We start from the raw sequence: 288,358 nt of genomic DNA, 5'->3' as shown, positions 1-288,358 counted from the left end.
GATCTTGCCTAATGGATCAAAACATCACGCATATACCTGCTTTGAATCCAATTAGGTGATATGAGTGATTTAAACTATATTGGCAAAAGGCCATTTACATGCTTGCTTTTTTCTCCTTTCAAAATGTCTTTAGATTTAGGTATTTTTTTAATCACTAGGTAAATCTCTAACTTGTAGACTCAATCCCTTTGGGGCTTTATTTTTCCATAAGTGATATTTATTTACAGAAGATTTGGCAAAAATTAACAAAGGCCTTTTATGCACAGCTTCATCCCATTGCACAAAACGTCAGCTTTAATAAAGCAAGTCTGGTGAGAAATTAGATGAGAAAACCTTGAGTATTGAGGTGAACTCCCATGAGTATAGAAAACATACAAAATTTTGGCTTATTGTCAAGGTTACTGAGAGGAGACTATGTCCTATAACAACCATATACTGGGTAGGGCAATATTTCTATACATCTCAGTTTCTTGGATGCACTGGCATACAATCAGTAACTTATATACTGATAATTATATATATTTATTACTTTATATATAAAGACATACAATAAACTAGAGATTTTAATTATATTAAGTAACCTTGATTCTGCTCTTTGTGTATGTGTTGTTTTTTTTTTAAATGAGATCTATATTTTTTTTCACCTGGCGAGACGTGTTATGTTGACACACTGCCTGGGACATTTTGGGTTTATGTGATGGACAGCTTGTATGAAAATTTCTCTCATAGACCCAATCTGTACATTTTATTGCTCAAGTAGGAAAGAGAACCTTTGAGTATCATATCTTCTTTTAAAGTCAGGCTGATGACTTCTCTTCTTTTCACTCTCCTGTGCCTTTTACTCAGTAACACATAAAAGCCTGGAATAAAATCTCCAGTGTGTAATGCATAGCTAATTTTATTTTTTTACTCCAAACCCTAGCAATTCAAAGCCAAGTAAACACCAGCAGGCTGCATTCACTTACACTATGCATGTTGATGCTAATTGCAGTTCCCTAAGCATTTTACATTGTTTGCACAAAATAGCGTTGCTCTGCCTTCAAACAGTCAGTTCAATGACAGCTGGAATGAGTTTATCTCATACTGCTTAGTGTCAGGTGCATTCTTACAGCTTTCCTGTCTCCTTTTGAAGGCTAATTAAGGCATTCTTCTCTCTTGTTTAATATTTACATTTAAACAGCTGCATCTCATTTGGATATAATGCAAAGATGGCACCTGGCTTTCTTTCCCTGAGTTAATTCTGGGAGCTTTTTTTCCTCCCCCTCCCTTCACTAAACATCCGAAGTGGTTATTTTTGTGCTTATGTAGGGAAATGAACCGAAGCGGCTGTAAATGGAAAGAGCTGCTATTCATTCACAAACAGGGTGCGTCTTCCCAGGATCCTTCACAGCTAGTCTCCTTAGGATACCCGGCATGAGAGCAGAATGCAAAGCAGAGTCCTTGAGGCTTTCATCAGGCTGCTGCCTTTGTCGGGCCCTGGTCTTCTCTGGGGCTTGTTCATTGTTCTAGTCCTTTTTGCATTTTGGGTTGTTTGTTTTTTCCCCCACACTTGAACTAAGTGGGTACAGGAAAAAGAAAAAAGAAACAAAGCCTAAACTTTATTGCATTAGGAGAGCATGGCAAATGTACCCGTGGCAATTCCATAAAACCTCTTACATGTTAGCAGGAAGGGTGTAGAGGTGCAGCCCAATCTGCCTTCAGAGGTCCACAGGGGCTCAAGTTCTCCAAGGAGAACAGCTATGTACAGAGACATGGTCATGATTGCAGCCCAGCCTTAAGGCACTAAGCATTTTGGCAGATTCAGCAACACCATTCACAACGATCTTGTGCAAGGCAAGAGCCTGTCAGATGTACCATCTTTTGTGGTTCTTTCCATATTTGCAGCTCTTCACCTTCAACTAGGTCACTTCTTAAAATCATGAAAAACAATGAAATAATCTTCCCAAGAAGCTCTGGAAGATCCAAGGGCAAAGATCTAGCTCCATACATCTCTGTGTGACAAATATCATAATCTTTGCTCAATTTTTTAATGATATTTTTGTCAGTAAAGAACTACTAGGGACAATAGATACTAACTGTGTACTTTAAAGCAATAGTGCACTAGGCTGTGATAATCCAGATAGGCAATAATAATGGTATAAATACATATGAGAGAACTAATGAAATAGGAACAATATACTGTGATCATAAGTTTAAAGGTGGTATGTTTATTGATACAAGTTAATGATGTCATTTTTTTACTTCTGTGCAACTGATTTTCATTTCTCAAAAGGAGGGGAAAAGAAAAGCCTTTACTCCTCGGAAAAGATTATAAACATGTACAAACGAACTCAGAAGGCATGTCCCATCTGTCCTGCTAGGGGCCAGCAGGACTGCAGTGCTGCTGCTGCAGACTTCCCCACTTGAGGACCCGGAGTAACCGAGGGCAGCAGCAGACCATCGCTCTGGCTGCGAACCGCTGGAGGGCAACGAGGCACACACTTTGCCAAGGAGCTTCCCAGACACTTGATGACAACAGAGGAGGTTTGGGGGCTCGGTGCTATTCCTGGGGATTATTTCTCTCCCTGCCAGGAAGGGATCAGCCTGCAGCTTGGTCCCTCTCTCTGTTTTGTCCCAGGCCTATCTCTGCCATTCATCCTTGCCCTGGAGGAATGAGAATTGAAGACCCCTTTCCATCCATCTCTCATTCCCACACTTCTCATCCTGATCCCCCCTCCTGCTTCATGGACCCTAATTCTCCCGCCATATGATGGCCCCTTGGAAAGCCTCTTTTCCCAGCCTACCACCTTCCGCTCAATGGCTTCACTTTGCCAGTTCAGACCTTCCTTTCTTTCTTCATGTCTCTGCCAACCTACAGGCTGCTTGCACTGGTATGGACTTCCTAACCACATCTCATTCCCTTCTAATTTCAGTAAATAACTTCTCCTTTATCACTTGCCAGGGATCAGTTTGGAGAGCTTTAAGAGACTCTCCGCACCAGGACTCAGGCAGGACTGGGTCTGTAACAACAAAAACAGGATCTCAAAAAAGAAGTCCTGCAAGAATAACACTCAGTATAGGACTGTACACAGGACAGAACCTTTCAGAAGACTTAATTGTGAAGCAATAGCAAGTCTCAGAGTGTGTAAATTGCATTTTTTCCCAAATGGCTTGTAACTGGGCAGGTTTTCAAAACTGACAAATGGCACATCTGGTTTGGAGGCCAGACCCCTCCAATCCAAATTTCAAGACTATGTATGAAATTATGAGACACTAGAGCCTCTAAAGAGGAAGAGCACCAAGGGAATATTCATCTGACTACATATGAATGTCTTTATCTGTGCTTGCAGTCACTGAACATCGAAAGTACTACAGAGAGAAATGGATAGGCATTTCTAAGACAGGCTACTAAAATAGTTCAAGTACTCATCATAAAGTTGTCCTAGGAGGATTATCTCATATACAAACCTCTAGAGTATAGATATCTAAAATTAGGTGAAATTTGTATCACCATTCAACCTGAACAATCTCCTTTCCAACCTCCTACTCAAAAACACCCAATGGATATTTACTGAACAATTCTATGCAGAGCAATGTGAGCCCTGAATATAAAACATTACCAAAGCATTGTATATGGAAAGTGCCAGACAATCCTAAGAATACAAACTGTTTCTTACTACACAGAATTTTATTATTCATCCTTTCATCTGAAAAACATCAGCCTTTTATGTTACAGCAGAAGTACACTGTCTCTGAGGAACAGGACTGCACTGAAGACAGTCTGTTAGTTCTCATAACCCATTCTGCATACTCAAGTTTGCTGTTTCCTCAAATACATTAATGTTATAACCACAAGGGAACTATCTACATTGTTCATTATGTAAAAACTGAAGCTTTTTAAACAGCCTATGGTTGCGCAAAGGCTTATGACCAACTCGGACAGTACTGCAAAGTTTGGAACAAGTTGTTGGTGTCATTGTCAGCTTTTATCATGAAAAAAATGAAGAATAGATGACGTGGTTGTCATTTTATTCTGGTTTTAATAGAATTTTTTTCCACTGGAAGAGTCAGCTCCTTCAGAACCTAAACTTGCCTCAGGAACATATTGATTTTAACAAACAAGTATCAAAAGGCAGTCTTTAAATCTCTCAGTTTAATTCAAGTGATATTAAAGTGCTTCATGGAGAGTAGCTGAATAATTTCATTGAATTTGAGTAATAGCATTCAATAAATGTTTCTCTGAGAATGTAAAAGCATTTTACTTGGGATTTATAAATTTTGTTCTACTTCAACTTCTGAATTACAGTTTTCATACTGTGGCTGTGTTTTACATTTTCCTCTATCCAGGCTGGCTGATATCTTTCACTGTAAGTCCCTCTTTTTATTATTAATAATGGATCTTGACCTGTTCTCTCTTTCAGAAACAGTTCAGCCTGCATCAAGGTTGAAACTGGGGGAAATAATACATTATTTGATCAGTGTTAAAAAAGTCATAGTGACATTTTCTTTGAGCAGCAGTAAAGCTATTCCGTGGGACAAGAGCTTACATTCCAATGAAAATTTAACCAAAAAAAACTTGTGAGAAATTTTTTTCACACACATTAAAAGACATATTCTTGAATCTGTTTCAGCTCCTGATGCTGTCTGAACCCTATATCCTCTCCCCACTCACCAGCCATGGGGCACAAGGGATGTCAGTGCCATAACCGCAGAGCAGCTGAGCATATTCAGTACCAGAAAGGGATGGACACTGAGCTTGAGAGGTATCTTGTCCTCTCTGTGACTATCTTTCAGGCACTCGGGTTATACAGAGGGAGAAGCAGTTTTTTTGAATACAGAACAGAAAAAGCAAGATGGGGAAAAAGGAAACAAGCAGAAGGATATTTAAGTGTGAAGAGAAACAGTGACTTGGACTTGGGTAGGATAGAAACTACCATTAGGAGTTATAGGGGAGGAAACTGGCCAGAGGGGAGGAAGAGTAAATATTGGATAGGCAAACTGGGACTAAAACCAGTAGAGTGATCCTATGGCTAGCAGCTGATGAAGTTAACAGGATATATGTGTGGTAGTGGGGAGATAGGGCTAAAATCTCTGGCAGTTCATCCTTTCTGATAAAATACATGGGCAAATGGTCAGAGAGCACCAAGGAGGTTAATTAAAGACTCAGGAGAAACAGGGGAGCAGAAAATATGCTGGTATGGTGCAGGAAGACAATTATAGGTATGGGAAGAAGATACTAAGGTCAGTGATAACACTGACAGAGCACCCTGAGAGGAAGATGAAGGTTGCTTGAGCCAGGAGACGTATGCTGGGATTAGGAGCTTCTGTGGTGTTATATCACAGTGGCCTGTAAGGATGATAGATTGTATGGAGGCAAGTCCCTCACCTGAAGTTATGTGCTGAGTTCTGATTGTCCTGCAGCAAAAATGATACAACAGAGAAACGGTGGTTCCAGGGAAAATGACTTTCAGGAACTGAGAAAAAATGAAAAATAAATGTGACTGTTTATTTCACTGTAAGATAAAGAGAAGATAAATAAGAAAGTGCAAAATAGAGACAAGCAAACTAACGAGGAGCAGGCCGGTGGTAAATTGAACACTCCTGTGTACTTTCTCCATTATTTTGCCATAACAGAGGGACATCTGGGGAAACAGAAAGGCAGCAGATGTAAAACCAGTAAAAGGAAATGTGTTTTTCCTGCTTGGCCTATCTTCTCATCTTCTCATGAGGCAGCAACACAGCCAGGAGCTCAGCATGACTCAAAAAGGGATTGAACAGTTGCATGGATGAGACTATGCAAAGTTACAGGCTTATAAACTGTGAACAAATCCAAAAATTTGGAAAGGATGGAAGCCCCCTGCCTCAGGATATTTACCAGCTTTTAAACAAAACAATGAGAAAGAAGCTTCTTCCTTAGGAACAGCTTGTGAGATTTCCAGCCTCCTATAACTCAAGGCAACTTTATCATATAATAACATTAAATTACTCTTCTCTCTTTTTGGTGGCTGCCTATATTTACTGTCAATAATTATACATTCTTTCTGCAGGCTGTCCCTCATATGCACACTTTTGGCTATGTTTGGACAATTCTTATGATGTGCTGGTCACTGACCGACAACTCTTGTCTAGATGGATGTCTCCAGAGTCCGATGACCCCTGGTGACTCCTGCTAGAGATGGGCCTTAAACACACCATTCAAATCTGGCTTGTACCCAAAGTTACAAATGTTATTGTTAGCACTCTGGAATAGGTGTTAATCATGCCTTAGTTCAAAATTTGATCTCTCTCTCACTTACTTTGGGACTGGAGACCTCATGCTGGGGGCAGACTGTTACACAGCTGTCTACTGCGGTGAGTGCCTCTGCCTTACTCTGGGGAAAGCTTAACACTGCTGCAGACAGGACATTGGCCTAGCAGGTTCCACGTTGGTATCCATATGGCAACATATGGCCAAATTCACAGTAGGAATCGATATTTGAGGACTACCACAGGAAAACATTATTGTAGATACCCCAGTCTTTTCAAGCATGAACTTTCAGGGGCTCAGATTCACCAAAGAACTAAATAATGTGAGCTCTAGGAACTGTACATGCTTAAACACTTTATTAAATCAATGTCTTTCATTCCAGCTCTCCCACCTCTATTTCTAGCTGCTGCTTACAAACTGTAACGAAAGATGAATATTCCTTTCCCCTGAAAACAAGCCAGCCAGTGCTTCAAAATGATATATGGGCTCCTTAGTGTGTGCCAGTACAGGATCTTCCATTGAGTTAGAGACAGTACATTCCACCCGAGTCCCAGAGGGGTGCCTATGTTAGTGTTTCAGTCTAGAGGAAGAGTGAGATTTTGAAGCAGATTTCCTATTATCTCTATTTGCCATGTTTTGATTTGCACCACCGAGTGGTCTCAGAGTGCATGACCTGGATTCCTCCTGGATGAAACTAAACTGGAAGATGTGCTCCTGGGAGTGTACTTAATGCACTCCAGCTGTAAAGGGCACTCAGGTCATGGGACCAATTTAGTCCTAATATACAACCTCTGAAATGTGCATATTGTGGATGTCAGGCCCTAAACATCAACTGTTACTTCTATAGATCTTATTTGTCCACATTACTTAATAATACAGACGTAGGAAAAGTCACCAAATGACCCAGACAAGCAAAAGAGAAATGACTACATAAAAACTATTGCCCTGTTACTTTTTCAGATGTGATATCCCTAGGAGTTCAGGCAAAATTACCACATACTGATCGTCTATTTTTCTTCAGAGGTACCAAGGCATTTATCAACATGATATCTAATCACTGTAAAAGAGGAAAAAATGAGTGCTCTAAAATCGTGGGCATTATTTTAAGCATCTAGGTTTCATTTTTGGTTTCTTTTTTTCCTCCTTTTTTTTAACTTGAAAACACTTGTATTTATGATTGCTGTCAGCACTCCCTTGGCAGGTAGTTACATGCCTAACTACTAAATAGGATCCGTAATTTTGGTACAGTGCTTGGGGGACGCAAAGCATTATGTGACTGCTAAGTATTATTAAGCTGAAGAGAAGGCTGATTAATGAGGCAGGCATTCTGCCTTTTAGCTCTGGGATGGAAGGGGCTGTATTAGCTTTTCATATAAAAACCTTGTAGGGAAATCCTGGTTTTGTGCACATCACAAGATCTTGCAAATTTGTTTGTATAATACCATTGGAACCAAAACACCTTCCCTGTTCATTTTTAAGTGATTATACAGGTTACAATAAGATGCTGAGGTAGATAGATGGCATAGTACTTCATAAAACAAACAGAACGGGAAGTACTGATTTTCTGGAAAACAGAGCCTTGACTTGACCTTATTTCAGTATTGATGACACAGGATTTTTATTATCAGTGTTGAAGTTTTTCTTAAATTCCCCATTCCTTTATGTTCTACTTTATTAAAAACAAATTCTAATGTTCATGGTTGCAAATACAATTAGTTCAAAACACTTAAAATGTAAGTAGCAAATAAGAGAAAAAAAATATTTCCTTTAAAACTTTGTGATTTCTATGACAGTCCAAAGATGGTTTGGGCCAAACTGCTCATGAACAACACTCTACTGTCAGATGGCTATAAGAAAAGCACCTGAATTAACTTCTCACCTTCTAACTTATCTTGTGATTTCTAGAAATCAAAGCTCTGCTTTAGCTCAATGCTCAGCCACTTCTCACCAGCTTTACTGAAGTACAACTGGGCACTGTCTCAAGCGGCTGGTCAGAACCAGACCCATGTGGGACTGATTCCCCAGCACTGTTCCAGTTTGGCCCTAACATTTTCACTAGCGCTGTGGAACCTGGCATAGACTGAAAATGCCAGGAAGGATCAGGAAAAGATGAACTGCACTACACTTTTAAATTACGGCTATTCTACATTGACAGAAGAACCCTTCACAGAATATGAATATATACGTAAAATATAAGTCTACATTTACAGACAACTTCACAATATTAAACTGAAGGAAAAAGTTCTCCAAATGTGTCTGCAGACAGAGCTATGGAGAGGAATTATTCATGAGCTACCCTATGTGCAAACATGCTGACTCAGTATGGAATACATTACACAGAGATTTTATTCCTAAGTACCTTTATGTTGGTAAGCCTTTCATGAAAACAAGATGAAAGTCCCAGTATCTAAAAAGCAGAAAGTATCAGTGTCTAAATTTAATGATGACTCAATTTCAACTCAGTGCTACTGGATTTGAAAAATAGAAGCCAAAGAATTTTTCCTTAGAAAGAGCCACAGCAAATCTGTTAGTTGAAATGGTGGGAAGGCTATATTCACATATTGTAAGGCCAGAAAAGGCTTTTTTGACACAGTCCTGCAATAATACAGGTCTCCAGATTTTCCAGATATACTCTTGTATTACCTCTTTGATTTCCAATATTCTCTTATCCTCACTGCTAAGAATGGATTGAATAGTCTCATTCTGAACTGATCTGACTTCACCCCAATGGGAATGCTTAAAGTCTGTTACCAAGTTGTCCTTAAAATTTCTCTTGGATAGTCTAGATACAGTAAGTTTGTTAAGATTCTTACTGAAAAAAAAGCCTCACTGAAATCACACTCCAGGTCACACATGGAGCCCTTGACCGAGTGCACCTCCTTGGAGTTCTTGGCCACAAAATGGACCCTGCGCTCCCCATGCCTCATTGCTTCCCTACAGAGTAGCAATGCCAGACCCGTACTCCTGTTCAGTCATACCTTCTCTATGCATGTGAACTCCCTCAGCCATAACATCACACTGACTGCTCCTTAATCAGCTGAAGTCTTTTTCCAGGCTGCTGCTTTCCACGGCACAGTCTCCCATACTGCAAGTACAATCTGTGCTGCTTACAGATGTGTGATCTAGCACTAAATTGTTACAAGTTTTCTAAACTAATAAAAGTTTCCTAGCAAGGGCTTTTATATCTTCTTCTAGAAGATACAACTCTGAATATTTAATAGGTATTAATTTTAAAATGGAATTTAATTTGCTTTTCCTTAAAAAAGTTCTGTATGATCTCTGACCTAAAACTTTTTATTGTTACCGTAGGAATTAGCTTGAAAGCAGAGAATTTGTGGTAATGTCCCTCTAATGCTGCCAAGAAATACATCCTTAAATAAATAAAGGTTTCATTCCAAACCTTGCTTTGGGACCTCAGACAGTCATGAGTCAGATTTTCCATATTACTAACACTCAGGCTGTTCCAGGGGTGCAAAGCTTGGATGCTGCTATGCAGCCCAAGGACTAAGTCCTGAAGTTTGCATTTTTCGATTGGATCAGTGCTATACCGTTTCCTACAATCACTGTCCATCAGACAGACCTCCTACCTGCCACAATGCTGGTATGTTTTTTGTATCCTTGTTGATACGCTTTTTCAAGAGTCTCGTTACATAGCACAGCTTCTGATTTTGCAGGCTCAATAAAACTTGCTATTGTGTTCTACAAATGACTTCTTCTGGCAGCAGCTGCTATCAGTTCTTAAGGGTGCTGGCATTCAATTAGGCAATGGGAAAAAACATTTCCCATCACCCACATTAACACAGCAAGGTATTATAGCAGTGGGAACTTCGTTTTGGCCTTCCAAGTGATAATACAGAAGAAATATCAGCAATTTTCTTTGGGCATTGATTGAATTGATCTAGTTCTGATTACCAGGATCTACAAACAGCTTTGCCAATGTGTGGAGGATCTAATTATTCCCAGCAGAAACAGTCCTGTATATCTGAAGGGTAGTAAGTACATGTATGGACCGAATAGAATATTCTTGCCAGGAGCAATGGCGGGAGATTTAAACGCGGCTTAATCGCCAATGGCACTCAGTCGGCGAGGAGCACCGCGGCAGCAAGGGAAGTCCTGTGGCTCAGCGCTAGATTGGGGCAGGCGAGGGGGTCCTCGGAGCCCGGGAAACCTGAGGGCGAGCAGAGGGACCCGTCAGGAGCTGGCAGCTCTCCTGAGTGAGGCTGACGCGGCGTGGGCGTTGCCAGGAGCAACGGCGGGAGATTTAAATGGCCCGTAGGGAGCGCGGCGACCAGGGCGTGGCGCGTCCGAGGGGCGTGGCGCGGCAGTTTGCGCGACAGTTCGCGCAGGCAGGGCTCTGCAACCCGCTTGTAGGTCCACAGCCCAGGGAAGCGCTCTAGGCCTCTGGCAATACGGTAGGCGCTCGCCTCAGGGCCAAAACCACTGTTCCTACAGAGAAAGCCACTGAGACATCTGACGCATCCACCCAGACAGATCTGGGGGGAAAGGAGACACCAGTACAGGCGGTGGGTTGCGGCGAGTGTCCAAACCCTTCCCCTGATGAGGAGGTAAGTACCTGCATAACGTGCGCACAGGTTGATGACCTGTTACGTCAGGTGGCCGAACTGCAGCAGTCAGAAGGCTGCGCAGTATTAAAGGAGCCGAGACAGATAGGTGGCTTCAGAGCCACGTTCCTGTGGCAGACACCACTGAGAATGAGGCACCTTGGACCCTGGTGACTAATAAAAGCAGGACTCCACATCAACCTGCACCCTCCACCATCAAAATGAAAACCAGATAGGAAGCCTTAACAGCTGAGGACACCCATGAGCAAGGCCTGCAAAGCCCCCTGCAAGGGGAAACTGTACCAGCAACACACAGTGGACACCGTAAAAAGAAACGACGAGTACTTGTAGTGGGTGACTCTCTGTTGAAGGGTACTGAGGCACCCATCTGCCGACCTGACAGGGAGTCACAAGAGGTATGCTGCCTTCCAGGAGCTAAGGTTCGAGACGTGGCCAAGAGGGTGCCACAACTCATCAAGAAAACGGATGATTATCCGTTGTTACTATTTCATGTAGGCATGAATGACACTGAAAGCTGAAACCTGAGTAAAATCAAGACAGACTTTCAAGCCCTGGGAGTGCAAGTGAAAAACATTGGTACCCAGGTTATCTTTTCCTCCATTTTGCCAGTTCGAGGGAAGGGGGTAGCCAGAAATAGACACATAATGCATATCAACTCCTGGCTATGTGGCTGGTGCCGTCGTGAGGGTTTTGGCTTTTACGACAATGAGGCATTCTTCGATGACTGTAACATGCTAGGGAGGGATGGAATCCACCTGTCTAGAAGGGGCAAGGGAATCTTCAGCAACAGGCTGGCTAACTTGGTGAGGCGGGCTTTAAACTGAAGGAGTCGGGGGGTGGGGTGCAAACCAGAAATGCTCATGCCACCACATCCAACTGGGGAGTAACTCAGGCCAACCAGAGTGGTGACAGGTGTTCCTTAGCTGTCTCCCAAGATGTGTACCAGAAGAGCAACCACCTCAAGTGTATGTATACAAATGCACACAGTCTGGGAAACAAACAGGAGGAACGGGAGCTCCGTGCCCAGTCAGAAGGTTATGATATCATAGGAGTAACTGAGACATGGTGGGACAACTCACATGACTGGGGAATCGTGATGGACGGTTATAGGCTGTTTTGCAAAGACAGTCAGGGAAAAAGGTGGAAGAGTCGCACTCTATATTAAGGAAAACCTCAAATGTATCGAAGTCAACTAAAGTGATTGTGAGTGCTCTATTGAATGCCTCTGGGTTAAAATCAGAGGGGTTCATCTCCAAGCAGGACCTTACAGTGGGCATCTGCTACCGACCCCCAAACCATGACGATAAAGCCGATGAAGCAATATTTGGGACACTAAGGCAAGCTTCTGGTCAACAGAACGTGGTTCTCATGGGTGACTTCAACTACCCAGACATTTGCTGGAAGAAGAATACAGCGGCTCACCTGTCATCCATCAAGTTCCTGGAATGCGTAGAGGACTGTTTCCTCTTACAAATGTTAGATGTGCCAACCAGGAAGGAGGCACTACTGGACCTGCTATTCACAAACTAAGAAAACTTGCTTTGTAATATCTCGGTCAGTAACAACGTTGGCTGCAGTGATCACAATATTGTGGAGTTCGGGATCCGGCTGAGCATGCTGAAGGTTAGCACCAAGACAAGGGTTCTAGATTTTAGAAGAGCAAACTTCAGCTCACTCAGAGCTCAGTTGGGAGGGATTCCATGGGAAGCTTCCATGGAAGATAAAGGAGCCAGTGAGTGCTGGGAGTTCTTCAAGAATGCTCTCTTGGAAGCACAAAACCAGTTTATTCCCTATAAAAGAAAAGAAGTAAGCAGAGCAAGAGGCCCCCTTGGCTCAACCTCGAGCTCCTGGGTCTGCTTAAAACCAAAACAGATGTGTACCACAGATGGAGAAGTGGAAGATTGTCCACTGAGAACTACAAGGGCATTGCCAGAGTGTGCAGAGATGCAGTTAGAAAGGCAAAAGCTCAACTTGAATTGGAACTGGCCAGAGACATCAAAAATAACAATAAAGGGTTCTTTCGGTATGTAAGTTGCAAGCAGAAACAGAAGGAAAACATAGGCCTACTCTTAAACAGTAGAGGTAAATCAGTCACCAACAATGCTGAAAAGGCAGAGGTTCTCAACACCTTCTTCACCTCTGTCTTTACCAACACTGTTGGATCCCAGGCGTTGGGAACAAAAATCCAGGATAATCCAAACATAGACCCACCATCAGTGAAGAAGGGGTTCGTATGTGAATTATTACAGGAGCTTGACCCCCTACAAATCGATGGGCCCTGACGCCATCCACCCAAGGGTGTTCAGAGAGCCGGCTGATGTCATTGCAGGGCCACTCTCTATAATCTTCAAGAAGTCGTGGAGATCGGGGGATGTCCCAGAGGACTGGAGGAAGGCAAATGTTACCCCTATCTACAAGAAGGGCTCAAGGGAGGATCCAGGTAGGCCCATCAGTCTTACTTCAATCCCTGGGAAAGTCATGGAACGGATCCTCCTGGGGGCCATCACAAGTCAAATGAAGCATGTGATTGGGAAAAGCCAACACGGCTTCACAACAGGCAGATTGTGCCTGACAAATCGGGTGGCCTTCTATGATAAAGTAACCTGCTTGGTTGACATGGGGCGAGCGGTTAACGTTGTCTACCTGGATTTCTCCAGGGCTTTCGATATGGTTCCCCACGGCCTCCTCCTGGAGAAATTGATGTGTTATGGCCTAGACAAGTGGTGTCCTTGGCAGCTGTTCTCCTTTGGAGTGTTTCATTAACAAGAACACCTAAGAAATAGGGCTGTATCTGGCAGACAAATGTACACCACGAAGTCCTATGTGCTTCTCTTAGAAGCCTGAAGATGCGAGAGGAATTCAGAGTATTGTCAGGAGAATCAGAACAAGGACACCAGGGCACCTCACAAGGCTTCAGCAAAGAACAGATGGTTAAAAAAGAGGTTCCAGATTATCTTCTGCTTGACAAAGACAAGACTGTTTTGTAAAGGCAGCATCTAATGCTGTGTGGCTGGGGATAAAAGAACAGCAAGTGTCATCGCTACAAGTAGCAACTCATCAGCTTTCTCATATGCATGCCAAATCCTTTAATTATTATTCATATACTACATACATATATCACAGAATCATAGAATCATAGAATGTCCTGAGTTGGAAGGGACCCACAAGGATCATCGAGTCCAACTCCTGTCCCTGCATAGGACAACCCCAAAATTCACACCACATGTCTGAGGGCGTTGACTAAATGCTTCTTGAATGTTGTCAGGCTTGGAGCTGTGACTGCCTCCCGGGGGAGCCTGTTCCAGTGCTCTACCACCCTCTGGGTGAAGAAACTTTTCCTACTGTCCAACCTAAACCTCCCCTGGCATATTTTCCTGCCGTTCCCTCAGGTCCTATCGTTGGTCATCAGGGAGAAGAGGTCAGCACCTGCCCCTCCTCTTCCCCTTGTGAGGAAGCTGTAGACCATGATGAGGTCTCCCCTCAGTCTCCTCTTCTCTGAGGCTAAACAGACCAAGTGACTTCAGCCACTCCTTGTACAGCTTCCCCTCTAAACCCTTCACCATCTTTGTGGCTCTCCTCTGGACACTCTCTAGTAGCTTCGTATCCTTTTTGTACTGTAGTGCCCAAAACTGCACACAGCACTCAAGATGAGGCCACACCAGTGCAGAGTAGAGCAGGACCATCACCTCCCTTGACTGGCTAGCAATACCATGCTTCATGTACCCCAGGACACGGTTGGCCTTCTTGGCTGCCAGGGCATACTGTTGGCTCATGTTCAACTTGCCGTCGACCAGAACCCCCAGATCCCTCTCTGCGGGGCTGCTCTCCAGCCTCTCCTTCCCCAGTCTGTGTACATCCAGGGCTGCCATGTCCCAGGTGCAAAATCTGGCACTTGCCCTTGTTAAACTTCATCCTGTTGGTGATTGCCCAGCTCTCTAATTTGTCCAGATCTCTCTGCAGGGCCTCTCTGTCCTCGAGAGTGTCAACGGCTCCTCACAGTTTTGTGTCATTGGCAAACTTAGATAGTAGTCCTTCAAGTCCTGCATCCAAGTCATTTATGAAGACATTAAAGAGCACTGGCCCCAAGATGGATCCCTGCGGAACCCTGCTAGTGACTGGTCGCCAGCCCGATATAACCCCATTTTCTATAACCCTTTGAGCCCGACCCGCCAGCCAATTGCTCACCCATTGCATTATGTGTTTATCCAGCTGTATGCGGGACATTTTGTCCAGGAGGATACTGTGAGAGACAGTATCGAAAGCTTTACTGAAATCCAAAAAGATTACATTGAGTGGCTTCCCTTGGTCAACTAGGTGGGTAACCTTGTCATAGAAAGGAATTAAGTTTGTTAAGCAGGACTTTCCCCTTGTGAACCCATGCTGGCTGGGACCAATGACTGTGTTGTCTTTCAGGTGTTTTTCAATAACTCCCAGAATAATCTCCATGATTTTGCCAGGCACAGAGCTGAGACTGACAGGCCTATAGTTACCAAGGTCATCCCTGTTGCCCTTCTTGAAGACTGGGACAACGTTTGCCAGCTTGCAGTCAACTGGGACCTGGTTGGGAGTTTATCATTCTCACAGTCATGGTTCTCTAGCCCAGGGCTCTGGGGGTCCAAAGCCCATCATCAGTGTTGAAGACCGAGGTGAAGAAACCATTAAGCGTCTCTGCTTTGTCTATGTCCCTGTTTGTGAGTAATGGGCCAATGTTATTTCTGTCTTTCCTTTTGCTATCAACAAATTTTAAAAAGCCCTTTTTTATTGTCCCTCACAGTACTGGCCAGCTTCATCTCTAATTGAGCTTTGGCCGCATGAATTTCCCTCCTACAGTAGTGAACAGCATCTCTGTAGTCCTCCCATGTCGCCTGACCTTGCCTCCACTGGCCATACATTTTATTTTTTCACCTTAGTTCTAGAAGATCCCTGCTCAGCCAAGCCGGCCTTCTACCTCTCCTGCTTGACTTCTGACTTTTTGGAATTGCCTGCTCCTGTGCTCTTAGGAGGTGGCACTTAAAAAGTGACCAGCACTGATGGACCCCAGCACCTTCAAAAGCTTTTTCCCAGGGGACCTTACTAAGTAGTTCCCTGAGCAGCTTGAGGTCAGCTCTCATATCCAGAGTTGAGGTCTTGCTGGCAGTTTTCCTCCTGTTACCATAGATTTTAAACTTGACTGCTTTGTGGTCGCTGTGGCCAAGGCAGCTACCAATCGCCACTTCAACCAGTAGACCCTCTCTGTTAATAAGCAACAAATCGAGGAAGGCACCTTTCCTGGTTGGTTCCCTTAGTACCTGTATCAAGAAGTTATCATCCAGATGGTTTAGGAATCTCAATGGGAGTTCTGCCAAGTATAAACTGTGAGATTAACTGCTATAAAATCTTGAAAAATTAGAGCAAATGGCCTGTGCAGGAATGGTAATGCACAAACAATAATATTTGCATTGTTAGCTGAACCAGAAAAGCCATGAGCAAGACAATAATAGGGAAGCCACTTGATCGCGCCATTTACTTCCTCAATACCTTCACTGTTGCATGGGGTATTTTCTGAGATGCTCCTGCTGTGTTACCTGCTAAAAGAAACCTACCCTAAAAGTCCTGGGCACAATATCAAGACTGAAAAGGAACAGTTTCTTGAACTTGTCAGGATGTGATTAGGCAGCCAAAATGATTTCTGTTTCATGGTTTAACAGCATGTTACTGATATTCTTTCTATGGTAGAGCTTACAGAAACCAGCATAGCATTTCTGAATTCATTAGCGTACTCTGTAGTGCAGGAGTGACTACCATTGCTGACTCACAAACTTCATATTAAAACCATAGGTGTCTGAGATACACACCTCTCCAAGGCCTGAGAGGAAGAGACATCTGGTAGTACTTTACAAGTGGACAATGACAATTGCTTCCCAAACTCCCAACTCTCTGTTGCAGAATAAGAACAGGCTGAATATTCAGCTGAGATCCCATTAACATCCACGTCATCACATCTTCTAGCCCGCTGCTTCCCACAGTGGGAGATTCATATTTGCTCCCATGTCAATAAAGCCCCAACCTTCTCCTAAGCTGTACATGACTCGAAAGCCTAACTTGGTGAGCCTACAAAAAGACAAACAAAACAATGTTCCTATTTTAGGAGCATCCCCGCTAAGCTTAAAACAAATTATAACAATATTAATACTGCTACCAATAGTAAATAATTACCAAAGGGACTAGGATCTCACAGCATCTATAAAATACCAATAATTAAAGCTGCTGTGTGCCCACTCTTGTCTGTGGTCTTGTATGCCAGATTACTGTGATCAACAGCAAAGAGCACATTGGTTTCCTGAAGCATGTGTAGGGACAATCTACCCATGGCAGGCTAATTCTAGGCATCTGGCCTCCCTTTATAATCAGTGAAAGCCAATAAACACTTTTAGGAATAATTGGTAGAATTTAGACAACTAGTTTAGGCTTGGTGAATTGCACTCCAGAGGTGGCTACTGCTATCTACTGACTATAAAGGGAATCTAGCATGACCAGTTGAGATGCCTTAAAAGGCACCTGAAGTTAGGTAAGATGTATCCCTCTTACGAATCCAGTTTGCTGCCTGCATTATTTGTTCCTACATGTATGACCTTGCAGTTTTAAACTGTATTAAAACACACTGTTCTGATAGGCCGAACTCACTAAGTTGTGAAACTCAGGGGTGGTCCAACTGACCTGTCATTATTGTTTATCTAGTTTCACTGGTTTCTGAATCACCGTGTATATTGACTATGCCGATCTGTGTAGAAGAGTACTGGAAACATTCCCATTTGGTGATGACTCCTTATGATTTGCATGAAGATGTAATATTGCTTCTTTAGTCCATCCCAGCCAAGAAGTGAGCTTCCTCCCTTGCTCTAGAACATCAGGAATGTAGACACCATTCTTGGCAGCTGTTCTCCTTTGGAGTGTTTCATTAACAAGATTATTATTCAAGGACTTCTCTTTTCAAGAACTTTCATAAGAGGTAGCAAAAATGGGACCTCTAGGAGTTATTGCAGTGCCGTCACAATTACCACAACCCCATCCCGTCAAAGGTAACAAGACAAAACAAGCTCCTTAGCGTAAACAACTATTATATTTCTTCTAAATAGTTTTTAGTGTTTTTCAAACACGTTCCCCTCTTGACAGTATTTCACAATTTCTAGTATATAAAAGCTGTTATTACTAATCAACGCTTTATGCCATCATTAATGATGCTAGTATCCTTTTGTTTCCAGTTTGGCTCTGGTCCTACATCCCTCAGAAACGCTGTGGAATGTCCCTTCACTTAGCCCGGGTGGATAAAATGTTCATAGCTGCCTTGCAGCCCTGCAGTCAACAGGAAGCAAATGCCTAAACAGCTGGGTCATAGGTTTCAGCAATACTAGTCATCCCCCAAAGTGTTATTCAGCGCAAGTAAAAGTTGAAGGCCTAATGTCTTCATAGACTGGTCAATCTTGAGAAGTCTTGGAGTAATCAAAAATTTCATGTTTCCCAGTTGAAACCAAAGTATGTGAATTAACCCTGAGGTTAAAAACATCCCTTCGGCTGGGGCTGCACGGCTAGAAGGCGCGTCCCCTGGGTGGTGGATAGGGGATCCCTCTCTGGAGGGTGCACCGGATAAAATTGAAGAAGGTGCCACGAACCAACACAGCCTAAGGGAAGGCCGCCCTGACAGAAAAACCACTGGCCCTCCAAGTCATGGGGGTTGGGCAGGAGGCCAACTACCTCCTCCCGGGAAAAAAAAATAAAAAGTTGCAGAAACGACGAGCATCAACTCGGAGATGGAGAAAATCAGTAATGAAGTGAGGAGGAAGAGATGGAACTCGATTGGTCATGTCTTGAGGAAAAAACCAACAGAGGACTGCGCTGTGGCCCTTGGACTCCAGAGCACGCAGCCGCAGACCGATCGAAGTGGAAGAACGATGTTCGCGCCTTGTGTGCCTCCTGGCACTGAGAGAATTCAGATTCAGATTAAAAACATCGTGCCAAATTCCTCCTTAGGACACCAGTGGAAATACAATAAAACTTTATTTAACTCAAAATTAAGATGAAAATATAAGCTTCCTAATAAAACTCTCATACAAGCATCAAAACACAAATAACACCAATACTATTGCAGCAAAACAAAGTTTCCTGACTGTTTTCTTGTGCTCCAGAGGGAAGCTGTTTAACAAACTGGAAGTAATCTGTTCAGCTGGGAAGAATACATGACATTTGCATCTCAGAAATTACATATGCAACAGTCATATTTATGAGTAGAGCCTATGTAACCGCAGAAGCCTTATTCGCATTTATCAGCAGAAGACGATGTACTGTTGCATCTAGACCTATCTGTACCATATTGATGGTCATTGCCAGATGGAGCAGTGACCAACAGGACTGAACAAGGAGGGACACAGAGTAATTTGTCTAAATGAGCTTTTTTCATCACTTTCTCAGTACCATTAACAGTGTGCTACTAATTTTGCCAAGGAAGTAATAAGACTGTCCCCAACTGGTCTTAAAATTGGTCCAGCTGCCTTGCATAACTTCATCCTATGCACCTTTGGGTGTTAAGCATCACCCAACAGAAAGACCTTTTTACCCTCTGACTGGGCAACACTATATGAAGCTCACTTTACTTTTTTGAGTCAGTGGAGAGGAGTGGAAAGACACAGACTGAATCCTTGGTATATTCTAATGATCCTGCTTTGTGCCAAAGCTTGTCTGGACCCACCTTAACAGCCAATTTCAGCACTCTGTGACTAGGTATGATTTGGCTGTGGCTGAGAACCACCCAACTCATCATCTCAGATGAAATTAATCATGTTGTCTGAGTGAGCAAAGGTATCCAAGGTTGTGGTAATCAAGAGCTTAGCGAGTGCCTACAAGTGTGACCATCCTTCTTTTGATCGGTGAATAGGATATCCAAAGTTTCAATAATAAAGATCTAAAAAATAAAAAGACTAGGGGGTGATATAAACCCTCAAGTTGAGGACATAAAACTTATTTTTACTTTTTTTTTTTTGCATGCTTCTTCCTTGAAAAGTGTCTCATTATATTAAATAGTAGAACTGAAACTCAAGTATGTAAACAGAGTAACACTTCTCAGAATAGTATTTCAGCAGGACTAGAAACCAAATGTCCTGGGAAGACACAAAGACTCAAAGACCTTCATGGCACACATTGGCTGTGCATGAAGTTATTTGTTATCACTTCAGAGGGCTGGGTTCTGAACAGCTTCCATTAGAGAGGGTTAATTAGAAAAAAGTGTCAAAGAAAACAATGAATTTCAAAGAAAACAATGAATTTGAGAATACTACTTGACCGTAAGAATATGTATGTTTGGTTAAGCAGGTAGAGTGACTATGCATGAATTCCAGCTGAAGGGAAATTTTTTACTCTGCATCTGTTACCTATGTCACTGTCACCAAGATTGCTGGCAAGGACATTCCACTCTGACCTGAGACACCTGAATTTGAGTACCTACATAGAGGTGTTTGCATGAGGCTTCTACCTATATATGAAAAGACCTTTGGGAGACCCACACCTCCTTGACTGGTATCAAGAGCCAGGTGGGTACAACAGGCAGTATCCCAAGTGTTTGGAGTGTAGACAGGTAAATCACACTCCAGATTTCAACTGACTGTAATGAGAGCTTAGACATCTCGCTCAAACGTAGACAACCACATCTAGGCAGATACATTTAGTGTCTTAGTGGCACACTAAGTCTCATACTTTTTATCCAAAATCTGATTGTGAGCTTGGATCCTCTACATTCAGCTCACTATGGATACCCAACAAATGTGACAATTACCAGACAATGCCATTAGTGATATGCACCAATGCAACTTTGTGTTCGCCACATCCGCTGTGCTGGATACTAATAGATGACTGCGTTCAAAAAGTCAGTACAAGTGGAGCCAGCTGTCAGTGGATAAGCAAGAGGCACTTTGTTACCAAAGGATATGGAAGGGGCAACAAGAATCAGAGAATTCAGGGTACTGCCTTACTGCATCACACTGGCTTTCTCATGATTACTGGCAACTCAGTTCTCTTTAGTGATAAGAAAAGTTCAAGTCTTATTTTGTTCTGCATAGTCATGAGCTTCCTATTTTTAAGATACCTGCTAGCAATAAATAATGTCAAATTTTAAGGTGATTGTATGTCTTTTTATTGCCTCAACAGTCATTACTCAACTTGTGTGGTGGGAGCAGTGTATTACTCCAGCAGAAAAACCCTGTGGTAGCAACTGCCAATGAGAAGAAATTGAAAGGAAGCCTGCAATGAGGTGAGAAGGTGGTACCTGGAACAGCCTTGCTTTGAGGCGTCTTTCCCAAGCACGGTTGCAGTGCCCATCGGTGTGAAGCAGCCCTCCCTTCAGCTTGTGGATTTTGGGCTGGCCAGCAGGCAAACAGATTTGGGATATCAGGCTTAAGAGTGTGCAGAGGAGGTGAGTTAAGGCACCAGCCTGAGACTCGGATTAGGGTTTGCCAGAAGGTGGAAATATATTCCCCACAACCTGGAATTGTACAAGTATTCAGGGGCATCTGAACTTTGTATCTTAAAGAAACCTTACTTGATTCTGCATGAAAGGCTTTCTTCAACATGCTCTCATAGCAAAAGCAGGATATAAATTTATAATATTCTATGAATTCCTTTTTATATTATTCTTTGCTATAGATTTGAAAAAATGCCATATCATAATTGTTAATGTATTTTTACTTTCTGAGACCAATCAGTTGGATTTTTTTCCCCAACTAAATTCAATGGAAATTGACATTTTACCATAAACTGTTTTTCTTCCGGAGAAACTTGCATTTCCAAAGGAAAAGTATTTCATTTGAACTTTATGATCAGTTCCTGAATTTTTACAAGAATGCATCAGAGCATTAATGTCAATGCTCAAAGAAGTATGCTAGAAAATATAAAGTCTTTGGCATACCAGCTACAGTCCTTAGGCAGAAAAATAGATTTTCTTGCAACGGAAAGCTGCCAGTGATAAGAAATTAACTGTGCCTTTTCTTCAAGTAAATCTTACTATATTATAGCATTCAAAAGGTCTGGACTTAAACTAGCTAATCAGTTGTGGGCAATGTTGCATTTGAACATATTATATAAGACTGCACCTTCCTACAAGACTGATGGGTTTTGGAGCTTTAGTAATTAACATATTTATTGATTTCCAATAACTTAATAATTTATATCTGTTTTATTCATTTTTCAAGTATTAGTATTAATTTTTTTGTCATGTAAGACACTTCACACTGTTTCTTCAGCTTTAAAAATTATTCTAATGCATTGAAAGTTATGTTAGAGCTGGTACATCCATTTTTACTTTTATTTCTAGGGGATCAAAGCTCTCTAAAGTTGTAATCTTTGGGAATGAAGTCCCCAGAAATAGTTTTAGCCCATTTCTTTTATAATATTTAGTGGGAAATATTTGACAAAAATCTTCCAGTTTCTTTCATTGTCAGCTACTATCTCTGTCTGTTTGGAAAAGCCTTTTGTAAAACAGCACAGGTGTAGGACTTGACCCTGGAATAGTGGCCCAGAGCAGCACCTTATCTTCCTTCCCTTATGCAATGATGGGCTGTTTTGAAACGTCAAAGTCTCATTCTCGCTTCCAGCTGAGTCAGAAGAGGACATTTGACAATGTGCCGACTGGTGTATGTCTCTGTAAGCTTGAAAAACAGTTAAAGGCCAGTCCAGAGAACCTTTGCTCACAGCTATAACTCCTTACAGCCTGCTCTCTCTCATACTCCAAAAATAGCAGTCAAGTGTTTGCTTAGAGTTTAATAACTAACCTTAAAATAAGCTACAGAAAGGATCATTGGGTGAGGAAGGGGCATTAAATTGTTTCACTCCTGGGATTTTGGTAGTTCTTTATTCAGTACAAAAGCAAAGTTTATAGTAAGTGTAATTCATAATGAATAGTTTGATCTGTTGTATTCATAACAGTGACTGGTGTGCTTTTAGTTCAATTTATATACATCATAGTAGTTTCAATAAACACACAAACCATAAAGAATTTCCTGTGCTATAGCAAATTGTCTAGTTCTGTAAATAAGGACTGATGGTAACGATCACAATGATTTCAACAGGATTTCCTGAAACAGTGAGAGCTTGCAGAACCATCTTTTAAGGGCAAACCCATGACTTCAGTTTGGCTACCAATGATGCCTTCCCACCCAGTATTTCATAGCCTGTCTGACAGGGAGATCCAAGCAATTTTTTTCTTTGCCTCCTCAGAGGCCAAAGCATGATGATGTAAGCTATTTTTATAACCTTTTTTAAATGCATAGTTTTATATATGCACATGTTCTTCCTTTGGGCAGTAACACAGTAGTGTGATTGGTGCATATTGTTCTGTTTCTACAGCTTTGCTTTGCTTTTCATTCACTTATGTCTCTGTAATATAGTCCCAGCCCTTCATAGCTTTCCCATAGGTAAATATAAGTGTCAAAGTTACCTATCTGATGGATGCAAAACCAACTCAGGATCATTATCTCCCAAAACACTTGTTCCTGGACAAAGGCAATCAAGTTCAAAGGTAACCAAACAATTTCTTCCTTGACAGGTGTTTGTCCCACATATTGCATAACCAAGGTCCAATCAATGATTTCTTACAACAATGTAACCCTAAAATTGGTAAGAGAAGTAAGTTGTCCTAAGGACATTATTGCTTGCATTTTTTCCTGCAAACAGAACAACTGGAATGAAAATCCAAGTCCAAATGGGACAAAATCAGGGTACAAAACCAGGTAGCACAGATATAATTCTTTCTGCATTGAAATGAAAAGTCAACTCATCCAGAAGACACAGGAGGGGAAGACAAGATCGGATAAGCGGACATTTGTGATTTGTGCCATTGTGAAAGAGATTCTGAAGTGTCTGATTCACTTACAGCACCTCACATTAAACTGAAAGAGGCAAAGAATCTCTCCTGACATGTCCTCTCACCTCTCAGGAAAGTGGGAACAGAGCCTTTCGCAGCAAAATCTTACACTGGGTCCTGGCCACCAGGAAGCATTCAGGGCTAGATTTGCTCACATCCCAGCTAGGAACAGCCCACTGGGCTGGAGAGACAGAACTGCTGCCACGTTTGCTGGCCCAGGGACACCAGTTTCTCTCCCTGTCTTCTCATCCTGTGTGCCTGCCTCCTCCCCTTGGAGACCTCTCCTATGTTCAGGGAAAGTATTTTCTTACCACATCACCCCATTCCGCCTTGCTGTCCCTTCTGCAAGCCCTGCAGCTCAGGCTTGGAGGGGAACATGGCCTCTGCCAGCAGCACCAAGGTTGAGCAGTCCTGTGTTCAACCCCAGCCAGCAACTAAGCACCACGCAGCCGCTCGCTCACTCTGCCCCGGTGGGATGGGGGAGAGAATCAGAAAAGTAAAAGTGAGAGAACTCATGGGTTGAGATAAAGACAGTTTAATAGGTAAAGCAAAAGCCGTGCACACAAGCAAAGCAAAGCAAGGAATTCATTCACTACTTCCCATCGGGAGGCAGGTGTTCAGCCATCCCCAGGAAAGCAGGGCTCCATCACACGTAACGGTTACTTGGGAAGACAAATGCCATCACTCCGAACGTCTCCCCCTTCCTTCTTCTTCCCCCAGCTTTATATGCTGAGCATGACGTCATATGGTATGGGATATCCCTTTGGTCAGTTGGGGTCAGCTGTCCCAGCTGTGTCCCCTCCCAGCTTCTTGTGCGCTTGGCAGAGCATGGGAAGCTGAAAAGTCCTTGACTAGTATAAACACTACTCAGCAAAAAACAAAACATCAGTGTGTTATCAACATTATTCTCATCCTAAATCCAAAACACAGCACTATACCAGCTACTAAGAAGAAAATTAACTCTATCCCAGCTGAAACCAAGACATCGTAACACCTCTTGCAAATAGGAAGTCAAAGACAACATCAAGGCTTTCATCACATCAGGAGACCTTTCTCACCCTAGAAGAGCACAACCATAGATATAGTTATATGCAATTCCTACATAGGCCTTCGGCTGGGGCTGCACGGCTAGAAGGCACGTCCCCTGGGTGGTGGATAGGGGATCCCTCTCTGGAGGGTGCACCGGATAAAATTGAAGAAGGTGCCACGAACCAACGCAGCCTAAGGGGAGGCCACCCTGACAGAAAAACCACTGGCCCTCCAAGTCATGGGGGTTGGGCAGGAGGCCAACTACCTCCTCCCGGGAAAAAAAAAAAGTTGCAGAAACAACGAGCATCAATTTTCGGAGATGGAGAAAATCAGTAATGAAGTGAGGAGGAGGAGATGGAACTGGATCGGTCATGTCTTGAGGAAAAAACCAACAGAGGACTGCGCTGTGGCCCTTGGACTCCAGAGCACGCAGCCGCAGACCAATCGAAGTGGAAGAATGATGTTCGCGCCTTGTGTGCCTCCTGGCACGGAGAGAATTCAGATTCAGAATTCCTACATAGGTCCAGCTTTTCTTCCTTTGCATCACTGAAAAAATGTTTACTTTCTCCAACATCGCGCCCAATCAGTGCTTGCCTTTTGGTGTCTAGACAGATGTATTCTCTCTAATTCCCAATGTTCTCAGCTTTTTCTTTCTGCAGTGATGACATTTAAAATCAGAAGATTAGCTCAAATTCTAAGAGTAACATAAAGAGCAGCTGAATGCCCAAAGGTGTAAAGAGAGGCAGAGGGAAAAAGAAAGAAGGAATATCTGGGTCCACAGCAGCATGCTTTTATTTGTTGAAGAAGTGTTTGTCTTTAAAGTGTTCAAAAGCATATAATAGTGGTCTAATGGAATTTCAGTCTTAACCTTTGAAGTCTTCAAATATACTCTGAAGCAGAGTCAACTTTCTTTATATTTAAAGTATCAAAATAAACATTGTGTGGTTTCGGTTGGTTTGTTGTTTTTTTTTAATGTGAACATCAGTTGTCAGCATACAAAGATTTTTCAGACAGGGCCTCATGACAGGGCTGCTCTCTGCTACTGGAAATTTTGTTGAGAGCTATGTTCTCCAGATTAATTTTCCAAGGTTGATCTGACCTTCAAAGGACTCTCTTAACTGTCCCTTTTCTTGTCATTTGACCAAAGAGGCTTTTCCTCTGTCTGGAAAAGCAGAAATCCCACAGGTGTTCCTTTCCCACAATAGATTTTTCAGGTGTCTTTTCTGGGAAGTTCCACCTTAAATTTTGATTTCTCGCCTTCATAGGCAAAAACTGGTCTCTGGATTCGAACTGCTAACACCAGCCTTCTGAAATTTATTCAGCTAATCGTGCCTTTTCAGTTAATACACTTACATGGAACTAATAACATAATCAAATTAAAACACTGAGAGGTTCCATGTAATAAAATATACCCTGCCTCGCTGTGTTTTTAGACTGACCTTGACAGTGAGGTTTTTTTGCTTAAAGCAATTAGTTAGATGGCTACTGCTCCCTCCAGAAATTCAGTTCTCTTTCTTGATCTGAGGGGTGTGTGAAATATTGCTTCAGTGTTTTGTCAGTCTTTGCAAATCATTGCCACACTGTGCTTTTTCTTTTCTTCATGGATACTAGTGTAAGGACGAATACCTAATGCAGATGAGAGCTGCTGGGTGAGGTGGGCAGGATCCATGTCAATGGTCACCAGGAAGCTAAAGTCATAAAGAACCAGGACATTTGAACCCCAGACATGGCACTAATGCATCCAAATAACAAAAACGAGAACCTGAGACATGACTAAGGATAAAAAAAACCAGAGCTTTCCTCATGGAAGCCTTCTTTTAGCCAAAAGTCCGAATTTATTATGCTGGCTACAAAACCAAACAATACTTATTAACTTATGAATGCTCTTACGGCTACTCAAGGCCATCACAGGGAAATGAGTCACAGTCCCATTTTCTTCCACAGTCTGTATCTCCAAATTGGACCACACTTTCCATGAAGCACCATGAGGAAACACAGTCCCTCGCAGCCATCATAATATGCCTCAGAGTCACTGAACTAGTGAGGCTGTCAGGGAACGCAGATAGGTATAACCAAACCTCCACCCTGAGGTTCTGTGGCCACAAACTATTTCAATTGACCTATGCTTCTCTATCAAGGGATTTTTTTTTCAATTTTTTAGTGACAGTGACATTTTCCATGGCAAAACCTATTTTGCTATTTAAACAGTTTAATCACATTTTTGCCTCCCTACCTTACTCCTTCTCTCTCTCAAATTCCTTGGGGGGAAAAGGGCCTTGAGACAGGAGAAGATTAGCAAGACTCCTAGCAGCCTTACGCTATTTATAGTAGTCTGATCATATTCTCTTCTTTTGTGCAATAGATCTTGATGGTCTTTTCCATTTTCTTCAGCAGCTGCTACTACTTCCAGCTGAGAGTCTTTTAGAAATATGTTAGGCCTCAAAGAAGCTATATACCCACATCTAAGTTAAACTCAGTATTTTACACTCTTGTAGAGAAATTTGCAAAACAGTCATTGTCAAAAAGGACATCATCTAGAAAACCAGATTTATGAAGCATCGAGCTGTAAGCTAAAGCATCAAAATGTGATATTTTAGAAAATCCTAGCAGGCTGGACTTAGAAAAGAAGCAGTACCTTTAGTTTGCAAAACTTAGGGCTAGGAAAGTACATCTCATTCTTTTCTTCCTTCTTTATAAACCTTTTTCTTTTTGGAATAGCTCCTAATGTGTGACCCCATCATCTAATGTTACATAACCTGACACTAGCCCTTCTTTATATTGATCGTCTCTAGCCAAAGACTTGAGGAGTGCTTTCTGCTGTTGGATCTGCAAGGTAAATAACCTTTTTTCTTTTCCTGTGCTGAATTTCTGATACAGCTGGTGCAAGTTCAGTGCAGACAGGAGAATAGCAATCTGTTCTTACAGAAAAGAGGAAAAAAATGCTGAGAAATTAAGAATGTTTTCCTTATTATTATTTTACATGAAAATGCTATGATATTAACAACATGATATGTTAACATGCATGAAGACTCCAACCCCTTTAGAATCTTCCCTTTACAAATACATGTTTTTGAAAGATGTTTTCCACCACTGAGCCTTTTTGAAAGCATCTTTAGAAAGGAAACCTAAAACAGAGTTTGATCTTGCATTTCAGACAATATAAGGCTGAACAAAATTCCATATGCTGCTATTTCAAAAAGGCAATAAAATTCAGTTCATATTCCATTTTTCATTAAAAATATATAGAAACAAATGACACTAGAGAGTTATATAAAGGTTGTGCCAGTAAAGCTTTTTTTCTGCCTTGCTCCATCACTTACTCTATGTAGGCCATATATTTTACAGAAGAAAAATGTGGAAATATGTCAGTTCTTAAAACATTTATCAAGTCTTTTCATATCCTTCTTCATACCCAGACATAGCTGGTACCCTAGGTCTGGCTAGGTACACCTCTGACAGAGGGAGAGAGAAAACAAAAATATCATTAACATGCTTTAAAAATTGTGAACTTCTATCAAAGGCTTGGGTTTTCCAAGTCACATATGCATTTAACTTTATTACAGGCTTTCATGAGATAATTGTAGCATCTGTAAGTTTTTGAGATGTTTCATTAAACAGAAAACAATCACAACTTTAAAATCTCTGATACAGGCAAATGTTGACTATTGTTACAGAGCTCACAATATGCAGCAATGTTCATGCTTCACATTGCTGTGGTTAATGTTGGAGCACAGTGACTGAACAAAACAGCCTAAAACTAAAGCTAAGGATAATGACAAAATCTTTTTCATGCAAGCCTGAGATCTCTGGAGAGGCCAACGTGGCAAAATTTTATGAAAGACAGGATACCCCATAATGTTGCTCTCCAAGAGGATTTCAGTTTGTTTCAGATTTTCCACAACGTCATAAATATGCTTTACAGAGCTTGTATGATTGATTGCTTTGGTTTAGTTTTATGCACAGATTTGCTTTTCAGCCTGCCAATCTATGATCACCACATAAAATATTAACCAACTCCTTGTTTTTTAGTGTAGTTACTGGCTAAGGACCTCTTTCTGAAAATACTCCTGCTGTCCCATTTGGCTTATAAAGAGCAACTTACCCAGTTCCATGGAAACTGAGAAGTTCAAAATATCATACACAGGGAGTGTATCTCACAGGTCTTACAAATGATTTGAACTTCAAGAAATGAAAAAAAAAAAAAGTCTAAAAGTCCTAGGAGAAACCCTGAAGACAAGTTGAGACTCACTTTATTTTACAGATCATGTTGCCTCTGCACTAGCTGTAAATCATCCAATTTCTTGTGTTGTACATGATGTGTAATTATTTATATTACAGAAACATATAGATAGTCCAGAAATTAATTCCAGATTGGGCTAAGTATTCATCTATTTCAAAAGCTACTCCTGCTTTCCCCCCACCCCCAATTTCAAATTTTAATTATTAACACAGACATATTGGTCAATCAGAAATATTATTCCCATGAGAACTGAAGCAGAATTGACTGAACAAAGCTAGGAGTCAAAACCAGCTGTCCTCTAGCACAGGCTTGTGCCTGCATGACGAAATTATCTTCCTTCTCTGACGCTGGATGTGAGGTGAAGTGGTCTCTGCTGTGTTGTCAAGCTCTGATTAATTAGCTTGTGAATTTTGTAATTCCAGGGGTTTGAGCAAGTTTGTGTAATTTGTACATAGTGTACCTAGTAAACAGAGTGTACACTGAGCTCATGAACAGGCTCCTGTTATTGTTGCATAAAGCTATCTTAACAGAGGGTTTATTTTTCAGTTCAGCATTATTAATGTCTTCCCTATTATTGCATGGCATGAGGAACAGAATGCCTTTATCTCCCTTGTTGGCTGCAGGCTTTCAGTAGAGTTCAAACACATACCCTGCTCTGCAAGTGCAATCTGGTTCAAAACTAAATGCAAACAAATGCAGGTTGAAAAATGTTTTGAAAAACAAACTTTCTGTATCAACCATCCTGCCCCCATAACAAATCAGTTCCCAGTTAGGACTGACTGGTCTTCACTTTCCGTCATGGATGTTGGAGTCCCATCTGCCTCAGTATTTTCTGTCTCTTTGTGCAGATACGCCAAGGTTTCCTTTTCAGACACATCCTAGTATTGCTCTCCTCCCACCAAATCTGGTGCAAAGCAACCAGAAGCCTCATGCCCCCAGCCCTTCCCACCATCCTAGGCAGCCCCAGCTCCAGTGTCCCTGTCCCTGTCCCCCAGCAGGCTGTCTCCATTAATGCAGCACTGGAGAAGTGGTACTGATGGATGAGGGGACTAGCAAGGCTAGAGCTCTTTAGGCACCCACCAAGCATTGGCCTCCTGCAGACATGCAGGCTTGAGGAAAGGCTCTCTGGGTTGCTCAGAAAAGGATGAAAGTGAGTAATCCTGCCAGCCTGGCAAAACAAGAGTGGGGGAAGACGAACAAATTCTTTTGGAGGAGAAAAAAAAAAAGAAAAAAAAATTCCCTCCTTCACAGAAACCCTTCTTGGAGGCTTTACTGTTGAAGAACATCTGTATTCAAAGGCTCATCCCAGGTAGCTTTTTGGCCAACTGACCTTCGCACATCTCACCCAGCACCCTGCTAGGTGGGGGGGGCCTTGTGTTGCTCTGATGTGTAAGTAAAAGTAAGTGACATTGGCACGAACCTGGAGTGCCTGTTGATACCAGCAGTATATGTGAAAATACACATTAAACTAATTTTAACCTGTGACCCTGCCCTTTCTCAGTGGAAGCTCTCACTCTGCTTAATGAGGTATGTGTCTACAGAACTCTGCAACAAACCATGTATCTGCTTAACCAGGCAAAAAGTATGGGAATTAAATACCAATACACATTCTTCCTCAGGCCACAAGCATAAACACCCCACTCTCTACTCTGAAATGTATACTTTAGTTTTGTATTTGGTGAGCACAGATGACAGTCTCACTCGGGATGTTCACAGTGCAGGCATGCACATCTGAACTAGTGATCACAGATCTTTTATTGTCAATAGACATCCAGGTAATGCAGTCAGTGGAGTTTAGATGCGATTCATCGTCTGCTGAGGTAGTCAATAAAGTTTCTTTGATTAGACCTTCATTGTTAAAGGAGAGCAGGATGATTACTTCAGATACAGATCCCCAGTGCACAACTACAATTGCCTCAGTATAGATGTCTAGTGTCATTTTAGGTGCTGTGGTATACCCCCTTGAGCCTCCTACAGACATTTCAGGGAGGCATAAGTCTCTTGTAACTCCTGGCTCAAACTTACCAGCATTATGGAGAATTTTATGACAGTGTCCAACAGCTCCAAACAGACCTAGATACCTCTGGTCATGCAACTGCATCTAGACCCTAAAGTCAGGTGAGATGAATCCCACTTATCAGGACAGGAGAGCAAGTGAAAACACACAGGGCTTCAGCTTATCTGCCAACCCCGGGACGGAGTCCTTATGTCTCACACTATGGTAGTCAGGCCTGAGCCTGTGTCATACTAATGGCCTTTGGAAATTTCCATACAAAATGGAGGAAAACCCTTTTTGAACATGTTTCTATGTTTTTTGTTGTTGTTATTAGCCAAATGTATACTAATGCATTGCCTGCGAGCCACAGTTATGACCGGGGTTTTGCTGTCTTTGGCTGTGTACAAATAAACAGCCCTTAGGGACTGCCGCTGGCTTTCATACTGTCTAATCAGACAAGGCAAGTGAGAGAGGAGTAACAGAGCCACCAAGACATCATGAATCCAAAAGCCAAGTAGTAGGTCAGCAGAAAACACAAAAGCAGAATTTGGCTTTCCTAAATCTAATCTGAAGCCCAGGCTCTAGGCCACAAGGCTTCTGTTCCTACCTCTTTTCCACCAATTTCCTATCTTTACCCTTTTCCTGCCCACCCAACCAGTGAAACAGCAACAGAGATTTAAGCCCATTCTTCTAATTTCCCTAACCTTCTTTCTTGGCACTAGCAGTGCATATACACCCACTTCTTGTTTCCAGGCTGGGACACATTTTTTGTGAAGTCATCCAGCTGTCCCTCCATGCTGAGCCCTTCCTGGCTGCCTGCTGCTGTGTTTGCCTGTTAAGCACACTCTTCCCCGCTGCGTGTCCCAGCAGGCTAACTGCTGGCACAGATTTTCACGTTTTCTCTATTGGATAACTACACGGAAGGACTCTACACAACTAAAATTGCCCGTCTGTAAAGATCCTGTTTTTTCTAGGGTGCTGCAGCTAGAGCTGGCCTTCCAACCATGATCCCACAGACCAGACACTGGGCTCTTTTCCAGTCCCTGCCCTTCTGCAACCTGGACTCCTCCTGCTGCATGCCGGGCAGGTTCTCACTGCTCCAGGTCATCCCTCGGCACACTTGACAAGGGCACCCTCAGACACACTCTGCTGCCACTCTACATGAAAAGAAGCCTTATTTCTTGAATGAAATTGAGAAATTCACCCAAGGAAAACATTCACTGGAAATCCCCAAGAGCACCTACAGGGGAACTTCACACCTCCCCCACTCCCAATTTAGATATCACTCGCTGTCACAACTGATCTCATTGCTGCAGCAACGCACACAGATGAGAATATCCTCAGAATTATGGTGGTAGAATATGGTAAAAACATGGAAGGACTGATACAAAAGGACCTTAATCAGTGTTATATTCCTAGATTTATTCATGACCCCTAATCTGCACAGACAATGCGATGTACAGAGGTTCTTGGAAAATAAGGGGGAATGAATGTTGGGGTAGGGTTACTTTGGAGAATTTCCCATCCCAGAAAGGAAGCTGAAGCACTTGAGATACTGATGACCACAGTATAAAGAAGAATAAAAATAAATAGAACAGTGAACTTTTTATGAACTATGCCTCTGCAAAGGCATGGAGCATCCAAGAGAAAGAGAGACTATCCTATTTGTCTTCAGAAATAACCTCTGCTTCTGAATGCACTTTGGTAGGCTGAGGAGCAACAGAGGACAATACAGAACTGTATCTGAAAGCAGAACAGGAATAAGAGACTGCAAGATGTTGAAATATTTTGTGGCCACCTCCGTTTCACATCTCACCCGAAACATGACCTCTTGATGTGCACAACTTCCCCAGTAATGCACTAAATGGATCTGAGCCAAAAACTTTCAGTCCCAGAGGCAGAAGGCTATCTACTAAGTCACAGTGACACTAAAGCCCTTCATTAGGACCCAGGATTTTAAAGGCAGGGACTGTTCTCTTCCAAAGTACAGTGCACTCCATTTTTAAATGTTTCTCATTACCTCACTGCACTGTTTCCTAATCTTTATTGCAATTTTCAAAGACTTCTCAGTTTTGCTTTTTTTCATGCATTTCAGTGGATTTCTAACAAAGAGAATTTTATTTGTCACAACAGAACACACACAATGTAAGTTGTGTTCAGTGTTGTGTAAGGCATGTCAATAGGTCACTTGACTGATTTTTTTTTTAAAATTCTGTTATTAAATAATCTTCTCGTGTTATCCTTCATAGAGTAGATTTAGACTTCATGTGTAGAACAATGATATTAAAAAGGTGACCGGATAAGAAAGTATCAGGAATACTCTGATATTTTGTATAACCAAAAAAAGAAATCTGTCCACTTACCCTTCTCTTGTGATGTCTCAGGTAGCTACCTTCAGTATGTGTGAATTGTATAAAACAAGCTGTGTGACCTTGAGTTATAATAGTCCAAGCATCCCACAGGTTCCTTCCACCCTTTCTCTCCCTGCTTTTTGCAGCACGGTGTTTGGTCCTGCCTGGCTGTCAGATCAGGGTGGGGTCAGAAGGCCATAGCTGAGGTTACCAAAGACTGGAGCTCTTGGCTAGGGCTCCTCTACTTCAGCACTTCTTCAGGTACACACTATATAGGCATGATGCAAAAAATACACTGGATATCACAGTAATAATAACTCTCATACAATCTGACATTAGATACATTCAGAATCATGATATGGTGCCTGTTCTCACCATACTGCTCATTGTCATATGAGGCTTTCACTTTCCAGTCCACTGAAATACAAATATTTATCAAGAAGCATCCCTGTTAGCTCCAAAGGCTCCGCAGCCTCTGAATAGGGAACAGGGTCCTGATCAGACTCTTCGTGTTGAGATGGGCGGAGATGCCTCACCACCTGGATACCCTAGCCACTCTGCACTCCAACAGCTATTATGCAAACAGGGGACATCACCACCAGCATCTCAGTCTTGTGAAAATTTCACTTCATATCTCTTTTGTTTTGGTTTGGTTTTTACTGCAGGTGTCTCAAGTAAGCCCCATTGATCAACTTGTTTCATTTCACTTGGAATGATTTAAGCAAAACCTAATTTTTCAGTTTTCTTTGCAACAAAGGAGGAAACCAGGATTTGGTTCAGTCTAAACTGCTTCCCCTCCCCCGCCATTAATTTATGTGACTCTGCTTAGATTTTTGCTATGCAGCTAAACCGGAAAAAATGGGTGGTTTGCACAACTCTAGTCATTAATTAATGAGTGAAGCATATGAATTAATGAGCTTACGATGCAGCAGGGAAGACTTCAGGTGGGGGGGGAAATGAAACCAAGAGAACAGACAGTCAAGCTAAGAGGATATTGCATAAATCGCCAGTAGGATGCAGACTCATGTTGGTAGCTGAATCTCCTCCAGCTATGCTTTTCTTCACCCACCTGGAGTTAATTTCTGTACACAGTTTATGTTCATGGCAAAACAAATTTCAATTTCATGCATGTAAATTTGCTTCTGTAGCTGTTTATTTGATAAGTGCTCATATACTTATCCAATCAGAGAACAAATACAACCTTATATCATTTCCTTTCAGTCTATGAAATTAAATGGTGCGGCCTAAATAACCAAGATGAACTAGTTTCAGATCCCTGGTCCTGATATATTTTCAGTTAGGTACATTAAAGTGAAAAACGAATACAGTGAAATAAGATGTCCAGAGATGTTGTGAGGAAAAAAAATGAAGGTTGGCTAACATCATACAAATTGAGTGCAAATGACTCAGTCCTTTTTAATAAAAACTACAGTTCAGCTATTCACAGACGCCACAGAATCACTGTGATACCATACATGCAAGGCTGAACTACCTAGCAACCCCTTATGGATGTTTCAGCCAGTACGGGTGATAGTACAGATGTCCTGCAAAAAAGCCCTTTCAATATCAGCTGTTTGGTGACTAAAAAAAATGCACAAAAGACTCATGTCAACATGAGAAAATACTCCAAGGGATTAGAATAATGTCATGCCTTTTCGCTTTATCTTTTTGGCAATGTATTAAAAATGTGGCTAATTAGAGATGGAATGATGGAATCTATATAATCTTTAGTTCTGCAATGGAAAACACGACCTTCTCCTTATTTAGACTGGAAATACAGCATACACAGAGAAGACTGAAAAGAGATGCAGTAAAGCATATTGAATAATCATCAGTTTCTTAGATAACAAAAAAGGAATATTAGCTGGTCACAATGAAACTATTGCTTTCCAGACTAGTAAACGTTACTAGTAATGACCAAGGATTTTCACAAGAGTAAATTGCCTTTTTTTTTCTAGCTGTTCCCACAGTTGAAAAGACCAAGCATCCTTCTGACTGTCTTATTCTTGGAAGAAGGTTTATTCAATGCTTTGGATTTTATAAAAGCCCATATAGATTATCCTGCATTGTTACAGATTTCATGAGTATCTGTGGATCCAAATTCATAAGGTATGCTGAATGTTACGACATACAGGACACAAAAATCCAAGGGAAACACCAGAATTTCATATACAGCAAATGGGGAAAGGCAAACACCAAAGGGACCGCCAATATCAACTTTTTGAGAGAAGTTATCTCTCTCCCTCTTCCTTCCTTCCTTCCTTCCTCCTTCCCTCCCTCCCTCCCTCCCTCCCTCCCTCCCTCCCTCCCTTTCTTTCAGAGCCCATGAGAGAGAATACAGCTTGAAAACCCTTCCTGAATTTACACATCCCTTCACACTAGCTCACCTTTCTCTAACAGCCTACTAGCCACACAGGTAGCAGGAGCAAGCACTTCACTGCCACAGCTTGTAGCCACTGTGCCTCACATCAGCACTGTTGTAGAAGGGCTGTAGGCAAAGACTAACTCGTCCATTCTCCATTCAGAAGTGAGGATAGAGACCAAAAAACAAGGAGTCTGATTTTGTAACTTTGTAAGGATGACACCACCTTCTTACAAAAGGGAACCGTCTCTACCCCTGCACTACTTCAGGATGCAAAGCTTTAACCCCATCAGCCTAACAAAGGCAGCAGCCCCTTGTCTGGAACCAGCAGCTTCAACCTTCCTTCTGTCTTCAGGGAGACTTGGAAGGTCACTCAGTGCAATGTCAGATTCTAGAGGAAAACAAAGGGAGTGGCAGGAAAGGAGGTGCACTGAGGGACCTCATCTATAATGTAAGCTTTTTCGACAGAGAAGGTAATCACATCTACCCTGATAACAATGATAAAACATATAAAGCTGGAATTGGTGCAAGGGAAACACAAAATGGGGAATGTTTTTGCACATTTCCAGGGTTGTAAGCTAATTTTCTCAATAAAGAAGGGGCTGCAAGAATTTCCAAGGAATTGTGACCAAGTCTATAATCTATTCCAGCTGTACTCAGGAAAGAACTTATCTTTTCCAAGATATTTAAATTATTCTCTGGACTACTGGAGTTTGGACTGTTATTCTTTTCCAGAATAATTTTCTTCAACTGTCCAGATTCTGCACTGTGTCTTTGTGAGTGGTTAAAGCTGGATGGCCATCACGGTTCCCAGTGGCCTTGAAAAGTTCAGCCCTTCTATCATTGATTTCATAGATGAGTAAAGGCTGTTTCCAGCCTTATCTGTATTTTGGTCAACACTTGCAGTTTCACTTGATATGGCACTTCTAATATAACATTATTCTCTGCAGCAGTTGTTCCTCAGCTCATTTCTAACATTTTCAATTTAGTGGTATGATGAATGACTAATCTGAAATAGTTACAACTCTTGGAATGAGACTGTTACACTGGAACCAACTGGAATTTGGTACTTTCAGCAAATCTTGACCTGGCTATATGAGTGAGGAAAGATAGTTCATGACCTGGTGTCATGGTCAGGGAATTAGAAGGCAGTCTGTCTTAGACTTTGATTGATTTTGGCCTATCACCATTCTCTGTCAGAGTCTTCTGTCAATAAAAGGGATGGTAATCACTGCCTTCAGGGAAAAACAACATTGAAAAGTGTGAGATATTCAAGCCCCTACTTGAGACCCACAACAGCACCTAGTGTAGGTTGCTAAGAAAACTTCCCTATAAGGAAAAGGCAGCTGTCATTAGTTCTTTCCTAATTTCCAAGTCAACTTGGAGTTTATATAAGGGTCTGGAATATATGTGGTCTGGAAACTAGGCAATAATTTGTGAATTTGGAACTGGATATCAAAAAAACTTTTCTCCATCTCTTTCCTAATGTAATCATATTGGAAATGTAAAAAAATCAGTCTTCAATGAGATGTCCAGTTATATCCTTATTAACTAATAAGGATAATTAACCCAAGAATCTGCTTTACAATTAGTATGCTAATTTCTTTTCCCCTAGAAAAAGCACACACACTGTTAAAATTACTTTCTTAAAAGCTGTGCAAAAGATTTGGTTTTAACTTGCTTATCTGTAAAGATCTTACATTTTTCTTTTCTTACTGGCTTGCTCACTATTGGAATGCCACTATTTTGTAAACATCCATCTCCATAAGCTATTATTACCTTCATCGCAATCATCATCTCATAGCACAAGATCTTCTGGTTCCAAATATACCTGTAAAGAGTCCTTCCCCCTCAGTGCAATTCGACAATAAAAGTTACTGAAATGAGAGGATGCCTCTCAAGCAAATGGTTGTAACAGTATGGGTCAGGTAAGTACTTCTAGTTGCTATAGAAAATATCAGCACAAAGTAAGAGCACGTTTAAATATCAGGGAACGAGATCTGAAGAAGCCAGAGCAATGTTACATGTGCATAGCTCGAGTCTATGTCAAAACTGCACGAAACTCTGCTATGTAAGTAAGGAGGCAAAGTCTCTAGTGAAAAACATTATGAAGCAGACAAATTTCTATGAATTTACTAACTTACACTCTTCCACATTCAAAGGCAACTCCTACCTTCAAAGCAATCTCAATACCTATTGAGCATTTTTCCCCTGAGTACCTTTACTACACCTAACTTTTTTCCTGACTAGCATGTTCTGGCTGTGCCAAAAGACTCACACTTTGGATTATAAATACTGGATGCAGGAAATATCTGATCCCTACTAGTATTCTGCATCATTTACACTGGTTTAAGACAGGCAAAATGAGAAGTGTTCATACTTGTACAAAATGTTGTTTGGAGTCATCTGGCCTTGATTTTCTTTTTCAGAAGCTTCTATTTTTCCCTTTCCTTCATGAGCTTAGTGAGACAAATGGGATGTAACTAGATGGTGTTATCAGGTCAAACAGACGAGATATGATTATTCATGGACCAGACAATTGTTCTGAGAAAATTTCATTGACGTCTAAGCCTGTGAGCTTTTACATTCCATTTTATTTACTTCTGTTCTGCGTAGAAGGGAATAAATGTTACATATTGGCAGAAAGAACCATTAAAAAACTGTGGCATAGCACTCTTTTTCACAGAAATGTAATTGGAAAAGACACAAGGTAACTGATAGCCCTACATACCTGAGGCATCACCTCTCTGAAGCCAGCAGGTTACAAGTCATGATGCAGTGCAACCTGGATAGGCAGAAATGAGCTAGAACTGTCTTGCCCAGCCCTGGCAGCTCCTGCAGCAGGAACTGGAAGAAGGCAGAAACCCCCTAAGCTTCACCGTAAGCCCATGCCTAGTTTAGGAGCTGTGAAGAACGGGAAGGAGTGTGAGCTGTAAGTCTGCATAATAAGAGAAGGAAGATCCCGTGCATCTCCACCCTCTTTCTTCTGTTCTCAGATATGAAAGCATTGCTTGCCCGTGCAAAGCCAGAGTTCTTTGTACCCAGACCCCTCCCACAGTCCAATACTCTTCCTAAGCACGAATGTATTGTGTGGACATGAGAAACTGCATTATCCCGAAATGGTTACACTTTTCATCATCCTCCCCTCTCCCATTTTGTGTCTGCTTTAATTGCTTCAATCAGAACTGCTCTTAGGAAGCAGCAGCAGCTAGGAATAAGGTACTTTACAAGCTTCAGGTCCTTCTGTTCCCTCCCACACAATGTAAGCGGAGGCAATTAGATGGCCTTCTATGAACAGATCATCTGTGTATTACCTGACATTGAATTCTAGTTTGTGACCAAAACACAACTGTTTGGGGGGTTTTTATTCCCAATATTTTAAAGAATTCTCCTTTTTCTTTAATTTTACATTTTAAAAGTGAGCTACCATTCCCTTAGGTCAGGAAAAGGAAGCTTTGATAGCCAGAGACAGCTGCAACATAGCTGATATAGTACGGTCATTATGAGTTTGTTTTAGCCATGCATTAAAATTCTGTTGATTTAAGTATCCATGTGTGTCTAATTCTGCTGCATGAGCCAGACAGTTTTCAGGCATCTGTGTGCAATATCAGTATAACTTTCTATTTACTTTCCATGTGAAAATGAGGGAACAGTTTGTCACTCTTGCTGCTGATTTTTTTTCCCTGTAGTGTTCTGTTTTGCCTTTTGCCATGTGCTCATTCCTACATCCCACTTTGCAATGTCACTTTATTTTGGCAAGGAAATCACCTCGACTGTCATTTACAGAAGCTAAGGGGACTACAGGCATTGAAAAATTTCAATTCGCATCACATAGGGCTCCTGGAAGCTTTACAATTCCAACTTAATTTGAATCACATTTCCTAGATAGTGAGTAAAATTACATGTTAATTAAGGGGGGGTTCCCAGCTCCTGTTAAGCCCATGCAACTCTGATAAAGTTAAAGCAGCTGCCCTAAATTTAAATCAGCTGAAACCTTGGTCCTGACTTTTTCTTTTACAAAGAGCTAAGAAATGGGATAAAAGACACATAAGAACAGATTTCTTGCACAAACAGATGGAATTTTTAACCTTTAATCTGTCCAGGCATTGAGTAAATCCTCCTTAACTCTCATAATGTACCTATTTAAGTAGGAGCAGCGGCTGGAAGTAACAGTGCTGGTATTGCAAAGCACATTACAGGATTCACCACATCATCCAGCTGTATCTTGGACCACTGCCACTTGACAAAAAATGAACTTATTCACATACCTAAGATTTCATGCTAAATTTCATTATATTCCCCATGAAATCAGTGCAATTATTGGCTTTGATAACTGCACAATGGGCTTTTATAGAAACAATAATTGTAACTCGGAAGTATGCAGCATAGCCACATGTCTATCAGATGTCTGTTTACTGAATGACACCTGTTGATATCCAAATAATTAGTAATCAATTACAATATATTTAGCACAGCATCTTACATATCAATGGACCAGTGACCTATAGCAAGGCTTTGAAAACTGAGCAATGAATTAAGCAAAAACATTTATAAAATAATACTATTTATGATTCCACACATGTTAGAGTAAATGTCAGGTAATGAGAGCAAATGTGAAAATATGAAAAGGAGGAGGTAAAAAGAGAAGGTAATAATTATTCTAATCATCACTGGTTGTGTTAGAAATAGGATTTCTTTGCATAGCAGGAATTGAAGAGGAAAAAAAAATCGTACCAGATATGAAAAGGCTGTGGAGGAAAATCCTGAGGTGGGTGTTAGACGTACAAAATGAAGTGAGAAGGAAGTGAAAAGACAGAACAAGTGTATATGGCACCTGGTGCTTCCTTCAACACACTGCAGTTGAACCCTCCCTAGCCAAAGTAATATCTTACCCTGGATGCTAAATATAGACTTAAAAGAGTCAAATATGGGGCTAGAGAACCTCTCTTACACAGCCTTTGCTTTTTTTTAATAACATTTCTAATTGACTTTGACTTCATATTGTCTGGAACTTCCATGCCTCGAGTGATTTTTTTTCCTAAAAATGAATTAGCAAAAAAACTAAAGCTTGTGAAAGAATATTTTAAAACCACAGAATGCCCTCCCAAGAATATCCATCACATGGAAAGACTGGTGCCTTTTTAGGAGACAGAGTCCCTCCAACAAGGGCTTGGTTTTTACTTCCCTCTTCCTCATTTGTGGAACAAAAGAAGTGCTAAAGCACCACTAAAACACATACAGTATATGAGAGCTGGCTGTTCCAACAGTATGAAATGGTGCATGACTTAGTCATGAGATGTCTTGGATATTCTGCTAAAGTAATACAATAATACAAGACTATGTTCATACGATGCAACTGTCTGCAGCAGTTTCTCGCTACACCATCATTGCCTGAAACTTATGAATACCACAGTCTGTGGGGCTACTTTGCACACTATTTCAAAAGCCTCAGAAAATTTTCTAAGTCGCGGGCTGTATTTTGATTGCTAAGCATAAATGATAGCAGAGGTAAAAAAATCAAAATTGTACCAGTACTAGAAATGCACATGAAACCCTGAAAAAATTAAGAGAAGTCTCTTTAAAAGTTACTGTGGGATGTATTTTCCCTTATTTAAGGGAAAGTCACGTAAGCATAGCTGTGAGTGAATGGGATTGCATATAGTTCAATTCTGTCAGCACAGTAACATAAAAGGATTGTTTTCCACATGCCATTTGGAAAGGGAATTATAGCTTCTGTCTTCATATTCTCTCAAGAACTGCTGCACCAGAAGATAAAACCTTAGAAGGTCAGTCTGGTCCCAGGAATAGATCTCCATCCCTCGACTGAATAAAGGACTTTAATGAGTCAAGCTCTTAAGCGGAAATTTCAAAAAAAATGAGACTTCCATTCATTTCTTAAAAACCTTGGTCATTTTCTGGTTGCTTGATTTCCTGCATGCAAGACTGTACAGATATATACACCATCTGGTAATGTGTTATAGTGCATTTACCTTTTATATTGTTCTCTAACAGGTGCTCACACTATGGCCTACTTCCAAATCATAAGGTCAATGTTTAAATCATTGGATAACCATGTATTTTTTTTAATAAACGTAATTTATAGGCTTTAAAGTTAAGATATATTTCAGTATGCAGAGGTATTTGGTGTGGCCAGTAGAATTTTATGCATCCATCCACAAGAGCTGGAAATTGATTTTCTACTTGAACTCCCAAGGTTGCTCGGTAATTGTAAACTATTATAGAAAGATAATTTCCATTATATTTCCAAGGATCTCAGTAAAGAAGAAATTTGATTTTGACATCTTCTTGCCCCTCAGTTTCACTAAGCATTCTGTGAATTTTCTATTGCATTTTTAAAAATGTAAATAATATGCACACTAATTCAGAATTTTTGTGCATACACATACATATGCAACTGTGTGTGTAAGGGTAGAAATGAATGACTCCAAAGATATGGTTTACCTATTAAACAAATTTCATATGGATCACAGAAGTAGGCTCATAATTCTGCGTGAAACTTGGCTCAGTGTTTTGCATTCCCAGCACTTATCTGGCATTGTTAACTTGGTGTCAATTTGCATCTTCTTTTTTCAGCTCTCTTCTCTTTTTCTAAATTTGCTACCGTCAAAACAGCATTAGACAAACTTTTACCTATCTTCCTTGCAGCACCTCCAGGCAAACACACAGACTCCCTCACACTTACAAACAAAACTAGCACAACATAATCAAACTGTTTCTTCAGATGAGAAAGCAGCAGAGATTGTCATGGCAAATGTATTATTAAAATATTTCAAAGGCACGGGGAGAGTGTGGTAAGTGATGCCAAGCCATTGTCTTTTAGGACAGAGAATATGCACAGATAGCAAAGCAATCCTGAATGAAGGACTGTAAGCAAACAACTCATTGCAGCACAGTTCTCTGCGTAATGCTTTTCACTTGCATTAATCAGCCTGGATGTAGCTTTATGCTGCCTTGGCTAGACTGCTTTCAGCTACCCAGACTAGTTTAGTCTGATGCTCAGGCATCTCTAGCCTGTGCAGCAATGTGTGGTACAGTCCACCTTTAGAAGAACCAGACAGAATGAAAATTAAAAGGAGTCATGGGATGAATTTATTTAGGTGATTTTTAAAAGCTCACCACAATTGAATTAATGTATAATTTATTCAGCATATATTTGAAATGCAACTATGCAACTGTGATTTTATTCTTTAACCTTCCCAGGAAAAATGTTATTTACATTCAGAGACATCTGAAATTATTTCTGTGCTGAAATTATGAACCTATTATTAAAAAAAAGGAAAAGATCATTAGTAAACAGGCTACATCCTTTAATGATAATTTTGTCATTTAGATGACTCCCAGGTAAAATCTGTACATTTTCTTTCCTCTCCCCCGCCATTTTATATAATCATGCTGTCAAGCTAACTTTCCTTAAAGTCTGAAACCCACCTTAAGTTTTTATTTGCAAAAGTAGAACCAATTAATTTCCATGCTCAGGAAAATTACCTTCATAACATAGGTTCACTGCTAATAAAACTTTCTATTTAAGATTTGCCTTTATATTAATCAGTATTTCCTATTTTTTTCTCCTCTGGCTTTTAACATAATTTTGTATTGCTACTAAATGGTTTAAAATACTGTTCTGCATGCGGGATTGTCCATTTAACGCATTGATTCTGCAACTGATAGCAAATAATTCAAGTAAGTATGTACTGCCAAAGTCCTGGGCAATTTGTATGCAATGTAAATCAACACAATCACTTGCAAGAGTCTGTCATGGGAAAAAGTAGAAGCCTAGCAGCTATTCAGAAGCCTTTTTATCTATCTATCTATAGCTAGATATTAATTTTAGTTTACAGCAGTGCTCAGTAGGATTGCAATAGTTAAGTCTGTATCTAAGTTCCTATTTTAAATCCCAGTCTTAAACGGATGACAACTCAGATACAAAAATTCCCTCCAGGCTGGTTTGACATATGGTTTCTGACAATATTGCAAGTGCGGCATGGTGGAAAAAAGAACAGTTAAAATAACTTTCAGGCTCAATCTTGTACACACCTAATCCCATCTAGGACTCCAAGTCCCTATTGGTAGTGGCTAAAGTAATTAGTCTTGTACTGTTTGCATTGCAGTGGATGTCCCTGCTTGAGTCTCGGACCCAGGCCATGATTTCATGACGGGAAAAACAGTGCAAACCCAGGAGGAAGAGAAATGAGGAAGAGTAGTATTCACTCCCCTCAGGGTTTGCAGCTCAGTCCCTCGGAATTTGCCACTGTAAAGAATTGAAGACTTCTTCCCAAACACATACAAAGTCCTTTTTTTTTTGGGGGGGGGGAGAGGGGGAAGAGAAGGAGGAGGCAGTGGAAAGACAACAGCAGCACAGCACAGAAAATAAGGAAGTGAATCTTATGTTGTACCTGTATCTTGGCAGGACTGGTTTTCGAAAGTTTTTGGTGCTCACACACACAACCTGGGCTAGCACATGGCTAGCCTTGGGTAGGGCTAGCCACGAACCTCATATCATTGCTAGGACAGCCCCTCCCTTTCCACCTACAGTGTTCTTTACTTTGCCCAAAGCCTGTAAAGGTCTCATTTATCAAGGACAGCAAGGTACCTTCCTTTGTGCAAATCTTGCACGTTCACGTTCCTCCACATGGCTGGTCTTTGTAACCCTCTCTCTCTCTATGTTGCATCAAACAGTCTGTCTTCATTTTCCAGATGCTCCAAGACTATTTCTCGCTACATTTTCAGATAAGCATTTTCTTGCCTTCTCCATGGCTGCCATTCCTTTTAGACAGAGTTTCCTGTGATCATCAAAGCTACTTCCTCACTCTTCAGAGTATTTTCCTTATTCTTCAAAGTCATGCCTGAAAATACTTGACACTAGCTAGGTATCTGCTGACTCTATCATTGTAAAAGTTCAGTGCTTCCTTGCACTCTTACACTGTGACTGTGTATTACAATATTATGAGATAGAGCCCTTTGGAGCTGCAGCCCTCTGCTGTGGTGGCACAGCAGCTGGGATCTGAAGCCATCAGCAGGTGCTTAGGTAATAGCATCAGCGAAAACATTATCTTCTGTGCAGAAGCATTGTGGTGAAGTTTCTAAGGCTTCCAGCAAATAGTGTGAAGTCCTCGAAGCCACCACAGGCACAGAAATGTCACTGAAAATTTACCCTAACTGCCAGTCCTACTCAGAGCGAATACGCACTTTGCTCCCTGTATCTCACTGAGTTTAGCTTGGCCTGAATACATGACCTACTCTGTGTATTTAATGCATTAGGAAAAGAAGCCTGGTTTAGCCAGATGAAACTATAGGAGACTGAAATGCAGTAGATAAATCATTAGTAATTACAACTTCATATCTCATTTCCCCTAGAATAACAAATGACTCCTCTGCCTCATGTAGCCTAACACGCCTTCGAGTTGACTCCTTATGAGCCAAACCATGGCTTTTGTTTCCAGTACAATTATTACCTTGATCCTTTGTATTGTATTTGTTGTACCACCAAAAATGGTTATTGTTTTAGTAATCATAATACTGTAGTCATCAGTATTTACTTACTACATCACCTCAAAATCTCATTGAAATACTGAGTTCTCACTACATTCAAAAAATAATGGGATCCCCTCCCTGCCCTAAACAACTTTCAAGGCAAGTGTCAGAAAGCAGACACCAGCTGCAGCAGGACAAAGCAAACAAGAAAATGATGAGAGCAGCTCCCTTACCCACTCTTTCGGACAACACGTTTTATAAAGTTGACAAAACTGCACAGAGACTGATCAGGTCAGAAACCAAATAATGTACTGTTTGATATTTTACCCCCAGCCCTTTTTATTTTTTTAAAACGAAAGGAAATAATTTCCTTTCCTCCTCAATAAGTCTTTCACTTGACAATCAGTGGGAAAACTAGATAAAATTACAATTAACCCCCCCCATTTTCCATATTTAACTGCACAAAAATTAGTGAAGTTGTAGCTATGAGAAGCCATTCCACAGAGCACAATTCTACTAAGATGTTCTCCACACATCAAAAAACAGTTCGAAACCACATGGGTCTGATTGCCATTTTCACAAATGCCACTAATCGCCACTTTGGCAGTATAAAGGAGCTTTGAAGTGGGTATAAATTCTTATTCTGCATTCTCATTAAGGTTCCTTTCATCTGTCAGAAAGGTCTAAAAAAAGACAATGGTTATGTCTCTGCAAACTTCCCATCTCACTGTAAAACACACTCAAACTCATATTAGCTATTTATCTCAGTGTAAAATTCAGGGCACTTAAAACTCAAGAAACCACATCAAAGTAACTGCGTCTTGCCTCCTCCGGCATTTTACACTGAAGTATCTGCCTATCAAAAACAGTGAAAATCTATTAACAGTGAAAATCTAGTTTTCACATAAGGATACAAAATCTTGGATCTTATTAATTCTATTAGATTTGAATAGGGTTCCCAGTTGTTATTCCTGGGTCTGGCAGTAATGATCACTTCACTATATGATGGCAGGCTTTTTAACAGGAGAGGGCTCTGGTAATTCACCCTCATTTTAATCCTTCTGGCGCATTTCAGAAAAGCAGTTACATGTCTTAAAGAGGAACATGTGACTAAGTCTTTCTGAAGCAGTCCTGAATCAGAAATATTAGCAAAGGGATTCTTGTTCTATAACATATATTGTTGGTGAGGTGCATGTGTGTATATATCTATATCTATAGATATGAGGCACACACCTACGTATGTCAAAATGCTTTCAAATGAGGTGGGGCATACAGGGGACGAAAAGCTGCTTGTCATTAGAAACAGTCTGAATGTACAAGGACAAATAAATGCTCTTGCAAGAATCACAGGGCTGACTGTGCTCTGACTCTTCTCTCTTCCATTTTCATGATGTCCTCTCCTTGGCCTATGACCTCCTCTAAACACCCTGGAAAGTCCACAGGACACAAAGCTCAGTGCTGCTTCCAAATGTCCATTACCACCCAGAAGAACCTTTGCTAGTTGCACTGCAGCCCTCCACCTCTACTCATCTACAGCTGAGACACCACTAAAAGAAAAGAATAAAAAGGGAAAAAAAAAAAAAATTTTCATTTGTCCTGTACTTCAGCAGCAAAACTTGCTTGGAAAAAAGTCTGCAAATGTACCAGGAGACCACACAGCAAATCCCACCCACTAAAAATGGCTTGAATTTCCTAGCATCACTTATCAAAAACATAGAATCAATCCATTCAGTTTAAAAGCAAACAAACAAACAAAAAAACCCCCACAACAAAAACACAAAACAAAAGTGAAAGAAACAAGAGGTAAATTTGAGCAGCAGTCATATTTAAATGAATCCTGACAGATGTTTCCAGTGGATAAGTTAGTCCATGACTGCAGCGTTTGAAAGAGAGCTCTGTCTTTGTACAGTTGCATGATGAATGGTTTTAACAAGCCTGTTTCAGACAGTAGAGTGGGGTGTTCATAAAGTCTAACTGTAGCCTGGGGAGAATGCCACTGGCCAACAGAGTCTAGGGAGAAACAAAACAAGTTACTGAATTCAGAGCAATTTGGAGCACGATAGTTTCTGCCTCCTGGACTAGTCTATGTGGCTGTGTTTCCCCCCGTCCTTGGCTAAAGATGGAGCTTCCTGAGGCTAATATTAGCATTTGCTGATGACCCTTCCCTAAGTGTTCATTGATTACTGCTTTGAATATCATCTACTCATAGCCATTTACTTGCTGTGTCTGCCTAGCCACTTGCTATTGCTTCTGTCTCTGCAATGGATGGTTTTGAATCGAAAGATTTTTTTAAGCTGATTTTTAGCTGTTGCCAATACAAGGAGAGTTACCTAGGCACACAAATGGTACTCTCTGTGTACAGGAATACTCTGACGTGAATATTCTATGAACTTGCTTGTCAAGGAAATTGGTTTTGCATGAATCTTAATCTTAAGTGACTAAAGGGATCGCAAATATCATCTCGGTGATTGGTTTTGTATCATTCTTGCAGCTGTATTTCTAGTTATAGGTCCCTGGATAACAGTGAACAATTCATCTCCTTCCTAGGAACATATGCTCCTCAAATAATACTTGTAGATCGTTATTAAAGGCAGAGTAATTGTAATTTAACCAAGCAACACGTATAAAGTTATTTTAATCTTTTCTCATAAATCATTTATTCTACCCATTTAATCAAATAGGTAGAACTCCACTGAAGACCTGCTAATTTGAGAAAAACTTGCTGGTATAGAGACATTCAGTGCTTTAAGTTGTCCTCTAGACTGCCTCTAGCAGAGGCAGAATGAAAACAAAGGCTCTCCCCCAAGCAAGAATGTTTCTCTGTACTACGTTCTAGAGAATTTGGTTGAACAGCTCACAGCTACATCACAGCAAGAGAGAGTTAGGGGAACTGGAACAACACTGGCAAACTAGGAATTGTGGTCCTCCCACGCTAGCCATTAACACAGACAGTATATCCCAACAGCACCTCACTAGCCATAAGCACTGTGAATTTCAATTCCTGATCCCAACTGAGCTAAGTGAACTAAAACTGTACCTACATGTTCTTCTACTGATTAGCAAGAATATAATCTTATTCTTGGAAAATACTTTGTCAAGATATACTGAACAAAATTAAATGACTACTTAAACTATTCAGCCATCTTTTCTAAATTTTGACAGGCTATTTTTTACTCAGAGATTTATTAACGCAACATGACAACTCTCATCATGGTAAGTTGCTTCTAACAGCAGTGTTGAGCTACTCGGGAGAGAAAACTTTAGTCCATAATTAGGGAAATAGAATTCTTTGCTGTCATAGCAGCCCTGGAACATCTCACATCTTCAGTTTAAACAAATGCATGCCACTTATGTCATAGGAAATTTATCTTTCAGCTTGATCCCTCTGGATGTTTGCCAGCATGGAACTTGAGGGCTTAAAAAGCAGATCTTTTAGTGGTACATAATCCTGGCACCTGGTGCATTTAAAACCATTGCCTGTCAAACCAGCACAAACAGATGTTCCTGTCTGTTTGGCAGTGCTGTTGTAGCAGGTTAAACTGTCTGTATCTGTCTTTATAGGAAAGAAAAATCTTTATCATTTTTCCGATCATTATTTTTCCAAGAATCATTAATCCGCTTGGCAGTTTATGTAATACAGAGCAATACATGATCTCTTCTCCTCGGCCACCCATGTCTTATAATGTAGATAAATGTGCTGAACATCACTTATATTAATTATCCTGGCTGCTTGTAAGGAGAACAGACTTCAAAGGATATTACACCCTCTCCCTCATTCTCTCTCTTTTTTTTTTTTAATGGGATGGGGATAGACTTTCTACAACGTGTGGGTCTGTCAGGTTTGTCGATCGAGGATCTTCCAAACTGTAGGCTCAAACCATCAAGATGGCAAAATCCATAAATTTCCACCTGTAGCTAATCAAAAGCAGCTGTCCTAACAGAAGTATTAGCTATAACCATGGTGACCCATGAATGAAAACCTCTGCGCTGCCTCGTAACTGTCTTAATTATTACAGTTCTCTATAATATCAACAGCAACCTGTCCTCTTTCTGCCTTTATTTTGCTAGAAAAAAGCAGCTACAGTCATAAACTCCTGTTAGACAGATGTTCCATTCCTCTGATCACACCAGTAACTCCTCCCTGTGCATGGCCCTCTGAATGAAAAGAATTGCACAGGAGGCTTTGAGGGCAGCCACGGCTTTAACGCTTCCCTGTTTCTGCAAAAACAACAGAACCAAACCTGTTCTGCTATGGTCTGGAAGCACAATTGCGTTTTTGTAGTGCCATTGGATAGGGATACAGACTCATTCTGGTATCATCTTCTGAGATCCACTGCCCCCAACAGCACCCAGCTTCTACTAAAATTTTATATTAAATCCAAATTCATTTGGTCTGATAAAATTAATTCTAGAACACCTACAGAAATGGCTGAAGCAATCTCGGAGCCATTAATGATTATCTTTGAGAACTTACAATGGGAAAAGGCAGTGAAGTACTAGGAATGTGAAGAAAGAGTGAATATAGTGCTGATTTTAAAATAAAGAACAAAATAAAAGACAATGAGCTACACACTGATTACTTTAACTTAAATTCCCACAAATTATGTAACAAATAATTAATCTAGATACCAGCAAACAGCTAGAAAAAGAGATGAAAAATTACCATTGTGTATTTGTCAAGAACATCTTCTGTTAAATCAGTCTAATTGTCTTCCACAAGGAAGAACACACAGATAGCAGATATCCAAGTCTAGACATGAGCTATCTGTTGTTTAAGAATTTTGATTCCAAGTAGCTCAAATGATACTTTCACAATCAAGTTATGCACATATGATCTAGATTCAAATCACAGAATCATAGAATCATAGAATACCAGGTTGGAAGGGACCTCAAGGATCATCTGGTCCAACCTTTCTAGCACAATCTAGACGAGATGCCCCAGCACCATGTCCAGCTGCGTCTTAAACATGTTCAGCGTAGCAGAGTCAAACACTTCCCTGGGGAGATTATTCCAATAATTGACTGTTCTCATTGTGAAAAATATCATAGTCTGTTTTCTTAACCTTATCTTGAAATTAGTTACCAGTAATCAAATGGAAGGATGTCTAGCATGAAGTTCCACCTGGTTCTGAGTTTGGTTTATGACATAAATTATGGAATGGAGTTTATGCTTACAAACTTTGCAAGAAATGTAAAAGCAGGAGTGACTGCAAGTATACTGGAGGACAGGGTAAGAATTTGAAGTGGTTTTGACAAACTGGATACATGGAATAGAAACAATAAATGAAATTCAGAGGGGGATAAGGGCCAAGTTCTACACTTGTGCAGGAATAATCCACTTAAATACAGAATACAGAACAACTGGTTAGGAAACACATCTTCAGAGAAGGGTTTGAGGTTACAGTAGATGACAGCTGGACATCAGTCAACACTGCCACACTTGTGAAAAAAGCAGCATCCCCCCCAGGACATGCAGAAAGGACAATAATGCATATGATGTAAAGCAATCCTTTCATGCTGAGGCAGCTGCAATGCTGAGACCAGTTTTGAGCAAAACATTTCAAATTAAGAAAGTCCAAAGGAGAATGACAAGAATGACAAGAGGACATGAAAACTCTACTAAATCAGGAAAACTGAAAAAAATTAAATTGTTCAGTCTCAAGAGGGGAGGATCGAGGAGGTACCTGATAACAAAGGATTGCTGCAAAACAGAGAAGGGAATAATCTGTCTTTCATGCTAACAACAGCTAGTACAACAGATACGGGGCTGAAATGATATAAAGAAAAGTTCAAGCAGGATTTAAAAGACATTTTTCCCTTGGTAAAGATAGCGAAGTACTGAAATACACTGCAAGGAGGAAGGGGAGAAGTTTTTTAAGAATGAGCTAAATGAGCATATGTCAAGGTCCCTCGTTCTTAAAGATAGTGGACTATATCTTGCCCCCTCCCCCCACCAAAAATACTTTCTAGTCCTACTTTTCTGGTGTACTTTCCCCTCGTTCTACGGCATTTCTTCCCATTTCCATTACTCCAATCTTCCAACAAATCCATCCACAAATATTTTGTATTCACCACGATTATCACCTTTATGCAATCAGCAAAAATTATCTCCATTTTTCTGTACCAATTTTGTTAACAGCAAAATTATTTAGAAAGGTTAACCAAGATTGGTTGAAAGACCAAACACCCTCTGTCATCCAGAGACATTAACTATGAGTAGAACTGAAAGACTGATACCTTGATGATATACAAATTATTTCTGAAAAGATATAATTATTTTCCATATATTACCTAGGCCAGTGCCAGTGAGCCTGCCAACAAGGGCTGTTTGGGTGAGATTTGGCGCCAGATAAAGATACAGCAACGGAGGCAGTGTGGGCCGAACATCTCAGCTCCCATTATAACCAGCTGAGATCTATGGCACAAGTCAGTGACCCACAGGGAGGCAGCTACAGTCAAGACACCCTAAGGTAACAGACCCATTTGCACAGGGCTTGCAGATATGCCAACAAAGCTACAGGAGACCTGCACCCCCAGCTGGCAGCCAAGGCTGCTTGGTGTACTATGGCACCCTAAAAACCACAAGGTGCTTGTATATGAACCGAGAGGCTTCTGGTAGAATCTGTGGTGGATGAAGGGGACGGGAGAGGGCAAAGCACCTTCTGAGAGTCATTTATTATTGGAAACATTGATTGTGGACTAAATTGTATTCTGGAGACATCTGCCCACTGCTCATAGAGGGGGCCTACAGAACTAGGTTAGACTGAAACAAATAGTTTTCAGGTACCTGAAGATAAGAGGAAGGATGTAAGAAGTGTTGATTTGGCAGAGTTGTCCAGGGTTTTGAAAGTCATAGAATCATAGAATGTCCTGAGTTGGAAGGGACCCACAAGGACCATCGAGTCCAACTTCTGCCCCTGCATAGGACAACCCCAAAATTCATACCACATGTCTGAGGGTGTTGTCCAAATGCTTCTTGAATGTTGTCAGGCTTGGTGCCATGACTGCCTCCCAGGGGAGCCTGTTCCAGTGCTCTGTTTCATCCTCTGGGTGAAGAACCTTTTCCTACTGTCCAACCTAAACCTCCCCTGGCATATCTTCCTGCTGTTCCCTTGGGTCCTATCATTGGTTGTCAGGGAGAAGAGATCAGCGCGTGCCCCTCCTCTTCCCCTTGTGAGGAAGCTGTAGACCATGATGAGGTCTCCCCTCAGTCTCCTCTTCTCCAGGCTGAACAGACCAAGTGACTTCAGCCGCTCCTCGTACGGCTTCCCCTCTAAACCCTTCACCATCTTGGTGAAAATAAAGATGGCAAACTTGAATTTTATGTGAAAAAGCACGTCAATAGAAGGTTTTAAATCTCTGACATTTGGGCGCAAGGCCTTTGAAAAAAAAAAAAAAAATCTTATGACCCTTGAATTCATACTGTTCAGAGTCATCTCAGTCAGAATGAAATAACTATGAAATAAAAGGAACCCAGACACTTCTTTTCCTGGATATTATAGAGAAATAAACCATCTAAAAAGAAGGTTGATACAAGAAATGCAAAATGTTTTTTGATTTTAGTGTTTTCCTCCTCCCCATCCTTTCTTTTGTCTCGATATGGATTAGACTGTTTTTTCATGTGTTATAAAAATGTTTTGTGATATTAGCTAAATCTCATTAAATCATCCCTTAGGATGGGTTATCAATAATAGCATCAGCTTCTGCAAAGTTAATAAAATGCCCATTTTCTTTCAGAGATGTCATTCCAGCTTTGCAGTTAACTATCCTGCTTTTGAGCACTGGTGAGCTATTTGCTGTTGTATCTTTAGGATTTGATAGTTTTTATTTGATAGATGGTGATTTATTCTTTCAGCATCTCAATGTTATTCATTTAACTGGAATAATACTATGGATGTGAATTAAAATATCAATGCCTTACATTGCTGCAAACCACATTCTTGATGTAAATAGAGTAAGTTATTAGTATCAGTTCCACATTTCCTAATCATTCACAGAATATATGCTGTGTTATGATTTACAGGGTGTAACTCTAACAACTTTTCAGTATCTTATAACCATTTATAAGCAAACAATAAACTACTAAATGTAGTTCATATTGTGCAATAGAAATGCCAAGCTGGAAAAATACCTACCTTAAACAAGAGTTTTAAAACTAGACCTCACATTTGTGCAAGAGTTTGTGATTTGGAATAATTGCTCCTTGTGCAGATCACTCCTTTCAACATCAGTTATCTATTTTATTGGTACAATCACACATCAATGCAGAAAGGCAATGATGCCATCAGTTAATTATGCCTATCAACACATCACTGTAATGGCTTTATAAAGGGCTAAGTATTGGTCTCTAAGGAAAACTGCAGAATATGTAGTCCGGCATGTAGAATGCAGGCATGAGTGGCATTTAGATATCTTCAAGAAAAGGTGACCCAAAAGCCTACCTGTTGCTGGTTGCATCGCTTATCGCACACAACATTAAACTCTATTCTGAAGGCTCTCTTGAGGTAGAATGATTCTGCATGTGCAGCATTACTCTTCACTCTTTTCTCCCCAAAATGGGGTGGCCACAGCCAATCTGCTTATTGCAGATGATCCCTGGCCCTTGCTAACTCCAAGATCATTCCTGGCCTCTGTCTGGAAGATTCCTAGTAGGCACAGGTCCAGACTATAACAGGGGCCATGCTAAACTGCAGAGACTGAAAGCCTTGGGATAGTGCTTGAACCAAGGCTTTGTTACTGGCAGTGGCACAGCCTGCCTATTGCAGTCTTTACCCCATCTCCCACGGCACCAGTCAGGACCAGACCTCACCTCTGATTTCTGATCTCTGGACTGAATCTAGTTTAAACTAGGCATTCACTAAAACAGAAAATGGACAGAGATGCCTTATGTACAGACATATGTGGTCATATACACTCCAGAACATTAGAGCCCAGACAGTACTCTACTACCATCATTTCCTTTTACTGATCTGAAGAAAGTCCCCCAACATACAGAGGCTCCTCTGAAACCCCCGAATGTTCACCACTGACTGCAAAGGAAGGTTAGGATTGTATTATTGATACTCTATATCATCTTGCTGTGCCGTGCTTGAGTTGAAGGCACTTGAGAAAACACTTCAGGTCTTGCCTTGGACAAATTATAGAAGAATAGTTATTTAACAATTCTGAAGCAGCAGGGGAGAATTTGCTTTCAGGATTACTCTCTGGAGTCATGAAGCCGTGGCAGTGTTCTTTACTGCAGCTAAAAAATTATAGTGAAACATTACCAAACTGTTACTTGCAAGCCAAATCATGTAGCCCTTCCTCATTTCAATAATCACAGGCTTAAGCGTTTGGCAGATAAAGCTAACCTTAAAAAGGTGCTTAAACAATTCCTAAACAGGGATACATTCTCAAATACAAATCACATTTCACAGCTCTGATATCACACAGACTCATGATGCATATGTGCACCTACATAAAAACTTTTAACTTTTAGATGTTTAAAGTGAAGTGAGATTAATGTTCCCCATCTGCATAAAGTCAAGCACCTCGGCAAAGCTACTCATCAACATGCTGTTGACAATCAGTGGTGGGGATGTAGGTTACACCTGGACTGAACTGCTGAGTGACTCAGTAGACCACTGGCTGGTCCTAGTATCCTGATAAGCCACATCAAGGACTTGAAGTAAGCTGCAGTTCCTGGATCCTTCACCATGGATCTGGGACACAGAGCAAGGCCTGCACATGTTGCTTACCTCATATGGTGCTAGGGGACAGCCAGAGCAAGCACTAGGCCTGAGAAATTGGGAACACTTCCAGTAAGCAGACTCAGCCACAGGAACTCACTGGAGGTGGCTCATTCCATTTGAGCAGAAGATACCGGAGAAACTGAAACAATTGTCCCCTTACTCTGACTTTGCTCAGTTGATTTCAGTGGAGTTATACCTGATTTACTTCAGCACCTGAGAGATGAAGTGCCACTTCTGAGCACTTTGTAGTACTGGTTCAGTACTGCAAACTTCACACTTTCCAATCTAGTCTTATTTTACATACTGCTGAATATCACATTTCATCACCCAACTACTAATAACCCACAAAGAATCACCTGCTGTCACTTTGTTTTCAAAACAGAAAAGAAATTATTTTAAATTTGGCTTTTCTTTGTATTCCTCTCCTTTAGTCAAAGCTCACATACAGATGATATTAAAGCTCACCATGCTCTCCTTCCAGACTGCATTACCCATGGGTATGTACAAAGAATAAGTACTTCAGTATGAAAAATGAATGTAATATACAGCAGGAATCATCTCTGAATCTCAATTAACTTTGCTTCTGAAGGATTACAGAGCAAAAATCAGATTTTATTTTATTTACTTATTTATTGCTTACAGTTAGCATGTGCTGTTCCAAGATGCCCTGGAATTGCTGTCAATAAGAAATGAAAAATCTATCTGTACGAGATTCTTTTAGGCAAAAGTGTGCACGTTGGGGAAGACTTTTTTTGCCAGAAAGATGGTCACACTGGCAAATTCATCTTTTAGCTTTCTGAATAACAGTCAATCCATGAAAATACTTAGGAGAAACTGATAACCTGATTATATCCATTCTTATTCTCCCCATCCTTGACACCACTATAAGCCTAGTTCCCACTTCTTCAGACAGACCGTTGATCAGAGTGACTCATGATCATATTTGCAGAAATCACACAATTACTTAGGTGCACATTTATTCAAGGAATGAACCCCTCATTAAAAATGCATAAGGCTTTAAAAACACAACAGACAAGATCGCTAACAATTTTATGCACGATGTCAATTTGATATGGCATGAAACAGCCTTGTAAAGAAGATTCACTGCTGATTGGTTTTAGACACCTTTTTACCACCAGGTTTGCAAATAGGCCTGGATGCAGTACCAGCACACATGACACAGTGCCAGCAGCTTTTTGTTTTCATTCTTTGCTTGATGAAGTTTAAAGATGATAGCAATAACTCTAAAACGCAAAGTGATAAAAGCCACATGGAATCAATATATATTATATGTACAATGTGCTAAAGAGATCTGAACTCACTTACTTGAATACTCTACCAAACTTTTGAAATACTGCTGGGAGTGGGAAGACCAGATGATAAACAGTGCATGTTTTGCTGTTGCCCTGTTGATGCATCCTCATCCTCACTGTTAAGTCTTTCAGTTCTTCAGTTATCTCTGTGAATCCCTGTATGCCTTTTCATAAAGTTGAAGGTAGGGGGTTTTCAGGCTCAATTTATCATGCAGTAGAGTGTGAGGCATCATACCTTTCCTAGGAATTTATAGCTGGGTGACTAATAACTTTGTTTTTCAATGACCAGTTCAAACTCAGCCAAGATAAGAACATCAGTAAGTTATGACCATTTGAAAGCTGGATACAAAACTTCAAAAATGAGTTGATGGTTTCAGCCCAGTTCTTGGTAGACCACTGTTCTCAGCAAACCCCATTGCAATAGACATTAATAACTCAAAGATTAGACTGGGCTAGGAAAATTATTTCCCTTCAGATAGTCTTCTTAAAGATCACAAATCAAAGACATACCACACTAGTTCTACAGATTTGACAGAATAAATGGTTCAGGTTTCATGGAAGTCCTATGAAGATGTGGTCTTTCATCATCTTATAAATACTGGGGCTTTTCAGGAGCAACACTTTTCAAGGCTAAGAAGCTAAAGTAAATGTTGTCTTAATGTTTTTAATACTGATGTTATTTTTCTTGTCTGAGGGCAGAAAAGATGAAAAGATTTCCATGGTCATGCCAATAGTCAGATTTTATTTTCTTGGCTAATTGGGTATGTAATACACTGAATGCGTACACTGCCTGTGCTTAAAATATACAGTATTGCACGTATTCTTGGGGGTAGCTAAACATTTGTTGTGTGGTATTCAATGCCTGTACAGTCCTTTACAGAGTTCTGCCAAAAATATTTTATATTAACTATCTTATGCTTAACTATAACTACCAACTAGGTTAACTAAACCTGGTATGTAACGTATTGAATTTTCGCTCGCACTATAATTAGTAAATGGCACTTAGATCTAGCAGACATGGGTTGTACTCGTGACTCTGCTTTTGATTCTGTGATTTTGGGCAATATTTCTTAACGTTTAGTCTTCATGACTTCTTAATTACAGATATCTAACTGCATATGTAGGCCTGAACTTTAAGGGCCAGTGGGCTCAGCTGCCTGGAAGTTCTTCTAATTGTATATGCTTTTTGCAGTGGAATTGTGTTGCCCCAGAAACTTTCTCACTATATCCCATTAGAGCTAAAGTAGTCAGTAAGAAAAATAAAATGGCCTGGAGCATCAAGGAAAAATAGTGCAAGCAAAGGGGGAGTGGTAAACATACAGGCAGGACACTTAAAAAAATTAAGATTTTTATCAGCAATTGCACCCTTAAAAGATGCACGATTTCAGCTAATTTAATAATTTCAGTGCATTTTCTAATATCTCTAGCTTTTTAAAATCTTTTGCTAATATGTTTCTTTTGGAATCTGTTCAGTTTTACAGATGAAGAATTAGATTTCTATTTCTTTTTCTTACACATGAAAACTTGCCTATAGTCACTTATTTCTTCCTTCAGTCTCATTCACTAGATAAAATGTTTTGCAGAAAACTAGCATGAAATCTAAGCAAGCACTAAGTTGTCCAAAGTGCAGGCATTAAGGGCTTATGTGCAAAAGAGCTGGACAACTTTTCCCATGTCTCCTACATACACTGTTTATTTGTATACGGCTTATCAGGAAACTAAGCTTTCTGAAGGTGTCTGAAGTTCTGCTACTGAAGACAGGCAACAGCTGACAGCAACCAAGCTGACAGATCCTTTGCTTAAGAGTGTAAGAGACAGCTTCCCAGCTGAATGATGTAGGTATCTGGTTCCAAAGTTAGCCTAGGATTCTCCCCACCTCAGCACAATGCTTTAGCTTGACCCTCTGCTGTGAAGCAGGAGATTTGATTCCACCCAGGAAATGCAGGAATTGAGCCTACATATTGATTGCCAGAGAATGCTCTAACTGCAAAGCTCTCCTGCAAAAAGCAGGCAGCAACGTGTTCTCCCCTACTGTGTGCAGAACCGAAGACTTTTTACACTCATGCCCCTGGCTGTAGTGGCATAGAAATCCAGGAGAAAGATGGTTTATTGGACACAGGCTTCTTTTCGGCACTCCCTATTTTCTGGTTTAGCCATTCCCTGCTTAGTCTATCCACTGTTGCAAGCCCCATTCTTCAGCATCCACCTGTCCCCCGTCACTGTACTTCAGCTTTTGTATGAATTGCCTTCTTGAACCCGGGCCACTACAGCTTCAGTGCTGTAACACTGACTGCCATGGCAGGTAAGCCCCTCTGGGGATCTACACTTATGCGATTGCATTGGCTGCATTTGTGTGTTTCTCCCTTTTCACCCCAGTAGTTTTTCTGTTCACTGACTAGTTTCCACCATACTTCACGGAAAGGTAGACATCTTAAAAATACCGGTATATACAACACTTGTAGCACTGATCAAGCAGATGATGAAGCAGAGGAAAGAGAGCCTATAAACATCCCAAGTAAACACTATGGTGCCACATGAGCTAAAGATGTGATAGATGCTAGAGAACCTAAAGGGGATGAAGTTCCTCCTTCTCCCTCCCCTTCCCCCAGCATACTAACCATGGGAAAGCTTCACTTGGATCTCACATTTTCTTAGACACCAAAATCAATCAGCCATGGGAAACAAATCTGCATGAAGCCAAGATTCTCTTGTTTCCTGTACTCAGAATACTACTTGTAACACCCTATTCCTGACAATACTTTCACACCGGAACATCGGGAGTCACCATCACGTAGGTAGAAGGAATAATAGTCAACAGATAGTTTATGGGAAGGATTTTGTTCTCTCTGCTCACACACTGTCAATCCACAGCCAGATTCCTGCTAATGAAGTTATTCACCAGGTATTTTTCACTCTCTAAGAGTGTACAGGACACACACACATTCATACTTCAAGAGATTAAAGGGTCGTATTTGTTATCCCACAGTTAACTGTAGTGGCTTGTTCGTATAGAACAGAATGAATCCTGATGCAATCTGTTTTCACAGTGGGTAAAAAAGGTTCCCAAACTTGTAGTGAATGACTTGAAAATGCCTCACTGAATATTTTCTCGTTTTCTATCTTAGGGCTAGTGAAGCAGGATGTTCTGGCATACAGCTGGAAGGATGATGGCCAACACTTGTACTTGTATGTTCTGGAACCTTAAAACAGGTGTTCTAAAAAGACATATGCAGTTTATAATCCCAGAGATTATCACAGTGATCAGAAAGCAACACATATTAAGAAAAGTTGTAGCATATATACCAACAGCTTCTGTTTTATTTCTGGAAGAAAAAGAAGTAGACCTGTTTCTGAATTCAAGAATAAGATCAGAATGGAATTTTTGACAGCAAAAAGTGAAAGAATGTTACCTAGTTCCCATGGGGAGGAAAAAAAAAAAAAAAAAAGAAGAAAAGAGAAAAAAAGAAAATTAAGACATAAGAAGCCAGGGTAATAATACTGGAAAAACAAAGATGGAACATTTATGTTTATTGAAGGCATCTTTTGATTTACAGATTTTTGAGGCCAGATGTATGGTAGAGCATGAACAAAGAGGACCCTGAGGAACCAAGGAGTTGTCTAGATGTCATGCAGCTATCCCTAGAAGCCCAGGGCCCGACTAGAGCTCTTCTTTCTGGGTTGGCCAGATGGATGAACTAATGAAAGGAAAAACTGAAGCAACAGACATACTTAATGTAAACCCTAACAAGCTGTTTTACAAATAAACTGAAAATTTACTTTCAGCCTTGAGTGACAGGAAGCACAAATTTAGTAAAGAATGATGCTTCATCATTGTCCTGCTTTGCTCATGAATGTGTGTAGAAATTACATACTCCACCTCAGATTCACATGAAATATCTTCATTTGATTTTCTCAGCCATGAAAATAAATACATATTGAAAAGAAATATAGTGTTTATTTTCAGTACTTGGGATTGTTTCACCTTTATGCAGTAGCTGGTACCACACAGGAACTCATCACTGTGTCCCCGTAAAGACAGGAAACCAGGCCTTAAAATGTCTCATTTCATTGTCCTTGCTACTATACTGAATTTTCTACAAAGGCACCAGTAGCACAGGCTGATTTTTCATTTAAGTGGAGTAGTATAAAAAATTAAGGAATTACTCAACCCACTGAGGTACTGCCCATGCAGAGTAACTGTTGCCTGTAATGTTTTCTCTAGAGATGCATCTTTGCAAATGCTTCCAAACATTCACAATACAACTCCTTTTTTTATTATTTAAATTGCAGTAGGACATGAAGTGCCATGTTTTCTTCCAAAGTCAGAGGAAAGCATGGTTCTGCCTATAAGAAATCTAAAAAATTCAACAAGACAAGGTTCCTCTGACATTGAATTACATCGCACTGGTGTTATTATTACTGTTATTTTGAATGACTAAACAGATTTACTAGTGTGTAATGTGATGACCATTCATGATGCTCATGCAGAGGATGGAGGAAAAACAGTAGCCTGCTAGCTGGTGTGCTACTCTCGGAGGTCAGATGCCAGCATCCAGCTCTGCTCTGCCACAGATTCAGATAAGACAAATCACTTATTCTCTCTGTCTGTATCTAGTGCCCAGCTGGAAAGTTCTAGGCACTGGTTCAGACGCTGAGGCCAGTGGCTCTAACCAGCTCATCCAAACATTGTTTATGGCCAGTCTTCTTTATTTACCTAGGAGCAAAGTAGCTGAAGTAGTCCAAAACTGGGCCATGGAAAGAGCAAACAGTTAATCAGTACAGCGGATCAGAGTCCCAGTGCTTCAAATAATTTTCTGGGTTGCTTATTTAGTATTACCAGCACATGTCTCTGTGGTTCAGTCCCTGTATGTACAACGGGTATACATTCCTGCAGTGGAATGGTGGCATTAAATCTGAGAGAGACAATGAAGCCATCAGCTATTAAACATAATGGTGTATGGGTCCGTATGAATGACTCGGATCAGTAGTCCCTGAGTTACTTTGACCCTGGTGTAACAACACCAGACACACTACCATCATGTTTTGCTCTCCCTATCAGCTTCAGCTGTAACCTCCTACAGCTACAGCAAAATTGGGAGATCTTAGAAGCAGCACATTAGTTATGAGCAGGGGCTGGAAACAATTGCCTTAGGCAGGAGTCACACCTCTTTCAACATGCATGCTGAGAACCACCTGTGGTCTGCAGGTAAAACAGCACGAGCAGATGCGTGACTAGGTACTATTCCCTAATGCTGGGTTACTACTGAAAAAATGATTTTTATGTTATTTTTCCCAAACCTCCTCCCAAAGGACTTATGCCTGCCATATCTGGTGGAAGGAAAGACAGCAGGTCTACCAGCCTCTGACAACCAAATGTCCTACTGAGAGGATGGGAAGAAGGGAGAAGAACCTGTTTTCCATGTCTGTTTCACCAATTTACAGCCACTGCTGCAGAATAAAAAGCTGCTTGTTTTCTATATCAGGCATCCCTCACCCATAAGTTGTTCCAAAGCTAAACTCAGTAAACACAAAACGGAGGAAAAGATGCAGAGGCAGGATTTCAGACTGATGAGTTTAAGGTAGAAAGTTTGAACCCCATTGTGTTTATACGCTGGTTTGGGGCCCCCAAGGTAAAGCTCTGCCAAGGGAAGCTCTGGCTCCCTCAGGAGAGAAGCAGCTCCATTCACCAAGAGCCCTCACCTCAGCATTGCTGGAGAAGCCCAGTTTCTTCTCAAGATCTGCTATACAACACTGAGGTCATCTTCCCTCAGCTCTCCATCTAAAATAACACAGGAATAACAGTACTACTGTAACTCACAAGAGCAGCAGGAAGAACAGGCACTGTGGAGCATCCAGATCCTATGTGATCATACAGCGAAAGGAGGGGAATAACTTCTGTCCGTTGTTGTCAAAAAAATGGAGGGGAGCAGAACTGGTTTTTTTTTTGACAAAGCATTTAGGAAATGTTGTGTCCAAATTCTTAGGAAAACAAAGTGAAGAAAAATAAAGAAAGTCTTTCCAATGTCACAACTAGACAAGCTCAAACTTGGTAAAAATGTCAACCCGTGTAAAAATCAGCTGTGTCTTTTCTCTATTACAACTTCACAGTGAAGCAAATCATGTGAGCAATGACCTCACTGAAAACCACACTTTGTTGACAGTTGAATATATAGCCTTTGAGCTTTCAGTTTTAAATAGTTTGTTACCACTCTGCCATGGTTTTCATCTTTTGAGGGGGAGGGGGCACATATTTCCAAAAAAGATATGACTGGGGTACTAGAGGCAAGAGTCAACTGAGCTCAGCTGAACTTGTGGAGAAACAATCCCCTTGTGGGTATCACAGCATGACTGAAAAATACCACTGGTCTTATAGATCAAATAGAGCTTCTCAGAATGCCTTTCTGCCCATGCATACTAACATACCAGGCTCAATTTTTTTATGCCAGAAGCCCATAGCTCACCCAACAGCTATTTTCAAATTCTCTGCATGGGGCGGAGTGAAGGCACTGAAGTAATGAGTTAATCATTGGAGGGGGAAAAAAAAAAAGGAAGGTTTTATTCAGAGAGTTTTAGGCTGAACAGTAAATGTTTGGGAGAAAGTATTTCTAAATACTTTACAATGACCATCTTACATGGTTTTCTTTTTCTATGTTGTGCCACTATGATTAGACACAACTTCATTGAATTCAGTGAAAATCAAACCAGAAATTTAGCCCAGTGTAACAGATCCTGTGATTCTCATAGGAAACTACCCAAAGTTTTCCACAGATTAGATATCTGAGTTTGTGTTGTCATTCAATACAGGATGACCTTGGCTACCAGATAACAGGGGATCTTGCCTACTTAATAGAGCTGACAAAAGGCACATAAAGACACTGGAATATACGTAGCAGATACTAACTATGACTAAATCATACATGGCACGCTTTAAGAAGGAACACTTGTGTTCTGTAATCTTTCATTATAACTGAGGGGTTTTATTTCTTCTATGGGGTCAGAAAAACTGGCATACAAAGCCTCTGTCTCTATGAAGTGTATAAATCTAAATGAAACTTCCCTGATGCACTGAGATTACAAGCCAGGAAAAAAATGAAGGAAACAGGCAACTAACATAATGGAAAAGTAAAACCTAGGCACACAAGGAAAATGGAGAGTGTAACTCTCGGCAGTATTTCAGAGAAGCCACCTAGAAAGGTGGTGTAGAACTTGGACTAGCAGAAGACACTTGGCTGCACCACCATGCTGGCCCTGCAATGGCACATATCACTTTTCAGTTCCACCACAATAGGCACACGAGTATACAACTGAATAAATGTGACCTATAAGAAAATTATTCAACAAGAGGGGAAACAATCCACTTTCTGAAAGGAAGCATCTCTCTTCCCATTACTCTTCTCCACATTATTTGTCCTGCAAGACTATTACCTGAATGAGTGCACTTGAGTATCCCACTGACTACATTTATGAAGGAAAAATAAGTCTTTCAGATGTCATCCCAGATACAGGGGGAAAAGGGTACAGCAGGTAGTATGTGACCTGGTTTCTGAGTGTAGAATGGGGGATAATAACTCAGAGACACCACAGTCTTTACAACCCGCATTGTTGTAGCTGAAGAAATGACTTCTGATCATTCAACTTTTGGTACAGCTTCTCTGAGCCCAGTGAGATCCAAAGGAGTCCCAATATGATCTTTTATAATCTGAAAGGCTAAGCACAAGCTCCAGAGGTGCTGATGGTATTATCTGACAGAGCTGCAGAAGCTTGATTTCAGAGAAGAGTGCATAATGTAACCAACCGTTTTTCTGTGCTCTATTTTCTAGATGGAAAGATTTTTCAAGCTTCAGACAAAAAGGGAAGAAAAGCTTTTATTACATCCGATAGAGAAAATCTGTTTTCTATCAGATGTTCTTTGTACTTGTATGCACGTATTGCCCAAAAATTAAAGGGAAAAAATACAAGTTACTTAAGATGCAGTATAACCAATATAATTTGTTTCCCTTCCTTAGGATTTGTTGTCAATACTAGGGAAACTTGAAGCAGGTACAAAAATCAAGTTAATTTTAACAATGCTGTATTTAAGGTGAAGCTGCTCTAGCCAGTGGTAACACAGCAGTATATCGCCACACACAAGCTGGTTTTAAGGGATATAACTCCACTGATTCCAGTGACTCTAGTGAGTGAGTTATCACATTCTGACAGGCCCAAACTCTCCTCTTTGTGAATGGAATATTTTCTAAATTCTAGCTCCAGTTCCATGAAGGCTGATGCATACATAAAAATTAAATAGCTGAACAAGTATTTGCAGGAGCAAAGTCTAAGATGTAGCCTACATGATGTTTAACATGATGTTGTTATGAGAGCTCTAATTTTCACCCAAAATGACATTGTAGTCAGCATCTTTAAAATGCCTGTTTTGAACAGCCTAGACTTTGATAGTGGTTAAGGCTCTCTTGTAGAGTGAAAGGGGACATTTTCCATGAAGAGCAGATGTTTAACAAAAACATTCTTTTAAATTCTGTTCCTATACAAACCTCACTTTGTAGCATGCTTAGCTATGCACATGCAAACATGAAGCTTTTTTTTTTCCAGCTTGCTCTTCAAGAGTGGCATAGTAACAGGTTTAACTTCCACTCTTAGACCGACACAAATTGCTTTATCATTACTATTTTATTTTTACAATCATTCCAACCTAAAATTTCCTCTCAGCAGTGTGGCTTTTTATTAGCCTTTTGAAAACATCAGGTCAGAAAATTCAAACTATAAAGCAGCCATTACTTGGTTATTGATGCTAACCCTTTGATAGGTCTGGGGAAGTCAGGTACATTATGTCTGAGCCTTTGAACATTTTTCCTTTTCATTTCAGCAAGCAATAACATCAGAGACATCAAGCTAATCCTTTCAGTTTCTAATCAGTATTGCGGACACATTTATTTCAGAGACTGAGCCTCTCTGCAGCTATTGAGAATTTCAAGTTGAAACGTTAATGATCATAAAAATGTCACTGAGATGACATAGTGCCCCTTTCTGCTGCCTACAGTTTTGCAGGAAAACAAAGTTACTGGAAGTAGCATTTGTTCATTCGCAAAGGCCACGAGCTCCAGTGCAGGCGCGTTCCACAGCGGAGCGGGGGATTGTGGCATACAGGGGGGTTTCCTGAGCTGGGGAAACCCCAGGGGAGCGCAGAGACCTGCCAGGAGCCGGCAGCTCCCATGAGGGCAGCTGATGAGGCCTGGGCAGGGCCAGGAGTAATGGTGGCCACCCCCGGCTCCCACAAAAGGCAGCCCCAGGGAACGCGAGTGACCAGGAGCCCTGCCAACAGAGCGGGCAAACAGGGCATGGTGCAGCACCTGGCGCGGGAGGGCACCTCTTTGAAGGAGGAGCTATGCTGGATCTTGTTCTCACCAACAAGGAGGGGCTGGTGGGGAATGTGAAGCAGTCTTGGCTGCAGTGACCGTGAAATGGTGGAGTTTGAGATCCTTAGAGCATTGAGGAGGGTGCACAGCAAGCTCACTGCCCTGGACTTCAGGGGAGCAGACTTTGGCCTCCCCAGGGATCTGCTTGGTAGACTACCATGGGATAAAGCCCTGGAGAGAAGAGGGGCCCAAGAAAGCTGGTTAATATTCAAGGATCACCTCCTCCAAGCTTGGAAGCAATGCATCCCAACAAAGAGGAAGTCAGGCAAAAACACCAGGAAGGCTGCATGGATGAACAAGGAACTCCTGGACAAACTCAAACACAAAAAGGAAGCCTACAGAGGGTGGAAGCAAGGACAGGGAGCCTGGGAGGAATAGAGAAATTGTCCAAGCAGCCAGGGATCAGGTTAGGAAAGCTAAAGCCCTGGTAGAATTAAATCTGGCCAGGGACATCCAGGGCAACAAAAAAAGCCACTGGAGATAAAAGGAAGACTAGGAAAGATGTGGGCCCTCTCCAGAAGGAAACAGGAGACCTGGTTAGCTAAGATATGGAGAAGGCTGAGGTACTCAACAACTTTTTTGCCTCAGTCTTCACCAGCAAGTGCTCAAGCCACACTGCCCAAGTTGCAGAAGGCAAAGGCAGGGACTGGGAGAATAAAGAACCACCCACTGTAGGAGATCAGGTTCAAGATCTAAGGAACCTGAAGGTACACAAGTCCATGGAACCTGATGAGATGCATCCACGGGTCCTCAGGGAACTGGCAAATGAAGTTGCTAAGCCACTATCCATCATATATGAGAAGTCGTGATAGTCCAGTGAAGTTCCCACTGACTGGAAAAGGGGAAACATAACCCTCATTTTTCAAAAGGGAAAAAAGGAAGACCTGGGGAACTACAGGCCAGTCAGCCTCACCTCTGTGCCTGGCAAGATCATGGAGCAGATCCTCCTGGAAACTATGCTAAGGCACATGGAAAATAAGGAGGTGATTGGTGACAGCCAACATGGCTTCACTAAGGGCAAATCATGCCTGACAGATTTGGTGGCCTTCTATGATGGGGTTACAGTGTTGGTGGATAAGGGAAGAGCAACTGATGCCATCTACCTGGACTTGTGCAAAGCATTTGACACTGTCCCACATCACATCCTTGTCTCTAAATTGGAGAGACATGGATCTGACGGGTGGACCACGAGGTGGATAAGGTATTGGCTGGATGGTCGCACTCAAAGAGTTGTGGTCAACAGCTTGATGTCCAAATGGAGATCAGTGACGAGTAGCGTTCCTCAGGGGTTGGTATTGGAATCAGTGCTGTTTAACATCTTTGTCAGCGACATGGACAGTGGGATTGAGTGCACCCTCAGCAAATTTGCTGATGACACCAGCCGGTGTGGTGCGGTTGACACACTGGACAGAAGAGATGCCATCCAGAGGGACCTTGACAGGCTTGAGAGGTGGGCCTGTGCGAACCTCATGAAGTTCAACAAGGCCAACTTTAAGGTCCTGCACATGGGTCGGGGCAATCCCAAGCACAAATACAGGCTGGGTGGAGAATGGATTGAGAGCAGCCCTGAGGAAAAGGACTTGGGGATGTTGGTTGATGAGAAGCTCAACATGACCTGGCAACTTGCACTTGCAGCCCAGAAAGCCATCCATATCCTGGGCTGCATCAAAAGAAGCATGGCCAGCAGGTCAAGGGAGGTGATTCTGACCCTCTACTCTGCTCTCATGAGACCTCACCTGGACTACTGTGTTCAGCTCTGGGGCCCCCAACATAAGAAGCACATGGATCTGTTGGAGCGAGTCCAGAGGAGGGCCACAAAGGGCCTACAAGAAAGCTGGAGAGGGACTTTCTACAAGGGCATGTAGTGATAGGACAAGGGGTAATGGCTTTAAACTGAAAGACGGTAGATTTAGATTAGATATAAGGAAGAAATTCTTCACTATGAGGGTGGTAAGGCACTGGAGCAGGTTGCCCAGAGAAGCTGTGGATGCCCCATCCCTGGAAGTGTTCAAGGCCAGGTTGGATGGGGCTTTGAGCAACCTGGTCTAGTGGAAGGTGTCCCTGCCCATGGCAGGGGATTGGAACTAGATGATCTTTAAGGTCCCTTCCAACCCAAACCATTCTATGATTCTATGATTCATGCTGGTGAAGTACAACATTACTGCAACCATTTCACATGCATAAATTGACTTTTTATGAAAGACACTATCCTAAAGTACTACTAGTCACAGTCAGAAGATCTGCCTGTTCTGGTCAGTGCCCTCTTTCCTCATCCTCCAGGGAGTGGGAGATGCCCTTTCTGGTGCTGGAGGATCTCATGTTACCCATTTCCTTCCAGGGTGAGCTTCCCTGATGCAAGTGAGAATCTCAGACCTTAAGACTAGACTTTTCCTATGGTGTTATTTTTACCTCCTCTAGAAGATATTTTTGCTGTCCACCAGACAGATCCCACAGAGAAGGCAGACAGGAGTGGAAAGAACAGTTGTATTCTGATTAAACATGTTCAAAGTCAGCATTTATTCTTAAATGATCAAACTTGACTTTGCTTTCTGTTCCTCCTCTCTTGTGACAGAACATCATGAAATAACAGTGAAGAAGTTGCTTTCAATTGCTTTCTGAGCTTCATGGGGCTGTTAATGATCACACTTTAACCTCCCCTGCCGCCCCCCCCGCCGCCCCCAACCTTTCCTTGGTACAAGCCAGGATTTTCATACAAGTGCCTGATTCCCAGAGCTCAGACTCCAAAGAGAATATTCCATCTTGTGATGATTAAAAAACCCCAATAATATATAAAAATCATAAGACTTGACAATACTGGAATTTTTAAAATTGTTTTCCATTCCAGGAGTGCACTAGAGAGCTTAAAAGCTTTACTTCTTTTAGCAGAGAATAAAACCTCTCTCTTCTACCTACAAGATAACTTTGATACAGGGTGAGGGGAAAGACAGCTACTGATGCTTGAGATATTTAAATGAGGTAGAGTATTTATTCAGTGTCCCTTCTCCAGAAGGCACAATCACTACTAGAAAGGAAATTAAAAGAATCATTGATTAGTCAAGATTTCTAAAACCTTTAACTAACCTCAATGTGTACTATTTTGAAACATTTGTCAAATCTTTTTTTCTCTTTTCTTATATTAACTCCAGACTACTTCAGCAGTAGTGGAATTTTTGACCAACTTGTCTGCAAGCATATATCCAAACAAATGGTTTTTCAATGTTAAATGCAGAGTTATGGAAATGTAGACGCCTCAAACCATTATAAAATCCAGCATTTTAATCTGTAATCTGTGCTGCTAAAAATGTCTTCTTAAAAGTTTTATTAATCACCTCTGCAGTAAAAACCAGCAGCAAAACTATTCTTTACAATTCCAATACAAATTATTTGAGGTAACATCTGCAAGGACTTGTTAAGGTGATTTGTACCCGTCCAGAGCACTGGTAAGCAAAACCAATATTGCTCCATTCACACTTTTATATAAAAAATTGCCATGCACCACTATATGGTCTAAGAGAATGTCCAGCAAAAGCTGAAAAAATAGTGAGGATTATCTGCTATATCACAGCTCATTTTGATATGCCAAGATTAGTTAAACTCTTAAACTAAACCTCATGCTTCAGAGTTTAGAAACTTTTAAAGTTTCTGACAGCTTTAATTAATATACTTCTAAATAACCAAGTCCTCTTTGTATCATTCATTTTATTATATTTCGTGAACAAGTGAGGTTGCAACTCTATTTCTGGAAGTGCAAGTCAGGTACAATTCTATTAATATCAATGGGCACTGGAGTTTCATTCCCTTCCACTCTACACCTTCTACACTGTACAGCAGAAACTGTCTTCATTTTGCCTCTTCCTCTCTTTCTAGATGGGTGGTGTGTTTATTTAGTCACCAAATTTAGACTTTGCCATCATTTCTGTAAAAAGACTTCAGACTCCTCAACAGAATACTCGTTTTTATTTTTCAGCCTTTCTTGCAATAATTGCAAATGAATATGGGTGCACAAATCTGAGAATTATATTGATTCTGCCTGATGACCTATCTCATTGTCTGCTGTGGATCTAATCACGTGTTCTCCTTCTCTAAGCAGAGGCAGGGCCGGTTTCCCAAACCTCCTTGGCAAAGCACAAGACACACAGACTTGATCTTTCTGGATTCGTGCTTGGATCTGTCACTTTTCTGACTTAAAGACAGACCTTGTATTTTTCCTGAGATGGCTACTGTTGAATAGCTTTTTATGCCAGGTTCTTGTTCCTGTGTTCTTGAAACAGTATATTTCAATTAGGTAAATATATGCATATAGTGACCAACTTTGTCCCCAAACCATTTTGAGGATATGATTTACAGCCTTTCATTGTTCCAGCTTATTAATTCCAGCCTTTTAAAGCATTAGCCTTTTTTTTGATGAATATGGAATTCCAGTATTAACATTTGGTTTATTCTTTTCTAAATAAGGAAAAACTTCTTTAACAATCTCTATTGACTAAAGTTTCCAAAATAATGTTTACTTTCTGATCTTTGCAGTGAAATTAAAAGTCAGGACTAACACAAGCGATAGTTTGCCAATAAATGCAAACTACTTTGGCCTTTCCTGGTCCTTCTAAGACAGCTGACTCCTAGAATAAATGACAGTAGCATTTTCAAAGCTGCTAAATTATTCTGATTCTACTGAAGCAGATACTGTCTGGCATGAAGGATCCTAGAACTGGTGAATCTGAGCAGACAGGAATAACTGAGTGAGCAGAATTCGCTGTTAAAACTGTGATAAAGAGCTTAAGATAAAAGGAGAGATTTATATTGAAATAGAAGCTTACAGTAGCAGATTGGTTTAATTTACTCTGCCATGTCGTAAGCAAAAAGGCACGTAAAAGGTGGGTAGACAGATCTGACTTATAGATCAATATTCTGTTGATCTCTGGCCACAAAACAATTCATCTCTGCAGTGAAGGGCAAAGTAAAGGGGAATTTAATGTCAAATCAGTTAACCACAATCTGAAATTGAAAAAGCATGCAGTATTGATAGTGATGGTTAGCACAAGTTCCTCCTATTAAGTGATATCATCCAGTGCATTCATTGCAATGTATTAATTACACAGTGCAGTCAGCTTGATCTCCTAGGCTAACGCCATAGCAATCAATTGCAGCAGCGCCTCTGCTATTCTGTTTAGCACTACATTTTCTTAGCTGAGTCTGAACTTCTTAGAGAAAAATTTAATTTCAGCTATCCACTATAAGCTCTCTTTATCTTCACAACTCGCATTTTGGAGGGAACACAACTGTTTGGGAAATAAATGTAGGCACAATACCATCATTATATTAATGTACTTGGAAATTCCATTTGGAAACCATCTTTATTTGTATGTCTCCAGACAACAATCAGTAGACTTTAAAACACATATGCATTCAGTGGTTTTTTGTTGCTGTTGTTTCTAAAAAAAAAAGTGTGGGGGATTAACAGCAAAGGGGAGGATAGTAAAAAGGAGAAAAGGAAAGGAAATGGATAATTAAGCTCTTCCAAGAACAGGATATTTTTTGAGGAACAGATACGGACACAGCATGCGTATTAAATTGATAATGGCAACTATATAAAACCACTATGCAATGGCACTAAAAGAGTAACTTTGAAATTATAGGAATATTCCAATAGACTAACATTATTCTTACTTCCAGGTATCCCCTCAAGTAGTTGACAACTGATCCCTCATTTAACAAAACTCAAACCTAGCCAGTTCTCTCCTAATCCTTCGTAGTTTTACCGTGAGTTGCTCACATGCCTAGTTCAGACATGTTTTTGTTCCATATCAGAGCACAAAATCAAGACTTTTCAGTATTCCTCATGACACTGGGGGAGATGAACAGATACACTGACCACCTTGGACTGGGATTTATTCCACTTAATTTCAGGCGGCTACCTGAGCTACCTGATCAAGAAGTATCACTGAGGTTCCAATACCACTATGGGACACAGGGTCACCTCCCCATACAGCCGTAAATCAGACCTTGTGGCATCAGCTCAGTGCAAGGGAGACCCTCACTAAAGCCACATCAACTTGGATGAATTTGGAACAAAACACCTTCACTGCATCACAGCCACTGCTCTAAACATAAGACAGGTAACATCAAGACTCACGAGGAGGCGGGACACCTCAGTAGATGTCTGCTGTGAAGCTAATCACTCAAGGGTCTCCCTGTAAACACACAGAAAAGGGCATTTTTTAGGGTGTAGTTCATCTGATCTATTTTAGCTGTCTACTTTAGGACGAGACAAGATAAATCTCAGAAGCTCCTGTTTCTCTCCATTGACTACAAAAGGAGGTTCAACAACCAACTTAGGTGTAAAGAGCTGTATAAGAAATATGTATTTGGTCAGATAAATGCACTGCCTCCTCCTTTCACTGCCTCTCCATGTGTCATCCCACATCCTACCGCAACTTCTCAAGGAAAATTTTTCCCTATCATATCCCCTTCTTTTTATTAACGGACCAGATATTTAACTGCCACCTCTGTCATTACTGATCCTTAACACCTCTTGAAATGGACAGGAAAAAAATATTATTTCAGACTGGCTAGGAATTCAGGAAGACGTTTTGCATCAGTTAAATTTATTTCGTGTTTTGAAACTCCTTCAGACACATCAGTTAGATCAGTCTTTAGAAATTAATGAAAAGTTCTTAACTCACCACTAACTTATTGTTTACATCTATAATCCATCTTGAGGAAGAAACGTGAAACAGAGCTACAGATAAGATACTAGAAATTTGCAGTGGAAGACCAGTGGAAAGGAAAAAAGAAAACAGACAATGTAAGCACAAAAAGGGCAGTACTGTCAATTAGAAATAATTTTTTAATGGAAAAGTCTTTCAGTGTAAATAAAGTAGTCACAAGACAAAGGCATACTGCCTCAGCCATTAAAGAGGATAAGTACATATATATATATAGCTTCACTGAGAGAGGTGGAGAAAGAGAATTGTTGACCCTTCATTGTGATCTGCCATTATTGACCGGCCAGAATTCTTTCATTTTAAGATACTCATCAATTTTGGCAAAACTCTTCTTGAATGAATCACTGCACTAGAAATCAGGGAAGAACTATTTAATAAAGGCCACTAGCCCAAATGCAGGTAAAACCCCAAATCGGTAATTTCTAAACTGAAGCACATTGATTAGCCAAAAATGAAGTTAATTACTCCTCAATGAATTACTACTGAAATGAAACTAATGCTACTGAGTACCTGCAAGACAGCAATATTCGTAAGTACATCTCGATAGCACAGTAATAACACAAGCCTATTCCCACTTCAGGGGCACTTACAGCTAAGCCCCGCATGGCATACTTTTTTCCCCAGTTGCCTCAAAATGTCAAAGGAGGTGCCGAATATATGAATATCTCCTCCAAAGTGCCAGAGCAAATGTTACTAGGCAGGTTCTGGAGTCAAACAGTGATAGAATTAATAAAAGAGACAGAAAAATGAATTAGACAAGTAATCAGGTTACTCAGCCAGCTCTCAGCAGAGAAAAATGCCAAACAAACTGTTTTACACCAACTCTTGGGTGGATAGTCACTGGCAATTAGCTCATCAGTGGTTACAGGCAATGTAGTCTTCAAAGCAGCTACACCCATACCTCTGCCAAAGGGACTTTTGAGTCAGATATACACAGGGGATGATCTGGTCACAGAAGAAACAGCCAGAGCAAACAGTTCAAACTAAAACCCATCTCTAACATTTCATTTTTAGACTAGATCTCATTGTTTTTATTACTTCCAAGTTTTTTCCTTTGGGGTCGCAGTGTGAGCTAGAGACATCAGAAAACACGTGGATGGTTCAAATGTTCGATAAAACTAAATGATGCACAGTGGATTTCTATGCTCCCAGCTGTGTACCAAGCTATTAAAACCTTTGGGGTTAGATTCTTGGCTGTTGTAAATCTGAATAGATCTACTTAATCCCATAGAGGTGTACCCACTTACACCTGTTAACAATCTGACCTCCTTCAGTGATGAGAGTTTGCCTGCATGCCATTCAGGTCAGAAGCACTTCTCTGTATTTTCTTGGTTTCTGCCTTTTAATGGCTGCACTTTGCCCTTTTAGCCAGAGGGAGTTAGCAAGTGAACTCAGAGCAATATATTATTTTTGAATATGAATCATGTTTATGTCCCATCAGTCCAGCAACACTTCCTTTTACACTAATGGGCCATTAAAATCTGTGTTAGGAGGATCACTAATCTTTCAAGAGGTTAACGCGTAGCTTATCCAGTTCTAACACTTCCATGACAGAAGTGGGAATTTGGGAACAGAGCACATTTTATTAAAAAGAAAAGGAAACACACATGCAAAGAGATATGTGCTGTCAAGACTTGAGAGTGCCCGTGTTGTTATTTCAGATATTTATACTGGAATAAAAGCTTTCACTCTGACCCCATTCTTTCCACTGTTTTGCCCTGCAATGACATCAGTCTTCTGACATGATTACAGTCTTAAAAATGCACAGTATCATAAGGTCAAAGATGGGGCAGAGAAGCAACTGTTAATAGCAGTCACCCATCACAACAGCACCTTGTAAGAGGCATCTGCTGTGTATCTGCCAGTCAATGGGCATGGACAGAGGGAGGCCCACTTTGACAGAATCAGAAAAGCCCAGGTCATGAAGTGACACCTGGCAGACTTAGGTGGTGAAGCTGGTGCTCAGACTCTGTAACCTGAGTCTTAGCCAGCAGGGAGAAAAACCTCTCTAGTGCAAACATGAAGCTCAGAGAGGTTATACAGTCCAAGAGTGCATCAAGGGGAATGCATGCACCCTCAGCAGTTAGAATGGTGTGCAGTGAGAAAACTGAATCGTCTGCTGAGACAAAGGTGGAATGCGCCCTTGCTTTCAGCAGAAGAAAAGGAGTTTTGGCCTCCTGCCCTCTGTGTTAATACCTGTTTGTGCCCTTGGTGACCTCAGCAGGCATATACATATCAACAGCCAGTGAAAAAACAGACTCCAGATTACAGCATCCCATATCAAGTCACATGCGCTGAAACCTCCTTTCTCAATTGCAATCATTGCTGCTTCAGCTGCATCTCGTCCTTTGAGATGGACGTTTACATTCTAGCCCATCTGTGAGACTAACTGGAATTATTCACAATATACAAAAGGGTTCAGGATACCCAGGCACGCAGCACGTAACATAACAAAACTAAAAATCAAATAGGCTTACCAATAACTCTCTGCTCTCCACAGTAACCTGTCAGCACTGCTACTCTGCAGCAAGTGACAGCAACAGGAAATAATGGGATGCTCTCTGCTGTGTGCTGCTGGGACCCAATAAAACAGCGTTTCCTTTGTGGTACCAGAGAAGCTACCTAGACCGCAGAGATGAATTCTCTAAAGGGCCTGCAAAACATTAGAAGCCTCTGAGACATTTGGAAAAACACTGAAAAATAATTTAGTGATCTCCTGCTGCCTGTAGCTGACGTACAATTTGGTGAGCTTTGCAGACCTACACATAACAGAAGCATCTGTATGTTTCCTGCTACTGCTGTTCTAGCTTGGCTGTATCACTGTAGCAAAGTAACAAAACACATACCAAATAGGAAAATTGACTGTGGTTGTTACGGAGATTACTTTAATATATTATACACGGTATGCTCCCATAAACATTCAGCTCATGAATTATCCCTAAGCAGATCACAGTTTTCACAGTGGTCCAGTCATTACTCAAAGGTCTTTGTAAAATCACATCCAATAATCTACTCTGAACAGCAAATTAAGGGCGTTCAAAATAGGAATGGTTTTGACTGGATGGTGAGCACACCTTCTCAGTTCCCAAACTACCTGAGTGCAACCCATTGCACGCACTCATCAGAAGTAACTGGACTTCTCAAAACTCTCTGTAATTTTATGGCATGGCCTGATTTATGCAGAAGCAAAATAAACTTCTTAGTGTTACAGAACAGAGACAAAAAAGCATCACTTCAAAGCCCCTGCATGCACTTTCCATATGGGCATGGCAGTGAACAGTGAGGTAGAAAGAAGCATCTGTGATGCTGCCATCTCTCAGTTTCCATGGGTAAGGAAAGGCAAAATACAGGAACAGTAAATAGGTCAAAAGTCCCAGAAACTCATGAAGAAGAGAAGATGAGAAGATTTATCTCAGAGAAAGAAAGAAACAAGATGGGGTTATAATAAAGCCTAGAAAGATCAAAGTGGGATAAAAGAGGGTGGATTATGCTTTCTGGTTTGGAGAACAGCGTCATCAAATCTGTGGAGAGCACATCTTCCCTCACCATGCAGCCAGGACACCCGAGAGAAGAGACAGGGGCTTCAGAGACTCCTTTTGGTCTGTGTGCAAGACATGGCAACAGCACACTGCTCTTTGCCTCCGCCTCCAAGTAAAACCACAAGTCATTCTTCCTGCAAATGTCCTAGCAAAGGGACATTACACAAATACACACGCGTATTGGGAACTGGTCCTTTGCAGTAGTTGCCCAGTTGTTGTGGCTACATTATATTGCTGCTAAACAGTTGTAATGAATCTTTGCCAGGTGCCCAAAAACAATGAAAAGAATTTGAAAAAAGCACCAACAAAACAAAATAAAACAAAATAAACCCTCAGCACTGAGCAGGTGCCAAAGCATTTTTTTTTTATTGTACAAGAGACAAACAAGACTACTTTGCAAGCAGAAACACCTTCTGTTTCTTGGTTTCTCCAGAACTATTTTCCACAAAGCAAGCAGGAATTTCAGCCATTTCTTATCAGTAACTGGAGCTGACTGAATCATTCAAAGAACATCTGTTTTAAAAGCATCCTACATCATATTGTAGACTTCAGTGAAAAAAGTGTTAAAAAAGTTCAGTTACAGCTAGATGTCTAAGACATTATAGAGCTAAGGAGAAACATATGAAGGGAGACAACTGGCTGTGGTTTAATACTGTAGCTGATTTTGTCAAGCCAACTGGCCGCTTTGTTTGACACACTCTACCAGATACTGAGGTACAGCCTTCCCAGTATTTAGAAGATGAATATAGTTCTGATAAGTATCAAAGGATTATTTACGTGCATTTAACTCTAGCTAGCATTACTGTTGGAAGACTTTACCTTCAGTGCATCCATGTGACTGCAACAATGATAAATCATTTGAGTATCTGCTCCTTGTTAAGCAATGGTTCAAATATTATTCTCGCTCCTAGACTTCAAACACTACCAAAAATTTTAGGAAAAGAATGCCAAAAAAACTTGAAAAATGGGATGGCGGGGGATGGGGGGGAAGCAACCTAGGTGTAATCTCTCTAGAATAAAGACAAATGTAGCAAGCTGGTAACAGTTTACAGTGCAACTCCATAAACAGATGGCAAAAAGAACTGTATCAGTTGTTTGTCAAGCGTAAATCTATATGCACTATGTTCAGACTACAGTTAAGGAAATTTAAGATTAACTATTAAGAATACACTTGTATCTGCAAGAGCAGCTTTTACTGAAACATAAGCATTGAGAGACCCTCCTTCCTCCCCATAAAGAAAGAAGTCCTGACCCTTATATTACATTTGAGATGGTTTAGAATGCCTAAAGCAGTTTTTCTGTGATTCCAGCAAATGAACTAAAGGAGACCCACAGCTGCTTCAAGCCCAGACACCTCCATTTACTCACCCACCTCACCTATTGGGACTGTTGCAGAAGAGGCTAGGTCTGAATTTGATGTACTGGCACAATACAGAAAATACTCCAATTTACAAAAAGTCATTAGATGTTTACCAGAGGCATGTCACAAGCAGACTTGAGAGGCATGCAATAAATGAGCAGTCATTACATGCGAATGGAGTTAAAGCCAGAACAAACTATATGATCACCTAATCCAACCTCCTATATAACGATTCCTATAATTCTTCTTCCAATTACTTACCTGAAAGAAACACATCCACCAAGAAAGCATCCAGAATGTTAATACTCAAAAAGAACCACTACTCATGGCAGTTTGTCCCAGCCACTCACCGCTTTTGTGGTCAGAAACACAAACCTTTAAACGAAGCTGGCTTTCACTCTCAGCCTCTGGTTCTTGCCTCTTCCCTGAATCACTGATATTGATCCTCCTCTGAAGGTGTCACCTTGTCACTGTTTGTTTTGAAACCATGAGTAACATCCTGTCATCACCTGCTTAACTCCTGCAACATGTTTGAAACTGGAATTTAACAGTGAGCACAGGTGTTCAGTTTTACTCAAGAGCAAGCCACAGGGAGGGAGACATTCTGAGCTCTGGCCACACGCACCGTCAGGGCTCCCTGAGGGAAGGAGCTCCGAAACCCTCAAGCTGTGACCACCAGCACTAAGGGCTGTGCCTTCAGCAACCAACAGGCAGTTTTCACCCTGGGGTTTCCCTCCTGCAGACACCCCTGGATTTTGCTGAAGAACAGCCAGCCAAGTTTCAAAGCACCATAGGTCACCTGCCCACTGTCAGAGCCAGGACATACGAGATAAATGTGGCTTCGGGCAAGACTGCTAATTGGAAGTATGTAATTTTGTTAGGTTTTCCTGCTTTTCACGGAAAAGATAGCAACAAGGAACCTAAAGAGGTAACAGCAACTGTACTGGACTGCAGAAGAGCTGAAACCATCTGCCTTCACATTAATGATGTTTATATCTTCTTCAATGATAATTATTCCCATAATTCTCCAATACCCCTGCCAAAACACCGTTGGGTTACACTGGTGTTATGTCTGCACACTGGTATTACATCCTACTGTAATTCTTATTTCTTATGCTTTTTTCTACTAATGCAGATAGAGCAGGTGTTCCTAGTTTATAAATAAGCATTTATATTCCTAGTTTATAAATAGGCGAATAAGTTATAGTATGTAATACTTACTATTTATATATAAATAGCTATAAATTAGCAAATAGATGCATTTTCTAGAGGGGGAAAAAAAAAAAAAGAAGGGGGTAAAGACCCACATTTCCTACCGGCAGAAGCACCGGTAAGGGGAAAAAAAGAAAAGAGAGAGAATGAATGTTCATTTGTGTAGCAACCTTAAAAAATAAAACAACGTTTTAAAAAAAGCGCTTACATGTTTGCAAACTCCTAATCTTGACATCTTAGGGTCTTGATATAACAAATGTTAATAGGTTCACTTGCAGTCAAGTTTCTATAATCCTTTTTGTGCTTCTTAAAGAGACTTCTCTATGCCAGGCAAAGGTGGGTGTGCTTTGAAATATGTCTAGGTAAAAACAGAATCATTAAATTCAGGCTGAGATGCATTTAAACAAATGAGATAAAGGTTTTTGATGCTTTTCTGTGTGGTTAACAGTATTTTGATAACACAGCTTGTCTCTTCATAAGATGTACCATGATCTCTTAGCAGGCATAAATAATCAGTCTCCTGCAGTCCCTAAGGCAGACAGATCTGACTCAACAGATACATAACAGCTTTTCTAAACACAGCCCAGGAACGCAGTGTCGGACACATGCAGCTGACTGTAGAAACAGAAAAAACTTTCTTTAACCAAGGTAAAAGCAATATTTGTCATGCTGGGTATTTATTCCTAGTAAGAAAATAGAACTCGGTATATGAACACCACACAAAAAGTCTGATGCAAAGCCTATTAAGAAGTAACAAAAAAATTTCTGCCGTCATCAACAAGCTTCAGATCACACCCAAAATGCTTTTGATGTGCTTGGTGAGCTTCAGCACTGAAATTCTTACAGAAAGAGAGAGAATCAGTGCAGCTTTTCTAAACATATACAAAAGAGCATAAGCTCTTCAAACGTTCTGGCCAAAATGTTCTAATTAGCCTCTTGTGCGAATTGCGGTGCTCTCTTTCCAAAGTGTTTATAAAATATTAGAAATTCTCTTAGTCAGAGACTTTTGTAGAGATCTTCCAAAGTAAAGGCAACATTAATACAGTCTGCAACTACCCTGATAAGACTATCACTAGGAACAATCGTTCTCCATACTCACATGATTCCTGGACTCCTCCAAGGCCATCAATAGAAACATATAATGACATAATTCCCAAAGGGAAGTCGTATAGTCCATCCTCCTCTCCCTGGGCACAATCACTTCTGCCTAAATCATTCCTGATCAATGTTTATCTACCCTGTTTTTAAAAACCTCTGTGATGGAGATTTTACAGCTTCCCCAAGCAATCTATTTCAGTGCTCAACTTCCCTCACCATTAAAAACATTCTCTGCTTCCTAAATTAAATCTTTCACATTGCTGTTTCTACCCATTCATTTTCCTCTGCCCCAGTCCGCCGTGAACCATTTATTTCCAACCTCTCTGCTGCAATATTTTCCATACTTAAAAGTATCACATCTCCCCTCTATTTTAACTTCTCAAGACTAAAAGAACACAACTGATGGCTGTTTCTTGGGATTTTTTTTTTAATGTCCATCTCTAGATCATATACCAATTTTAGCTGCTGGATAGTAATTACCATACTTGTTTGTATCAGATTGTTTAGCGTGATAGTCATACCATGTGTGTCTTATTAATAATTTTCAGAGACATCCAGCATGCAAAAAAAATTCAGAGATTAATTTGTATTTTTGAACCGATAAATAATAATAATAAAAAAGCTGCCAGCAACAAAGAAACAGAAACATAGCTTGCTGATGTTAATGGGATCAAACACCGATTTTTAAATTCTTTACAAGCTTTTTCCTGATGAAGAGTTATAAGTCATTGTTTTAGAGCAGGAGAGAGACAAGGAGGCCATATCACCAAAGGCACATAATCAATTTACCATCAGCTCTGCATCAAATGAAGCCATAATAAATTGGGGTGGGGAGAACCCAACCCAAAACATACACATATTTGGGGTGTTAAAACATAAAATAGGTTGCAGAGAATGTCTGAGCCTATAATTCAATTCAGTTGTAGTATAAAGCTCAAGCAATGACATATCAATAAAACACCTTAAATGGTGGTTAGACAGCTTGAACTTGAATTTCCACAGCCTTTAAAAAAGTGGATTCAGATTACCATATTGCAAACATATCTGAATACTTCATACTTCAGATTGTTTCGAGTTTCATTATAAAAAGTTTCCAGGTGTAACAACGCTGTATTTCATTTATTAAAAACATGCCTTCCTATCATGTTGCATTTTTGCAAGTTTGGAATTGTAGAATCGTTTAGGTTGGAAAAGACCCTTATGATCATCAAGTCCAACCGTTAACCTAGCACCGCCAAGTCCACCACTAAACCATGTCCTGAAGCTCCACATCTACGCGTCTTTTAAGTATCTCCAGGGGTGGGGACTCAACCACTTCCCTGGGCAGCCTGTTCCAGTGCCCCACTACCCTTTCAGTGAAGAAGTTTTTCCTAATAGCCAACCTAAACCTTCCCTGGTAGAACTTGAGGCCATTTCCTCTCATCCTATTGCTCGTTACTCAGGAGAAGAGACCGACACCCACCTCAGTACAACCTCCTTTCAGGAGACAAATGCCCCAATCCATCTGAAAGAAGATAACTGGTATGTAAATCTAGTCTGACTGTCTGAATGGGATACACATGTGTGTGTATATGTGACCATGCTTGTGTATGGGATGTGTTAACTGTGTATTGGTAAGAACAGATTAGCTATAAGTAAAATAAATACAAACTCTGGAGCTTACTCCCAGCCTCGATGAAGGTTGCCTTGCACCACTACATCACACCAAAGAAGAAATTATGCTTTCTCATTATAGGAACATATTTGGAGGAAGGAGAAATCATCCTGAATGGTGCTGCCCTACATCTTGAGAGCCTGGAGTTTTGTTTATGTGGCCCTCTAAGACTGGGCAACTGCTGCACTACCAGTTAGTTGCCTGAATCAGGGCTATTCTGTGGAACTCATCACTTGACAATACTTTAGTGTTTCTACTGAAATCAAACAGCATAAGGCTTCAGGCTTGTACCACACTGTACAACTTCAAGCTTTTCTTCTTTGCCAGCATTGGCTCAAAGCTTCTTGGCAGCAACTAAATTCAGTTTGGCCTTTTCCCCAAAGATGAAAGACTGGAGCCAAACAAGGGTCAGAGTAGTGAGGGAAGGAGAATGAGAGAGAAGGGACGAAGCTGAGACAGAGTCAAGGACAGAAACCCAGAGAGCCAGACTCACTGCTTTGGATGTGGAGGAGCAGATGGCTACGGTGATGCCAGAAACTTCTCCTTTCAGGAAGCATTACAACTCCAAGGCCTTTCCAACAGTGGGAAAAGGAAGGTGGTTAACCTGATTTTCACAGCTCTGGCACAAGTTAAATAAACAGTTGTGCCATGGCTGTTATCCCACCCATTACTGTGAACTGCTGTAAGCTACTACCTACTTTGACTGTACTCAGAGCTACTCCTGGCAACTGAAATGCATATGGTGTTGATGTTCACTCCAATGAAGAACTGATACAAGGCTCTGAGCTCTGTCCCACTTGAATATAAAGACAGGCCCTTGCCCTAGGAAAGTTTCAAAGTCTAAAGACAAAAACAGATGAGTTACTTCCCAGGTCTTCTCAAGCCTGGAAAGAAACTCTGAAGTCATCAGATGTATCCTCTCCCATTACAAATATCAGAAAACCTTTTTCATATTTGAGGACCATCTTTGGACCAAAAGCAGTTTGGTTCCTTCTTCTCCTCCCCCCAATATATTTATATACAGCACTCCCAGATCCTCTAAGCTCTTGTTTCACTGGGTTAAAAGATATGCTGGTTTAGCAACTTAAAAATTTTGCTGTCTCTGCTGAAATACTTCCCTCAATGACTCCTACCATCATTTTTGTCTTATTCACAGCTTATTCTGTGATCAGTTTACATATGCTAGCCAATCTCCTTCTCAGCTGCTTGGACTTGTGCTTCACTGTTGTAAAGAATACACCAGCAGTATATGATACTCTATAGTTACAAAAAAAAAAACCAAACAACCCACCCACACCAAAAAACCAAACCTCACACTGCCCTTGAGTACCATGCAATGTCATTCAGAGAGATAATAAAAACGAATGGGAACCTACCTTCTACACAAAATGAGAGTCTGATTTTAAAATTAATCTGTGATGAAGTTTCAGTCATATCCACTCAAGAACACTTTCCAGTTTCAACTTTGCCAGCTAACTTCCCTAGTGACTCTTTATATGCTGGGTCACTGCCAAGACTAAAGTCATCTTAACTTAGTAGGTGTGCACACAGATGAAGCACATAGGGGCATACTGACCATGGTGACGGACGTTCATAATAGTATGCATTCATAAAAAGAACACAAAGCATTGTGGCTCTCTAGCCTAACTTCTAAAGGTGCCACCTAATGGCAAAAACATCCAGAGCGGAAAATCTTCCTGCAGATCTCCCAAGAACTGACATCCTTCTCTTTCCTCTTTCTTGAATGACAGGAATAAAATGATCCCATGATAGTAAAGGTTTTGAAGAAGCAAAAAGCTGCATATGTGAATTTTCCAGAAGAAACTAAAATCCCTAAATTTCACATAATTTCAATTGAAACAATCTTCCTGTTACCTTTTGAAAAATGTTACCCATTATCAGTCTACACAAAGCTGTACAAGCAAGCAGATATCTGAACTGTTCCTTAACTTTTGCATCAAATATAAACTATTTTTAACACAGTGAAGAGAGATACCACTTTTAAAGTCATCCACTAGCTTTCCTGTGAATTCTCTCAATTTTATAAGGGAGCCCAACTGACACAGCAAATATGTTCCTGTCGAAGATGTCCCATAAGCCACACCTTCACTGCTTTCTCTAGGTGACATTACCTCCAGTGTCACAAGGTCTATACACTATCTCAGTAACCTGTGCATGTAGGTACGCAGAATTTTTTTGTTAATATTACGCCAGACAGGTGGCTACAACAAGAAACCAGGGAAATCACACATTTCTATTTTTATAACTTGTGGTTCTATCTCACCTACCCCAAAAAGCAAAAGCCCTTAGACTAAAGCCCAAGGGACTTCTTACAAGCTGCTGCCAGTCTATACCAACTGCAGACTGGACATGTGCCTTGGACACCCTTTGCCTGGAACAGGTTCTTCGAGCTCAAGAGACACAGGACAGGATTTCCTGGAAACAGCACACGCTCTCTGCACTCCTCAAGCTCCTTTTTCTTGCTACGAATAAACAAAAAGGCTCACTAAAGAGCCATAGCATGATGTTACTACGGAAAACTTGTTTGCTTCAAATGGAAAAAATGATTTTCTGTGAGGGACACCAAGTGCTCTCATTTGCACTATGTTCTGGACGAAAACACTGACTGTGCCTAGACTTGAACATTATTATAAGAAGAACTCTGACTTTCAAAATAACTCCTTTATTAACACTGATTAAATCCTGAGAAGAAGTTACTTTAAATGCTTTGGCCAGAGAGGCAAAATTATTTGAGACTAGGTCATGTTTTTGAGAAGCAGGTGCCTACTGGAACTGACTAAACCTCATTCATTTCTTCAGCAACAGCTAGTACAAGCTCCAGGGGAGGCAACACCTTTGTGCTACAGGTGTAGGAGAGGAAGGAAATCACAGGCTCATCCTCAGCTGGAGCCGTCCTGCTTCCTCAGCCTGGGAGAAAGCCCACGGGGAAGTCAGGTCTCACCTGGCTGTGGATCACTTGCTGAATGCCCAGCACCACACAGAGAATGTCCTTCTGAGTGCAGGAACTTCAGCTGTGCCACATTAAGGTATGGGACACTTGACAACACCAGTACTTGTCTAACACAGCAAATCCTAAAATCAATCATGTGCTTCCAGGCACACAAAATGACTGGTATCTAATTTCCACTGAGACACCATAGTACTGACTCTTTGTCTTCTCATCAAAAGTTACGTTAATTCAGCAGTGACACTTAAAAGATACCAAGGAGATCCCTAATTTTAGTTTATCACATCAGTAACTTCCAGAGTTACCACAGCCACATTACACAGCTGCGAACACCAGAAAGCAAAGAGTTTGCTCCATCCTGACCTGATATCCCTGAATTGCTCTCTATTGGAGTGCCTCCTGCTCTGGGTAAAACCCCCACAAAGATCCCTATTAACTAATACCTGCAAGCAAAGAAGTATTGCAAAGGGGAGCAACAAGCTTCGAGACAGAGCAGTCCCTCACCTTTCTGTAAACACAAAGCCTCTACAGGGCTTCAGGCCTTAAAAGCCAGGCCTTACCAAAACATGTCTTTTATAATAGCAAAACTGAGAGTGACTAGATAAAACAGTACAAAAATAGAGAGGATATAAATAACCCTTACCTCTTATCAATCACCTTTCCTCCAGGCTTCTCTCAGTTCAGCAGCTTCCTCACTTGCAACAACTAACACAGTCAGTTATCTTCCAAACCCACAAAAAAATATGTCTTTCTTCCCACCATGTCTGAGGTCCAGCTCCATGCTTAATGCTTGTCCCCTCTGCAAGCTCTCCGTCACCGCTATATTGCCTGAAGAGGGAAAATGCCTTCCCAGAGCTCCCTCAGGTTGTGCTAATTGAGCGCGACCCCCTGACCATGCTCAGTTGCCCTCAGGGAAGAACTTCTCCCACCTGAGACTTCATCTGGTTTGGAGAGCAGCAGCCAGTACCAGGTAAATAAGTAGATTTCCTCTCTTTCCCCTAGCTACAGCCTAAAAATAACAGGAGACTGGCAGTAAATTAACATATTGGGTTTACACACCAAGGTGTTGGCAGCAGGGGGGCTGTAGGGGCCTCTGTGAGGGGAGGCTGGGGCTGCCCAGTGCCCCAGAGAGCCGGTTCCAGCCGGCTCCGACAGACACACAGCAGGGCACGGCTGGGCCCCTCAGCCACGACAGCGGCACCTCTGGGAAAACGTGTTTAAACTGCATGGCGGTGTGAGAAGAAAAAGTGTGAGAAATCACTGTATGCGGAGCAGGGTCAGAGAAGAAGGGGGTGGAGAAGGTGCTGGAGTGGAGATTCCCCTGCAGCTCAGGGAGAGACTACAGTGGAGCAGGTATTCTGCAAGCTTTTTGAAGGCTGCATATACAGGGCAATCATAGCAAGTTCTGAGCAGCCACTTCTTTTAATGGAGTTAAGTGTTTTGCATTGGTCAATGGCTTTCATTAATATCAGCTCTGGTTCAGCATATAACAGGCAAAGTGTTAGTCTGAACTGTAACAGAAACACAGACAGAATAACTAAAGATGGCGTAAGCAGATGTGACACAGGGTCCCTTGTATCGCTCCCAGTCTGCTAGGATGATATGCATTTCACTGAACTTCACCCCTCCATGCTGGTAGCTGAGTTATGCCCAAGACACTTCATAGTCAGTAGAGAAATAAAGCCCTTCTAAGTTATGATTCATTTCATCCTAAATCAATGTCTGAAGCAGGTCAAATGAATGATCCTTAAAAGCACCTGCTTCTCTCCACTGGCTAAAAAGGAAGCCAACTTCAGAAGGTAGAAATTTGCAATGTATGTACTGAAAAGAGATGAGGTGAGTCCCACCTCTAACGACTCCTTGGTCCATTCTGTGCTGGTTTACCAATACTTCTAACAGATGCATAACGCAATACGTTCAGGGTCTCTAGCACAACCCACAAAAACGAGCATTTGTATATGCTAGGTCACAAAAGATGTAGTCCACTGAAATGTTTTGCAAAAAAAAAAACCAACCAGACTTCAGAGTTTATCATTTGACTCACAAACACTCAATGGTCTGTGAAGAAGACCTGCACACCTACTGAGGCATTTAGTACAAGTAGGATAGTAAAATATGAAAATATTGCTCAACAGTAAGGGAAAACAGGTTCAGAAGTCACACAAGGACTGAGAAACCCCAGCTTGGTACCACAGAAATACAAGACATCAGCTTCACAGACCATAGTGGAATTGAAACTGAGTGATCAGGCATTCCTGATGTGATTAAGTGACCTGATTTCATGGTTTTTAAAAAGTAATTGACTTGAGTCAAAATATGATTTGAGTGATTTTGATACCTTATGCATCACAGGTCAGTAAATCATCACTCATGAGAGGTACCTTAACCGTGAACTGTATGGGATTTGAATCAGGTTTCAACTCTGAGGAAGGACTTTGTTTCAAAGTGAATTCAAAACTCTCTCCTTTGCACTTTTTTTGTCCTTGGATGACAGACTGGGGCAAGGCAGCTTTCCATTTAATGCAGTCCAGTCTAATCCACTGAGTCCTACACTGCACCTGTCCTAGTGTTAATTCAACACCTCCGAGTGATATGTGGTGCAACGTGACTAATATTTATCATGACAATCTTTTTATAATACCCTTCCTATGTTAAACCAGTATCTTTTCTCAATGCTTTCTGAGTAACAGGAGGATGTCCCACTTGGCTTTGCAAAACATGACTTTGATGCACTTCGTTTCTATGCATTGACATTTCTGGGAGAGGTCTGCCTGAAAAACTCAAGGCAGGAGAATTGGAAACAACACCATAGATGTTAAATTGCCAATGACTGTAAGGCTCTGAGTTTCATCTAGATAGTATTCTAATTCTGTACATTAGTTGCATCGTATTATCTGATTAGCAATCTCATTGATTCAAATAATAATAAAAAGAATCCTAGAAAGACAGCAAATGAGATTCCACTATGCAGGAATTAAAAGAGCACTGTGCCAGCTCTCGTGACATAGTCTACCCCAGAGACATCTGAATCATAAAAAAATGGCTTACATACTTTGGTAAAACTTAGATTCTATCATGACTTGGGGAAGTTACTGAGATATTATTAAGATACCAGTCTGTTTTATCATCATTGACTTAGATTTATGATTTTCTGGTTTTTTAAAAAAATCTTTATAATTAATTATTGGGAAAAATCTTTAGTAAAGTCTGCCCCGGATTTGATGCAATATATGGTAATATTTCAATCAATAAAATCAGAATAGTAGAAATATGCATCTTTATGTGAACGTCTAGGGACTTGCATGGCTACTGGAGGTTTCCTAGGAGAAGAGAGGTGAGACAGTGACGTGTTTTCCTTTGATGGCCTCAGGTGAAAACTGGCCGAGACAGAGCGCAGAAGGTCCCAGCTGTGCACTTGACAACAAATGACCTGGTGGTGAGGTCTGCATGGACCCCGCGTCCCACCGGCTGACCTCCGCCTCCTGCCGCATCCCGCTGACCCAAGGACGAGGCTCTTGGCTCACACCCCACATGTTTTCTTACTGCTCTGTGATTGGCTGGTTTCCATGTTTTGAAAGCGTCATACCCACGTGAGCTCAGAGCAGCCTCTGATTGGCTCCCCACTTCCTTCCCATAAGGAAGATAGCGGTACGCTCTCTCTATGTCTCTACCTAAAGACATCCCTGTTTTCCTCTATAGACATCTGTCAAGATCTAGAAAGTCAGCGTAGTAAGGACAATAAGGAAAAGGAAGGCCCAGGAGGTTTCCCCCAAGAGAGCACACAAAGCAGAAGCAGCAGCCAATGGCTCAGGAATCGGCAGATTTTATTTCGGGGTCAGTGTCAGCCCGAGAGGGCGGGTGGCGCGGAGCTGCCCTTGTCCACGGCTGTGGGGAGCTGCCTGTGGGACCATGGCGCGGTGCAGCCTGGGGCTGTGTGTGCTTCCTTGCCCTGCGGTCGATGGCGGTGTCAAACGCTGGAGAAAGCTCTGGCTGAGTGGCTGCGGAGGGAGGGGACGGGAGCGCGCCATGGTCTGGTCCTGTCCCTGCCTGGGCCTGCGGCTGCAAAAGGCAGGATAGTATCAGGAAAGAAAGGGAGCAGCCGGCCTGGCTCCCCATGGGCAAGCCCTGCCCAGGTCCCTGCCAGGGTCTTGATTCCTTAACTTTGTGTCAGCGTCCTTGTAGAAGGCAGTGAATCTTTGTGACTGTGGCTGAGGACAGGAGTGCGCCATGGTCTGGTCCTGTCCCTGCCTGGGCCTGCGGCTGCAAAAGGCAGGATAACAAGCAAAGGAGCAGCCGGCCTGGCTCCCCATGGGCAAGCCCTGCCCAGGGCTCTGCCAGGCTCTCGATTCCTTAACTTTGTGTCAGGGTCCTTGTAGAAGGTGGCAAATCTCTCTGGCTGTGTGGCCGAGGACAGGAGTGCGCCACGGTCTGGTCCTGTCCTTGTGCGAGCCTCCGGCTCTGGAAGACAAAGGAGGAGCAGCCGCCATCTGTCGCGGCAGGGGCAGCCCCTGCCTCCCTGCCCGGGCCCAGCAGCCCTGCCCTCCGCTCCCTGCCCTCCTCCCTGCCCGCTCGCCTCAGCCCTCGCTCACCCGCCTGCTCGCCTCCAGTCTGGGCCGGCTCAGCGCCCAGCCCTTTTTATAGCCGTCCTGGGCGGCCGTGTCAGCAACCCCCTGTGACGCGGCCACCACCAACGTTCTGCCCACTGTGACACGGCCACCACATCACTGGGAGGAGCCAGGGCTGAGGGAAGGCCCAGCCCTCGGCTGCCCAGGGGAAAAGGGCCATTGCTCTTCAGCCTTGTTAAACGCAGTGGGATGGACAAACCCCGTAACTCAGGCCCATGGGGAAAATGGCCGACACGGAGAGCCCGCTGTCACTCCTGTCTGTGGGGACAGCCTCTCGCCTGGGGCTGCGCTCACCTCATGGCCCCTCGCCGTCCTGTCCCACCCCACCTCCCCTGGGCCTCCTCCTTGCTGCCAGGGCCGGGGCAGAGCCAGGTGGAGCTCAGCGTGAGGGTGCAGCAAATAAATGTGATGTCTAAACACTGGGGAGCAATTCAGGTGTTTAACACACTGACCTAGTGCCACTTGGGCTGTCTTACAGCCTCGTGTCCTATGGATATACATGAAACAGGCAGATAGGACACAGGACCTGGGCAAAATACACTAAATGCTTATTTTAATCCCAGTTGTAATGCCTAGAAGTCCGCTGGCTCCATGCATGGACAGTGAGCTCACACCCGGCTGCAGAGAGCAGGGTTCGGGGGTCTGGAAACAGGCTCCGCAGTGTCACTTCAGGCGCTGCGAGGAGCCTCACCCGGCCTGTAGCCGCTACACCAGGACAGGGCAGGGCTGGTGTGAACGCGGCACCGCGCTGGTCTGCTCTGCCTGGGGTCTCAGGCACTTGGAGACCTCCCAAACGGCACTGGGTATTTATCGGTTAGGAACAGACACCCTGTACAGATTAATTCACATGCTTGAAGTGAGGTCTGCAGTGCATTTCAGATACCCTAAGGTATCTGTCCTGATCCCAAGAGGCCACTTCAGAGACCTCCCATAGATCCCATGTCATACACAGCAGCTCTGTGTGGATGTCTTGGGGAGTCTGCAATATGGTTCTACATAAATGTTTAGACTTTTTAAATGTTTTCCTACATTTAGACTTCTAAATTTGGTTGTAAACAATATGTTGCTGACAGGTACCATGACAGACTTGATTCTGTGCTCTGGTGGTTGTGATCATCTGAACTGTTTCAGAACCGTGTCAGAATGGGATGAACCCCCTCCTAGAAATGCTGGTTTTCTTTTGTACTTTGGCACTAGCAATGACCCTGTATTCTGCTAAACAGAGCATTTCATCTCACAAGTTATAATAATATGAATGGATGTTGAATCGCTTATTACGGAATTCCTGTATTTTAGTAAATCCTGAAAACAGAATGACTGCCAAATTGGCAGTCACTGCACAGGATGGATTGTATTAATTTAAACAATGACAAAATATTGTTCAGTACACAGCCCTACAAATTGGCTTTTTGCATGGTACTCTTGTCCTGATCCAAAGCTAGTGTACATATTGTCTTCCCTGGTATTTCTGTGATGATTGTCAAAATTATACAACTTCACAGACTTTATAACCACCTTCCAAGGTAAGCCAGTGCTAGTTTTAGTCCCAGAGAAAGATGGGATCTTTAGGCACAGAAAGTTAAAAGTGTCTGCAAATTTGGGGTGCTCAGCCTGAGAATCTTAAGGCCTGGTTTTGCAGGTCTCCTAACACAGTATCTATCTCTCATCTCATATTGACTTTGTTTTTGTAACATTTGTGTACCAGTAAAATCCTTAGGGACCGGTACTTGTCTCCTTTCACCACAGGCAATTACACTGCAGATACATTTATAGAGATGTCTGTCTCTATAGATGTGTAGACAATTAAGTCAGTGGAGAGTGATCAGTACTTACGGCAGATGACCCCTTGATTAAGATGAATAGCAACATTAAATGTTCCTGTTTCTCTCTATTGACTGTAACAGGAGTCTAACGTAACCAGTCCTAAGGAGAAAGGATGCCTCCTCAGCATCACAACCTGGTGGTTGCAGAGCAAGTTCTGTTCCCTCACTGCATGAACTTTTCCACTTCCCAAAGCCTCGATCCTGTAGACTACCATTTCACACACTCATGCAACAGAGGGAAGTTCTGGGTGTCACCAGGGCTATTTATGAAGTCTGAATGAGACATTTGTTGGATAATCCATATAAACAGTAAAAGCCTTTTTTTTTTTTTGTTTTTTTGTAATTTATCGTTTTGTGTTCTGCCCTAATGTGACTCTGAGTCCTAAGCAGCAAAAATACATCAGTACCATCTTTATAGCTCCCCTGAGTTCTTGAACCATGATGCAACACCCTTTGTTAGGATAAAATCTGAGCAGGAAGGGAACATGTCAGGACTTTAATATGAACAGATTTCCTCTCTGCTTTATTCTGAAAAAATGTGCTTTCACACAGCAGCAAGGTGAATGCAAAGGTCAACAAAAATAAGCAATAGATTGCTTCTCAGACTTGCCAAATCGACTGTTCTCCCCTTATCATGCCCTTGCCATAAGAGAACTTTCCAGGAACCTATTCCAGGTTTTTCAAGCCAGATTCCACACACAGAGTTTTAACAGAAAATGTAAGATGTATGTCAGTGTTGTTTAGCTAGTACCTTTGGTCCCAGAAAATTTTACTTTTTTTTCTATGATCTCTTTTCAAACATCACCATTTAGATTATCCAACTCCAAGTTTCTTAGATTGTCTTACACATGTCAAATAAGCATGGGGATTTTTTTCCCCAGTATATATAATATGTTATTCCTCAGGCACCAAGCAAGTTCAGGACCCTTTCTTCCCTTTACGTGGCACAAAGTATGTTACTGTGCATGATGCAGGTCTTATGTGTTCCCACCTTTCCCATGTATCTTGGCACAGAGGTCCCTGCAGAGCCTGCTTCCCTGCTGCCTGGCATCTGTTCCCTTGCACAGGAACATCAGGCTAGAGGTCATGGTCTGTAGTCTCTAGCAAAAGAAAGTCTTATCCCAAACAGCTTTTAAGCTAAATACAAAAGAGATTAAGAGATGGTGTATGGGAAATAATATCACTACCACATTACAGAAGTCCACTTTTTAAATGCACCCTACTTGGGTGCAGCTTGACATGGATCACAAAAATTTGTTATCCTTTTACTCACCATAGTTTTTGCTTTCCTTCAGGAAAAACACCATGTGGTAGGAGGTAGAAAAGGTATGTGAAACCCATAAGGTGCTAAAGCCTTCTGTCCCAGGATAAGCCACTTCCCAACATTTCCAATTAAGATCTTACCATTTAATTAATACACAACATCAGTAGCATGAAATAATCCTCTTCACCATCATTACAAACGCTTTGTGACCAATTATTTGCAACTTATTTCATGCAGGCTTACGAGAGGATGTTGGCAGATATATTTGGTAGTAGACGTTGATATGGAGGCTGAAGACACCAAAAATGATGGGAAGGAACAGAGGAAAGGGGAACAGAGAGATAAGCATCAAGAGAGAAAGGAAGGTGTGAAGACAGGTAGTATGTAAAGCAAGGAAGAAGTTAGGGCCATTCCTTTTTCATACCCTTGCCCCTCAGATGCATTTCCTTCTTTGTAGGACAATATAAGACAGTCCACGAAAAGCTTCTAGCAATAGAAATAATTAATAATTTCTACTTTCCTAGTATCCAGTTCCCTATTATTCACTATTCCACCCTATTCCCTAGTGAGCTGGCACATCACCGCAGGCCAGAATTATATAGGCAATCAGAAAGACTGCATTCTCCCTCTATTCATTAAACTCTTCTGGGATACTTAAATTCTCTTTCATTCAGTTTCTCACTCTTTCCTGCTAGAAGGTTCTGACTTACGAAGGGGAAAAACAAGACAGCACAATGCTAATTCATTGCATTAGTAAGTGTCATCCAAATATCATTTCTTCTTCTCTAGCAATTCATCTGTGCCACTGAAATACTTCTGAAAGTTTTTCTCCTGGTTTTAATATAAGTAGTGTCCTGAAAGGGCACTATTATATACCAAAAGAAATACCTGATTAACACCCAGTGGTGTATTCCAGTGTCCCAGTTTCCAGTAAGGAATTAATCCTGTTATTGCTACTGCTTCTGTGTTATCTGGCACCATGAATAACTATGCTTCTGTAAAGTGACTGCAGTGTTCTGACTAATCAGAATTCTCCAGTCAACAATTTTGGTTAAGTAAGTAAATCTGTAGATATCGTGCCCTCTTTTTAGCATGTTCACTAATTTCAACGTTATTTCCAGATTCATATGTTGTGTAGAAATCAACTTTATGGTTATAAAGACTGGAAGAGGAGGGCGGATTTTCCTGTGACTCTCATTTCCATTTCTCCAGAGCAAACTGTTTACTAAGTGGCATTGTAAAGAACATAAGTGATGAGGGTCAGGTAAGATGGAGAGGAGAGAACGCAACTGATTAGTTCTGGCATCTTAGCTTCCAATGGAAAGCCTTTTTAAAAAGATCCAACTAGTTTTATTTTGCTATAGAAATAAAATGGTTTTGTCTTTTGATCTATATTATTACCTGAGAAGGCATAAATGACCACAGAGCCCTAAGTCTTTTCTCTCACTCTTTAATATTTCATTTGAGAGTAATATCTTTGTTAGTTTCTCAGCATTACTGAAAATCCCCCCAAAACATCTGAAATGGATATTGTTGGTTTTATTTATTTTTTAGTTGCTTAGAATTTGACTAATTCATTAGTCATGCATCTTGCTAGAGCACTATCACTGATTTTTAAAGTAAGCAGTTCTACCTGACACAATACCAATAATACTAAGACATGCTAAGAAAACCATCCCACTGGAAGTCATCCCCTATTTGGTGAGGGTGATTTCAGTTACAGCGATGCGTTCCTTCTGATGATAACTTCTTTTGTAAAGACAACCTGGAGAGCACCTTTGCAGAAAAAAAGCAAAACAGAAGTCAAGTTTCTTAGTTACACAAAAGGCTGAGCTTCTACTAGGGAAGGGACTGGGATCAGCTGATGAAATCAGCCAGCATTCACAGAACATATTCAGCTGTAATGTCTCTGTAATGTCTCTTCCACCACCTCACAGCTGGATCCAGTGCCCATCACTGAAGTTTCAAGGTACAACATTAACTATTTTGTGTTTTCACAGTACTTATTGCAAGCACTCAGTCTTTCATTAACAGCACTTTTAACTCAGCATTCACATAGTTTCTGATCTTATATACAAAATTAAGGTATCTCATATGCTTTACAAATCTTGCTGGTTTTTTTTCAGGAATCCAGTAACAAGTGGTGTCCCTCAAGGGTCTGTACTGGGGATATTGGTGGAAGAAAAATTGGACCTGAGTCGGCAATGTGCTTTTGCAGCCCAGAAAGCCAGTCATACCTCAGGATCATAAAAAGAAGCGTGGCCAGCAGGTTGAGGGAGGTGATTCTGCCCCTCTGCTCTCTGCTCTTGTGAGGCCCCACATCTGAGTATTGATCTTCGATTGAGATCTACAAAATATATGGAAAATATGAACCTGGCAACTAAAATTCATAACTGCTGGAGCCACAGACTGAATAGAGACATTGGTTCACAGCCCTTTACATTTTTCCTGTCACTTCTTCCCTCTGATGCCAATCAACCTTTCCTTTCACACAGTCTGTTTTTCCCTAGTATACAAATTATATCCATACCAATTGTTCCTAGCTGGAATTTAGCTTGATCTTTGCTGTGTTTTTCCTGGAGAAAGGCTTGTTCCTCTGAAAGCTTGTATGCGTTTAGCTGTATATATACACATGTATATACACACAAGTTAGGCAAATAAAAATATTGCTCATTCCCACAAACTTTGTTTCTCTTTTGTATGGGAATCCACATATCTAATCTAGGATTTTGCTAAGTATTCCTGTGCAAAAAGGTATGTGCTTCAGCCTCTTTTTGCTAGAGAATTGAAACAAGGGCTATATTACTTTACGCAGTGGTGTTTCCAGATCATGGTTCTGAGAGTGATTAATTTTCAAGCTGACCCTGTATCAGGGAGTATTTTTGTTTGCTTGGATTTCTGGTTTCTGCACAAAGGGAAACTGTGTGGTGCAGTCAGGAGCCCTCTGTGCTCTGGATGCTCTGTGGATTCAGCATGAGGGTGACCCATGATTTTATACATTGACGTAGTTTTGTTTTCTGTTTTGTTCTCAAATAATTTCCTAATAAGTCCCAGGATTTGATCTGTTGGGTTTGTTTGTTTGTTTGTTTGTTTGTTCATTTTGCCATCTGGCAGATACCGAGCACATTTTTTCATTGATCTCTCTCTCATAGCCTCAAGTCTCACTCATGTAGCATTAATGGTCACCTCAGAGCCCCTCATTTTATACAGGAAGCTGAGAGTCTTTCTCCTCACATGCATCACTTAACATTTATCTACACTGAATTTCATCTTTCATTTTATTGCCCAGTCACTCAGTCTCATAAGTTCCCTATGTAGTTCTTCATAGTGATCTCCTGTCTTTTTTATTTTGAATAGCTTCATATCATCAGCAGACTTATCACCTCAGAACTCACCCTCTTTTCCAGCTCATTTATGAATATGCTGTCTGGAGAACAAATGTATGCTGTATAGAGAAGAGCTCTTAGTGGAAGGCACTGTGAACCCTTCAACACTTTGACTTTAGTACAGAAGCATCCACCTGAGAATTTTGCGGTAGAAGTGCCTGTCAAATGCTAACAGATGGAGCAGCCTTCATTTGGATGTTCCCTATGGAGACAGGTGCAGTGGGCTGCAATGATCCAGGCAAGAGAAAGGATTTCCACAAAGACACATCAGAGGAGATAAGGAAATAGTAATTCCCAGATAACATGGGAAGGATTGCTCAATATTATGACTGTGTACAGCTTTCTTTAAATGCTGTGCCTAGCATTTGTTAGGGTTAGGAAGATGCTCTAGCCACTACTCTAAAGGCCAGAGTCATATGCATTGCCATCTTGTTCCAGATGTTTGTTTGAAAGTAGATTTTTCCATTCTTTGAACTGTTTTCACTGGGGATTAGTTTGAGTTTGGTGTTCTTATCCTGCTATCCCATTGCTTTAAATCAGATAATACAAATCTGGAAGCAAAGAGCATGTGTCATACTGAAATGGAGTTACTGGATGGAATTATTATAAAAGGGCATCTTCCTTATCATCAGGGAGATGAAATATCTTTGGAAAAAAAAACCAGTCATCAACTAAATGTGTGATCCCAAAACAGAGTTGCAGCAGCTAACTGGGCAAATATAAACTTTGTCTCTGTAAGCAAGACAGCAGCAAATAAGAAGGCGATTTTCCCTGTCTGGAGATGACAGGACTACTTGTGAGAGGCCCCTATTGTCTTCATTTGAAAACATATGCTGGAAAATTGAAAGGTATCAGTCACCAGAGAATGTTATGAAAACCTGCATTATAGTAAAAGAAACTCAGTCTATTTCATTTATGTAAAAAAGAAAAAAAAAAAAAAAGAGTAAGAAGTAATTTGAAAATGACAATATGCAGAATCTAAAAAAAAATAAGTAGAGAAATGCAGTGACTGGAAGCTCAAGCAAGACAAAATTAAATCAAAACTAGAATTCATGCTCGAAGTGAAGTAATTGACTGTTGGGTCAAATGGATGTGATGGACTCTATTACTTCATATATTTCAGTTATGAGTAGGTATTTTGGTACAAGGATGATCTAACTGAAACAGAAGTTACATTCCTGGTATGCAAGCTGTTTTGAAGTTGCTACTGCCTTTGTCATGCTTAGGGCTTTAAAATATACAGATATATAAACTCAGCTTCAGACATGGAAGTAACTGTGTCCAAACTACTGTTTATGGAGAGGACTTCAATTGGTGAGAATATATATTGCTTAAAATTAGTTTTAGCAGCAAAAAGATAATTATACTGCATATACAGGCTCTATAAAGTGGCAAAGTATTCACAGTCCTTTATTTCTACATCTCTGTGACCAAACTGCAGTCTTCTTCTCATACTAGCATGAAGCTCGCTACCCATTTCAGTCACCTGTTTGAGAAATGGTTTCACATTAGTATGAGCCTTCATGCCAGCATTTTAATATCTAAGATAATTTTCTGCACAGTGTTAACTGTCAGGTGTACTCCAAGTCAGAAATACCTTGGGCATAACAGAGAAGTGATCATTAGTGGGGTTTTCTTACTTGTGCTCTCAACTCAAGCACCAGTATTTTCATCTTCTGATCAGATGGTGAGATACAGTTGTTTCTGAAGAACTAGATTTGAAGGACTGTAATTGGTCTTGGTGTAATGACTTATCTAAACAGTAACTGGGAGCTTCATCTCCTGTTATTCCTTATTTTTTCAGTATTTCATAGACATAAATAATCCTCTTCCTGATGGCTGAGCTTGAACCCAACAGTCCCAGAACCAACACTGCAGTATCTTTCCCAGCTGATCTGATTTAAAAGACTGGTTCCACCTAAATACTTTATCATTGTAGCTTTAAATATTTTGGTACAATTTCATAATTTCATAATTAGTCCATTAACTCTTGTGTTGTAGGATATATTTCTCCTGAGAAGACTTTTATCCTGAGGGATTTTGATATTTGTGTTAATATAACGGGAGTATTATGTGTAAGTTTTTCCTTGATCTTTAGAACTTCACTGAAAAATGCCATTTGGGAATGCATTGATTAGTTTTAATCACAGAGCTGAATCATTAAATAACATGTATCTAGCATAAACAACTACTTTACCCCTTGACTATTGTATGCAGGTCATGAATAATGAATAATTTGGCAATAAAAATAATTAGGACACCAAAGGTAATGTATTTACCACACAAAGATTGACTACATTTTTCATTGCTGCTATTAGTACCTGCAACAACACTTCAGCTCTTACTTTTGCTTGTGAGTTTTAATGTATGTAATATCTACTGTGCTAGGTCATCACCACGGCTCTCTTTGATTCCACAAAGCAATCATGCACATGATTAAAGCTGTGTGCTTAATGCTTCAGGACATCCAAGGGCTTTCACTGTTACACATTTTACAGTGTTACGTTTCAGTGGTTCCATTTATTTGCAGGCTTAGGTGTTGGCAAATCACAGCCTTTTCTCCTATATGCAATATTGGCTTCCTAGAGCTCGAACCAGTTGAGGTAAACTAGCATAGCTCCACTTACTTCAGTGCAAAACTTCTTTTTATATGTAACTGATTTTTATTACCTGATCCACTCTTTCTTACTGTTAAGGCTTAGAAAGGTCATATAGTAAAAAAGATCCCATATAGGGATCAATTCTCTAGTACAGTTGTCAAAAATTTGGGAAAAAAACTCCAACCATGTAAAAGAAGACTGGTAGACTCCAGCTGTTCAGAAAACCATTTGTTACCATTTGATTATGTGTTATTCCCAGGTTTCATTTATGAGCCTAATGCTTCTTTTTAATGTCTGTAATAATCCAACAGAAAGTCTACTCAACCAAATTCCACACTGCATTTGAGATGATGTTGCTTTCCTGGGAAAATTGCACTATTCCATGATTTTCCTCATAGTTTAAGAATATTTTTCTGATGTCTGACTTTTCCATTTTCTAACTCTAAACTGGTACCTGTGAACTTTGTGCCTTTTGTTCCACCCTGCATATCTTTCCTCTGCTTCTTTTGAGCACTGGATCACAAAGCCAATGGTACAAAGAAGACCATTGCATTGTTAATTATGCTTTGGGAAAGGCTGTCAGCTCTCAGAGGCAATGATCAAATGCTTACCTTTCAAATACTCTTTCTTCCACCTGCTCTATGGAATCCAGTCTAGCCAGGATATGATTCAGTAATGGGTGGTGTTACAGTCAAAGGAAGCCTTTTTTTCCTTCTTTGGATGTGAATTCTCCTGAAATTTATGTCTGTTTTCCAGTGAATCCAACAGTTTAAACAGACATTCTTAAGGGCAGCTAAAACCATGTCTTGCTCCTCTTAAGTCAATGTAATTTTTGATTTAAAGAGAAGAAAGAGGATGTTTGCAATGAAACATATGTCACACTAATCAAAAGAAGCAATTAGTTCAGTGCATATAGGAGGACTGGTTTATTTATCCATTTGTTTTTCAGGTCTGTGTACCCAAAGTACCCTAAAACAGTGCCTTTTAAATACTGAGATCCCCTGTCAGTTATTCCCAACAAGTTATGCAGCTAGTAATAATAAAAATAAGATCCAAAATACATACAACAATGTGATTCCACGGGAAAATACTGGTGTTTAAAAAACCCCCTCAAGCTCAGTATGCATCAATAAACAGAATGAAACTCCCAGGTGATTTGCTAGGAAGTAATTTAAGTGGATATTTTGACAGTTTTGAGGGGTTTTTATTTTTATTATGAGGGTAAACCTGATTAAAGAAAGTAACTTTGTGGTTTAAAAGTGCTTAAAAATGACTGGTTGGATGTTTTGCCCCAGAATCTGTGCTGTGGAGTGGTGTCTTAGTGAAGCACTAGGCATGGATTCAGTTTTCTAGAGGTAGGTATCTGGTGCCATTTGAAATGCCTTTGGTATCCTGCTAGGCCTTCAGATGCTACTGCAGAAGGGCACAGCTCTTCTACAAGTCCTGAATGGTACCAGTAAGCACCAATGGATTCTCTAGAACATCTCCAATCTTACATACATTTAGATAACTCAATCATACCACATATACTCCAAATAATTTAAAAAATGGGTGTGACATCCAGAGTAGCTTCTGCATCACTGCCATTTCTGTGCTGCTGAGCTGTTAAGAGCATGAGGTCAGCTCAGTGCCAAGGAGAGCTTCACACCTCTTCAGCAAACTCATCCAGCCTCTGTAGCCCTGTCTAATCCCAGGCATATAGAAGAGATGCTCCATTGATTACTCTGTCAGTGGCACAAGTTGCAGCTTTGGGAGCTAAAGAATCACACAGAATGCTCCATCCCATAGAATCATAGACTGCTTTGGGTTGGAAGGGACCTTCAAAGATCATGTATTTCACCCTCCCTTTCACAGGACCAGGTTGCTCAAAGCCTCATCCCACCTGGCCTTGAACACTTCCAGGGATGGGACATCCACAACTTCTCTGGGCAACCTGTTCCAGTGTCTCACCACCCTCATCGTAGGAAATTTCTTCCTTATGTCCAATCTAAACCTATCTTCTTTCAGTTTAAAACCATTGCCCCTTGTCCTGTCACTACAGGTCTTGGTAAAAAATCTCTCTCCATCTTTCTTATAAGCCCCCTGAAGGGCCACAATAAGGTGTCCCCGGAGCCTTCTCTTCTCCAGGCTGAACAACCCCAACTCTCTCAGCCTTTCTTCACAGGAGAGGGGCTCCAGCCCTCTGATCATGTTTGTGGCCCTACCCTGGACCCACTCCAACAGGTCCATGTCTTTCCTGTGCTGAGGGCTCCAAAGCTGGATGCAGTGCTCCTGGCGGGGTCTCACCAGAACAGAGGGGCAGAATCACCTCCCTCGACCTGCTGCCCACGCTTCTTTTCATGCAGCCCAGGATACGGTTGGCTTTCTGGGCTGCGAGTGCACATTGCCGGCTCAAGTCCAGCTTTTCATCCACCAGTACCCCCAAGTCCTTCTCCGCAGGGCTGCTCTCAGTCCTTTCATCCCCCAGCCTGTACTGATACCGGGGGGTTGCCCCAACCCAGGTGCAGGACGTTGCACTTGGCCTTGGCATGTATTGGGCTGTGGAGAAAATGCTCTACTGCCATCACTGCTCTGCTAGTGATTATGCTTAACAAGACAGCAAACTAGATACAGATGAATGTGATGATATTGAAAAAAATTGGACACAGTTAAATAGATAGTAACCTTGTTACTATCTCCCACAGCATTCTCCTGGAGAAGCTGGCTGCACACAGCTTGGATGGGTGCACTCTACGCTGGGTTAAAAACCGGCTGGACGGCCGAGCCCAGAGGGCGGTGGTGAATGGAGTCAAATCCAGTTGGCGGCCGGTCACGAGTGGTGTTGCCCAGGGCTCAGTGTTGGGGCCAGTCCTGTTCAATATCTTCATTGATGATCTGGGTGAGGGGATCGAGTGCACCCTCAGTAAGTTTGCAATGACACCAAGTTGGGTGGAAGTGTCGATCTGCTGGAGGGTAGGAAGGCCCTGCAGAGGGACCTGGGCAGGCTGGATCGTTGGGCCGGGGCCAACAGTATGAGGTTCAACAAGGCTCAGTGCCGGGTACTGCACTTGGGTCACAACAACCCCATGCAACGCTACAGGCTTGGGGAGGAGGGGCTGGAGAGCTGCCTGGCTGAAAAGGACCTGGGGGTGTTGGTTGACAGCCGCCTGAACACAAGCCAGCAGTGTGCTCAGGTGGCCAAGAGGGCCAATGGCATCCTGGCCTGTATCAGGAATAGTGTGGCCAGCAGGACCAGGGAGGTGATAGTGCCCCTGTACTCGGCACTGGTGAGGCCGCACCTCGAGTATTGTTTTCAGTTTTGGGCCCCTCACTCCAAGAAGGACATGGAGGTGCTGGAGCGTGTCCAAAGAAGGGCAATGAAGTTGGTGAAGGGTCTAGAGCACAAGTCTTATGAGGAGCGGCTGAGGGAGCTGGGGTTGTTTAGCCTGGAGAAGGGGAGGCTGAGGGGAGACCTTATTGCTCTCTACAACTACCTGAAAGGAGGTTGTAGACAGGTGGAGGTTGGTCTCTTCCCCCAAGTAACGACTGATAGGACGAGAGGAAACAGCCTCAAGCTGCACCAGGGGAGGTTTAGGTTAGATATTAGGAAAAACTTCTTCCCTGAGAGGGTGGTCAAGCATTGGAACAGGCTGCCCAGGGGAAGTGGTTGAGTCTCCATCCCTGGAGGTATTTAAAGAACGGATTGATACGGTGCTCGAAGACATGGTATAGATGGACTTGGCAGTGCTAGGTTAACGGTTGGACTCGATGATCTTAAGGGTCTTTTCCAACCTTGATGATTCTATGATTCTATGATTCTAAGGTATAGCAATATTTTAATTTAAAAATGCCTACAAAATAAATTATTGGACTTAGATATTTGCTTGTCTTCATTGTTCATCTTACTAATTATTTTTTTTTCATAATTTTGTAATAGACGTTGGCTAAGTATAAAGATTATGTATCTGCAGAATACTGTGCATCACCTGATTACCTGTTCATGAGCTTGGAAAAGGGTGGTTTTTTCCTCCTCACTGGAAGTCTTTTGGATTTGAGGAGATGATAGTTAAAATTCTGTACATGCTCTGTCTTCCCTTTCTGCAGCAGTGGCAATGAAAAAATTGTTCTGTAAAACACCTTCCACTTTTTATAAAACTTCTCTTTTGCACTTTACTTGATAACTTTTTCTTTCCTATGAAATCCTTGTTCTTTTGCTTGTAAAGCATGATAATGCAAAATTATTCAAGTAATTACAAAAACAACATCTTTATTTTCTTAAGTCCTGTCTTATTTTTGTATTTTAGAGGGAATGGAGTACCTTTTTACATATAGCTAAGTCAATGGATAAAATTTGTTATGACCTATGTTATGAACTGCATTTCATACGTTTCTGGGAAATGCTTTAACCACCATGCTGTTGCACAAAAGGAAAACCAGTATTTTCTCTTCTCCTCTTGTGTGAATACAGTGGTCATTGGGTTTGATGCTGTGCATGATTCTGTAGGTCCTCTTGAGATAAGCTAAAGGCATCCCTACTGGGCTGGGCCACTGGGCCACTTATGAGTATGGACTGTGGGAATGCTTCTCTCTGGAAGGGGTTTCTTAATGAGTCAGAAGCCAAACCTTTCAGCCCCAATAAAAGATTGACATGTGTCTGGTCTTGCCCAGGATGAGAACACAAAGCAACTGCCAAACCTTACCATTAAGACAGGTGGGATTAGGGTCTACATTTCTGCACTTGAATGTCTAAATTCCATTCAGCCCTGGGGAGGTGTCCAAATCTTTCATAGATTTGAGCATTAATATTCCCATATATCAGTTCCAACTGAAAAATAATCATGTTCTTCTCTTAGAACCCCCATATTCCATCAGAACCTCCTGAAACCAGTGGCCAAAAATTGTGCGTGGGGTACAATACTGACCTGATGCAATTCATAAAAAATGACAACAGGGATGGATTCCTGACAGCAGTGAGGCAGCCCAAAGGCTTGGATCTTGACAGTGGCATCAATCAACGACAAGAAAAATGGAAGTTATCGGGTTTTACCACATAGCAAATCTAAAAAAGCACCTGGTAGATATTCAGAGGAATTTGGAGTTGGCGTAGCTCTTTGCAAACAATCCATTTTTACTCACTGCAGGTTTTTTGATTTTTTTTTTCTGGTATAGCACTCTAAATACATTTTCAAAACATTCATATTCTTTAAGACAACTATATTAGTTCAACATTTTAAAATTTACTGTTTTCTGTTGTTAGCCAACGGCAGACAGCAAACCTCTAGCAAATCTACTGCCTGTGACTTTGGTTTAGGTTAGTGCTATTTGTTGATGCTCAGACAAGACAGGTAGAAAAATACTCGGCATCATTCATGAATTTTGATGATTCCCATTTAATATTCAGCATCTTAAATCCAGTGGACAGGAAACTGACAAAAATAACTGAAATGAATAGACAAATCACCTGGTCCAATCTGTAAGAATAAACAATGATAAAGTTTCAAAAATATCTTGAAAGTCCACTGAAACATGGCTTTTTACATGCCACTGTGTAAATGGCTTTGCATACTTATGGTAACATAAAATAATAATAGCTTACAAACTACAATGAAAAAATCCACTGTGACATTATAGGTTGTCATGGTGAATGTTAAAATTCATACTTTCTTTTCACATAGCAGTACCATATATATCTGAAGAAGAGGAAGTATTTATTTATACATATTTTTTAACATTTTTTCTTAGTAGAGATTGCTAAAAATAATTTTCTTCATTTACTTTTCACCTCAATTTTTTTCTGGTTTTTGTTTTGGTTTTGTTTTTTATGTTGGTTTGCACCATTGCTGCTGTAATATTCTGAGAAGTTGGGACACAGAGCAAAGCACTACTAAAACCTTTTAGTAAAGTTTTCCTCTCTTGTGCCACTGTGGCTCATTAGCATTCCCATTCAGCAAAATAATTAAGTGGGTGCCTAAACTTAGGCTTGTCAGGGGGTCCAATTTGAAGATGGATGCTGCAGGGTTTAAAATAAGGCTCAAGACATTTTTCAGATTCAGGGCCTCATTAGTTTCACCATATTCAAGGTATGCTGTATCAAAGTGCCACAGAAGAGCGCCCAGCAGTAGTATAATCACAGCTGCCTGAGAACATAGGCATGGAGAAGTCTGTAAATAATGGCAAGGCTTTTTATTAGTCCAAATAGTATAGCTGGAAAAGTAGGAAAGATGAAGAAGGGCCTTTACATACAATCATCTACGACTATGGCTTGCCAGTGTTGCAGAATTTCTGCCTCCCTTGAGTGGATACATAATGAGAAAACTAAGGTGACTTGGATATCACTTAATGGGATGCAAGCTACTACAGCCCAGGAGCTAATGTTAGCTGAGCAATATGTATGAATTCCTTTTACAAATGGCATTTGGTTTTTCTTTGCCTATGCAGGAAGTTTCAAAATTTGTACTATAAAATTGTCTTATGCATCCTGTAGAATTTATACTACTATGAATGCCATTTAGCATTCAATGATAAGATGCTTTGCAACTGAGGTAATTTGTAATATCTGTTACAAAGCTACAAATAGAAACAGATTTTAGTATCTTTCCTATTTCTGTTTCGCTGCGAATAAAGTGAATTTTGCCATCTCTAACCTTTGGCAGTGTCTTCCTGCTGTCATCCATAAAGCAAAGATGGCTGCATAGGACAGCTCCATATTCTTTAACAACAAAGATGACCAAATCATTGCATAAAAGACTGAAAAATAAGCCCCAACAACTAACAAGTTGCAATAAACTCTAGCAGCAAGATGAGCTTTGGAAAAATCCCACTTATGCCTTAAGAACTGGGTTTGTAACTATTTATACATCATTTGTCTTGACTCCTAAGAGACCATACATGTACTGAATCTCAGCAAGAGCACAAGAAACATTATTAAATTATACCTTGTTGGGGCTTTATATGATATACAGGCAACTTTATGAAAAATGTTGAATGTAGAGAACTAGAATTTAATTCTACGTACTTGACACAGCTCTTCTACTGATGTGCCTTATAATCCATTTATCACCTTTGAACTTGCATGTACCAGTCCTTAAAGTGGCTGTCCTCGAGTCTGCCTAACTCACAGGGTCCTGAGAATTTCATAAATAACATTTGCAGAGTAGATTCCTATCTCAGGATAGCAAGTGCTTGACAGATGAATGTGACTTGATTAGGAAAGGTACTAGAGCACACGAGGCTAAGAATTAGGTGCCCAAATACCTTTAAAAACCCGTCCCCTGCACTATATGTGTATTTAAGTTTAGATACTTGCTTATATACTGTCTGAGACTGGGACAGTGATGGTTTTGCTAAGTGTGGCAATGTCATTTCCAAAAAAACCCAGTCATGCTAAACTGTATAGAAGGAGGGAGTAAGGAACCTCTACTTCATGAACAGCAATTCATTTTTAGTTTCTTACATTGTTGTTTTTCATTATACATCCCATTTGATACTAAATCTGAGCTACTTCTAAACAGAAATATTTTCTAAAAGACTGTTTCCAACCACTAGGTTTTTCATCCAGTTTCAGGGCAGTTTGGTCTAACTGATCTTCTGCAGTCCTTTCACCCTGTTTTTTTGGACGCCTACCCTATTTTCCAAGAATTTTCACTTCAGTTTTGCATGCTAATATCAGATGAATTGATTCATGAACTAAATCAACCATCTTTGACACAAAAGAGAGCCAAATTCAGCACCCTTTTAAATCTTGAAAAAAACCTAAGCGCACAGCAAATTTCTTTATGGAAAATACTGTAGAAGCTATGCTGTGGGAAAGAAATAACATTTATCCTCAGTGGGTCTTACAGAACTTGCAATGACAGCCTCTTTCTGTGCTAATGGGAAAAGCTTGAGATGAAACTATACATTAAATTTTGAAGACTTCCTGGTGGATCATGCCATCGCTCTGTGACTTATCAGTCAAGAACACAATAGGTCATAATTTTTAAGAAATTGTCATGATGGGAGAAGTTCCCACTTTGGTAAGTATTAATGGCTTTTCTTCTGAAAATGGAAGCATGCCTATACATTTAATATTCTTTGCTCCAATTCAAATTGTTTCACTCTTTGCTCAATTCAGACACAAATAAGGGCAGAAGTAAATATGTAATCCAAAGTCCCCAAACCAGGTATCAGTTCACTGTACCTAAAAACTGGAACACGCTGCAGGTCTCATAACTTCCAGTCTGATTACTAGACTATTAAGCACCATTTCCCATTATGTAATTAATTTCATCTTGCTTCATATTTCCCAAAAAGAGAGTAAGAATATTTTTGACAAAGAGTATTTCACACTTACACATACTAAAAATTACCACAGGAAAGAATCACACCATGATTAGGATTAGGTGTTGTCTAAAGCTCCAGACATAGCAGATAAAAAGCTGTAGTTGTAATAGTTGCTGCTATGCAATATGAAAGATTTATTTCATGCAACAATAGTCCTTACCTCTCACTTATGAGCACCATCTCCTGATCATACTGCCTCACCCTTCTCCTATAGCCATAAAATAATTTAACACAGTGATATTCTCTTGTTCCCATCATTCTGTGGGAATATACCCTGAGTAATTCCAATTAATTGTTGTTTTGGTTTGGGTTTGGATTAAATTCTGTTTTAAACCTGGATATTCTCATTACTCACGAATCATCCAGTGCTTTCTGTTTGCTCCTGAAGTCTTAGCTTCAGTATATTAGGTGGCAATGAGTTACACTGGTAGTTCACTTTCCTACCTACTTTAATATCAACTTTATTGTTCACATGTCTGTAGCTATGCTTGCTCTGGCATCTCTGAAAGTCCTGCGAATTTGGAGTCAAATTCTGAAAATTCTCCCCAGAGCATGAGATTAGTCATCTACAGGTTGGGGACAGAATAAATTATACACAAGAGCATTATATTCTTCTCCTGTACATAATAATGCTACAAGCATGAGAGAGAAAGTAGCTTATTAATGTCACCTGAAGCCTAAGAGTTTCAAGAGATAGTCCAACCTGGTATCATATTCTATTCCTCTTTTATGCTGAACAGACTGTCTTCTCTGATGTAATGCTGCCAATCTGCCCTTTCCATTTTCTCTTACAGCCAGACTAATTTTTATGTATCTCATGCCCTTTGGGTCTAAATCTGCTTAGTAGTACTTAGAAGCCAAGTTTCTAGGTGCCTTTGAAATGCTAGAGAAGAGAAAGCTGGCCAGATTGTCCAGGGTTCCATTTACCTTGTACCTATTTTAAAAGAACATTACATCAAGGATTTAAAGCACCCTCGTTAATTACTACTTGCTATAGTTAATTATAGGACAAGATGGCAAAATAGCCTACTGAGTCATTTGGACAGACCTTGCAAAGATTTGATCTTCTGCGATGCTATGTCTTGAATTTCAAGTTGAACAGAAAATTCAAATCTATGGTCTGCATTAGTTAAACACTGCAGCCTTTGGGTTCAGGGCTAATACCTGTGCACACAGGATAATCATCTCCTGCCTTCTAAGAATTTTGTGAACACTAACTAGTTACCGTTTATATAACTTTTCAAAAATACACAGTGCTATGGGACTGGCAAGTATAACATGCCAGTTATAGGATAGAAGGCCCATTAGCTACAGTATTACTGTGGGATACGGAAACAGAGAATTTAATTCTCTACTTTATCACATAATCCCTGTGTGATACAAGGCAAGTTACCTCATCTCAGTGATGATGTCTATACTGAAACTGATCTGCCTCGTCACAGCAATGTCACATGCTCATATACTCTGGAGACCTGGTTCCAGGTATCTGCCTTGTCCTTGTAAGCAACCAGAATCAGGACTGACTAAAAATCCCACTTTCCTTTGTAAAGGGTAAATCAGTCCCTTCTAAGAAGAATTTTGGGTCCTCTTGCATGCATGATGTTAGTCCTGTGATGTCACTGCAAAGGCAGGCAAGAAATACGAAAATGGCCAGACGCATGCTGCTGGAGTGGATCTGCTGTCACTGCAGATAACGGTGCCTTTGGATGCACTTTGCAATGCAGAAGGTACTAGAGATTTTCCTACTGTGTGCAGCAGCTGGCTTACCCTAAACCTGGCCCTTGCATCACTCCTTGTGGTGAATAACATGGCCAATAGGTGAATCTGCTTTCTAAAAACAGTGTACACAGAGCCTATGTTTTCCAGTTCTCCTTCTGTAAAAAGATGGGAGATTATAATTAATAATGCCTAAGAGAGGTTTTATGGAGATGAACATATTTTGAAAATGGCTCAGATACTATTTTAGGTGGGGACTATAAGTATATATTACTGATTGTAATTGCATCAGTTCCATGTAGTATATTACATAAAATATACCAAAGGCATGATAATTCATTATTATTTTTGGTACTAATAAAAAATAACTATAGACAGTTACAATGTGTTACCTGTAAATATAAATATTTGCATAATGATCCAAGAGGAAATCTAATACTTCTGAAATGCATCCAGATGGTATCATCTCTAAAGCATTCAGATAACAATCCTTACAGTTGGTAGAATCAGATCTCCAACTTCTATATGTATGTTTTCCAGCACTTACAACCCTAAAAACATAGACACCAAAATCATAATCTTGATTACAAAAAGAATATAATAAACTGTCTTCTTCCATTCACTTGGACAGCTGGGATCCAGCTGGGTTCATCCATGAAAGCTTTTCCATATGCAAAAAGATTAGATCTTAAGAGTAATAAAAGATGAATCTCTGATGATTTCATGAACTGAAGACAGGAGAGGATGGCTACAAGGTCTTCATTAAGTTGGTGATAGGCATCTGCTGATCAGATAATAAATCCACAAAAACAAAGTTTGCAAGGCCCTGTTCTTTAGCAAATACTTAATTTATCAATGTTAACCTTACATAGGGGTCTATTACTAATCACATTATTTCGACTGACTGTGAATTAGCCACACATTTTTGGCTAAAGGAATGGTAATGCACTGTGCTGAATATGGTTGCTCTATTACCCAAGGATTAATTGCCTGATTGACAGACCACTGAAATGAGCAAAGAAAAATCCTTTTGGTTCAGTCAGGATTTGGATTAAATACTAACAGAATATGTATTGAGGAAATCGGTTATATGTGATTTTGTTTTGGTCCATAATTAAATTGACTTCTATATTTCTTCCTCTGTAGATCACTGCTGATATTTTATAGCAGGCTACCAAGGAACTACTTTTATTCTATGTTTTTTAGAGCAGAGCTCATTTTGCAGCAGATGACACACGAAGAAAGAGCTGGACATGTAAAGGCAGTCAAATATAACCACAACACGGGAATTTTCAGTTGTCTAGAGACAGCTTTTTTCCTTTAATCTAAAAGAAGTGATATACATTATGAGCTTTATAATGAAGATGAAAACATAACCATCCCCAGTATAAAACCAAGTTGCTTTTCAATTACATTAGAGTTCATTATAGATTCATCTTTTATGACATGTTTTACAGAAATCAAAAAGCTTCATGAGAAACCTTTATGGGAACTTGATGATGGCACAGTGTTCTGATTCTGAATCACATCCTTTTCTGTAATGAATCAAATATAGAGTGGCAAATACAAAGTAAAATACCAAGAAAAAAATAAGGCACTAAAAATAAGTTCACCAAAGTACTAAATGGGAGTAAAATGAATCAAACCTTTAAATGTCATCTTATTAAGTAGATGAATGCCATGCAACAACTGCCTTAACCAAAAAGAGTAGAGAAAATATCAGAAAGGGCAAGCATGGAGATCTCAATATTTGGGAAGTTTGCCCTTTGTACCTTTTACACTGCAAACGTTAGGGATGAAGGGGCAACACTCAAAGGCTAAAAATACAGACTCTCAGCACAAAAAGAGCAAAGGGATAAAGAGAATGCAAAAGATGACAGCACTTGGATAAAAGCCAGTCATATAAAGATATCAGCACAGAATAATAGAAGAGACTGGCAGACATCCCAAATCAATTAAGGAAGATTACTACAGCATAGGCCAATATACTTGCCTTCAGAAAGCCTAAGATGTGGATAACAAAGTTCGAGAATAGCTGCAAAAAAAGGAAGAAAATGTGAATTTGGGAAGGTAGGAGGAAAATGAAGGCAATGTTAATTAAAAATCAAAGGAAGGCACAAATGTACTGTGATTTCACTATTCTGTTTGACACTTCTGTATGACTTACACAGGGTCTCAAATTACTGATTATAGCCTCTACCTAAGACAGTAATTCAGTGGGTGTGGAACATATTGAGACACCTCATCGGGCAACCAGGTAGACTGTCACTTGAGGTTCAGTACTCCTGAAAAGATACAAATTGATGTAAGCTCCCAAGAGCTTAATCCGCGCAAACTGTGAGATATTCTTACCAAACCAGGCGTCTAACATGATGGATTTCCATTTTTTAAATGAATAATGTTTAATGCAGACTAACAAAAAACTACAAATGAACTCCTGCTCATAAATCAGTTCTGGTTGTAAATAAGCCCAAGGCCATTTCCGTCACTCCCTCAGGAAGGAAAAAATGATCACTCTGGGTACCTTAAAACTCGAGATGAAGGTAAAGTAACCCATAAATGCTGCGCATGGTAGTTCAACATACGTTAATAATCAGTTACTTGGGCTGCAGCTAACAATTACTTACTTGGACTACAGCTGACGGCTGGCAATCGCATTGAGACTGTATCTGAAAGCACACATCAACTGACAGGAAATAAAGCTATTGAAATCATCTATCATCTACTGTTCAATAACAGACAATAACAAACTAACATTCCTGATTCAGTTTAAACCATAGCTCCTTCGACTGCAATTATGGACTGAATTCCAAGCTAAGAAAGCACATCTTCCTTGGATTCTATTTTTGCTTTGCGCTTCTCAAATATCTAATATAAGAGCAATGTTTCTCATTTTTCATCTAAATCTCTGTTTACACTATTTAAAGTGTAACAGACTTAGAAGGGAATTGTCAGGCAAACAGAAATTGTCCCTTACACTTCATTTGCTTTTTCTTCTGTGCCTTCTGCAACAGAATTTAGAAGAATGCATTATTACTCCTTTTGTAGACAGTTATTGTCCTTATTTTGTTTATGAAAACACTAAGAAAATATGACACAAAAATGGTCAGATTGTAAATCATAGGTTGGCTACCTGCCTCACAGTCACAGAGCTAGGCTACCGGAACTGAGTTCCTTTCCATCACTGACTAGATCTGATGATGAACATAAAATAGAGTCTCTCTCTTCTGCAAATATATTAGAAGACAGTGTGCGTGTGTGCAGGCGTGTACAGTAAACTACTCTTAACAGTAAATAACCAGTACTGTGTGGATAGGTAAAAGTGTCAGCTGTAAGAATACAGTCAAGATAAGTGCATAACTTCCAATACAGAATCTTACACAAACACCACTGTTTTCAATTACCTGAATAAATTCCTTCTCTGTTAAAACTGTGAGGTTTGATCAGAAAACATTGTTCGAATGCTTTCGTAAAATCTGCAGTAAACCTCTTTTATCTTTTTATCCAAGAAAGAGGCTGACCATTTTGCCCTCTACAAATTGTTCTTTTCAGATCTCAGTGACTCAGCTGATTTTGTTCCAGATTAGTTTACTTTGACAACTGACTGAAGACCAGAGCAGCAGATTCTGTAGTCCTAAAGGTTTAAGCAAGGATATTTCTTGCATAGATAAACATTTGTAGGTTTCTTTATTGGAGTTTTTGCTTGGTGTCTTAGATTTGCCCCACCACCACGATGTGCTGAGTCTAAAACAGCTGTGTGTAGCAGGCACTGTGTGGCATGTCACTTTTGGGCCATACAGATTTGCACAGGGTAAATTCAGATGTCAGATTGCTGAATAAGATTCATTCCCACCTCCACTGACTTTTGATATAGGGCAGCTGCCAGTATAGCCATACAAATAGCAGATCTCTCCAAAACATCTTTCTAACACAGTGAGTAGTCCCACAGTCCTTATTTAAACTGAGGGTGGGGAATGTAGTAATGCAGATATGCCTAATCATGTGCTGAATTGGTTAGTGTTAATGGAATGACTAAGAAGTTCACGGTCCATTTCTTCTCCCCCTTCCCAAGTAAATTTGCAACTGCAATAGACATACAGTTGTAATGCCTGGACATCTACTGTGGCTGCAGATGATGCACTCTTCTGAAAAGCAGGTTTCCAAAATTAGCAGGCAATTTTGGAAATACAGGTCTAAATCAGTTTTCTGGTGTCCTGCAGTAAACTAAATCAAGTCAGGCTTAGAATTCATGTCTCCGAAGCCCATTTCCAATATGTTAGATGTTAATGCCCTGCCTAGGAAGGTCACCAAATTCTCATACACTGTTCAGTGGTTCATAATGGCTAATAAGAAGCTCACATGATCTGCCCCTGCTTAATGAAAGTTTCCATTGCGATACAGCCAGAGTGAGCTTACAGCAGAGCCTCTAATGCCTGATCCTGCTGACTTCCACCATCCAGGGCAGCTTCCGAGCAAGCAAAGTGCCGATGAAAGGAAATTAGGAAGGAAAGGCAATGGTAGCTAATGCTGTTTGTTGAGACTGAAAGACTTCTTGTTGCTCATAGAATACGCCTAAGACTTACACCAGGAGGACACATGAAAGATGCCTTGTAAGCTTAACGTAAACTGTGTCTGAGGAACTGTGAATCAAGCGGTGCAATCACCTCCTGCCAGACACTGCAATCCCTGAGATGTTTTAAGTGACAATATCGCACAAACAGTTTTAAGTGCTTAGTCAAGGTCCTTTTCCTTTTACACAAGTCTGTAACATCAGCATGCAAAGCCATTGCCCGACATGCAATGGTACAGCGCAGCTTTGCCAGGAAGAATCAGAGAGAAAATTTTGTTAGACGTTTTAGCCTAATGAGTTAATCACTGACTCGGACTGCCATTTGTTACCTGATAATTTGTGCGATGTGACATTGGACAAATAATTTTAACCAATGTTTTCCCTATGTCTATAGTGTGAATGTTAACAAACACCTAGAAAAGCTCTGATGATTGGGCCATTTTTGTAAAAACTTTTGAAAATGCAGTGTCCTTACTAACTCCAGAGGAATGCTGAACAAAGGACTAGAGCTGAGACGTGCACAGGCTTACAGGGCTGCCATGCAGGCTCTGTTGCCTGCCACAGAACTGAGAAAGGCTGGAAGTTTCTCAGGGAGAGGTGGTAAAACCACCTATTATTAATTTGCCCTCCTTTACTGCTATAAGACTCTTTTCAAACTTTAACTGTTTGAACTGAAATGCAACATTCCAAGTGTCTGCCTCAGGCTGATGTCTTTTCATTCCCAGAGAATAACTATTATACTGCTATTAAGATTGCCATGCCAAGCTTTCAAATGACATTCTGTGCAACCTTAATTTAGTCCCTTGTGCATATGTATTATGAAACCAACTAACAAATAACATCATCAGAGACTATTTTTTCTTACAGAGTCTCAGCCTCATGCAGTGCCCAAAATCACAGAAGTCAGGATTCACCTGCCCTGCCTTCAGACATCTGCAGCCCTGATGCCTACACCTGAACTAGTCACTTTGGGCTTCCCTTAGTGTCACTGAAAAAAGAAACAGGTACTTCCAGGGTGCAACTCAGCTTATTCTTAGATAGACATCTAAAATACATGAATCCTGTTCAAAAACTGTCAATTTTTGTCTACGTTACAGACGTATCTATGGTTAGATGAAGGGTTTTATTTGGCATAATATATACCAGGCATTTAATTTGGGTGCTACAGTGTATAATGAAGTATGACATCATCCCCCTTCTCAAATGGGACTGGGGTGCAGAAACATTATGGTAAATAGTTTCCCCTAGTTTTAGATACTAAGATTTATAATGCTTGGCATTATATAGCACTACACATATTCAAGAAACAACTTGTGTTAACTTCAAATATAGTTATGCATGCTCTGCACTTCTTCAAGTCAGACCCTACTGTCTCCAGCTGGGCATCCAGAAAATGAGAAACATAGCACTAGAGACCAGCTGTGAGAAATCTGGTTTACGTCATCCGTGTAGCAACACGAACAGGCGAGTGTAGAAACCCTTTCACGACACTCAGCTGCCTTAGGGATTCAGTTTTCTTTTCCATCCACCTCCTGCCCCACTCACTTCATAACTTTCAACTCTGCAACAAATTAAGTAAAGGTTCTACAGACTATCTCCCTTTGTACTGTAAAATCATGATTCATCTCCTCCATTGTGTGTACTGAATCCTCTGAAAAATGTAGTTTCCACACCTAATAATTAAAGCATGTGTCCTACATATGTAAAAGGAGGCTGAATTAAGGTTCATAAAGCATTTTATTTCTGAAATTTTCTAACTCCTGATTGCTGTGATTGTTCAGGCTGAAATTCATCTACCCTAACTTATGTTTCCTTAAGTTAGACATCTAAGTCTGCGCTAATCACCCATAGTTGTTTTACAGTCACTGGGGAAAAAGAAAGCCATTGGGGGGGATGGGGAAGGGCAAGGGGACCTCAACACTTCCTAAGATAATGATGAAAATGGCATGATAGATTAAGCACCCTCTGGTGGTACCTGTTTCTCTCACAGACTGTAAAGGGAGCCTATGGTGTCTACATCAGATTTAGATTTCTAAGTTTTGTTTACCCTTCTAAGTTTTGTTTTCTAAGTCTACGTCTACAGCAGATTATTCCTACACTTGTTAATACAGTACATCAGTACTTTAAAATGCCCACAATGACTGCAGGTGTGCACAAATCTTTCTTTTGTTTTTCTTTTTTCAGTGCATGTTTTTATCTTGTTCTGCTGTTCCGGAGGCCTCTGGAGAGGCATCGGTATTTAATTTAGAAGGTACTTCTGAATGAAAATGGAGCTAGACAAATGACAAAGTATATTTTACTGTACATGCTACTTCCGAGGAATGCATTGAATTACTATGCTTTGTTGGGTTCTCCCCCAGGAGACTGATTTAGTCTAATGATAGTGCAAGGTCATTAGCAAAGTATCAGCATAAATTCTGCTTAACCAATGCCAGGTGGTTAACTAGTTTATGTTAATGTGTTGTGTGCATAAAACTGTGAACTCAACTCCTCTGTATGACAACGTGATCTGAAGAAAGAGTTGGGCAGCCTGAATGTATTCCCACTAATTTGGAACCAGAGATAAATCATTCTCACTGCTGCCCCTAAGATAAGCTGAAGATTCTCATGCATTGCCATCTAAAGCAGACTGAAAAGAATTTTTTCTTAACAAGCTGATTTAGAAACCTCATGTATTTAAAAGAAACAAATTAAAATATGCTTAATGTGCTTTCTCCAATACTTACAAATCAACTTCATTTGAAAATCTAGTTGCACATATATTGTACTCTGTCGTATATGGGTTCTATTTTCCTTACAATTTAAAATTACCTTCCCTGAAAAAAATGAACTGTAAGCACAGAGTACATTTTAAGATATACAAGGCTGAGTGTATGATTCTGCACCTGGGTCAGCGCAATCCCCAGTATCAGTACAAATGGGAGGGATGAAAGAACTGAGAGCAGCCCTGCGGAGAAGGACTTGGGGGTACTGGTGGATGAAAAGCTGGACTTGAGCCGGCAATGTGCACTCGCAGCCCAGAAAGCCAACCGTATCCTGGGCTGCATGAAAAGAAGCGTGGGCAGCAGGTCGAGGGAGGTGATTCTGCCCCTCTGTTCTGGTGAGACCCCGCCAGGAGCACTGCATCCAGCTTTGGAGCCCTCAGCACAGGAAAGACATGGACCTGTTGGAGTGGGTCCAGGGTAGGGCCACAAACATGATCAGAGGGCTGGAGCCCCTCTCCTGTGAAGAAAGGCTGAGAGAGTTGGGGTTGTTCAGCCTGGAGAAGAGAAGGCTCCGGGGACACCTTATTGTGGCCCTTCAGGGGGCTTATAAGAAAGATGGAGAGAGATTTTTTACCAAGACCTGTAGTGACAGGACAAGGGACAATGGTTTTAAACTGAAAGAAGATAGGTTTAGATTGGACATAAGGAAGAAATTTCCTACAATGAGGGTGGTGAGACACTGGAACAGGTTGCCCAGAGAAGTTGTGGATGCCCCATCCCTGGAAATGTTGAAAGTCAGGTTGGACAGGGTTTTGAGCAACATGGTCTAGTGAAAGATGTCCCTGCCCGTGGCAGGGGTGTTGGCCTAGATGATCCTTGAAGGTCCCTTCCAACCCAAACCACTGTATGTTTGTTATATGATTCTATGATACGAGCTCCGGGAGGCAGAGTTTTGAGCCTCAGTGTTTTGCATTTCTGACCCTGAGGTTCTGGATTTGTCCATTTAATGGTGTCCTTTTATTGATTCTGAAATGACTGAAAAGGCCTCATTTTGCTGTATCTGTGAAATACAGGCATGTCAAGAGTAAGTATGACAAGTTTGCTTTCCAAGCACAAAACCACACACAGTGCTAAGATGGTCAGCAACGGAAAAGTGGTTCTCCATTGTGCGTTGTACATTTCTTACTGCAAGCCAGAAATTTCCCTATTACAAATTTTTACACCATTTTACAAAAAATGGTGCTGGAAAATTCTTGAGTGGGAAAGAAGAACAGAAAAAAAACGAGGCTGAGGGTTTTGGACAATCCAATTTAGTAAGTATCTCTATTGCACATGTGCACTCAGACCTCAAAGAGGAATGAAATTACCCATGAAGGAAAGAAAAAAAAAAAAAGCCCAGAGTCATGGCTCAGCAGTTTTGAAACACTGTCGACAAGATGAGTAAGTGGTGTTCTGTAAAACTAAAGACAAAGGATGGAAGGCACGCTGTAACTCAGGAGGACGTAACTCATGAGGACAAGGAAAAAATTTACATAACTAGAAGGTTCAGTCCTTATAAAATCCTGAAAATATTACAATAAGCTTCTGATGATCTAGATGGCCGAATAAAGACTTTGTATAGGACACACATGTATGGTGGCTGATCAGAATTTCACCTCTCAGGAAATTGAGAGGGAATCCTTAATCAACAAAGGAAGACATTTGATCTCTTACATATCTTCCCAACTGAGCACAAACTGCAAAACAGTAGATGACAAGAAATTCATGCGCCATCTTTGTAGTGCCAAGACACAAGTTACTGCTGTGAGGGTCCAGCATCGACGTGCATTTCAGTCTTTACAACATTGCTCAGATGCTATGTTCTAAGTTGCTCACAAGATAATAATTTACAGAATTTGAGAGTGTTCCCATGCTGAAAATGCGCTGGAGAAGGAAAATGCTCAAGTCAAGAGGAGGAAAATGCTTCCTGTCCCAGAGGAGAGAACACAGAATAGTCCAGAGGGAATGTCTGGGCAGGATAACACACAGAGAAACCTACACCATACTGTTCTCTGTCTTACTAAAACTGGATGCTTTATTTCTTAAGTAATATCTACAATGTGCAGACAGAAAACATGAATTATCATGAGAAATTTCAGTCTGAAACCTCTGATCTTAGAGATCTCAGGCTACCAGTAATAAAACATTCCTACAATTTCTCTGAAATTCTAAGTGACAGTTTTCTAACTCATATATTATATCCAAGACAAACAAAATCTGACCTCATTTTGACGGCTGCAAAGGAATTGCTCACAGAAATAACAAGAGTGGTTAGGTAGAAGTTACTGTGGCTTGAGGACAGCTGTTTTGCAAAATGCAGAGCAGTAGGTTCAGATTACTTGTATCCAAATATTTTGAAGACCAAGCAGAGGATCTTGACAAACCAGTACTGTTCATACACAGTACAAGATCCAGAGGGGAAAAAATACCACATCTTTAAAAATAGTCTTTAATCACTTGAATTACTTAACATTGATGGTGGGTTATTCTCTGTCTCAAGAAACTGTAAAATTGAGTTTCCTCCTATTTTAAAATCAAAATTTGATCTTTTTTTCTAAAAGATACCATGCTAACTCTTGAGAAATCAAAGCAGGAGGTCAGACAGCAAAACGCTTTGGCTTATTTATGCAAGAAGTCAAACTATATCATGTCAGAAAGGTCTCTTCTATCCTTTAAAACTGTGAACCTGGGAACTGGGATACAGGAGAAATGTAGTCTTTTTGAAGGTATTATATTCTTATTAAGAAAATCTTATGAGAAAGCATAGCCCATTATTTTTAAACCTGAATTTAAATCTAAATGCTGGTTCTACTGATATCAATGGGGGAAAAAAAATCCTACTTAACCTCAGGAGGGCAACATTTCTTCTTTCATTGTGGTTTATACTCATTTTTTGAAAGCACGGCTCTGAATATTGCATGCACACTATATGTCAATTGGCCCTGTCACTAGGTACCAGTGGGAGAGTCTGAGTAATATAGCAGTTTCTCAAAATGTAATAAATGAACGTGTTCAGCCTGGGACATCCTTTTCTTCTCCCTCCCTATGTGCGTGTCAGTGGTGCAATATTTGTCTCTAACACTTGCAGTGGAGAACTAGCGAAAAGTTACAGACAGCCAGCAAAAGTCATTTAAGAGCTGGGAAGGGAAGCAGGTGTACACTGAAAAGGAGAAGGGGACAGCATCCTGTAGCAGAGCAGACACAAGAGAGAAAACCAAAAGACGGGATAAATCAAAGCTGCCTGCAGCTGTTCTCAAGAATGGGCCAGACAAGCGAGCGTGCACAGCTGGCTGCTGGAGGAGGACAAACGGCAGCACCAGTTGCAGGTCTGTGGCCCACATCTGATGTTCAGAGATTTTTAACATGAGTTCCCATGAATCAATGCCAAGTTTGTAGTGATACCAGGCAGCAGTGCTTGGGCTTGTGTCTGATAATCTCAATACCTAAAGTGATCAGTTTCATTGGCGGTTTTCTCTGTAAGTTGTTCAACTGCTGCCTGTAGCTCAGATAGTAAATCTGGGCCATGGATCACTGTGCTGCACTTCTCTTCTTGGTGGCTTGGTGCCTCTGGGGTATGGTGATTATCTTAGCAACATACAGCTCGGCCCCTGTTTTCTACTTCCAGACATATAATGGCTTTGGTCTACCTTTTCCTTGCATTCTTTCGGTCTGCCATCATGGTTACACTCATTTACTTAAGACATGCATTTTAGCAATTGTGAGACCTTTCTCCATCCTACTCTATGCACCTCTGCTCATTCTCAAATCATCCACATATTATCAACTGGGGGATGGGGTCGTTGCCATCACTTGCCTGTCCTCCTATGTAACAGAAATCACAGTGCTGCACTGAATTAGTCCTTGGAGGTACTTTTTTTTGATTGTTATTTTCCAATAAACTGCAGAACCACTTAGAAATTTCATCTGTGGCTTGTAGTACGGTACATATGAACATGCTTTTCTCTGTCACCTTTACAGACGTTTTAGAAGTGATCAATAGACCCCACATGTTTCTAAGTACAGCTTGAAACCACTTGACTGGTTTTAAGGAAACATCAAATCTTGCCTTTCAAATTTTCAGTGATAAAGAACATACGACTTTGATACTTCCATGGCTTTCCACACTGAAAAGTATGCCTTTTATTTCTAATCTTAATTTGTCTAACTCCAGCTTTCACCTTGATATGTCATTGTCCACTAGACAGAATAGCCTTCTAGAATCAATATCCTGCCTCCCAGAGGTAGCTGTGACCCCTCTGAGTTTCTCCTTGACAAGCTAAATGACTCATGATTTTTAAGCTTTACCTGAATGGCATGTCTCTCAACCTCTATCCTGTGGTTTTCCTCTCAGTGTTTTTCACTTTATCATGGTCCTTTTTTAGACTATATTCACAGGAACTTGATGCAGCAGTCTAATAATAACAGAAGAAAGCATAATGCCCCTACTCTAATTGATATTCCCCTCTATAAATAAATATCCAAGGATCCCAGTGATAATGCACGAAGATCTTGGGTTTTGCTACTTAATCACCGTATTTCCAGTGTTCTAAGGGGTGGACACAGAGCAAATCTGTGCTCCGTGGACAAACTGTATGACACTGGAGCACCTCCCAGCCAACAAATGATAACAGAGAAGGCTACAGCCCATTGACTTCCTTGATAATCCACCCCCATGATTTCTTCTGCATCAGTGCTTACTAGGATTAACTACTTTATCCAGTAACTATAAATGTATTTGTTCCCTATGCTCTCTCCAGTCAGTGGAGAGAAACTGGACCTTCCAGAAAACAATTTATCCCATCCCAGCACCACTGCCTAAAACTGCTGGGCTAGAGTGCCCTCTGATGGGTATCCAATTCTCTCCGTGAACAATGAGAACCTATGTGGCTGACTTACACCAGGCACTTTCAGAAGACTAAAATGAGGTGAGATGGATGCCACAGGCACTGAGTAGTGCTGCCATTGGCTATTTTAAAGCATAAGCTATGCCAGGGCTCAGCTTTACAGTTCCACCCGGTACCTACGCGTCTATCTCCATATAACACCATTACTGTAAATCAGCCTATTACTCCCCCAAGGTTTTTGTCATCTGCAAATGTCATGAGTAATGACTACATTTTTCCCAGATCATTGTTAGAAATGCAAATCAATTTAGAAGCAAAAATTAGCCTAAGTGGGGCTCTCTCGCAAAGAATCCATTTAATAATGTTTCCCTTTTTATTAAACATTTTAAAACTTGTCATTTAACAAGTTTTGAAAATATTTAGTATGCATGACTTTCATTTCATATGATTTAAATTGTGTGGTACCAAGTCAAATGCTTTATGAAAGCTGTAATTTGATGCTATTCTGTTTGTCAACCAGATTTCCAAGTTAGCATGATAAGATTTTCCAGGTTGATTAGCATTAATAATATTATTTTCCTTTTAATTTGTATTAATTCAGTCTCATATCAACTGTTACATTATTTTATCAGGATCTCAGTCAGGCTGACAGATTTGTAATTACCTAGGTCATCACACTTACACATCAGTATGTCCTTTTATGCAGTAAACATGATTTGCTGTAGGCCTTCATATAGAAATCACCTGATGGTTTAAATTATCCCAAATCCTTAGAATACAGATTAGCCAATGTACTAGAATGTTCTCCAGAAAGTGAAGATCCAGTGATCTGCTCCAAAAACTGTGGATTAAAATAAATATCTGATAATTGATAGAGCTAGGCCTCTGTTTGGAATCCCACAGTAATATTCCCTGTCTGTTTTCTGACCTGAGAAAAAGACTCGTCCCTTCTGCTACAAAAATATTCTTGGCTTTAGAACAAAGATGGCAGCATCCCATGCTTTGCACAGGGAGGGACAGAAATGTACCATGAGCATATGACAGGAGTTACACACAGTTCTTCTTGATATCTATCAAAGCCATTGGTGGTGGAATCCATTTGCCTGTTTTCATCACCGTCTAATTTATGAGGCCCCATGCTGTTTTGCTTGAGAGTTCTCTAAGCAACAAGTACCTCTGCTGCAGAAACAGAAATTTCATCTTATGCGTCACAGCAGTATGTACTCTTTTTAAAAGGAAAAATAAAAAATGCTGAGAAAACCTCAGTTCTGTGCCCTGGTCAGCTTGAGGAAGTTTAAACTTATAGTTTGTATCAAGCCAGGGAGCACATCAGCCAAACAGCTGTGGAGTGCTTTAGGCCAAAGCCTGTTCCTCTCTTGTGTCAAAGCTGGACCTGTGCAGCCAGGGAGGCATAGGGCCAGAAAGACACCACATGACTCTTGCTCCAGACCCAGATTTTGGGAAGATGTATGAATTTTATATGAGAAAATTTACATGGGTAAAGCTGGGTACAGAAAGAGGAACAGTGTTGGAAACGGTCCCCTTTCTTGACTGCTCACTGTCAAAACACCTTTTGTCTGCCTTCTGGGTGGAAGATAATCTATCCCTCCCTCCCTTCCTCCTCCATCACCTTAAAACGGCCACTGCACGCCCCCACAGGGAAGCAATTATGGGTTCTAGCTCCCCGAGTCCAAGAGAGAACAAGGGCCTGAGGGCACCGAGAAAGGAAAGGCTTCACCAAGGGGTTGTGGTAAAGGTCAGGGTATTGACCACCTCCTTTTATCTTAAAAGGTACTTGCACTCAAAAGAGAGCCAAGTAGCTGGGATCCTATTGATGCTTTCTGCCAGTTCCTTGTAATGTAACTGGAAAGAGGCAGACACGTTGACTGGATGAACAGAAGACATCTTCAGAGCTCCCCCTATCTTCATTTGCTCAAAGTTCTCTATTTGACTTTCTGCTTCTATTAGGATGATTGGATTGGCCACCTTCCCTCAGTTTCCCCCCGTGAAATGGGCACCTAAAATATAGGCACATCTGCTCACAAATGAAGCACTGTTGGAGCCTTTCCATTATCTACCACATGGGAGCAGGATTAGGTTCGCTGTCAGTTTTGGGGAACATGAAAGGGATAAAGAACCATGAATTATGCATAACAGAATTGCACCCTACTGGTTCCTTAAGACACACAAGATGTTTCAGTCCCAGTGTCATCCTAACATGCTGTTGGAGAAAATGTTTCGTAACGGCAGAGGCAGTCCTCTGAGTGTAGCAGGACTCATCCGATATTCCTGATACACCACCGTATCGACAGTTGTCTTCTACTAGTGAGGTGTTGTTTCACGTCGTTAAAGGTCTGGCAGCATGTTACGATTTGTTAAGAGTGGCTAAGTCTATATGAAATGCCTTAAGAAATAAATTGAGTAGGTAAGGATTTATTAGAGAACTGTTAAAATCTGATTGCTTGTTCTACAGCTTCACTTGATTATTTTCATTGCAGCTAATAGAAGGGGAAAAAAAAAGTATTAGAAGAGCAGTCTGATCACAATCCTCACATACCTTTGGTTTAGACCTAAACTCTTCCAGGCAATAATACAATCTTTTAATACCAGACTCGATTTAACGAGGGTCTAAATTAGTACGAATTAACTTTTTATGAAAAGCTTTGGACAGTGCTTGGCATGATGGAAGAGCCCATACATCTCTCCCATGGACAACTGCGGGTTTTCTTCAGCCAATGTGTTTCCCACTAAGTCTCCGCACCCGCCCTGGTGCAACTCGGTGATTCGAGTCATTCCAGCCCGAGGGATAACCTCTCCGTGGCCACTGCCGGCCCGAGGGCGGGTGCCGGGACACTCGGGTGCGCGGCCTCTGCTGGCGGGGAGCCCCTGGCCCCGGGCCCGCCCGCCGGAGCCCCGCCGTCCCGCCCGGGCAGGTTCCCGCCGCGGCGGGGCCGGCCCCCTCCGCACCGCCCCTCCTGCCGCCCGCTGCCCGGGCCGGAGACGGCGCGGCCGGTAGCTCCGGGAGGGCGCGGGCACCGCTCCCTGCCTCCCCCCGCCGGCCGCTCCCGCCCGCCCCCCTGCCTGCCCCCGGGCCGCCCCCTTCCCCGGGCCGCCTCTCCCCCGGCCCCGCCGCGGAGCGCGGGGCGCTCCCGCCGCCCCAGACCCCAGCGGCTGCTCCTGCCGAGCGGAGCGGCGCGGCTGCGGCAGCCCCCGCCGGCGACGTGGGGCAAGGGCGCTGCCGGCCGAGGGGCGGGGGCGGCGGGCCCGGCCCCGGGATTTCTCACCTTTGCCGAGCTCGGCCGGCCCCAGAAACGCAGCAGAAAGTTCAGCGTGCAGGAAGTTTGGGGCAGCTCGGGGAGTAACTCGGCAGCTGTGACTGCTCTGTCGGGCGGCGTGGGGCTTTGGTTTGCGCTTTTTGTGCCTTTTTTTTTTTTTTTCCCCCCTGCATACAAAGCTTTTGTGTTTCCCCCAAACACACAAGCAACCCGCAACAACAACAACAACCACAAAGTCCGGGAAGGGGGAGAGAACAGGAGAGAGGGAAGCACCCGTGGTGGGGAGAGCCGGGTTTCTTTGCAGAGACGCGGTCCCGTTCACAGCGGATCCCAATGCAACTGCTCATCCTCCTCCTCCTCTACGCTGTCGTCTGTGCGAACTTTTGCAGCCGTCAGGGCACCACTGCCCCTGCCCAGAGCGGATCTATAAAAGCCTTGCGGTCCTCGAATATCAGGCGAGATGGTAAGCGTCCCTCCGTCTTCTTTATTCCCAAGGGCTGCATTTACAGAGGAAGCCCCGAGCCCGGAGCGCGCCCCGGGGGCTGCCGTCCCCCCTTCCCCGGGAGCGGGGGCCGCGTCCCGGGAGGCCGGCGGGGGTCTGTCCGGGCGGGGGTCCCGGCCCTGGGAGCCCGGCGGGGTCAGCCGGGCCGCGGGGGCCGGTCCCCGGAGGCCGGCGGGGGGCAGCCCGGGAGGCGGGAGGGAGGTGTGGGCTGAGGGGGCGGCTCTGCCCGGGGGCTGCTCCTCCGGGCGGTCCCAAACTTCTCAGGGCAACTTCGAGGAGGTTTCCTGGGAGCCGGCGGCGGCCCCGGCGGCCCCTCCGGGCTGCGGGCGGCACCTCGCCCCTCACAGCGCGGGGTGCCCGGTCCCAGCTGCCGCGGAGGGCCCGGCCCGGCGCCCCTCGGCACCCGCGGGCCCCGTCTCCTCGGTGTCCCTCTGATGTGCCGACGCCGGCGGCAGTGCGGGGAGGGCGGCGAGTTTGTGGCGGGTCCGGCCCCGGCGGGGCCGCTGCCGTGTGCCCTCTGGGGCGGTGTGTGGCGGGCGCGGGAGGGCAGGCGGGCGGCCCCGCCGTCGCCTCAGGGGTGCTCGGCGGGAGCGCGGCGCCTCTCCCGGCCCCGCTGCGGCCTTTCGCCGCTTTCGGCTCCTGTCGTGGCTCTCGGGGTGCCGTCCTGGTGGAGGGCTGCCTTGGCGGGAGGGCCTGGGCCCAGGGCTGGGTGTTCGCCCGGCTCTGCTGAGCCGCGCCCCGCGAGGAGCGGCCTCGTCCCTTCTGGCAGCCGCACCGTTGGCAGGAGCAGGATGCCCAGTGATGGCGGGCACCAAGGAGGGCGGCTGCGGGCGTTCGGACACTGCCCGCCTGGTAGGGAGGGTGGTTTCAGTCTTCGTGTTTGAACTCGGGCGCGCTTCCCGCTGCGAGCCACCGGCAGAGGATATCCTCGACAGCTGAGGTGCTGTCGGGGGTCTGCAGCGCAGCTGCGCGGGACGCGAGCGCCTCGAGAGAGCGGCCAGCGCGGCCATGTGCTGTGGCCCCGTGGCGAATGAATGTGGAGGCTGCTTAAAAACAGCACCACTGAAATTCACCTTGGGAATCTGCTTGTTTGTGATTAAAGATAAAGAAAACCAGGTCTTTGGTTTGGGAAGGGCGATGAGCCTCTCGTTGGGGAGCAGCCTGTTGAGTTCCAACTTCACGTGGCAGGACCTGCTTTTGCACGTTGTGGTGTTCCTTCCTGTAGAGCAACATGCAAGATGTTCTCCGTGAAAATGAACAGAGTTCAGTTCAGTCGTCAAGTTAATGTCTTCCAGTTGCCAGAATTTATACATTTTATAAACCCTTTTTAAAAAGCCAGTCACTTGAGCCATCTCCAAGATTGTACTCTGTATTTGCCAGTGTTTATTTTTCAGCATGTATACAATGTGTGTAATGGGTATACAATTGATTTAGGAAGATGTTTTTGTTTCAGCTTTCAGCCATATTGAGCTTAATAATCTTTTGTATGCCTTTCCTAGTCACTGAAAGAAGGCATAGAGAAGGTGAAGAGGCTTTTTCTTAGAATTGAGGTAGTGAGTCTGGAAACAAGACAGAATTGCAGTTCCTTCTGTCTCAGAAGTCGAATTTAATCGAAGAAAAAATGTATGTGTTTGTAATAAAAGCATCCATCCATTATTTCTGTTTCATCCTTTAAAACTACTGTGTATTTTATCAAGCTTCATGACTTGTTAGCCTGCCATCTTAAACTCATAGAAGAACTGGGACCATCTCTGAACTAAGCTAAGCCAGCTTCCTTCCAAGTCAAACTCCAGACAAGCTTTTTTGTGGAAAACTGCAGTGATGTACTTAGAACTTTAAAATGTGTTTTACTGTGATCTTCTCTGTAGAGTCAGTGAAGACATAAGTAACCCCGAATATAAATAAAGTTTTCAGCTTACTGGCAGTGTGATGGGTGAAGACTTCCTGTGGTGACATTGCTTCTTGGAGCGATGAAGAGAACAAGCTTATGGGAAATGATTAGTTAATTCCTCTTTTCCTAGTTGTGATCATTTAATGGTGTGATTAAGCTTTGTACCTTTAAAATTATCTTCCACAACTTGTAGTGGCTGAACCTTCTGGGTACTGGGGTGGACTGGTACTGGGGCTGTTTGAAAGCGGCAGATGTATATGATATCACGTGCCACCTTTGACCCTTCCTGGGCCATATGCTAGTCAGGCCTGCAGCCTACAGACATAGTGAAACGCACCCACGCCGAAGTCAGACACCTTTGCAGTCCTTTAGCGGATGTTATCCACATACTGAGGAGGTAGTACATTTTTAGGAAGACCACATGCAGACCCCTAGCACGCTGCAGCCTTGCTCTCTCCTTGTGCTTGGGAATCCTCTTGCTTTTTCTCTGCAAAGGGCGGTGTGTTCTGGTATGGTCAGTGGAGCTGGGCATCAGGTCACAACATCTAAAGCACATCTGAAGCTGACTGGCCTGATTTTGCTCAAATGAACCAAAGTGTTGCTTGAGTTTGTTGACTAAAGGTCTGTATTTGTGCAGCCAAAGGTTATGAGCTGTATTCCCAATGTTGCATGCATGTGACAAGCTCACAAGCAAAGTGTTTAGACCATAGTTGGCTGTAGGCCACTAAAAGTATTTCTGTCTTTTATAATTTTCAGTGGTGTTTGTGTCTTGTTTTGGTCTGAAGCACTGATATGGAATAGCATTAAAGACATGTGGGTTGCATTGCTGAGTGAGACAGTATTTTATGTTTTGTAAATATTTGCAGACATGACAATATGGAATAGGATCTTGAGAGCACACAATACACTGGGGGTAGTATGTTCCAACAGTCTCTCTCAAAACGCACAGCAGGGATAAAAACTAATTTAATAATATGCCCTGGGTTGATGATCACGATTATTATGTTGTGGAATTGAGAGAGATACTGAAAAGCAAGCAAGGTCTGTTCAGCTCTTTAAAAAAATATTGTATCTTGGCAAGTCCAAGACCACCTGCACATTTTATTAAAAAAGAAAACAATCCTTTGGATTCCAGTTTTCTGTTACCCCCAAGCAGGATAAACTAGTCGTACTTCATACACAGAGCTCTAATGTGGAGGCTTGGTCTTGCTTGCGGGCAAAACAAACCTTTGCGCTATGCATGATTTGAGGTTGTCTTTCTTCTTTTAGCTTAAAAGAGGTTGGCCTGTTTGTAATTGCTCTTACTTAAGACTGAGGTGGCTCTGCGAAGAAATCTATAGATGAAGGGCAGCACATACAAAAAAAGTGCTATTTAATGACTACCAAACCTAACCAGACTGTACTTCCTGCTGAAGTTATTAAGAATATAAATAACCTGCTTACAAGACATCCTCTTGTCCTAGTGGAAGGACGGGCATTGATGACTCAGCTGTCCAGTGTAGCACTAATCAATTTTTTAAAGCATCCTGGAGATGCCAGCCACAGTTATAGCACATGCAGTGGTGTTTACTTAAAGTGTTTATTAATGCCATTACCTGTTAAGTCCTTTGAAGTTCGTCAGAATAACACACAGAGGGCTTCCAGATGCTTCCATTGTTCTCTTTGCCTCAGTTTCCCAATTTGCAGTACTGGGCAATACTACTGCCTAATTACAAGAAGTCTGCTGTTTTGTTTCTGCTATTTTGGTTGTGTATGTGTACTTGGAGATGAAAAGTGCTAAATAATATTATTTATTGTATGGTGTCTAACTGAAACATCAGTTGCTTTTTCTCATCTGTTACTGAACAAACATCTGTATGAAGGCTCAATCTAGGAAAGTATGCCTAGTCTGTATACTCAGACTAAGCATCACTATACATATTTTAAACTTTAAAATACAAAGTTTAAAGAAAAGGCAGAACAGAAGAGACAGCATAGTGTCAAATCATTTCAGTATGTAAACAACTGAAAGCCCTGGGATCAGTATCTTCTGATGTAGATTTGAAACCATAACATCAGACGATGAGATAAGTTTCTGGGCTCTTGTGGTTTTCATTCTGAATCCAAAAAATCAGGAATTTCCAAACTTTGGTTTGCTTGTGCACCACCAACATACAAAGAAAAATTGTACTTTACCATTCTGGGGAGCTGGCAACAGCTTTTGGCTCTTTGATGGCCTGTCCAAAGGGATGTGGGCCATTAACTCTACCCTCCCCTTCCCTGTGTTGGCCTGTGCACAGGGAAAAGCATTTGATGATTTGAGCAGTATTCTCTCACCAAATAGATGTTAACTGTCTGCTCTTGGGAAACGACATAATTGGTTTTTTTTTCATGCCATTTTGAAATGGCTCCTGTATCACTAGTGATAGAGGAACCTCAGTTTCGGAATGCACTTACTGAGTTCATTTTGTATTGGGCTTGTATACATGTTTTTTTAAAGGACTGTGGTAACATAAAATTATGTCAGCTGGAAAATAGCTAAAATAAATTTGCTTTTATAGGTTTTATTTTCCTGATTGTTTTTGTAGGTTTTGTAAAACATTGTGTATTTCAGGCTTCATCAGATTAAAAAAAAACACCTTAGTAATTTACCTGTAGTAATGCACTTTGGTCTACAACTGTTTAACTTTGATGATGTCTCTTATCTTTATAATTAACTGTTTGGATTGAAGTATCAAAGGATATTGCATGAGAATTCCAACCCTGACTCAGCAGCGAGCAGCACGGAGGAATTCTCCAAAGGAGCTTTGAAACATGTTTTATCAGGCAGATGTATATCATATAGTGGAAGTCACTTCACTTATAAACTCTCCAGCCAGTCTCTCAACACTTCTTGTTTGTTTTGTTTTTTTTTTTTTTAATGTATTTGTATGAAACTTAATTAGGCCAGCTAATTCTTAAAAGGCTTGCAGCAAAAACTTGATAATTTTATTGCTTTGATTCTTAGAAACTGAACGCTGCTGAAAATTCTAAAATAATGTTTTTTTTCACTGATCCCACAGAGAGGTGGTGTTTTATAAAACACCTAGGAACAGGCATAAATAGGAAACTCATGGGGAATCATTAGTGCAATAACATTCTTCATGTCCTTAACTTTGAGCATCTTTATAATTTGATTAAAATCAAGGCGCTCAGTCCTACAGGATTCTGTGATAACAAAGCTCAAATAGCTTATATGTAAGCGAGACAATGTTGAGTAAAACTAACTATATCTTACGAGGAAGCAGGAGTACAAGTATTTGCAAAATTTGTCAAATACTCTTTTAAAATAAAAAAAAAATAAAATGCATATGTATCATAGGCATGAATATTATGTACATGCATACACAAAATAAATATATGTTGTATCTTTTACATATCATCTAGTATAGGATATTATATATGCACATATATAATACATAAATCAGAGGACACAAGCACAGGGAAATGAGAATAAGCACACTTACTATAATTGGTTCCAAATGAGCATTAAAATAATAAAAATATTGTACCCAGGGAATTTTTTTAGAATACTGAAAAAAAAACCCAACCAGATTTAATGTAACTTTTTGAAGTCCTAGGTGAACAATGAACTGTTAGACAAATACTTGAGCCTGACTTTTCGAGGTAGTGAAGATCGTCTTTACATGATGTTGTTAGCTATGTAATTTATGGAATTTGGGTTGAAAGCAACAGTTATGTTGAAAAATGTTTGTCAGTTTTCCATGTTGTGAGTGGAAGTTCTGAAAGTAATTTACATGTTAGTAAATTTTTTATTAAGTAAAAAGGAATTTATAGGGAAAAGGATTATTGAAGGCAGAAATTCTTTCAACAAAATAATATACAAATTCACTACATTACATTTCTGGCACTCCATTAGACTCAGTGTAAATATTACATAAAAGGAAGAGATCTGCACAATGTCTGTTATTTATACAGCAAGAAACTCCTTTGGGGAACAGTAAATTAGAAGGACAGGGAATAGCTTTCTTTTCACACCTCTAATAATAGTACATATACAAAAGGTGCAGCGGAAGTTTGTATGTTTTATACTCCAGTCTTTTCATATGGATAGTCTTGCTTATATTAAAATATATCTGCAGCAAATTACAGACCGATCTCTTTAACAGCAAGTAAAATATCTTACAGAACTGGCTCTGAACACAGGAAGAGTAGGCAGCTGCCTGCTTTAAACTAGATTTGAAGGAGGAAAGGGGTAAACCCAGGCTTGCTAGAGATAAGCCTGGGGTCAGCACGCCAATGTTTGAAGGATGGCGTGCTAGTGAGGTCCTTCAGTCTGCCATCTCAGTGGAGGTAGGGGATGGACATCTATGCGACAGCAAAGATGCAAGGGCTAGGAATGTGTTAGAAACCATGGAAGCACCTGAGAGTGTTCATGTAGGAACTAGGGCTTCTCCCCTCAAAAAGATGGCAGGAGCAATAGCCCAACTGAAGTGCATCCACACCAATGCACACAGCATGGGCAACAAACAGGAGGAGCTGGAAGCCACTGTGCAGCAAGAAAACTATGACAAAGTTGCCATGACAGAAGCATGGTGGGATGACTCACACAGCTGGAGTGCTGCAATGGACGGCTTAGAACTCCAGAAGGGATAGGCAAGGAAGGAGAGGCAGCGGGGTAGCCCTGTATGTTAGGGAGTGTTTTGATTGTCTAGAGCTTAACAATGGTTACTATAGGGTTGAGTGTTTATGGGTAAGAATCAGGGGGGAGGCCAACAAGGCAGATATCATGGTGGGAGTTTGTTATAGACCACCCAATCGGGATGAAGAGGCGGACAAAGTATTCTATAAGCAGCTGGCAGAAGTCTCACAATCACTAGCCCTTATTCTCGTGGGGGACTTCAACTTACCAGGTGTCTGCTGGAAATACAATACAGCAGAGAGGAAACAGTCTAGGAGGCTCCTGGAGTGTGTGGAAGATAACTGCCTGACACAGCTGGTGAGGGAGCCAACTAGGGAAGGTGTCCCGCTGGACCTCTTGTTTGTGAACAGAGAAGGACTTGCGGGTGATGTGGCGATTGGAGGCCATCTTGGACATAGCGATCACGAAAGAGTTTTCGATTCCTGGAGAAGTAAGGAGAGGGGTCAGCAGAACTGCTACCTTGGACTCCTGGAGGGCAGACTTTGGCCTGTTCAGGAGCCTGGTTGACAGAGTCCCTTGGAAGACAGTCCTGAAGGGCAGAGGAGTCCAGGAAGGCTGGACATTCTTCAAGAAGGAAATCTTAAAGGCGAAGGAGCAGGCCCTCCCCATGTGCTGAAAGACGAGCTGGCAGGGGAGAAGACCAGCCTGGCTGAACAGAGAGCTTTGGCTGGAACTCAGGGAAAAAAGGAGAATTTATGACCTTTGGAAGAAGGGACAGGCCACTCAGGAGGACTACAAGGATGTCGTGAGGTTGTGCAGGGAGAAAATTAGAAAGGCCAAAGCCCAGCTGGAACTTTATCTGGCTACTGCCGTAAAAGACAACAAAAAATGTTTCTACAAATACATTAGCAACAAAAGGAGGGCTAAGGAGAATCTCCATCCTTTATTGGATGTGGGGGGAAACATAGTGACAAAGGATGAGGAAAAGGCTCAGGTACTTAATGCCTTCTTTGCCTCAGTCTTTAATAGTCAGACCAGCTGTTCTCCGGGTACCCAGCCCCCTGAGCTGGAAGACAGGGAAGGGGAGCAGAATGAAGCCCCCATAATCCAAGGGGAAATGGTTAGCAACCTGCAACACTACATAAACACACACAAGTCTCTGGGGCTGGATGGGATCCACCAAAGAGTACTGAGGGAGCTGGTAGAAGTGCTCACCAAGCCACTTTCCATCATCTATCAGCAATCCTGGCTAACCAGGGAGGTCCCAGTTGACTGGAAGTTAGCAAATGTGATGCCCATCTACAAGAAGGGCCAGAAGGAGGATCCGGGGAACTACAGGCCTGTCAGCCTGACCTTGGTGCCAGGGAAGGTTATGGAGCAGATCATCTTGAGTGCCATCACGCGGCACGTACAGGACAACCAGGGGGTCAGGCCCAGCCAGCATGGATTCATGAAAGGCAGGTCCTGCTTGACTAACGTGATCTTCTGTGACAAGGTGATCCGCTTGGTGGATGAGGGAAACGCTGTGGATGTTACCTACCTGGACTTTAGTAAAGCCTCGGACACCGTTTCCGACAGCATTCTCCTGGAGAAACTGGCTGCTCATGGCTTGGACGGGCATACTCTTCGCTTGGTAAAAAACTGGCTGGATGGCTGGGCCCAAAGAGTTGTGGTGAATGGAGTTAAATCCAGTTGGCGGCCGGTCACAAGTGGTGTTCCCCAGGGCTCAGTGCTGGGGCCAGTTCTGTTTAACATCTTTATCAATGATCTGGATGAGGGGATCGAGTGCACCCTCAGTAAGTTTGCAGACGACACCAAGTTGGGTGGGAGTGTTGATCTGCTGGAGGGCAGGAAGGCCCTACAGAGGGACCTGGGCAGGATGGATCGATGGGCCAAGGCCAACTGTATGCGGTTCAACAAGGCTCAGTGCCGGGTCCTGCACTTGGGTTAATGGTTGGACTTGATGATCCTAAAGGTCTTTTCCAACCCAAACAATTCTATGATTCTATGATATCAGAGTCCCAAAGGCTTAAAAATGTCCAGCTCCTTGTTGCCTCCAGAGCAATAATGATGACCTCCAGAGGTCCCTTTCAACCTCAACCATTCTGTCATGGCACCTACTGCAGCTGAGGGAGGGGTGGCGATGGGTGGAACACATCCTGCCTCAGAAGCAGTGGTCTGCCCCGCCTGCTCTGCCTTTTGTGGACCTGCAGGGATTTGACACTAGGATATTAAATGAGTCCTAAGGAATACCATGAAGGCTCTATGTTGGCATTCTCTGTAATAAGAATTTGCCCACTAATGGGGGAAAATTTAGTAGTACTCCTTTTAGTTAGTTGATTCAAGCTATATTCATGAATTGCCTCTGAAAATCCTGCTATTATATTTATGAGGTTGATTACATTATACCACATTTTGGATAAAAGAGACCACTTAGATCACTGCTTCTGGTGAGGATCTCCTGGCTAAAATACTGTATTGTGTTAGGTTACTTGACAGTTTGTTTCAAAGTAATCTGTTTACAAAGTTACGGAAATGTCCTGTTTACAATGTCAGACTGGCTAGATTTTCTTGTGGGAGTTTGGGTTTGGCTCTAATATTTTTAGTAGTGAACAAATTCAAATAATCTCAAGCTTCCTATTGTACTGGAGTAATCTTCAGTTTCATGCTTCCTTTTTGATCCATGTCCCACGCTGTGAAGGCCAACATCCCGTATTTCTGCTTTGGGAGTCAGAGCTCTGCATACTTGGAGATGGTGCAGGAGGACACACTTTACCTGCTGGACAAACTTCCTGCCAATGTATTTTAGCCCTGCTGTGCGTTGGGACTTGATGATGTTAAACTCTGTAAAAATATTTATTAAACACTAGGTCCATGAAAAACTTGAAAAATAGGTATCTTGACCTTCATTGCACTGAAATCAATGACAAAACTTCCATCAGCTCTTACTGGAGCAGGGTCTAGATCACAGTTTACATGAATTAATACAGAATAAAAGAAAACGCTTAGGAATTCAGTGATGAGTTTGCTATAGAATCATAGAATCATTTAGGTTGGAAAGGACCTTTAAGATCATCAAGTCCAACCGTTAACCGAGCACTGCTGAGTCCACCACTAAACCATGTCCCTAAGCACCACATCTACACATCTTTTAAATATCTCCAGGGATGGGGACTCAACCACTTCCCTGGGCAGCCTGTTCCAATGCCTGACTACCCTTTCAGTGAAGAAATTTTTCCTAATAACCGATCTAAAGCTTCCCTGGGGCAAGTTGAGGCCGTTTCGTCTTGTCCTGTTGCTTGTTACTAGGGAGAAGAGACCGACCCCCACCTCGCTACAGCCTCCTTTCAGGTAGTTGTACAGAGCAGTAAGGTCTCCCCTCAGCCTCCTTTTCTCCAGGCTAAACAACCCCAGCTCCCTCAGCTGCTCCTCATAAGACTTGTGCTCCAGACCCTTCACCAGCTTTGTTGCTCTTCTTTCGACACCCTCTGGCACCTCAATGTCTTTCTCGTAGTGGGGGGCTTATGTAGGTAAGCTTTACAATACTCACAGTTAAGATATTCAATTAGTGTCCATGCACTGAAAAAAACCCAAACAAGTCAGGGTAACTGATGTAGTTACAGATCATGTAGCAAAAGTACAGAGCAAAGGCTCATGGGTTCAATGTGTCCGGCTGCTTTTTCTCCTATAGCGACAATCTTGTGTGTCATCCACAGGGTAGGCTACAAGAGACTTCAGCTGCAGTACCTTTCTAAACAAGACCTTAAGGAAACCTGTCAGTATTTTTCAATATCTTGCATTGTTTCTGTTTCTGTTTGTGTTTTAAAGAGGCTCCAAGTATAATATGCATGGGTTTTGTTATTGTTTCTTCTTGGATCAGTTGCAGAAGATTTTTCTCATAGTTGTAGTTCTAATCTGATATGACTCACAATAAAAGTGGATTGAGGATAAAGCAGAGACCCAGACTGGTTAGAGAGAAGGATTAAAAATAGGTACACAGAATGTTGATTACTAGAAGCGCTGTGGAATTTGGAAACCCTTTATGTACCATTGTGCCCTTAAGTTTTCAACCAGGAATTTGCTTGAAAGATAACTCCTTTGCTTTAGCAAACCAGTGACAGACATGTTACATGAAAATGGCAAGTAGGTGGTAATAATGCCTTTAGATTCTTTGTAGAAATGGACCAACACAGCTTCTTAATCACAATGTGTCAGCAGAGATAAACACTGATAAGAATGATTTCACTAACACATCCAGATGTCAGGTTAAGGGCTTAAGACCTCATCACAGAAGCCTACAGACAATTTGCTACTTTGAAATCGATAGAAAGCCTCAAAGTTATGGTACCGTTTCTTTTCCTGGATCAGGCTGTAGGCCTGTTCTGTTGCTGCTGTAAGTTGCCTTCATGTTGCTGTGTTAGGTTGCTGAATGTTTGGAAGTCAGCACAGGGGGATGCTGGTTTGCTTCATTGCTGTCCATACACTGTGACCTGGGGCTCCCGACCCCCCATGCCTGCATGTATCCCTGTTGTTCTGGTAGGGTGGCTAGGTAGTTGTGAGAAGGGGACACGTTCTTTGCTCTTTCCATCCTCATAATGGCAGAGAACAGTTCTTTCTGGGTAGACCTGGTTTTATTTTTGTTTCTAATTAACACTTGTCACCCAGGAGAGTTTAATGACATGGTATGCATTTCTCACCAATTCTCATCAATTCATTAGATCCTGGAAAGTGGGAGCCAAAGTTAACTTGTTCTTCTAAGCAAGAGATAAAACTCTTGCATCATATAGTAGCGATCTGGCTGCTCGTAGTATATATGTGATCTGCTTTTATGTAATTAGCACCTCCAAAGTCAGTTCTCTGATGGTGCGTGCCACTTTTACTGCACAGTGCACTCAGAGTGTCTTGAGTGGTGCCTCTGAGAAATGGACGCAGTGACAACCCCACCTTTGCAGCACCCTTGAGTGATGCTGAGGTGTGTTGGGTTTGTCCTTGGACCTGCACGGCAGAGCCAGGTTTTGGTGTTACATCCCCATCCCCATACATACAGCCTGCCTCCCAACAGACTTCAAGGCACAAGTAATTCCTTTGGCCACATGTCAACATGGAAACAAGCATCTCTTCAGAAAAGAAACTTGTTTGCACCACAGAGGAACCTCATGCCATACTCTAGCGCATGTCTGGGGACTGATCCTGGATCTGCGTCATTCCCACAGTGGCAGACAGAGGAGGATGAGAAGTGGACCAGTGGGGCTGTTCAGCCTGCTCTTTCCCCAGTCCCCTAACGAGTCACAGCACACGTAGCAGGCCTTCACTGGGCAGTGTTCATGCATTTGATGACATTTTCCTGTGGGCAGTAAACACTCTATGGTAATACCTTCTCTTCCACTGTAGGGGTTGAGCCCTGGCAGTTTGGAGAGGCAGTCATTACATGTGGGCAAAGACTGGAGATCCTTACCAGGGTGCAGCTGTCCTTAAAATGCTGTGGCCTTGCTGTCTGTGCTGTCCCACCTCCTGTCCACTGTCCTGCTCAGAGCTGGCACTGGTTTTGCAGGCTCAAAGCCATGTGACGTACTGAGGTAAAATAACAGGGCACATGGATAGCCATTTTTGAGGAACAGAGAATCATACAAAACAACAGCATGATGTCCTGCATAAAAATCAAATATCTTGGCTCTCACATGCTTGCCTGAAAATAACTCCTGTGGCATGGGAGTTAAATAGCGGTCTTCTCTCCAAAGAAACCCCAGAACAAAACAGAGAAAGCTATTCTCCTCTTGTAGTTTCTTTGCATGTTTCTTGGGTTTCGTTTCATCTAGTGCATAAGGAAATAGAAGGCTGCCATGAAGAAGGAATCATAATGACCTGATGTGTCAGTTCAGTTTATTTTATTTGAAGAATGACTTTAAAGGCTTTTTTATCAATACGTGCAGGATATCTCAAGGCTTGCAGGTGCTGCCTTTTCTTTTTGTACAGGGATCTTGTCTCAGGATTTCTCTCTGCAGCCTTACAATGACAATACTGTTTACTGATGCTACTACTATTTTTTGTGCCATCACCAACTCTTGCAGGACCTAAAGTCAAGCCTTGTCAGGCAGATGGCTTTTCAGCTTACCTTAGGCAAGCCATTAGTTAAAATATTGACCAAGGAAAAAAAGTGTCACCCTTTTTTTTATCAGAAGAGAGACAGAATGTATTTCTATATATGCTTTTGCAGTCAAGTGATTGCAAATTCAAGTACACATCATTGTAGTTTTGACAATGTATTTGTAGCACTTCATTTTCAAGAAGGCCTTCAAAGATGATTGGCCAAACCAGAACAGAAATACCCAGAGCTGCCTTGTTTCTTTCTAGAGAGGATAGCCAGCCTGGTCACCTAATGCGACTTCTGCTTCCCTTCTGTTCCCGTGGGTAGGAGACAAGCATTTCCTTTGCTTATTTGTTATAAATCAGTATTGTTGATTTTTTATTTTTATTTTACATTTACTGTAGCTAAAGCAAAGCCTACACTTAAGAGACAAACCGACGTGAACTTCATTATTTTGTTGGCTTGATGTTTTTGCCAGTTTAAAATTTTTTAAAATTACCAGATAAAATAGAGGATCCCGTGCCAGCACATGAATCCAGGCAGTTCTGTAAATTGGTTTTGACAGAGGTTCTTACCCGTGCAGCAGTAGTTGGCACAGCTTTTCAGAGCGCGTGAGTGGGCCTGCTGAAAGAGCTGACTAGAAGAAACCCAGGGAGCTCCCACGAGGGACTTAGCTGAACTTCTGTAAGAAAGCTACATGCCACATCCAAGATACACTGTGCTGGCTTATGATGGGTACTAATAAAGAGTTCATACCCGTAATGATTGCTGAATGGTTTCACATGGAATGCCCTTTTTTTTCCTGCACATATGCAGCATTTGTGTCAAAAAGCTGGTAAATTTTGACTTTCCTGAGGCCCAGAAAACCAAAGTTGAGAATAGACTGACAATAGTGAAAGCTGAAGTTTTCTAGTACCTGTCAAATCACCACATTTACTACATTGAAAACAAAGCACTGCCCTCACAAACATTTTGCCAAATATTTGCTCTTATAATAAGGCAAAGGAAAGCAACCAGAAAAAAAAGGAAGAAAAAAAGATTTTAGCAACAGAGACATTTTCATTTCAATCCTCGTCAGGACAAAAAAACCCCCATTGCCAGATGACTAAACATGTGGGATTAATGTGAAACATATTTTTAAAATGAAATTCAAAGTTACATTATGTACGAAGTGGAATTGACTACACAGCCTTATTAAATGTACAAAATAAAGGAAACAGAAGAACTAAAAATGTTATCTTTCTTTTTGTTAGATTCATTGTAGAGCTAGACATAGCGGAACTAAAGGGTAAAATCATGCTAGTTGAGCATGTGCATTACCAGCCATGTACTGAGTGTCAGAGGGAAGATGGGGAAGGAGCTGCAGCCCTGCCTCCGATTCCCAGTTAATCTTCCCCTTGGATGTATATTTAGGGACATGGTTTAGTGGTGGACTTGGCAATGCTAGATTAACGGTGGGACTTGATGACCTTAAAGGTCTTTTTCCAACCTAAACGATTCTATTCTAGTCTAGTCTAGTCTAGTCTAGTCTATTCTGTAAACACAGTGCAATAGAAAAGGTGTCGTTGTAAATCATGACTAAGGCAGAGAGGCTGGAAGAAGTTGGATAGTGTGTTAAGACTCCTCCCTACTCCCTGCTGAAGTACCTGCTCCATGTCTTGCTGAGGAACACAGAAGGGCATCCCCTCGTTCCAGTGTGTGCTGGACGGGGCTCCCTCCTGCCTCCTCCCCTCTGCCCGAAGAACTGAAGCCACATCTTAGCCCTGTGCCAGCAAACAAGCCGATGTACTGCCAAATGTGACTTTTTGCAGTTCCTCCATGTGGTACTGCAGCTTTTGCTAAGAGAAACAGATGATGTGTTTGGTCTCTGTATTCCTCACTGAGCTGTGTGGGAGAGCCAGCCCACGTGCACCTCACGTGAGGCGTATCTTTTGTGTCATTTTGGGTCAATGCATGCCATTTTCACTTCCCACGGAAGATGAACGCTGGGTGTAGATCCTGTCCTCACCTTACTCCCAAGACTGGGAATAATACAGTTTTAAGTATTATGTGATTGTGCTCAATTTGTGCAAAAGTAATTTACTGTAATTGTGACCTTATTAACGTAGTGTGATTTCAGCTGCTGTTCATCTCTTACTAATGACTGGTAAATAAAATGCTAATCTATTTTACAGCTTTTGTGTTGCAAAAGTTCAGGTGTTCAGATGACTTAATTAGCATCTCATTTCTGCACTACACTGAATCTAATCTGACAATTTTTAGACATCTTTGCTGAGAGGAATCAAACTGTAATGAAGCTGTTAATGCTACTCTAGTTTGAGTGAGGTCCTTGTTTCCAGTATTAACTAGTATTCCTAGATTCATACTCTACGGATTAATATTTGACTTTTAGTAGAGAAGAAAAGAGAAGAAATAGAACTGGTTGAACTATGTATAAAACAATTATGGCTTTTCTCCCCTGTGGCTGGCAGAGAAGAAACGAATATTACAGAAAGCGTGAGAGGCAGCGTCTTCATGTGCTCTTTCCTCTAGATCTGGTAGCCAGAGACCATCCTGTATGCATAGAGACGTATGCTTGAGGAATCTTGAGAGAAAGTAGTTTCTAGCATTGTGTCTCATAAATCCATCAGGATCGCTCAGTCCACACTGGGGCAGCAGCTGATACCATCTAATTTTAAGCACATAAATTATGAGTTATTCTTTTCTAAGCTGTATTATCCTCTGGTGGTTACTGTCTCTCCCTGTGATTATTCTGGCAACGTCTAAACTAAACTGTAATGAATACACCTCACACAGCTTCAGTTTCCCTCCCTGTGGAGAAATCCGCAGCCGCAAAGGTAGTCAGGCTTGCATTCATGCTGCCACAGATGGGGGTGTAAAGTGGAGGTCATCGGGCTTCTTTGGAGAGATTTCTCATTTCCAGTGCTCTCAAGGTCCTAGTTTTGAGACCTTAACCATATTCTGTAACCTTTTCCTGCATCCTGTTTTTCTAAGAGAGAAGCGGTGGTTCCTGGTCTGTGTGATTCTGTACACGCATGTATCTGTGTGTGTAGCAGCTAGTCTTTCTATGGAAAGGTAATCCAATGCCATGCAGTATTACTTGATTCTAGTGTCAGTATCTGTGTTTCCATAGAGCATTCTAAAGATAATACGCAGCCTCTATGCTATAACATTTGTGTTTCATTCCTTCAGCTCTTCCTGCCAGAATAATTTCAGAATAATCCTTTTCATTTGCCTCTGTTTTGAAAAGAATCCCTGCCATGGACCAAATGACATTATCAGCCAGTGAGAAGGTTCCTGTGTCACTTACAGTTACGATTTCTCTCCAATAAGTGCAAAGTGTTACAAATTTATTTAGTTCCACTATCCCTGGTAGTACGCATGGGATCTAAGCTCATGCTCATCTCAGAGTATCTGGGACCTAACTCCAAATTCAGGTGTCCAAATGATACAATTTTGTTAACAGGCTCTACAACCTTCTATATAAACTCCATACAGAACTTTTTATTGTTGTGGTAGACATAGAAAAGCAGGTCACGCTTTTTTGTTTCTACAGTTTTGGAGCTGTCTGTACATAAAATTTTTATACTACAGTAATAAATGTGTTGTTCTCAGCTATAATCATGTTTTATATTTCAACGAAAATCTAATCCTATGTTGTTTTGAAGAATTGATGTCATATGATCTTGATGAAATTAATAGCATTGTGAAGGTCTATTTACTTTTTGTATTCTTTACATCTATTGCATTGCAAACAGAATGCTGGTGGAGCTGCTATGCTCTGGAGACTGTTCTGCACAAATCTTCACAGAATCTGCAAATTTTTCTTTCTGATTAGTTTTTGAGGGAGCTTTTTCTTAAATATAGGGCTCAATTGTGTAATAAAAACATTGTTAATCAAAAATGCATGCTTTCTAGTTTGAAAAAGAAACCCATTTGAAATCATGACAGCTTATTTGAAGATGTGAGCAAAATGTAATACTTTGCAAGATATAACATGTGGTATTGGATAACTGCAAAGTGCTGTTTCATTGAGATGTGTCAAACTCTACTACTTGAAATATTGCTGTTTTCTTAATTATGTATGGAATTGAAGAACTATTTTTATCTCTTGAGGTCAACTCAAGTTTTGCAACCATATCACAGTAGGAGGTAGTTCATTAAATACCTGTATTTTCTATATTTACAGTAGATTGAATGCCGGTATTGGCATTTTTTCCAAAATCTGAGACTTCAATTGCTGCTGTACAGAAATTTCTCTTTCATTGTTCTTGGTTCCAATTTACCTGACAAGTGTAGAGTGAATATTCTTTTTTTCATTTTGTTTAGTTCACTCAAAATTGAGAAATCAGTTTTGGCTTGCAGAAAACCACAAAACAAACAGAACACAAATGGAATGATCTGTTTTCTCTTTCAGTCCGTAAGTAAAAAACAACTACAAGTGTATGAAGTCAGCATTGCAGAGAAAAACATCCAAAATACAAATAGGAACATACCTGCACAGATGCTTTCAAAAAGATTTACATTTTCACTTCATTTTATTTTGGGGCCCATGAATCATTTCAGAAATATGACCACTTTTGTGTGAATAGGAGCAATGGGAGTTCATTAATAGGCAGTATTTCCTTTATTTACCAAGTCAGACTTGAATGCAAAACATGTTATGGTACTTCTTTTTCTGATGCTTTCAACACAATTAAGGTAATTTTATTTAACTAAGAGCTATTTAAAATGCTGGGATATGCACATTTTAATTGAATTCTGATTTCTATCCAAATGCAGCTTGATGCAAATGACAGTCAAAACAATCATTTTCATTATTATGAATATGTTCTCTGACATCTGAAAAAATCATAAAATTCAGGATGTGCAATAAATATATGGTGAGACAAAGTAGCTTTAAAAATTATTAGACATAGCTCATCTTCCTAGGGAGCAGAAGGAATCACCAGATCTTGTGGTAAGTTATACTTAATTGCAGACAAATATGTTCTTAGTGGTTGTGTCTTTAAATAGTCTTTTAAAACAAAGAAGCCTGAAAAGTCAAAATGAAAACTCAGGTTAAAATTAAAGATATAAAGCTTGGTTTCCTACTAGTAGCTTTAAATCCCAGCTGAAATCTCAGATGTGAATCAGTCCATCTTCCCAACTCCACAGTAGATCAGAAAACATGTCATGAAGTCAGTCACTTTATCTCAGGTCCTGGCTGCAGGCCTTTGAAAAGTGTGCGTGTGTATACGTATGTATATACATCTGTATGTAAATATGTACACGTTTGCCTTCTGCTTAAGGGATTCTTATACATTTGCGTTTAGATTCAGACTGCCTTTCATTTTACCAAACTTTGGTGGTTTGAAAAATGGGGCATCTTGTTAAAGCTTCCCTTATAATTGAGGGGGAGAGAAAGGCACCTGCAGAGATCTGTTCATCCCATTTGTTTTAGATGTCCATCTTCAGGTGGGATGAATTACCTTCTTCATGTGCCTTCTTTTTGCACTCAGTACAGAGCAAGTCTAGGGCAACTAGGTCAGTAGCACAGCAAGCTCAGAGAAGTACCTAAAAATATTCCAGTTTTTATCACTCTCTGAGAAATCTGAGTTGGGTCTTCTTGATCTCTTCAAAATGCTGCATTTTTAGGATAAGATTAAAGATTTCTTTAGCGTGATGAACAATGGCATTATAGTAGTTATTTCTGACTAGCAAGTGATATCAGTACGTCACTCTGGGAGTGTGAGCTTCAAGAATAACATTCGCTACCACTGCTTTTGGGATAAAGTGTGGAGGGTTCACACTACTATTGGAATAAGAGCAGGTTGAGTATTAGATTTGGCTTCCTTTTTTTTTTTTTCAGGATCACAGGCGGTTATTAAATAGACTTAGACCAGCATATATTTGTGCAAGATCTTGTGTTAGCATTTTTTTATATGTACAGAGGTCAATTGAGATTATACATATCGCCCCTGCCAGCTGATTTAGACCTCATAATGGCACTAGGGTCTGACTCGTGGAGAATGAATTTGTCAGAGGTTTCTGGCAGGAACTGAAATCACTGCTTGTAGGGAAGCAGCTCTCAGCGATGCCTGGTTGAGGGTACACAGCCATGAAAGTTGAGCCAGAGGTTGCTGCAGAGTTGGAAGTACTGGGGGAAAAAGGAGTTGGTTGAATGTCAACTCCCAGACTTCAAAGAACATGATTAATCTTGCAGTGGTAGTGTTCCTCGGACGATACCTTTGGGTACGGGCTGGGTGTATGAACATGTAAGTGCAAACATGAAGCTACACTTTTTGAGCCCATTACCTCTCTACCTTCTGAATCTTTGCAGTTGTGTTTGTCTCACTGCTCAACTGAAGACTCTTTCCCCTCTACCTCCCTTGCCTCATCCTGACCCAACCTGCTCAGGCACAATGCTGACCGAGAGACCTGTGCCTGCAGATCTCCTCCCTGGACCTGCAGCTGTAGCGCACGTGGTCACTGCCTTCTACATGTCTACCAGCATCTCGAGCTGTGTAATGGGAGATATTTGATGGCTGTATACCAGTACCATATTGTAAGATACTTTTTTCCCCTATTGATCAGCAGATGAAAAACCAAAGAAAAAATAATCCCACACACATTTAGAATTTGGTTTAAAATATATTTTCTTGCTTAAAATAAACCTATTTAAATGCAGATATAAAATGTCTAAATCTTACTGTGTTAAGGCCTAAGCTTTATTTCATATATTGAATTCAAATAAAATGTAATTCTTTGGACAGCAGAAGTAATGCAACCTGATCTCTTAAGGCTTTGTACCTCATTGGTAGGCTGTGCTGCGAAATGTGAGCTGCATTTGAAACTTTGCCCAGTGTTAAGGCATACAGTAATGTTCTCCCTCTGGGTTGCCTGCAGACCAATGAGGATGAGGTTCATGCTGCTTCCCTGCTCCCAGGGCGGCATTAATACAGTCTCTCTCCTCTCCGTTTTCCTGCCTGTCTTCAGAAAACTAACAGAACTGTAATACCTTTGAGGCTTTTATCCTCAATTTAGCCAACAGGTTCAATACTTACTAGGGAAGCTCACAAATGGGAATATAGGCATAGAGCAAATTCACACTGGTGGTGTTATTGAGTGCTAAAGTATTAAAAAATAGATTTTGTGTATACCTAGAAGTCCATTTATGGAAGCACTACAACACAGAATCAGGCCTCTGCATTGCCGGAGCTCTCATCCCACTGGAGCGTGGGATAAAGCTAGCAGGGACTTCAATGGGAATAGAGTATTGAGGCTTTCAGAAATCCCCATCCAGTCATATTTTTATTTCCCAGGGAGTTATGAGTATTTCAGATAGTAGAATTTAAACACATAAAGGAAGAAAGTCAGAGTCGTAGGAAGTAGGGAATTTTTCTTGTTGAAAAAGAAGAGAAAGGGAATGTCTCTTCTTGAAAATGATAATAGTCAAAAGAAGTTAATGAAAGCAAGAGTCCGGAGAGAGTTTGTGCCATTAAGAATGGACGTAAGGTGTGTATATCTAAACTTGCCAGTAAAGGGAGTTAATGTGTAATTCCCATCTGAAAGTAGAACATATACATAACACAAACCATAGATTACAGACTTCATGGGAGACGTAGAGGGGTAAATCACATTTTGGATATTGGACTGAGATTTATATCTCGGTAGGAACACCATGAGTCGGTAAGGTTTGTTTAGCATTGTGCACTGGCTCTGAATCCAAAACAGTTGCAACTAGAAACTCAATATTTTCTGGACATCCAAATACTGTTTCTGGTTTACACGTACTGCATTTACAACACAAATAAAACATCATAGCTCAGCGTGTCCCATTTATTCCTTTTCAAGAAAAGATCCCAGCCCATTCTTATTCAGCCCTTTACATTATTTCCTTCCAACTACTGGTGTTAAAAAAAGTATTTGCAAGCTTGGACTTTTGTCCCCACAAATAACTTGTACTTTAAATGGTATAATTATTAATCAGTTGTCTTTTCAAAGTTAAGCTTGAAAAGCTTTACATTCTGATACACCAGAAATCCAAACCTGAGGAAATGCAGACGTGTCCAGTGGGGAGTTTAAGTCTTGCTTCTTTGTCTTACAGCTGTGAGGCATCTTTTATTTGGATAAACAAACTGCACAAAAAAATTGATGAAAGAGCTGGTGAATAGAAATGCAGAAGTGAGACGGTGTATAAATAACACGGTACAGAAAAGCTAAGATGGGATTCTTTCTCTGACCCTCTTTGGGAATAGATGATGGAACCCAATTTAACTGAAAAACGGTGTTTCTGTAGAGGTCTCGTAAGGATTTATTTACACAATAAATTCACTTCCAAAAGTTCAAGTTGTAGAAGGCCTGATTCAGAATACTTTTAAAGGGTATTTGATTGCATCTAATGTGAGACAAATGGTTTAATAAGTTTTGAGCAATGCTAAGACACTTCTGGCGTTGACCATAGGCCCTGGAAGATAATGACATTGCTACTGTTGTTTCCAATGTGCAGAACTTGGCCCTGAAGGAAACTGAATAGAAACTATCATTAAATTAACTGAATATTTCTAGGGCTATGAATCCAAATTTAATTTTTAATTAAAGAATTTAAAAAATCTATAATCAAAAAGATGTTTTATTTTGTTATCTAATATTATAAAATCGCTTATGCTTATTGTAGTTTTAAGCTGCCCTCCGAGGAGCTTGGCAGAAGTACTATCAGAAGAAACGTATCAGACTGAATGACTAATTTGGCCTGTTCCAGCAGTACCTACCAAGACATACAAACCAACAATCATAAGAATTCCTTCTTGGCTGTTATTATTAAGCTTAGATTAAACAGAAAAGCAAAGGCAGATGCATAGAATATGTTGGAAATAGTGATTTGGACAAGCAGTGGCTGTTTGTCCTCTCCTTTGATTATTATATGTTGACACACTGAAAAAACTCATTTGGATGTGATCTGAACTGAGGGATCTCAGCATCAGTCCTCTTTTGGTCTGAATAGCAGTCCACTCTGGGGAAGGGCAGTTCAGAATGAAGGAACTGAAGATAATAATAGCATTTCATATCTTAAATTCAGCCTGCACCTTGAAGGCTTTTAACAGGCATTAAAAATTAAGCTAAGGTCCTCATTTCTCTTCCTGCATCTCTCCATCTTTTCACTTGACATCTTCATGAGGTTCACAACTGTTAGTTGGCTTTCTTCTCCTCCTCACTGGCTTGATCTTAAAAAAATGCTGAGAATTGTGGCTCAGATATAGCAACACATGTAAACGTGTTTAATCCTGGGAGTAGATTACTCAGTGTCCTTTACATTTTGCAAGCTTGGTCTCTCTACTGTAAGCTATAGTCCACTTTCAAGGGTGGTTTTTTGCCTACATGATTGGAGTCTTCTCAGCTTGATTTTTCTCTCCCATTCTTTGACTAAATAATTTTCCTTATTCATACATCTAACTATTTTTGTCCTTCATTTCTCTGTGTAGATCATTCCTCTTTCTAACCTTCAGTAGGGGTAAGCAGTGCCTCATGCTACCCACAGTTTGTCTTTCACTTCTCATGCCTTTTTCTTTGTATGCTATATTCTGCTAAATCAGCATTTTTTCTGAGGTCTGAATCTTTGCCCATTAATAGAGCTATATCTGTCTTCCTGCTAGGCAATATTTCTAACATAATTCACCGCTCTTCACATTTCCTATGAAATCCTTTGCTAAAAAGTCACATTTTTTTTTCAACATAAAATATGTGCTGTTGCTTCACTTCTGTCCTTTTTTAGGTTACACTACAGGTGGAAGGGCTGCCTCAGTCCAAGTCCCTGTGTAGAGGTCAAGTGAGCTTCATCTTAAAAATAATATATTCTGTGCTACTGCTGGTACTACTTGGTGGCCGTACCAAAGCTGCTTAGCAACCTTCCTGTAATTCTGGACATGATTTGGCGGTGCTAAGTTTACCTCTGTTTGCTCCCAAGTGAACTCTGTCCTCTAGCTTGGGTGGTTCTCTCTGGAATTAACTCCTTGGTGTATTTATGGAAAATGATCATGTTGCGAATTGATAAGCTGACCCTTGCTAATAGGAAGATGTTCCGAGTCATTTTGTTTCCTGTTCCCTTCTGGAATGCAGAACTAGCACACTGGTCTCCAGTTTTAGCACATGAACACTATACTGCTGTACAAGCAGTGACAGCGTATTAAGAATGATTGAAAACTAATAGAGATGACAGAAAAATTAGGTTTTTGGCGCTAAGTTATTAAAATGCTTTTCTGAGTGACAATAAGTTGTTTTGTGAGCAGCAAACCAACAAAGACTGGTTTCTTAAGGATTTTTAATGTTCATGGTGAGAGCCAGTATAGAGTGCTCCCATTCTGCAACTTTCTTCTGAGTGGTGTCACTAACAGAGTCCATTTTTCTAGCTGGACTCCTGTTTTCTCTTAACTTGTAGAAATATTGTATCTTGCAACCTCTTTTCCTATCTCAGACTGGTTCCAAATAGGTTAAAATCCAGTAGTGAGGATTGACAAGCAGACATGTAGACTTAGTGTGTTCACATGGGAAACCAACTCTAAAACTCTGTTTGCCTGTGAATGTGCTGACTCGATATAAGATCACTTTGTGTATTGAATGTTATTGTGCATACTTCAAGCATAGTGATTCTATGATTCTATAGTATAAGTATTAAATTATAGCTCATCAAGTGCAAGGCTCACATGCTTAAAAATACTAAGATAGTTTGACGAAAAATATATATTACTAAAGAATTTATGTGGAAACAGTTTAAAGGCCAGTCTCATGCCTGTATAAAGGACTAGCTCTGTCTATTTACCATGGTCCTTTGCAGAAAGTGGAGATAATTTTTATATTCTTGAAATATCAGGCATATACAACCCATTGAGGTGGTTAAGTGTCAGAGTCCTGAAGCTTTGCACCTCTTGGATTTTATGTTGGCTTAAGTGGAAGAAAGTGGGCAAGACCATTTGCCTCTCATGATTTACTGGGTATTAAATACTTAGCAGAATTCTCCATCAGAATGTGTCCCATCTTCCAATACCCATTTTTGAACCTCTTCTTTTTAAAAGCTTTACTTTTTGGCCTTGAATCAAGACAACACTCAAGCATGTACTTCCATCCCGTTGACTTCAGTAGCATTAAGCTTCTTTGTGTCCATGCATGTACATTGTAAACAAAGGTCTGACTGCAAAAGTTATGTGAACCAGTTGCCTAAAGGTGAAAATCTGCTTCCAGCATACACTGTCAAATCTTCATACTTAGGAGATCACAAAGTGTGCTGCTGCATGCCAGCAACTGGAGCTGAGGGGGCTCTTGGCAAAAGTTTCATGTCGCTGCAAGGTGAAGCATGACCAATATTTGCATTTGTTCAGAATAACCTAATGGATTTGGTATTATTAATCTTTGGGTTTTTTTTCTATTGAGAGGTGCATTGTGATCTAAGAACGAATAAGGCTAACATAAATTGTGCAATAAAAGAAGCATGAATACTTTTTTTAGGGTGGAAAGACTTTGAGGAATCTTTCTCTTACACTGAAGCCTACTTACACTCCATCTGTGTATTATCATTATTCCCATTGTGGTTGCTGATCACCATGTGGATGTTGAATTGAAAGACTGATCTCACCATCTCTCTCGGCTCTGAACAAAGGCTCCATGTTTTGAGTCTTCAAGACCTTTCTCTTGTTTCATGCCACTGTAGCTTGAATGATTTCAGCAGAAGTAGGATGCTGCAAAGGAGTGGCCTGATGCGTTAAGCCTGTAATGCTGACAGCGGCCTTTCAAATAATGCCATTGTGGTGGACTTACAGTATTGTGACAAACACAGGTCTATTTATCCCAGGGTAGTTTTTCTGCAAGAGGAGTTCTTGCAGGACTTGTAAGCAAGTTTTAGACCAGAAGAAACCACTAGACTTATTCTGGCATTCTTCATTAAGCAGACTATAATATTTCACCACATGATTACTTCATTGCAGTGACACATTTCTGATTAGAGCAAATTTTTGTTTCATTACTTAAAAATCCTATTTTTAAACACTTGAACTTGCTGGAATCCATTGTTAAGTTATTCCACTGGTTCAGAGTTTAATTTGATCTCATTTTAAGTCTGAATTTGTCTAGACTTGTCTTTGAACTGTAGCAGCTTGCTGTGCCTCAAATATAAATATTTGCAATAATGGCAGTGGGAACAGAAGATGTGTACTGGCTAAGAAGATGTTCAATATGTGAATTTGCTCTAGTGTGAGAGGTTACTCCCAGCTTTTTAAGGCAATAAGACAAGCTTATTCTTTATGTCAGTTTATACAGTTTTATCACCTATGTGACTGGCCAGAATTCAGATTTTTCAAGATAACTTAGCACTTTAATAAACTTTAAAATATGATGTAATATGAAATCAAATACCCCTGCTATACCTATGTGAGGTATATCCCAGGATGGTTTCCAGACTCAGAGCAGCTTATGATCTACTGGTGAGAAGCATGATCATAACAAAGGTGCTTTGCCAAAAGTGTGTACTTCGCTTTCTATCTTGGACCCTTCAGTGAAGGTTGTTGTTATGAACAAAATTTCTCCCCCTGCCACTTTGCTGGATCTGTTCCTTTCCGTTTGGGAGAACTGTGGAATTATCTGTTTTCCAGCTGGTAAAAGAGGAGCTATATTGCCTGTCTTCCACCTGGTAAGGCGAGTTGTATTCCCTCCGACTTCGGCTCCCCTCTGTCCTCCTCACTGCTGAAGAAAGTCTCACATAAAACTTTGTAAGTAAGTGTGGACCTTTATGGTTCATGCTTATCAGTCCCCAGAAACCTGGATTTTTGTGGGACAGTGGCAGATCTACAGTTGTTTAAGCCATGGGCTCTGGAGGACATGATTTTATGTGTAAACCCTTTTTTTCTTTTCTCCTATCATGAACAGAGCTCTGTAAATTTAGTTTGGGGAGTATCTGCATAGGACCTCTCTCTCCAGTGTGGTCATCCTTCAGGTTTGGTGTGGCTTCATGAGTCATGGTTAGCCCCACGTGTAACCGCTCTGTGAGCCATTGGCTCTTGCTTAACAGAAGCTTGCGGTTGTGGTAGAAAATAGGTTGTTTTTCTGGAAAAAGGACATTGTGAATTTCATAGTAGCATAGAAGCATTAGGGTTGGAAAGGACCTTTAAGATCATCAAGTCTAACTGTTAACCTAGCTTCCAAACCATGTCCCTGAGCGCCACATCCACATGTTTTTTGAACACTTCCAGGGACTGTGATTGCACCACTTCCCTGGGCAGTCTATTCAAATGCCTAACCACTCTCTCCGTGAAGAAGTTTTTCCTAATATCTAATCTAAGCCTCCCCTGGCGCAGCTTGAGGCCATTTCCTCTCGTCCTATCACTTGTTACTTGGGAGAAGAGACTGACCCCCACCTCGCTACAACCTCCTTTCAGGTAGTTGTAGAGAGCGATAGGGTCTCCCCTCAGCCTCCTCTTCTCCAGGCTAAACAACCCCAGCTCCCTCAGCTGCTCCTCAATAATACAATTTAACTGGAAATTGTATTAATGTATTAAGTGTTTGAATGAAGCTTTCAAAGAACAAGAAAATACTCCAGAAAGCTTGGGACTCCTGCAGATTCTGGAAAGAGTGAATATCGAATAGTTTCCCCCCCAAAAAAGAGTAGATTGTGGAGGTGGCAAGCTTTCTGGTGGGAGAATATTTCCAGCGTTGCCTAACATGCCAGTGACACAGTGAAGCTTTGGCAGAGATCTCTCTGTGTGCAATGTTAAATATTATGCTGGAAAAAACTAGCATGTGTTGTCAATTAGTGATTAGAGGAAAAATGCTGATGAAATAGTGTGCCAGAAAGGACGAAAAATAGAAAGTGATATCATCTTGTTTACAGGGAGATTCAGTGGAATGTAGACTTGCGGAGGGTTCAAAGGCACATACATACGCAGATGTTCCCTGAAGCCGCCTTACAGCTATTTTTTTTTTGTCCTCATTGAAGAATGTCCCACTGAAGTGGAGCAGAGTTGGTGACACCTTTGGATTCATCTCACCTAATGATTAAAGCAGTGTGTATGTGAAGCTGGTCATCTGGGTTCTGTCTGTAGGCAATGAACAATGACAGGCTCATCCCGAGAAGGCTTTACCCCACCTCAGACTGATGTTAAGGCAAGGTGATATTAATCCCCTCTGATGTCCTGTTTTTTTTGGCTAACCTTCTGACTGTCCTGTAGGACTAGTTCTGAGCAACAGAAGTTTGCATCTCCTTAACTATTAGCATTTCAGAGCATGCTAGCTGTTTCTTAATTTCCATTCAGTGAAAAATTTTGGTTAGGGCATTTCCTTGATCTATGACTTGTCTTCTTCCTTATTTTCCTTATTATATTTGCCCTACTCCCTGGGGAGTGTTATATTAGTTTACATCACTTTTTCTACTTCATTTCTGTCTCTGTAAATTAATATGCTAGGTCATGTGTTGTCTGAAGAGCATGTAGCCCATCATAAATGTTGCACAACTGGGATCAAAAATGGCCAAGATGGAGGAAAGCATGGAAAAGTGAAAGCTACCATGAGCTACCAATTTCTCTGTGTCTTATTGCTAGAGAGAAGTTAATGTATTTAATATATGATAGAAAAGTCTGTGAAAGGACGGAGTAGAGGCTGCATGAGAAATGAAAAAGAGATGGGAATCCAAAAGATTTACTGAGAGCCTGCTTCCCCCCAAAAAATGCTGTGGTGATCAGTGATGGGTTAATGTGAGTGGTAGCTGAGGCTGCACAGTGGAATGAAGGGACACAAGTAGGGGTGATCATGAGTGACCTTACCACTTTTTTCCTTTAAAAGTTCTGGCTCCTGGTTGTTCAATCTGGCAGCTTCCTCAAATGGATGGTATTTTTTGTGTGGCGGTAGGTAAGAATATGAGAGATGGGTATTGTCAAATGAAATTTATCTAACTGCATTTGGTGCACTGCTTACTTGAGGTTAAACCAAAAGTGGAGCCATCCCAAAGAACTATAAGGTCTTCTTTCTATATTAGCATACAGTTAAGCATTCTGTGCACGTCATATATATTTTAGAAATATTCTGAGAGAGTTTGAAAAAGTCCAGTGTCATTTTTTATGTATTCCCACTTGTAAGAAAACCAGCATTAAGCTGAATGAATAATGGGGGAGGAGGGGGGAATGAAGCACCATCGTCACTTTCCATAATCCATTACTGTCATTTCATTAATCAGATGCATCAGTTGAGAAACGTTAACTGGACAGTTTTCTTCTGTTCTAATGTTGTCATGCAGATACTGAAATACACGATAGGAGCGAAGCAATGGACAAAGCCCATGTCAATATAATGTTTAGACTTCAACATCATGGATTTTTTTTAATATTACATCTTTATAAAAAAGCTGATCTTAGAAATTTTACAGATGTCTTGGGAAAAAATGAACCAGTTCTATTTTCTGTATTCTTATGCACTATAAATAGGTTGGACTAATTTATGAGTCATAGTAAATAAATTAATGACCCTTTTCATTGATAGAAGATGTACTAATAATAACTAAGCAAATAAACAGAAGTGTTTTTTGAGAGCATACGATGAAAAGAGCAACCCTTAGATCTGGCCGTTCAGCAACTGGAGCCTTTTTTCACTTAATAGCAACAGCATCATCATCATCATCATGGTTTTTTGTTTCTTTTCTTTTTTTTTTTTTCTTCCAACTTTCTCTAATTTAGGTCTCCCTTTTACTACATTCAGGTTATCTCTGCCCTTGTCCTCATCCATTCCTTGTGTTCATTCCTGAGCCACTCCTGTGTTTCTCTTACCTTCACTTCCTCACAAGAGCTATACCACAACGTCAATGGAGGAAAGAGTTGGATAAAAGTAATTCTTTTATATTTTTTCCAAGGGAGAATGAACTGACCTTTCATTTAGAGGTGTCTTTCTTAGTTGTTGGTCTACTACCATTCTGTTGTATGGGTATATTTCTTTCCAAGTACTAATGATAATAGCAAGTGGCAACATTCAGCAGAAGGTCCCAGAGGTCAGGAGGCAATGAGCTGGGGAGGGAGGAACAGCCTGTGCCGCAGCTGGGCTTGGCAAGAGAAACAGTGTCAGGAACAGAGCAGGAACATAGGGGAGATCCTTTACGTGCAGTTGCACGGGAGATGTATGTTGGACCTGTCTGTCGGCAGCTTGAGATGCCAGCTCCACTCAGCATCGGGGCTGGGAGGATCTCTGCTGGCCAGAGGGTTTGCTTCTACACCCCATTTCCTACAGTCTGATACTTGTGGGCTAGGAAATTTCACTGAGGGTAGGTTTAGTTTAAAATACTCGAAGTTCACAAAATGGCTGCTGCAGCAACACTCATTCTGTGAGTAACAGATGTGCCTTTTGACATCATTCAGTGACACCGCAGCCGTTCCATTCTCTTCTTTCCTTTTGCATAAAGGAGGGGAGATTTCAGTGTCTTGGGGATGAATGTGAACATTTCTCCGTCTTATCCTTATTGATTTCCTGTTAGAACTTGTAGCATAATAGTGATAATAGCTTGAGCGCACTGTTTTCCTCAGCCATAAACCATGTGATAAACTACTGGTCCTTTTGTCTCTTAATTTGCCCTGTTGGCAGCCACATTAAGGCTTTTTACATAGCACAGTGATAGTTTTATTACTTTACTCAATTAAAACAGCAGACAACCTGAATGAAGGATGGAGGTACAAATGTAGTTCACATCTGATGCCCAGAAAATCTGGTGTCCGGAACTGGATATCAATTCTTACACACACAGCATCAGCTTTGGGCCTGTGCTTGGTCATTACAGCCCTTGTCACTACAGAGGAAACCCAGACATTTGATTTAGACTGGGTAGGTAGCTTTAGATGGCTTACCCCAGCTAGTGAGCCCATTTCTTCTTGACTGCAGGGACTGCATTTGCATCTGCCCAGTGTAATTTTGGACAACCTTGGTTATGCATTGCCACCGGCGTAAGGATAGAGCTCAGGATGGGTGGGTAAGTTTGCCCAAGGAGCTGGGCAAATGGTTTGGTAGTTCATCCTAAGCTTTATGCTCCTGCACCTGTACTGTTACAGCTATCCAGATTTAGGTAAAGATAATGCAGTGGTTTCCACAAGCTGCCGTTGCTGCAGACCGTGGTATAGTCACGTCCATGTTCTTCAATCTCTGAGATGAGATCCATCTGGAAGATACTGCATATGTAATATCTCATCTCTGGAAGTTTGTGACACCTGGCTTGTATCCATGTAAACTTAATATTGTGTCTTTGAAGCTAGTACTATGTAAAAGCTGAGTAGAGTTGGCTATGTCACCAGTTATTCCATCTCACCCTCAAGGCTGTACTGTTTTAATATGGTATTTTGATACAGAGATTTTTTTTTTTTTTAAAATTTCAGGTTGCTGTGCTAGAAGCTGTAACAACTACCTCTTTGTACAAGTTCCTAAAGAAATAGGGGTTTTAATAAATGTTTTTCTTTTGGGTTTGTTAAATGAGACCAATTGATGATATGTAGCATATTTCATGTTTAAGATATATATAACATTAGCTAATTAGTTGCCCCAAACTGCTTGCAAATTGGTGACTGCAGAAAGAGAACAGAGGCCAAATGCCTTGCCCAGGGCCGTAAAGGGAGTCAGTGCCTAATACAAAGTAGTTCCTGACTTTCTGGCTGCAGTCACTTGCACACAGAGAGGTTATTTTCAGTTGTGCAAAGTCTGCAATAACACAAGGGTTGGACCAAAGAATACAAAAATCAGAGGAAATCTAGAGACATTTTCTCTGCTACATTCTTCCAACTTTCAGTAATCAATACTATAGAGACTTGCTGAGCCATAGTTTGCATCCAAACCATCATATTTTACAGCTTGTGATGAATCCATCCTTTACAAATGTCTAATCCTTTTTTGAACTCATTTGAACCATTAGCCTCTTCCATATCCTGTAACAGGGAGCTCCACAAGGTAATTACATGCTGTATGGAAACTATTTCATTCTGCTGGCTGTAAATGTGCTGCTTGTATTCCACAATATCCATTTTCTTCACTGGAATGTCGGAGAGCGGGGCTTGGGGCGCCTGGCTGTGCTTGTGCACGTGGTGACCGTCCTTCTCCCCCTCCTGAGCCAAAGAGCACACGACTGGAGTGACTGGCCTCTCTACTTGAGGTTCCTTGGCTATAGGAAAGTAAAGGATTATCCTTTTCATTTTAACGTCAATCCAACCATTTCTTGGCGTGCTTTCTTTTGGCAGAAAAAGCTGTCAGTGGCACTTTTGCTGACTTTCTGGAAAGAGACTATATGCAAGTCTGACCTTCCCCACAACCTCTGTGTTGCAAACATGCTGTACCCTTTTCAGCCTAGGAATGGAAAAGCATTTAATCCTTAAAACCATCAGACAGTTATTTCAGTTAGTTTTAATTAACCCCTCTAAACCTACTTACTCCTGCTAATTAAAAAAGAGAAAATTAGTGTCACATATAAACAATCTTTAATACACAACCAATTGTACTTTGTATGATGGATAGCAGTAGTACACAAGGTGAGGTTTAATATCCGTTGAGATCTGAATGGTTTCTATTGTTTCTTTCTAATACCAGATTACGGTGTGTGTGTCTGGTATTGTGTTTTAATGCTGGACCGGTTTCTTTCCCTTAGCCTCCATGAGAGAAGCAAGCAGGGAGGAGGATGCGTTGTTAAACCCGCTGTGACGCTGGTGCATACTGCAGAGCCGGTGCAGGTCCTCGTGCCCTAACGGGTCCCTGCAGCAGGCGAGGGACCTGGCAAGTGCAGCAGCATCGTCTCTGCAGGACAGTGTCTTCCCAGGTCTGCCAGCATTGCTCCGAATTGCTCAAGAGCACTAAAAGCAAATTTTCAAGGTCTTGTTCACTTTCTAGGCGGAGTTCCCTTTTGTCTGAGGATGACATTTTTCCTGATTCCTCTTGATTGTTCGTTGGAGACCTTCCCCCATGCCTTCCCACAGCAGCTGTACACAATAGCATGCCTATGCAGCTCAGCTCCTGCTTTTCAGGATAGAAGATTTCCCCTCTCTCTCCTCCTTACAGAAATAGGAGGGGATGTGGCAGGTGCCACATCTCTTTACTGTGCCGGGCAGCTAGCCAGCCATTTGTGGAGAACATTTCACCTTCTGAAAGGAACTAACAGTGGAGGGAAAAATGTCATCGTGAGACCTTTCAAATGTTTTTGGACCACCACTGGGCTAACAGATGAGGATCTCACATAAATTCTAAAGGCATTAAATGCCTGCTGAAAACTCATGTAACTTTTAATAGAAAATAAGAAAAAAATATCTGTCGTATTTGGAACGTGCTCTACACTAAAAAGCTGCATACCTGTTGTATTTTATACGTGATAGGTTAAAACGCTAATAGAAAGTTTAGCACAGTCTAATAAATCCTATGGCTTTTTAGAGTAATTCGTCTTGAACTCCTAACATTTCTATAAATCCTAGATGTGGAATATCTGTTCTGTAGAACTGCTCTGCTATAGCCTGGCTTGCTTTGTAGTATTTTTTTTATGGTGCACTGATTATCCATAGTGCTGTCTAATGGCATCTCCCCCAGTGACTTTTTCCCTACCCCAAAGACTAAATTCTGCCTGAAGATGATGATTCTTAATGAGATAATTGATGATCTTGTCGTGGGATGGAGCTTGGCCTCAGGAGATACTGCTTCGTCAAGCTCCCAGCCAGGAGGAGCAGCTCGGGTGTTGGCGAGGGATGGCTCCACACCCACCAGAAATAGCAGCAAAGGCCCAGGAATGTTGTTTGTGTCTATAAAACTTGTGCTTGAGACACGCAGGGCCACCCTGGAAGAAGCAAACAAGATAAACAAAACAGCTAACTCCTGCTTTGCCTTGGGAAGCCAAGATGCTTCAGCAGCTTCTGTTTCCTCACTGAGGACCTGGGAATTAATTAAGGTTCCTTGAGTTCAGACCTCCTGCAACACATGGCTAGCACTGCAGCCATCGTGATGCTCGAGCTCATGAGAGCAGTGAGCGGGTCCGTATCGGGTACCCCGCACTGCCAGGTACCAGTCCCCTGCGGAGGCAGCGTGGGGAGGCAGGGAGGGGTTGGGGCTGCCCAAGGTGCCCAGTTTTGAGGTTGTGACCATCTCTCTGCACTGGGAGCCAGGGGGATGCAATGGACCAGTCCTCCTCCTCCTGACCACCGAAACCGAGGTGGGCACCCGAGTGCGTGGGGAGCAGTGGGGTGCATGGGCACTGCTCCTCTCTTATGCAGCATCTCAAGAATAGCAAAGTCTCGCTGTAGTCGTATGCTGTGGAGTAAAACCTCTTGTTTTACTTTTTTTGTCATAAAGCATTGAAGTACAGGAGGTTGTTTATACAGGTAAGGTCCTGAATAATGTCCATTTTATGCTAGAGGAAATAAAGCACACCAGCATTGTTTGAGCATTTGTGTCCCACCAGCGATAACAGTAACTCTCACTGCTATTTCTCTCCCTGCAGTACTGAAGGGGTTGGGATTTTCTGGTGCCAAACCATGCAATTCAGGCAGACTTTCTGTCTGTCACAACAGTATTCTTTTTCACGTGCCCAAACAATGTTTGACATGACCAAACTTCATTTATATATTGAAGTTTTTATGAAGTGGCATCCTTGAAGAAAACTGTTTTGAGTGTCTCCAGACATTGAATCGCTGCAGATAGCAGCCAGGCTCTCCAGCGAGGGAGTCTGCCAGTCCTTCATTTCCAGCACGACATTCAGAGAAATGATGGTGCAGGGAGTGAAATGTAGCTCTGTTCGAGGAGATGCGCCCAGGAGGCTGTTAGCTACATCGCCGCATTCAAAGCTTCCCCAGCGATGGTACTTTATCTCTCTTGTGCAGTAATACAGCAGAGCTAAAAAATGCATAACTGAGTAACTGAGTGTCAGGTGAATCTTTTTTTTTTTTTTCTTCTGGATACAAATTAAGCAGCATAAATTTGTCTTCTCAGAGTAGTAAAGGGCCTGTGATATTTTAAATTTACGGCGTAAAGAATTTTAGTGGAAAGCAAATATTGCAGTAACCTGATCTCTAAAAGAGAAATCCTTCACACTGATTTTCCTCTTTTTCTTCTTTTTTACCTAGGCGAGGTTATTTTTTCTTAGTCCTAGTGTTCATGTGCAGATTTGAATCTGCTTCTAAGAGAGGAGTGAAGCAGTCTTGAATGCCTCCTCCTGCCTCCTTTTCTTGTTGATTTTAGTACTAACTTTTCAGGGGATTTCACTTAGGTATATGGCATTTTCTGTAATCAGAAGTGTCCTCCAAACCTTAACTCAACCACTTGTCTTGCATAGCTTCTTGCATGACTTCTTGCGTGGGAAACATTGCTCCCATTACTTCAGAAAGAAAAATCAAGGTAAAAAGTCTCCTGGCCAATATGCAGGTCATAGAAAGCCTGTGACTTTGCTGGAGTTCAGGTCGGTAGCAGAGCAGGGCTTTGATTCCAGGAGTACTACACTTGTGTGTTGAGCATGAGGTCTACACAGCAGACTTGTCTTACACTTTGCAGTAGCTAAACATGCGCCTCGTGCTTGCAGCACAGAGCTGCAGCCTCTGCCCCTTGCCAGGACTCTGTTGGTCAAATGCAGCTTGATCTGCCGTCTGTGGACCTAGCTCTCCCTGCTCGAGGAGTAAGGAGAGAGGCTGTAGGGTTGTGCTGCCGTTCCCTCTCTTCATGCAAGGCACCTTCCCCAGCAGCAGTTTTGTTCCGTGAGCAAAGCCCTCCCCTTCTGCAAGCTGTCAAGTGGCAACTTGCAGTTAGTGTCTCTTTTGCGACCCAGAAACACCAGGTTCACTCAGATCCTTGATCTATATGTTTTCATAAAAGAAACAAACAAAAAGGAATAATGGAGCTCTCCCTGGATAATAATTTTCTTCTACTTGTTCAAGTCCCAGCTCGCATAAGGAGAAAACATCAGATTAACTGAAAAGTGGTCAAAAGCAGCATTCTTAAAATGTTGTTAGAGTCAGAACTATTTTATATATGTGGAATATATTTTGCCTTTAGATAATTTTTTCTGCAAGTTTTATCATTTAAAACAAAGTGATTAATTAAACAAAAGAACTTTACAATTAATGACTTGATCTGTTTATTTCTGATAGCTGCCTTCAAGGTTTTAGAACTGCAGTGCGCATCCTCTCACCCTGTGCTTTTATTCACAAGATGAAATTAGAAAGCAAGCTGTCTTTGAAGCTTTTTCATTTGTTTTTTTCCTCAACTCTTAGTTGGTTTCAACTTGGAATGAATTATTCAGTGAACCAAAAATATATAAATAAACTGTCAAGAAAGATACATTATCTCCGTATTTGCAGAAGAGACTAGTGCTGTCAGAATCTGTTTTAGCACTTCTTATTCTAGGTGCTTAACGACTGTCTTCCATTTAACTTGTTACTAATAAACCACTTTAGATATTTGACTTGTTTTAAAACTGACAACAGGCATGTACTGTTTCAATTATTCGGTGTAAGTAGAACAGTATTAGTATTTTATGTTTTAATAGATATAATTGTTTTCAATTTGACTTTAAATAGGTTTATTAGAGACAGATGCATTCAAATGCAATAGGATAATTTAAACAAATAGTGCTTAGGTTCTGTTTAGTCTTTTCTTAATTGATCCTTGCCCACTTGTAGTCGGGCAAAAGGTGTCCTGGAGAGCCAAGGTCCATCAGTTTCTAGTACTTAGGCCACAGACAGCTGAAGCCTGTGCAGAGGCATGAGACCAGGCCCTAAGCACCCATTCAGTCGCCAGTGATCTTTTTTTTTTTAATCAGTTAGTCTTTTTTTTTTAGATCTGGTCTTTATTGGAGGCTTTCCTAGGATGAGATTAGGGGGGCAATAGAAATCGTGTGTTCTTGGCTGTCTGCCCCACGCATGTCCACGTTACCATCTCCTGCATTATTTGCAATATCCACAAATAGCTTCAGCCAACCTTTATGAGGCTTTAAAATTGTTCTGTTTCAGGGATTCTGTAGCAACTCCAGTCCACTTTTTCTTATGGCACATGAAAACTACTCCTCTGAAACCGTATGTATTCTACAAAGCAGTCTGCAGGGTAGTGCTCATTCAAGATAGCTTTTTAGCCTTTCTTCTTCATTCATGGGCATGGAAAAGAGAGTTTCTCTGTCTTGTGGTCTACAGTCTGGATGTCCCCATGTCTTCTGCCATTTCTTTCTCTTTTGTTTTGTACTATGTAGCATTCTTTCTTCTGCAGGATGTTGCTGGGGATCCCAGATGTTTGTCAGGAATGGTTGTGTTGTCAGAGTCCCTGCAAAACAGCTGAGCTGGGAAAACAATAGTTGAATAAGTGGGATGGATTGAGCAAACATTTAATGAGGATCAAGGGAGCAGAGAAGCGAGGCTGTAAGGAACTCCTAAAGTACTACATTTCCCCTCTGGCTCTCATCTCCATTGCTTTGCTTGGTACAAAAGAGCTGAAGCCATCTGCCTTCTAGCATTTGAACGCAGCAAGTTATAGCAGCTGATTCTTATCCCTGACACAGTCTGCATATGCTCCTCTGTCAGCACAGAAGTGCCACAGACACGCTGCAGTGGGGCAGAGAGCGATCCCCTGACACAGGAACGACGCAGGCCAGGAATTCAGTAGCTTTGTCACATCCTCATCACAGACCCCACCATGAAATTCAGAGTGCGAGCTCCCGTTCACTGCTACAGGAATTCCTGACCTCAACTGAAGCCAGGGGTTGCCCTGAACTGATGCAGACCATTTTTATTTTACCTTTGTTCTGGCAGCTGTTTTGCTCCTTGCAATCGTCTTGAACTTGTGTAGGAAGGTACGTGAAAAATGGCACACTCTGATGGGAATTTACGTCATCCAACTTTGTTCATTTAAAAGTAAACACATCCCATTCTAAGATGCATGGAGGGTGAACTGCTTTCCTGGGCAGCCTGTCTTCGCTGGCTACAGAAAAAGCCTTGAAGTGTCAGAGATGATACCTCTGCTTTAGATCACTATACTTGGATGAACCCCATCTTGGGTAACGTAACATGTATTTATTTTCTACTTCTTTGGAGGAGAGAAAATTCCCCCTGTGGGTTTGAGCTGGTACCTATCTTGGACTCAAAGTGGGAAGAGAGGGCAGGAGTGGTCCATTCCCCCCTGGGAGAGTTTTGGGTCGGGGTAGCTGCATGACACAAATGAGGCAGTTCAGTCTTTCTGATCAGAAAGTATCAGCAACCAAGTGTCAGCTTCACCTTCTTTTTCTGGAATTTGTTACTTAGAAATCCTGGATCTTTGCAAGAGCCTGCATTCCTCTCTATCACTAGGTTGATTTCATTATGGCTTTTCTTGTTGAGAAACTTTATTGATGGTCTTTCTGTTTTCAAACCTGTGAGCAAACAGTGGCCAACATATCTGCGTCAAATCTTGTTTAGCCACAAAACTGCCAGCTTTCTCATCCCGATTGCTCTGGAAGCTCCAACCTTTCCACCTCTGCCATGCGTCCCGGCTGTCAGGCCTGCTGCTGAGGTCTCTGCTGAGGTCTGTGCCAGACCCGAGCCTCGCTGGGGTCTGGCAGCTTCTCCTCTGACACATGGAGCCAATCTCTGCCTCAAGCCCCGTGTGACCGAGAATGAGCAGAGCTCAGCTCAAGGGCAGGGGGTGAATTTCCTTTGGCCTGAAGGAGGCTTTTGGGGATTTTTTTACAAGAAGCATACCACTTGCACGTTTCAGTCCCTGGATGATATTGGATAGTTGCAGCGAGTGAAACTACAGAAATGGCCAGAGTTACGAGAAGCCTGTCAAAAGCAAAACGGTATCAAGTTGTAGTACTTTGCCAAAACGTGTTAGGCACAGATTTTATATAGCCTTCTTGTCTGCTAAGCCAATATAAAAGATGAAAGGGGCGGTGACTGCAAGGTCAGGCACCAGGCTGGAGGTTCACTCCAGCTGAGAGGCAGCAATTACAGCCTGTCCATAGGCAGAAAGGACTGCCAGACCATTCAAAAGCTTCCTGAATAACCACGGCTTGTTCTCAGAAGAATATATGTTACGACTTCTGTTTATTTTTCATTATGTTCATGAAGTGAGAGATTCATCACATCTCAGTAAATAGTTGTAGCAAATAGAGTGTCTTTGGTTCTTCTTGCTTAAATATATAGAGCTAAATATGTATATATTCAGATATAAGAAAGTTGGCACTGATGCAAGGCACTTTCCAGTCCCCTAATACCCTGATCATAGAGCTCTCACAGCCTGGGATGGCTGGGATAGCTGTGCTAGTCTTACAGGCCTCGTCTTTCGCACTTGGGGTCAAGTAATATTCATATGAACAGCTCCTGCTGTAAGGGAGCGGCCTCACTGGCACCATGTGAACTAAGGTTATTTGCAGGAAACAACAGAGGGAACGGCAGGATTGCATTGGTGCCATTGACGTCCACTATCTACAGTACAAAAATACTGGTGTCGGTAGCAGAGTGGATCAGGTGGGTCGCAGTCCGTTGTTCAGACATTTTTCACATTAGCAGTTGGGAGAGGAAGCAGATTGCAGAGAGGAGACAGAGTAAAGTGATCTTGGAGAAGCAGGGAGCTTTGGGGTTCCTTTGTGACAGGTGCCAGATTTCTCTCCTCGTCAGACTGGGATCCTTCTGGCTCTGGAGATTATAGTGTTAAGCATCTAGTCTAGGGAAAACTTCTGTAGACTTCCTCCACAGTCAATGGAAAGAGCCACCCGCCCCTGTAAGGCGACTCATCCAGTCCTACAAGCGGTATCTCCGGTAGGTGCTGTGAACCATCACTGGGTGTTGCTGGTGTTCTGGTGACAGCAAGGGAAGCTGCAGCTTGATTTCATAGGACTAAAGTTGGGCCTCAATTCTCTGTAATATGGCAAGAATAAAGCTGGGTTCTGGCAAGGGTGTGAGAGTATGGCTGTGTGGGTGGTGTAGAGCAATGATTTAGGTACTTCCTTGCACAGAGAGAAAACGAAGCACAGTCGTATTTAAAAGCTGCTGGTTCCAGAGGTAGATAAACAGGTTTCCTTTGGATTTCATCAAGTGCTAAGTGAACTAACGTTAAAACATATTCAGTTTTCTTTGCTTTTTTGAACCCCAGTAAGATTTCCATTGTTTAAGGAATTAAATGCTTAAAAGATTTTACTTGTAATTTAGTCTGTTAATAGGGATAGGGAGAGATGTTATCATTAAGTTTTGTTTGCTTCAAGATTTTTTTGTCCCATTTTTATGTAGGAAATATTCATAAGTGCCTTACCATTTTTATAGTAAAACTTAATGTTACATTAATGGCTAGCTGTGCACAAGAAGAAATTGCACCTACTGTGCAAAATTGTTATTCTGAAGCAAAATCCCATGGTACTTAGTACCTAATTTGTGGAATTTACACATTTAGAAGGTAGTTTATTTACATGATATTTTATAAAAAGAAATATTTCCCACTTACTAGAAAAAAAAAGCTAACTTGTTTTCATCAGGAGGAAAAGAGAAGTTATAAATATACATTGATCTTTTGAAGGCAAAGCTGTGTTAGACATAGGGTAGTAAAAATTGACTCTCTTAACGGAGTCTGAAATTCTATAACTGCATGTAAAAATGTGTGCTAGAGCTTGGATATCTGGCTAATGCAGTGGATTTTCAAAAGCATTGCGATTGTACAAAAATTCTAAATGTTTGAAATACTTGAAATATCTGCATTATATTATAGTGGAAATAACGTGCATGTTATAACTGAGACTCTGCCAGTGTCTCCTCTGCAAGTGTTCTGTTTTACATTCCCAAACACATGTCAGACTTCAACCACAATACATTTTTCTTTTATCCTTAACATTGAACTATGCTATTCAAATATGTACATAACTTTTAAAAATGAGCTAGCTTTTGCCATAGCTGTTGACACTTCAGACAGAGTACCCATCTCATTCAGAGTTTAGGCAGTAGACTGTCACTAAGGTGAGACCTTTCTGTTCTCTCATAGTGTAAATTCAGTCATTTTAAGGCAAAAGATGCCAGACATAGACTGGAAATCAAAATATTGTTCCATATTAATTGCCTGTGAGTTCTTTCTACTTCTTCATCAAAAACTTCAGGAGGCTTGAATTCCTGATACAAGTTCCTCTTTCTCATCTTAAACTGATAATTATGGGGGAATCAGGCCAGCACTAGTTCTGTAATAATAGTTTGCTGTAAGTCCTATGCAGATGGCAAATAAAGCCCAGAGGAGGTTTGAATGTGGTAAATATTAGGTCTGAATAAGAAGAGCGGAAGAAGAGTCTTATGGCTGCTTGGAAAAGAACATTTTAAACTCCTGCTTCCCCTACAACTTCCATTGCAATTCTTATTGACCAATTCTCTGTACAATGTTAATAATGAGAGGTATTTCGGGGACTGTTGGAAGATTGTCTTCTCTCATTAGTATAAAACAATGCCATATGATGCGGTAACATCCCTCTTGTAGCACAGACCTGAATCTTCTGTTGCAATAATACTCCCTTGCCTTACAGTTTCATGAGGATACATGTGTTTAAAGATTTTACAATACTATGGTAGTGGCGGGCACAGGAATACTATGGATATGTCCTTACAAAAACCTATTGGGACTGAAATTTCAGGTCAGGATGTTCTTGTTCAGTTGTTGCTCTTATATGGAATATGCTCCTGCACAGATAGCATTATAAAATGCATTAAATATATAATTTGACATTCAGCTTTTTGGTGGATTTGGAGATGGTGGGATTTTGTCCTTTGAAGAAGTTTAGTCCATCTGGGTTGTACAGCAGCTAGCTTGGAGGCAGTCATATCCCTGGGTTAGGATTCTCTTAATTTTTTCTCATTCTTAATTTACTAAAAGGGATTTTGTGTAGATCAACTTACTCTGAAAGTAGTGGGTTTTTTTCTGAACATCCATAGTCAGTCTTTAAAAGGCCACTCCTGTGCACCCACTAACGTGTTTTTTTTTTTTTCTGGAGCAGGGTGATTTTTGTCTTCTCCCCTGAGAATATGGGACACTGCTGGTACAAAGGCAGGGTGAGCCAAAGTTCTCAGGCCATGCTCCTGTCCCTCACCCAGTCATTTAGAAAACCTCATCAGGGATAAGTTTCTTAGGACTTAATTAATAGCAAACGTCATCCAGTTTGGCTTGTAGGAAGCCTCCGATGAAGGAAATATTTTCTGGCCTGTTCTTACTTTTTCCTGCCAAAATATCTGCTGAATCCACCAAAATTAGGCTCTTTACCAGGCCTCCATACTTTGTTTGATGTCAGATCTTCTAAAGAGAAAGTTAAGATTTATTTTCTTGTAGTTTTGTATAATGACCTAACTGCAGCAATCCTTTAAAAACAAATACTGTGTTTGGTACAAAAAGTAAATGTACCTTTTAGGTTGAGATAATCTAAGTGCTTGGCCTATGGTGTATTGTTGCTGTGTAACAGAATGCATTGCAACAGGTCCAGGTTGGTTTTATGCCATCAAAGTAATGTGACTGATACATTCATCTGCAAGTTTTTGGTGTGAACTAACCAAATTACAGTAGAAGGTCATGAAATTCAGAAGCTCTAAGTTAGACTTCTGTTTGAAGCTTGAGAGCAAATGAAGCAGTTCAAGCAAGCAAAAGCATTCCTGTGTTGTAGTTTGTCATGTCATTGATCTTAGTTTAGTTGGTAATTGCTTTTAATGCACAGAAGATTCCCTCATTTTTTTCTCCAGTCTCATATAATGTTCAATATTACATTGTTCATCTCCCAGAATTTCACTGATATTCTTGTGGGGCATCATAGCTGAGCATCATATTGAACTAGTATATCATTTCCTCATTGATGATAGTTTTTAGAAGGTGAAGCTGTTATGTGAAAGAAGATAATTTAGTTTTCTATGATCACAATCACAAAATATTTAGCAATTTATAAAATGTCTTGAAAACAATAGATATTATGGCTTTTATTTCAGAAGAAGCCTTCGCAATGTTAAAGGGACAATGCCAGCTTAAAGTTTCTGTTTCAGTAAGGTGATTCGCCTTTTACTGCTGTTAGCAATACACATTTTAATCCTGTGTGGTTTGTAAGTTGGTTACATTCTGCAAATGTACTGAGACTGAAAGTATCAAAGGAAAGGATCAGTCCCCAGTCACAGGTCTGGTCTGTGGTTCCTGCACAGGGGAATAATGTCGCTGTGCTCGTGTTCCTGATCTAATAGAGAGAAGGTTAATAGGGTGCAAAATTTCTCAATAAGAAAAAGTAAAAGCTGTTTTGCTGAAGTGTGTGAAACAAGCTGACACAAAAATGTACCCAGGTTTTATTAGACCTCCTCAACTTCAAATATACCTACAAATAGACCTTCTAGTTTTACTGTGGCAAGCGAGTGCTTCTGGGCTCTGATTTGTATACTACATGACATGTCTGGAGGAGTTACAAGCTCTTGAAATGTGAATGGTTTGGTCTTTGTTATATGTGTATGTATTGAGGGGTGGAGGTAATGAAATGCAGGTTGACCTTTTGATATAGCAGCCCTAGCAATTGCTGCTATAATAATCATCCTCCTTTCAATTCCATGGGAGAATAGAAATTACAGTTCTACAGATTACTTCTAATTTTATGCATGAGCTTGTTTAGAGCCATCTATCACTGAAGAGCATGTTGTCTCCTCATTGTGGCTTTTAAACAGCCTGTAGCTTGCCCACTGGATTTGATGGCGTATAAAGCTGGATGCAGCCGGACCAGATCAAGCCATTGTCACATATGTGTCCTTGCATCAGCCAAACTGAGTTTCTCTACTCCTCTGCCCACGACAAACGGTGGTGGTGAACACTGCTGCTTTTCCCAGCGAGGATGAGTGATGGCCCTGCCCCGAGCGCTGGCCAGGTACAGAGTGGGGCTGCCTTCTCTAAGGATTGTTCCCTACCACCCTGAAAAGCACTGTGGTGACAAGAGAAATCAGTGTCCCTCTGTGACACTAATTCAAGAGAATTTTATCCACATACCAGGTTTAGTGTCTTAGCGCCTTTCCTGAGTCCATGAACTGGTCTCCCCCGGAGGTGTATAACCTCAGTGAGCACAATCCAGGGCATTTTGCAAAGTCCTTATTCAAGCAATTGTCCTATGGCCTTTCTGTGAACACTTTGCCCAAGTGAAGTTGTGTTAAAACAGTGTGATGAGTCCAAGAAGGATCAAAGTGCCGGTGGGCAGGCATGGGGGTCCATGGGGCTGAAGGAGGGCTCGGGGCTGTGCTGTGACTGGGACTGCGGTATATGGAAACGTGAAGGCAGAAGGAAAGATGTGAGTGGCTTTTGAGAGGGGTCAAAGATGGGGTCAAAGAGTCAGCCATGGGAGAGAACTTCCAGCAGAATTTAGTGGTAGGATAGAAAAAAAGTAACGAACATTTAATAAGATTGAAAGTAATGGGAGTAGTGCTGCATCATGGTCAAGGCATAGGGATGCTGACATTACCATGTGCCTCACCTGAGAGGCCTCAACCTGAATGATTATGGGCACTGAATTATCTTTGTGCTCCTAGAACTGATCCCAGCGGATCTAGCAGATAGCGTGTTCGGATGATATCAGGAGAAAGGTTGCATTGCTACCCATGCGCATTGCCAGTTTAAATACAAGCAAAAGCAGTTAATCAACTTTTGCAGATTATTCTTTTAAATTTCAGGTTATTTTTTTTTATCTCAACTTCTCACAGTGTTCATCTTTCTCTATATCCACCTTAGGACTCCTGAATTCAAAAGCACAGAAGTGGGCTTTGTTTCCCTGGGATGTAGTGAGCATGTTTGTAACAAAGAGATGGACATTGCTAAGAGGAATCCTAAGGAATAGCTCTTCCCACACCCTAAAAAAACAAAACCAAGTTCATACCAAAAAAAAAAAAGGAATGTACAGAGGGATGTACAGGAGTCAGAAGATCTGAGTAAAATTTGGCTCCAGTGACATTAGTGGTAAACTGTTTTGGATTATTACAGAGCCAGGGTTGCAGCTTTGGATTTCATTTCCACCGCTGCCATTAAATGTGCTGCCAGTTCCCCCCGTGTAAAATGAACACCATGACACTTTCCCATCATTGCACAGTGCTGCAGGGGTCAGTGGCAGGAAAGTCCACGCTAAATGCGGGTACTTACTTGGTTTACAAAGTATTGTTTTATTGCTGGCTTGTCGTGGGGTAGAAAGTGTGGGGAGTTTCCCAGCTGTTCCCAGACACCTCCTGCGTACACTCTCCCCTGCCTGACAGCTGAGGCCACATCACCCCGTCTGCCATACTGGTTGTCCTGCCAAACAAGACCGATAGCCACAAAGTGCTCAACGTCTTCAGTGTGTGGCATTAATTCCCCATCTGTCTGGCATCTTGCAGCTTTTAGAGATGGGAAACTTCCTCGCAGGGTAGAAAATACTCCCTGGAGCTGTGGGATTAGGGGGGCTAATATGGGGCCACTAACTGGAGAGGGTATTTACATCTCAGGCAGGCCTTTCGGTTTGTTATCAGAAATGCACGGGTTTTGCAGTGACTTTTCTGATATAGCTTGTCTTCATTTATGTTGTTCTAAGTTATTGTTCCTCAAAGTTTTTCAAGCAGCTGTTTATCATTGTGGAAATATATCTCCAGTTGAGAAGAGCAGATGGGCACCTCACTTCAGACTTGGTGGGGAATTAGCTTTGTGAGCTTGTCTTGTAAGCAAGTTGGATTTAGGACCTGGAGTTTGCCTTGCCTTTGTTTTGGAAACAATATTATGCATTCAGCTGGAGTACTACCCCATCCAGAAGCAGTAAGGGCTAGCACAATAGTTTCTATATGTGTGTGCAGTTACGGTACAGTGAGTGCATAGAATCTCTGCATCAAATACATTTTCCTCTGACTGTCAGCGTCCAACACATTCTCTCTTGAGTCAGTCAAGTTGGTAACTACATTTTAATGTAAATTCTGACGCCGTGTCTCTTCTGTCTAATACTGCAAATGTCTATGCATATAGGCATATTTGCATATATCTGTGACAAATTACATCATAATTTTGCATAGCTAAAGAACATAGTAAAGTAAAATTAACCTGGAAGATTGACTTGAGAGGACAGGAGACTGCTAGTAAAAGTTATTAAAGGTCTATTGATAGACAAAAAGTTAATGCCTCTTCTTATTTATAGGATTCTTCCTATTTACAGGATTCAGTTAAAGCAGTGGTGGTGCTTCAACAGTATTATATGTCAAAGAAGAGGAAGGAACATGCAGGTTTGGAAGAGGCTTGCCAGATTGGTAGTTCTGTCGGTGCAGTCTCCCTGCACGCGTGATGGCACTGCAGGATGGCTGCTGCTGTGCACCTACCAGAGAAGGTGGGCATCGTGCCTGGGCAGGGAGGCAGCGTGCTCACACCTGGAGGGGGAAGGTGGGGAATCAGGTAGCACAGGACTGCAATATCAGGAGCAAGGCATTTCATCACTAATGCTGTTAGGAGGGATTTGTGGAGACGCACTTGTGCAGAGTGATCTTGGCAGCCTGATCCATTCTGTGTTATCCCAGAGAGGGCTACCCACTGTCCCTCCACCTTAAAGACTACCCTCTCTTCTAACAGCGTCTACCTATCTTCACCCTCCCTACACAAGCACCTGCCTTCCCCACCACCCCAAGGCAGCAGCAACTGACTCCTACCTTTTCCCTACTTCAGTAGGCTTCTCACCCCACTGGCAACCAAGGCTTATTCCCTCCCTCCCCCAGAAACAGCAACCTCTTCCCATCTGCTCCCTCTGAGCCAGCCGGCAGAGCCCGGAGGCCCACAAGCCAGCGTGGGAGGAGGCGTTTGGCTGCTCAGCCAGCCATTCTTTGTGCTGCCCAGGGAAAAGGCAGCAGGCTGAATGGAGGCACTGGGTTTGACTCGCCGGCTGCCAACTGGGTCATGCTGCTTTAGCACATTCCAGCCATGAACAGTGTAAAATGATATACCAGGAGTACAGATGTGGTTTGCTCGCTGGCACTTTGCTTCCCAACATTCCTGGTACATGCAGCATGGACATCACTCTTTTATTCTTTTCCTTTGATTGAAAAATGATGAATAAGGGATAACTGTTTTTCTGCTGTGTAGGGACTTGGGTCAATTCTCTCTCTTGGCCAAGGAACAGAGGTTGTGGTACAACTTCCACGCAGTTAGAAGTGCACAGTAATGCATGTCTATAAAGGCATCTGCTACTCGTGTAGACTGCTTGTGTATATGCAAGCATGTATGCATTTTTTTGCTCTTGTTCCCCTAAAAAGCCGTGTATTTTCACACTGTAGGAAGCAAAGCGTGAGGACACTAGGAAAAACAGAATCACAGAGTCACAGAATCACAGAATAGTTGAGGTCAGAAGGCACTTCTGGAGATCATCTAGTCTAACCCCACTACTCAAAGTAGGGTCAACTAAGCAGGTTGCCCAGGGCCATGTCCAGTGGGATTTTTAGTATCTCCATGGATAAGACACCACAACTTCTGTGCCAACGTGTTCCAGCGTTTGACCATCCATAAGAGTAAAAAACATTTTTTATTTTCTTTAAATGACCTTCCAGGCATTTCAGTTTGTGCCCATTGCCTATTTTACTTTGACTGGGCACCACTGAGAAGAGTCTGGCTCCATCTTTTTTACCCCCCAATGAGGTATTTGTATTTATGTTTATGTTTATGTTTATACTTACTTGTTGATGAGATCCCCTGAGCGTTCTGTTCTCCAGGCTGGACAGTCCCAGCTCTCACAGCTTCTCCTCATATGACAGATACTTCAAGACCTTAATCATCTTTGTGGCCCTTTGCTGCATCATCTCCAGTTTGTCTGTGTCTCCCTTGTACTAAGGAGCCCAGAACTGGACACGGCACTCCAGATGTGGCCTCACCAGTGCTGAGCAGAGGGGACCTAGACCTGCTGGCAGTGCAGCCCAGGAGGCTGTTGGCCTTCTTTACCACAGGGACACATTTCTGGCTCATGTTCAACTTGGTGTTCACCAGAACCCCCTTGTCTGCAGAGCTGCTTTCCATCTGGTTGATCCCAGCCTGTCCTGTTGCTTGGGGTTATTTCATCACAGGTGCAGGACTTGACATTTCCCTTCGTTGAACTTCATGAGGTCCTTGTCAGACCATTTCTCCATCCTCTTGAGGTTCCTCTGAATGGCAGCATACCCATCTGGTGTATCAATCACTCCTCCCAATTTTGTATCGTCTGCAAACTTGCTGAGGGTGCACTCTGTCCCATTGTCCAGGTAATTAATGAGGATGCTAAACAGTATTTAGCAGGTCTCAGTATCAACCTATGGGGTGCACCACTAGTGACTGGCCTTCCAGCTGGATTTCATGCCACTGACCACAACCCTCTGAGCCTGACAGTTTTCAGTTCACCTCACTTTGCACTTATCTAGTCTATACTTCATCAGTACGTCAATACAAAATGCAGTGAGTACCTCAGTTGTTTCCATGTCCTTTGTCACCATGTCCCCATTCCCATTCAGCAGCAGGCTTGCATTTTCCCTAGTCTTCCTTTTGCTGCAGATAAACTTGTTGAAGCTCTTGTTGTTGCCTATCACATCCCTCACCAGATTAAACTCCAGATGGGCTTTGGTTTTCCCAACCCCATCCCTGCATGCTCATACTGTTTCTACATTTTTCCTGTCCCTGCTTCTACCTATTGTATGCTTCCTTTTTACGTTTGAGTTCAGTCAGCAGCTCCTTATTCATCCGTGAAGGCTGCCTGCCACCCATGCTTGACTTCCTGCTTTTAGGGATGGCCTAACCTTGAGCTTGGAAGAGGTGATCCTTGAAAATCAGCCAGCTCTTGGACCCCTCTTTGCTCCAGGATAGTATCCCACGGGGTTCTTCCAAACAGATCCCCAACAGGCCAAAGTCTGCTCTCTTGAAGTCCAGGGCTGTGATCTACTGTTTGCCTTGTTCCATCCTCTCAGGAACCTGAACTCCACCATTTTGTGGTCCTGCAGCCATGGCAGCCCCCAGCCTTCACATCCCTGATCAGTCTTTCCTTGTTTATGAATATTAGGTGCAGAAAAGCAGTATCAGGTCCAGCAGAGCTGGACACAATTGAAAAACTCTGAAATGTAGGATTTTTAAAGCTTACCTGTGAAACGAGTTAAACTTTCTTGAGCCATTGGTAGCTTTTATTTATTACATTCATTTTTTTCTCTCTTGACTGAAGGTTCACATCACCGTTCCCCGCAAGTCTTGGTTCAGGAGGTTTGTACTGTGACCTGCTCTGCTTTTGTAGGTGCCATGGCATGATCACTCCTTCCCTGATCCACTAAGTATTATCGTATAATTCTATGCAGTGGCAGAGCCACAATATTGTTACTCCTGGCCAAAATTTTTAACATCATTTGGAGACAATGGGGCTTTGAATGTGGAGCATGCAAACACCATTCTTTCTGAAAAGCCATTTTAAAGATACACCAAAATTAAGGCCATATAGTGAAAATAATATTTTTGTTCCCTCACATTGCAGGGAGGTTAGGTTGGTTCTGTTGACTTTGTGTGTGCTTGTCACGTTGATCGCATTCTGGCCCTTTACCTTTAACAGTATGGGCTTATGTCTCCTCGAAATTTGGCTTTGGGAAGAGACATCAGTACCGAAATGCCTCAAGTCTTGTGCTTGTTGTTGCTTTTACCAGGTTTAGTTCCACTTGCTTTCCTAGAGCTGCATTCTTTCCCAAGGACAAGTCAGTGTTTGGCTCTTAGCTTTTTCAGAAAATGCTGGTGGTGATATAATCAGTTCCTTACTGTCAGTGTGTCAATTCTCAGTTGGCTAGCGCAGCAATAGATTAAAAACTTAAGTGGGTGGAAAAACAGCTTTCATTAATTAAGATGGCTCATAATTATTTCTAATGTTACTGTTCTCGGAGGACATAGATAGTCACCCATGAATATGCTGCATTAGTTTGAAAAAGACTAATTTCTCCAAAAGGGAAAGATAATTTTATATAAAAAGTCAACCAGTAACAGCCTATTTAGGTATTTCTGCATATTCCTTTTATTACAAGTGGGTGTTGTTAGCATGGTTCATAAATGATGGGCTACACTAAATAACATAATCCTGCCTTTTTCTGCATCTGCCTGAACTCATGGACTTCAGTTGAGTGGCCTTGGTATAGCTGGGGACAATATTTTCCCCAGGATATGTTCAGGTAAGTAAATTTTTTATTGATAAGAAGCTATGCAGACCATAGTACAACACTAAACGTTTGTGTTATTCAGTATCATCCTTTTCCCCCAGAGCATTTTTATGACTATCCAAGCTTTTGATCGCAGTCTTTTTACATGATCGAATTCACTTTATGTCTCTAGAGGCTACAGAGACTAAAAATCTGATATGTCTTAGAAAATTAAGCTTCAGCATTCATCTTCAGTATCTCTTTCTAGATCTGTGGCACTCCCTTTGGTGAGTATTTGCCAGGAACGCATTTTGTGGGTATTTATAGCACTATTTCTTTTGTAAACTAAATCTTTTTTGATAGACTTTGGCTTTTGAGCTCATTTTTATTCCATATCTCTACTTAGGTCATACAAGACCTCTGACATGCAGTAATCCACTGGAATGAGAGAAGAGGGTTCAGTTTACTATAGGTTTACACAAGTTTTGGGGCTTTATGCAAGTTTTGGGATATAATTCAAGCAACTTTTTTCAGTGTAATTATTGTTCAAGTCTTCCAGTTCTTTCGTAATGTATTCTGGTAATTCTTGGCTTCATAATATATTGATCATATAAATTATCTGACTAAGCGAACCATCTGGGTGAAAATGAAGATTAAGTGCGTGAAATACTGAAAGTGTGTCTGTGGGAATGTTTCTTTAAGCTGTGTGTATAGATCATAAGTCTCAAAACAGGAGGAGAAAAAACTGACTGACGGCTCATCTATCTATGTATACTCCCTTGCGTCAAGGTCTCTGATCCAGAAGATTGGGTTGCTCAGATAATGGTTTAAGTCAACCAAGGCTGACCAGTAAGAGAGTTCAAAGTGTATTTTGTAAGTCGTGTTGTCCTTTTGCTGATCTGCTTTCTGTTGTGTACATGACACCTGATGTGACTTTCCAAATGTGGGCAATTTCCCAGCACTAATTACTTGGAAATGTTCTTGAAGAAATAAATAGGAATGTTAGATGTTGCTTGTCCATCATACCTGAGGACCTCCCCCTATCCATCCATCCTACTGACCAGGACTATATTCCTCTCTCACCCAAAAGTAAGCCTATGCTTTCTCGCTTTCCTGTGAGAAAATCTCAGCAAATGTGTAGGAGTCCATTACATAACTGCAAATTTATCTTCTTTCAGAGTCCCAAGCTTTAGTCAAAGTAACGACTTTCTAAAATTCGTAGTGTTTGTCATCACATTTTTGTGTAGTTTTAAGCCCTGGGAAGTCTCTCTAGCTGATAGCCTTATCCCATTCTTTTTCTTTTTTTAAATTTTTTACTCCTTGACTTCAATTTGAGCAGATCTAGACCAAAATGATTGTTTTACATGATAATTTGGTAAATAATGCTACTTAATAACCTGAATAACTTAAGGGATGAAGGAGGTGAGCCTGTTTTTTGTTTTCTTCCTTCAGCTGGTTCATGTTGGTTTTCATCCCTCCTCTCTCTCTAGTTCATTATCCTCCCTTTTTCATTTCTGAACTTGTGATAGTTACAATAAGTATGCAAAAAAAGAGCCCCTCATTCCAAATGCTGCTGAGATTGCAGCACTCTCAAAAATACCTGTGGTAACTTTCAAGCAGCTGCAATATCGGGCATGCTGTGCTGTGCTCTGTGTTATGATAGCTACCCTGCTATCAATACTGAGATAGCTCATTTAAAGATAGCTCAAATATGTTCCCTTGAGCTCTAGTGACTGGGGTGTTGACTGTGAATAAGTACTCTGATTACACAGTGAATAAGTATTCTATATAATATATGGGGTACACCCAACAAGATAATGGAAAATGGAAAAGGAAGACTGCTTTTCTTCATTTGCAGGTATTCAGTTTGACTGCAGGAAATGAAAAAGGTGAGGAAAATTACGGGAGGGAGGGGCAGGACACCATCATGATAAGGATCACTGTGTTTGTTTCTTCTTGTGATAGGGCAGCATTAAAATTCTGAGCATCACAGCAGCACGCGAGGCGTCAGTGCCTTCCAGGAGCAAGCAAATACAATTCAACAGTGCCTGCATTTGTCAGCAGATCGTGCCGTTGGGAAGGAAGAGGGAGTCCACATGAAAGCCGTTAGCATTTCTGCACTGACTTAGGGTTCCAGAATAGCGTATTGTCTCGCAATTATTTCCTTTAGAGTAGATCCAGTGAACTTTCCTCCACTTTTGCCGTCCCACATCTGTTTTGTTAGACAGCTGTAACTGGTTTAGAGTCATCATAATAAAAAAAAAAAAAAAACCAACTTTTTTCTTTCAAAGCAATCTGTAGTTTGGCAGGGAATAAAATGGCCACTTCAGCACTGGTGACAGAAAAATCTGCCTTTAATTGACAGAAATAGCTTTCTCCAGACTCTTGTTTAGGCACAGTGTCTGAAAATATGTATGCCCTGGAATACCCTGGGGGTTAACATGTAGCATAGAAATAGAGTTTAATCTTTTATACTTTGTGATTGTCTTTGCTGTGTTTCTCTGTGAATTACCCTCCTTCTTCTGTTGTAACCCTTCATTCATGTTCATGCATTGCTATGCTGCAATGCTGTATTGCAATTTCTCTTTCTTTATCTTTTGCGATAAAGCACTTAATAAGAAATTATTTGAACTTCTCTGTTTGTATTTTTTTCCAGGACTCTTGTCTCCTATTATGAACATAAACACTGTGGAATAGGGTGCTTTTACAAACCAAGAAATTCCAGAGGCTCAGATGTGACCTGCAGCAGCTTCAGGTCTACTGAAATAGCTTTGGGGACCAAAATGTTATTTGATGAACTAAACGTGGTCAACACAGCCTCTGAATGCTCTCTTCCTACTCAAACCAATGCAGAAAACAGAGGCAAAACACATTTCACCATTTTTGTCATGCATTGTGAAATGTTTTTCAAATCTGTAGTGCCTTCTGAAGCTGCAGACTCAGCCTTTAGTAAGAGAGAGTGTGGAGTTGCCTCTGGCAGCGAGGATGGCAGATTTCTGCAGCGATCTTCCTCTGCAGCCATTCTGCCTTCCTCTCTTTTTTCTGCGAGTTAATGTCAAACCATTCAGCAGGGAATTTACAAGCCATAAAACTGCATTATTCAGTTATGAAATAACAACCTCATCACCATGACTTCAGCAAGTGCTCATAAAAGCCAGAGTCAGATTTATAAGCAGAGGAATTGCCAGCTATGTCTAACATATGGTTCACAGTGACAGACTTGCCAGTTTCCATCACCTGATAAGGTAAAATTCTGGTTAGGTATATTGAGGGTAGTCTTTCTTTGTAAGTGATTAAAAAGGTTTAAAACAAAGTCAAGCATTTCATATGGAGCACTTTGCTTGAGGGGAAAGCATTGTCCCCTTGAATGTGGTTTTCCTCATTGCAAATGAATTTTGAGGTTCTTCGTTGTTTTCCCTGAAAGCAGTCGTGACGCAGAAAGCTGCTGTTCTTCTGTGTCGCACTTTGGTCACTATCCCATGGGTAGTTTAGCAATTTTCTCCTCTTTTGATACTGCTTCAATGCAACACCCAAGTGGTATGTTCACACTGTGGGTATAGTAGAGGACTAGGGACTCAGCTGGTCTGGCTTTGGAAGGGCCAGATGCATGTTGCTTTGCTTTTTGGGTAATTGTTATCTCTATTTTTTGAAAGACAGAGGCCACATTTTCATTTTTCTGTTTCTTCAGGAGCTTGCTAGATCTACACAGTCTTTCAAAACTAATTGCCAGTGGCTCAGAAAGTTCATTTATCCCCCTCTCACTTGAGGCTGCATTTCATAGTGTGTATTAGTGGCCTGCAAAATACTAATGAAGACATCAAACCATTTTTTTCCTCGCAGGAGTCTGAAAAAGGGTGAAAGACACTGAGATCCCATATATCAGCCACACATATATATAGCTGGAGAGTAATCACACTGATTATTTTGAACATTTTAGGAACTGCTCTGAGCCAGAAAAATTGTTAGTGTAGTGTGGAGCCCATTATTATGAACAAGCTGTAACAGAGATGTTGAGAGGTCTTTCACATTACTTTCAGAATAGCTGTTGCCCATTAACCATGCCAGGACCCTCTAATATTGCAGAAGGTTTTAAAAGGTATTTAAAGATCATTAAAAGATTAGGCATTTAAAGATCGTTTAGAAGGCGTTGAAACTCACCTGCACGACCCTAGAGATCTTGCTAGGTCCATGGCTGCCTGCGTGGACGCTTCTGTTTTACAAATTAGCCCTGTACTATTTCAGTAGTCATGAAATTATGATGTCTGTAATTTAAAACATTGAGACTTCATGTTAATATTGGCATAATGCCTATCATTACATCTGGTTACATGAAATCCCATAGCTCACAGAAGAGTGGGATGTCTCATTCTTTGCTCAAGTGGTGATCTGGTGACACGAGTCAGCAGCAGTTTAGACAGAGACCATATCTGCTTCTGTTTGCTGTGATTGCCCATCTGTTTCTTCTCTATTTGCAATTATTTGTCTCAAAATTAAGGAAATATAAATATGGCTGTTCTGGTTTTCTAATAATCATAGAATCATAGAATCGTTAAGGCTGGAAAAGACCCTTAAGATCATCGAGTCCAACCATTAACCTAGCACTGTCAAATCCACGACTAAACCATGTCCTCAAGCACCATGTCTACCTGTCTTTTAAATACCTCCAGGGATGGAGACTCAACCACTTCCCTGGGCAGCCTGTTCCAGTGGCTGACTACCCTTGCAGTGAAGAAGTTTTTTCTAATATCCAATCTAAATCTCCCCTGGCGCAGCTTGAGGCCGTTTCCTCTTGTCCTATCGCTTGTTACTAGGGAGAAGAGACCGACCCCCCACCTTGCTACAACCTCCTTTCAGGTAGTTGTAGAGAGCGATAAGGTCTTCCCTCAGCCTCCTTTTCTCCAGACTAAACAACCCCAGCTCCCTCAGCTGCTCCTCATAAGACTTGTGCTCTAGACCCTTCACCAGCTTCATAATGTTGTTCAAAGTCCAATTCCAGACCATTATGAAAATCATATAATCCTGAGCATAACCTTATACAACACAAGATTACAAATGAGAATATTTCCAAGAAAAACACTCAATACATAATGAACTTAGCAAAGTTAATAGTTCCTGACATTAATGTTTGGCTGAAGGTCAGAGTGACACGAGTCTGGTTTGAGCGAGGGATGTTTCGTGTTTCGTCAGATGCCTAGTGTAGCACTGGCACATCGATGCTGCCAGCGTGTGTGTGTACTGCTAATAATTTAATTCTGAGGTTGCACAGAGCATTGCAGTGTAGGAGTGATGCTGAATTATGTTTCGGAATGAAACAAGATGTGGAACGTAAAAGGGGGAGTGGAAGCAGCTCTTCAGGAGGCGTCTTCAGAGGTGGGAGCTGCGAGACAAGGACAGGGCAGTGCTCTGTCCTTCTCAGGAGCACTGCGAGACCATTGCCCATGGTCACTTCGAAGTGGTCTGAGTATTTGTTTTGTACTCCTCTTGATGGATGCTAGAAAAAAAATGGCACAACAGTCTCTTCTAACTGCTTCTAACCTTCCTTCTAAGGAATGCCTTTTGAATAGCAATCTCACAAAGATGCTTTAACACATAAAAATTATGGTATTATAAAAAAAAGAAAAAGAACAACTGTGTGAAAACATATTAAGGCAGTGACATGCATAAAAAGTATGTTAAGTCAAAAACATTTCTTACCAATGCAACATGAAAATGTGATATTTGAAGGAGCTAAAACATTACTTTGATGCTTAGGAGTATCCCATAAGTGCTATGATAGCCCTGGAAACAAGGGAAGATGTTGCTGAACATCTGAAAAGAAATGGCAAGCTGTACACCTTTCATTGTACATTATAACTTAGCAATTTTTATTTAAGACAGGACAACAAAGTCTTTTGTGATCCTGTGGGGCAGTATTATCATTAATCATTGATTAGGTTTAATTGGGAATTATACAATTCTATAGATGTTATAGCACACTAGTGAAAGGCAGAATAAATACATAAGGAGGTTGTTGGTGCAAAGTGGGTCTGTGACAGGTACACGGTGCGCATTTGCAAGGGTGGAAGCTAAAGCTTGTTGCCTTTTGTACAAATTAATGAATGCAGTGTGGACATGGGCCCTGCTGGGTTCGAGTACAATAGAGGGTAATGATGCATGCTATTAAAAACTGAAATTAATTAAGCACAGACAGACTTCTATGTCTGCTGCAGCAGACTGCTGTGGGCTTGGGTGTGCCCTGTCGTGTGGGTTGCGTGTGATCTTCCTGAGCCCCACCAGCATCGGTGGGACTGCAGGGAAGGCTGCAGGCACTCCCAGCAGACCTCTTCAACCCTCTTTCCAAGAAAATTGGCAGGATCTTTGGAACAGGGAGCTCAAATTCCTCTTTCCCCCATCCAAAATTCCAGGTAGATGCTGAACAAATACCTCACTAAATTCAAGCGTTTGGCTCTGTCATTAGTATTTTAAAATGTTTCTGGCATTTGTTTATTTTTGTTAGCCTCTCAAAGCATTTATCTAAAAGATGGTATAAGTTTTGATTTTATTGTGGCCTCCATTTCAAATAAGACAATTCCTACTTATTTCTTTCTGTAAAAATTGCTCAGAAGTCAGTTTTATGCTGGCACATCAGAAAATGAGACCAGTTGTACTTTAGAACAACACTTCAAAGATTTTATTGATTTTTGTTTTTTCAGAGGAATGTTTCATCAAGGGCTTTCAGTGAAGTTCTTTCTTCAACACTTCTTGTGATATATAGTGCTCTAAAAAGGCAAAATGTTGTCTTCTTAAATGATTGACCTTCTAGGGCAAAGGCATCAGTGACTGAAGAGTTTCAAAAACATAGGATAAGTTGAAACTGAAGTATATTAGTTAGCAATGCAGATTTTTCTGGTTATAGCACTTAGAAGTATATCCTTGCAGGGAATGAAATATGAAGGCAGTTTTCAGTTAAAGATGTCTTATCTGAGAGCATCTGTGTTCACCTTCTCTTTTCGGGGGGGGGGGGGGAGATGTGTGCACATTTTAATCAGTTTTAATCAGGGAAATCTGAATGTCATAATGTGATAGGCATTTTTTTAAAAACAAAACTCAGGTAATTATTTTGTGAGATTATTTTTTCAGATATAATTAATATAATGTGTATATTTTATACAAGATTACACTCAGGAGTATGTGGAAATGCTCTTAAAGGCTTATGTGTTTATGGGTAGAGAGAAGAGTGAGAAGGAGCAAGGAAGGTTGAGGGGAAAAAACAGTGTACTGTGAGATACAAGATAAGAGTTTTATTGTGAGTCTTTCAGGGTCTGGCTGTATTACTAGAGATGAGCTATGACAGAGTTACGCACTTTTCCTGGAGGAGTGCTGATAAACCCTTGTGTCGCACCAAAGCAGAGGGGGTCCATGGTAGAGATGGATCAGGGAAGCTCCTTGAGAAACACTTAGAGTGCTCTTAAAAAAAAAAATCTGTCGGATTATTAATCATATCTGTCTGCCTTTAAAGCTAGACTGGATTCACTACCATGGCCTGGAGTTTATTCTTTTAATTCTGTGCTTGGAGAGAGAGCTTATGTGCTGACCACCATGCCCCTGGGGAGGACTGGCGGCAGCCGCCTCTCAGCACGCTCCAGGGCTGGCACACCACCGACCGTGTGGTGGGACGTGTTCGGGGAGGAAGGATCAGCTCAGCTCCTCTCACAGTCCCATTGAGCACCCTTAGGAATAGCATCTCTTATGAAGACCTCATTCATTTCCTCCTTTTTTTTTTTTTTTTTTTTTTTGGATTAATGACTGTGCTACACTTTGACAGCTTGGGATGAGTTTTTCCAAGATGGATATCTGCCCTAAGCCATATTATTTTAATTATTTTGTTTGGGAAAATGGTGACTAGAAAATTTCAGGCATTTCTGGGAATAAAACAGGGGAAGAAAATGTTTGTTTTCTGATCTTGATAAATGTGTTGACTTTGTTTGAGTAGCTATAACTTCTCTGTATTTTGATGGAGACCTGAAATTTGTCGGGGGATGGGGGGGGATGACAGATTGAATTTCTGATAAGAAAGTGCTTTTTGATGTTCTCCACCTACACTTGTCTGAGTGAAAAGCTGTGGGTTTGTCCATGCTCAGTGGATACTCCCCAGCGCTCCTGCGAGTGCCGCCATGCAGAGCATCTGCTGGTCGAGGCTGAAGAAGACTTTCCCTGCTGTTGCACCAGGGCCTCCATGGACCAGACGAGGGAACACAGGGCAGCGTGTGCTTTCCACGACATCCCTGCTGACTGGGTGGTGTAAGGGAGGCACAATATTGACCAGTGCATGCCAGGAGGAAGGGTCTGCTCAGGAGGGAGCCCTACACTCTGCTCCTGCATCTCAAAGCAGTGGGTGATGTGCATCCTCATGTCGGGTATGTTGTCTCTGGCGCATCAACTGGAGCGTGCACCCATGCATCATTGTCTGCTACAGCACTGGGGGTCTCTGGTTCACTCCTCACAGATTCCTGACTCCTGAGTCGTAGTACGCAGAATACCCAAAATTGGCAGCATGAAGTTGGAAATCACACGCCTCCCATTAAACCCAGCCAGCAGTGGTCACTAACAGCTGGGATCTTTTTTTCATGTGTGCCCCGTTTGAGTCTGTTTCTGACCAGTGTAAATGCTTAGTGACTTTATCTGCAGCTGGATGTTCGAGGGTGAGGTAACTGATATACACCCCTGGAGAGAGATTTTAGATGAACTAGGCACCTTGTCTCATGAAATTGAAATGTATGCAGATGGCGTTTTTTCTTACATAAAGGGTGGTCACGTGGCGTGGGGGCTGGCAGTCCCATTTATCCTTATTAAAAAAGGGACAGAGAGCCAAGGTTTGTTGTGGTCCCACAGCAGCACCAAATGGTGGCAGGGGGAAAAAAAAAAAATCAATTCCTACTCTTTTTAACCTCTTTGTTCCTCTTGAGCTCTGCTGGTTTGCGTAAGGAACAAGGAGAAAGAAATACCTGCAAAATCCAAACTTGTGCTAATAGCTGAGACCAAGCATTCTGGTTTTCAAAAAAGAGGCAGAAACAACGCATTCCTACAAAATCGGGTAAAGTTGTCAGTGTTGTCAAATCTTGCACCCTGTAACAGCTAATGTCAAGTCTGTCAGAGGCACATGAGTCTCTGATTTCAAGTTAGCTGAGGGGTACAAAAAAAGGCAAAACATGCAGTCTTGTCCAAAAGGAAAAGAAGACTAGTGAATCTTTTTAAATTTTTTTCCCCCACAGTTAGGAGGGACCAAAGTGCTCCTGAGCCAGTTTAGGTCTCTGCTTCTCACTAAAACTTAACATAAACCATTCGCTTCAAGTCATGTATGGGAAGCCCCCATTACTCCAGAGTGGGCGGCGTATTAACTGCAGGGCAGGCAGACCAGGAGGCTGATCCCTTTTTCCTTAAATCTGACCTGCTGTCGTTATAGATGCAATGTTAAATTCCAGGAGCTGGTTAAAATTTGTGCCAGCAGTCCTCGAGATCCTCAGCCCTCTCAGTGAGACCTGGTACTGCCACTGTCTCGGCTGAGGTACCTGGCTGTGGCGAGGGGGACTGCAGTTAGGCAGTTACCACAGGTTGTTGGACCTTGCCCAGGTGTGAGCAGGTCCTCAATGGACCGGAGTGGGTGGTCCCCAGAGTCCCTGGCAAGAAGCTGGAGAAACAAACAGCCCCGTGCCCTCACCTGCTGCCTCCTACTCCAAGGTGGGCATTACCGTGCCAAAGGATGGTCCTCCTAAAGTGAGACAATTCAGCTGTCCCTGCCAGAAGATAAGCATCTTAATTAATCCTGAATCCATGGAATGTAAATGGAGCCTATGTGACAGGTTTAATGAGACACCTTACTTTCAGGCAGCTAAAGATGAAAGACGTGACCCTCTTCAGCGTGTTCACATCTGTGCTGGTTTTGACTGGGATAGAGTTAATTTTTTCCATAGTAGCTTGTATGGGACTATGTTTTGTATTTGTGCTGAAAACAGTGTTGATAATACAAGGATGTTTTTGTTGTTGCTGAGCAGTGCTTACAGAGTCAAGGCCTTTTGTGCTTCTCACGCCCCACCAGCGAGTAGGCTGGGGGTACACAAGAAGTTGGGAGGGGACACAGCTGGGACAGCTGACCCCAACTGACCAAAGGGGTATTCCACACCATATGACGTCATGCTCAGCATATAAAGCTGGGAGAAGAAGAAAGGGGAGGACGTTCGGAGTGATGGCATTTGTCTTCCCAAGTAACCATTACACGTGATGGAGCCCTGCTGTCCTGGAGATGGCTGAACACCTGCCTGCCGATGGGAAGTAGTGAATGAATTCCTTGTTTTGTTTTGCTTGTGTGCTCAGCTTTTGCTTTACCTATTTAAACTGTCTTTATCTCAACCTACGACTTTTCTCACTTTCGCTCTTCTGATTCTCTCTCCCACCCCACCATGGAGGAGTGCGCGAGCAGCTCTGCGGTGCTTAGTTGCTGGCTGGGGTTAAACCACAACAACATGCCAGTCCTGAATTTGTTCAGATCACATTCCCCAAAGAAAAAACAGTCTTACCCTCTGCCATCAATACAGTCAGACATCTTCCTTCTCCTGAGTGCTGCGTGAATGAAAAAGAAGAGGAGATTACCCTGAGCAGATGGAGTCCAACACAAGCAATGGCAGGCTAAATTTACAGACTCCTGAAAGCAGCCCTGTGGCGAAGGACTTGGGGGTACTGGTGGATGAAAAACTGAACATGTGCTGGCAATGTGCACTCACAGCCCAGAAAGCCAACTGTATCCTGGGCTGCATCAAAAGAAGCGTGGCCAGCAGGTCAAGGGAGGTGATTCTGCCCCTCTGTTCTGGTGAGACCCCACCTGGAGCACTGCATCCAGCTCTGGGGTCCCCAGTAGAAGAAAGACATGGACCTATTGGAGCAGATCCAGAGGAGGGCCACAAAAAAGATCAGAGGGATGAAACACCTCTCCTGTAGAGAAATGCTGAAAGAGTTGGGGTTGTTCAGCCTGGAGAAGAGAAGACTCCGGGGAGACCTGTAGTGACAGAACAAGGGGCAACAGTTTTAAACTGAAAGAGAGTGGATTTAGATTGGATGTAAGGAAGAAATTTCCTACGATGAAGTTGGTGAGACACTGGAACAGGTTGCCCGGAGAAGCTGTGGATGCCCCATCATTGGAAATGTTGAAAGTCAGGTTGGATGGGGCTCTGAGCAACCTGATGTAGTGAAAGATGTCCCTGGATTGGACTAGATGATCTTTGATGGCCCTTTCCAACCCAAACTATTCTATGATTCTAAAAGAAGCTAGCATAAGAATGAGCAGCTGGACTGACCTGGCTGTTGTAAAGTTTTCATAGGCATTATATGCAGGAGAGTGTAAGGAAGTATAAATGAGCTCCTCAGGGGTTGATGGGAAAGTGCCTCTTTGAAAGTTAGATATCAAACTAACTATGGTGGCCATAGACTGCAGGTCATAGGTCAGGACAACTATAGTTATCAACAGTTTGATAGCATGTAAGAAATTTTAACTGAGCCATAATAAATTATACATGTTTTGGAAGTCAGGACAAGTACTTTATATTTGATACGGTAGAGCAGAGCGGGTCAGCAAGTGATGTATAGACGGGGTCATATGGTCAAAAGCATATGCCTTGGTAATTATTTCTGCAGGAGATTTCAGGATGGATATGAATGGTGCACAAGTCTACATGATACAGGTAAAGATGACAGCTTAGGCTTCATATCAGCTGTACAGATGGCTGTGAAAGTCTGTGTCCTGTTACCCAGAAAGAATCAATACGGCTTATGCATGGCATGACAAATATAGGATCTGGAGTGAGAAAATGCTGCCAACACTATAGGCCAGAAACATGGTAACAGGACCACAGTAAATGAGATGGAAGGGACTACCTGTTTCTTTTTATCTGCATCAGTACATCTTTAGTCATAGATATCTGACGTTGCTGGATACAGCGAAGCTCAGCATTTGTCAGTTATTAATTTAAATGAATTATCCCAGGTTTGGAGCATTCAGCAAAGCTTTGATGTCTCACTGCCTGGCAGTGACAGTTTATTAATGGCTGCTGTTGGATTACGTGAAACAGTATGCAGAGAAGTATGTGAGCATTGTGACAAGGTCAGGTTTGGTGATTTACTCCATTTTCTTCTTGTTTCTTTTTCTTTGTTCTTCTTTCTTGTTGTTGAGTATTGCGGAATATCAATGTTTTCAGTCCTCAGAAATGTGACACTTTTACAGGGTTTGTGGCTGTCGCATAGGTAAGGAGCTTGGCACTCTGTTAGCTTGGCACACTGTCGACTCTGCAACTTACTCTTGAACAAGGGAAAGCAGGCAAACAAGGAATTTCAGACTCTCGACCCTGAAAACCATGAGCATGGCCTTTTAAAATAAATGTTTGTCATATGTTTGGTTTTAAGGCACCTCTAAAGGACTTACATAAGTAATAAAACTTAAAGTCATTTTTATTAGAGTTCTACCTTTGGAACAAAGCAAGGCTTCCATAAAGGTTGTATTTGTTCCTGAAATCAGAAAACCAAATCCCCTTCTTTGGGTATTTCTTACCTTGGAAAATCTTTTTCGTGTGTTGAATAACTCTTGTGAAGCTGCTCTTTTTTTGCTGACTGTGGTATATCAGAGCTCCCTGACCTGAAGCCAACATACTGTTCAGTTCCACTATGGAGTCTTGTTTGCTTTGTGTGCATGTGGACATGGGTGTGCAGGACCGCATACTTCTACTGAGGCAGTGTCCGCAATTAGTGGTCTGACCTGGGCTCTGGACCTCAGGACCCAGAGCAAACCACGAGTTGTGAGTGGCAGAGTGCCATCATCCCTTGGTACATCAGAGGGATGGCAGAGCTACACGCAACCCTTGCACAGGACACAAGCTACAGTTACAGTATAGCCCATTACTTCGGTTTTTGACAACCGAATGCACACAACCTTATCTCTGCTAGGACAGATAATTCTGAGAGGGGAGGGAGTGAATTTTGCATATATTATTCATGTTTGTTAGAAAACAAAGAGCAGACAGTGACACTTGTGTTCTTCTAGGCATTTAGGTCCATACGTAGCTTCAGAGGCATGAGCAGTTGCACCAAGTGCTGTTGAGGGACTTCAGATCCCTTTTGCAAATGGCAGGAACTCTCTTCACCTCAGTCTCTGCCTGAGGATAGATGAAGCCCTATGAATAGCTGCCCCTCAAAGTCAAAAATGCTGCTTATTGAATACGAACTTATGCAAACATCTATTTAAAATAAAAATATTTTCCATGCTGTATTTCTGACTAAGCGTGATCTGAATGTCTTCAGAATCTCAAGGAGTAGCTGCTGGGTCCCATAGCAGTTTTCTCTGACTCACATTATAAAGCCAAGGTGCTGCTGCAAATGAAAAATCCTGCAAGGTCCCTGGAATTCTTCTTTTATAGGGTAACAGAAAACTACCATCTCCCCTATAACTGAACTGTACATATCTGTCTTCTAAACTGGAAATTTTTGCTTTATGTATTTAAAATGGAGGGTTTGGAGAAAAAAAAAAAAAAATCAAAAAACAAAACCAGAAAACCCGCCCCCCAAATCTTCCCCCGCTTACAGTAATGGACATTGCTGTTTTAAGACATTTACAATGTTGCCACCAAAGTGGTACTAAGATTATTCATTCTCACCATCCTTTCTTTACTTAATATTGCAATTGCCTGGTTACGTTAAGTTGACCCTTCCATTTTTCTAAATGTAGGTTCCATGTGAAGATTACATTAAAAGTACCTATGACAGAAAGATTAGATAATACTGTGTTGGGAACTGTTTCTTTTATACACGTTGACCTCTTCCATCAAGTGAATGAGCATTGACAAACGTGCTCCTTCCAATGCTTAGGATTCAGAGTGCGATAAATTGATATAATTGCTCATCTATTTTTCTGCTTTTTCAATATGTGTGTACTTTCAAAGCAGGGTGTGGGAAATGTGGTTGGAATCCATAATGTATGGTGGCAAGTAATGATCGTCATGTCTGTCAAACACATAAATGCTGTCACCCTAGATGAAGCTGAAGAAAAGAAGTTGACCACTTTGCTATATAGTAATTTCTGGGAAAAGACAGGGTTAGAAATTAATGCAGCTGGGAACTCCTCTCTCTCCATTCCTTTTCCATTCAGTATTTTGCTGATGTGAAAGATTGCTGCTTTAAATACCGTGTACAGTCCCTGAGATCTGGTTACATCCTATTCAGCCAACAAGAGCTACTAGTCCTTCTCAGAGTGCAGCTTTGACACAGCATTCAGAGAATTAAATTCGTGCCTGAATTTAATGGAGAAAGAATGCCATTACTTTTTTGACAGCATTTTAATTAGTTTTGCTCATTATCCCTAGAGGCCTCTAGAAGAAATCTGATTCATGAACATATACTCCATATTGCTGCTGGAGTCAAGCTGCGAGACATCTCTGTGTTTAGTTGTAAACATTTGCCTGTAAGCAGCCAAAGTGCCATATGTCTTTCTCATACATAGGTATTGGTTACCACAAATATATGTGTATACACACACGTATATATACATATACACATTTTATCAGTTATCTCCTGGGCCTGATCTTCACATTTAAGGTTTAGGAAAGGCAATTTTGGCATGATCTGGTTCCCACAGATCTCCCTGATCCCTCTTGTTAAGACACTCAGTCTGAAACCGAGAGTGGGGCTGGCCTTGGAAAATGCTCACCATGAGCTCTTGTCCTAGCCGAAGGTCAGGTGCTTGCTGTTCATGTTAGGTTATTCTACCCATTCTTTCACTGTCTTACTGCATTATCCTGAACAGGTCAGTTAAATGCTGCAGCCATAATATCTTTGGGACTCGTTTGCTGGAGTGGTCTGTGGGATACTGCCAAATACTGTGGGGTAAGGTTTGTAAGGGGAAAGGCAGAAATAACAGAATATCTCGCTGTAATTCAGCTCAGAAGTTGAGCAAGCAAGAGAGAGACAGTAGGAAACCAATCTTCATTTGTTCTGCTGTTCACAGAACCGTTGTTTCTAACCTAATACATTTTGGCTTTGGGCTATAGCCTGTATCCTGCCACAAGTTATAATGGATGTTCATGGTGCTCCCTTCTGGTTATATCATCTGTGAACTGTTTGTCTGACAATAATGTATTTGTTGATTCTTGGATACATATAAGGACTATCCCTTGTCCCCATTTCTCTTTTTATTTCCTTTATTTTTTTTAATGACATTGTGAGTATGACCTGTTGATCACAGATTTAGACAATGATTTGGGTTTGGTGTGATTAGGTTATTGATTAGGTAGTTAACTGCTGCCTGTTATCTCAAAACTGCTCTGAAATGTCTTCAGTGAGGTTTTGAGAAGAGCTTTACTTCTTTTCCCCAAGCCATTTTATTCCTTCTTCAGTCATGGACTTTCTGAATGAGAATAGTCCTGCATCTCCCCAAGACCTGCCTGGGTATTACTGTAGCGTGCATTAGCACCTTTAGGAACAACTAAGAGACATGAACAGAAGTCTCATTTTCTCTCCATCCCTTACCCAGTTTCCTTTTCACAGTAGTATTCACCGGCTTTGGCATCACTGATGCATATAAAACACAGCTAAACAACTTAATACTGGTCTAAGTTTTGTTTGCTCCTAGATTATTCTCTACAGAAATCCTTTCTCTTTGGGAAATTATTTATCTTAGTACTCCATAAAGCTGGTTGATTTTCACAAAAATAATTTTTAATCACAATTGTTAACTTTTATTTCTGGAAATTTAGTATTATGCAAAGGCTTTGCTGAAGCAAACCATGTGGGAGAGAGTGAATTCAAGTTTGGATCTTGAGATCTTGGGTCCCTAGTCAGTTCTGACTCTCTAATATAACTGCAATATCCAGACATGGAAAAGGTCATCAAAAACGTTGCAGAAGAGCATGATTGGTGTCAGAAAAATGCTCTAAATCATTTGAATCTAGTCACAGAATACAAATACTTGTAAGGCAATACTACGCATACAATTTTGACATTTCGGTCATGGAGTTAAGAAGACCAAAATAGCATTGCCCGTGGTTTCTCTCTAGCAGAAATTAATGAGTATTGCATAAAAGATTGTATCCTGAAGAGCAGCAAGTCCTTGCTCTTAGATTGTGCGTAATGCTTACACAACATCAGTAATCTTTGGCAATATGAGTTCTGTCTGCTGCTTCTCTTTTCTTTTGTTCCTTTGCCTGTATTTTATGTATTTTTTAAGAAAACTTTGGAAGTTTTTTTTAAAGAAAAGCAGTTTCAGAGATTAGTACAGGTTTTTAGCAACCACTTTCTAGTGGTAAACCCTCCACAAAACTGGAAAAAAATGGTGAAATACAAGTGATTGATGATTAATGCTGAAGTTGTTTGTTCCTTTATGGGTTTGATGAAAAGGTCTATTGAGAACACAACTTTATAAATAATAATTGAATCTTTATATTGAAGTTCAGATGTCACTTCATAAGAAAAGCTTTAGCATTTTTTCTCTCTTCCTTTCTCCAACTACTTTTGCACTGAATTTGCCATAAATACAGCCCCATTTTTCAGCCTTTTTCCTTCAAAGGAATCAAAGTCAAAAGTCAATTGCATCCATACTGTTGCCACTGCTGGAATGTAATTTTTTTTTCAACATTTTAAGCATGTGCTGCTACCTCTGAATGGACACAGGTTATCGGACAATAGTAAGATAATGCACAGAAATCTTCAGTCTCTCAGTGTATTGAAAATACTAGCTTTCTTCTGCCTTTAAAGATTAATAGTTTTGCTGGGATATGTTCAACTCCTTTGATGTTTAAATATTAGATGCTACAGCTCTTTCAGACAACATTAAGCGTAAGTGATATTTCAGTTCAAATCTTGGTTGGCAAAATTCTCTCACTAATATGTACACCATCTGAAGGGACCTTGTGCACCTTTGCCTGATTCTCACACTAAAACACTGGGGCCAGAGAATATGAGGTGTATATTGCTTGCATTTTAAATGTGCTTCATGGTCAAGGTTTTGGGTTTTTATTTAATTTTTTTTGGCACCGTTTTTTGATTCTATCACAAACCCAAGGGAGTCTTTGCATTGACTTCAGTAGCATTTGAACTGGGCACGTAGGAGCCTGAAAAACACAGTTCCTTTGCCAAGGAGTTGTTTTCCTTGATCTGTTTGGCCAAACATTGATTTTGCTCCCCCGTGTGCTCTGAATGCAATTTGGAATTAATGTCTGCTTTTATTAGATGGCAGCTTTTAAGGCAGGGAGCAGTGTCATGTCTTTCCTAAGCATTTTTATAGAACAGCAGCATCACAGCTGCTAGAAGAGCTTTGCAATCTGTGTGTGTTAATTACTGCTAAAAAGTGCTTGGAATCAAGTAGGTATGATTCTATTTAATTCTATTTAAGTTTCCTTAAAAAAATGGAGTCCAGCTCTGACGTCTCATTTGCATGCATGCAGGACGCCTGCTGTTTAAGTCAGGAGTGGTTTGGCCCTCCTCCATTTTCCTCAGGGTGTTCACTTCCAGGAGACCAGCTCTGGTCCCAGTAGTCTGGTGAGTGAATTTCATCTGCCCTTCCCGCACCCCCAAGTCCCTTATATGAAGGAGTAAGGATCTCGAAAAATCCACTTCTAAATCTCACCAATGGGACTCAGCCACAAAAAGAGAAGATCAGTGAAAATACTTTGTGCCCAAAGGAGTTTTGATTTTTTAAGCCAATTCTTCTAGTCTAATTAAAAAAATTTACCTTTTCTTCCAAACTTTCTTTTCTACCCTCAGACCACATAGCATTTTTCAACTGGCAAACACTAGACATATAATTACTAATGAATGTGCAGCAACTGTTGCTTCTTATATATTCTTCTATCACTTATCATTGTTGCAGTGATCTGGTTTTCATGCTCCTTTTCCACTTCTTTTCCTATCATGCCACTTATCACAGCAGCTTTTGCAGAAGGGTTTTGCATAACCATATGGTGTCTACCTCAGGAAACGCCTTGAATCCTGAGGACTACAAGTCGCTGCCATAATACATTTTAAGAGCAACAGCCATGTTATAAACTCGTCACTGAAGGTGTCCTCAGGCAATTGTGGCATGCTCCTTTGCCAGCCCTGGAGGAAGACTTCCAAGAAGCTGTGGGCACGTATGTCCTAGATCTTGCACTGCACAGCAGAAACCAGCACCAAGGTTTTTTCTGGGCATTGTGTATCTATGGTTAAGTTAGGTGCAAAAACCTTGTGTAGACCTTTATATGTTCGAAGTGGGAGGGTAGATTCTGAAATGTGTTGCCTGTCATTGTGACCAATGATATACAAACAGTCTGGTGGTTTTCTTTGTGTGTTTGTGGAAGGAGGAGAGGGAAGGGAAGGGTGGCTCACACAGCAGATGATGTGATTGATCAACATGTTAACTAGTGTAGCAAAATCCCATCTGTTTATACGGTTTACATCTTTCCCAACCATGAAAAAGGGATGGGGAGAAAAGAAGAACAGAAACAAAATCCAACACGAATGAAAAATTGGAGCCCAGTCCTGTTACTGATGAAACTAACGCAGCTTCAAGGAGAATAATCTTATGTCCTAACAGAGAGGCTACATGAACCTCCACAAATACCATCCTCCGCTAAGTCTGCTTGGCCAGAACAGTGGGGGCTTTTCTCTCCAGATATCTGTTTTTCGTTCGGAATGTGCTTAAGCCCCTGGGTGTCTTCTGTAATAATCAATTCCCTTTCTAATGACAAGCAGGATCTAGAATAAAGGATATTATAACAAGGGAGCCTTTCATAATAACTAATTGCAACTTAATTGTGGTTTGAGTTTTTTCACTTTCTGTCTGCTTGGTTCCTTTTATTCATGCTGGCAATGGCAGTGAGGGGGATAATAAAACATTTTGAGATCCAAGCTTATTCTGATAATTGTATTACTTCCTGCAAAAATAGGAAAACACTTAAAAAATACTTGTGCTGTGAGCAGATTCTGTGCAATAACAGCACCCTGACTGCCTCACTTCTTTCTGTAGTTTTTACGAAAGAAGTAGCTGAAGTAGCTTTAATTCTGAATGAAGCAATGTTTATAGTTTCTTTAATCACTATTTACTTTCAGTAAAAGAGCTTTTTCCAGTAATGGGAGTAAAACATATTCTTCTATCAATCAGTCTAAACATTAAGAAAACTATGTAGAAAGCTATTATAATTTAATCATAGATGTGCTCATTTGAGGAAAAAAAAATCACCAGAGGCATGCATGCAGAAGTGTCTTAGCTGTCTATGCAGATTTTCAAAAAATGGCTGTGAATGTATAGTTCTGCATGCACAGAAATTCGAACTATCAACATTTTGACTTCTATCACAGTATGCAGTGCTCCATGGCATGCCTGATGAGAAGCTGTTGTGATCTGCCAGAAAATGCCTATTAACTCTTACAAACATGGGATCAGGATAATTTGTGCCCAGTCAGTCTGTGTTTGGGATCTCCTGGATGTGGGCTGTGGCAGAACGTGGAAGGCAAAGCCCTGCAGAAGGTGCAGTGCTCCCAGGCTCCCAGGCACCTAAAAAGAAAGGCAGAAATTTTATGGAGTGTGCTGGTGGAGTTCAGAAGTACAATTCTGCCAGAACTGTACTATAAATACAATGCTCAAGTGGTGTTTTTAGATCTAGCCACAATTTGGGGTACAAAGAATATGAGTAATGACAAATGTGTTGATTCTCCTGATAAAGCAATCCATTGTCCAATCCCTCTGAATTGTAAATTTTGTCTGAATCCCAAGATAATTTAGATTCCCTTGGTGATACCCATTCAATATGTAGCCTCCTAGGACTACAGTCTATTTCCCATTATATTTGTCAATACCTGCCATAACAGAGCCTTGGTCTTATGTCTGCTGGAAGTTACTGTATATTAACAATATTGCTGCTACTACGAAGATGCTAATAATTTATAGCTCTAACGCATCTCTTGTCTTTTCAGCAGCGAAGAAAACTCCCTTTTTTATCTACCACTTTTGAATTTGGAGACTAATACTATGTTTAATGTCCTTCCACTAACCTTAGATATTTATGGTAATGTCAGATGCTTTGACAGTCTTTGCCTCTTCCTCCTTTAGTTTCTGAGAGAAAATACAGTCTGCAGGCTTCCTTGTAATCAGCTGTGTATTATGTCCTGGTAGACAGTTGTTCTCTGCAAACATTTTTCCTCTGTAATAGTTGGTCCGGCTTGTGAGTTCTTGTCTTTTTGGGGGAGAAAAAAACGAAACCCTACATCCGTGCTGTACCCTCTCAACTACAAAAATAAATCCCCAATTTTTTAATTTTTCTTTTCACTGTTTATCTTGTTTCAAGCCTTCAGTTGGCTTGACTTTTTGTCCTTTAATATTCCTTTTAACAAAGTGCCGTTGCCAATGTGCTTTTTTGGAACGAGCTCATCCAAACCTTTTGGTTTTTTGAGCTGACTCCTGCCCTTGGATTTCTTGACTAATTGTTATGGTATACAAAGGCTAATAATTCTGCATCTTGACATAAAGAGCAACCTGTATTTGGAGAATTTGAAGAACTCAGCACATATCTAATTGATTCATAGGCTTTTCATGACTAGTTTCCATTTCTTTCAGGACTTGCTTCTTAAAAGCAGTCTTTTTATGGCCATATGGAAGTATTTCAGATGATTCAAGGAGGGGAGGGAAAAAAAAAACAAAACCAAATACCATGCCCAGGAGTCTGCTATTGACAAGATTTTAGGTGAATTTTGAATTAGGGGCCTGAAACTATCTACATATTTATGTCAGTAACACAATGTTAAAGGGATTACATTAGTTTTAAAAAATTCACAAATGGTATAGCATCTGAGTAATTTTATAAAAGGTAAACTATGCATTTTACTGTCAAACTGTTACTTCAACATCTGTCTTCTAGCTCTGTGTGCAGTAGTGGAAATTTTGTTCAAAAGGTGAGACCACGAAAGGAAAAAACAGGAATTAGGTTGCCTGGGTGAAGGCATTGATCATTGCATTCTGGTAAAGGGATGAGTGTTTTCATTTGCTCTCTGGTAATGGCAGGGAGCTCAGAGGTCTTGCTCCTGCCAGCTGAAGAGCAGCTGGCTTCACTGCACGCTCGCTGCTCAGCCCCAGCTGCTCAGACCAGCTCCATTTTAGTCATCTGAACAATACTGATTTGCACTGCTTGATGAGCTGATGGTCTCTTGAGTCATACTAGAGTCCCCAGTGCAGGTGCGTGAGCCTTTCAAGGGTGCCTTACTGACCCCAGCAAATTATAACCCCACTAAAAATGTGAAAAGTAGTGAATGAAATTCACAAATTTGGCTGAATTCAGCCATTACTTTTATTTCCAGAAGATAATTCAGAAATGACAAAAAAAAAATTGATGTATTATCTTTTAATATTTGTTTAGAAATACATGAATGTTTTCCTTTGGATCAAACAACTCATCCCATGTTGATATAAATAGGAATCTTCCCCTCCCCAATTCAAGCTGTGAATGAAAAACATCCGTTATTTCTTCAACTCTAATTAATAGGTCAGAGAGGCACATCTTGAATTTCCCCTGATATCACTATGAGCTGATTTAATTCAATTTCTCATGAGCTCAGTGTTTCACTGCTCTGGGCATTTGCTGCCCCTGCTCCTTCTCACATTCTGCATCCTGCTCTTCGAGTCTTCTCTTTCCCCTTTCATCTGCTGCTCTGGCCGGATCCTCAGCTGGTGTAAACAGCTGTGATCACTGTAAGGATGCTGATGATTTACACAAGCAAGTGGTCTGTTTCCAGGTTGTCTTATTGCTTTATGAGAATGGATTTGGCGAGCGAGCTTTGTCTGTAAATGTCTGATCTGAGTTTATTAGCATCCTAATATGCCTCAGACAAGTGTTTTTTAAGGGTGTTTTCATTTTATTTCTTAGAATTTTATGTTTATTCTTTCTTTATTACTTAAATGCGGCATTGAAGAAACAAATTGTCCATTGAGATGGGTTTAGTGGAACGTTTGTTTCTTTCTTGACAGCATGGTTCTCTGCATCGATTAAAAAGTAGGAAGAAAAAAGAAAGGCATTTTATTTAGAGCTTTATGTATGAAATAACCAAGTAAATGTGTATAAGGCTAGACTTGAATTGGCAGGTAGGGGATTACCAGTCCCTTAATTAAAGCGAATGAATCAGGAAGACTCACAGCCTTTACCTTGCAGCTGTGTATCAGACAAACCCTCGGCAGGCTGCGACGTGCAGGTCTGCTGGGATTTCAGCTTTGCTTTTTGGGAACACCACCGCCTTCTGCCAGTGCGTGCCAGCGCTGACCCTGTTGCACCCGGGCACAGAGGGAGGGAGGACCACCGCCTCGCCAAATATTTGCTGCACAAATCTTGGTAGTGTTTGCTCATGTCAGTGTGGATTTGAAAAGTACGTACGGACCTGTAGTTTGGAGAGGAAGCGTGGATGCAGGCAGCCCGTGCCATAGCACGCTCCATCCTGTCCATAGCCCATGATGTTCTCGGGGAGCACAGCAAGGGCGACAGCTCCAAAATGCTGCCCCACATCTTGTGCACTGAAAGGGCAAGGACTGGGTTGGCAAATCTGGTGTGAGGGAAGGAGGTGAGGTGAAATATCTCTGTGCAATTGCCCCAGTGCTCCTGCAGCTCCCCTGAGCTGGCGTCTGTTCCCCTCCCCTACGGCCATAGCCATGTCCAGCGCCTCACCGGTCCCTGCAGCTGCCCAGCTTCAGCTGCAAGCAGAGAGGAGAAACAGCTGACCGTGGACTGAATCAGTGTTTGTAACAGCTCATGAGGTTTATGATGTAAAAGAAGTTTGTTTTGGTAACAAATCAGAAGTGAAGGTTTGAGACAGACGGAGCTGTTGTGAGATGAGGAGCACCCTGAGAATGCAAAAAAAAAGAACCACATTAAATCAAGTAAATCAATACAGAGGCCAGCAACTGATAGGACAGTAGTGCAGAGCTGTGTAAATAAAACAGTACTTACACTACTCACAACTGATGGTGCAGCTGTTATTTACCAAAGATGTCAGTTATTTAATTATAGTTTATACTAGAAGATATTCAAGGTCATAGTTGTGGTATTTTCTTAATTACAGTCTAAGCTATAAAAAAACCCAGAACATTTCACCCTAGGGAACCCAAAAATGGTTGTTGCCATTCCATCTTATTGAGTATGCTTGAGTATCTGCTGTAAAGTAGGACTTCTGAAGTCTCTAAATCAAGAAAGGTTTAAAATTTTATCCTTTGATGGACTATTCTTCCATGGTTTCCATGGAAAAGAATGAGATAAACTCAGCAGGAATGACTGAAGCAGGTTGGAAGGGCAAACAAACAACAAAAGAAAAAAAGTCTCTGAAATTCTTTCCAACAAATAGAAACCAGAAAAATACAATTTTGATACCAAATTTGTCATTAATCCTGTTTTCATATCTGTTCTGCCAAGCTGAATTTTTTGCTTTTCTTTCTTGTGTCAAACACATAAACTTCAACATTTTTCCTCTTTTGGGCAAGGGTTCAACCTGGCAAGAGTGACGTGGCTTGTAACTGTTATTTTCTGAGCTTTAAATGTAATAAAGGAACATTTATTATTCCTCATTTTTTTCTGGAAACAGACCAAAGCATAGTTTTAGGCAGTACTATGGTGAATTTATTTTTCTTTTCTTGATGTCATACCTGGTAATATCTGACTCAAGGTTGCTGAAGCTAATAAAAAAACCCTGGCATCGTATATTCTGTACTTTTTATGAGTAGAGATGGACTGATGCTGAATTTTTTATTTTACTGGACTGTCATCCTAGATGCCATGAAGATATGCGGAGCTAACTGAGTGAAAGTCGCTTGTTTGGGTAGTCCAAGGAGTGCCAAGGTAGCCTTCTGCATTTCAAGCATTAGTGTGGATGAAGTTTTCCTAGGAAATCGTGCAGTATGTCCCTGTCTCCATTCAACAGCTCTGACACAGGGTGTTCACAAAATGAAATGGTATGAGAGTACTGTTTATTGGACTTTCGCACCCTTTTTATCTCTGTCACATAAGCCTCTTATTGGCCTCCACTCTGGCCAAACAGCTGCTCGGAGCTGTGTTAAGTAGTCAACACACAGCTGTGCCTTTCTAGTGGACGGGATCTCAGCGCATGATGTTCATCTAGATGTACAATGTCAATACCAGCACAGAGCTGGGGTGAGACAGCAGTGAAATAGTCCCCTTTGACTTCCCCAGCCAACACAGATGGAGGATGGGCCTTCTCACCATAGGGCTGCCCGGAGGCTGCAAGCCTTCATGGTCTGGCATTGGTCTCCACGTGCTGGGTCCTGCATGCTCCCACGGACCTACTCTGGTCATGCCTGAGCCAAGCATCAAAGTCCCGTCTGGTGTCCAGCCACATGCATACCACCGTTGTGTGCTTCTCTGCTTTTTTGATATGCAGTCTAGGTCGAGGAGTAAGGCACAGCCTGAGATTTCTGCCTTAAATCTTCTGCCGTGACATCTACAGGCATTTCTCCACAGCATTAGGCTTTCAGCAAGGTAGAGGCAAACTGACTTGGGTCAGTTCACTGTGCTTCTCTGGAAGCTTTAAGGTGAGGGGGTGCTGATGGTGTCTGCTCGTTAATGTTACGTCGTCTCATGTGTCTTCTGAAAGCTGGAGGAGTGAAGTGTGCTGCTTCATGTTCCTGCTGGCAAGATCTGGAGCCAAAGCTGGCTGAATTTATCATTGTAACTAACTGCTCAATTCTTCTTCTGTCAAATGTTTCACTGAATCCGCAGTCAAAGGACAACTTTGAAGTTTGGCTTTACCTCCGGTGTGATTACACTGGGGACTCCAGTTTTCCGTTTAAAAGTGAGAGTTCATCGAAGGCCCATGAAAGTGAAGGATTATTTAATTACTTCTTGATTTACCAACAGTATACTCAACCCTGTTCAGAACACAAAGATATATAATGTCTGTTCCCCATGGAGTCTTAGCAGGCTCCTGAATATCGTTTCCTCCAGACAGGTTTCAGTGTGTTTTCATCTGCTCATGCAGTATCTGTTGTGGCTCTAACTTAACAAAATTAAGAATAGGGAAATGTATTATGAAAGATTTGAGAACATCTGCAGCAGAAGGTCCCAGTTCTGCTCTGATAACATGTTTTTAAGCTGATATTGTGTGAGATGAAATTTATTTATTGGGTAAAAGGGACAGAAAACCTTTCTCTCAGGAAGAAAACCTCCATGCATGTCTTCCTTTTATTGCAAACTAATTTGCTAGAAAAGGAGGAAGGAACCTGCCGATTTGTTTTAATTATTGTTATTATTTGTAGTTTCCCATCCCATTTAAGGAGCTTCCAGGTAAAAAACAAAACCTGGTTTTCTAAGGGCATTGCCCAGTGAGGGCTCTGGAATAGAAATCTGGAAAGATATATTTGATTCTTTGTCCCATCACTGGTTTGCTGAATGATATATATAATGTTTCTCTAGTTCTTCCATCCTTTATCTTGTAAACTGTAAACTTTTCAGAGAACAGGTTATCTCTCTCTTTGTTTCCATAGAGCACAACACAATGTTGATCAGAATCTCCAACCACCACAAAATTAACGATGAACATGTTAGGGTCACGTAGACAGAAAGCAAAACCAGTGAGACATCCACTGTTAAACAGAGAACTGTAATGCAATAGTCTTCTGACCTTGGAATTACCTTTACCTGTGTGTGTCTTTACACTGCTTTTTTTACGTATTTTTTAATTTACGTTACATTACACTTTACGTTGCCCCTCCGGTGTTGGGCACTACAATGAGGAAACAGTAAGAGAACAATATTTCGCACTAGGTGGCTCGACTCATGCAGTAGGTATCACTAAACGACTGGTAAATTCCACAATTGGAACTAAAAATGACGTGATTGTCATCACACGACATCCTTACCCTCCCTGCAGACCTGTGACCAGCCAGCCATACATGAAGCCCTGCACCGCTGGGGCTGAGTGCAGGTGGGATGGCTGCAGCAGGGACTGCATGGGGCAGCAGTATGAGTTGAGCCTGAATGGTAGCTTAGCTCCACAACTTCTTAGGCTCTTCTTTTTTTGTCAAACACCCCCACACAGCCTAGAAGGAATGTTTCCAATCGCTTCCTTTTGGTAACCAGCCAAACAGCTGTTTTTCCAGAAAGGACTTGGGAAGCTGGGATGTATAAATCGAGCCTTTGGAGCCAACTCCATTTCCAATTTTGGTTTCAGCTTACAGTGATCAGGATGTGGCTGTGCTGGTGTGAGAGATTGTTGCTGCATGTGGCACAGCAGCTCCTGACCTTATGGGCTGTGCTGATGTACACCAGCATCATCTTCCCAGCCACCGGTCCCTATATATATTGGCAGTGAATGAGATCTGCTCTTTCACAACATGTAGTTTCGTTCTTTGGTGCAGCACTAAGGAAATCTCTAGATGATCCTTCGGTGCAAGATCATAACAGCAAAAGAAGACCACAGCCAAGAATTTTATGAATGTGCCTGGAAACGTTGCTAAATTGCAGTATCTGTCCACATGACATCTCTGCAGCGTTCTGATGCCAAACCTCCAGAGAAAATCCTAAGCACTTACAGGAAAGATCCTCTGCATTTAAAATACTCAGTACCTTCAGTATGTACAACTTAAATTGCTTTCCAGACTGGGGAAATGTTGTTTCTCAAGACAGGGTTTTTTTCTAAATGATGGAAAGCTGTCCCTGTGGCTCTGCTTGTGTTCTGCTTCCATGCTGGGAAAAGACCTCAGTGTCTATTGCCCTCTTTGCCCCAGTGCTGTGGTTTCCAGCAGGAGAAAACTGAAGCATGGGGACAAAAAGGGAGCTGTGGTGTGCTTTGGTCTAAACTGTCAGAGAGCCAGGACAGCATGCCTTAGAGTAGAAAGCAGAAAAGCTGCTGGATTTACTTTGTGGCTAAGTCTTGGGTTCTGGTCCCTGCTCCAAGAACTGCTTCTGCATTTTACCTCTAACCATTTCTTGGAAAATGGACAACCCATCTTTGAAGCAGCATCCAGAACCCATCCGTCCCTTGAGAGGAGACAGAAGCGGTCTGAATTCTCTCAAGCAAATAGAAGAATCACAACACAGGCTCCTACTCACAGGCTCCTGTTTCCTTGGAAGAGGTTTAGCTGTTAGGCTACTACAGAAAAAGGAAAAGACTACCAACAATCATATTTTAATACACTGAGATCTGCCTATGTTTTTTTTTTTTTTTTTTTTTAAAAAGATCTAGGTAGATTTAAGGTACTTAGGTCTTTAACGCACCTGCCTTAAAGGGACTGAAATATTCTGACAGGCTTTTATCTTTGTGCAATCAGTTGATATACAGACCCTAAGAGACTAAAAGCATGCCAATGGCAAACTCAGTCCAAGGAAACAATGTCTGCTAGAATTCTATTGCCAGACTTTCCATTATAAGAAGTGACGTTTCACTCCCTTCCACAGATTTCAGATCTTCGATACTGGCACAGAGGGTAAGGAAGCTCACATTACAAGAGAAGATTGCCTTGATTTGTCTTTTGAAAGAGCTTCTCCTTTTACTACCTAATATTCTAACATACGACCTTCCACTCAGTAATTGCTTGTCTATCTGCTACAATATCTTTAACATGATAAGCCTTTCCCCCTTTGCCTGGATTTTCTCTTTCCTTTTATCGACTTTTTTCTTTCTTTAAGGAAATTCCACATCTTGTTGAGTCTTAGGAGTGCTTGACTGAAACAGTTTCTAAAACAATATCTTAAAACAAATTCTCTTTTAAGACTTGAGCTGTGCCAGACTTCTGAGGCAAAAAGTCCTTGCTTGGTCATAAAAATTTGAAAAATAATGAAGGGAAAATGAAAAAGGAGTATATTTTTATTGCACCAGGAGGATTTGAAGGAAGCTTCCCACAAAGGTCTGCTTACTTGAAGCCACTGCCTAAACAGGAAAATTTGGAGTACCTAAGTCCACAAAGTGCTAGTTCCTTGCAAAACAATGTGAGCTAAAGTCCGGTGTTGATATTCATGCTTCGTAGCCATTGTGTCTGTAATTGGCATCATCTTGTCCAAGGCATTACACAAGTTTGTTATTACCAGCCTTCTCATGGAGGTACTGGTGCTCACTGCAAACTTCTGCTTCAGTTATCAGGTTTCCCTTAAGCTCTTTGCAGCACCAGGAGAGTCATTTTCCTCTTTATGTTTTCTCACAGTTTCTCAAGGTTTTATGTATTTTTGTTCTCATGATCATGGGGTTATTTGCATTAGTCTTACTCCACATCATTAGAGCTACGCATTCTTGATATACATATTTTCCTTTTTCATACTTAATTATGGAATCTCAAGAGAAAAATACATTCAGTTTGCTGTTGGTTTAAGAGTCCAACAGAGAGATGCATTGCAACACTACCAACCATGAAAGAACTAGCAGTTAACAAAGTTTTTTATATGTTGGCCTAACATATGGTACTTTTCTATAGACACTTTTTCTTTCATGTAAGACATTCAGCATGTTCTTTCGTGTAGAACAAAACCTCTATCAAGAAGTCAAATAAAGGCAAGTAATACAAGTCACTGCAAAAAGCAAACATCACAGAGTTTGATATCCCCATAAAAATAAGTAAGGAATTGTTTTCTCGGTATTCATCTGTGGAAGTCTGAGCAAGGCGCCCACCAAAGGGGGACAAAGGAGAGTCACAGCCTTCATCCCACCAAAATGCAGTCCAGCTTGTTCTTCATTTCAGGGCTGTTTCTTTAGTACCACATTCAAAATGCAGTTATGATGGTGACCATTCCACAGTACAAATAATATTATCAAATGCAAATAAAATAATGCTTATTATAGTGAGAAGCATTGTAACAGGCTGTCTCTATGAATTATATACCTGGACTTCCTTGTCAGTTGCCCACTTAATATTCTCATGAGTGGTCTTTGCTGAGGTCCTGTTCGACCGTAGATTGACTATGTAATGCCAAGACTTGTGGCGTTGCTCTGCACAGAGGGACAGGCAGACTACTGACCATTCTGTTATAAAATGGATGATGGCTCTGAATTGAATTTTAGACAGCTGGGTTTTTTCATTCTCTGATACCTTCTGTATTGGTATTCTGCAATGGCTAATTTTGCTTCTTTCAACTACAGCTCGATTTTTCATTGCTTTGATATATCTTATATAGGTATAAAGCATATTCTTCTAGCAAAGATCTCCACACAGCTCAGGGATTCAGAGGGACCTGAGTGAGTGCACATGAGGTCTGAATTTGGCTGAACACGCACACAACATCTTTTGATATTGATTCAGTGACAGAACAGGTCATGCTTTGGCTTTGAACTCTGATGACGCCTGGAGTATCTTTCATGCTCCTGATAAAAAGAAAGGGCCTGTTGGTAAGAGAAGGAGCAAGTACCTGGAGCTGCTTCTTTGAAATTCAGTGGCAAGCCAACCAAACTGAGAGTCTTTCATCAACTCCAGTGGGGTTTGGGTCCACTTCTTAATTGCTTAGTTGCTGGGTGACAAGTAATACGTAGGGTGGTGTTAAAATGCTACTCTCTTATTTGGGTCTTGATCCACCAAACTCCTTAAGTATGAGCTTAACTATAAGTTAGTTTGTAGTCTTCTTGAAATAAACAGGACTATTGAAGTTGTATAAAGCTGAAAGCAACCTGAAGTAATGCTTTGAACTGGATCCACTGGCCCAATATACTCTTACATATGCATCCTTATACCAGAATGGCTGTTTTCTCAGCTTAGCGCCTCCATAAGAGACAATTTACAGTTTTTAGCCTGGCCAGGGTTGTGCTATTCCTGTTTCATTACTGGCGATCCCAACCCTTTCCCTCCCTTGGCCTGCCTGCTTGGAGAACTGCTGGTGAATTGTGGTGGGAGCAGAGCTGACCTAGGTGTGTTAGGCTTCTGTCCTTAAAAGGACGGGGATGTCTAAGACAAGTACTACCATATAGTATTATTTTCTTCATTAGAGAGCAGAAATGTGATGTTTTGTTTACTGACTAGGATTCATTTTATTGTTTACATTCACTAAAAAAAAAATCGTTTTTAACAAAGTAAATGACCTTACAGTTTTATATCTTCCCAACAAGCTGTGACCAGCTATGGAATACACTATTTCAACCATGAACTCTTTCATCTTTTCTTCTGATTTACACTTTATGGATAACAAATAAAGTTTCTCCTCATTGCAGGAGGGTGGGGGAATAAAAAAAAGCCAATGAATATCTGAACAGGCTGCCATAAATACAGCTTGCTTGCCATGCCTGTCCCCGAGATGAACTGATTTGTGGCCTGGATTCAGAAATGTTTTACTGTTCTTTACGTCTCACTCTGTGGATTCAGCTATTTAGATCAGGCTAATTTTCAACTGAAGGAACTGAAGAGCTATTATTATCCCCGAAGGTTATCTCGTTTGTTTAAAAACTGGTGGCAAACCATTGACTGCTGTGTTTGTTTCAACGAGAGCAGCCGTGAGGGAGGAGGGTTGTATGTGGAAAACTCCCACGTGCAAACTCCCAAGGTCCTTTCCTGAAATAACAAATAGTTTCACCAGTGGTAAAATGAACTTCACATGGTTTCCAGCAACTCTCTCCTCAGCTGTAGCAGAGGATGAGCTCATGAGGTTACGCTCCATGGGATTTAAGAGGGTATATTTCTTGTCATAAAACATGCCAGAATATGGTATCTTTTCAGCCTCTACCACTGTATCAAAGTTGCTGAGGTTGGCCAACCACATCTACAAGGGGAAAAAAGACAGAAGCAAACCTATACACAGGACAACACCTTAGGAAGTGAGGCTAAAATTCCAGAAACCTTAGAAAAGTGGAACTGAATGTTCCATATTATTGGTTAGGTCCTTAGCCAAGGTCATTCTCTGAATTCTTTTTCTTTCTGAAGGAATTGACAGTTATGGACTCTCATTGGTCAATGGATATCCAAGAACAGATGTCAAATTAGCTATTAGCAAGCAGTAATTCCCTTTTGGTATGTGTTTTGTTGGTTTTTTTTTTTTTTATTTTAGTGACAGACTTCTTTGTCTGTTGACTGATAATAAAAGCAAACTTCTTTCTGCAGTAAGTATGTCATGACTGAGAGTAGCTTTAACAAGAATGTGTCGATACATTGCTAAAGCTTGCAATGAAATGCAGGCATCCAGAGCAAATGCAGGATGAAATCTGTTTCTGAATCTTGCTGTGCATGCAGTGTGGCATTAGGAGAACATGCCCTAGATGGGAAGGAGAAGCATTGGATGTACTGGCCACCCATGATGGGGAGTCTTGAGACAAGCAAAATTTTCTGAATATTGATCTGAACTTCCCAGTTCCCAGTTTGACACCCAGCTGCCCTCCATGCAGGGGGAGGAAGGCAAGCACTTCTGAAAATGCAGCTGCTCTGAGCACTTAAATGGGAGCTCCTCTAACTTGGACAGCTGGACTATCATGTATACCATTATGTTTAAAAATAGTGGTTGGGAAAGAATTAAGAGGAAAAGAAAAGAGAGATTAGTTCAGATAAATAAAATATAGAGCAAGCTGCTTTCCAGTCAGTTCAGACTCTCTGCAGGGAATTGCCTCACTGCGAAGGATGTCTCCCAGCTTCCTGCCCACTCATCTTCCTTAGGAGATGGTGTCCCTCCCCCAGCGCAAGGATGTCTGTGTAGCTCCTGCCATCCAGAATATCCTCCTTCTGTGTATTGCTTAAATGGCCTTTTTGCCTTATGACTTAACACCTACTTTTATTCATTGTGAAATGATTTTATATGCTTTTTAGTAAAGGTGACAGGCAGTGTATTACTCACTGTCGTCTTCTATTTACTCCCATAAAGCGTTATGGAATACAGTTAGTATGTGACATTCAGGACACTATAATACTGCATTGTATTGCATTGCAGCATGGGACAGTTCAGTGCCTTGAAAGAGGCACTGCCTTTTCCTTTGCCTACATCCTTTCTCAAGTGTTTTTTTTCCTGACTTTCTCCATAGCCAGTGTCTGGTTTCCACGAGTTCCCCCAGTGTATCTGATGAGGACAATGCTTGTCTGCTTGGAAAGGTCTTGTCGTTTTAGTCTCACATCTTAGTTGCTACAAGAAGTACAGGAGTTACTCACATCTCCTCAAGCTGTTTCCCAGATGCTTGATGATTTACAAGGGGCCAGCCTCCAGAGACCGAGTTTGGGCTGACTGTGTTCCCTTGTCTATCTAAACCAGTTAACTCTGCAAAATCCCACTGAAAATCCCCTTAGAAAGCTCTTGTGCTTTTGGTTCCAGTCCTGGCTACACCACTTCAGGATGTAATTTAGTGCATGGGGAGAGAGGTAAGAGGGAATCAAGCTGTTTCAGAGCTCCTGAAGAGTCTACTTCAGTGCCACGTGAAGGCTCTGAGTGGCTTTGCATTTCATCCCATGTGAGTTATAGAAACAGTATTTATGGCCATTCTTGTCAAACATATTCTCTTCCTTTGTGGAAAAGGCATATCTCATACTGTAATATTTTTATATCCCCTGTTTTACTATACTGAGCATTGTCTCTCCATGCCTCTTTCCAGCCTTTGCTCTATAATGACTTTATAATTACTGCCTTTACCATAAGAGAAATAACAAGTCACTGTGCTTTGATTTTTAAGCTTTTTAACATGTGCAGCTTCATTTCTTCATTTACCTGTTCAACTTGGATACTGCAGAGCTATGCCAGCCATTACATTTCAGAACTGATCTTGGTCAGCTGTGGTTGACTTGCTGGAAGAGCACCCTAGTCTGTGGAATTCAGAGTTTAAGTTAAATGAAAAGCCATGACAGGGCCTATCTGTCTTCTTGGGGTACAAGAAAGCTGGTAACATACTTTCTCAGCCGGTGTGCTGAGTAAAGTGCATAGATTTTTTGTTTGGGAGTATATATATGAGCACATTTACAAGATACTGTCACTAGCACTCTAATCTGAGTGGCTGACAACTCCAGAGTGAAGCCCATACTAGGAATGGCTGGGAAAAGGGAACCTATCCCTCAGAAGTGTGAACCGCACTGAACCACACAGTGAAATGCGTGCCGATAGTGGGAAAATGGCAAGAGTTTGCTGCCTAAGAAAGAAGAGCAAAGTACTCTCAGGTATAGGATGAGTTCTGCCATGTTTTACTTCAGTAACTTTTGTTCTGACTTAGGCAATGGTTGTTCCATTCAAAAGTGGAGAATTTGCTTTCATCAAAACAGTTTTATTTTTATCCCTTTTCTCGGACATTTTGGACATAGTCCTGTGAAATACTTTGTCCTCTTGGGTGTACTGGGTATTCTCAGAGTGCAAAGGTCCTCAGCATTTCGGTAGGAACTCAGTAGTGTTGGCTGGACATTTTGTTTCATTCCAGATTACGGGAAAAAAAACAGAGGTGTCTTTTTTTTTTTTTCACAGAAAAAATTAATTAGAATAAAATAAAATAGAAAACAGACTTGAGTGCAGATGTTCCTGATGAAAATTGCAACAAAACTGACAAGTGGGTCATCTTTATTTTCACTGAATTGTCACTTTTCCAGTGCAAATTGTTTGGTCAAAACAGAACAGAATAAACCAAAACTGGCTAGTTCTGCACTTTGTGGGCTATGGAGTCAGGGCTGTATTTGCTTAGAAAGGGTTGCTCAGGGTGTGAGAACATTTCATCCTGAACGAAAGCATTTTAGAAAGATGTTACAAATAGATTTTGGAGATAGTTTTTACAGGAAACCCAGACTTTTATCTTCAAAGTTTCAGGTTGTTTGGAAGCTAGAATTATTACCCTGTCAGAAGGGTACAATGAACTGTTGACACACAACAACGCTTTGCTTACAGCTACGTGCAGGAAGGTATTTACAGCCAGAAACCAGTGAAAAGCAACCTGAAAAATAGATGTACTTACCATGAAGTTTGTACCATTTCTCTGGGTTCCTGTTTTCCATGAGCATTTATGAAACAAATATATTTCGTTTATATAAAGAGCTTTGAAAGCTTGAGTCAAACTTTAGATTTTATTTTAAGAGAGAAAACTTTGATTACTATGTGTGACAGACGGCTATGGCTGGTTGCTTACTTTGGGTTTGTATTTCTAACGTTCATAGAGTGGCTTGGTGGGAGACATTTTCCCCCCATTTGCTCTTCCTCAGTAGCCAAATTCAGGAGAAGACACCAGTTTTATATTTCTATTGCTTGTAGTGGAACTGGAGGTTGACCTGACATTCAGCAGGGTACTGGGAGTGATGTTCAGTTTAAGATCAGGACACCGGAGTTCAGGTGTTTACATGAAAGCAAGTGTCTAAGTTCCTGTAGTAAGTAGAAATTTGGTCAATACAGTAGGGTGACTGACTCGGGACCTGTCCGGGTGTAGCTCCCACTAGCTATGTTGAGAAAGGGCTCAGCTTGCCCACGCACAGGTGGCTCCGCAAGACAGCACAGCTTCCATGGGACTTTTGCAGGGGGCTGGTGGGTGTGCTGCTGGACCTCCCTGTCCTGGTGGAGGCCAGGCAGGAAACCGTCCTATGTCTTAAATGGTGTTAGAAATCTCTTTGTGAGTAACTGAACTGAGGCCTAGATCCCCACACAGCACATGGGGAACACGGATAGCTGTCTCACGGGTGGAGGCTCAGATCTGAGAGTCTTAACTGAGAACTGAACCCTGCCGTGGTCTGCGTGTTACCTTGAAGCTTTTTGATGCTCAAAAATGCACCACACTAAAGTTGTCAATGGACAAGAAAATAGTTGTTTGCAGTTCTTTGGTGCTGGGAGCCAATTCCAGTATCGATAACAGCTGGAAAATGCAAGTGCCTGGTGCAACTGAGAAGACATTTTGACTTTTAGAGAGCTGGGTCTTGCCACAGTACCTGTTGTGCTTGGAGCGAGGGATTTACAGCAGCTGAGGTTTTACCTCAGTGTAAGTAAACTTTAGGAACAATTGAGTATTTGCTCAGGCAGAAGTTGTGGAGTTTTAATTAAGTAAAGACTTGGCTGTTTGTCTTGAAGTTACTCAATAAGATGGTTGGTGGGACAGTTTTTTACTTCAGTTACGTCGGTGCAAGCGTGGAGTAGCTATTTGCGTTAATGATCCATTGACAGTAAGTGATTCACAGCATATAAATAAAATCAAAATGTGACCTAACACATGTTTCTGGGAGGAAATACTTAAGAACAGTAAACAAACTTAGACTCACTCGCAGGCACTCTCCTGCAGCCTTTTATTGCCACTTTTGTTCAGAGGGCCTCTCTCCCTAGAGCACCAAATTTGGGAAGCAGGGCTGTTTACCTTTTTACTTCACTCTGTCTCACTTCATTATTCTCAAGCTTGCAGCTTTTATTAAAGTTTAAATTCTGTTTTAAAACCAAAATGATGAGGAAATTACATAATCAATATCAGTGTAAAAGTAATGATATATTTATCATAAAATAAAGACTCTATAGAGTTGAGTACTGTTGTTTTTATTGTTTATAGGGGTGGAATTAAGAGAAAATACACACTGTACTTCCTATTTAATAATAACTGCTCCTAGACCCAACTTTTTACAGATTTTAAATGCAAATAATTTCTGCTGTGTTATAAACTGTTGTGTTTTTTGCCTTCCTGTAACTGGAACAACATACTAATTTCTACAAGTTGTGGCTACTAACAGAGAGCAATCACCTCACAGACTTGTACCGAAAAGAAGAGACCATCAGCGTGGCAGGGAACGGCTGCATCCACAGTCCTCGCTTCCCCAGCAGTTACCCCAGGAACCTCCTGCTGACATGGCGGCTCCACTCCCCGGAGAGCACCAGGATCCAGCTGGCTTTTGATAATCAGTTTGGACTGGAGGAGCCTGAAAATGATATCTGCAGGTGAGTGGCGAGTGGAAGTTTGCAAAGGGCTCCTTAATACCACCTTCGAGCTTAAGAAGCCACTGGCATGAGACTGCAAACCAAAACCTGGGTATCTCTGGCCAGGTCTAGGATGGCCCTGCTTGGAGGACAGACCTCCAAGGGTCCCTTCCAACCCAAACTGGTCTTTGAGTTTATAAATAAACTGAGCTGTCCTGGACTTGAAGCAGTTTTGGCAGGTTTTAGTCCTTCTATAGTATTTTAAGCACAAGACACTTGTATGCTCAAATCCAGCTGCCTAACAACTCAGACGCTTTAATAGGATTTTGTCCTCTATCACCTCTGTCATGTTTCAGCCAGGCAAAAAACATCTTTTTCAGTAGGTGGAAGGCTCTGGGAGGAGTGAGTGAGTAGGTATGTGCTTATATTGGGGTGTGAGGGACAGATAAAAATGCATCGAAAAATATATGTTCTTCAAATTATTTGTTTGTCTTTGTTGTTACTCTTCACCGGTACACTTTCTTTTAAAACCTTTAAATATAGGTCCACAAACATCAGTGTACTCTGCATACTGATATATCTAATAAAGTGTACTGTACCATATCCCAGTTGCTTTGGTTTCCCCTTTTAAGCAAAAGTGACCATAGGCTCAGTTGATCTGGCTGATTAACCCGGGTGGATACACTGCTTTGCATTAGCAGAGCACAGAGGTGAATCTTGCCAATGTTCACTAAACAGTATAAATCCATGGAGTTTTCTGTTTAGATTTCTTTTATTCAGCTATCTGTTCTGTGGGAGAGAGCAGGCTGAGGATTCCTGTGCACTCTGAAAGGCAGATTGCTGTGATGCTACTTACATAAAATGCTCAAGTCTCAGTTTCCAGCTCTCTGCCTGATCATGTTGTTACTTATGCCTTATCTATGCAGAGAAGTGGGTTGTTAGGATTTCTGCACACCCAGCCTCTGCTTATCTTATCTTCTTTGTCAATTAATTTGCCTTTATAAGGTTTGGCAGCTCTATGGGGTTTTACAGGGTGGATTTTTTTTTCTTGTTTTGCTTTGTTAATTTTCTACGTTACCAATAGAAAGAACCATTTGCTTTCCGTTTAGTAATAAAAGAATGAAGCCTGAAACTGGCTCTCCTTCCCTGCGCCTTGATGGTCTTGGCAGCTGCTGCTCTGCGCTGGTGCTGTTGGTCCGAGATCAGCAGCAGTCAGTAACGACGGTTACCTCCCAGCACCGCAAACACTTTCCCAGATTGAGAGCCTAATGCATACAGAAGCAGCCTGTTAATATTTACATAGTGGATAAACTGTGGCTGACCTTAAAGCATTGCAACTTTGAAACAGAGGGCTAATTTACTGTGGAAAAATAGATTAAGTATTCTCTGTCAAGAGCCATTAAAGGTTGTGGCACGGTGAGGGGAAGTCAAGCTGTTACCGGCATTATGGGTTTGGACTGTCTTGGAAGACAGTCTGCCTGCTTTTTCCAAAGCAGATAGGTTAGGATGCAGAGAGAAGCAAAGACCTTCCATCATCCATAGTGTCTATAGAAGCTGGAGAAATATCACATTCTTTTCTGCAATAAAGCTTTCCCTGGCATTCCTGGAAGACCTTTATTTGCGTAGTATTACTTCCAGAGTGAGGAATTCCTCGGGCAGACGGCTCATGGTGGCTTTAAGCCTGTTAAGTACTGTGTGCATAGTTAGACTTTTTGCTAATGCTCAATATGTTTTTCAAAACTAGGTCCTTTCTGCAACTTTAGTCCCTGGCAATCCCTGCAGTGCTGCTTTAGAGAGACAGCTAGGCGTGTTTTAATTGAAATGAATGCTGAGAGCTGAGCATGTGCTTGAATGCTGTACGTACTGGACGAGTAATTCAGGACCTCTGCACCTTACCTTCCTTTTGTACTTGCTTTTGACCTTATGCTTTTTTTCCAGAAACTTCCTAGTCTTTTCTTTCAATTTTTCATTAATGCTAATTATTGTAATTTGCATACAATTAAGACTGAACTGATTGAAATTCATTCAGGCTGAGGAATGAAAAGGTATACTTTAGTAGTGCTGTTTCAGAAGGAGGGGAAATATTCAAGGATTTACAGAATTTTCTAGAAGTGCCATTAGCATTTCCACAGGCACTTGATAAGAGATGATTCTGAAAAGCAATTAAATTACCCAGCTCTTTGAATGCACAGAAACAACTGAGATTGCACCTACTTTCATGATTGTTGCACCAAAGCCTCTGCTGCTGAAAGCAGAAATAATCCCTGAAAGCCCATGGATTTGCCCCGTTTTTGCCAGCAGTTAGTCTGGCTCCCAGCCTCAAAAAGTAGAGGCCGGTCAGGGCAATTTTCACCAACGCCTACAAGGTCATCTTATGCTGAAAACCCTGCAACCCCTCGTGTTAGGATAAGTGATCACTGGCTGTTGTGCTGCCCTGGGGGCAGTGGTGGATGCTTGTCTGGGCAGCGGGGAGCTCTGCCTGGGTACCACATCCATCACCATGAGAGAGTGGGAGCAGAGGCCGGTGAAAAGAGCCTGAGACAAGTTTACCTCTGTCTGGAACTAAACTTTGTAGTGTTACAAAAAAATGTACGTTTCAGCAGAGTTTGGGCAGATTTAAGTGATTTGGTTATGGTGAATCTGTTATTTTCTGTCCTGTGCAATTTGGGGTTAGTGAATATAAAAGCAGCAGTGCTGATATTCTCAAGCCACATAGTACTTGTGTTTTTTTCACATGGGCTCTCAGCAGAAAAAGAAAAGGATGTCTGTTATTTACAGAGCTATTCAGCTCCCACAACTGGGTAGGGAGGTGGGTGCCTGGCCCACAGACCCAGGGGTGGGGAGCAGCACATTTCTAGTAAGAATCGGTTAACAGTCTTAAACTCTCTCTTTGGAGGGAGCACACGCTTTGATAATAAAAACGTAATAAAAGACCTCCAAAGTTTTAGGGCTTGACTGTACTGTGGGGTTGGCAGCTCTCCCCATCTCTTGTTGCCTGCGCTCAACCTGCCCCTCTCGTCATCACCTCTCCCTTGCCGACCTCAATTTGTGGGGCCTAATTCTGCCTCCACAGATATTGAGGGACTTTTTCTCATAGACATAGTGAGATCAGGACTTTATTCTCTGCCTTCTTTATTCTCCGGCTCAAGAAATGAACTCAATAAATGACCCAAGCCAGCAATTACACAGGCTGTGACAGTGAGTGCGGTCACTGTGTCCTCTCGTCCCTGGGGTTTAGTGTCTGCTGCTCCTGGCAGAGCTCTTCCTGGGCTGTGGCACAGGTGCCTGGCCAAGGTGTGACCTTGCACAGGGCAAGACGTGCTGTTGCTTTTCCCCTGGTGACAGCACCCAGGCGGAGAGTGGAGGAATCCCTGCCGCAGCACGCAGAGTGCCAGCCTGCCCTTTTCTGCTTGAAAGCTTGAAAGGAGTCTTTCCAAATTATCTAGCAGGAGCACCATGCCTCCTACAAAGAAGGTCCTAAAAAGCACCTTCCAGCAGCATGCACTGCCCTGTGTCCCTCCAGCATCTCCCTTTGCTCCTGGCACGGCAGCAGCCCAGCTCCAGCCCTCCGACAGGCACAGCAGGTGGGAGCCGGTGGCTGCTGCTGCAGGGAGTTGGGAGACCACCAGAAAGTGCACAAGGGCTTGCAGCTGCTCAGCTTGGGCAGCCTGCCTTAAACAATATTTTATCAGGTCTCTAAATTATTTATCTACCACATGAAATGCAATGCGTATGTTTACTGTGTACTAAGCACAGGCAAGTGCCTCTCATTACTGTTTTAACATGGTAGAAAATACTATCTGTCATGTTCCAGGAGCCCAAAAATCAGCTGTTTCAGCACTCAGGCAGTAGCTTGCAGCTTAGTGTATTTTGTGCTTCACGAGCACATCCAGTATTTGTAATACTTAGTCTGATGTTTTGCAGTGGAGAATGGGGGACAGTTGTCTTTGTTTCTCCAGCTGTGCTCCTGTCTGTTTGCAACCATCTTCTGTAAAGAGAGTTAGCAAGAACTAATCCTTCAAACTGGTTCCCAGGTATGACTTTGTGGAAGTGGAAGACGTATCAGAGACCAGCACGGTTATACGAGGACGGTGGTGTGGACACAAGGAAGTACCTCCAAGAATAACATCAAGAACAAATCAGATAAAGATAACCTTCAAATCCGATGACTACTTTGTGGCTAAACCTGGATTCAAGATTTGTTACTCCCTTGTGGTAAGTCACCTAGCTGTGTCATGGGTGAGAGGCAGATTGTAGTGCAAAAGGGCATCAGTACTTGAAGACTGGATGGTGTAACTAACTGCATTGGATCAAAACACTAATTGACTGAAAGTATTTTCATTCCAGCAACTACATTCATACAGATCAAAGTATTTTTGAAATCCCATCATTAAATATAAAATAAAGTCAAGTCCAGGCCAAGATTTACACTAATAGCATGTTTCAGAAGCACTAACACTTTCTGCACTGAGGCTGCACTGCCAGTGCCTTAACAGATGCTGCAGAAATAGCAAAGAAATGGCTGCTCTATGAACTCCTTTTTTATGTTTGAGGTCAAATAAAAATACTTTGAGGGGTTATGGCTGTGATTCTGAGTTAGATGCAGAGTAGTTAATCTACATGCAGTAAAATGCTACATGCAAGACAATGTGCTAAGGCTCAGGCTGTATTTTTAACCATGTATAAACATGCATCTTTGTATATGCAGTGGCATTAGCAATGTATCAGGTGCTGTTTCAATGAGATGAAAATCTCCTCTTTTTTTTATTTTCGTTTTGTCTTTAGGGAGCAGGAATGCTCATTACTCTAAGTAGATTTTGATACAAATATGTATTCTTTTGTATTGTCCTGATTAATATTATAATGCTTTTGGTGCAGTGTAGCTCGAAAGAGGCAGATTTTGCAAACACTCAGGAAATGGTAAGCATTAATTTATTATACTGTCATCATTACATTTTCATATCCATCACACTTCTTATTCCCTTTTTATTAAATCCACTGTTATTTAACAAGAATAAGAAAGTCTGGAATAGCAATAATGTTAATGGTTTAACAGGAGAGATCCACTGTTTGAGTCATTTCACTTCAACCTCTCGGCTTTGCATGCATGTATGCCTATGTATGCTAAAAAGAGTCCATAAACAGGACATTGTCAAGACAACTCTAAAGCTATAAAGATTGTGCTCACTTGCATTTAAATTGATAGGCTTCTAGTGGAGTGAGGCATTACACTGTGAGTAAATCCTGAGCTCTAATTTACTCGAATTCGAAGGTAATCTACTAAAACTAAAATTTAGGCAGAACAGTCTATGAAAGACCACTGGGCATAAAAATGAGACAGTGAAGCAGCGTCTCTTTACACTGCTTGTATTTCAGTGCAGCCACAAAATCTCTGCTGCATTTAGCAAGCTCTATTCCAGACCACATACAGCTAGTCTGATAGTATTAGGCTTTCCAAAAATGAATGTTATCACTCCAAGCACAGAACTCTCTGCACTAGAAAGCTCAAAAAAGGCTACTGTATTTATCTAATGTCAAAACTATGAGTAAACAGCAAATTTTACAGTCTAGCAAGTCTATTCAGAAGAATACTCTCCAAGTGCACCCTCTGAATGAAATACTATTTTATTTCTGAGAAGAGAACTGTACAGGTGATTAGTGGCATTTGGAAGACGGGGGATGATATGTACTTAGCTGGTCTTCGGATTCCAAACCGTCCAACCTAAAACTGCAGGATTAATATTCAGCAGAGTCAGTCCTTACTCGATAGTCCCCACAGTCACTTACAGCTCAGTTAATAGATATGCTGAGCACTGCTGACCCCTGAAGGTTGAACTCATTGTGCGTTTCTAGGCGGCAAACCAAGGAGTATTAATGAAGCATGCAAAAACATATGGTATTTTGTATCAGATGAAATGAAAGACCTTTACATTGCTTTTTTTCTTTCCTTTATAACCTTCTCCAAGACAAGGCTACTTCTGGGGGCTTTCTTGGAAAATGGTGCACGAGATATGTGCAAATCTTTAACTCCTTTTTTTTTTTTCTTATATTTGGAGTTTGGATCTGCATGGCAGTTGTTTATTTGTGTACCAGACTCTGACTGATAATTTTCCAGAGAAAATTGAAGAAAGTGATTTGGAGAGCTCCCTTGAGTTTATTGATCAGCTGCATCTCCTGAGCGTGGTGCCAGAACAGCTGGGTGAATTTCTCCCTGTTACGCATGCGGCCAAACAGCCTCACAGCCTTGCTCTCTGGCCTTCTAATTTATGAATCTTCAACGAAGTCAGTTAAGTTCACTTCATTTGATGCAGATCAAGTTTTTACTTAGTTCAGCACTCTGCGTGAGGCACAAATGAAGCACCACAGAGCTTAGCAGAAACATACTTCATTATCTTCATGTACTTGTGGTTTTGCATTAAATTTACATTTCAGTACCATTTAGAGAAACAAAAAGGGATTATTTTTCTAAGAAGACATAAATTAGACTTGTATCCATGAAAATCGTGTTTGCCCTTGTAAAACAAGGCATGCAAAGTAAGCTAGCCATGTAAGATGGAGGGGCTCAGTCACTCAGTGTGGTGGGATTAGAATTCAAGGTGATTCTGGAAAATTAAACTGAAAAAAATACAAGGATCTTCAACAGGACAAAGTTGAAAGCCATACGGATGTGTGGGAGTAATTAACTGTCCCAATGTGAGATAAGGGACAATGGGCAAGGGAGCAGATCTGTGAAATAAAGTCTGAGCATCTGAGCACAGCATTTAGCAACCTTTGCTTGCCAAGGCTGGCTCCCTCCACCTTTTTCCTCTTCCTCCTCCTCCCCCCGCATCCTCTGCCTCTTGGCACTTCTGCCTCTGCCCTCCCCTCTGTGGGTCTGAGGGACTAGGAAGGCGGGAGAGGGAGCAGTGAGGGTGGTTTTGGAGGGAAGGGGCAGAGCCAACATGTTGCAGCTTGTTGCCTATCCTTGATCCGCTCTTTCCCCCTGAAGCCACAGGACTCCCTGAGGGTGGGAGCACCAGGGTGGAGCTGAGTCCAGGAGCTTATTAGTGAATTGAGTGTGCCCCAGCACTTATCCCAAGTTGAATAAGAGTCAAAAGTGTCCTAACGTGGCTGGAAAAAATCATTCCTACTCTGTGCTGTCTGTGACGGTGCAGAAGTAGGCAGGCATGTGCAGTTGGTGGCTGGTGTCTATGGACACTTCACACTCAAAGCTCCCAGTTGTAGCTGTGCAGATTGTTGGCTTAGCCTGAGTATCCACACAAATAAATGTCTCCCTTGAACCTCTTTAAAAATTGTCTTTTCCTTCAAGCTTCACAGAGCTAGAGCAAAAATGGTCTGGAGCAAGCCCTGGATAGATATTAGGCATGAGCCTCACTTAGCTGCAAATTTCTTTGAAATTCCTCCCTGCCATTATCACTTCAAGTGCTGATTTCTCAAACTTTTTTATTTTTTTTTACTTTTCTTGATTGAGTTGCTTTAGAAACTTTAATTTGCAGTATAGAAGGCACTGAGATATTCTAGTCTTTTTTTCTCATGCATTATATAATTTCTTACTCTAAGGACACAGTGTTTCACAACAAACACTGTAGAAATATGTGGTAGAGAGGAAGCTAAGACATCTTAGGTTACTTACACAAGGGAGGGGAGGTAGGCACTGTCAGGAGAGAGGCCCCTGGGTTGCATACCTTAAAGCGGGTGATGTGAATAGTCCATATTGCCACAAATGTAAGATTTCGTTCCACCACTGCTTGCAGTGCAGTTACCTCAACTGAGGGATCTTGCATGTAGCAAGTAAGTATTCAATAATTACTAAAAATACTGCATCAATTATTTTGAGATGTAGGAATGTAAATTAAGTTACACTGTTACACATGGAAATAATCTTTTCTTGATTAAAGTAATTTTATACAATCCCCTTCTTCCTTCTGAAGTGAAATTTTTCTGATGTCCTAATTTGAGAAGGGAATGTTAACAAGTTTGGGCCCCACATTTTACAAGTACATTAGCATGGACATTTACTAAAATAATCTAGGAACTTGTTCAGGAACACGTTCCAACAATAAAGGTGAATGTTTTGAATTAAAATTCCCAACCCTGCATCTACTTTCATTTTAATGTGACAACTAGAAAATGTTGAATTCCATTTGCTAATTAAAACCACTATTTTAAGTTTATTACAAAAGGTACATATTTGTTTTATGGTTATAACAGTAAATTGTTATTGCCTTACTAATTGTTTCATTAATCCTAAATGAAATCCGTATTTGGGAACTTTGACTAAAATCATTATTGGAAACAAGGGCTCCAAGAAAGCTTAGAACATATGTACATCTATATGTACAAACATGCTTATATACAAAGATGTAAGGTTAAAAATAATATTTACATATACATCTTTTTACATATATACAAATATATATGTGCTTTTACCTTTCTTTTCTTTTTAATATAATTCATGACTAGGAAACATCACATGGCATTAAGAGCAGTCTTTACTTTGGGAATTGTAAACCAACAATGGTGGACTTGTGGTGCTAAACAGGAGAACATAAGTGCATTTGTCCCAGGATAAACTTATGTGTCAAAATGTGTATCAGTGTGTTAGATCATGAGTAATTTTTGCTTGTTTGAAATGACATATCTTGAATGAAGGAGCTGTAAAGAAATCAATGGTTTGGGTGGGGGGGAACTTTGGGTTTTGATCCATCATGTGGAATTTTACAGAGAACTAGCTTTCTGCTAAACATCCAGGCTGTAGGTCACCACCACTCATATGATCAAAAAAAGAACATTGGTCACAAAGTGGGGAAAGACACCACAGGCAGTCTAATAAAATTTAATTACTTGCCCGTGCAAAAAATGTTGACCAGTCAAAGTTAGTTCAAATACTAGACTTACTTAAACTCTTTGTTACTTGTCTGTCAGCCTTACAAAAAAACACCAGAAATTCAAAGCACAATCAATCAGAAAATGAAAATAGGCAGAATAAGAACCTGATCCTGATACTTGTACTCACAGACCATCATTGAATTAAGTGACTGGCTCCCTGTATTTCAGCAGATTTGTCTGCACAAGTAATGCAGCACCAGGCTGCAGGTTTTTTTAAATAAGTCAATGAATAAACTTCCTTGTAAGAGTTAACATGATTGCAAAAAGATTCAACCACCAGTGTGAATACAGATCCATAAAGACCATAAAGGATGATTAATTCTTTATCACTGGCCACAGAACTGAATCCAGCCCAGGAGCTGCACGAGTCTTTGTCGCTGTGCTTCTCTTTTAGCTTGTCACTTCTTTCACAGAATAGGCATTTCATTTCTGTCTCCAAGACAAAATATTCTGCCTGAAAACCCATATAATATATCTCATGTGACAACAGGCGTGGTGCATGAATACCTTCCCTGCTTTTAGATAATCCGCAGAAGGAATCCCAGTAAATTGCTGGGGGTACAGAAGGAGAGGAATAGGGTATGTGGGGGGGGGAATATCTTGATTAATAAAGTGGTTGAACATGAAACAGATCTCGCAATGAAGAAGCAAGAACTCACATGCGGAAGCTTTATCAGTTGTTCTTCTGCTACTCTTTCTCTGATTTCAGTTTTGATTGCCTGTCTATGGTAGACAGCAAAGATTTTTTATAAGTACTACCCATGTGCAAAACTTGTAACAATCTATATGATGAAACTTCTATTTTCTTAAGTTCTGGCAGAAAACTATTTTCTGTGGTTTTGCTCAAGGCATACCATCCTCATAAAACTATCAGCCAGAGGCTCATCTTTCAGGAGAGAAGTAATTAAGTCCTTTCTAATTAGATAAAACCTGCTCAAAATCTTTAATATTCCTTCCCCAACTTTACATAAGCAGAGCATTTAAGATAGTATCTATGCACATTTTTCTTTTTACTCTGGAAGGTGTTATAAAGTTTTAAAAAGCAACATAAAATGACAGCATGTTAAAAAGAGAGATTGTGCGTCAGTGCATCTTGAGACATGGAGCAGCTCAGAGTAATTTTATATGGGGAGAAGCAATGCTTTCCATTTAATGAAGATTCTTGAGAGTCCAGCAAGCCTTGATCTGCTGCTTAATTCATTTCACAGACCTATTCTGTCCTTCAACAGGGTTAGATGAAGAAATGAACGTGGCGTGGTAGACAAGACAAACAGTGTGGTAGGCAGGAACTTTCCAGTTCTCCCAGCACTCAGAGCAGAACAAAAGATAGTGAAGGATATGAAAGAAGCAAAACTGGGGGTCAGATAGCTCAGCAATAAGGAAGCTGATGTACCTTGGTCGAGAAGGCACGTCTGAACAAGCAGATTCACAGGCAGTGTTGACTGCTCCAGGGGCAGCTGATGTTCCTCATTAAAAGATTCATTCCAACATTTGCATCTAACCAAGAGCTATTTCTCCCTCCAACCTCCTATCACACCTTCCAGAACCCCAAACCTTTACTGCCTACCTCCTAAGTCTTGCCTGCCCCATCTCCTCTGGTGGAAAACCCTGCAGGTTTTCAGGCCTGTGACCTACCAGCTGAATGCAGTGTTTGAGTCAGAGGGAGCCTGGGGTCTGTGGCCAAAGCTATGACCTGACATGGCCCAACACTTGACGGTCAGTTGTCCCAGACTGCATCTTCGTCCGGTTTTGTCTAGATTGTGGTCTAATGTAGTACTTCTTTTGGCAGGTCACTTCTGAAGGTCTGATGCCCCTTCCATGTTTACTCCTATTGTCCCAGACACAAGGGTTGGTCCCAATCCTTCTACTATGTGACTCTCTGAATTTTAAATTTCATTAGGAGTCTCCCTGTCCTGTGTCCTAATTTCTGAAGTCATTTGTAAGTCAGAGATGATACTGATACGAGAGTGATGAACAAAAGTAGGTTTCAGGGAGAAGGGGAATCACCTACCAGCTTGGCATCGGAGAATGCTACAAGTACTAGAGGGAAGGACTGGATACCGGATCATCCAGGAATGACAATGAAACAGCAGCAGCAGCAAAGGCAAGGGAGGAGAGTTACGTATAGTCCAAGTTCAGAAATAAAGGTAATTGTGGGTAGGGCAAGCACACACAGTGAAAGAGGCAAGTCCATAGAGAGAGAGAAAGCAGCAGAAATGCCAAAAGGCAATGCTCAGAGAGGCAGAAGACAACCCAAACAAGCAAAGATTCTTGAAAGCTGAAAAATAAAAAAGCCAAAGGACAGAGAGGGTGTGACTGACAATATCAAACTTAGCAGATACATCATGAAAGATGAGGAAGAAGAAGCCTTCCGTCTTTACCAGGAAGATGTCCAAGTGTCACTTGTTCATTACAGTAGTTTCATTTGGACAATTTCATTGTGAATGACAATTAAGGAAACATTTTTAACAAGGGAATGAAGGGAAGGAGGGATTTGGGTCAACCAGAGGAGTTGTGGCAGCATGATTAGGAAGGAAAGGAGGCAGATGAATTGAAAATTTTAAACAGTGGACCTGAAATAGGAAAGACTGGGTCTAGGAGAGGAGGGAAGGCAAGTGTGGATCAGGTAGAAAGCAGGGCAAAAGTAGGGCCATATCAATACATCAGCTTCTTTTGGTAAAACCTCTGGCTGTGAGCTTGAGGAGTAGTAGGGCTGAGTTTGGGGATGTATCAAAGGTGAAAAGAGTCAGCCAGGAACATGGGTGAGGAATTGAGTTACGGCCAGGGAAATACAGACCTTCTGGCAAGGAAGATACCAAAACTAGAAGCAGTGGGACCCAGTAAGCACACAGAAGCTCCTGGAAGCTGTCAGACTCAAACTGATAAAATGATTGTTTTAATCAGAAAGGAAAATAGATGTTAGTGTCTGTGTTTTCCCAGCTGCAAGCATGTATGCTTGGCAGTGTTGTTGTTTGAACAGCATAGTGGAGAACTGGCCATTTGCTCCCCTCTGTCCCTGATTTGTTGACAGCTCAGTTGAAGTGTGACTCCTTTGCAGGACATTGTCATCAATCTGTCTTAACATAATAGCAGTCCTGTGGATGTCCAATTCCTGTTGAAAACGCTATGTCTTTAATCAAATAGTGCACTGTTTGAGAATTCACCAAACTCATGGTGGTGGCCAAAGACAAGAAAATGTAGCACTTTATATCTTCAAAGGATTATACAAACACAAGCGTGTTATTTTCAAATCCAGTATCCTGTCCCAAATAGTTGATTCTAACAAGACTTAGAACATATTGTTCATTTAAGGCAGCTTTAGATCTTGAAGGACTGCATTTCCCACTGGCAATACTTACCTGTTTTAAGAATTCCTGAGGAAGTCAGTGACCCAAAGAGGAAATTCCTACTTTTCCAAGGTAAGTTAGAGATACAAAGACAAAACCAGAAAAAGACCATCATGTACAGTACAGGAGGGTTACTCATGTTAGACAAAAAATCCCATCGTTTATTCTTTGTAGAAGCTCAACAGCCTTATTGAGCATCAACATGATTTCTTGCAAAATACAGCAGAAGAAAACTGGAAAATGCAAATTCCAAGAAGCGTGCAACCATATTAGTGATGAGATCGAACAACTACATAGCGTGTAAGAATAGTGGATAAGGGCCACAGGAATGTTGCAGTTGTTGGGAAGTGTGTAATACTGGCAAAATGGTGACTTTGTTTTTTTTAATTAAATGAATGAAGTGAACCCCAGTCTCATAGCAACTGGCCATGATCTTGCCACTGCACTTGGCTAAGTGGGGGGATGTGTGAAGATTCATGGTGAGTTGTCTGTCCCTTCAGCTTGCATGCCCATGCTGCTTCCCAGTTCATAATCGGTTCCTAGCCCTAACAGAGCTGGATACATAAAAAATTTCTCTATGAAAGCTAATCTTTTCTTCAAATCTGTTCTTCAAATGTCAGTTAGGGTCAAGCAATCTCTGTTAAATAAAAATACAGAGTAGTACACTCCAAGTAGACTGCCAGTGAGCCAGCATTCATGAATTACTCGTCAGTGCCAAAATTGTACTATTGGACAAGTAGGAAATTAAAACCATCCCCAGATTTGTTGGAAAAAGCTTAAGTAACCACTGATAATTAGAGAAATAAATCAATGATACCTAGCAGTCTGGAAGTCTTGTGAATGACTGGTGGTTAAAAAATGGATGGAGAATATTCAAGATACTTTTGTATTAAAACTACTCTGGGCAAATCAATTAGTTTTAAAAAGGATTTATGATTTCAGGCTTTTTTTAGAGCATGCCAGTCTTAAAATCAGTAATGCTACTTACCACATATGTTGGACAGCTTTTTCAGGGTATCCATAAAGCAATTTTCTTAAATAACATTAAGCATATATAGGTAGCAGAAAGTTAGGCTGGATCCAGCACTGAAAATGGTAATGCATGAAATGAAAGGGTAAATTTTCTGTGCCATAATGGATATAACCTGGGAGAGGGTAAAGGCTATCCTGTTCCCTGACTTTGCTTGCCATGTCTGTGTAACCAAACAGAAAATATCAATAGCTTGGACATGGCACTCCGACACTGCAGTAGGGACAGGCCAATAGCAGTATCAATACAGCTCCTGTTAGAAAACATGGAAAGACCTTGTAGCTAATTTGTCTGCTTAGAGTTGACCATTAGGAGGGCACCAAAAGGAGGGATGGGAAATACAGCAGCAAACTGGACATGCCACAAACACCCCATCAGTGCTGCTGATAGATGTGTGGACCTCTGTGTCTACATTAAAGAGGAATGTTAAATCCAGCCATTCTCACCGAAGTTTACCCTTAACCACACATCAGCGTGTATGAACATGAGGTGAGTTTACAGTGTCAAACTTTTTAAACGGCACTCATTAACCTGTCCATCACACGAGCTTTTTGGTTGAACAGTGGGACTATTCTAGATTGTTGACTAGAGGACATAATGCTGTCTCTAAATCCATATTCTATCCTTTAATTCCACTTTAGCAACAGTTGAAGAATGTTAGCATGTGGAATGATGATAATATATGAAGAACTTATCTTTTATTTTGGTTTGGTAACTCTGGAGGGTGTTTTATAGAAAATTAGTTATAGATAACAAGTTTGTAGGGAAAAGAGAGATGACATGTTTGATCTGTAGAAAGGTTATTAGGCACTAAAATTGTATTACAATGCTGCAAAGAGGTGTAAATTAACTCCTGGTGTTTCAGTGTGGCAAGGCTGGTCCCTCCTACCACCATGGCCACAAGGGAAGAGGAAATGGCCTGTTCTTCCCAGGCCCTGTTCCTATTGAGCAGCCTCTTCTCTAGATTTTCCATGAAAGCTGAAGGTGCAGCTTAACTTTAATGTGTGCCAACTGTGTTGGAGAAGAGTAGGAAGCCAGTCTGCTTTTCTTCTGACAGACTTCCAGGGGAAGTGACTGGTGAATTGAAACATGCTAGACCTCCAACATGCACTGAGGAACTTGTGAAAAGCCATCCCAGAAGGTGTTGGTTGCAAGTTGTCTTTTAAATCAAAACAAGAATTGCATGTCTTCACAGTCTTGTGGAGAGGTGGGCTCCTAGGCTCAACTTCATGTTTCGTATTCCACCAATACTATTTATTCAACCATGTGTCAATGTTACCTTACAAAGCCTGGCAGCGCAATCCTGCTCTGGTACTCATCTAGCCCAAGTTTGGGTTGCAGGGTCTGTTTCAACCTTAGCACTGTTCAATGTCTTTGTCATTTTTGGCAAGCCAGGGAAAACAATGCATTGGGTATAATGCGTGCTTAATTGCTTACAGAATAAATCTTTGACTTGTTTGTTGCAACAGCTGTAACTGCTGGAAAATACTTACAGCCCTAGATCAAATGATACTGATTGTTTTAAGATTCCCGAGTCTAAATTTAGGGGTGGTTGTAGGCTTTTTCTTGTTCAATAACGTGTAATGCAGCCAAACATAGAATCTGATAATTTAAAGATGTGAGGTCATTCAGCCCATTTTTCTCTAAGAACAAGAATTTTCTGTATTGTAAATTTATTGGTTGTTCATCTAGTATCATTTTTAAATATAAGAAGCATAGGAGCATACTTTACAGGAGATTAAACCATAGACTAATAAATCACTGTCAGAAAGACATTTTTTTCTTTGATAATCAGTTTTAATTTTCCTTTTTTTAATGCCATACCATTGCCTGCAATTATATTGCTTCCTAATTTATGATAAAGTCTGTTCTCTTTGTTATGGCTGTCTCTCTCCTTCAGATATTTGCAGACTGCTCTCACACTTCTTTGCTTGTTGCTTAGTCAAGCAATGATGTCCATATTTAGCTTTTAATCTTTCCCAAAAATTCAGGCTATCCAATCCCCACAGGATTTTTTATGTTCTTTTCAAAACTCCCCCATATTTTCCCAGCTTTTTACAATGTCTCTGTGTTAGTGAAGGGAGCTGAACATGGTGGTTCCAGTGTCACAGGGCTGTGTATGTGTGGAGGGTCGCCTCCCTCAGTACCCTGCTTAGTCAGGTCTATATGGCGGTGGCCAGCTTGGTTGCCCTAACACTAGGAATGCGTCCTTTAATGTGTTTTCCTCTGTCATCTCAGTCCGTCTTTGAGTTCCCAAATTTCCTAGGTTCCTCTTTCCGCTCAGCGTGTAATTTAGGAACACATTAGGTTGCATTTTTCCAGGGTGAACTTTTACTTTGCTGGGTTGTGATAATATTTGTGATTTTTCCACGTCCTTGGTGAAGACGGCAGTACCCCCTGTTGTGTTGCCTGCAGGTTTGGACACAGCACGGTGCCCTCGGGAAGGGTGCTGGCCTTGCAGCCGTGGCTCTGGGCCAGGCTCCACCGCTGCCTGCCCTGACACCTTCCCACAGCCTCAGGCCTTCCCACCTCGAAGACAGGCACAACAAGCCTTTATAAAATGCTACGAGATTAACTTCTAAAAGGCACTACAGAGGCATGCTGTGTTGTTCCTGCTTGCAGTCTGGGACACTCTTGCCAGGGGAGTAGGCTGCATGGCCACCCTGAGACTGATGAACAAACGGGTTTGTCTGCTACACTCTTTTATTTGGATGCTTGCTTTTTCTGTGCCTGCCAGACTTACCTGAGGTCCTTTCTAGTTGAAGAAATTGTATGATTACAAAATGGACAACAGCAATCCCAGATTCCGAACCAGGAAGATGAAACGGCAAAAATCGGCTTCAGATCACGCCGAGCCACTTGCAACTGGTTTGGTGGGTGGGAGAAGGCTGGTAGCTATTCTTATCCCTCCCCTCCTCCTTGGGCTGCATCATAAGTGGAGCCCTTGGGATCTCTACTCTTCCTTTTAACAATTCTTAGTCTTATTCTGACTCTGCAGTTCCAGGCACAGGTCATCAGAGGGGTCCTTCATGCTGGAGAAGCTGGTGTGCTTGCAGGCTGGCACTGTTTGCTCAGCACATTGCTTCTAGCTTCAATGACCTTCATGCTATATACCACATTTCCAAAGGCAGTCATGGCGCTGTATAAATCTGATTTGTATTTTCTATGCCTACATCTTTATTAAATTTACAACCTTCTGTTTTTCTCTGATCACTTGATAAAGTCCATGCATGTCTTCATAATAACACAGATGACAGATATGTCACAGAGTGTTTCTGTTTTTCCTTTACACTTGCATATTCACACACACACATCTGTTATTAGTTGCAGGGTTCATGTCACTTTAGACTTGGTAGGATAAATCGTACTAGAAGATTTTTGGTTAAATGACACTGTTATATAAAATAAGCCCCTGCCTAGTGCTGAGCTTTGTGCTACTGAACTGAACACCTCCTCAAACCCAGTGCCTGGGTTGTTACCATAGTCCTTTGCCTACAACCCCCTCTCTGTTTTCCAACCCACACATTTCTCTCCATGCTGAACTGATTTTGAACATACATGCCATGCCAAAAAAATGATCTATTACATTCCCTATCTCTTGTAATACCAAGAAAAATGCAGTTATGTTTTCCTCGATTGTCAGCTTGATGACCAGTCAGTGCTTAATTAGAGAAGGTCTGAGCCTGTAACTACACAGGGTCAGATTTTGCAACTCATCTGCCGCACTGGAAGCTAAAAATAATTTTTAGATCTGTGGAATTTGCGTATCTTGTCAGATTATTTTCAGTGGAATCAAGTAACATCCAATTTTTCTGTGACCCTTGACAACAGGGTTCTTTTTATTTTAATAGTTTCTGTTCGGGGAAATATTTTAACTGTACGACTTGATGTTTTGTGGCAGACAAAACATATTTTCCAGGTCCCCTTCTTTTCTTAATGTGCAGAAGCCTTTTTTTTAATAATACTTCTGATCTTGGCAGCTATAAAAATGCTTCCTTTTAATCGATATTTGTGTCGTGCTGTATTTCTTCGGTGATGTATATATAAATACTCTGTAATGAAAGTTTCCCTCAGACTGTAGGAATCAGGCACAGTGTTGTCTCATTGCATGTTCTTAATTCTAGGCACCGTTGCTGTCCAACCATCAGTCATATGATGAAGCATAAATACAAGCTCTTGCAGGATCAGACCCTCTAATAAAGCAGTCTATGTATCCCAAATTGTCAGCAAAAACTATTAAACAGGCTGGATGTGAGCCAAAGCTTAGGCACAAGGTCAGTTGCACTCTCACGCTTTTAGCACGGCTAGTTTGGGGACAGCACGGGCCTCAGGCTGTTTCCAATATGCAGTTTGTTGTGGCCACTCTGTTTTGCGGGGTAATAGTTATGTCCTAGGACATGAGTCATGCCATGTCTGATCAATCTCTACATCATTTTATTTACTAATATAGATGTAGCCAAAAGTTCTTATATGGAGGTCAGTCTTTTCTTTCATTTTCTAGTCACTGCTTGACAGCGTGAGTGACAGAGTTAATGGCGTCTGTGAGCCCTGGGGTTCAATGTGTGCGGACTTATGGGTAATCTTAAAAGAGAATCTTATCTTTGAGAAAAAAAATAAAAGGAATAAACAAACCCTTAAACTTGGAAAAAGGGCCTAGAAAGAATGAGGCTAATTTTTCAGTTACGGTAAGGCAGGGTAAAACAACCACCTTTGGGCCACAAAAATTTATCTCACACCAAAGTCTGGCCAATAAACTTGAAACAAAAAAATGCTTGGAAGAACCTGGACGCTGTGAGGACAGGTAGTCTGACTGCTCCATATGGTTTGTGTTGCATGCTGAAGAGGCTGCTGGTGATGGACATAGGCTGCTGAAAACTTTACTTTTTCTAGAAGTGAACAGAAATTGGTAATACTGTGTAGGCATGGGTACCTAAACCAAACAGAAAGCAATTGCTGTTTTTACAGATGAGGTGAAACTTTTGCACCTGCCTGAAAATGAGATCCTTATTTCAAAATGTGCATTTTAGTATATGTCCATATTACCTCTGAGCTGCCTGTCCTCTAGGCAGGCATGATGAACACAAGGTCTTATGTGCTTATCTTATGCTTATGGTTAGCAAAGAACTTGGATATGTCGGTCATATTCTTATTCAGGCCTTCTACCTCTTTTCTGTGTATGCATGAGTTTATACAGAAAAACTGGTATTATTAAGCTCTGAAGGGAGGAAAAAAAAAAAAAAAGCAGTCAGGGCCGATAATATAAGGCAGCAGAAAATAGGACACTCTGCTCCCTATGTATGTAATTTATCTCCATCAGAAAGATGTGAAAATAAACACTCTGCTTTCCCACCTTAGCAGCAACTTTGTGCACTGGCATTGCTAGCTCAGTGCTGGTTCAGGTACATTTTCCAGGTGCATTAAGAAATAGATCAAAAGCAGAGAAAACGCTTGTAATGCCAGCAGCTGGAACCTGGAGGCTTGCACGGCTGCTGGTCTTCTGGTGGTGCAGTGGCTGTCCAGGAGGGTTTGTCATCCTGAAGAAAGATGGACAGGGTGGCCAGGAGGGCTGTATTAAAACCAGCAGTAAAAACTCAACAGACTGCAGGTTTGGTACATTAAAAATGCTGTCTGGTGTTCAGGAAGGACTCAGAGTTTTTGAACCACAGAGGAAAGTCTTTCTGCCAGAGGGTGCAAGAGCATTCTCCCTGTTTTTTCTCCCCATAAGCCTGCATTGCTGATGGACATCATAGCCTAAAAACCTGGCCTGCTCAGACCAGCACTGTGAGGCCAGGATAGCATGGGTTTGGTGCCACCTTGTTGTCTTCATAGAGTGCGTATGAAGCTACCTCCTGCAATTTGTATTGATGCTGACATCACACCCAAGTAGGTTAAAACTGGCTGTGCCTGTTGCCTGGAGAATATCCATCTTCGGTTTCCAGAAAAGCCACTTGCATCCACAGACCTCACTCTTTTCTGAGCGCGACCTTGTCCTGCACCTGTGGGAGGGTGGTGAAGACATGCAGATGTTCACACACCCCCACCAGTGCAGAGAGGCCCCACCTCTGCCCATGGTCCCCTGGGAGGTGGTGACTTGTGGTGGTGTGGTATCCCCTTGGTAGGGGAAGAGCATCTCCCCATGCCCTGGGGGAGATCTCTGTGTGTGCAGCCATAAATCACCCTGCATGCCATGCCACCGTGTCACATTGCAGATTAGTTTCATGTTTTTCTTCTTTGCTCAGCCCAGGCTCTTGGCACGCGTTCCTTTCTGAGTCCATGTGTGCTATCAAATAGAGTTTATGGCTTGTACCTTTTTCTGCATTTACATTCTTCTAAATGAAAGCTTATTTTTCTTTCCTGCCTCTGCCTCTGACCTCTGGTAGTCCCAGCATATTTCTTTGTATTAAATGGTGTTTCAACTTCTTTTTTTTTTTTTTCCAACTTTATTTTTTTTTCCAGCTTCAACTTCTGTGACATTTTCCAGCTCATTAGTATAAAACTGAAATAAACTGTTCATCTTGATTTTCATTGCTTGAAAAATATTTAGGCTATTATAATTCTACAGCCATCATTAGTCTATTTGGTTATGCTTGTATTTAGTCAGAATTTAAATAAAATGTGTCGCACACTAATTCTGACCCAGTACACACCTTCCTGGTCCTGAGATCATGGTCTCACTTTGGTATTTAGAAGGATTTCCCAGGCTGGCTTTTGGTAAGCTGATCCCAAAACTGATAACATGGTTTAGTCAGATTGTTTACAAAAATGTGGCAAATGTAAAGTGTTTTCTTTTTACCTAGTCTTCATACTGGGGCTGGAAGTCCAGTCTGAATAGTTTTCTTTTCCTTACTCTAGCTGTTTGATGACACTTAATTTAAAGGAAATTCCCAATAAGCAGTATCCCATGCTGTTTGTAATAAATCAACTGCTTTTGATCCCATCAAAAACCTGGAAAAGCTAAGAGAAAATGGTTCTTGTATTCTTCAGGGATTATGTATTCTTGCTATTTTTATGATTATTGTTATCATCTTAGAAAGTTTGTATAGCAGTCCTTTTTTGTTGTCCTAAAAAATGCAATGCCTTCCAGTCAAAGCAGGAGGGTGAAGAAATTGTTTTGCTTTGCGTTATCTGTGAAACATAACACATGCTCTTGCTGCATGCTTACTGCAGAATTAAATGACATCCTCTGGGAGAGAGCTCAAAACCAAATGGATCCTTCACAAAAATCAATAGGCTGGGATTGCTGCTAGGACAGCTAATGTCCCTTACCGGTACCTTTTTACATTGTGTCCTCAGCTTTGGAATTAAATTTGCTTAGCTCCATTAGAGTTTTTCATTATTATTATTATTCCTGCCATGTTTCTCCCAAATCACACCTGAAAATGTGAGCGTGCATGTCAGAGCACTTAGCAGATCCTCCTAGTAGAACAACAGAAAACTTGGAATATTAAATGAAATTAGGCTATATTTGTTAATGATTATTTTCCACTGATTATAGAGCATGCTTAGATCTATAAAAAATAAGTAGAAGCACAAGTGGAAAGAAGACAGAAAATTAATAGCTAGCTCCTAGGAGGCTTTCTTTCATTAATATTTTTCCTTCTACCCCTAGTACTGGGGCCTCTCAGTACATTCCTGTTTGGTATGAGTCACACCGAGGAGGACCTGAAATAACCAGCTGTCACTGCCTTCTGTTAACTCTGAAAGACTTTTTTGCCCACCTGGACACTGCCGGGCCAGTGAAGTGTCAGCTTTTTCAGTTTTGCTCAGGGCAGATTCACCTATTACCAGGGAGGCTGCTTCCAAGAACCTGTCAGTCAGCGTGGCAGAAGTTCACCAAAGTCCTCTCAAGGGCACTGGACTCTGACCTGGGAGCGAGTTTTTGGCTCCTGGGGTCACTCCTCCCAAGCTCTTTTCCACCTGGCAGCTCCCTGACACCATTTTGATGTGCAGCATCGCACTGACCAGGGACCCCTCTTGATGTCCACTCCCCGCCACCCTGGCAGAGCCGGCATTGGGCATCAGAGTGGGACCAGCAAGCTCTACAAAATGGGCCGGCACTGTGGCTCAGGTGTGCTTAGACACTGAACCAAGGTGAGCAAGGAGCCCGATTGCCTTCAGCACCCTCCACTGTCACTGCCAAGAGATGGGCACTGCAGACCATAAGGCACGGAGAGTCACCGCTGAAAGCAAGTATCCCTTTCTATACAATAGTAACATAAAGGGAGTGGGAAGCAGCCGCAGTCTTAGCTTAACGCACCTGGCTTGCATCCCTGGATAGTGGTAAGTGAGCCAGGGCTCACGTGGAAATGGCAAATGCAGTGGCAATCTATAACCTCAATGGCAGGAGAGTGGCCAGGGCAACTGCATGCTCATTAGTCTGACCTAGAAAGCTGACAGGGCACTTGTCAGCAGAGAAGGTGGTTAAAGATATAGGAAACTAGAAAATAACTCCACATCTCTTTATCAAAGGAGTTCATGCCAGACTGGAGGATAGTCTTGAGAGGAAAGAAATGTTGTATAGCAAATCTAATTGGACTTCAGAGGAGCATCTCACCCAGTGCCACGAAGGAAACAATAACTTACGCTGGAGGAGATGGCAATTAATAAAAGAGCCATGAGGCAGTCAAAGGGGAGACAGTGTGCTGTAATGCAAAAGAGAGTATCCAGCCAGGGAGAGCTCGCTAATGGGAGTTTCTAAAAGGTTGGTCTTATGATCGGTTTTATTTTCAGGTTTTTTTAGGGACCTGAGCACAACCTGTCAGAGTAGCATTTTAATGGCTTTTGCAGCACACACAGAGCTGAAGTGCATTGCTCATGAATGGGAAAATCAGAGTATCGGAGAGAACTGGGTGACCTTGAGCACCAGAGAATTGATTTGCAGTGAAATGCAACAGCCCAAAAAGAGCAAAGAGGTCACTCATGTGGAGATTAATAACAAAAACATTTGCTGTTAAATGGCATCTCACTGATTAGCAAAGAAGGGAGAAGAAAGTTTCTGGGTGTACTAGGCATAGGACCAATGAGGCGGTAGTTGCATCTTTTCTGGAATACTTTGTACAGTTTTGGTCCCCATAGCACAGAGCAACCACATCTTTCTTGGACTGTGTTCAGGGAACAGCTACAGGACAGTCGGGGGAAAAGAGGACATTTCTTACTGAGGGCCAAGACAACTTGGCTTTCTTAGTGTAATAAAATGGATGCTGAGAGGAGATATAACATCTCTTCAGAAGTACTGCAGGAAGCAAACTTGGGAGAGGAAGAAAAGGACAAAGCTGGCACTTACATAAGTGCAATAAAGATAAATTTAGCTTGGAAACAGCCAACCAGTCTGAGGGTTCTGAAGTGACGGCCTGGAAGAGCCTTTCAAGTTTTGTGTCCCAGTGTTTAATTGCAGAAGTAAAATCTACTATTCAGGTAAAAATGGCAAAGGAGGGATTGCAGAGTATTTACAATGAATGTTAGTTGATTTATATTCTGTTTACAATTGCTTAACTGCAGTATGCACCAGAGTAGCTATTAGCAAACAAAATCCTTTGTACATGGAGATACAAGGAGAGGCCACTGTGATAAATAGAAAAATGAAAAGTAATGCACAATTTGCACAGCATGGCCTTGAAGTCCTGTGCACTCTCTTGTGGGTATGTGCATCAAACGAGGTGCTCGTGGGCAGTGTAGTGTTAGATGACATCTGATTTTTCAAAGGCATAGCTATCGTCTCATTTCAGCAAGTATTGTCTGACCTTTTAGAGAGATCATTTAAATGTCAGTGTCTTGGGCACTCTTATAATATGCACCCAGCAATGCCTAATTCCAAAACTAGGTGAAGGATGACGAGAAGTATTGACCAAACATAACTGTTATTAAATATATTTTCTGCTTCAGTTTTACTTCAACTTTTCATAAATAAATGTATCAAACTGCAGTTAACCTAAATCATTATTACAGCCTTAAACTTTTGAAATTTTAAGTATCTTGTGCTTCCCACTCAGTTAGAGCTAGTAAATGTGTCAGAACAAATCAAGAGTGATTTTATGTCATTTTGCACTAGTATTAACTTAGTCATAACTGATGAGGCTCTAGCTACTGATATGTAGTGGCAATTGGGCTTCAGAAACTCAATTTATGTCTTTTTTAAAGGGCAAGAATCATACTATCACATTTGGGATCAGACACTTTGGTGGCTGTCTAACCTTTTGTTACTGACTTCGGAATAGTGGTGTCATGGATGGCCTGCCTTTATGGGACTACACCAAAAAACAGAAAGGAAAATTCAATAGGGTTAAAGTTATTTGTTCATTTTTTTATCTGTTCCAGTAATAGTTGTCATTAGTGGTAAATATGCTTGTACTTCCAGTTTGAATATTACTGCCTTCAGATTACAGCCACCTGATTTTGTTAAATGCTTGCACTGCTAGATAAAAGAGCTTGTTAACATTGGTAATGGCCTCTTGTAGCTAACTACAAGTTATTATCTGGAAAGACAAGGTTAAAGTACCTCTAAACTTCTCTAAAGACACTGGCCTCCATTTAATCTTTCATTGCAAGGCATGATTTCCAGATTACAAATAATCATTGCTGCATGGTTTCCAAATTCAACATCTTTTATTTTAAAGCCTGGTCACCAGAACTGAACAGAGCAGTGGTTTGGCCATTACTGTAGGTAAAAAAAATGCAGCCTCTGACTTCCTAGTGAGTAGCCTTCTGTAGGAAAAGAGGTATCTTTCAGCATCCTTAGGACAAGTGGTAAAAAATACCATTCTGATATGAAAATGAAGCCTAGCAATGTGATGTATTCAAAGTATGGTAAAAGAAAAAGGTATTGCAAAGTGCACATCTCTATACGTTTATTAATCTTTAAGAATGGAAATTGGAGTATACTAAAATGTCACATGAGAAATTGTAATTAATCAGTGGAAGTGTACAACTTGAGTATTTATCACAGCATTTTTTTTAAATGGAACTATAACTTTTCTTTTCCCTCTTACTTACGTAACACTGTTGCTGTTACACAGTGTGTTCTGAGTTTGGGTTTTATTTGCTTGAAATACCTGTTGCTTTGTGTATAAAATGTAATATCTATAAATCCAATGTTCAGAGAAAATATTGATACTATTGCTTGCTACAGGGAAAAAAAAGAAAGACCTTATTTCCAGCTTATTATAATTTATTATTACTAGCTACGAGTTTATCTGCTTATCAGCTACTTGTCCGCAAACAGCTCTGAATGCAATAGATGCATGTTGACTACTGTTCAAAAATAGCTATCATTGAGTTTCCTTTTATTAATTTAGGTGTTAGGATAATTTCATCTCTTTTTCTTCAGGTTATAATTTACCCTAGGTTTTCCTTACAGACCTTCTACTGTGCTGGTCCCTAATTCATATGTTCCAGTGAAACATTCCAACTTCTTTTTGTTTCTGCACTGGACCTGTTTGAACATGCCCCATTTCACCTCTGATTTGGTTTTGCAGAATCTCCTTTGTGCCTCAGTACATCCCTTAGCCCTATTCCTCTGCAAACTTCTAGAAGCTGCTTCTCTGTCGTATAGTTTATAGCTATGGCATCTAGATACCACAAATGAGGTGACCACAGACAGAGCCCAACACATTCATCTTCTCTATGTTCATTTTTCCTTAAATTTTCTTTCTTCCTCTTTCTCAGGTTTACTTGCCCCAAGAACATGCTTGCATTTTTAGCTTTCCCGCTCACTTCTCTTCCACTCCCATGACAAGGTCACAGTAGAGAAGGTTGCTCCTTCAGGAGAGGACCTTATTAAACTTGGTAGGCACTAAATGTCAGTCTAGGATGCTGTCTGGGCTCTTCTTAACCACAACTCTTTTGTGAACCCTTCCTGCTCCCTGAAGTGGAGCGCATCACCTCAGCTTTTGTTAGCCATAGTTTATAGTTGTTTTGGCACATAAACAATCTTTTACCAAACCTAATCCAATTACCCCAGGGACCTGTGGATTAGGAGAAAGAATTCAGAGAGGAGCTTACAGAGATATGGGGCTCCTTCTTTTCACTGGAGAGAGCTGCTAGTGTGTTGTGCCCGTCTTGTGGCAGTTATTGCCTATCCCAGGCATCATGCCTCATAGATGTCAAGCACCAAGATGACAAAAGACTGGACTGCAGTGGTAAAGTATGTAAAAAAATGATGAATCCCAGAAATGTTAGAAAATGCTTCTTGCTTTTAATTTGAGGACCAGGCAGTAATTCAGCACGGCTGGGAGGACTCACATGTTTTGCCATATTTGTGGTACAGCAAAGTGAGTCATGGACAACATGCTTCTCAAACTGGCGAGCTTCCCAGCCTCATCCCTGGTGTCTTCCTGATGCCTCCCTGTTCCTACTGGCCCTGCCAAACCCCATGGCTTGAGCTCAGCAGAGCCTGTGCTGCTGCAGGTCATGGACCCCCAGGCTGCAAACCATCTTCCTCAGCAACCAGTGCTATCTGGCTCTGCAATCTCATGTATCCTTGATAGCAGTGATTTGCCTCATGATCTCCACTTGTGAAAGCCCTAGCTGAAACAAAGAGTATTCCCCGTGACTCCTTGTCACTTATTGGAGATCAGTGGTGGGAGACAGGCTATAGACAAAGTCAGTCTGTGAAGGAGAGAGTAGCTTATCTTTGTCTGAAACAGAGCCAAGGACAATATATCAATGTCCATACATATTTAACTCTAAGGACTGACTCAGGATTTGTCGTGCTGAAGTGTAATTTTGGAAGTTGAGGTATGGAAGTCATTTTTCTTCAATAAAAGTAGCTGCTATCAGAAGGTGGTTGGTAGCCCTGTTGCTTTGCCTGTATTTTTGCTGCTTGTAGAACGGTTAATGCAATACTTTGCTGAAGTCTCATGTAACGTTGTTATGTTACCATGACACACATACGAAAATAAAAGCACTGTTGTCAGGGTGATGTAGTCAAATTGTTACCACCCTGTTTTTCCAGTATTCAGTTAAAAAAGATGTAATTTTTTTTTTTTTTATGTTTTAACTAAAAGTTGTAATGTTATTTTAAGTAATGGAGAAAACAATAGCCAAGTGATCATATGCAAATTCATATAAACAAGGTAGTATGAATTGCATAGATAGATAGCACTAAAATAGATTTGTCCTTCAGGTTCTGCTAGGGACAATGGTGAAAAAGGAGGAGAGGGTTTTGTAATGATGAGAACCACTTTGATATTATTACTTGAAATAGCTACAAGCAGAAGACATAGATAATAATAATCTTCAAACTGTAGAGGTTGAAAGCTCCGAGAAGCCAAGAATGGCTACTGCTGCCTTGAGTGATGGTGGAACAAAGCCATATAGTTGTGAATAGTTTATGCAGATGAAATATAATCACAGAGTCAAAATGTGCAGTCATCAGGTTTGAGATCCAAGAAGCAGGTGGTACACATCTATCTCAGGGTTTTGGAGGGGTTCCCTGGCATCAACCGTCTCAAAGAATCATAGGCTAAAGAAACACTTTTGATGTCTACAATTAGATAACACAAGGGGACCGTCACTTCAAACACAAAATTATTCCTTGTCTATGGTCTTCTCCAGACATTCAATGAGGCAGATTGTTCCTGTTTTAAAACAATGCCTCAGAACTCAATGCCACTTTTTTCTGGAAGTGCTAAATGGAAGCTAATGACAGAGAGGAAATTATTTCCAAGTTTTGCAACTGGCAACCATTACCAGAGGATCCATGAGCTTTTCAAATCCATTTTTATGTACTTCAAATCATGGCTTGTCAAGAACTGGGCAACCAAACCTGTAGAGAATGTGGCCAAGGTAGCCCACTGTTCCTGAATTATTTATGACCTGATTGTAGCATTTGCATATCTCTTTACTGTTTATAAAAAAAATCTGCATTAAAAATTTCACCAATAATGTTTTGCTTCTGTATTCCTAGAAGAAAATGACCCCTTTAATTATTAATGTTTTAATAGCCCTGCAGTTTCAGTGGTCACTTAGTGACACTATAGTGTGATGAGGTTTCTTAACTTCTACTAATCTTAAGTACTGAAGAAATCACTACAGTTTTGCTGCCTCAAATTTGAGAGAAAGGAACGTTTTAAGGAAGAATAAACAGTAACAATATTGAATAAACAATCCTGTGACATTTGAATATTTTTCTATAGCAAATGAAAAACATTAAAATACCATGTATATTGAGTCTGAACCTGAAAGTGGCTCTGTTCCTTCTTGACTAAAGGAAAATTTTATTGATGAATTAGCAGATTATGTGATGAATTTTCTCTTTTGCATTCCTAAGAAATAACTGAATATATGCATCTAAGTATGGTCCAATGCTGCATTGAGTCTAGAGAGTATCAGCTAAGCAGCTACCCTTCCATTTTCCTTTTCAATCACCAGTTTAAAAAATGTATAGCAGATACTGAGTCAGTGTAAAATGGTGAGCCCAGGCATTGATCCATCTTCTTTAAATCCTTTCATTATAAATTCTGTTATTAGAAATTAAAATCTTGGTGTGCTGTCACTTCAGTCCACTTTCCTTACCTGCCTATTCATGCCGATCATTAGCTATTCACTGCATGTGTGTGTTTAATAACCATTCTGTAATGCTGCCTTTTTTTTTTCCATTTTTCATGGTTTAATTATTCCAGCTGGAAATTAGTAAAACTGCCAAAAGATTAAAGAAATGGCTTCTTCATAATTTAAGTAATGATTGCCCATCAGTTATCAGACAAGCAGATTGGGATTCTAGTGACCACATGTCAATATCTACAATTTTGACATCTGTATCTACACTAGTCCTCCCAGGCTCCCTTTATAGACAATGGGGGGAAAAAAGCATTTTTAGGATGCAGTGTCATCCCAAATTGAGCTTCTGAAATAGATCAGATGATGTGCACCCTAAAAATGCTAGTTTTAGTTGACTGTAAATGAAAACAAGAGCGACTAGATTAGATGTTTGCTTTGTAGATGTCCAAAGGTCGATGAGATGAATCCCATCCCTGTGCTCAAATTAATCATAAATGCCATGCAGTTTTGTGCGATGACACTTCTAATGTGAATGTACTGTGGCTGTGTTTTTTGATGTAAAGGACAATAATAATAATAATAATAATACCTATCCTTGCCCCAGCAAGCTTACAAGGAGCTAGTTTATAAACAATGAAAATGGAGGAACCTGGATGCAAGTAGCACTATTTAGGAATGACACATGGTAAGGGCCTCTTGCATTAAAGAGGGTTGAAAAAGGTGACAGATGTTGAATGCTGAGACATTTTTTAGGTTCTGCAGTTAATTTGGGACATTGCCTTAATGGTGATTTTTCCTGTGGGTTTTTCCCCTTAGGATGATTTCCAGCATGCAGCCTCAGAAACCAACTGGGAGTCAGTCACAAGCTCTGTCTCAGTAAGTAATTTGTTAATATTTTGCCCATGGATGGATTAATAGGATGACTTGAATTGAACTCACTAAAATGGCACGTACACAGAAGAACCATGTATTCACCTTTGGCAGAGGGTGAAATAAGTGTTTATCCAACTCATACTGGAGTTAAGTAGTGTGTTTTTAAGGAAAAAAGATTCAGGATATGCCATCAGCTGTTGTAACCACGTGAGATGATAGCCACTGGGAAACATTTCTTGCTTTCAAACTCATTCTGCCAAGATGAAAATACAAAATAAACTCCTTAAAATTTTCAGTTGTAAAATGTCTTGACCTAAATAGAGGACTATAAAATGAGAACTATAAACAGGCTGGCAGGAAAATGGATCTAGCTTTTCATTGTCAATATTGAGATTTTTTTTAAGTATTTGTAATAAAATATTGTATCTGAATTCTCCATATTCAGCAGTGAAATGCGACTTGGAAAAAAAAAAAAGAAAGAAAACAAGTAATCCAGTATAAAATTTTATTTTTCTCTTCATTATATTTGATTTGTGTCATTGGCCAAAAATCTGTCCTCTCTTTCATTTCCCAAGTTAAATTCTGGGGAATTGCAATGTAGCATCAGAATTTGTAATACGGGCAGTCCTCTTCTGTGTGCACTGCTGGCTTGTCAGCACCATGCCACAGCTCTTATAAACGCCTCTTAAAACACATGAGACAAGGATAAGCGCTCAAAGCAGACTTGAGAGGAGTGCTTGGAGCATTCATGGAAGAGGGTTTAGTGATGGCACCTTTGTTACAGTCGCTGCCAGGAGTTGCCAGTGGAGGAGCAGTAAATAAAATATGGGTAAATTCTACTGATTAGTGTCCAAGCCAGGCAGCGAGTAGAGAGAAAATTCTGTATTGCCAAAATTAGAAGAGGTTAAGCCAATCTTGTGTTTATCCTTGAGTTTGCAAATAACGCCTGCCCTTCATGATACGATGCATTGATAGCCTTGAACTAATTGTGCTGAAAGACCTGAGTAGTAGCGTTAGCAAAGCTGAGATCTACTGGATGTGCCAAGCAGGAGATGCTAGAACAGTATTTTACTGAAAGACATAAACTAATTTTTCATTCTAATATGGGTTTGGAAAAAAAATCCATGTGATTGATAGAATATTTTGTTTAAAAATATGGTAGGCTGATGTTTGAAAATGTAAGCCTAGGGCTCCCTCATCAGGTAACGATGAAAATGAGATCAAGTATACGGTAAACGCCATGTTAGTTATCTTCCTTAACATCATAAGGCGTACAATACGCCAAACAATAATCTAGTATTCTTTTTATATCGAAAAAAAAGTTTATTTATCTTTCACATCTATTTGTTTCTGAAAAGTTGTTGTTAATGTGTTACAGGTAGGGAAGTTCAGTACAAATATTACAGGTAGCAAGCTGATGCCCAAGATCACATGGAAACCTACAGTTAAACCAGTAGCAGAACCCCAGTTTCATTGGTTTTCCCATGCCATCCCCTATCTAATAAAACATACCTTCTTCCACTGGGCATGCATTGCACCCACTAGGCCTTTCTTATCCTCAAGGAAAATAAGGTAGAGACATTGAGTAATTTTTCCCAAAGGCACCAAGGAAAAAGTCTGAGGACATCCGAATTCTTCAGGAGAGAAACATTCAGGGATTCTGCTGTGGTCCTGAGGGGCAGAAGGAAAAACTCAGACCTGTCAGTTGCTGACAAGTTGACATACTGTTCTGCTGATACTCAGTTAGCATGGCAGATCTAAGTTTTGCCCCTCAAACCCACAGGCAACCCAAAGACTCATTTTAGGATCTGGATACATTACAACTCTCAGAATGGAAGTTTGAGGGTGAGCAAATTTATTCTTCCTTGTCTGATGTCATATCACAGAAACATATTTCTTGTTGTGTTTTTTTTGTTGTTTTTTTTTTTTTTTTGTCAGAAAGCTAAAACCAATACTTCTGCCCTTAAACCAGCATTGCAAACCCAGAAAAAAAAAAAAGGAAACAAAATTCCATTATTTGTTAAGTAATGTTATGACCAACAAACAACTGTGGTGCACATTGAACTGCCTGTCATCTTCACAATGCAGTTAGAAAATACAAAAGAATGGCACAATAGAAATTAAGGGTAAAAGCACTGACAAAAAAGATACCTTTGTGCCCCATGAAATTATAAATGCATTCAGTGCTTTTAAGAAACGTAGAAGAGGTACATAATGTGGAAAATCTTTGCTCTTCACTGCTTCTTGCATTTCACTCTTCCTCTTGCCCTCTCTTTGGATGTGATCTCAGAAGCCAGATTATGATGAGCACAAGCTCTTCTAAAGCTAGCGCCTTGTTCTTGGCAGGACAAAAGACAGGCAGTTGGGTTGGCAGCTTTGAAGTTGCTTTTGGGCCTGTCACATGATGTCGCTGCCAGTAGGTTATCTGAGCTGTGGAAATAATTCCTCTTGACTTGGCTGTCACTGAGAAAAAGTTAAGCTTTCTTCTGTGTGTGAACGAGGTTGCACAAATCTCTTGAGTAGGAGATCTTATATGAAAAGAAAATGGGGAATCCCTGCTGCCTGTATGAGTTTGAAATGCCCTGCAAATTCACAGCCTGACATGCAGTTCTGTAATGAAATGCACAGTTGAACACGTGAAAAAAAAACCTCTCGCATTGTCTAAGCCACACACCTATGGCCTGATTTTTATGCTGCTGTTTCTTCGGCATCCTTGCACCGTCTCCCTCACTTTTGAAAGGTAATCGGGGACTGACATTTCCCTGTTGGGCTGCAGTCACAGACGAGCCATGAGTTCCACTGAGCTCTCCTCAATAAGCAAGTAGCATCTGGGTGCATTTTTCTTTTGTAACCTCAATAACTGCATTAGCACACTGCATGATACTCACCTACAGCACAGTCTTTCCTGCAGCATTGCTTTAGGTAACAACGCTGTGTTCACTTTGCTGGTGTGAGCTTTTCATCTCCTGGGTCTCCCATCTCTTTGACAATCTCTATTCCAAGCCACTTAGAAGTCAGGAGAGATGCTTTGAGGTATGCTTTCCCTTTTAGTGGGTCATGAATTTTTACAGCCATCTGCACTGTGTCTTATTTAGCACTGCATGGTGGAGGCATTGCAGTCACAAGTGGGCCCTCTGAAACTTCTTGTGCTGTTGGCAATAAGCAGTAAAACGCATCTACGCTTCCTTGACCGCACTACTGTAATGTTTTCTATTATTTCTTCTCTTTCTTGTTTTTAATAATTTCGACTGTCCATACATTCAGCAAACATATGCAGTAAAATTAAAGGATTATTAATTTTGCAATGTAACTTAAAGATAAAAGTTTTATTTCAAAAGACATACGTACTTTAAAACTATTTTAGTAAGCACTGAAGGACACAATCCTACAAACAAGTGAGTAACTTTACTCAAATGAGTTGGCCTTTCCGTCACTGCCCAACTGAGTGAAGTTAATCACAAAGATTAATAGTTTAACATATACATTTACTTGGGAGATGAGGCAAAAAATTATTTTGGGGAGCCATTAATTTTAAATGGCCTATTTCTGCTACATTACTTCAGAGCTGGGTTTTCATGAGAGAAGAGGGTTTTCCCCCAATGTTTTAACTTTTAAGACCAAAATCCAAACAGAACTCTTGTGCTATATTATGCTTCTTGTTGGACAAAATCAGTTATTTTGATTGTGGTTCTTCAGAAAGTAATGGATTTTCATTAATAGTTTTTCTTGCACATATTTTACACATACTATGAGGCTTTGTGGTTGGAAAGGGGAAAAAGTGATATCAGGGTAGTGAATATTGTGATTCTAAATAACGATTATTAAAAATGTTTAAAGTCCTCTCCATTAAAAATGAAATTGCTGCAATGTTTCTGTCAAAGTCAAGTTGTGCCACAAGTTCAGTGGGAACCAAATACACTCAGAGAATGGTACTTGGCCCTTCCTGGTTGGAAATAATATTCTGCTTGGTATTATGATATAATTGTGAGGATATCACTGTGTTGGTAATCCCAATATTCATTGTTATATTGCTAATAGCCAAGTATCACAATTTTTCTCATTTGCTTAGTAACTTGTATTTTTGGTAAAAAGGTGGGAGAATTGCCATTAATCGGTATTTCATAACACATTTAATTCTTGGGAATAAAGGGCCATCTTTTCAAGTCTTTAACCAAGCAAATTTGTTGTCCAAATTGACCCGGGAAGGAAAGACCATCTAGCGGACTTGTTGCCTTTGTCTTTCTCTGCTGTGGTTTCTGATCTGCCTATTATGGATTTACCAACAGAGCTGGCAGAGCTGTGAAGGCATCACCCCTGCACCACAAGGCACCTCCATTGTGTGGTCGTGGCCATCACAGTGGTTTCAGAAGAAATTTCCATTATATCTTTGTATATGTGCAAACCATTTTCCCCTTTGAGGAGTGGGTGTGCATGTTGACAGTCCAGCAATGGCAGTGCTTCCGCTCCCTGCATCTCCTCTGGGATTTGCTTGGGAGTTCCTTGATGTTTCATCTCCTTGCAAAAGAAAATACAGGCATAAAAAAGCCTGATCCAGCTAAGGACTTCGAAAGATGGCCCAAAGTAGCTGTTTCAGTCAATAATGAGACAAGTTTCTCAGTAACTGTTTTCAATTGTTTTAAGTGGTGCTGTAATTCATTCCAAGTGCACTGAGATGTATGTCACTCTTAGGGGGTATCCTATCCCTCTCCATCAGTGACTGACTCTACGCTCACGGCAGAAGCACTGGATCAGACCATTGCTGCATTTGACACAGTGGAGGATCTGCTCAAACACTTTAACCCAGACTCCTGGCAAGAAGATCTCGAGAATTTGTACACAGACAGTGGCCACCACTATCGAGGCAGGAGCTACCACGACAGGAAGTCCAAAGGTAGGAAAAGACACTATACACATACTTTGGGGCAAGACCAGGCTATTCCTTCACTCCTCACAGAAATGTCCATTGGTAAGGTATTAGATTCTGGTGCCTGTGTTCCTATTGGAGCCACAGGGAAAGCTACCAAAACCAGGGACAAGTCATTGATCACGCCTGAGAAATCAGACTGAAAACTGTCCCTTGTTATGATGAATTCACAAATAAAAACATAGGCCCATGTGTAAAGGACAGATGGTTCTCAGCTTCACCCTCTTAAACATTGCTTTGTGTGTAAGGCATGGGGCTCCTAATTACCTGCACTATCATCCTCCTTTAAATACCCTGCTTAGGGATTGTTCTCCGTTGAGTGAGGAATAATCACTTTTATCACATTGTGCTTAGGGAAGCATCTGGTGCAGACACCTGTATGTGCAGCTGTTTTTTTAGGATGGGAACATCTCACTGTTTTTCATTATGTTGGTGGGGAACATTATTATGGTTTAGCATCTTTGTCTGTAATTGAGCAAAGCACACATTTCTGGGTTATGTTTCTTGTTTCCTTCTGTTAGTTCAAATCATCCACCAAATGGTAAAGCAAAGGGATGTTAAGCTAGCAGTACAAACTCATAATTATAAAGAAACACTATTTAGAAGAGACAGTCATGCTCTGGGGTAACCATGCACTGAAGGGCCTGATGAAATTGCCCTTTATGTGCAAGCACAGATCTAGGAGGTCTGTTAGGGTTCTGCAAGATGACAATTCCTGTAGTTTTCACAGAAGATCTGGAGTGAAACATTTTATATGAGTTGTCTTCTTAATATTGTCTTCCATTTCCAAGATACATATTCATATGCATTCTTCTTTATAACTTTATAAATATAATGCCCAAGTCACAGTTCTGATCCTGTGCAGTCTACAATTTATTTGCATCTCAAATCCCATCCCCACTATGTTAAGTGTGTGCTAAGCAGGGAGAGAGGATTTTAATTCTCTTTGTAACTTACTTGCTATCAAATGATGAGGCTTTAATGTGCTTTGATCTGAAAAAGGATATATAGGCTGCATCTGTGTTAGGAAAAATAGTGTCAAGGAGTGTTCCCAGGCTCTGAAATCCAATCATCGTGTTGCTAAATTGTCAGCCTGGTCTCTGCTTAATTTTGGCCCAGGCCAAGTGTCATTCTTGGAGGTCGTTGCTGGGCAAAACCAGGAGTACGCAGAGGCCAGCTTCCGTTCCCGGTAGGCAGTTTGCATGTGGCCACCCTGTCCTGGAGGGTAAGAGGTTTATGATAGGGATGTGCGCTGTCCCATGGCTGTTGACCTTTGTGCAGGAGAATGACCTCGGGCACATACAATGCATTAGTAGATACGCAGCCAACTTGGCCTACAGTTTCCAAGGCATGTTGGCTGTCTGGTTTTGGGCTCAGCACTTCAAAGGAATCTGCGATAAAGCCCTGAGCACCCATCCGGTGAAAATTGAACCGCTTTACTTTGTTCCATTTTGGCACATCAGAAATTTTAGGCAACGACAACAGACCATGTTTTGTGAAAAATGTCACCTGACTGCTGCTGCATCACTTCTGGGATCAGTTTGATCTCATTTAGGGGTCTGTGAAACATGAGCTGTGTGTCCCCTATTCCCAGGCTGGATTTGGCACTGATAGACATGTATACAAAAGAAATAAAGTGTCTGTTTTGATTTTAATAGCAGCTGATTAGAAATCTGGTTCCTGTACTGGTTCTGCTCTCCAGATTTCATTTGATTCTCAGATTATATTTGGCCTAGTACCCCATATGTTTAAATGACCACATATATCTAAAATAGCATTTGCTGCTTTATTGATGCTGATCATGTAGGCTACAGGTGTCGATCTGATCTCGTAGCGCTCAGAAAATTCAGATGCATAAAGGTTTCTCCATTTAGTATAAATGTAATTCAGCTTCTTGCATAACAAAACATTGTAAAAGACATAAAGGGGTTTCCAGTTATTATTTTAACACTTGTTTTATTTTAATAGGATTTTTTTGTTGCTGTTTTGGTTACAGGAATAAGCAAAAAAAGTTTTATAACAGTTTTTCTTTTGTCTTCAAGCTAAAGGCCAAATTCCCTGACTGTTAGCAGCCCACTGGACAAAAGTACCTCACCGCAATCAAATCCTTAAAAAATTTCAGTTAAGAATTTTTATTTAGTCATAAACTTTTTACAAGATTAAAGGCTTGTTCTCGGATGATGTCAGGAGTAGGGAATAGCTTTAACAAGTCCTTAAATTAGAAAGGCTTGGTGGCTTTTAAACACAGACACTGTGTATCTCTGAGGAATGTTTATAGGCACTGGGATAACCTTGCAACAAAGAGAGCAATAGATTATATCATCATTTATTTCAGATACCTATCTGTTTCTGCTTGCAGCTTGGGTTTTATTCTTTATCCTTAGTTAGAACAGCCCTGAGGCAGATTAGAACAATTTGATGTAATCTCTGCCTATCTTTCACAGCGTTTTCAGAACATGTCATATAAATAGTATAAATGAATCACTAATGATTTCGCTCCTATCCAACTCTCTGCCCATACGAAATTGTGCCACAAAACTGAGCTTAAGAGGCAGTGTTGCTGAATACCAATTCTGATAACAGGGATATGTGATACATGACATTTAAATGGTATGTTTTCTTAATTTAGCAATCAATAATCCACAAAGATAAGGATCAGGGTCAAGGAAATACCAAGTACAGTATTTTAGCATAGCTGAAACTCACAAAATCACAGAATAGGTGAAGTGGGAAGGTGCATCAGGAGATTGTCTAGTCCAACCCCCCTGCTTAAGGCAGGGTCACCAACAGCAGGTTGCTTGGGACCATGTTCAGTCAAGTTTTGAATGTCTCCAAGGATGGAGACTCCACAATCTCTCTGGGCAACTGTGTCTGACCACCTTCAGAACAAAAAAACAAACAGCAGGTTTTTTTTAAATATTCAAATAAGTTTTCCTGCGTTACAATTTGTGTCCAATACCTCTTGTCCTTTCAAAGACTCTGGCTTCATCTTTACTCCTTCCCATCATATATTTATACACAGTTATAAGACTGATCCCTCCCTGGATACCTCCTGCAGAACCTTAAAGATGAAGAGTGTGTTGATTAAATCTATATGATGTCTGATAACTCCATTCCATCTATAAAATCTGATCTCACACCTCTACAACACTGATGCAACTCTATTGAGTTAAATGCGTTTCTTTCTATTTACACTATTGAAGTGAGATATTGGTATCAGGTATGTCTCGCTAATAACCACATGAAGTTTTAAATTTAATTCTACATATGTTCAGTGAGGTTTGCTGTTAACCATTCCAGTAGAAGTCAACTATAGAATCACAGTGAAACTCAGACTGGAAGAAGAGGACAGAAAAGAAAGGGGAAGATACACATTCGCATTTTCAAAATCCTTAAATGAGAGACCTTGTATAAGCTATAAAATACAGTATACACCTCCTACATGAAAATATGACAAGTAGATGTTTCAAATAAGCTTCTCAGCAGTTGTAAATATACTCAGAAAGGTTTGTTAGTCATTGGTGCATTTTAGAAACGGAAAGTGTGAAAATTCAGCCTTAAGCTCATCCTAGACTCTTAGGAAAGAAAGCAGGTCATACCAAATAAAATATATCCCTTAAAATAATTCCTTTTGCATTGGTGTAATATGTTGTAGCTGACCTCAGTGTCATAGTAATTTGGCTATTACAAATATAAAGCATCTCTAAAAGGATATCACTGGCTATTGAGTTATTTAATACTGTTCTGAGCAAGAACATAGGTAGATATAAAAAAGAAAGCAGTCATACTTTACAGTTATGTTGAACTTCTAGACAGTAGGTCTCTTCTTTTAGAGAGTCATAAGTAGCATTCAGACATGTTTGAAGGAAACCTCTTGATCCAACGGTTTAAATTTTTGAAAGCATCAATGTGTCTGCTTGATAGTATTAGAAGAGCTCCTCAGAGATACTGTTGTAAACAGTTCCAACCATCAATTAAACATCATTTAACTTTTCTCACATGCTTTTATCTTTTGTTGTTCACTCTGAAGTTTTACATCCCATTTTACATCCCATTTTACATCCCATTGAAAAGGGCTTTATATTTTTAAAAAGAAAAGACCTTTGCCTGTGAAATGGCTTGTGTACAAATAAAGAAAGAGGGGAGAAAGAAAAGTTCACTGTTTCTCATCACAGAAGTAGTTCCAGATGTTTAGGGGATGGTACCTAGAGAAAGGGGTCATCTTCAAAAAGGAAAGGTTTTTTCACAAATAAACCTAGGAAGCAGGAACACATATGGATAGGTACATTCTGGTAATGAACAAGACTACACACGCCTCTGAGCTCATTTTCTTTTTGGGAAATAGTATGCAAGAAGCCTTTGGCTATCAGAAGAAATTAATCAGGTGGGACATTCTTGCAGTAACACCTGTCTGCAATGACAGCTTCACAAGTTAAATAAATAAAAACTTGCTAGCATAGCCACACTGCTCTCTAAAAGGGGAGTAGCAAGGTGAGACCACAAGTCTTCATGGAATGTTTCTGCTGTCCATTGCCAAACAGGTTCCCAAGATCAGGCAAGTTTTGCCATGTCCTTAACAATAGTTTTTAATTGTCACTACTTACAGTCGTATAGCAAGAAGTTAAAATTTTAATTCAGGAATGTAATTTCTCAGGGGTTTACAAACAGTGGCCAGTAAATTACTGCAAACGTCCATGTACTCTTCCTTGAAAGGTTCTGGGATGGCTGCCAGCAAGTTTCAGTGCACCAGACAGGCAGTGCAGGCATCACAAATGCTCAATGCCTGCTCATTCATGGCAAATGTGAATATTCCAAGTAGATGGAATACCTACTCAAATAGTTGCTACTTTAAAGTGCTTAAAAATCAGGGTATTTCTTCCACCCTTCTTCACTTGGGAACGAAGTTGTCTGCTGCATGCATACTACACAGATTCATTCATTTCACAATCTAATTCAGATCTACATCCATACTTTTCCCCCTCTGTGACAAATGAGATTTTTCCTCATGCTTTACGTTACATTATTGTCGGTCACTGCAGTGAAAGCTTTTCTTATTAAACCTTTTTTTAAAATGCTAGTGAAACTTGCAGCATATTATTTATCACTGGAATAAGCTGTTCAATTCCATTGATTTCAATGAAGCTATGTCCATTTATGACACTGATGGTTTGGCCTGCTTTTGCTACTTGACCCACACTACGGCTGATAATTGGTTTGCCAGTCTATAATAGGCCCATATATTGTGAACCTTGTTTCATGTGGACAGTTATAATCCCACTGAAATTCTGATCTCTCATTCCTCTAAAATAATAGTTGCTGTATTGAGGAGGTTTGTCTTGGCATTGTGATTCTGTAGTAAATCCAAATCTCAGCATCTTCTCCCCAGCTGCCACGAGAAAGACTTGGACAGATCCCAAAGTTTTCAGGTATATTTAACAAAGTACTTATTGTGGTATCATTAAGCATGTGCAGTGGAACAGTGATTACTGTCAGCCATATGTGTTGAAGAAGACTAAAAGCCACAGGGTTTGGTCAACATTCAGTTTGGAGAAGAGTAATTTCATCAGTGTGTCGTGGTTTAACCCCAGTCGGCAACTAAGTACCACACAGCCGCTCGCTCACCTTCCCTCCCTGCTGGGATGGAGGAGAGAATTGGAAGAGCAAAAGTAAGAAAACTCGTGGGTTGAGATAAAAACAGTTTAATAATTGAAATAAATAAAATAAAATAAAATAAAATAAAATAAAATAAAATAAAATAAAATAAAATAAAATAAAAATTTGTAATGAAAAAGAAAACAACGAGAGAGAGAGGAACAAAACCCAGGAAAAACAAGTGATGCAACCACTCACCACCCGCCAACTGACACCCAGCCCATCCCCGAGCAGCGATCGCTGCCCCCGCAGTCAGCTTCCCCCAGTTTATATACTGAGCGTGACGCCATACGGTATGGAACAGCCCTGTGGCCAGTCTGGGCCAGCTGTCCTGGCTGTGCCCCCTCCCAGCTCCTTGTGCACCGGGCAGAGCATGGGAAGCTGAAAAGTCCTTGGCTAGTATAAACACAACTTAGCAACAACTAACCCATCAGTGTGTTATCAACATTATTCTCATACGAAATCCAAAACAGCACTATACCAGCTACTAGGAAGAAAATGAACTCTATTCCAGCCAAAACCAGGACACTGTCAGTGCATTTAGGTGATTTAACCAGTGGAAGATGTGACTGTTTATCATATGTATGGGACTGCATTTTCCAATTCAAGTTCAACCACACCATAGCCTCAGTCAGCTACAGCACTGCTCTGAATCTCTTTCACTGCTTGTGCAGTACCTCTACTCTACCTGACACAGCCCTGACACACACCTTTATGCTAGTGGAGCATGAATTCTGGGGAGAAAGGGGTCAATACATTCATAGGTCTCTGAGAAATTCCATGCTCTATAGGAGAAATTTTTTAAAGCCAAAAGTTAAAGTTAAAATTAAAACAGCAGCACAACAACCCTTGTTGTAAACTGTAAGCCACACATGAAAAGGGATGGGAGTCAAAGTAGAACTGAGCTCTGGATCTCCGCTTGACACACAATACTCCAACCGCGCTGCAGTTGCATCCCTTGCTGATGCACAAAATATGAACAGGGGCAAGCTAACAAGTGCAGGGCCTTTCCATGAGTACAGCTCTTTAGTTGCCAAAAAGAGCACAAGAGTTAGAAATTTTAGCAGAATTGGCACTGGTTTGCATGCCTTCGGCAGGAGGCCCAAGGAGATGTAGATTTCTGCTTGACATCCAGGGGCGGATGGTGGGTGGCTGGGAAGTCTCTGCACCCATTCCCTGTATAATGTGGGCAAGTCCCTTCAGTGAGAGTTAAGTATTTTAACATCTTTGAGGATCTAAGCCTTATAGTCTGTTTACATACAGATGATTCTTAACATGGCCTGTCGTCAACATAGTCTGGTGCTGAGTGTCATGCTGAAACCTGGTTCCACAAATCCACATTGCCTTCATAACAGACCAAAATTAGACTTTCAGACCTTGTCTCTCCATGTGGATAGTGATGTTAATAACCTTTCAGGAAGGACAGCAGAGACATACAGGCATTATGGCAGTTTAGTATCAATCATAGATTAACAGAATATTTATGGTTACAAGGGCACTCTGTGGATCATCTCATCCAAACCTCTGCTCAGTGCAGGACCAACCTCAAAGTTAAATCACGTTACTTAGGGCCTTCTCTAGTTAAGTTTTGAATATTTCCAACTAGAGCAATTCCACAAGCTTTTGGATAACTTGTCCCAGTGTTTGACCACCCTCACAGTGATTAGTTTTTCTTTAGAGCTCACTCAAATGTCCCTTGCTGCAACATGTTATTTTTGCCCTTTGTATTTTTGCTGTGCACATCCAAGAAGAGACTGGCTCCGTCCTCCCTGTAGCCCCTTTTAGATAGCTGGAGATGATTATTAGAACCCCCTTTAGTCTTCTTTCTTGACTAAACAAATCTGGTTCCCTCAGCCTCACTGTGGCTGTTTTGGACCAGCACCTTAACCATCATGGTCACCCTTCACTGAACTCCTAGTTTGTTCATCCTTCTCATCTGCTGGAGGGGGCTAAAAACTGGACACAGTACTCCAGGCGCAGGTTCACAAGAGCTGAATGAAGGGGAGTATTCATCTCCCTCAACCTGCTACCACATTGTTCCTAGTGCAGCTCAGTGTGCAGCCTCTGTCACTGCAAGGCAAACTGCTGACTCATGTTCAACCTGCTGTCTACCAGGATGCCAAGGCTTTTTCTGCAAAGCTTCTGCTTAGCCAGTGTGTCTCCAGTTTGGACTGATGCATGGGGTTATTCCATGTCAGGTGCAGAAATTTCCATTTGGCATCAGTGAACCTCATGAGGTTCTTGCCAGCACATTTTTCCAGCCTGCTGAGGTCCTTCTGAAAGGCAGCCCTGCAGCACATGGACAAATTTCCCTAATGTGATGTCACTGACAAACTTGCTGAGGGTTCACATCATTCCATTGTTCAGATCATTAGTAAAGATCTTCAGCAGTATTGACCCACAGCGTTACCCCCTGAGGAACACTGCTAGTAGCCAGCCACAGTTGTACTTGGAATTGCTGACCATTTTCCTCAAGCCTCTTGGACCTTCCGGTTATCTACTGAATTTGTAGTCCACCTATCCCATTTTATCTCAGCAGTCTGGCTGCAAGGATACTATGGATCAATGTCAGAAATCAGCAGATGCCTCTGCTGCTTTCACCTCATCCAGCAAGACAGTTATCTCATCATATCACAGTCTCAGGTTGGTCCATCAAAATTTGCCCTTGGTAAATCTATTCTGACTGCTCCCAGTCACCTTCTTGTCTTTCATGTGCCTGGGCATTGCTTCTAGGAGGATTTACCCCTTAATTTTACCATGGGCTGAGGTTAGGCTGACTGGTCTGCACCTGTCTGAATCCTTCTTGCCTTGCTTGTAGATGGCCATGATATAGAATCATAGAATACCAGGTTGGAAGAGACCTCAAGGATCATCTGGTAGAACCTTTCTTGGCAAAAGCACGGTCTAGACAAGATGGGCCAGCACCCTGTCCAGCTGAATCTTAAAAGTGTCCAATGTTGGGGAATCCACCACTTCCTGGGGAGATTATTCCAATGGCTGATTGTTGTCATTGTGAAAAATTTTCCTCTTGTGTCCAGCCGGAAGGTCCCCAGGAGTAACTTGTACCCATAAGTGGTATGGAATACTGTGGCAAGGTGGCTACCACCTCTTACACCTCAGCTCTGGTCTGTGGATAATGCATGAAAAAAAGCATAAGATGTTCAGATATGAAAATGTTAGGGCCGTGTATGAATTTGGAACAGATAAAGTGTTAAAAGAAACCCTAACAGACTGCCTGTCTTTTTAAAATTAATCAGTGACCAGCAACACAGGTTTTCGCTCGTCTCCAATCTTTAAAGTTGTCCCTTCTGAATAAGACATGGTATTAGCTGCAGTCCCTGATTTCAGTGCTTACCTCTGATTAAGATCAATGTTTCAAGGTAAGCACATGCCATAGCGCTATGTGAAATGAGGATGGATTTAAGCATAGAATTTAAGGGGGAGGAAGGGGCAAACACTGTACCGCAAGTATCCAGCTTACTGCTCCAGTGCATCTTTTTATGTCTGCCTTGCCTTTAAATTGAATCTCTGATGCAGAAATTCTGTAATAATACTTTGAAGTTATTTGCATCCAGTCTACAGAACCTTTTAGTTCTAGTTTTAAATTAAGGACTCCAGTGGTTTCAGTCCTTGATAAGTAAAGCAGCAGGATTTCACAGCAATCACACCAAGGCTCGGTTACATTTTAGTCACAGCAGTGAAGTGATCCATGAAACTGACTGTACTGTAAAATCTCATTGTTATATGGATGAGGGAATGGACTGGCTCCAGACAGTAAAACAATCCCAAGACGGGGAAAAATGCATATCGAAGCTTTCAGCTGAGAGAGTTGTTCAGAGCAAAATGTGTTCTTTTGTTAGGGGGCTTCAAACCATGGTCTAAAGCTAATTAGGCAATGGGAGCTGTTCTTGGGTGCCAGTGTGATACTACCAGAGTGCAGTATACGCTGTTCACAGACAACATTGCGTGCTCACCTTATCCCACCAGGTGCTGGATTTCTGTAGAGCAGAGTGAAAAGGAGCGTAGGTGTTTACCGCCAGATGAATTTTTATGGAGGATGACTGGTGTATCTCTTAAGCCCTTTATTTAGTCTTTCCTTCTCTGCTTGCAGTTATTTATTTTCATTATTTCAGCATCACTAAAATAAGACCATTCTGCTCTTGTATTTGTCCATTCCAACCTGGACTCTGATACCTGAGATATGCCAAAGTGCAGAGCATTCACATCTTAACTGATAACTCTGGGATTTGGGGTCCTGAAAACTGCTAATAAGTGAGGATCAGAATGCCTTGAGTAAGAAACCAAGGAGAATTCATGCAATTTTCCATTGGAAAATTTCCCATAGGCTTTTCAAAAATAGTTCATCATAGAAAAAGACACTAAATAAAATGCATTTGCTACTGGTTGATTTCAGAATTCCTGAAGAATGCATCCAGAAAAAGTTTTGAGCCCTCATTGAAAATAGCTGATTCCTTCATACTGCATAGGGAAAAAAATTATCCTAATGATCTGGTTATTCCCTCCTGTGCTTCCAGCAAGTCAACAGCTCTCCACAGTACTGACTCAGCTACAGCCTAAGAGACCCTGCAAAGACTTCTGAAAGTCATCAAAACTAAGCTTTCGAAGGCTAGTGAGCAAAGCCTTCCCTCCAGTGAAAGGCCTTTGCCAGGTCACCCCTTGCCATTTAAATTGAGCAGCTTAAGTACTGAAGCTAATATGTGTAACACTGTGATGGATATAATATGCTCTCTGCAGGAAAGCCCCCCCGCCCTGGTCCTTTAAATGCCGGTGCTGTCCCTCTCTGCCAGTCTCGTTACAAAGACTCATTTCTGTGTTGATAACATAGCAGTGACAGTAGATATCAGCTCAATGCAGGAAGGAGGACTGTTGAGCCTAAGGGGAAATTTCATCTGTGATAGAGCAAATTTTGTTCAGTCTCCTGACACAGATGTTAGTTCATGTGACCTGGATCTGGGCCCTCTTTAATGACCAGTTTGTTGCTGGAAGCCTTGTTTCTTGTGTTACCTCAGCAGGAGGCATTGCAATCACAGGCTGAATTAAGCCTTTGAGCATTTTATTCTAACTATGTGTAGAGATGCACCATCGGCAAACGCCTTCCTAGTCCATGGCCAGCCTGTCCAGACAGGAGCCTGCTCATATCAGTATCCATTCCCCTGGATTGCTGCTGTGCCACAGTGTGGATGATCCAGGCTTTCCCCTCAAGAAATCTCATTATTTATGAAGGCAGAATAGTCTCTCCCCTCTTCTTCCTTTGATTAATTTTTCCTTCATGTCAATTGCCTGAAATGAATAGTAGCCAGATACCTCTTTGCTTTATCAGTAAGCAAAGCTGATGGCAAAGGTCCTGATGAGAATGTTTAGAAGAGTGGAAAACTCTTCCCTGCGAGAAGAATTAGCCTGAGAGCCTGCAATGGGAAGGGGTGGCTTTGGAGAATGACAGCAGAGAACAAAATATCTTCTGCTAAAACAAAGAAATCAATATTCTCTGGACTTCTAAGTCCTGGCTGTGGACATTTGGAGTGTATTTTTCTCCCAGTGCATGAGTATACCAGCGGCCCCATTGATTTTGTGCTTATATCAGGAGGATGATCTATACCTCTTTTGGAGAGATGCTAGCTCTCTGGAGAGAACCACTGAGATTTCATGGCGAGATGTATCACAATTGCTATAAAATTGCAATTTATCTGCTAAATTTTTTTTGACTGAGATAACACCTTGCCAGAAAAGTGAAGCTGCTATGATTTTCTATAATAGCACGCATGACATTTACGTACCCTTGCCTCTTGCATATCTGCCTTGTGAATATCTCCAGACCAGAATGTAAAGGTGCATATTTACAAATCACAGCTTTTTCCACAATTTACTTTGTGATGTTGACAAGGGCTGAGTCACAGAAGGTATGAAGCGTTGTAGTGCTCCTGTCTTTGTTGGAGGCTTTCATGTGTTTATAGTAAAGCACAAGCATAGGTGCACTCAGGACCAGAGGTGATATTGAGCTATTAAACATGCCCATGAAAATCTGATATGTTCACAAACATTAAACCATTATCTCAGTTCTCATTTGAGCCGGTCCTGTTTTCCTGTTGATGTATGTTTGTTTGTTAGAAAATACTATTTGGGGTAGGAAGGGATTATTTTTTGTCTGCTGTACCCTCCAGTCATTTTCTGTTATTTTTCTTTGTTCAGCTTAATTTATGTTTTGAGTGTAACTTACTTGTCTTTTAAAAAAGAATGTTCATATAATTAATGATTTTTCAGTGAGACACGGTGTTTCTGATTTCCAGTTTTCCATTTTTTTCTGAAATTTGAAGATTTGAATCAAAAGAAGATGAATTCTTCAGCTTTCAAACTCGATGAGTTCAAAATGCATTTTAATTTTCTTTCTGGTTCTCAGTTTTAATCCAGAGGACCTCACTTTTCAACACAAGTTCACATGCCCTCCAATCCTGAATGAATTATTGAGCTTTTGAACACTTAGTTCGTGGACAGAATCCTAAGGAAAAGAAGAAAGTAGAAAAGGAGGGAAAAAGAAAGTAGAAGACTTCTATAGAAATAAAACTCATTAAATTTGTTGCTTTTATCTGTGTTACAATTGTGGAAAATGTATTTATGGAAGGTTTTGGTTTGTTTTGTTTTAGCTTTACAAGCTAAAGCTAGAAACAGCACTTAAACTCACAGTTGATAGTCTATAAGTTATTTTTATGGCTGGCTTTACTACTTGTTTACATGACACATCTCACAGAGATACCAGGCATTTAAACATCAACCAACTACTGGCATTCAATGAAGCTCATTAGTTTTAATTGTATTTATTTGTATGCCTATTATAGTAGCATTTACCAGCTGAAATTAATATTGCCTAGATTGATTTCTCCATCAGTTATCTAGACTCTACCCATAAACAATACAGACAGGCAACTTGAGAAAGCAAGTCATGCCACCTGTCCTAAATGCCCTTCTGAGGAAGAGATGAATCACTCTCTGAAGACATTTCTTTTCTGACCACAGGAAAAGCCTTGTTTAAAGTGTTTGCCTTTTGTATACCTGCAGTTAGGCCAAAGGAATTGTGCCCGTAATAAAAAAACAAGAGCTCATCATCTAAGTAACCCAGGTATAAGCAGGGGGAGGAAGACAGTAGCAGAGGTGGAATCTCTTACAAAAGGATCCAGCAGATCAGTGACAGAGCTTCAGCTTTCAGGCTGATATTTTACTTCAAGCCTTCCCTTCACCTTTATAGACACTGTGAGCTCTGCTATGGGAGTCAGTGGGAGCAGGATGAGAGCCTGGGTGGCCACCTGTAATGATTTAAAATTGGTGGGTTTATGTTTATCTGTTCAGAAATCACTGCTATACTTCACATATTTTGCAGCCAGTGTCACATCACTTTGTGTTATTGGCTGCCTGGGGAGCGGTATAAACCAGAGAAATGTCCCACTCAAACCTTAATAATGAAACCTCTTTTGCATTGCAGTTGACCTAGACAGGTTGAATGATGATGTGAAACGTTACAGCTGCACTCCAAGAAACTACTCTGTCAATTTAAGGGAGGAACTGAAGCTGACAAATGTAGTTTTCTTCCCCCGCTGCCTCCTTGTCCAGCGCTGCGGAGGAAACTGTGGCTGCGGGACTTCGAACTGGAAATCCTGCACGTGCATGTCAGGGAAAACAGTGAAAAAATATCATGAGGTATTTTCACTCCTTTTCTTTTCTTTTGTACTTCTTTTGGGTATTTATTGCTTACATGGATTCTGAAGGCTTTTCTCAGAGCTATGTGTGCTGCTTATATTGATTATTGTTGTTATATTGGTCATGCTATATCATGTTACGTTATCATTATGCTATATCATGTTATATTATCATGTATTATCATGCTTATATCAATTATCATGTTGGATCTGCAGTGCAAAAATCAATGGGCAAAAATCACTGACCCCAGTCAAGTGTCATAGGCAAAGATGTTATCATTTGAGAGAGACCAGAGTGTTTAAGTGAATGCCACCACTTTTCCTGAGGTGAAGGATCTGCTTAGGCTTCCATACAGGCTCAGGTAGTCTGAGAATGGAGCGTAGACTTAGATAATGGCATTGCTCTTGCTGCCCATGCTAGATACCAGCTTGGTACCTCGTGGAGCAGCATTCACACCTTTCACTGCAGTAAGTCATAGAGACACACATCCATGGAGTCAACTTGCAAGAACGCCTGATTTTAAATAAGTTTAATATTAATGTCTTTAATGTTACATTACAATATATACATAGCAGCACAGCTTCAGGATACTGCAGTTTCTCTTTTTTCAGAACTTCTACTATTTTCTTGATGAACTTCTGCCTTTGGGATATATGGTGGATACAATTGCCCAGTGATTTACATTTGGAAGTGGTGAATGAGCAGAGAGTGGAAGGAGGTTATACATGTGTTAGAAAGGGGTGTTAACAGGTATTTATGGGTAAGTTAATTTAGAAGTTGGTGAGAATTTTTGTCACCTCTCTGCGTGGATGCTACCACAGCATCCTAGTGAACTTTGCAAGAATGAGGCTTACATTGGACTGATTTTTCCCAGCGAAGGACTGATACAACTGCTGGAAATACTGTTTAGTAACACAGAGGCGTGTCCCTTGAGGCATTTGACTGCACTTCCTCTTGTTTTGTGCTGTATCTTTTAAAATTATGACCATGCCTGGAAATGACAATTAAGTCACTTGTAAACTCTCTTCCCTTCCAGATTTATTACCTGTAGGAAGCAGCTGAATCTTTTGGCCTTAGCTTTTTTCCCACTCAGCAATTTTTTAGGAAAGCAAAATTTTTGCATAAGAACAAAGTCTATCATATTTCTTTTTAATCTATTCAGTACACATTTAGAGAGGAGAAAAACAAAGAAAGAGCATTTTATATTCTTGCCTCTAAATCAGTATTTTCAGAATCAGACATGAATAATGTTCACTAAAGTGAACATACCTAGGAAAGTTACTTGGTGTTATCCTTTCAATTGTCTGAAAGTAGGTAGCTGCATGCCATGCTGACTTAATTTCTGACACATATCTCTTAAAAGGGCCTGATTTGCCACTTGGCTTAAGTCTGAAGTGAAAATGAACTTTATAGACTTTAAATCTGGATGTGATGTGGGCTCATACCATAAAGACATTAACTCAGGAGACGCGAGGGCTGCAATAGCAGAAGGCTATTGGAAGGTTAGACCTTTGCCTCGCTGTGAGCAATGCGGTTACTCTTTTCGAAAGTAAGAGATTTTTCTCACAATTAACTGCAGAATACAGCATACTCCACATCAGCTAGGACTAGAGAATAGTTAATATTTTATCTAATTTTAAGCAAGATGGAGGGGATGACCCTGGTAATTACAGAGCGGAAAGCCTTATCTCAGTGGTAGAAAAGTTAATTGGAAAAAAATTAATAGGTATAAAACACCTAGATGACTATGAGCTGATAAAAATTAACTCAGAATGCCTTATGTATGAATAAATATTTATACAGCACTGTAACATTGTACAAGAATGCTAAAAGACCTGGCACCTCCTTCAGAGAGCAAGCAGTTGACCAGACAAGATCAGATGTGGATTAGAAGATGGTTAAGAGATAGAGCAAAGAGGTGGAAGAGATGAGGGATTTTCTACATAGGATGTGGCTATCTGTAGGTGCCCCCAGCACATGGATTAAGTGTTATTTCATGTATGATCAATCTGGAGGGAGGTGAACAGAGAGGTGATAAAAATGAAAGCTAGCACAGGAGATAACACACTTTAACAGCAGAGAAGGCTGCAAGGGATTTCAGAAGGCCTATGTAACTATTTATAAATACAGTTTAGAAAAGCAGCAAGTAGTAGGATGAGCAATCTCGACTATTTATTCATATAACACTGTGCGTGAGGGGAGGAGGGAGAAATGAGAGGTGGAAGTTGGACTAAAGGTCAGGTAGTGAATCACTGTGAAGAGCTTCGGGAAAACAGTTGTTTAGTGCAACGGTGATGGGGGAAAAAAACAAGTGACAGTCTTCTGCAGGAATAGAGGTAAACAGGTAATAACACAGCAAATATTTATTATGGCCTGGATAAATTGGTGGGGTACTTGCACTGGGTTTTGACTGTTGGTGCTTAGAAGGATACCGGCAGGAGTAGAAAAGATACACAGAAGCAGAAAACATACATCGAGAGAGATACAGGTGAAGATACACATCAAAAATGTTTGTAAGGAAAGTGGCTCAAAAGTTTTGGATCATTTCATTTAGAAAAAAATGACAATAAGAGAGGACACCGTGAAAGACAGAAAATGTGAACAGTACCTAAAGGAAAATTAGGTCTTCCTAAATAATCTTTTCCTTTAAAGAACAAGTAGAGTCTGAGAGAGATTGAAAGGGAACTAATTTAAAATTATAAAAAGGAATTTGATTTTTTTACACAGTAAATCTGTATGGGATTTCAACACTTAAATGTGAGTGGTGCATAATTCAGAAGGATTCTGAGAGAATAGAATTAGAAGTAAAATATAAACTAAAGAATCCTGGGTCACATCTGCATCAGAACTTAAGGCAATTATTGACAGTACCTAGGGAAAAAAAAATATTATAAACATATTATCGAGCACTTATTTTTTTATCAGGTGTTTGGAACCATCTGGTGCTGGGACACCAGAATATCACACTAACCAGGTATTGGTCAGAACCAGGATGTCACGACATATGTCTGCCTCAAATGTATCACTAAATTCTGGAAATTCAATATTCACACTAATAAATCACTGCTAATTTATTTCACTAGTCCTTTGTTCTCTGAAAACTGTATGAATTCAAGACAGCATTTCAGCTTTAACATTGAATGGCTTTTGTAAGTTTAAATTTAAACTTAATCCCTTAGGGATGAATTAACAGCTCAGTGAGCAGAAATTTAGCCAAGTGGCTCCCATTAACATGAGTGGAAGTCATGCGAATAAATTCACGTATGACATACTAAAGATGTGTCCATTAATTTTAGTCCAAAATATTTTCCACTTCATTATTATTATTATTAGCCACGTACAGCTAATCAGTTTTATACTTTATTCTCCTCTGACACTTAACTCTAATTTTATTTAAATGCCTGGCAGTAAAAGCACTGAGGAGGGGCCTCTTGACATGCCAGTTTTAGAACCATGGAGCTGGTTTACTCTTTTCAAAGCTGATTTGAAATGCACTAACCTTAACCAAAAAGCCTTTAGTTGCATAATGAAGGACAAATCTTCACACTTTATGAAATCCCCATCACTGTTAATTTGGTTAAAAATCTCTGCCTTCTGCTGCAGGATAACGTAGGCCAGATTGAAACACAAGTCTCAATTAGTTGCAAAAGACACCAGAAAGAAGTATAAGATAGTGGAGCAAAGAAGGTGTTTGTAGCAGCTGAAACCGAATCCTGCAGACCCCACACTGCTTTTCTTGCCAGGCTGATTTTGCCTAACCACTATCCCAGAGCTTCATCTACTGAGATCCTGGACCCACCAAAGCTACTTGTCCTGCACATGGAATGCGTGTCCTCAACAGTAAAAATGCAACTGGAAATCACTTAAAAGTTGTCTGGCATTTCTGAGCTACCCAGTATTTCTGGGTGAGAAAGACAGGCAGGCAAATTTTCCAGAAGCAATAGGTTCAATTTTGGCTTTGTAGCCAGTCCCTTGCAGTGCCGGAGTAGCTGCATGCAGGCAGCTGTGGGGACACTAATGCCCAGAGTGTTTGTTGAGAAAAAGGCTTCTAGTCCAGAGAGATTTCAAGGTTATCTTCTCCTTATGCTCTTAATGTTTTTTAATTCCCCCTTAGTTCCTATTCAAAGCCTCACACTATACTCATCACCGAGCGCTCCCTCCTAGTATCACAGGACTAATAGCTATCACGTGTAGCCTTTAATTTCCCCAAGCTGTGAATGCTGCTCCAGTTCCCTGAACAGACTGTACAGCTCTTTCCTATCATGTCCAATTGTAAGAAATAATACAACAGCAGGGAAAATGAGAAAATGAGAATGCCACGGTAAGGGGTATCTTTTTCTTTATTGCCCTGGGAAATGCTAATAATGAGATCTCGGGTCTTGCTTATAACCTGGAAGTTTGCCATAACTTTACCAAAATACTCAGCAGTTTCCAGAAGTAAATTAGTTCACAACTTGAGTAAACAGATAGTTTTATGGGTGGGTTTGTTTTTTTGGGTTTTTTTTTTTTTGCAGGAGTCTTGTGATGCTCTGTGGTTTTCCACAGCTTCTGGGTTTGCTTGATACCAGAGCTCATGAACAAATACTCATGACTTACCACATAGTGTCACGAACCCTGCAAACCAAACAGGCCAAGTGCTGGCAGCATCTCAAAACATCTCTCAGGCACAGTCTACCATAAGTGATACTGAGTTATGTCACCTGGCTCCACGCAAGGGAAAGACAAAGCAGTTCATGGAAGCGGATGCAGCACACATTAATCAAATGCTCACATCTACTGCTGGCTAACTTGCTAGAGAGGAGCTGAAATGAAAACGTGTTTTCCATTGCAGTGCATTTCTTTGGAAATGCCTGGAGCTGCTCTTTAAAGAGAGGGGGGGCTCTAAACCCAGAGATCACCCAGCCCAGAGGAGATGTGGGGGAACTCGGGCCAGGACTCACTTGAGCTCGGGCTGCAGCTGTGCCACCCGCCCAGCATGCACATACCTCAGAGAAACAAGAAATCAGTTTCCCCATCTCATTGCTGTAACTGATGAGATGTGAAATGAGTTTCCGTGAGGAATAAATGCTCTTAAGGTAGCAACCGGAATTTGTCAGTGTATAAACCCCCACAAACACAGTGCTGAGCAACACAGCTAAAAGGCATATAAGGAAAGATCAAAATGGTGAAAGCTGATTGCGTCTTTTACCTACTTGTCTCTCCTGTAAAGACTGGTGCATTTTTCACTGTCTATATGGTGCTTCTTTACTCTCCCTCCCCATCCCCCAATTTTGAAGTGTTATACCTCCATTCAAGTTTCATGTTGGCTGGAGCTTGTTTGGTGCCATCACAGGACATAGATGCAATTAATTCTCAACGACAAGGTTTAGAATAGTGGTAGGGTGGCTACTTCATGACCTTTTGCTGCCCTGAGAGAGGCAGCAGGCACCTCAGAGTACCTACACAATACTAAGTCTTTGCACAAGTTGCTGGGGCATAGAAAAAGCTTTAACTGGACCCAACATTGCAAAGGGAAAACAAGACAGTAGGGAATATTATGGGGGAGAAAATAAAAAGGTGACATGAGACTTCAGTAAGACAGGGGAGTTGTTTCAATGGAGTTAAGAAACGTAACTAATACAATTTGGTATTGTGTAGGCTTTTTTTCTTTTCTTTTTTTTTTTTTTTTTTTTTTTCCTTTCTCTTTTTCAGAGAAATGAGAAGCAAACCTTAAGGAGGCACTTGAGAGAGCAGACAATAATTCTCACCCTGTCTTTACACAGGGAAACATAAGATAACTGGACAAAAATTATACAAATGCTGCTGATACAACAAAGGAAATTTGCTAAGGGATTAAAAAGAGCTAGCATCATCAAAACAGTGTGCAAGGAATGTGGTCTGATTTTTGTATGTCCTGGAGTTGATAGTACGTGTATAAAGGAGATAAAAGGTTGTTATGGTAATAAAGGCACAGAATTAACCTGACAAAAGAGTTAATGCGTAGAAATATTATATAACAAGCAGCAGTGGGATTTATTTGGAATGCAAATACAAGGAAACAGAATGAGTCAGAAATGACTGCTAGGTCACAGAATGAGCAGAGAGAGCACAGAGGTGCAGTGAAAGAAAAAAGGTTCATTTTTTACCAGATGAAAATGAAAGTTCTTGGAATGACATCTGGAAGTTAAGCAAGTGAGACATCCTGTGATACATGTCTGGGCAGAGAGGCAATTTGGGAAGGGGGAACAGCTGTATCTGGTCAGTGAAAAAGCAGTAGCTGGAGCCATAATGCGTGCCAAGATCACCAAAAGTGAGGGTCCTGTTGACGTCACATATGTCAGAAACATCATAGCTTTAGTGACTGTTTCAGATGCCTGAGTTTTAAGCCAATTCAATTTTTTTTTCCCACGTTTGCTGTGTTAAAACCGGGTTTCTTATTCATATAAATAAAAAATAGAATCAATAATTCTGTCTACATTTAATAATCCTTAGTTTGAATGCTACCACTGATCAGCAAACTAACTCTTTTTTCTGGTTCCTGATATCCTGTAATTATCTCTGGTAAGAAAGACTACAGCTTTGGCTCTGTGTCGTTATTTTAGGCTATGTTCCTACTAGAATAAAAGTCTTCATGCTGAATTATGAACCATGTTCCCATAATGCTTGGTTTCTCATGCTCAGAGCACAGCTAAACTGTGTGTGACCTTTGGATTAGATAACTTTCAAAAATTGCAGAGTAAGATTTTTCATCTGTATCAGAACTTGGATCTGTGTTGAATGTTTTGCACTTTTGATGCTTCCTCTTTCATGAATCTCAGACAAATATAATTTGGTTTGCATGCTAGAATGATGGTATTTTTAGATGAGCAGAAGGAGATTAGATAATGCTGCATAGCAGGATTTTAAAATAAGTTCTGCAAAGTACAAATTTCCCTATCTAAAATAGCATCCAGAGTTGCTCTCCATCTTCTGTCACTGGAATATGAAGCTAACCAGATATTTGGTAAGCCATAGTTGTGTTATTGATTATCTGTGGTCTTCTTAAACTAATCAGAAAAAAAAAAGGGCTGATTTTTGAGTGAGGCTTCAGATTTCTACTGGTGTTGAAACTACTGGTCAAGAATTAAACAAAGAATGTTACTACTTTTCCTAATAAATAAAGTAAATTATAATAAGTAAAAAAAAATGGCTATGAGCAACTGGATACCCCCTTTTTAAAATTATTTTTAAGAAGTGTTGACTGGGTTTCCTATTACTCTTTGCTTTTTATTAAAACGGAAATCAGCCATTATGGACTGTCAAGGCTAAATGTTGCCTGACTTCAAAGGTAAATGATATATGGCTAGGGCCATCAGGGAATGCCAGTGGGAGTGGTTCACCTCATCTGGCTCTATCCATCTAAAGCTGCGAGTCCAGCCTTTGGGCTCCTTTCCTAGTTATCAGAGCTAGCCCCGCCAGAGGTGAGTGTTTCAGGTGAGTTGTTCTCCGGAGTCACCTCTTTGTTGCTGCTTCTACTGGAGAAACGCTGGGTATGGGTCAGGGTGAACAGGTTATCTCCAGCTGGGTCCTTTCCCCAGCAGTCATCACCACTCTGCTCTCCTCAGACCCTGATCATGAAGTGCTCTTGCAGATCTGCTGAGATCAGAGGGGCCACCCAGCCGTCAGCCCTGACCTCCTGTGCTCCACAGGCCACTGGAGAGCACCCTGCTGCCCCCAAAGCAAGACCCAAACTTGTACTGTATGCCTTCTGGAAAGGCAGCCATTTTCTGATGTCCTCAAACAGGCTGGAAACCCCATGGTTCCTTGGAGGGCTGTCCAGGTGATGAGTTGGCCTGACTTAAACAAGTGTGCCCTAATTCCAGTTTGAGTTTTTCTGGCTTCAGCATCCAGATACTGTTTTTTTGTGATGGCTTTGTTCTCTCATTTAAACAGTCCTTCAGAAGCTGGCATCCAAATTCAATGCATGATCAATGAGCAAGATTCCTGGCAGGGAAACGTATTTAAGCATTTTCTTTATAGTTCCTTCACCACTGCCCCCAAGGAAAATTAGGCATAGGCCACAGTCACCTCACCTTGAAACCTCTCAGATGCTCAGGCATACCTACAAAGCAAAATGCCAGCCAGTGTATTGGTGTGCTCCTATGGAGCTGTCTGCACAAGAAATGCTACAAGGGCCTGATACCCTTTTTTGTATTACCTATAAACACCAAATCCAGCTCAGAAGCTAAGTCCTCTGTCTTGATTTTTTTTTTTTATTGATTTAATAGTTTCACGACCATAATTAACTCAGTGTTTGATGAGGGGGATATGGCTGTAGTTACATACTCTTTGTGAGGCAATGATCTGAACAGCTGAGGCACAACATTTTGATTAGTAGTGACAGACATTGCTCCTTTAATTTGAAAACTGCCATTCTTCTTTTTTGCCCACGGAAAACAAACCTTTTGAGCATTCCAGACCTTCCTCACATCCATACTTTCTCACAGCTACTGATCCCATCAAAAAAGGAGCAATAAAGTGTCCCAAACAAAATTTCTTTGAACTGTTTTCATTAATTCAGTAGTTCCTCACCTTTAAGGACGTGGCCATGTAATGAATAAACAGCAGCTATTTTCAGAATAAAGAGTTTTCTTTCAACTACTGTGGTCACCAGAAATGGCCGTACTTCCTGATTCTTTTCAATTCCCTTGTATTTAGCTGAAACTAAAACTATTAGATGGAAGCTAGACGGAGAGCTTTGAACATCAATTCTGTGATCAGCTATTAAAGCAGTCCAATTTCAGCTGTGTTCAAACACTGCTTTCCTGTCTTGTCTGGGAAGTGCCTGCCAATTCATTTTTCTACTCTTATCAGCAAAGCCCATATACTGTGCTCATGTTTCTTAATATAAAACACAGGGAAAATCCTGAAGCTGTCAGGAGGTCTGTTAGCTTAAATACAGCCCACATCTTTGCTCTTATCCCATTGCATACTTTCATTTGCTCTCTATTGAAAAAAGCAGATCTACCTACCCATGATCTTGCAAAATGCCAATCATCTGAACTTGTCAGATTTTGATGAAAGGCTTCTTTAAATAAAGAATTTTATCATGGGTTCAGCGTCAGCAGCTGTACTTGATTTTAAAAGTATGTTTTGTTAAAAAAAGCATCTTTGAAGATGCAGTCTATTTTCAGCTCTGTAATAATCACAGCAACCTGATTGGGTTCGGTTCCTCTGTGTTTTGGATGACAATCTAGTACAGTGAATTGTCCTGGTGTCCATCAGGATTTATTGCATGTATTGAGGCAGTCAATGTTTGAAATCAATTCAAATCCATTATAATTTTGTTGCTTTAAAAAAAAAAAAAAATGTCTACATATATAACAGGCAATAGTAATTATATCTTCCCAGCACGTTAAAGCAGGATGTCTGTACCTTGCTTAGGCACAGTCCTTCCTCTCAGTATTACATAGGTTAAACATAAATTTTATCACAAAAGGGAGAACAAAATAATAAACTCTATTCAGTTTTTATCACTTTCATTACATCCCATGGCCTTCCTACTCTCCAGGCATAATGGTGGAGAACGAATGGTCTCATCCTGAAGGCTGCTCACCTGCCTGCCCTTCCCCACCCTCTCTATACAGTGTCCGTGGTTAACCTTTGGCGAGTCATTCACACTCACTTTTGGGGACTTTCTAATTCTGTTGAAATTGCTAATACTTTGTTGATCTGGTATGCAGCCCCTTATTCCCTCTCCTTCCCAAGACCATCTCAATCCTTGTATGGTGTTGCAACGTCAATGTGCAGAAAGTACTTTGTAAAAAAAGAGGATTATTAATTGAGTAACAGTATGATCTGTTAGGAGATCTGTTATTCAGGGCAGAAATGTGGGTGTTTCTGTGGCTGAGATGCTGAAGGTGTTTAGGTCCCACTCCCCACTTGACCAGTGGTTTTGGAAGGTGATAGGCAAGACAGACTTCTCTCCATCTTTTGAACAAGCAAGACAAATCTCGCTGATCTAGCAGTCACTTGGCCAAGCCAGCATGAGTCACAACAGGCTGCCAAGAAATGAGATGTGTTAGCTCTGGTACCTTACCAGTGCATGATTTCTGGACTCAAGTGCTTGATGCCACAGAGAGCAGAACAGGCCAACCTGCCTACCTCCAGCTGTGGAACTGCAGCCTTGCTTTCTCCATGTCCTGCTCCCCATCAGTAAATAAATGATTTCAAAAGGGAAAGGACTATATAATGCCACTGGTGGTTTTTCTACTGATATGTTACAGAGCCTTGAGCAAATCAGTTTCAGATTCTCCATCTATACAAGTTTGATGATGCATATCTTTCTGTGCAACGTGCTGTGAGATTTGGGAAGAAAAATGCTGTGGGAGAGTTAGAGTTCTTAGTCTTAACTCATTTGTTGTACCTAATCCAAACTAGTATTTGAGCTTCAGGGCAGAAATTGGAAATTAATATCTCTTTTGTTAAAGCGTTGTAGGCCTATCAACAGCAAACTAATGAAACAAAACAGAGGATTTCCTCCCCTCAACCTGCACCACCGTGCTAGTGTGTGTATGAGCTCTTACACAGCAACTCAGTCTCCAACAGTGGGCTCACAAAGCATGCCCCTGCAAGCTGCCATCCTCCTCAGCTTTTTCCAGTCCTTGGTTTACATACTTACACTGTCACAGAAGACTAGATAGAATGCAACAACATATCCACAAGACCATTTTCAGGGAATCATGGATTCATACAATAATACAGGTTGCAAGGCAGCTCTGGGGGCCATCTAGCCCAATCTCCCATTCAAAGAAGGGAGAATTTTGAAGTTAGATGAGGTTGCTCAGGGCTTTGTCCTGTTAATTTTGACTGTCTCCAGGACTTCTGCAACCTCTCTGGGCAACCTTCTCCAATGTTTAACCACTCTCAGTATTTTCTTCCATATACCCAAATAGGATTTCTTTTGTTGCAACTTGTGTTCATTGTCTCTTTTTCGTCTTCTTTATAACCTACAACCCTCTTTTTTAGGTGTCTCAAGATTATTTTGCCTAGATAGAATTTTTTCAGAAGTCTCTTATATGATGTATACTTCCCTACGAAATAATTATTTGCTTTTTTCACTTTATTCACAGTAAATGCTTAAGAAATTATTTAAATTGAGGCAGAGATTTTTTAAGATAAGCCAACAAAAGTCAGATTCCGAGAAACTCGATGGGATCTGACACATATTTTGCGCAAGCTCCATTCATGTCCTTCTGCCTCCCACAGGCATTTCACTTTTGGACCAATTCTAATGATATGTTCTTCAGAAATTTCAAATTGCATAAAGAATGTTCCTTGTTCTTTAGAGCAGAAATATTATACAAGTGAGAGAAGGGGCAGAGCAATTCAAATACGTATGGGACTGCAAAGACGAGCCAAAGGAAACACGCTTGATAATTCGCATGCAAAGGAGCAACCCTGGACGTGGTTAGGGAACTGCGCAATATAAAGATACCTGGTGTAGGAAATAATCCAATCTGTCAAAGCTCCAGGACAAACAGTACAGCAGGATTTCACAGAGTGGAAAGAAAAAGCTGGAAGTAAAACAAAAATGTGTCCAAATTAGTGCTGGTCAGGGCCATTAAGGGTTGTTGGTGCCCTCAGGGCCCCAACGCTCTCACCCTCAAATCTCTAACAGCATTTTCTAATCAGTGCATTTCTGTTGATCCTCCCAGGTGCTGAAATTCATCCCTGAGGCTGGGCATCCCAGAAGAAAAGGCAGAACCAGGAACAACATGGCCTTAGTAGATATACAGCTGGATCACCATGAGCGTTGTGATTGTATCTGCAGTTCAAGACCCCCCCGATAAAAAAAAATAAATAAATAAAAGAAAAAACCAAGACACACTAATTGCAGCTTACCGGACGTTTACTTTTAAGCAGGATTGCTCTGAGGACCTTTACTCACTAATCATTTGAACTTTGCTACTAGCCTGCCTTTGCAATTAGCAAAAACGATCGCTGTGTTTCAGCATAGCTGTGCTGATTAGTGCCATGGCAGCTAAACAGGTATATCATAGATTTATGTATCAGCATCCAAGAATATAGGATTATGGTTATCTGTAGCTAGATTCTGAGAGTTGAGATTTTCAAAGGTCACTTATAGTCCTTAGGCATACAATGCCCACTGAAATTAAACACCAGTTGTGTAGGTATTTGTGGTAGCTGGCAATCAAATAGCGTTGTGTTTCTGTTTCTCGCTCACTAATTCCTACACTCAAATTCTGCTGCCATTTCTACCTGCTCAGCTCTCCTGACAGTCAGTAGTGTTTTGTGGGTATAAGTGAAGAGAGAATTTGAGCCTGTATGAGTGTAAAATGGTTTGTCCCACTCTGAGAGGGAACTTCCCAGTGTTCCCGCCCAACAGAGTGAGATGTAATGAGGAAAATCCATCACTACATGAAATAACACACCAGTAAAGTCAAATCTCACTGTTGGTGCTCGAGCAAATCATGTGCTGAAATTAGTAGATGCTTTGCATAAGCTGGGACACTGGTGGCAGTAGAGGTGGGCGGAGGCTGGTACTTTTGCCATGGTGACTCCACGGGAGCCATCATCCAGGCGCTTCTGCAAGAGGGGGCTCCCACCAGGTGCCCAGGTAAATCCTTGTGGGCTGGGACTGATTCTGGTCTCTGCCTACCTGGACTGGACTGCTGCCCCTTGCCCAGAGCTGCCCACAGTTGCCCAGGAGGAGCCCTCTCGACACAAAAAGGGTGAGACAGCCCTCCCCCTGCGTCCTCCTCGCTGCAGTTCGAGGAGTGCTGTGTTTCCCCAAGCAGGCAATGAAGATAGGGCACTTTGTTGAAAATATTGATTTGTTTTGCAGTTGTGTTACTGGGAAACAAAACTGTGCTTGAGATTTAATTATCGTTATTTGGTTTGGGGTTTGTTTGTTTGTTTGTTTGTTTTAAATACGGATTATTATAACTTTGTCATATATGCATTAATCTTAGTTATCTGAGGTTAGTTGTCTCATTTCAGTTCTGTGTATTGCCATGGTTAAACTGTTGACAGTGAATTTCTTTTTGATTGCATTTTGCTGAGGCGTATTAACTCATTAAGCAATGTCTGTCTGTCATGGAAAATGTGCATCATTTATTAACTTCCAGAAGAATATTATTAAACACCACCTCATAATAAAATAAGCACTTTAAAAGCTACAGCATAGCTTCCTATGCCTTTTAAAATGTTATGAAGTGCTCTAGCTGAAAAAGGAAAAAAAGAAAATCCTTCCAAACTAGCTTTAAAGGTTTTAAAATGCTGCTCCAAAAGTGTAAAATACAGGAAGATTTAAGTCTGGCAAAGAATTGTAGTTTTGATCATGAATGTAACAGAGGGAATGGGGCAGCACATTTAATGGCTGATGTTTTATATTTAATAGCAGACATAGGTTGCATTGATTCATCTTGTTTGTGTTGCCTCTTGTGTTTCTGTCTCTCTGAAAGAGCAAAGTAGTTTGACAATAGCGCATTACAATTAGTGGAAACTGGCATGTGCTATAATATAATATTGAGAGCCTTTAAGCCAGTATGTTTTAGCAATCTACAATTTTGTTATAGAAGTGCCCTAATGTTCTGACTTACCCTCTTTACCAGCTCAAGTATTTTATAAATGCTCTTTCATAATTTTAGCAAAACTTTACTGAAACATCCCTTAGAAATGTTGTGTTACTTTCTTTCCTGGACTTTAACCTTTGAGATTCAAAATGTGTGGGGTTTTTATTATTTATATTAATTTTTCCTCTCTGGCTCCCAGATGCCTATTTAAAAATGCTCCTGAATGCTGACTTGGGAAGTGATTCATCATTTTTCAAAGCAATTCACGTTAAAAGAACAGCACTGTAACCAAAAATTGCCGGCTTCGTTTTGTATTTTAGGATTATTTAAAGAAAACTTCATTCTTTTTCTGTCTCTAGCTTAATAACAAGATTGACCCAGCCCTTCCATAATTTTAGCTAATTTTGGAAGAAATTTGCATGCGAGACTTTGGCAGTACTGATTTTTTTTTGAGACAGTGCACTCTAATGTATATTGCTGACTGAATTATGCCCAAATTGTGCTTAAGCACTCTTGCGTCGTGGTTAGCATTGGTTGTAGGAAACATCAGTTTCATACGGCTTTGTGCTTTGAGTGGTCCTTTAATTCCCATTCCTCGGGGGAAAATGTGCACCAGGCATTCGCTGCACCTGGCATCTCCCGTGCACCTCTGCATGTTTGCCCAGTCTCCAACCTGAACAGCCATGTCTCGGGGGTGGGTTTCTGCACCTCCTAATTCTGGGGATCCAGCCTCATCTGGTGAGCCTGAGTTACCCCTACAGGCAACGGGGAGAGAGGGTGTCCCAAAGTGTGCCTTAGACCCCAGGTTGAAATAATCCAACATGGGAGCTTTTCTCTCTCTATTTTGACCACGTAGGGAGATTAGAAATCTGATTTTAGCATCTAAACGAGATACACAAAGGTAGATGGTATGAATACTCATTTTAAAGACTGAACGGCTAATAGTTTAGCTAACTGAATTAGATACAGGCAACAGTGGATGCCAGGGTCCAGCAGAAAAATTCAGCTGTAAAGTAAAGAGAGATTGGTATAATAGGGATTATCCTCTTGCTTAATGTTGGGTTTACTTTCTTAAAGAGAGGCTATACTTGTCACAAAATTTAAAGTATTTCTCCTGGGACACTTTGTAATGAATGGAACCATTCACGCTCCATGCTGCCATCTGCCATAAAGACAGTATGCTCCAGGCCAGTGCAGGAGAGTTAAGGATGAGCTTTGTGTTGCAGTGTGGGAATGATAACATACATGTCAACTAAGCAAAACTCCCAAAATCCTAAGCCCCGAGCTTCAATGACCCTGGTGAAACCAAATACAAGCAAAACTTTTCCTTTTTATTTATTAGCAGAAATTGCAGAGATGTTTTTCCACACCTTTATTTTCTCTTTTGTCTATGTAATAATTGGTATGTTATTTACATATTCTTGTAACTTAAAAAGCAATGCTATTAAAAAAACTAATCATCTAGTTCATTTTTATTGGTGGAATTGGACCCCCCCCAAAATAAATACATTTTCAAAGGAAACTCAGAAAGATTCCTAATTTCAATCCACTCACAGCTTTTTATTTACTGTATTCTTCTGGGATAGAGCCTACTTTCTCAAGTGCAATCTATATATATATATTTTCTGTTATCTCAGTTAAATGCAGCTTTTCTAGCAGTATTTTTTACTTTATGCAGTATGTAATGTGTCTTGTCTTGATGAAAAAATAAATACTGCTTTTGAAAGAAGATACTCTGAGTGATTATTCAGAATTCATATGAACTAAAACCCATGACTTACTGGAGGACATTTCCACAACACGATACCATCCATGCTAGGTCTCCTTGTGAATTTTAGCAGTCATTCCCAGGAGCGGCAGAAAAGTACCAAAGTGCAGTTTTGGGATAATCAAGTTTGAACCCCCGAGCTGGAAGAGCTGACAGCTTCCTTGCGAAGCAGCAGTAACAGCGTGACAGCGGCACAGCATTTCAGATAGCCGGACTAGGGCACTCCCCCGGGCTCGGTGCTGGTCTCAGCCCCTGCGGGCTTGGCTTGGCTCCAGCAGAGATGTCCTCACTTGTCCTACTGAAGCTACTCCTTACTGGCAAAGAAGGCTCCTGCTGGCGCTCCACGTCTCACCTGAACCAGGGCAGAGCTAAGCAGCCAATTGCTGTGTGCAGGGCAGCGGGAGGAATGTAAAACCTCTTGAGATGGGGAAATTTAATCTACTCTTGTGGGTTCGGGCATTTCCCCCAGTGTTGGCAGAAGCAAATTTTGTTGTGTTGCATCTGGAACATAACTTTCATAGCTTTGATAACTAACTTTCAATTTAAGGTTCTTGTGTGAAGCTAAAGCCTGCCTTAGACCTTCACTGGATCTTGGAAAGAACATGAAATTTTTGCCAAATTAGAATTAGTTCTTCACTAGCTAGACACCCTGTCTGATAGGCGAAATGCAGACAGCATACAGTCTGGGGACCCAGCTTTGCAGCCTGTCCTCATGCATGTTCGCCTTGTTCTGTACGGTAATGTTACCGACTTGGAACAGTCATCCGTTCAGGTGAGCGTATTTATCTCCTTTGGTTTGGTTCTTGTTACTCAGAGAAAGAATTCACTTTTTTTTTTTTTTTTTTTGGAAAAGAAAAGGCAGTCAGAAGAGACATTTGCTAACAAAAGAAGCAGTTCTCTTGTGTACAGTGAACAAGGACATATTTAGTGGGTGGAGAAGACATTTTTTGCCCTTCAGAAATGCACTAAATATACACTGTAGACAGCAGCTCAGCAACTGCTAAGTGTCCAAGGATGGCATAAAGCTCCTCCCATCTGGCATTGCTATGTACCTATGTAACTAACGGCTAGCTAACATTATCAGTTTGTCCCTGTGCTCACATGAGTGACAGCTTTTATAAATCTGCAACGTGAAAAGTAGTTCTGCGTCTCTTCAGCTGAAAAAGTAAATGGTTCCTGAGGTCATTCAGGAACTCACCATTACCTTTTTTTAAAAATAATGTATTTTTTCAACATTCTTCTTCCCGTTTTTGAAGAACACAGAATCTTCCTCTAACTGATTTTAAGATCTGCAACAGCTGTAAAAATGCTTCCCTGCAAGGTTTCCCTTGCTCTTTTCTGGAGTGCATTGCCCAGTCACACTGCTGTAATGCGAATTCAACGGATGTACAATTTGTACTTATTTTCCCAGGGACTCCAGTGCAGCAGCTAATGAAAATGCAGAAATTAGTATTCTGGTCTCTCATTCTAGGAACTTTAACGTTGTTTATTGATAGCCTCGGTCAAATATGCTGAAATACATAACATTTATAATTTATTTGGTCGTTCATTGATGGGCCTTGAAAATCTGCCTTAAGTGTTTAAAGTGCAAATTCGATTTTGCGTTTCTTTTCAGACTTCTTCAAGAAATGGGATTTCCAAGCCATCAAATATTCTGCCATGAATAGTAGGAAGTATTCCAGGTTTTAGACTATCTTCTAAAATTGATTTGACTTAAGACTTGGTCTGAAATTCGTTTATAGGTAGGAAAAATCATATTTCAAAACTGAATTTATAAAACCTGATTTTTGAAATGGAGTTTCAAAACCACATTTATGTATTGCTTATAGAAACTTGCTGTGGCACAGACATACTTTAATAAAAATGGAACTAGTTACGTAACAAGAGTTACTGTATTAGATGCTCCAATTTCAAGCTGACAAAGGATTTCTGCTTCAGTTGAAAGAATTTCAGTTTCAGAACCAGTATGAAGAGAACAGGATAAAAAGAACTGGGTATCTTTCAAATATCTTGATATAAAGGGTGGTGACATAACAAAAAACCCCTTAACTTTTATTCATTGCATTTTTATTAGATAACTAATAAGGGCAGACATCTTAACCTTTTTGGTCTGTGTTTGAGTTTGGAGAGTATCATCTCAAGTAGCAGATGCACTGAAATCAGTATACCCTCTCCAAGTGAAGGTCGTCCAGAGAACCACTGTTTGTATCCATACAATTTTGTCCAACCTTTCTATTTGCTGTCATAGTAGTAGCCTTTTACCAAACAAAGAATAAACAAATCAATTTGGTTTGGTAATATGGTATTTCCACTTGTACCTAGTATATGAAGAAAGATGATTCCCTCCCCCAAAATGAATAACTATTATGCATTGAAGAATCACAGACCGGCTGAGATGGGAAAGGACCTCTGGAGATGGTCTTCTTCTAGCCCCAGACCTACCCAACATTATTATTATTATTATATGATAATTCAAGGACCAGACAGAGCCATGTATCTTATGTGGTGTGAGGAGAAGGGCCAAACATCCCTGCAGGAGGGTTTTTCCCCCCAAACTGTAGAAAATGTCTGGTTCATTAATAAAACAGACACAACTTGTTAGCTTATGTGACTAAAGGCTTCTTCCTGCACACAAGAAGAAGCAGAGGGCCACACTGGCACAGGAGGGAGCACCAGTCACTTCATCAGACCAATGGAGCCCCCAACCCTCTCTCCCCTGGGCTGCCCTGGGAAGCCTCAGCCCATGGGCCAGGGGACACCCGTCACGATGAGCCAACAGGAGAGGGTCCCCATCACCCCACAGACTGCAGGATCACTGCCAGGGAAGTGGGGATCACTATGGGAAGGCAGGGGAAGGGCATTTCAGGATTGCACAGGACTTATTAGGGGATGTTCCAGGAAGGATGGGGAAAGGGAGGATCAAGGTGTTTTGGGAAGGAGCGAGTGGGAAAACAGCGGGGTAAGGGGATGAAAAGGGCTGGTCATGTGCAAGCAGAGGCTGGTCAGTGCAACCTGCCTGGCCGTGGCCTGTGTGTGACCAGCACATTCTGTCCTGGCCTCTCACTGAACCCTATTTCTAGCTATTTTCCCAGGCAAAGGGCTCTGTCTGGTGTGCAGGGGTGTGTGGGGGTCTCAGTGACAGCCCCTTAGGTGGAATTGGGGGCCAGAGGCCAGTGTGTTCATGGTATCAGTGACTGGAGAGACCAAGTTGGCTGCTGGAGGGACCAGAGGGTCCAGATCAACTGCCCAAGGGTCTGGGGGTCAACCAAGACCCACCTGCACATGTGTGTGTGTGTGCCTATGGGAATACGAGTTCGGCCCCACTGCCAGCTGGTTGTGGGCACATGGAGCTGCAGCAGCTTCAACTCTGTCAGTCCATCAGAGTCAGCAGCCACTAACGCCATTCCGCAAGCCATTACAGGGGAATCTTTCATAAATTGTGAAAAGATTGGAGACTGCAGTATTTCACAGCTTCCAGATAGATTTTCTCATTAAGTCATAGGAAGGCAAATTGTCCAGCTTTACTGGAATATACAGGCTGGGCTGCAGCACAGCCCCCAGAGCATCCTCCTGAATTCGGAGAGCACCTGATGTAAACAAGGCCTTCATTAAACCATTCTGATACCTGACAGATGGCATTCATTGCAACGTTTACATCAAAATACCAACCCTTGGATTCTGTTGCTAATTTATTTCAAAAGGTCAGGCAAGGATTTGTGTGCCCTCAAGGAATCGATTGCTTTATAGGAAGCTGCAGTTTCAGTATTCAAATAGCCCCCCATAGGCAAAATGCTGCAATTTTCCCAGTTAAACTGTATCTGAACACCAATTACCTAACTGATTATTAAATGAAGATAAGCCATGCAGGCTTCCATGAAGAAGACTAATTGTTTTTTTCAATTAAAATGAAGACACTTGGGTCCAAATTAAGACTCTAACAAGAAAAGGTAAGCAAATTAGTTTCACTGAGAAATGCAGCTACTGCATACCTGAAATCTTCAGGATTGAACAATGCAGGCTAAGTCAGCAATTTTAATAATCAAAATGAAAGTATCCCTTAAAAAGTCCTTCTGCATAAAGCTAATTCAAGGAGCAAATGAAAACTAGCCCTCACATTTTAATATTACTAGCTGATTGCACTGAGCTCTGGCCAGCATCGAGTGCTTTTTATCTGAGTATATAAGTACTTTTGTCTGACAAGCATTTTAACAAGCCATGCAACTTTCACCAAATACTAAATTGCTTTCTTTGCCCTTCACAGCAGTGCCTATTGGAAAACAGAGACCAGAGAGTACTCCCTGCATAGAGCAGATCTCACATGGACATGCAAATATCTGCATTAAGGAAAAAACAAAACCATGTTTAGAATGATTTGCATATAGGCTGACAAAGTTTTCTTGTTGTTGGCATGTGTTTAAAGACAACAATTTGCTTTTAGACTACAAAATGCAATGTTGTATATTCCTGTAGGACCCTACTGAATAATCAGCAATGGCTGCAAGTTGGCAAAGTGATAACCCACCTATAAACTATGTTTGTGGGTCATCTACTAAGTGAGCTGTTATTCCCATTGATGCCTCCTGGCTTTTCCACTGCATTATGACCTTCTAAACTACAGAGTGTCTGATACCTGGTGACAATGGCCTTCAGGGGCATACAAGTAGACAATCAATCAACTGGTTTGATGAAAGAAGCAACCTGACATAGTACCTTGTTTAGGTTATAAAACTGAAGGCTGACAGACAATATTGATATTTACTCTCTATAAAACCTGTGCAAGCTATATGACTACGTGGGTGCAGCATAAAATAGGCAAAAAGTTGCCTATAGATAAATGCAGCCTGGAAATTTAAAAAGACCGTGATAAGGCCTGTAACTTAGAGAAAACTCATGGAGACTGCATGGTCCAGAACAACTAAATTATCTGGGTGGTCCTTGAAAACTGCCAAAGACCTTATGAACTTTCCTGACTGTAGAGCACCTGATACGGTACTGAATAACTGAGAAACTTGCTGTACAATAGTGTATGATGTATTAAACTGAAGTTGTGATGTTTTTTTCCAGCCTCAGAAATTTTTCTGAGCAATTTCGTCAACTGCATTTGGTTCCAAGAAGTTACTCCTCCTCCATTTAACCCAAAATGGAACAATCCTCTGATCAAATGCATCTTGCTAATACATCTGTGTATGTATAAATATAGCTGTGTATGCATATATATAAATAAAAGATATATCACACTATATATTTTTTCATATACATGTATATAAGCTTTTCCAAATGTTTTAACTCCAAGTTAAAAAACAGCAGAAAAAAGTTTAAATCCTACTCCATCAAGATAAAATTCATCAGCAGGCAAAGAAAAATATTATTTTTACACTACAGCTAAATTTTAATTATTTTCAGGCTTTTAATACAAGTACTATGCAAGACCCTCTCATTTTTCTCCTAGTCTTCCTCTTCCAGGCTTCCACTACTCACACAGGAAATTTTGAGGTCTGCTCAGTGCTAACACAGTTACTGAAGGTTGTTAGTCATAGTTCACTGAAACTCTTCAGCAGAATTTCTTTTTATGAATTTTGCAGTTTTGCTTCTTCTGCACAAGTCTTGAAAGGCTGCTAACAGCCATGCTTTGTCTTTTGGGTGTTTAAATCTAGAAGACATCAAAGAAATGTGCCTTTGATGAAGAAATTCAGTGCATAAGAAAAGAGGAAAGGCTACATATACCTCTGCCAAGGTCTTTGAATTAGGCATTGCTGTTCACCTCAGACATCTTTTAGAAGAACCCAGAGGTCTTACTGTCTCAAGATACTAGCAAAGCCTAAAGATCTTAGGGAAATGGTGAACTGCATGAAAGCCTGAACATCCTCCTTACCTCATTTCATGCACAAGGGGCAACACCTTGAGCTATAACTCCTTGAACATCTTCTAGCACTATTATTTTCATCTAAGGTGATAACTAGTCTTGGGTTCGTAGGGCCACAACCTACATAGAGGCGAAGACTTAAAACAGTTATCCAATATCTACTACATCAGCCTTCACTTGACAGAATGGGGAAAGACACACAGAGGATGAATGATGAATATGAGCCTTCTTTCCTCTAAAAGCGGCAAGAAGGTCAATCTGGCCTCAAGAATCTTTGCTTCAGTTCTATGTTGTGATTGTGCATTACTTTTCAGTTACTGGCACTGGAAAATTAACTGGGTCTTTGGCCTGGAAACTTAGCAATGTTGAGGTGTCTGATAAGACAGGGGATTCCTCTGACTAAATGCACATCTCTGGCCCAGCCTATATCCCCTGAGAGTCACAGGAGAGAAACAGGTCCGTGCAGGACAACTTCCCTGACCATAACGCGAACATCTAAACCAGGTCAGGGAAGGAAAACAGAGAGGAACAAGTGCTCCCTTGCCAAGATCATCCAACATCCCAGTTCAGTGCAAGTGTTATGGCTGACCCATCCCAGGTTCAGTTCCTGATACATAACAGCTAACTAGCAAGTGGTACCACAAGGAGTAGGGACTGGTGATGCACAGGGAGAGCAGCTCATGTGAAGTAATACTGAAGGGTTAGTTTAAGTCTTGCTTTTGTTGAAGGTTGAAGGCTGCTCCCAGTAGACACATTTGTAGATGGAAAGCTGAGTAATTGGGCTGAGGAGTCACCAGTAACTAAACACATCACTCCCTGGGATTTGAAGTAAGGTCATCTAGATTTATTGTTCCTACTTGATTATGTAAAGATTCTCCACCTCTTCCTTCCTGACACAGTGTTTTAACATGCTATTAGTTACACAGGTTTGAATTTAAATATGATGTTAAATACAGTTATACATGTTAAATATGGTGTTGATATAGACTTTATAAGACCAGAATGCAGAGATAATGGCATACTTTGTAGACAGTAAGGTAAATTTAAGCACAAGCACACTATTGCATTGCAAATAAATCATTTTCCTCATTGCAGAAAATGAGTAATACAATGCTATTTATTCACACTGCCTATTCCAAGGCAGTGTTTGCCAACTATACTATGATGGTTACATCATCCATTACTTCATGCTAAAATCTGGTGAAACTAAAAATAAATGATGGATCACTGCAAAGTCCTCTCCCCTGTATGTTGGCAAACAATAGTCTCCGTTCACTTCCCAGTGACGACTGAAAGGCAGGATGCAATGTAACAAAAAAGTCATGAAAAACTACAGAAAATGTAAACTTCCTGTCTATTAATTGCGAACTGTTAGGACAGGCTGAAGCAATGGGCAGTTATAAAGTACATTCCAACTAATAACAGGAAGACTAAGTTCCCAAAAAAGAATTATGACAAGAGAATGTACAAGTGGCTGGGAAACCTACCATTCCAACTTTGTTTGGAATTCAGCTGAAATGGATGGAGTGATGCAGAGGAAACTGTACAAGTTCCTCTTTCCTTCGGGATGGATGGCAGATGGATTTATCGTGCTTGTAGAGTACTAATTCTTTTCAGGCATACAATGTCATATATCATGTCATTCGTGACATGGATCATTACAATGTTCCTAGAGAATGTTCTATAGCAAAACCCCAGCTCCCAAGCTTAGTTTGGGTACAAGCTCACAACTCATAGCTTGATATTTCTAACTGTTACTTCTAATCCAACACAACTGCTTTGCTCCACTTTTTGTCAGCTCCTCCCATATCAGGCAGTGTTCAAAAGCAAGATTTCATTTCACACCCATCTCCATATTTTATTTTTTTTTCAAATTGGATTCACAAGATAACTAATTCTGGTCTACAAAGACACAATTATTCTTTCTGTTGTAGTTCTGCTGATTATTTTACATTAGATCTTGAATGCAAAAAAGATATTTTGGTGAAATGACAGGGCAAACCTCTCTGTGCAATTCAGAACAGCCATGCTTCCCCTAAGCCAAAGTTTTCAGCTTGTGCTGAGTATTTATTTACATGCATCAATGTGATATCACCACAAGCTAGAGAAACATTCTAAGTGCCCGCATCCAAAAATGAATACAAATCAGGGTTTCAGTTTCCCCAGCTTTCCTGATGTGTGATATTAGTTGCAAAATAGTGAAACTTAGAAACTGTTGTGATATCCTTCCCACAAATATTTATATTCTGTAGAGGTTTTCCTGAGAGGGCGAAGATAAAAATCTCACCCAAAACCATTTTTCTGAGAAAAACATCTGAATTTTAAACAGGTTCATTTCTAACCTGTGTATGGCAGGTGATTTGCAAGCCCTGATCACACCTACTGTCCCTGCAGTGACCTTGCTCAGTCAAACCTCATTGGCATTGGCCAGTGCTCACTCATGAGCAACGGGTGCCAATAAAAACTGCTGGAAAAGACTGAACTGAAGAGCACTCAGGGAAACTGTAGATATAACAACGGTAACAACAGAAAAACTAGCACTCACAAGATTTTAATTTTTTTTTAAAGTGACATAGAAGTTCTGATTCTGGTTTCAGAAAATTAAAAAAAGCCAACACAAAATGAGATATTTATTTATCTGGAAGCTGTCTAGTCTAGCTGATTACAAATTCCCAGTCACATTAATGGACAAAATGGATATTGAAAATCACCTTTGAAAATCTAAATTTCTGCAGACTCCTCACATGTTAATTTACTCAATGTTGGGCCCACTGGAGTGTGTGATGCATCACTACAAAGCCTAAAGAAATAATTCAGTGGGATAACATGGAGAGGTTGAGCAATATGAATTTGTGAAGAGATTTTAGGTTGAGGGAACCCATGGTGCAGTAAGCCTGATGGGAACTGTGTAAAGACCAAAAGCTGTGATGATTAACTCCCCATGACATTCAGGTATCACAGAGGGTAGAATTGATCTTATTAGTTGGGGAATGGGTCAAGTAACATGTTATAAATTATCCTTTTGCCCTCTCAAAAATCTCCTCTGAGCTACTTACTGTGCTAAAAAAATCCTAGATTGCAGAGAAACAAATGCTAGACGCCTTACAGGAACTGAAGTGCAAGAGATACTGTGGCATCTTATTTCTAATGTTGTATTTCTTAGCAGAACTGGCAGCATGATAGAGAAGATGATAGAATTTAATTTAGTGCTGCTTTCAAACTGTAGAGAAACTGGATTAATTTTGTTTTGATCTAGTAAAGAGAGATAGTTTCTAAACCCTAAAAGCAGTTTGTGCTACAGGTTTTTTCTCAAAAGTTTTTTTTTTTTTAATTATACACATTAAGTATCGTAAGTGAGCCTAAAAATATTACCTGTGCAATTTTTGAAACAAAAAACATTAGCCAGAAAGACCACTTGCAAGAACTGTTCCACAATGAGGTAGAAATAACAATACACTATTTATATACAGAATATATAAAGCACCAACATTCTGCAGTTAAAAAGATTTTGTATTTAAGGTATAGCTTTAAAGAAAAAGAGAAGTGCTAGAGGGGTAGAAGGGTCCAAAAGCTGGAAGCTGAACAGAAAATTCATCATAAGCTGGAAAACAGGTTAATTTGGGTGCTGTTCGTTCTGGTTTGGTTTCATGGAATTGAGTCTGTCTAGAGGCTTCAGCTTTAATCTCTGAGTCTCAAAAAGACTTGTTTATGACTGAAATTCAGCAAAGCTTGTGTGTACATGCTTAAGTTAATTTCTTGAAGGTAATGAGGTTTGGTAATGTTGTTGCTTTGACTTAGGACAGTCTGTGCCTCATCCAAAATGCTAAGTTCCAGTCTCTTTGATATCACTCTAGGGGACGTTAATTTCTTCTGCTTCACCTCCACTGTTGTTAACGCTTACATAGTCATGCAGTGAGCTAGACCATGGAAGTATTTGGATGAAAATCAACCAAAAAGAAAAAAAGTCAGAATCAGCTCTCTGAGTTGGTAGGAACAGCTGGTTGGGGGAAGGCAGGACCACCCTCTTCCCTGGGAGCATAGTGCTGAGCTTGTTCAACTTTATATCCTTGCATTTGGAAGTAACTTATTATCACAAAATTGTTAATAATTATGACTACAGCTTTATGATCCAAGCAATACCACCTGCCATGAGGAACAATAGCCAGACCGGGCATTAATGTTATTAATAAAATGTGATATTTTTTCTTGTTTGAGTGTTCATAGGAAAACATGTAGGCATTTAAATATGTAATTAAATGTTAGCTGCCACCCCTGCTGGCTGCACCGTAAATAATGTCAATTTCTCAACAAATTTTCTTTGAGTAATGCTGTGCTGTAGTCAGCAAATGATTCTTAAAGCTCTGCAGTCAGAAGAAATATGCTGTAAGTTTTACACAGTCTTTAAAAGAGGTAGAAACTTTAACCACCTTATTAGTTGCCAAAAGTATACATTACCAATATGGATTTTGAGTCAGGACTCTGAACAGCTTGCCAGAGAAGAAATACCATCTGAACAACCCACGCCAGAGCCCTCCATAGAACCTACAGAACTTTACTATACGCAAGGGGGTGTGTTTTATTGCCAATAAAAACATGATTTCATTAAGGAGCTTTATCATATGCAACATTACATAAACTATCTTTTTTTCACTGCACAAATTCCCATTGAGATCAATTGGGCAAGTGCCCAATTCCCAGACTTGGGATTCTCTGTAATAAACAAAATATGAAACAGCACAAAAGAGTTGTATTTCAAACAAATTATGATTTCTAGATAGTGTCTGGCATTGCCTTCTGAAGGATCCTGTTTCCCTGCTGAAGTCCAAAATCGTGGTTCTATAACCCAAAAAGGCCTCTGAGTGCTCTCAGGCATGTCTCAGGGCTCTTCCACCCCAGAATGATGCTGAGGATTGCAAAAGAAGTTCCACATCAAGCAGAAGGGAAGTTTTCAGGGTAGCAGATCCCAAGTAACAGGAAATATCTTTTCTGCCCATAATCCCTGAGAAAAAACTAAAAGACTGTAGTTAGATAATGCTACTAATGGCATTGTGCTGTATTATTGTTATATGCATCCCATTATTCTTCCCACATGGTATATTTGATGCAATACTAGTAGGTATCTAGCTAAATTCTGTTAATATCAGTGATTCAGGCTCTCTATTCAGTTCTATAGAATTACAAGAAATTAAAATACTGTGCATATGTTCTAATACTAAAATGACAGCTGTGTAAGTGGCTTATTTACTGTAGTGGAGTCAGTCTTGCCCAGCTGAGTAGAAGCTAAGTTCATTTAATTTTCTACGGATGCTGTATTTTATTGAGTCCTGTCATCCCTCTAAAGGCTCCTCCTGACTCCTTTCCTCTCTGATTCTATCAAAGATTTTTCTTTTTGTCATCTGCAGTTTCAACTACTATTTGCTCTCTCTTTATTTTATAGTTTGGAGAACAGCACTGCATGTTTTTCTAGGCTGCATTTTGATAATCTCCTGAGGTGTCCTCTCATTATGGCTGTACAGGAGAAGGAAGGGATAGCTTTGATGTTTGCAGACGCTCTCATTCTTACAATGACCAAAATGAAGAACAGAGATGAGTACAGCAAAGATGCATCTTCAAAATGGCTGCAAAGCATTAAGATGAGAAGTTTGACAGCAACAGATAAAGTTTACTTGGTCAATGTCAAGGAAATCAGTAAAAGACAGTTGCCATTTCTGCATTCCATTGCAGAGCACAAAGAAGGAACATATTTATTCAAATTACATTTAGGCATGGAAGCTTGGAATTTGTGTAAACCACAGGATCCTTCTATAGTCAACAAGGGCGAGATTCAGCTGACCAGGTGTAGATGTCCATAACTTAAACATCCACAATTAAATCAATTATAAGAACATCCCATATATAACCAAGGGAAGAAACAGACAACCTGAAGTGGATTTCTACATTCAGTCAGAAGAATTATGCCCCAAAAATGCTTATTTCCCAACATCAGTTTTAACAGGATCCTTAGTATCTGCACTGTAGACCTCTAACAACAGGTGAGATGAATCCCACTGTAACAGTTGAAGGTGCCTCTGAGGTGGGGTGAAGTACCTGCTGGGGAAAGGTGTGCGTGGCTGGAGGTCTGTTTCTCTGTTCCTATCTTCCTTTACTGCATTTAGTAGTAAAATACGGCTTCTGCCTTAGACACCTATGTTAAGTATCTGACTTTAGAAATTAGTGCATTATCTGGACACTGTACAAGTAGTAAATTTCATAAATAATATGACATTTAATCACAAAAATTTAGTACCTAAGTCCATATTTAAATTATTGGTTTCTCTATTCTTTCAAAGTTACTGAGTTCACCCAGCTGTCTTTGTTTTCTGTGGAAAGCATATGTTCCCAGCACTTATACCTAAACTGTCTTTATTTTGTTTTTAAGAGGTCTGTTGAGGCTAAGAATATGCAGTGCCAATGTAATCTGACACATGTGAACCAACAACAAACTACTGAAAGGGAAAATGTAAACCAGATACAATGGTGAATTCTCTGCAAGACTGTAAACACGGTACCCTACCCAGAGGTCAGTATTAAGGCAGTCTTGTTTAGCATCTTCATCATTGACCAGTAGGCAGAGAAAAAAATGGAACCTTAGCAAATCTGTGAATGACAGTAAATTGGAGGTGGAAGAAAGGAAGGGACTGTGTAAGAGTGCATTATAGAGTCTCAGTCCAGAAGGACCGTGACAGGTTTGAGAGCTGGGCCAGCAGAAATCACATGGGGTTCAGTAATGGAAAGTGCAAATCTCTGTGCCCAGGTGGACTAACCCCGTCCATCAGTACAAGCTGGGAAATGACTGGCTGAGTAGCAGCCATGCCTAAAAGGACAGGGAGTTACTGTCAGCAGCAGGTTGAACATCAGCCAACTCTGTGCTCTCAGTGCAAATCGTGCAAACTGCATCCAGGGATACCTTAGGGTGACTGTCATGAGCAGAAGAGAAGGTGGTGGTTGCCCACATTTACCACTGATGAGGCAACACCAGGAATCCTGTGTCCAGTTTTAGCCCCCCCCTATTTCAAGAAAAATACTGAGAAACTGGAGAGAGTCCAGTGGAGGACTACCAAGTTGGTGAGGGACCTAGAGCTCATGGCCCCTAGGGAAAGGCTGAGGAAGATGGGCTTGTTTAGTCTGGTGAAGAGGAGACTGAGGGAAAATCTAATAGTTGTCAGCAGCTGCTTGAAAGAGACTTACAGAAGCAGCAGAGCAAAACTCTTCTTTGTAACAACAGATGGTGTAACAAGGAGCAACAGTCACAGTTCCTGGCTTGAGACATTCTGCCTGGACATGAGGAAAATCTGTTTCACTATTACAGCAGTGCAGCCCTGGCACAGCACCAGATCTCCACCCTTGGAGGCTTTCAAAACTCAGCTCAGTAAAGCCATGAAGCCATCATCTAGTGTCAGCAACAGTCCTACTTTAAGCAAGAGGCTGGGCAAGAGGTTGGACAAGAAGACTGCAGAACTTCCTCCCAACCATTTAAGTGACTCTCTAAGACTTCCTCGTAGTCCTGATGCATAGGGAAAGTAAGAATGACTGAGGACTTGATTTTCAGAAGTTAGTTAAGTAATTTCAAAACCTTTTAAAATTATACCAGTTATGGAAATGGTAACTGAGTTATGTCCTCTTCTTCTTTTTCTACCTTCCTTCCCCTAGGACAGATCAACTGATAGATAAGACACATAATGGAGTGGAGTTCAGTTGCCTGAATACTGGTGTTCAGGACCACATTTCTCAGCTGCTCTGTAGTGTCCAAGACACCCAGCTGGGACCAGCAGATGTGAAACAAGGTCTACAGAGTGCCAGGCCCTACTGGGGAGGCAGCTCAAAACCTATATTTAGAAGACTGCATCCCACCCTATTAGTAAAATAATTTATTGTAAATCTGAGAATGCACAGTGCCAGCATGGCTAGAATAACATTTCAGTCAAGCTTTTTTGTTTAAATGTGTCAGTTGTGACAAACATTTAATTTTAGCAATAATTTGCTACTGCTGATTAAAACATAAAACAGCAATATCTCATTTTAAACCATTTGCAGGGTCTTAGGACACTTCCTTCAAGTATTTGTCATCAAACACAGACTGAAAAGGATTTATGAATATCCTGGAGAGCACTACTACATTTTAACCACTATTTTCCTTTAAACCTGTAATCTGTGTATTCAAGACTGGCATCAGTGATTATAAATAACAGTCATCCGAATTAATAATTGTAATATGACAAATTTGGGAAGAAGAGGAAGATACAGGATTATCTGGGGAGGGTTATAATTTGCTGCTGTGCAACTCACAGAATTTGACGGTCTGTTTAATTTAAATAGCCAAAGAAAAACAGAAGACAAGCATAGCTTTTTGTTTTCCAAATATTGTGTTGACAGTATACTTCAGCAGCTTTGAGTGTTAAAAAGACTGGAGTTGAAACAGTTAAGACATAAGGAAAATATTTATTATGAAAACCTCAAATTCACAATGAATTAGACAAATAGCTGTTATTATGTCCATACTCCAGAGGGAAAAGGGATTCGAGAGTTGCCAAAGACACTGAGGAAATATAGCGATTAAGCTAAGACATGGGGACTGCTGAAATTTTTCATTATTAATTCCATTTTAAAACACCTGTACTGTTTTTTCATAGAATCATAGAATATTTTGGGTTGGAAGGGACCTTTAAAGGTCCCACCTAGTCCACCCCCCTGCAATGAGCAGGGACATCTTCAACTAAATCAGGTTGCTCAGAGCCCCATCCAGCCTGGCCTTGAATGTTTCCAAGGATGGGGCATCTACCACCTCTCTGGGCAACCTGTTCCATTGTTTCACCACCCTCATTGTAAAAAATGTCTTCCTTAGATCTAGTCTGAATCTACCCTCTTTTAGTTTAAAACCATTACCCCTTGTCCTATCGCTACAGGCCCTGCTAAAAAGTCTGTCCCCGTCTTTCCTATAAGCCCCCTTTAAGTACTGAAAGGCTGCAATAAGGTCTCCCTGCAGCCTTCTCTTCTCCAGGCTGAATAATCCCAACTCTTTCAGCCTTTCCTCATAAGAGAGGTGTTCCATCCCTCTGATCATTTTTGTGGCCCTCCTCTGGACCCTCTCCAACAGGTCCATGTCTTTCCTGTAGTGAGAACTCCAGAGCTGGACACAGTACTCCAGGTGGCGTCTCATCAAAGCAGCGTAGAGGGCTAGAATCACCTCCCTCGACCTGCTGGCCATGCTTCTTTTGATGCAGCCCAGGATACGGTTGGCCTTCCAGGTTGCGAGCGCACATTGTCAGCTCATGTCCAGCTTTTCATCCACCAGTACCCCTATAGCCCTTCTTCACAGGACTGCTCTCAGTCCCTTCATCCCCCAGCCTGTATTAATACCGGGGGTTGCTCCGACCCAGGAGCAGGACCCTGTACTTGTCCTTGTTGAACCTCATGAGGTTCACACGGGCCCACTTCTTGAGCTTGTCCAGGTCCCTCTGGATGGCATCCTGTCCCTCAGGTGTGTCAACTGCACCACTCATCTTGGTGTCATCTGCAAACTCGCTGAAGGTGCACTTGATCCTGCTGTCTATGTCATTGATGAAGATATTGAACACCACTGGCTCCAGTATGGACCCCTGAGGGACACCACTTGTCACTGATCTCCATCTGAACATCGAGCCATTGACCAGTACCCTCTGGATGTGACCGTCCAACCAATTCCTCATCCACCAAAAAGTCCGCCCATCAAATCCGTATCTCTGCAATTTAGAGAGAAGGACATTGTGGGGGACTTTTTCAAACACCTTACAGAAGTCCAGATAGATGGCATCCATAGCTCTTCCCTTGTCCACTGATGTAGTCACTCCATCCTAGAAGGCCACTAGGTTGGTCAGGCAGGACTTGCCCTTGGTAAAGCCACGCTGGCTGTCATGAATCACCTCCCTGTCTTCCATGTGCCTTAGCATAGCTTCTAGGAGGATCTGTTCCATGATCTTCCCAGGCACAGAGGTGAGGCTGACAGGTCACTAGTTCCCAGGATCCTCCTTTCTACCCTTTTTAAATATGGGTGCAATGTTTCCCTTTTTGCAGTCACCAGGGACCAGTCACCTGACTGCCATGACTTGTCAAATATCATGGAGAGTGGCTTAGCAACTACATCAGCCAATTTTCCCAGGACTCTGTGATGCATCTTGTCAGGTCCCACAGACTTATGTATGTTCAGGTCCCTCAGGTGGTCGCAGACCTGATCTTCTCTTACAGTGGGAGGGACTTTGCTCCCCAAGTCCCTGCCTTGTGGTCCATCCACTTGAGAGGTGTGGGAAGAGAGGTTGCCAGTGAAAACTGAGGCAAAAAAGTTGTTGAGAACCTCAGCCTTCTCCTAGTCCGTTGTTACCAGTTTGCCAATCTTGTTCATTGGGGGGTACACTTTCTTTGAGCTTCCTTATCTGGCTGACATACCTATAGAATCCCTTCTTATAATTCTTTGCATCCCTTGCCAAGTTCAGCTCCAGCTGCGCCTTGACCCTCCTGACCCCATCCCTACACAACCGGGCAGCGTCCCTATACTCTTCCCAGGATACCTGTTCCTGCTTCCACTGCCTGTGCATTTCCTTCTTGCCCTTTAGTTTGACCAGCAGGTCTCGACTCAGCCATGCCTGTCTCTTGCCTTCCTTTCCTGATTTCTTATACCTGGGGATTGAGAGCTCTTGCGCTCTATGGAAAGCATCCTTAAAGATCTGCCAGCTCTGTTCTGGTCCCTTGTCCCTGAGGGCAGTTTCCCAGGCGATCCTATTGACTAACTCCTTGAAGAGCTGGAAGTTTGTTTTCCTAAAATTCAGGGTCGTAACTTTACTCTTTGCCTGTCCCATATCCCTCAGGACTGAGAACTCCACCAGTGCATGATCACTGTAGCCCAAGCTGCCTCCAGTCTTGACACCACCAATTAGCTCACTTGCATTGGTGACCATCAGGTCCAGTATTACATCCCCTCTGGTAGGGCTGTCTATTACCTGGCTCAAGAAGTTATCCTCAATGCATTTCAGGAGTCTCCTGGATTGCCTATAGCTCGCTGTGCTACTTTTCCAGCAGATGTCGGGGTGGTTGAAGTCCCCCAGCAGGATGAGAGCCTGTGAGCATGATGCCTCTTGTAGCTGGAGTAAGAAGGCTTTGTCAATAGGCTCCCCTTGACTGGGCGGGCTGTAGTAGACACCAACTACAAGGTTCCCTTTGTTGCCTCGGTCTCTGATTCTTACCCATAAGCTTTCAGCCTTCTTGTGGCTATTCTTCAGAGACAGCTCTTCACATTCTATCCATTTCTTGATGTAGAGGGCAACGCCTCCGCCCCTCCTTCCTCGCCTGTCCCTTCTGAACAGCCTGTAGCCATCGACAGCTGCACTCGAGTCATGGGATTCGTCCCACCAAGTTTCAGTAATGGCAATTAGGTTGTAGCTTTCTAGCAGCATGGTGGCTTCCAACTCCTCCTGCTTGTTGCCCATGCTGCATGCATTGGAGTAGAGGCACTTCAGCTGGGCTGTTGGCCGTGTCACCTTCTTAGAGGAGCACCCCTTAATTCCTTTGAGGTATTTCACTGGTGTTTCCCTGTTGGCTCCTATTACCTCAGGAGACCCTGGCTCATCTCCATAAGACTTCAAGAGTGTTGCAGTGTAGTCAGCATATCTCAGAGCAACATGCTGAGGGCCCTTTCTAGCACCGCATCCCTCTAAACTTGGTGTGTCATCCCACAGCTTGTCACGGGCAAGCCTGATATTATCTCTCTCCCCCTTCAAGTGTAGTTTAAATCACTGTTGATGAGCCCTGCTAGCTCGTGAGCAAAGACCTTCTTCCCCCTTTGAGAAAGGTGAATCCCATCTGACATCAGCAAGCCTGGTGCCAGGTAGGCCATCCTATTATTGAAAAACCCCAAAATGTGGTGGTGACACCAGCCACAGAGCCATGTATTAATAGACTGGGTGTGTCTGTTTCTTCCAATGTCACTGCCCGCAACTGGAAG

At 41.2% G+C, this 288,358-nt stretch overlaps 1 protein-coding gene across 2 annotated transcripts; it reads left to right on the top strand.

Moving 5' to 3' along the window:
• The first annotated feature begins 123,522 nt into the window (after positions 1-123,522).
• PDGFD (platelet derived growth factor D) lies at positions 123,523-267,415 on the top strand. Of its 2 annotated transcripts, none has more exons than XM_082333288.1 (7): positions 123,523-123,783; positions 208,078-208,264; positions 212,278-212,458; positions 236,822-236,881; positions 241,568-241,769; positions 254,947-255,161; positions 266,837-267,415. In XM_082333288.1, the coding sequence occupies exons 1-7, from the start codon at positions 123,654-123,656 to the stop codon at positions 266,969-266,971; spliced, it is 1,110 nt and encodes a 369-aa protein (XP_082189414.1). In that variant the 5' UTR covers positions 123,523-123,653; the 3' UTR covers positions 266,972-267,415. The 2 variants fall into 2 exon arrangements, with proteins under 2 accessions (XP_082189414.1, XP_082189413.1); XM_082333287.1 differs by having other exon boundaries at positions 208,060-208,264.
• The last annotated feature ends 20,943 nt before the right edge of the window (positions 267,416-288,358 follow it).

This window comes from Platalea leucorodia (assembly GCF_965183815.1).
Source record: "Platalea leucorodia genome assembly, chromosome: 2".
In the NCBI taxonomy this organism is placed as follows: domain Eukaryota; kingdom Metazoa; phylum Chordata; class Aves; order Pelecaniformes; family Threskiornithidae; genus Platalea; species Platalea leucorodia.
The sequence above is the reverse complement of the archived record's forward strand: the minus strand, read 5'-3'. Positions and strand labels throughout refer to the sequence as shown.

Coding starts and splice junctions, on each gene's coding strand:
- PDGFD (XM_082333287.1), top strand. CDS start 123,654: ATGCAACTGCTCATCCTCCTCCTCCTCTACGCTGTCGTCTGTGCGAAC. Junction 123,784..208,059: donor CTCGAATATCAGGCGAGATG/GTAAGCGTCCCT, acceptor GGCTACTAACAG/AGAGCAATCACCTCACAGAC. Junction 212,459..236,821: donor AGATTTGTTACTCCCTTGTG/GTAAGTCACCTA, acceptor TTTTCCCCTTAG/GATGATTTCCAGCATGCAGC.